We start from the raw sequence: 245,288 nt of genomic DNA, 5'->3' as shown, positions 1-245,288 counted from the left end.
TGGCTTCTGAAGGAGATCTTTTTCATCATTTACCGAGACGTACAGAACCTTGTGAAACTTCACATATGTAATAAACAGTGTAATACTTGACAATAATTGAATGATGTTTGAAAATTTTAAATATTTTAAATATGCCTTCTTATTGACGACTTGCACATTTAGCACGACTTATGTGTCTCGTTGCGTTCTAACAATAATTAATTAATGTATTAAACTACTTGTAGCTGCTTCGCAATGATCTGTACTGAACTGCTCTAATATTAGCTTAACATTTAGCGGGACTTCGAATCAGTTATACTTTAAATGTAAGTTAGAAACGATGACATAAACTGTAACTATCGGTGATTCAGTGCCAAGAGTTTTGAAGTTGAAAACTGAATTGTGAATTTTTTTTAGAAGATGCTAAAGGAATTTGGAGTTTCTTCTTCCAGTTATGTAAGTTTCATTTCTGTATACTGTTTAAATTTTTTAAAATAAATATTTGAACTAACACAAGATTTTCAGGATACTTGTAAAAGTAAAGTTGTTCTTGTGCCGTAAATAGCCGATCATTCTTTGATTGAGGCATTAGATGGAGTCGAATGGCCACTTTACCCTCACTTTGACGTTTTCACGGCGGTGAGTCTCAAGATGGCTGTCTTCTGGGTTGTTGCGCTACGTAGTCTGGTAGAAGTCCTTGCTGCCTCCATCATCAGCAGCAAGGACTTCTACCAGACTACGTGGCGCAACAACCCAGAAGACGGCCATCTTCCATTCAACTTGTTAGGCTGCAGTGAGGTTTGTAAAGACTGGTCATTTTTTGTATCAAATTTCACTTTCTCTTTGAAGAAGTGTTACAAAAAAAAGATTGTTCTTTCCTTCATCCCTCAAAATAAACAGTGAATGTTAAATAAGACGATTGCCCAGGTGGCTGAATCATGTCTGTAGTAAAAGAAAAGTGTGTGATAAATATGAAAAAATGTTTGATATATGGTACAAGCCACGTGTGTTTACTTATTTTTCCAGTACTGTATTTAGTTATTTGTATTTCCTGTCTTTTATGGAAAACACAGATTTTTTACTATCTTCACAATAGCGTGTCCTGAGCCAGATTAATCCAGTGTACATTCTTCTACCCTGTTCCTCTAAAATCCATTTTTATGTTATCCTCCCATTTACATGTGGCCTCTTGCCTTCAGGGTTTACAGTAAATTTTTTGTGCATTTTTGAGCCCCCATCATGTGCGTGCTACATTTCCTGCCAATCTCGTCCTTACTGATTTGGTCATCCTAATATCTGGTGAAGAGCGCAGATCATGGAACCTCTCCTTTTCCAGTTTTTTTTCCAGCCTCTTAGATGCAAGTATTCTCTACTCGTTCTCGGTCTGCGTACTTCCCCTGATGTCGGAGATAAATTTTCGCCACAGCATCCGAAATTGCTGCTGTATTGATTTAAAGCAGTACGTCAGCTGTAACAATGAGTTATGGCTGAAGTAATCAAGTATTGTCATTGGTTCAGTCGTTTTGTTCGTAAGGGGGTTTGTTTTAAATGGAACACCCTGTATTTTGAAAGCATTCATTTTATCGGCACTAAATCGAGCGTTGGCATACAGAATTATGACAGTAATTTTACGAGCGATGAAACAACAGAATAATACCGGTGTTGGTAAAGCAGGGGTGATAAAAGTGTGTTATGGTACCTTAAGTCTACCTGTAATGTGTATGTAATGGAGCCTGTAACAGGCAAGAGCTCAGATCGAATATTGCTAACTCTTTGAAATGGTTATCTAAATAATGTTTAAAAATTAAGTTCCTACTTTAAAAATAAAATGATGCGTTTCCCTTACAGATATCAATTGGTAATGCTATTTAAGGAAATATCAATTTCTCTTCTGAGAATTGTACAAAATCTATAAATACACTCTGTTAACATAAGTCAAGAGTTAATATTAACGCAACGTATTAGTTACCACTGTGCTTTAAAGGATAAAATGTTTGGCATTCGAATCTTTGCATGAAGGTCATATGTCGTAATTTAAATTTTACGTGACTTTCCTCAGTCCTTCCAGGACAATTAACAGGTTGTCTTAAAAGGCTTCATTTCACGTGCTTACCAATAAATAATTAGTAATCATCATACTAGTCCACGTTGTAATCTGTGCGTTTGGAGAAGTCATTTAATAACCAATGAATCAATAATTCGTGAAAGTTCATCCACTAAAGAGACTGACAGACTCCAATTTGGAAAGACCAAGGCTCCTGGCATTTGTGTCTATGAAATTTCATTTGAAGTTCAAGAATTTTTGTTTTATTTACGTACGCTATCAGTAGTTCAGATTATATTTAGTCAAATGATAGGATGGAGAGGAAGTGAACGAATGGGGTCATATTTTAAGGTACTATCCCGAAATTTGCCTTGAGGGACAGAAAGGATGGTCTCCAGGCCGAATTTTGAAGCCGAGAACTACTGAATACGAAGCTGGAATGCTAACCACTCGGCCGCGATAAAAAATATCTGTTGTGTCTAGTTGCAGAAGAAATTTGTACCTGTTAAGAATTTCTTGAATTTGTGGTTGATTTCAGATTGTTATTCAGACTTGCATTTATTAGGTCGCCTATCCCACTTAAGACGCTGATAATGTATCTCAAAATAAATAACTCACACTCAGAAACGCCCTGTTCAAGACATGTATTTTTTATTAAATTAGATAACGCGGTAGGACTAATCATGTTAGCTGTCGCTCAATACGGGAGGGGTGGGTCTGTACAGCTGATAGGTGGATTTACGTATGTGGCCTTTTTATGAAACATCGATATTTACCCGAGTTCAACATTTCGATCGACCAGCTTCAGACTTGTTTAAAATTCGTTACTAATAAGCGTTTATCCTTCACATGGGTGCCAAATCAACAGCGTATTTAGCTTCAGATAATATTCTATGGACTATGCACCAAAAAAATAACATCTTTGGCTTCCAAGAGTTTTCCCCCCCTTGACACGTGCAATTGATAGAACAGACTTTGTGTAATGTATTTTGCGCGTTTCATTTCTAACGGGAGACTAGCAAAAAATTACACTGTTACTGACATGTATTTAGCTGATGATTTTAAATTTTGCGCCATTAGGTTGGTTGTGTTGGTACTCAACTCCAGTGCAAGATGGCGTGTTGGAAGGGCGCGTCTTTAAGCTTTGTATGAAAAAGTATGTTTTTGGCTTTTCTCTTACGATTTTATAGGAGCTATTTATCAAAACTGGCTATCTAAAGTTGGTGATCAGTTCATGGAAACATATATTCAGTGAAGACTTTTAACGTAAGTCATATTTAATACTAATTACTTCGATCAATGTTTCTTGCTTTTAAAATATGATTTAGATAAGAATAGCAGCCAACTTTGGGTTAAATTACATTGTAGGTTTGAGTGTTAACCTTATTATACAGAATAGCCGATATGTTTAACGCTGGATTTAGTGTTTTCGTAATTAATTATAAAGCTACCTTAACATTATATTTTTAACTTGGTCATTTGTGTGTTCTGTTTAACAATTCTGTACCCAATAAGTTGTTTATCACGATAAAACTGCATGTTCTGTAATCGTTATTGGTAAACATAATAGTAGTTCACAAGAGGAATGGAAGTGTCATTTTTCCCAGGGCCTTAGCCAAACATTAAGGCAATCAAATCAAGGATTATGAGATGGGCGAAGAATGTAGCACGTGTGTTAGAGATGGGACATATACTATACAAAATTCCAGACGGAAACACGAAGGGAAGAGACAATTTTGGAGACCTAGGAGTTTATGGGAGGATAGTATTAAAACTGATCTTAAATAATAACATTAAAATTGATCTCAAACAAATAGGACTGATTTAATCTGGCCTAACACAGGGTCCTGTGATAGAATGTTACCGAGTTCGTGAATAAAGGATCCAAAACTACCCTTCGACAGATCCCGTTCAACACACACAATAGTTTTAGACAAAGTTTAGCACAGACTGATCGCCAACTTCAGAACCGCTATCACCTGCAGTGCTCTGTCGAATCACGGTGTGTACTGCCCTGGGGTCAGCCAACCGACCATCTGTTCCTTACAGACGTTCTCGTTCGTTGACTGAGCTCGCGAGATGACGACAATCCGTTAGGTTACAAGTAGATACTCCGTAACCCGAGCGGACATTTTTGACACGAAAACGGACGGGGGATGGATCACTATCGATCTCGGTATTAGATAGAGTGAAAGAGGCCTTACAAGCAATTGGATTGGGGATTGGTTAGAACTCAGAGCCCGGTCTCGACGTGTTAGCGAAAGAACAGTCCCTTTGCTGTGCCGGTATTCGAACCCCATTCCTCTAGCCCGTGGCCGTGCGTCACGATTTCAGGTGTTAAAATCTCAGCGTCGATGAAACTGAGAAATTGTTTGTGAAATAACAGTTCAACAAATTCTGCACGCTGCTGGTATTTATAGCGGTTTATAATAATTCTTCAAGATTTTATTTTATTTCTGAGAAAAAAAAATATTAAAAATCCAGTTACTTGAAATGGGATGTTTAATTATGCGCCACTGTGCAGTTACACTGAACCTTAACGGGTTATTATGACGCTATATTCAAAATGTATTCTCTGATTCATATTGATTTCGAGCTGACAGAGACTAGTTAAGTTCTTTAAAAAGTTTAGTGGAGTCCTAATTGTAATTTCCAAATTTTGCATAGGGTTAAAGGGAGATGTGATTAGGAAACTTCTAAATTGTGTGTGTGTGTGTGTGTGGATTAACATTCGTGATAGAGGAAATTTAGGATTACTAATAGGAAATCTTGATTATAACTCTTTCTACCAAACGAACACCCCCACATAAGCATCCACCAGTGCCAAATTCAGCTAATCTTCGAATTGGATAAGTAACTACACGGAAAACTGGGAAGACGCTGTGAAGATGAACTGGGGAGAAAAATGATAAGAACAGGATCTCAGGCCCTTTTGAATAAGCATTTATCTTCCGACAAAATATCAACTGCGATCGGGCACAAATTCAGTTTGTCTCGTGACGAAAGAAGGAAATTTACTGCTAGGGTGTGGTCGGTAAACGTTATTGAAAGCAATTTTGCACGAAATATCTAGTATACCTTACTGGATGTTGTTCATCGGTTGGCAACCTTCTTTTTCGTGGAAAAAATACCCCAAGGACCAAGGTCGACCCTATTAGAAGTCGATTAACAGTAAACTAGTACCATAGAAACAGAGTTAGAGATGTAATATTTGGGGCTCATCGTGAATTTTGGCAAAAATTATACTCATTAATTTTCTGACAAAGAACGCCAATGACGTCACTACCATCAACAACAATAACAGCAAAAATATCTTAGACTGAAAACGAAAATGTTATCAGCAATTGTATTTTTTTAATCTTGTAAATTATATATAAAATCCAGGCGCAGTAACTGTAGTTAATTGGAATTCCAACAACAAGTAACTTAAGATGGTAAAGTTTTGTCATATTGTGATATAATAAGTATATATTAAATTTCTTGTCCGTCTAATCACAATAAATTCTTATTAAATATTACAATAATTAACATTTAAAATATTTAAAATATTAAATGATGTTCTTTATCGAAATATTCGATTTACATTAGACCATCATTTTTCATGTTTCACGACATGTTTCAGTTCCTAAAACAAGTAACTTTTTAAAAGTTCTGTGTCTTAACTGAAGAAAAGAAAATCAACTTGCCTACGTTTATTTAAGGAAAAATCAGAACACGAAGTGATCTGGATCTTCGTTTCGAGCGCATAACACAAACAGAATAGAAGTTACAATTTTTTGTGCGCGCGTTGTGTCGCGAGCTGCAAGAAAGTGTTCTGGACAGCCTTGATGCGCCAGTACGTGGCACGGAACAGGACGACTTTCCGCAAACCCAGCCGAACAAATGTTCGTCGGATCCATCAGTTGTGCTGCCGAGTCGCGGTAGGAAGGACAGTGACTGGAGTAGAGGGTTGTCTGTCCGAGCTGAAGCAGGACCAGGTAAGAAACAGTGAGAAGTGTCTTGTGAAGTGTGTTAGTCAAGTGTTTTGCTTCTTAACACAACGAAAAGTGTTCATATCCCATTGGACTGAGGTAGGTGGTACGTTTCATGAACAAGTTAAACGTTCGGTTTAGAGGTTAACAAAATTGTCTGCTTCGTCACTACAAAGTAGTACTTTTATGAGGAAGTTACTATCGCTTGGTTTTTACGTTGCTAACATCTGTTTGTGTGTTCGTATTTAAGTTGATGAGTAATTGAAGCATACAGGGATTTTGATTCGTCATTGTGGTTGCAAGAAACGAGCAAGTTATATATCTATTTCATTTGCAGAAACAGCTAGCTGCTTTTGCGATTTTAACGCGGGAAATCTTATTTTATTACGTAGGTACTTGAATCAGTTGAATAAATCCCCTTCGCAGTGATTGGTGTATTATCAAAAGTAGTTCATCACACTGGGATTGGGTGTGTGAACATGGTTCTGTTCGATGTACAATAATTGAAATGCAAATACAGTTAAGGGTGACTTGAGATTTTAATGCCGGCAAATATAAGATTACTTGTATTCTGGGATATAGTATCGTGTAATTTGGTAGAAGTTCACCGACATTTCGTAACAGCTTACTGACTCCATCATCATGGCGATGGAGATGCATCCAGCACAAATGAAATGTCGGTAAACTTCTACCAGACTACCAGAAAACAGTCATCTTCATGGGGTAGAATGATTTATACATCAGATTTGATTCATCATCTCCCCAGGTGGAAATTTATTTTGCAATTGTACTCGTTCTGTTGTCCCAGTCACCTGATAGCTGAGAGGCGTGTTTACAAGAGACGATGGTTTCAACCACCAGAAATATCAGGGGTGTAGAAATGATACGCGTTTCTTATAGGAAAACAAATTAAGTGAATTGGCCTCCTGCTATGTCCATCCGCTCACCGAGTGTAATAAATTTCTTGATATCCCAAGATTCGACTCCAGTTTGAGTGGCAGTAGATACATTTACTAAACATTGCGTTTTATGAGTTAGTCCATTTTTATAGTTTCTAGAACGTATTTTATTTACGTACAGATAATGATCATACCGTGTTACTGTGCCTGAATGTAGTTCAATTCTTCTCCGCGTGACGAGATCTAAAAATGTTTTGCTTGTTAAATTCAGTTATAATGGAAGGTTATGATGTTTGTTAAACGTAACAAAGATCACTTAAATATTTTAGTTATTAAAATGTTCATATCTGTTACATTAATAGCCTCAAAACTTGTTTTTATAAAGAATAATACTCGATTTTATCATCAGTCGACTTTAATTGTATTAAGGAAAAGCAGACGCTACAAGTAATGTATTTTACGTAGAAAATGAAGACGGAAGTTTGTCTACGCAGACAGGGCCTACATTTAAAGAGAATTTGGGCTTTGAGCCTGTGTAACTTATGACAAAAGGAACAAAAATTTAACATATTGCACTTTCGCGTGTTATTACGAACATAAGCTGTAGATAATTCACAGAAATTTAGCAGACCTGTTCTATCTAATTCCTCATTTGCTGACATAGTTAATTTAGTGATGTGGTATGTCCAAGTTTTACAAATAACAATAGCGCATGTAGGCCGTGTTATGCGGTGTATAATGGGTCAGAATTATTGCTTTAAGCCTCGTTGCAGAAATCCAGAAGCCATTAACAGGTAGCCAAATGTGTCATGAGCTAAAATGGGCGACGTTAATGTCTGTTGGACATGTGAAACTGTTACATATTATCGATATCGTATTTGTCTACTGGAACTTGAAATGTGTTTTGTTTCGAACGCAACCTTGAAACGCATGCCAGCGATATGGATGCCACTTTTACAACTGCCCTGTGTGACAGTAGTTTTGCGGGTTATACCATGTTTGCATGTTCGCAGTTTACGTAAGGTTTGTAAAGACAAATTGCTTGTCTAAATTAATCTCTAAGTATTGATACAAATTGTATCTAACGTCGCACTCTTGCTTCGTATTCAGGAGGTTCTGGCATTCAAATATTGGCCGAGACCGATTATCTTTAATGAAATACCAGTATGGTATCTTAAAATAGGCTACGACCTCTTCTTTCCAATTTTTTTTATTTATTTTATTTAGTGTTCTGTCTGACGACATGTCCATATGAACAGGATCCTTCCATCCTTTTCTCGGACTGGGACCTGTTCATATACGTTCTTGGCAGATGATCCAGAAGTGGTTTGCCATTGCCTTCTTCTGTGTGTGAATGGAGTAATTGTTGGGATGCCACGGAGGAAAACTCCGTGTTGCCTAGACCACGGCCTTGCCCAACACAAGTTATAAATTCGGGCACCGCCGGGAATCGAACCCAAATTACCATATATTAATTAATAATCTTATCATGCTATGTAGTCTGAGCTGCTGACAGATTCGTTAAATATACCAAATACAACTCAACACAAAATCTGTTAAACTTAATTAATCTTATATGAATCCCTTCACTATAATGAAACCTCTCAGAATTATTCCGAAGGAAAGAAATAGCATTTTTAGCTTTTCGAAACTTAAACAATTAAATGCTGGATTTAGTTTCCTTATGAACAAATAATTAGTGACTGCTGGGTTAGGGGTTCGAATTCCTCCTACGTCATGGATGTTAATAAGCATATTTTATCTTTGTGACTCATTATCTCTCGCTCCAGCCCACAATGGAGTTTCTGATAAAATCATACAGGGATAAGTAATCCCGAGAGTTGAGATAACCTGATAAAATAATCGAGACTACAAAGTGTAAAAGTCATGTATTGAATTACAGTTTTAAATTGATGGCTCATATGCCAGTGGGTGTAAATGATGAAACTTATTACAAAGAAACAAAAAGTTTTAATAATTTAACTGCATTAAATTTATATCGAAGGTAAAGACACGAGAAACTTAAAAAGTAAAAAAAAGTCCTTGTATTGAAACTCGGTGAATCAGACGTAGTAACAACTGTCACTCAATGCCCCACGTAAATTATACGTCTCTTACGTACATTTAAACTTGACAGACCTGAACCTCTCCAGATCCCAAGCAGCACACAATTAAACTAAACCAAGGCAAGACAGTCCAGGGTCCAAGCGATCTTCAGCATTGGGGCGGTTTCTTAGTTGTGTGGGTAGGATCTTGATCGAGACTGGCCGATCGGCGGTCCGAAGGATCCTTTAAAAGTCTCCAAATCACAGGAATACCTCGGAGATATTGCGGGTTCGGTTCCAGACCACCGCAATAAAACGAGTCACACGAATGTTTTGGTTTCCCAGTGCATATAAAAGTTATTTTTACACTATACTGTGGTCTATTAAGTGTGCAATAGCATTATGTCTAAAAAACAATGCGAGAATTACCAAAATGTGACACAGAGACACGAAATGAGGACATGGTTTTGGAAAAATGTCGCCGATAGACTTGCTCGACGCAGGGTTGCCACAAACCTTCAATTTTGAAGAAAAACGCAATAAAACGAGGTATGCCTGTATATATTCTATATAGACAACGGTCTGGATCCGTCTTATCCAGGTCTCTAATCAAACTTGTTTTGTGACATCGTGTTTGTTACCAATATTTTCGGAGGACAATCTACAAGACTACACGATGTCACAACACAGAAGGCCGCAATATGAATTTTTCTTACCGAGAACTAACATAAATATCGAAAAGTTACTTACGTCAACAAATAACGCATTTAAGATATTTGGGGGGGGGGGGGTATAGTCTACCTGTTTGATTTTGAATTATTTCAGTAACTCGGTTACTTATTTCCGACGTCAAATTTTGTTTGGTGTTCAGGATTTTTTTGCGGGGGGAGGGGTGTGTACAGCTGACCAGTCACCACTTAGTGCCGAGGTTGACAGTGCGTGGAACTGACCTCCACTTCCCCATACGTCTGCAAGGCACGGTGTTTAGTTAAGCATCAGGGATAATGTACCTTTACCTGTACAGATTTATGAGTGATTATAAATTAGTACGTAATTGTGAGACATTTTATCGAATGCTGTCCATTGATGTAAGTCAGTTTCAAAGTAATGTTTAACGCTTTCTGATTTCGTCATTTTATGCACCAACGCCTGCGGTACGTTTCATTCTTGATACAGAACGGGTCAGATGCAGCTTTTTTTTTAGAACTTAATTCCATCTGAACGATAAATGTGTGTCCAAAATGTACACCAAATTCTTTAAGCGAAATTAAGAGGTTTAATCGGTTAAATTTTACCTGGTTTAAAAATTTCACAGCATCTTATTTCCCATTTTCGTTTTAGTGTTAGAAACGTTCATAGAAAACTGTTTTGTTATTAATTTTATTTTATTTATTTTTAACCCGAAACTCGTCAAAATAATATGCAAAATTTTTCTCCGTACCGCGAAGAAAACACAAAACTTTACCATTAAAAAAATTAGCTGGTTTACACTGTTTAAAGAAATAATCCTTGTTTACACTGAGAATAATTCGAAACCGATAAATACAAAATTCGGCGTGAATTATTGTTAAAACAGATATTACATACAGTTGCAATTCGGCTTAAAGGGTTAAGTCATCTGCATTATAAATTATATATTTCATAAAGTTGAACCAACTTCATTTTACCTTTTCGACACATTATAGAGGCCTGTTTATTACAAAATAAAACGACAAATTATTTTGGATATGCTATGGGCCAGTATCCATTGTCTTAGCAAACTTGACATCAATAGTTTTCTTCGTTGGCTCTAGGATTGGAATTTAGAAACCTCTTTAACAGATAGAAGACAGTGATTGTGTTGCGCAAATTATCGAGCATCTGTGTAATGTGCGTTCAGTTCTCGGCGTTGGGCTGCAATTTCTCTTAACGTACCTGAGTAGGTTACGGTTGACTAACTCAAAGAACTGTACCTGGTGTTATAAAGAACTGTGTTTTTGTTACACCTTTTTCTGGTCTGTAAATAGTTAGTTACAGGTTCAGCTGTACGAGGTGCGATCGGAAAGTTTCAGGACTATGTCAATAGAGGGCGAACCGGATGTAGTACGAGCTTCTGCCGCTAGGGGGTGCGGCCTACATTCATAGTGAATCAGTGTGCCAGCCGGCATCATAGAATTAGCATTTGTTTCTTAGTTACGGGCGTTTTCGTAGTGCATTACACCGACCCTCCTGCGATTTCGGAATGGCGTGTGCATCAAATTTTGCCAAAGACTCGCCAAAACGGCTACGGAAACCTATGAAATGCTAAAGCAAGCATTTGGGGAGTCCGCAATGGGTCGTGAACAAACTTTTGTGTGGCATTCACGTTTTAAAAATGGCCGAAACTCTGTCGATGATGACGAGCGTTCTGGACGACCATCTTCGAGCACAACGCCCGAAAATGTTACGAAGATTCGGCAGGCCACTCACGAAGATCGACGTCGTACCATCAACGACTTGTGCGACATTGTTGGGATAGGCTATGGGACCTGTCAGCTGATTCTAAAGGAAGAACTCCACATGCGACGCCAAGGCTCCTGTCTGAGGACCAGAAGCAGAATCGACTTCTCGTTTGTCAACAGCTCAAAGATCTTGCAAGAACCGACCCCAACTTCCTTTCTAAGCTCCGTGTGACTTCTTCCTCTTCCCAAAGATGAAAATTCAGCTAAAGGGAAGAAGATTTGAGACGATAGAAAGGATTCAGGCAGAATCGCAGATGGTGCTTGACAGGCTGACAAAGAAAGATTTCCAGGGATGCTTCCAGGCTTGGCAGCGGCGCTGGGATCGTTGTGTTCACTCCCAGGGGAACTACTTCGAGGGTGATGGATGAATTTAATACCTGAGATAAGTGTACGGGTTTTTATACGCGCAGTCTTGAAACTTTCCGATCGCACCTCGTAAGTTCCAAGATATGATCGCGGATGTAAATGCATTCTCGTCATGTAGCCGTTCCTGTTGTCGTCTAAAATGTACCGTAAAGTACAGAACTACATAATTTCCTAACCCTTCTTCGTATTCATTAGGTCCAGGGCTAAAATCTAGGCCCGGAGACATGTTGCCGTGATCGAGTCTCTTCGTGTTCTTCTTCAGTTCCTCTAAGAGTACTTGGATAGTGTTTTAAGTTAGGCAATGACAGCTTCCTTTTATATCCCTTGAAATATAATATCCATTGACGTCTTAAATTCTGTATAATCTGACCGTCGATAAACGAACCTTAACTAACTAAACAGCTCCTAAGTATATTACGTGTTGTTTTGTATGTGTGTGACATTTGGTCTTTTACTTTAGGAGATCATAAACTGAGGGTTTGTGAGATCGATGCAGAGTAGAATTTTGAGCCCAAAAGAGATGAAATGATAAGTGAACGGAGAAAAGTGGAAAAGTGGAGTTTTATAATTTAAATTCTACACCAGATATTATGACATCCAAAGATCAAATGATGAGATAAGCGAGACTTGTAGTACGCATGGTATATATATATAACAAATTTATTCACAGCGGTTGTCAAACTCGAAAGAAATAGACCACTCCGAAGACATTTGTAGATGGATGAGAGGATAATATTAAAATTAATCTTAAGGAAAACTGGATGGAGTAGGATAGGGAATGGTGGTGGAATCTTCTGAGCATGTAATGAACCTGAGCAACTATTAGATTCTCATACATCATGGATAGAATGGATTTCTGTACTTCTAAAGCATGATTTTGTGCTATTAAATTGCATTTCAATAAGTATTTATGATAAGTTTGCTTGTAATTGTCATGAAATTTTTTAAAAAATGTACTTTTAACTTTTCTTCGATTCTCTCTGGCTCTCTGTGTTTGACGTCCAGATAAATTAATTTTTACTTACCTCTGTTGAACAAAATGGAAATTAGTGAGCAATGTAGGCTTCACTAAGTAGCCTATTATGTGCATTGAGCGAGACTTTGACGCAAAAGAAATTGTACGTAGCGAGCCGGTATTGATTGGAATCTCTTGATACTCAACTGTCGTTAATCAATCACGGTTAAATGTCAAGGTGAATATTAAAGGGTTCATTGACCCCTCCCACTTCATATAAAAGTTAATGTGAGAACAGAATATGCTCATAGTCCCAGGGTTTAATACTTTTATTTTATTTAGTGTTCTGTCTGACGACAGGTCCATATGAACTGGATCCTTCCATCCTTTTCTCGGACTGGGACCTGTTCATATACGTTCTTGGCAGATGATCCAGAAGTGGTTTGCCATTGCCTTCTTCTGTGTGTGAATGGAGTAATTGTTGGGATGCCACGGAGAAACCGGGGAAGCCCCCGGAGGAAAACTCCGTGTTGTCTAGACCACGGCCTTGCCCACCACAAGTTATAAATTCGGGCACCGCCGGGAATCGAACCCGAGACCCCAGGATTACAAGGCCAGCGTTCTAACCGCTAGACCACTGTATCCATCATTTATTTATTTAGTGTTCTGTCTGACGACAGGTCCATATGAACAGGATCCTTCCATCCTTTTCTCTTCTCGGACTGGGACCTGTTCATATACATTCTTGGCAGATGATCCAGAAGTGGTTTGCCATTGCCTTCTTCTGTGTGTAAATGGAGTAATTGTTGGGATGCCACGGAGGAAAACTCCGTGTTGTTTAGACCACGGCCTTTCCCAACACAAGTTATAAATTCGGGCATCACCGGGAATCGAACCCGAGACCCCAGGATTAGTTTAACACTTAGGGACTGAAATGGTTCCTCAAGAAAAACAATTCCTTCTTAAAGATTGCAATGGTGACATGTTGAATCAGGATCTGCGCCATTCGAATCCCATACTGAGACATAATAACCTTTCACCTTTAGAAATAGTTTTTTCAGTCTACCTGTTTACGTCTGTCATCTACAGTTGTCAGAGGGTTTTGATAATTTAATTAATGTATTAAAGTGCCTGACAAAGACACTATAAAGCCAATTACAAGCAGTTTCCAAAAACACAACAACAAAAATTCGAAAAGTAAAAAAACCAACAACAAAAACAATAAAACAATAGTTGTTCCCTGTTGTCTTTTGTGGAATCAAGTAATCGAGATTTAGATTGGATAGATATGTAGCATGATTGTGAAACATGTTGTTGGTCTTGTGGAGGGGTGCTTGGTAAAAGCAGGTAAACTTCATTTGGAAGCCCAGACGATAAAGCTGATATTATGAAGACTGTTTATGAAAGGAATGTATTGAACGCATCTAACAGTTCTCCTGTTTACGCTGACAGCTGTGTAGTTGGACAAGAACCCAGAGTTGGATTACATTATTTTATTAATATTTATTCCTGGCACTGAAAACTAGTGAAACCGTAGTTAAAATTTTTCGTTTCCTACGAGAATAAAAAAATTATGTACTCGTTACACGCGTGTCGATAGAATTATATTACTTATTTGTTGTTATTTAACGACGCTGTAAGTAGCTCAGGCTATCTAGTGTCGAATGATACGTTGATTAATGAACTGAAACTGGTCGTCACCTAATTTAAGGAATTCTTCTGGAATATTCTTGCAGAAACTGAGGAAAACAACGGAAAAAACTTCAGTTAACTAAGCCGGCCTCCGGGCCGGGACTTGAACTCAGGATTTTCCAACTACGAAGCAGGTGTAATAACCATTCTGTCGCGACGATCCATGAAATGTTTTATTACGACCAACAAGATACTCTGAAGTATGAGAATATTAGCTACGCTTTGCTGCTTTTAGTTAAGACATGTTAACAGATTGAAAGAGTACAAGTCGGTACGTCGTTATTTTGTAACTTCTCAGTAGAAGTTTGTTAATTGTAGGTTTAATGTGGAGCGAATTTTGCTTGGAGTGTGGTTAAGGAATTGAAAATGGATCTGCTAGGCGTGACTGTGAGTTTTGACAATTATCATGGCTTTATTTCGGAGTAGGTAGGACAAATGGATCAGCTGAGGGTGACGGTAGAAGGCGTATTGTAGTGTCCAGGCCGGACTCAACAAGCGAAATATTTTACGGTACATCAAATTAAAACATCATAATTGTATTTCGAAAAGAATCGAGTGGGGAAAATTATACTCCAATCGAGTACACATTTTGTTTCTGAATTAATTCATTTGTCATTTTCCATACACGATTTTCCTAGGTGTTATTTTATTAATGATAAAAATCTTAGGATATAAATCTGTTGTTGGTTGATGAGTAAAAATTTGAAGATCTTCGTTATATGATTTATTTCATGCTAATTTTAAATTATTTTTTTTTAGATTCACGTACTATTATGAGCAGTTTGTTACGTTACCGTCTTGTTTTGTACCACCTCATAATTAAATAAAATTTATTAGTATCTATGGCTAAGTGAACGAAAGATAACATTTATAGTTCATATTGTAATTGTTCTTCAGATGCTATCGTGAAAACGATAACAACATCTAAAACTTCTTGACGATGGTGAAGAGTCAATTGAATAAAAATTTACTTGGATATTATCCATCGTCTAGTAAATATAAAACGTAAAACGACGTTTCGGAGATGGGACTCTATCTCCGTCTTCAGGTTCCTACACAGTTGGGCCCACTAGATAGATCTAATCCCTATCTCCGGAGATAGGGATTAGCTCTATCTAGTGGGCCCAACTGTGTAGGAACCTGAAGACGGAGATAGAGTCCCATCTCCGAAACGTCGTTTTACGTTTTATATTTACTAGACGATGAATAATATCCAAGTAAATTTTTATTCAATTGATAACAACATACTTAGACTCTGTATCAGTTTAACCACACATTCGACACACATTGAAAGGAACATGAATGTGTATTACATGTTCCACAAACCACACTTAGGTGCAATGTTTTTGGGTTTATAGCTGAGCTACATTCTGGTCTAGTCACTTCTACTTCTACTTAAAGCATAGTGGTAATGTATATATTTTTAACAGTTAATAAGCATTTTGCCCTCAGAGTGTATTAGTGTTTCTTATGATTCTCAGAATAAACAGCGATTATTTCTTAAAAAGCGTTTGGTCATTGCAATGGAGACTGGTTGTGTTTTGTTTGCTGTAGTGATTGTGCGTTTTTAAATGTTGTTTAGATTAGCCTCGTACTTAAAATGTTCAATCTTTTTTTATATTTATACTAAAATACGTGATTCCCCATCGTCAAAGAAATGTGTAGCCAACAAATGACGTCATCAAACAATGTTACGTTATTTGTTTACTCGGCATTGTTGTGTTGGTATACCACGACAGTCGCATTATCGCTGCTCCAGATGCAGAACGTCGCATTATTGAAAAAGGAGATTTGACTGACAGTTGGAATAAAACATCTGAAAAGTGAAAGAAGACGTCATCAACTATTTGAAGTACCAACTCCAACAAGGTAAACTGATACTAATAATACTACTCATTCGATATACTACGATTACGAAAACTGACTTTATGATCGATTTTAAGACGAAGATTTGCAAGGGTGGAGTTGGACGTAGAAAGTTGACTGACCAAGAACAGTTGGCCTCTGAACAGCGACGTAAAGAACTAAAACATCAGAACTATTTAACAAATGAAGAAAAAGTTACAGTGGAACGACGGTTCCGGAGAATCTGACGTAAATACGTAAGACACTAAACTAACCCCCCCCCCCCGAGGGGGGGTTAGTTTAGTTTCTTACTCAAGTTTTTAAAACGCAACCAACCCCCCAAAATGGGGTTGGTTGCGTTTTAAAAACTTGACCAACCCCCCCCCCCCCTCGAAGGGTCAAGTGTTTTAACTCCCTTCCTTTCATTGTATGCCGAGTAAACAGATGACGTTCCCTAGGTAACCATTGTCGATTTGTTAATACTGATCTTACACCTCTTCGTTAAACTTTTTTGCCGAATGACTCTTCCGTATAGACGTATTTACGTCAAAAACAACACGCTGAAAAACGAAGTATTAAATATCAATTGAAACTGATAGAAGAAAGGAGCTCCGAAATGAGCGCTTTGCTCTAGTATAGAATTAATATTTGCGATAGCGTTTTAGGTACTCCATATATAAGTATGATTTTTTAATGATGTCGCTTTATTTTATTTTGTAAATATTATTCTGATTAACTTTATACTACAAGTGACATTTAAAATTCTATATTCAGTCCTATGTAATGGTGACAGTTAGAAAGTGGTGCTAACAAACTTTCTTTTTCTAAACAAACGAGTGGTACATGTAAATAGTTCCAAGGTCCATCTTCATTTGTACACGTGTTTGAAGCCAATATTTTTAAATTAACACTTGTTAATGTGATGTTATACTCGCCGATCAGGTTAGCAGTGTGTTCAGTGGTGCAGTCAACACGATAATGGGTCGGTTCATAACATAAAAGAAATTGTCTTAATAAAATTCGCATATTTTACGAGGTTGGGATGGTATTCTTTAGTATAGTGCACGTACTAAATTTAATCAAAATCAGTCCAAAGAATTTTAGAGTTGACACATCTTCAGGATATTTAATATCATGCAGATTAGAACCATTTTCCTTCAAAGACAAGAGGCCACATTATTAATCAATTAAGGAATCGACTGTGTTTCGTCCAGTTCTCTTCAGTATTAGGGGTATTGAAAATGCAATTTGATAAATTGAATTATTCAGCGAATACTTTATGACTGGTGAAATTTCAGGTTCGTACTCAAGACTGTCTTCTGGGATGTTGCACCGTGACCGACGTTTCAGAGGTGTCTAATGATAGAGGCAGTAAGCGCCTGTGAAACGTCGTTTAGTATCTACCAGACTACACTGTGCAACATCCCAGAAGATAGTAATCTTTTGACAGATTTATCGCTGACTGATTAGAGTTTCATTGCATCCTGTTTATAGATAATTAAAAAAGGGCAATCGATGAGGATCATGGTGCCAGAACATGCGAGATAGCGTGAAATAGATCTTGGCCAAACACAGCGATATTAATATGGCTGATAATATTGATCGTAATTAGAAATGTTGGCTCATGAGTGCAAAGTTGCATTTAATCAGAATCTGAAATCGAGTTTTTATGTCATCCAAGTAGACTTAAACTGTAACCACCATTTATGACTATGCTCCCAGCTGATTAGACGCTCCTTAACTTTTTCAGTTGTTGCAGCAATAATAAGGCCAGTGGGTCCCTAGCCAAGAAACAATGCATATTGATCTCCAGAGTGGCGTTTTTTCATGTAAATTCTCTACCAAAAGTTTGAATGCAATTGTTGTTTCTCCGACAACCCATTCATATAAAAATTTCTTGTCTTCTGTGTTGTTGCGCCGTGTAGTCTGGTGCTTGATGCCTCTGAAACGTCGGTAAACTTCACACTACAGGGCGCAACAACCCAGAAGACTCGTACTTACCTCCGTGAGAACCTGAACGCTCACTTCATATGAAATGCCCGCCGAAAAGTTAAGAAGTTTAAAGGACGCAAGGCTGGGCCTTCCTCATTGATGTCTCACGTGTAATACGAACAGCGAAGTATTATTAATGAATTTTGTACATTTCACGATTCGTTATTGTATCGATTTTGTCGGGAGTTTTGTGGCAACAAATATTATTGTAGCATCTAACGTCGCAGCTGAGCGGAGTACTCCAGCATACACGGCAGGTACCGAGGTAAGATCTCTGCCCGCTGACCGGCAATCCTTACCAAGTTTTGTGTTCTTCCTCAGTACCTCCGGGAAAATGCCGGGGTAGTATCTCAATTCTTCTACATCATTTACAGTTCATTATTCATTAATCATTGTATCATTTGACGCTTTATAGTCAGAGTTTTTGACAGCGTTGTTAAATAAACAACAAGGAAAGTAAAATAAAACTTACTGTAGTTGTGTTCTTCGGGGGTTTTATTGTGTAGGCTACGTTTTCTTATTGCAATCATGTCGAATTTGTTTACTCCTAAGTAGTATTGAGGACAATGAGACCATGTCTTACGGGACTTCACGACTACTGTAAATTTGCCTGTCATGGTTCTGAAAGCAGGCTATTATATTCCGTATCCAAAATCGCTGATACAGTGTAGTTCGCTTGAAATTACAAGCCAAGCAAGCATCTTTGTAACATGAAGCGTGTGTGGAGTCTTTTAGAAAATGAATATGCCTTAGAAACCGCCTTCAGTAGTTGAGGTAGCTGGAAGAATCGTAAGTTGCTGTCCTCCCGGAAATCAGGTGCCCAAAAACATGATTACTAAATGGGGCATTTAGTTCAACACTGACAATATGACCACGCCATTGGGTCCTATCCAAAGCCAGTTCAGGTCAGTTCACATATTTACAAAAAGAATCTCCTCTTTCGGTTCACTAAAGAAAAGAATGAACTGCTCTCCAGTTCACAGAGGATCGTTCGACAATTCTTGAGCCAATGCAATCTGTTTTGACACGTTCTTTGTATTGAGTGCGTAAAATTAACGCGTTATGAAGAGGTCGTATCTTGGTTTATTTTGTCCGTCCACATGTTTCATCTCAGAGGCTACTAGATTCTTTTTGCGTATTTGACCGGCGTTAATCGAATACAAAAAGTTGTCAGTGGAACCACGGTTCCGGAGAATTTGACGTAAATATGTCTATACGGAGAGGAAGTTTATATATTGGCTTTATTCTAAATATTTCCTTTATACATGCTTTACAATTGAGATAATTTTGATTAAGGCTTTGCTTATTCAACTTGAATTAGTTACGCTTAAGATGGATCTGTGGTAGATGAATGTAATGTAAAGTAATGTAATGTAAGGTAAGGTAACGTTTCATAGGTAACAACAATTCCGAGTAAACACGACGTTCCCTAGGTACACTTGTTACACTTTTTCGTTTCCCTTTTTCGTTACACCTTTTCGCCGAATGACCCTTCCTTATATACGTATTTACGTCAATAATTTTAATGTACGTGAAGCTCAAATCGTATTTTACGAATGTTATCCAAAGTGCTTATCGTTAAAAGTGTAGAAGTAATAAGAAATATCATAAAATGTGGCATGGGATATTTAAAATCTTGATTGTAAAGAAAGAAAGAAAAAAAGAAACCACTTGGAAGATATAAACATAGGCTAGATGGGGATAATATTAAAATGGGTCTAAAGTAAAACGGGTTTTAGGTGTGGTGACGAGGGTGGGCTGGGTTAATACAAGGGTCGGTGATGGGCTGTTGTGAAAACTGTAATGAACCTTCGAGTTTCGTAAGGGTAGTGGTTTTTATGACTAACTGAGGGGATCCATTCGTTCAGTAAACATTCTTCGTCGCTTCGTAGGTTTGTCAACGGCAGAATTTTTGGCTGTTGTATGGTTTCTAGACTGATTACATTTCTGTCAAAAGGCTTATATCTTCTGTACTTGAAAATCAAAGGTCAATGACGTATGGAGAATCTAAAAACTCCATTGTCTACATTCTAGTTTATTTTTATTTAGTGTTCTGTCTGACGACAGATCCATATGAACAGGATCCTTCCATCCTTTTCTCGGACTGGGACCTGTTCATATACGTTCTTGGCAGATGATCCAGAAGTGGTTTGCCATTGCCTTCTTCTGTGTGTGAATGGAGTAATTGTTGGGATGCCACGGAGGAAAGCTCCGTGTTGCCTAGACCACGGCCTTGCCCAACACAAGTTATAAATTCGGGCACCGCCGGGAATCGAACCCAAGACCCCAGGATTACAAGGCCAGCGTTCTAACCGCTAGACCACCGTGGCCATCATTTATTTATTTAGTGTTCTGTCTGACGACAGGTCCATATGAACAGGATCCTTCCATCCTTTTCTCGGACTGGGACCTGTTCATACACGTTCTTGGCAGATGATCCAGAAGTAGTTTGCCATTGCCTTCTTCTGTGTGTGAATGGAGTAATTGTTGGGATGCCACGGAGAAACCGGGGAAGCCCCCGGAGGAAAACTCCGTGTTGCCTAGACCACGGCCTTGCCCAACACAAGTTATAAATTCGGGCACCGCCGGGAATCGAACCCGAGACCCCAGGATTACTATCACATTCTAGTAGGCATATGCAATTGCAATGTTTTTCCTTGTTACAAGTTAAACTTTTTATTTATTAAGTACTGACAGCCTTTGTAGAGGTACTAATTTTTTTTTAAAACCAATGGAGATGGAGAGGTAAGATTGGTAATTCTCATTGTATGAGATCAGAAACTGTACTTACCGTTCAGTGCCGAAATCATAATATGCAAAAACATGTCATCAAGAATTGAAAATTAATCACGCTATGTGATGAACGTAGGAGAAGTTGAATTACAGACTTACTACATAATATGAAAGGAATGAGGGATTTGTCCGAAAAATATATTTTATTCAAATAAAAGCGTTCGAATTAGGTCGTATTGTCTGCCAGAATGACGAACGACATATATAACGGTATTTAGCTGTTGGGAAGAATTTGCTTGTGCGGGATAAATTGATGTAACTCCAAAAAGTCAGGAAACGAAAGAAACTTTGAGAAATCTCTCACAGATCATATTTGATGATTTTTCTTTACATTTGTGTAAGTATTACTATACAGTATACATACGAACATAAGACATAAATTATATTTTTTCTACATTACAGGTGACATGAAATACGATCTGTTAAGTATCAATCATGCGTCAGTTTTTCTTTTACCATGGCTTATGCTAATTATTTTGAACCTGAAGATGGCTGTCTCCATCATAATCACCCTGATGATGGAGGCAGCAAAGATCTCAGAACCGTTAAATACTTTCACCAGATTACAGCCATCTTCGGACAAACAGCCGTGAAAACCTCCAGTCCTATTTTGAACCTACTAAACGTGGAAAAAATTATGTGATTAAAATTATTCTGTCGACATTATCCATGCCAGGTCGACGCCATTATCCATCAGAATGAGCAAGGGCGTCAGCTGGAAATCCTCAACCCCCTCTCCCCCGATGTAATAAGCATTTTAGTCGAAGTTCGATTCGGTTCAGGTATTTTGAAAATCGAAAACATTGACCTCAGTTGCAGGAAATGCGCCTGTGAGTGATGTGGATGTGTGGACAAAGAAGTTTTGTTGCCGTTATCAAGGTTAATGGTAAAAGCTCGTTGTGTAGGAACAGCTGGTAGAATCGTTCGACCGTCGTTGGCAATGAGCAACGAGTTTTCATGATGACAGACTTCCTGGTCTCAACTTCCCCTCCGCTGTCTCCCACCCATCGCTCCATCTAAACATTCCCATCGTCTCTTTCTAGTTACCTCTGTTTTAACTCCAAGCCTTGCATTTGGCATAGTTTCTAGAACTTTCATTATCGGCAGAGAGGCTGAACGTACTTGATCATCCAGAGCGACATCTCTCACCTGAAGATCTACGACAGAGGGAAAACAGTAAACATGTTTAAACAACACTTTCTTAGTGAAAACTCTAAACAGAACAATAACGTGTGACGTTCAGAAATAATTTCAGGTTTGTTCGTGGCCTGATATGGATGCTTTGTCAAAAAATGTTACGGTTATGTTATGTTAAGGCAGGTTAAAAGAGTGAACTCACCTTTGAGGAAGATGCATGAACTTCGCGTGAGTGGTTAACTGCAAACATTCTGGGCTGTGTGCACATTTAGTCGACTAGCCGGAGCACTCCGGACGCATCCTTGAATTTATTTAGTGTTCTGTCTGACGACAGGTCCATATGAACAGGATCCTTTGATCCTTTTCTCGGACTGGGACCTGTTCATATACGTTCTTGGCAGATGATCCAGAAGTGGTTTGCCATTGCCTTCTTCTGTGTGTGAATGGGATGCCACGGAGAAACCGGGGAAGCCCCCTAAGGAAAACTCCGTGTTGCCTAGACCACGGCCTTGTCCAACACAAGTTATAAATTCGGGCACCGCCGGGAATCGAACCCGAGACCCCAGGATTACAAGACCAGCGTGGCGGGCGTCTAATCCTGGAATTACACTTTCGTAATACGTCCAGATATTGCACACACTGATTGTTTCTTATTCACTACAGTATCCATTTCCCAAGTGTGGAAATTCTGCATTTAGTATTTCTATGAAACGTAGTCAGGAATTGAATTTCCACCGCCACCAGAACTTCTATCGTGGACGATAATGATGTTGAAATAAAGGTTTCCAGTTTGAAAGGTTAATAATCTGGCAGGCATCCACGGGTCTCTTTCACGTCATGCATTGTTAAAATTCAAAGCCGAGATAAAATTCGTATTAAATGACCTCATTAGGGCAACAGCGTCAAAGGTCTAAACGCTGGATTCGATTATTGTCTAAATGAAAGATGAGTGTGGTTATCACTCCTTCATATTTGTGAGGTCCTGGGCTGTGTCAGATCCGACACGAACTCAAAACCTCCCGAATATGGAGGAGTGTCAGCCACTGCACTGCTATGTTCTGACAGCTGGAAAGAATTTTTTTGGGGGGTGGGGGAGGGCAATGGAAGAAAATTATGTCATTACAAAAATATTTGTTGTCTGTTGAGTCATCTTATCGCCAAATCTTTCTCTCGTAGAGGTCTGTTTAAACGGGTTTGATACAAGTTACATCTTTCTTGATAATCTGATACATTAACGTGCCGGGAGTCAGTAAAGTGGCTTAGTAGGGGCTGGATTCGATTCCAGATATAATGCTGAGGTCTGGCATGCATGGAGCTTAACACCCACTCCACCAATACTCCTTTATGGCTGGAGCACAGGTTTGTACCTTATCGACACTCCCACAGTGGCCGTCTTCAGCTCAGCCCAATTCCCAGTTCACGATCTGACCATACTTAGCCAGGAACAGGTTTCTGGACTAACTTGTTGCCAACACGGCGTGTCCATAAACTTGACCGTAACCTTGATACTACTAATGCAAGGTCTGTACTGGTTACTTCGTCACTGACCATTACGTCATATCGAGGGGGAGGAATGGATGTGGACACGTAATATGGAAGTTATTATTTAATTATTTTTCAGCTCTGTCACGTGGTAGAACTTGGGCGGATACAGTGCTGAGTGTTCCGTAAGGTCATGGGGAGTCACAGTGGATCTTCCAGTCGGAACACACGCCCTTTTTGTACGTTCGCGAATTTTAATGTTCAGTTGGACTCGATGTTCATTTTGTTGTAATTCTAATCGCCATATACAGATGTAACATGGCACAGCTAGATTTTTTCTGTAATTTAGTTTAATAGTCACCTTATTGAAAAATAATATTATAAACATCGAAATAAAAGATTTATGTCAAAGGTTCCCAAAGTGTGATCCATGAGCTTTGTCCATGTGGTTCACGGAACAGCTGAGTTGTGAACGAATTAATATAAATGAACACACACACAAGTGGTACAGAAGTGCCAGGGATACGAAATTTTTTTGTTAATTAAGATGATCGAAGAGCATCAGTGATTATAGAAAATTATTCACGTGTAAGCTGTCTCGAGGTGTCACGACAAGATACTAATTTCGTAGTCACACACAGACGTTACCTCAGCATTGGCTTAAACCGTGGTTCTTAAAATTGACGAACGAGGCAAGTTGGATTATTTAACTTTTAATTTATTCAACTTTTCGTCTAACAACCAAGAACGTAATATTTAAGCACTAAGCTAATCTAAATAATATTTAAAATCCAGTTCTTACTTATACATAGATCATTATAGCATTGATATCTATTAGTTTCGGCCACCTGAAGATGACCTATTACGGTCGAAACATGTAGTGGAGTTTGATAAACATTGGTCATAAAAGTTGTGCAGACGGACTGTCAACTTAACGATAATGGCGTCTCGTTTGGATTACATTTACGTGCATCCACAGGAAGCCGCTAGAAGGTGGCCTAATTGGATTTGTTTCCTATGTCAGGATGTGTGTGAGGGAGTCTCCGCCACAGAAGTAGAAAGAGTAGTGAGAGGTTCTACATTTAACGGGAGGAACAGATTTTGGGCCACGAAGTTTCCCAGACAATACCCGCGTGTCCTGGAATAATATTTGAGAATTCGGTTCATATCTCGAAGAAAACACGTCTCCACAACAAAAAATCAGTTGGTTAAAGCTGTTTAAGGAAACAGTCCCTGCTTATGGTTGGAATTATACAAAACTCATCAGTTGTCCTTTAAAATTCAGTATTTGATTGTCAAAGCAGGTGATAGAATGAAAATCCGAGGGTCAGGTTGTAGAGTAGCCATAGAATGGGTTGATTAGCATAGGCCAGTGAAAGTGATAGATGAACAATTTTCTTTTCCTCTGACGTGCTGAGGGAGACGTAACATTTGTGAGAATCAGCAGCGAGCCGTGACAGAACAGCGAGTTGGAACACGAAACCATAAAGCGTTATGTCACGATCAGCAGAATTGTAAGCATAAAAATGTCGATTCCGTGCGTTGTTGATCACCTAAACCAAGAAAAGAGAAATGTCCAGAGGGCGCAGTTAAGTGTTTTCAGTATTTGACTTTTATTAAGTTCTTTACTTTGTGTGTTATCCCTATAATTCCCAGTGGAAACTATATGTACCACCTGCTTTTAATAATCAGTAACGCTGAATTTTTCTGTGATTCCCAGAATAAAAAGCGATCTTTTCGTTAAACAGAATCAATGAGTTGATGTTTGTAATGGAAACGCGTTGTGTTTACTTTGAGGTAAGGACTGGTTTATTAAATTTTATTCAGATTCGGCTTCAAAATTGTTGACTCACTATTTGCGATTTTAATTTGATTATAATCATTATAATAATTATGAGAGTGAAGAACCTCTTACGTCAAAGACGTGTTAAAAGTTCTCCAGTAATTTGCTAGGAGCATATCTCGATACAGAGAAGGAATTTAATCTTTTCATCGTCCGTTCCGCTGGCAGCTGCAATGACTCTCGATTCGGAACTTGCGACCGTGCACGTTTATAACGGTGATGATTCGAGTTTAAGTGGGACGCTGAACTCGTGTATCAGAAGGCTTTTAACAAAGAAAATATATCTTTTGTTTCCTCCTTAAAAAAGACCTTGGGGACAATGTTTGGTTCCCCGAGAGAGGAAGAATGGAAAAAAGAAAAAATACATAACGCGGAGCTTCATACCGCGTAACTTATCATCAGATAGCCTAGTATTAGGCTCTTGCTGCCTCCATCATCAGGGCGATGTTAGAGGTAGCAAGGACCTATGAAACATCGGTAAACTTCTAGCAGTCTACACGGCGCAACACCCCAGAAGGCAGCCATCTTCAGACTGCCGTGAAAACCTGAAATCCTACACAGTCGAACACGTCTTCGCTTTGTCTCGCCGTAAATGATTGGTGTGTGTGAGGAGGCGGGGGCAGTGAGGTGTTTGCTTAAAGCAGATTAGGCACTTTGTGAGTCGAAACAGTTGACGAGTACGTCCTCAAGAACGCGTTTTGTTTGGCGTGTTCCGAATGGTTGAATAATTTCTCTCGCTCTCACGTCAACTTTAGTTATTTCTCAGTAAAGAGACTTCGAGAACAGGTCGCAACTTCTCCCACGGTATCAGTAACATCTTAACGTGTTTCACCATTGTTCATCTGTCCAAATTTCGCCCTAGCTTTCACTTCACTTACTAATCCACTTTTCATGATGTTCTCTGTTAAAAGAAATTCAGAACAACGTACTAATTACCAACGCTTTGAAACTTTGTAACGAAGACGTGTTGTGTTTTCTGTAAGAAAATAACTACGTTTTTAAACGTTGTTTAGATTCTCTTCAATGAGTTAAAACGTAGATTTGTTACTAACTAACTAACTAGATGGCTTACCGAACCGGAAGGTTCATCACCGAATTAACCAAAGCCCTCCACCGGACCCTGTCCTGGGCCTACAAAATCCAGTCTCCTTCAACTCCTATCTCCCATAGATCCCGCCTGAGATTATCCTCCCATCTACGTCTAGGTCTCCCCAGCGGTCTCTTACCCTCAGGCTTCCCAAATAGTGGACCCAACCAACCAGATGGCTTATGAAACCCGAAGGTTCATCACCGAATTAACCAAAGCCCTCCACCGGACCCTGTCCTGGGCCAACAAAATCCGGTCTCCTTCAACTCCTATCTCCCATAGATCCCGCCTGAGATTATCCTCCCATCTACGTCTAGGTCTCCCCAGCGGTCTCTTCCCCTGAGGCTTCTCAAATAGTGGACCCAACCAACTAGATGGCTTACGGAACCCGGAGGTTCATCACCGAATTAACCAAAGTCCTATCCTGGTCCAACATAATCCAGTCTCCTTCGACTCCTATCTCCCATAGATCCCGCCTGAGTTTATTCTCCCATCTACGTCTAGGTCTCGCCAGCGGTCTCTTCCCCTCAGGCTTCCCAAATAGTGGACCCAACCAACCAGATGGCTTATGAAACCCGAAGGTTCATCACCGAATTAACCAAAGCTCTCCAAAGGACCCTGTCCTGGGCCAACAAAATCCAGTTTCCTTAAACTCCTATCTCCCATAGATCCCGCCTGACATTATCCTCCCATCTACGTCTAGGTCTCCCCAGAGATCTCTTCCCCTCAGGCTTCCCAAATAGTGGACCCAACCAACCAGATGGCTTATGAAACCCGAAGGTTCATCACCGAATTAACCAAAGCCCTCCACCGGACCCTGTCCTGGGCCAACAAACTCCAGTCTCCTTCAACTCCTATCTCCCATAGATCCCGCCTGACATTATCCTCCCATCTACGTCTAGGTCTCCCCAGAGATCTCTTCCCCTCAGGCTTCCCAACCAGTACCCGGTGCACACCTCTTGTCCCATCCATGCGCGCTACATGCCCAGCCAGTAGATTTGTTACAAATGTCAGAATTTATGTAAAGCAAACATGGTGACTGCGCGAAACTTTGCTATTCAATCTGGCAGATTTAATTCAATCGATATATCTACCTGACGAAATTACACACAGAGACTGATTAATAAGTTGCATATTTGTTAATTTATAGTTCTTGCTAGCCTCATCATGCAAACTGAAGCATTTTAATTAAAGTATGTGTTTTAAAATCTTCCCATAACTTCTTGTTTTAGTACCGACCGTTCTAAACCCATCCCAAAGTAAGCGTTAGAGAAGACCTTCCAACAGCTTCGTATTTCCGACGGACTTGATGGAATAAATAGCTCGAAAACGCAAAATGAGTCGGTTTTTTAGAAACAAGTCGACGTGAGATTTCCTGTAATAGTTGGTTGATCGCAGCCCTTGCACTTTTTCAGTTGTACGTAGTTCCAAACTCAATGTGTACAGGGAACAAAGGAGCTGCCAAGGTGGAATATTGTTTGCGTTATCAGCTGAGCGTGTTTCCTGGCTGACCAGTGACTCCGTCCACCAGCGGAGTTCCGTTAGCCCATACGTGACAGCTCCATTTCCTGTGATTGATTCGGACCGCGCCTGAAATTCCACTTTTCTATGCAACACCCTCGACGATAATAATGTTGTCGAGTGTTTGTTCAAAAGCAGGAGAGGAGAATTAAGTCCCTCGTAACTCTCACTGGGCCGGATGGACAGGAAACAGCAATGCGTTTGCGGAGGAGAATCATATGAGCCGGGATAGCTCAGTCAGTATAGTGACTAGATACGGGCTGGACGGCCGGAATTCGATCCCCGACGGGGGCAGAGGATTTTTCCTCTAGCCTCTGTGTCCAGACCGGCTCTGGGGCCCACCCAGCCTCCTCTACAATGGGTACCGGGGTCCTTTCCCGGGGGTAAAGCCGGCCGGGGCGTGATGCTGACCACTCACCCCCATCTAGTGCCGAGGTCAAGGAAGAGAGGAGCTATACCTCCTCTCCCCCCAAGTGCCTACATGGCGTATAGTGGGACAAACTTTACTTTACTTTACAGTGAGAATCATACGAAATCCATAAACACAAAATTCAGAATTATTATTAAAACAGTAATCACGGGGCTTTAAAGGGTTAATTAACCACTACATCGTGGAGATTTATGGGGGAGTGGATGTGGAACTCACGTATTAATCTCTACTAGATGATGACCAATAAGGAGGGAGTATCCAGTATCCGCTGGACAGAAGGTCTGGACTTCGTGGTTTTGAAATCGATCGCTGTTCTTCAGCCCATATCGAAGTCAATATAGGCCAATTGACAGAGGCATCCGTTAAGTTGAAGATGGCTGTCTTCTGGGTTGTTGCGCCGTGTAGTCTGGTAGAACTTTACTGACGTTTCAGAGGTGCTTGCTGCCTCAATCATCAGGGCTACTCGCCTCGCTGATGACCACTTAAACGTTGTTAAAATTCTACCAGAATACAGCCATCTTCAGACTCATCGCTGTGAAAACCTCAAATCCTACATCCATGAAGGTTTTCAGCCAACGTTTGCGTATATTTAATGTTTCCTTCAACGCGCTATTTGTCTCAAACTTCGTCAACTACTTTAGGTAAAAAATGTATGATTTATGAAGTCTCGATTTATTTATTTTTTCCCATGTACTCTTACTTAAACCTTCTTAGGTCCAAATGACCTCTTAGGCGTTTTGTTCTGTGTATCTTAGATCCCTTTTTCGTTCCACTTTTTTGCCGAATGACCCTTCCTTATAGACGTATTTACGTCACAAAAATTGCAAATGTACAAGACAACGGATAGTTTTATATGAATAATCTTTAGTTCTGTAATAAGGAAAGTAAACCATAAGATAATTCCAAGTGAATGATGTCATGTATTTCTTGTTAATTAGACAAGCCTACTTGACACGTTTTTATGGAGTGGTGACAAACCACCTCAGGAATGAAACTTAGTCTTAAAACGCTGATAACGTTGAAATAAGATAATTTTGAGCCTAACTACAGGGATAACACATACCGTACGAGTTTCGTACATGCATTAAAATTTGATCCTCTCGATAAGCAATTAATACTTCTGTCTCAGAAACATCACACGTGCTTTATATATTCTGTTTAAAGCTCGGTTTATGTTTATTGAATGTGTGGACAGTTATTTCTGAGCACCTTGTTTCTGTCTAGGTTGCACATTTTGTGTTCTGAACTTTTCATCTTTGTTTCTTGGGAAGCTAGCAGTCGTTCAGCTAGCCAAGAACTTATCCTCCTTTTGTATAACCTGAATGTTTGTTACTCGAATAGAGGGTGTAGCTTTTAAGAACGGAAAGAAGGATTTGGCCTCGGTGTACAATATAAAACTATAAAATTTATAATATTCAGACCCAACTGTTACGAATTCGTCTTGGGAACTCGAAGACGTATTATTTTTGTTTCATATTCGTTGTAACTTGTTAGTGGAATGGTCTGTAATGGTTGTAATTCAACGGGAAATGATTTATATATCGTCTTCTATCCCAGTTCTTTCTTTACATCTCTTTCGTATCAATCCTCTGCAGTCTCCCACGTTCATTTCACCTGTCCATGCTACGTACTGCGTCACAGAATAAAGAAACTAGAAAATGTCGTTCTCGCTGTTGAGCCTTCTACTATTCCACAGATTGCCAGAGTTCAACATTTTGTTTAGCCATCTCCTGGTAGATTATGCAATTACACAGTACCCACTGTGGGCGCATGCAAACATCAAACTGACTTTTATATAGGGCCATATATAATACCGAGTCTTTTATCTGTGGGCGGTGTCTACCTTGTGCTGGAGTTGTGAAGGTAGTTTATATCTACCACCGTGCTTATCAAACGCGTTTACTCTCCTTGAAGATAGAGGAAGAAGTACTGTCACTGTCTCGTGTTATCGGAGAAGTGCTGTATGGAGTAAATCATAAGATAAATGGACAGAACGATTGACGGATATATCTGTATTTGAACAGGATATTAAAGTAATCGGAATATACGTACACTTTTAGTGACTGATGAAATTTCAAACATGGCAATTTGTTTTGACAAGCGGTACAAGGGATTATGCAATGTCCAAACATACCATGGTTTTGGAACATGATTAGTCCATGATACAAATTGATTTGTTTACCAACTGAGCAATTTTTAGCTTTCATTCAACGTCTTATAACCTCTCCAATAAGATTTAAAGATGCATTTTCTGGGGTGTTGGGCCTTGTAGTCTTGTAGAAATTGACCTCAGAGATACTTCCTGCCTCCATCATCAGAGCGCAACATCCCAGAAGGTTATCTTCATATTCGCCGCTGTGATAAACTTGACATTTTACAATCATACGATCTGTTTTCAAAATGATGACACTTGGCCAAATAACAAATCCTTGGAACTAATATAGGCCTCTAGACGAACTACGAAAGAGATTTTTTTTGTTTTGTATTGAACTTTTGTACGGAATGTCAAGAGAGCAACGTGTTTTTCCTTACACTTCATGATGAAAAACAGATTTTACGGTATTGTCAAACGTTGGTATTCATTCAGTCACGTCTGTACCCAGCTTCCCGTGTGCATAACCTGATGTGTCACGCTTCGACAAAATACACTGATGCCAGATGTATGTAGTTGTGTGTGTGTGTGTGTGTGTGTGTGTGTGTGTGTGTGTGTGTGACAGCTTGAGGCAGGTGATTCGCCTCAGAACACCGGAGGAACTCCGGCAGTAATATGACAGACTTGTTTTTACAAATTTCAATATCACACCAAGCAAGGTGTGTACAGGCTGAACTACAAACTTTTGTTTACAAGTAAGAATAACCTTCTAACTTATCTTTAGTATTAACGACTCTGTCCCTTGGATAATTGACGTTTCAGACAGTTGACATTTTGATAATAGGTGTTACGATTATTGATATTTGTGACTCTGGAATTTTGATAATTGACCTTTCAGACAGATGACTCACGAACCGCTAAGTTATAATTTAGGACAGCTTCAGAAAAAGGACAACTTTTGCACACATTGTGGTGGAGTATTCATGTTAACCACGCTACTAGATCTGTTAGCCAGAATATAAAACATGCATACAAACAAAACTGTTTACACTTTGAAGGACACTAATGCCATTAGTGTCCATCAAAGTGTAAACAGTTTTATTTGTATGCATGTTTTATATTCCAATACACTATACCGTATGCAAGGTTTTAAGATCCTGTTAGCCAGGCTAACACATGGAAAAGAACAATAGAAATTATTCTGTGTCACTTCTGTGGTTCAGCGGTACTCCACACATTGGAACACAACAGAACCAATGAGATAAAATGCATTGTTAGCCAACTAGTTGAGGCTTACACTCTCCATGAGTGCTTGACTGGTAATTGTAATAACAGTACGAGGCTTTTTGGTTGGTAACCAGCATAGAATGGTTTAAACCTGTGGAACAATGACATCATTGTATGGGTTATATTGTCCTTGCTTGTGTGAATTGTAACTTTTCACTTTCCTATCAGGATTGTTTACATATTTGCTAGATAAATCTTCTTGTTACTATTCAGGCTAATAACTAATTTCTTTTACAGAAGCCATTAATGTAAAATCTTTGACATCAGTCATTTATAATTCTTTATAATTGTAGGATACTGGTCTAGATGATGGAAAAACAGAAAGTGTGGGTCCCAGACCCCGTGGAGGGGTTTATTCTGGGGACGATTCAAGACATCGGACACAACGGAGAAGCTACAATTCTTACTGCAGATTCCAAGCGCTCCAAAGTCACCTGCAACCTGGAACAGATTTGCTATGCTGACCAGTATGATCAAATGGATGTTGAAGATAACTGTAAGAATTGTTGTACTAAAAAAATGTATTGTTTTTATATCAATTTACAGAATGTCCTGTCTGTGAGCAACGTTTAGACCTTACTGTTAAGTCTCACGATCATTAATATAATAATGACCGGCTATTCCACCAGCTGGCTTGTGTGATTCGGCCATAGCTGAAGGGAAATTATTAAATAACTGAATTGTTCCAGGTTCCTTAATGTATCTCAATCCAGCAACTCTACTAAACAACGTTCGTGCCCGATACAAGAAAGACAAGATTTATGTGAGTAATCACTTGCATTTTGTAGATAATTAATTGTAATCTGTCAGTGTGTATGTGGAAGAGAAATTGATATTTATTTACAAATGAATTTTGTTTTTTTTACAGACATATGTAGCCAACATTTTAATTGCTGTGAACCCATACTTTGAAATTAAAGACTTATATTCTTCAAACACAATCAAGACGTATCAGGGAAAATCTCTGGGTGTTCTTCCACCTCATGTTTTTGCTATTGGTACGTGTGTCATAAGAGTATTATAGTGTAGAAACATAATTTTAAATGATAATTTATAGTTTTTTTTCTTTCTTAATATAAGTTATTACTAAGTGGTATTTTATGGCAGTTGTTAATTGTACAAATCCTACACCCCTTCATATAAACTCACGGTTGCTTCATACAGAAACTTTGTTTCTTAATGTTTACGAAACATTAAGTAAGGTAATATACCGCGGTACCTCATGGTGCTATATCTTTTAAGTTTAAACTAGATTGCTTTATGCATTAAACTTTTTATGGTAACTTAGCAATGAATCAACAATAGATATATAGCATGCAAAACAGAAGATATAAAGTGGTTGGAGACAGAAGAATTTGCATATGTATCTCGTTTTCAAATGATTATATTCTTTTCCAAATATAAGTTAAAGAACCTGTTTCCGTAATTGTATAGATTAGGGGAATTAAACCCTGGTACTGCATGATTGTCTGCTGGATTTTTATCTCAGGCATTTAATTTGCTTAGCTGCATGCTACTGTGACATGCAGCCAGTGCAGGTTAAGTTATCTGTGTGTCTAAGCACAATATCCAATTAAATTCATTTATTAAAGTGCTTGACAACAGCCAAGCACTAAACCAGAATACAGGATAAAATATAATAAATAATTAAATTCATTTCAATAATAATAATAGTAAAACATTACAAATACAAAGACAAACATACAAATGAAACTAAATGTATAAATGTACCATATTAATAATAATAATAATTCAATTCATTTATTAAATTGCTTGACAACAGCCAAGCACTAGCAACAATACGAACATTACAAAACAAAAGCAAACAAACAATGAACTGAATATGTAAATGTACAATATTAATTTATTGCAAAATAATTAATAAGTAAATGAGCTAAATGTTATGGATAAGTAAAATGATAATTAAATTAAAATCAGTTCAATTTTGGACAAACAACATGCAAAATAAAATGTCATTCACGAAAATAGTAGAGTCAGTATACAGATGTACGTATTCGTCCACAGTAGCAAATGATGGCGAATGGTGAACTTTGTTTTCTGTCAGTCCCTTTAGTCCCAGGATAATGCTGTTATTAATCGCCAAACAAATTTTGTTCAAACCGAAATGAAAGAATTTGTTGAAATTAATGTTTTAAACATGTTTGTATCTACAGTATATTTGTATGTGTTTTTATGTATGTGCAACCAGTTGAAGAAACTTAATTTATAATGACATAAAATATATTATATACAGAATTCTTTGTTACAACAGTCTTATCTATTTCTATTCATAAATAGGTTTTATAACACAAAAGTTATTTTTGTGCACTGTTGTTCTTATAAAGTATAATTACCACAATGCTCTGTAATGTCTGTAAACTTCTACCAGACTACATGGCGCAACAACCCAGAAGACAGCCATCTTCAAACTCACCGCTGTGAAAACCTCAAATCCTAGAGATGTAATACTGTAACATTAATAAACTTTGTGGTTTATGTATTTTGACAGGACACCCCACCAGGTCCAATTAATGTTCAGTTTCAAAAGAGAGGATCTTCACTAAGGTGTATTTACATTAATTTATCACAAAAGAGTACCAAGACCGTACTAATTTTTCTAATTTTAAGATTGTCAAATTTATTTTGATGTTTAACTGCAGCATGTTTTAGCATACGTTGGATAGAATGCAACAAAATTCCGTATAGTGTTAAATATTTAAATTTATTGATAAATAAAACGCATATTCACAGCTGACAAGTCGTTTCGTGACATGAAAGTTCTGAAGCAGTCTCAGTCAATTATAGTGTCTGGAGAGTCTGGAGCAGGGAAGACAGAATCAACCAAGTACTTGTTACGCTACGTGTGTGAGCTTTGGGGAACAACTGCTGGGCCTATTGAACAGAAAATCTTGGATGGTGAGTAAGACATATTTTGAAAGCAGGTTGGCAAGCAAAGAAGGGTCAATATGTTGATAAATAAGTACGAAAATAACCCAAAATTATATCCTCTTAACCTCATCTTCAAGTAATGAATACTGAGTTCATCAAACAGGATTTCAGTTTTACTTTAAATATAAGGATAATTTCATTGGTAGTTTACTTGTTAGAAATTTGTTCTATAGTACATCCTTCATTTTCCTGGAAGGACTGAAAAGACCCATAATGAAACTCAGTCAGGACATCTGGTCTCCAGACCAGGATTTGAACCCATGATCTGAATATAAACACTGTGCAGTTCACTTAACCTTGAGAGGTTTATAGGCACTTCAACTGTATGCAGGTTCATAATAAGTGAAGGTAACAAAGTTTAACTTTTCCTGAGTTAATACTTGTAATCCTTGAAAAGTAATGTAATTAAATTGTGTTACAGTTATGTAGACTGCATTTTACAAGGAAGTTTCTCATGGCAATACAGTAAGCCATTTCAGAATAACTAATTTTACTTATGCACATGGTACTTTTGTTTGTTTTATGCCACAAGGTGCTAATATGCATGGTAATATAACTTTTCTTTGTCCTTATTTACCTGCTGTTTTGTCTTTGACTGGGTTTTGTGAAGCCCGTTTCAGGTTTATAATACGAAATATTAAATTGAAGTACATTAAGTATAATTATAACTTTTTCCATTTTAGCAAATCCTGTCATGGAAGCATTTGGCAATGCCAAGACAACACGTAACAACAATAGTAGTCGTTTTGGCAAATTCATGGAGGTACACTTCGATAACCGTTGCCAGGTGGTTGGTGGATTCATCTCCCATTATCTGTTAGAAAAGTCGCGTATCTGTCGACAGAGTGAACATGAACGTAACTACCATGTTTTCTACCTCCTCTGTGCTGGTGCACCTGAAAAACTTCGGGAACAGCTCAGCATCACCAAGCCAGACGACTTCCATGTAAGATTAATGTTTTTATCGCTTGATTAATCTCTCCCTTTCATCATCAATTTATCAGTTAAGTAAAAATTATTGCAATTAATATTATACAAATATGATACTTCAGATGTCAGGATTATTATAAAAAATATTATATATGTCAGTTGGGGAAATATTTCCAATTAGAGATTTCCACTCTTTCTCTTTGTAAATGCAGACTTTGACATATTATCTGCCAAAATTAAGCATGAAGTGAAATGTTAAAGTGAATTTTAAAGTAGGATATCTTCATGAAATTACATGAAATGTTGAAAGTGTATGTCTTTATTTTGGCACTAGATTGAGGTCAATGATCAGTGTAAATTCACATTGCAATAGATGTCACAGGTTTTCTATTGTTTTTTCAAATACTGGAAATTTATATATATTGAATACTACAGGATTATCTTTCGGTGTCATTCTACATGACTTTAAGTACACACTTTTTTTAGAAATATAATAAAGCATGTGGAGGCTGTACAAGAACTACTTTAAAAATGGCAATTGCAGTGTTTTCTAAAACATTGCTTAGCACCAAACATTCAATGGGGTTCTTTTCCAAAAACTGAAAGTATGCATTGAACTCTGCATAAGCACATGAACAAGAACTATGGTGGTCTAGCGGTTAGAACGCTGGCCTTGTAATCCTGGGGTCTCGGGTTCGATTCCCGGCGGTGCCCGAATTTATAACTTGTGTTGGGCAAGGCCGTGGTCTAGGCAACACGGAGTTTTCCTCCGTGGCATCCCAACAATTACTCCATTCACACAGAGAAGAAGGCAATGGCAAACCACTTCTGGATCATCTGCCAAGAACGTATATGAACAGGTCCCAGTCCGAGAAAAGGATGGAAGGATCCTGTTCATATGGACCTGTCGTCAGACAGAACACTAATAATAATAATAAAAAATTATTTATAATGTCTCCACATCTTGTTCACATCCTGGAATTGTTATAATGTTGACTTTTTATCCTTGCATAGTATTTGAACAGTGGATGTACCCAGTATTTTACTACCGGCGTATCAGAGAAGAAATTGAACAATAACCAAAAGAGTCGGAGTCATCTATCAAAGGGAGGTCTTCGAGATACCATGTTAGATGATGTAGAAGATTTTACTAATATGGATATGGTAAGTCTAGACTACACATGCATCATTACTAATTCTAATTCTGCAGTGTGATGCTTCCATAAAACATACAACAGCTATACCTTCAGTTACTTAAATCCATATCACCATAACCCTGTTTTCTAAAGATTTACTGAAATTTCCATTTTCATTTTCCAAGAAGAATTCCCCACCAAAATTCTATGTACATTCATGTCTGTTCTATCCAGCGTTTACTGCCAATGTAATTACTTGGAGAACAATACAGATCATTTATTTTCTTATATTAACCTACAGTTATCTGTTCACTCGTATTCTGATAAACATCATGGCAGGCTGCAAACAAATTGTACATTTAAATTGTGTTCAGAGGACTATTTCTCTGAACCGATTCTTTGTGATTAACCTCGATTCCTGCAAGCACCGCCTAAAAATACCATGAATGCTTTCTCCAACACCTCCTCTAATATTCCATACAAAATCTTATTTGGCATTGCATAACACATATAGTGTCAACATTTAACTGTAGCTGTTCTCTTTTGTTGTCATTTATTTGTTGTAGGCTTTGAGCCGGTTGGGTCTGGGTGAAGGTGAGCGACTTAACATCTACACCATGGTAGCCTCAGTGCTGCACTTGGGAAATGTTGCATTTGAAGACAACCCTGAGGACACAAAAGGTGGATGTCAAGTATGTGCTGGCTCTGAAAAATCCCTATCAATAGCATCCAAACTGATGGGAGTGGATCCAGGAGAGTTACGGCAAGCGCTTGTGTCCAGGGTCATGCAGTCGAGCCGTGGAGGTCTTAAAGGCACAGTCATCATGTGAGTTGAGCAGTGTTTTGTCCATTTATGTCACATGACTGATTCTGGCTTTCCCAGTAATAAGTATCGTAATAAGGTGCGTCATTCGTAAGTCCTTGCAATTTAAGTTTCCCCATGAGGTGTTGGATAGGCTCACATTTTACTATTGACAAAAGTGGTGTCATTTTTTTATCACACTATCATTTTGTTGTGACTTTATCAGCCATAATGTATACTTGTTCAGATTTATGTAGTGGGGCATGAACATAATTTGTCACTGTTTGATCTTTAATATTAGTGACATTTAAATAATAAAGTTTTTTTAAATAGCTATAAACTTTGTATGTACATCTTATTCAGATGTGATATTTGGATAAATATAGCAATTTATTACCAGAAGTAAGAAATTCACAATGTACTGACATAATTAATAAAGGTAATTGTCTTTCGGACTGATTACTACCAGTCACTTGGTAAAAATGGCGGTAAACTTGTAGTGAAGTTTTAGAACATTTTTTTAGACTCCAGATGTGTATGTTTGCGAGCATTTGAGGAGTTAACATAAACTTTAAATTTGTTTCTTGTTACTTATTTTAAGATTGTGATGAATCATTTCTTACTTATTGATAGGGTTCCGCTGAAGGTATATGAAGCCAACAATGCCAGAGATGCTCTTGCCAAAGCTGTTTACAGTAATCTATTTGATTACATTGTTCAGCGCATCAACAAATCAATACCTTTCAAAGCATCGAGTTACTACATTGGAGTGCTTGATATTGCTGGATTTGGTATGAAAACTGTCTATCGAGTTGATGTTTTTTACTTCATAAAATAACTGCGCATGCATAAAAGCTGTCAGAATTGTTATTGATATTTCTCATTTCTGAACTGCTGAAAATACTTTTACTGATCTTTAGGTGTCACCTGTAACCTAGACAGTTACTTTCCTTCTATATTAAATGTCTGATCAAAATAAGGGACACATTTATGCTTTTACTCTGGAACGTTTTGTTATAATTTCCATTCATTTCCTCAGTTCCAGCAAGTAATCAGATAATTTTATTTTTAGAATTATTTCGTTATATCAGTTCATGTTGCAAGTTTCATTATTATGTCAGTATGTTCAGTTGAGATGCACAATTTGTTGTTTACAGCTTTGCTTTTCGTATGCGTTGTTTGATTCAAAACTGGAGCAACACAAAATATCTTATTTATTTTTCAGAGTATTTTACACTTAACAGTTTTGAGCAGTTCTGTATCAACTACTGCAATGAAAAATTGCAGCAGTTTTTCAATGAGAGGATCCTGAAGGATGAACAGAATCTTTATCAGAAAGAAGCCTTGCAAGTCCCAAAGATAGACTTCAGAGACAATCAGGACTGTATTGGTAAATATAAATTAACTGATAAATGTAAATTACTTATATATCCTTACATATAGCTTAACAATGTATTTTAGTTAATATAGAAAGTGAGAGCAGACAAATGTGAGAACTACCGCACAGTTAGCTTGATATCTCATACATCAAAATTATTAACTAGAATAATATACAGAAGAATAGAAAGGAAAGTTGTAGAGGCGCCAGATGAGGATCAGTTTGGTTTTAGAAAAAGTTTGGGTACTCGAGAGGCAATTCTGACCTTACGTTTAATAATAGAAGGACGGATTAAAAAAAATAAAGATGGCATTTGTAGACTTGGAGAAGGCTTTTGACAACGTAAAGTGGAATAAGATGTTTGAAATCTCGAGGAAGATAGAGCTGAAGTATAAAGATAGACGAGTTATTTACAGTATTTATAAGCATCAGGTGGCCATAATAAAAGTGGAGAATCAAGAAAGATGCATTTATTAAAAAGGGAATATGACAAGGATGCAGCCTATCGCCCCTGCTGTTTAACTTGTGTGTTGAAGATGCAACGAAGGAAGTGAAAGAAAAGTTCAGGATAGCAATGTTAAGGTTTGCTGATAATATTGCCCTTTTGGCTGAAAGGAAGGAAGATGTAGAAAAATTATTGAATGGTATGAATAGATTACTCAGTGGGCAATTCGGCTTAAGGATAAACAAAAGTTATGAGAAGCAGCAGAAATGAGAATAATGATCCGTTAAATATCAAAATTGGGAAAGACACAGTAGAAAAATTGAAGGAATTCTGTTATTTAGGAAGCAAAATCACAAAAGATGGACGAAGCAAGGAAGACATTAAAAGCAGATTAGCACAAGCGAAAAGAGCCTTCTTCAAAAAGAGAAGTCTACTAGTGTCAAACATTGACCCGGAATTAAGAAAGATTTTTCTGAAGTTATATGTTTGGAGCACAGCGCTATACGGAAGCGAAATATGGTCAGTGGGAAAGCCAGAAAGAAGAAGGATAGAAGCATTTGAAATGTTGACAATTAAGTGGACTGGCAAAGTGCGAAATGATCTGGTCTTAGACAGGATAGGCGAAGGAAAAATCTTACGAGAAGAAGAGATAGGATGGTGGGACACATTCTGAGGCACCCAGGATTGGTTAATTTGGTAATGGAAGGAAGGCAAAGATTGGAATATGTGACGCGGATTTTTGAGGATGTGGGCTGCAAAAAATATGTCGAAATGAAGAGATTGGCGCAAGATAGGCGAAAATGGAGGACTACATCAAACCAGTCAAAAGACTGATGACAAACAAACAAAAAACAGTATAATGTACTTTCTGCTGGTTAGTGGAACATTAGTTGTGACATTATTAGACAGTTCTGGCATTTTACATAGCAGTGGTTTCTGCACTGTGTGTGTAAGTGAAGCAACAGTTATTGTACTCCATAGAATCAGCACAGAACAAATAAGAAACAATTCAAATGTTTTCATTTGTAATTATTTTATACATACATACATACATAAATACATGCGTATTTTATTATATTCCTTGGATCCATAAGACAGTCAGATGACAATAGGATGTGGGAAAAGTCATAATAATAATAATAATAATAATACAATACATGTTATACAAATACAATTCATACTATTATATAAATTTCACATAATACAATCAAAGGGTTCACCTAAAGAAATGATAAGTTACAAATAAATCTACCAATTACACACAGAAGAAAATGTATCACTTATTTGTAAACAACATAAATTCATTAACAGAGTAAAAGGAGTGTGTAATTAAGTATCTTTTTAATGCTACCTTAAATTGCTCCTTCTTATTTACAAGACTTGTGCATTTGTATTTTTTTTATCATGAAAATTAAAAGAAGGTTTCTGGTTTGCTTAGCTATCATATATTAATTTCTAAATTAAGGAAATTATAACCTCTGCAAGGAGATAAAAGCTAAGACTAAAGCTCATAGCATTGTATGTAATGATTGCTCAAGTTACAGAATGAGAATTTGTATGTATAAAGAAAAAAAGATTTATTCCAGTTTGCATACATTCCATATGTTATGCATAACATTTATTTGTCAACTTCTTTTACATGTCATTAACAACAAAATTACTGCATTTCCGTTGTATGTGTTCTTGAGTCAGTTTTTTAATTTGACTTTGTCATTCAGCTTATTTTTGCTTACATTAACCATAACTTTTCTGTTGCAATTTATTTTATAGACTTGATAGAGTCAAAGGGCACTGGAATTTTTAGCATCCTGGATGAGGAATCAAAGCTCCCAAAACCCAGTGCTGAACATTTCACGATGGAAATTCACCAGAAATGGAAAGGACACTTCCGATTAGCTCTTCCAAGAACATCACGGCTCAAAGCACATCGTGGCACTCGGGATAATGAAGGATTCATGATCAGACATTTTGCTGGAGCAGTCTGTTACAGAACTGTAAGTTATTGTGAATACCAGCATCATTTAAATCAGACTGAACATTGTAACATCAGAAAACACTTTTGATTTCTTATAAACATTCCTTCTGAATTTTTGTGTGTGTGATTTCAAATGAGGTGATATACACATTTGTGTGAATATTTTTGGATGTTTGGTATCATATAATTTAGCTAATATGCACAAATTCTTTTCTTGTTTCTTTTATGTTTATATGATTCTAACACTTTTATATTTTTGTGCTAAAAATTATAAGTAGAAAATGATGCAGTAAATAACACCAATTTGGAAACAGAAAACAAAATTCTGTAATACCAGTAATGGACCCATGGAATGTTGGTAGGCCTACAGAGTTATAATGTCAAATATGGCATTCAGCAATATTTGTAACTTCTGTTGTTAATCTAGGGTCAGTTTATTGAAAAGAACAATGACGCTCTCCATGCTTCATTAGAAGGTTTGATTCAAGAGAGCAGGAACTCATTCCTTCAAAGTTTGTTTGCATCATCATCCAACATGAGCCAGCAGAAGGGCAAACTAACTTTCAGCAGCGTTGGATCAAAGTTCAAAACACAACTAGGAGAGCTGATGGATAAGGTTAAGAGTACCGTAAGTTCTGAATGATACTGAAAATATTCTTGTTGTTTGGCAGTACATACCTTTTAACATAAAATTTCAGCAAATCCAATCTGTTGTGTTTAAGCTTAGTAAGAACAGTCACGATTTCAACTTTAATGTTCCAAATCTAAAACTTCTTGACGATGGTGAAGAGTCAATTGAATAAGAATTTCCTTGGATATTATCCATCGTCTAGTAAATATAAGTCCGAAAAAAACATCCGGCCTTCTTCTGACAGAACGCCTCTGGGTACGGCGGTTATCCCATATGTCAGAGGTGTCTCAGAAAAATTTAGAAGAATTGGGAACCGTTATAATATCAGGACAATCTTTAAAACCGGTCACACTCTCCGTGGTTTATTGATGTCCATGAGACCCAGAACAGTCGAGAGACAGACTAGGCAGTGTGTGTATGGAATACCATGTGATTGCGGTAGATGGTATATCGGCGAAACCAATAGACCTCTGGAGGTACGATTGAAAGAACACAAATATAATTTCAGACAGGGCCTGCTGGAGAAATCCAGATTGGCCCAACATGCGTACGAAGAAGACCATCAAGTCTGTTGGGATGGAGCCAGGGTGTTATTAACAGAACCCAATACCGTCTACAGAAAATACAAGGAGGCGGCACACATGGCACTACTCGCCAACCCTATCAGCCAGCCTAGTTTGGATTTATCTCCTATTTGGATACCTGTAATCTCTGAAGAAATCCAAGTCGTGCATCGAGTTTCGAATTAATGTTCATGTGTATTTATTCCCACTTTTTGTGAGTTTTTTTTTGGCTTTATCGTGTTTAATGAATTTTGATTTCTACTGTCTATTCTTTTACGTCCCACGGATGGATGGTGTGGTGATGTCTTTTTATTCCGGGACTTTCACTTTTTTACTTTGTCCGGAGATAGGGATTAACTCTATCTAGTGGGCCCAACTGAGTAGAAACCTGAAGATGGAGATAGAGCCCCATCTCCGAAACGTCGTTTTACATTTTATATTTACTAGATGATGGATAATATCCAAGGAAATTTTTATTCAATTTAATGTTCCAAGTTGAGACCGTGGCATATAATGTCAGTTGCTAAAGGATTTAATACTTAATAAATCACCAGATTTATCATGGAAATTATGATAAAATATTATAAGGTTTCAAGTATGTGAGGAGTGGTTTTATAAGGAGTAATTCATGAAATACTTATTATAATGTTTTAATTTATTGAAAGGTTAAAAGATAAAAAAATTATGTAATAGCTGAAGTATTAGGAAGGGTAGGATGTGATGTTATTACTTTCAGAGAGAAAAAACATCATATTTCTCAGGACAATAAATTATGTGGTCTTCTGCAATGCCTGAATGAGGCCAACTACATCTAATAATGAGAAGAATGATGATTTTAATTATCATACACAAAATAAATTGTGGATAAATGCAATTTTTCTTTTTGCAGAGCACAAATTTTATACGTTGTATTAAACCAAATCAGAAAATGGTGGATCACCAGTTTGATGGAGGTTCAATCCTGTCACAGCTGGAATGTTCAGGCATGACAAGTGTTATGGAGCTGATGCAGAATGGTTTCCCTTCCAGAGTTCATTTCACAGATTTGTACAGCATGTATCACAAATACTTGCCACCAAAACTGGCAAAACTGGAACCTAGGGTCTTCTGCAAGGTACATCAGGTGTATACTTACATAGGTTGTTCAAACTTGACATGTGATTTTTGATCAGAGCATGTCATTCATCCTATCTCTTTGATATTGGGCAATCTCCTGAAGGTACTCTTCTTCCCCATGTACACACTGCCCCATCCTGTGAAATGACTGCACAGAAATTACACCAGTGCACTTCATTGTTTGTGAGAAACAATGTAGATTTTGGGTAAATTTTGAACCACTCATAGAAGCGCCGAGATCGTCAAAACATGAAATTAACGAGAGAACAAGAGTACAAATAATGTGTCAAGGAACTGGCAGGAAAATAGTGCTAAACCAATTTTGTCATTACATGTGACCAGTTAAAATAAAATTGTGTTCCTATGTTTCAGAATCCTGTTTTGTGTTACTTAATCTGTAATGTATGGCTGTACATCTCATTCGTGGGAAAATGTTATGCTGTTTGGCAGTTACAAAATTTATTTTATCAAGTGGTTATGGTTATGATGACAATTGGAGTACTGTGTGTATGTACATCTACCTCTGAAACATTGGAACATATATTTTTATTCATCTAGGACACTGCTTCCCAAACTTTTTCCTTCATTACCCAAAACTGCTTATCAGAAAGTCCTTTTTACCCAATGTAGGTAAGAAAAAAGATAAAAGTTAGTATTTGAATATTCATTATATTATTTTAAATAAACTAAAAATAATATAATGAAGATTACCTTTTTCAATTGTGTACGGTATGATTTATAAACACAGCCAGCACGATACATACCTCACACCGCCATAGCTAGCAAAACACTGCACCTAACGTTTAGACTAGACAACTAGACTCACTAACTTTAGTTTAGGGGCGGGGCGGTACGTGTAGACGTGTTTTTTCAATTCTCCATGTGGATGTGAGCGTGGCAAAAATTATTAAATCTAATAACAAGCATATGGCATATTTATTAAATAGCAAATAAATACTTGTTAGACTATTTTAGAGTATTGGTGCACAATGACTGATCACTTCCTTCAGAGTACTTCTTTTACACTTTTACGGTAAATTTTAATGTGTATTCTGAGGTGTGTCGTTACCCAAAGAAAAACCACTTTTACCCCTTTTTGGGTAATTTACCCAGGTTTGGGAAACACTGATCTTTTGACATCTGCTTCAAAACTGACATTTTTTATGTGTACTAAATTATTCTTTGTTGTAATGTTTCTTGTGTCTGCCAGGTATTACTGCAAGCATTGGGGATGACAGAGAATGATTACCGTTTTGGTGTGACCAGAGTGTTTTTCCGACCAGGCAAGTTTGCAGAGTTTGATTCCATCATGAAATCTGATCCAGAGAACTTGGCTAGTATGGTTACTAAGGTCCAGAAATGGCTTCTCATATCATGGTGGAAGAAAACACAATGGTGTGCCCTAGCTGTCATTAGATGTAGGTAAAATTTGGAAGATTATTTATAAAATTGGCCTGAGTAATTTGCTAGAAAACTGCATGTGGGTAATGGTTTCTGTCTTTCTTAATTTATAATATTTCTTACATTATAAACACACTGTCAATATTATTGAATAAAAGCTACTTTCATTAATTCTTAATAACATGAAAACAGGTGTTGGTCTTCTATGTAGTAATACAATGTGGGCTTATAGGTAGATAGCAAAATTTTAGGCCTGAAGATGCAGGCAGTATGTTTCTACAAAACTTTGATATCTAAATACAAATCAACATGATGTTACTATCCAGAAGACCAGTGTCGACATCTTCAGTGCTATGATAATACAATTTTATCTTAAAGACTGATATTTGAGCACGTATGCAATGGAAACCTTTTCCACATAGCATTACAAAGAAACTGAGATTAACTTGTGTAGTGAAATACTCTACTGTAGATTCTGGTTTAGTCTTGAAAACATCAAATAACATTTTTGGTAATCTATAATATTTTGTTTCTAAATAGTATGAGCATCTGTCACTGGACTGATTCAAATAATTTTTTTCCAACACACCCAACTAATTTATTGTGAGTAATACACCATCATCAGAACTAAGCCATTTATTTTATTTGTTGACAAAACATTTATTATGTTTTTGTGCCAGCTTCTTCTCATAAAATTTTATATTGATCTAAACATAATATAATTATACATTTATTATAAGACTGACAGATTTAACATACTTAATTGACTATAATACTACTTATATGTGTCACATAAGTGCAAGTGAGAAATTGGAATGGTTATCCTACTAGATCATCGGTTAGTAGAGGCATAGAAAGTATTTATACATATGAAATATGAGGTTTTCACAGGTGAGTTGTGGTCTTTTGTGCTTTTGCTATAAGTAGAGCGTGACTGTTGGATGTACATACTATGCAGTAAAATAAAACATGATTTAGAATAAATGTGACAGATTACTTGCTAAGAAGCTAAAACATATATGTATAGCATTAAAAGAATATTGCAGCAAAGCATTTTATTAGCAGATAGTGTTAGTAAGATTCTGAATATTACCAAATAACTGTATTGTTGCTGTTTTGCTCGTTCATGAGCAAATTGTGGGTATTTAATAAGAGGGGTACTTTACTTTTCAGTGAAATACAGGATACTATACCGAAGGACATGCCTGATAACAATTCAGAAGAATGTTCGCATGTTTCTTGCCAAGAGAATTCATCAGCCAAGATACAGAGGCATTACAAAAATAAACAGTTTGCAGGTATAATTCGAATTTTTTGCCAGTAGACATGTTATTAACTAACTCCATGCAAGAATCTTCCTTGAAAAGTGAATATTTAAACAGTTTGCCAAGAAATTTCTTGTTTTCATAGAACCCAAAGGTTCATTACTCTGCTCACACTGCAACAATTATACACTCTTACTTGAAAACATGTATTTATTTCATAATTCAGCAGGTGTTTCCTCTTTGTTTTTTCTTTGTGTTTATTTTATACCTTAATGCGTATATTCATTTCTGAATGTAACTGTTGACCATGGCAATGTTTTTACAAAGGCATATACAATCAAACTAACAACTGGCTCTTTGCTGTTTAACACACATCATACTTGAAAAAAGACTTCGGTAGGTGGTGCAGTATTGCATAATGTAAGAGAAAGAGAATGTTAGTCTTCATTTAATTCTGAAAGACAGTAGAATAGAAAAGAATCAGACATTGGAAGGCCCATCTTGTGGGGTACAAAATTTATCAGTATTGTTTATTCTTAGGAATAAGAACCTCTTCCTCCAGTCATCCTTAGGTCTCATTCATTACTGTACATAACTTATGTAATTAATATACTTACTTTACTTTGATACTTTGATGACCCATTCTTCAGTGCCTGAGCACTGCGGGTCCCAACTTTTAGTTGGCTTGATCTATGGACATTCGGTAGGACTCCTTGGACGAGTGATCGGCCTGTCACAAGGCCTCTACCTGTACACAGCACAGCACAGCACAACACAGAAAAATGCAGACAAACAATCATGCCTTGAGTGGGATTCGAACCCACGGTCCCAGTGACCAAGCGGCACAGGGCCCAAGCCTCAGACTGTGCTGCCACTGAAACGGCTATAATTAATATAGCAATGCTAAATGAATTGTAGCTTATTACTTAGGTGGGGAGATACAATTAAAAATTAAAGTTAATGATACTATGTAGCAAATTCCTTGATGTTTTTAGTTCAAATTTATTTAAGTATTTGGTTGAAAGTTATCTTCATTTTAATTTATTTAAAATTTACAGGCAAAACTAGCTCAGATGGAGACATCGATTGGCCAGCTGAAGAAGGACAAACAGTCTAGTTTGTCAGAGCTGAAAAATTTACAGGCAGATATGACCTCTGCTGTACAGAAAATTAAGGTAATATAATATAGTTATTTTCGTACTAGTCTGATGCTCATTGAAAGAAGTAACATGCGGTCGGTTTGCTGGTTGCTTGACATATAAGCATAGCACGGCTCTGATCCTGTTGCTTGCTAACCAGAGGCCTTATGGCATTGCGGATGTTGTTGCTTTATTGTGACTGTCAGCACATCAATTGTGCGGGTTAGTGTACAGCGCCCTCAAAGTATTTTGCATCATTTATTTTAACTACTTTTGCTCAAGTTAAGCACACAGAAAATGTTCTGGTGTCAGAGATAGGTACTAAAGTTAAAGAAAGGGACAATTAATTTATGCATTTTGTATTTGATACTATCTGAAGTGGCATCATAATCATCATCATCATCGGGTCTTGGGTCCACTGGTTTATGGCTTGATGCCGGCATTTGTAGGGTCCCTCCAAAGATCTCCATCTATTTGACTGATAACAGAGAACTAGGAATGGGATTCTTGAAGATGCTATACATATGAGAAACGCGGACAAACATCCATGGCTTGAGTGGGATTTGAACCCACGGTCCCAGCGACCAAGCGGCAGAAGGCCCACGCCTCAGACCGCGCGGCCACTGCGGACCCCCATACAAACATACCGAGATTTATTGCATAGGCTAGTATTAGCAGTGTTCATTGATATATATGTAAATGAGACGTTTGTTACAAGAACCCAGTGTCAGTGAACATAGATCTAAATATAAGAGAACGCGGCTGTTTTAAATATCCGTTAATTTATTAATTCTGCAATGCTTACGGAATCTGTGACATAAGTGACTTCATTATTCAGTGGTATATCCACATATGCAAAAATTATTGTGCTTCTATGATTATCCATTGCTGTTATGAAAAGAATGATATTGTATTTATCTGTGTGTAAGGTGATCTTGAAGATAAGGCTACTCCATTTCGCAGTGGAAGGTTTTCACTACATATAATCTAGTAACAAATAATCTTGTCAGTTGTCTACATAAGATTCTGAGTTCAGCTCTCAAACACAAAGAAAACTTATCTATTTCCAGTCTCTTCATATTGGCAAATTTTAGGTCTACAACATATACAGTTAAAAAAAAGAAAGAAAGAAAGAAAGATATGTGTCAAGAATGTGTGCTTTTACATGCCACATGATCAAACAATTTAAAAATAAAAACTTTTTAAAATGAATAATATTGCATATAAATTTTTAATTTTAACATTATTATCATGTACCAGATCTTAAACAAATTCTTATCTGTCATGAAAAATGATAACTATGCATCCACATACTAAGTGACATTGGCACCTGTTACATACCTTGAGATTTATGTATCCATAGAGTATCAATATTAAAGGTGAGTGATCCAGTGAATTTTTAAACACTGTAGTTCAAATTAACATTATTTATGGGTGATGGTGATTTTAAGTAGCGACCACCTAGCCCTAGAAGCAGAGGAAAGGAGGAATAGGTAAGAGATGGTCCTCGAGTGGAAGCCGTGGAAAATTGAGGGTTCTTTACTTATTATTCATTACACAAATGTTTTGCTTGTTATTTTGTTAATTATATGTTTATGAATGTGTTATAATATTGTTGCCACTGAGAAAGAATGGTGTTCGATGTAGTATATATATGACATGACTTTTCATTTTAAAAAGTAGTAAAAATAAAAGCCATAATAGTTTCAATCTGGATTTTTGGGGGTTTTGGACCTTGTTCATCATCTGATGGTATAAAACACACAATGGGTATGTGCCCTTTTCATTACACCTGAAGACAAGGACAGATCCAGTCCTTAAATTGTGTGTTTTGTGCAAAAATCCAACAATCCAAATTGTGTCACTCCATTGTCAGATCCCTTCAGAATTGATAATAGTTTGTTTATAATTCTTTGAAATTCTTTAAATTCCAGAAATTCAAATACATGAAAGTAAGGTGGGAATTCATTTGCTATTTAATCAGTGTACAAGAAAATAAAACTGATGGGAGATGAGAATGACTTCTGTTTCATTGTTTGTCAGTCTGCCGATTACAGCAGTCACCAGTTCCCTCACCAGGTGGCGATTCAGATCAGTCGAGTGCTTGACTACCTGTCATTGTCTTAGCTATCTGTTGCAACTAGGCAGTGAAATGTAAACAACTACTTCAGTCAATGGTTTCTTTGCCATAGAATACGTGTAGTCAATATCTAGGTAGTGAAAGTAATCTCTCATTTAAATCACTGCTGTATCAGATATTGAGTGACTGGTGGTGATAATTTTTTACATACAGTTATCAGTATTGTACTCATCTCTAGAAGCAGCTGCAGACATTCCACCAAATTTAATTATTGGCCTATCAGAATATTATCATTAACACTTTGTCACTTTTATACAAGATTGACAGATATCACGTTATTTGTTGTAAAAAAACTATATTTTGATATATATGATTATAGTACATCATTATCAGTCATGTAGGATATTGCTTAGATTCCGGAGATCTTTCAAACACTTTCAACATTCAGAAACATGTTCTTCTGACAAGAAGTAAGTTTTACATGACATGCAGGAAAGGTTTAACCTAGCAAGAGATGATGTCTTGCACTTGCACAAGATTTTTTACTTAGCTTCTTGGTTGGTTGGTTTTTAGTTTTACTTGGAAGTTTTGATCATTAATTGTTGAGTGTTCCTGTCATACAATAGATGAATTGCCTACTGATTTTTGTATTTCTGTAGTTCCAATAAATGTTATTTATGAGTGACAGTGGATTGAAGTATTGCTTGTGATTGCTCATATTGATGGATTATCAGCTATATCTGTGGCCCCCCAAGTTGGGGTTTCATCATCATCGTTTTGATTGATAGCAGAGAACTGGGAATAGGATTTTTGAGTGGGGTATTTGAAGAACATGGTTTTTACAGTTACCATTTTTAATATGTTATTGTTTCAAATGTGTACTGGTGTGTGTTGGGGCGTTTATGCAGAGCACAGATTGAAGATTATTAGAATGTAGAATCACTTGTATGTTCTGCTGTGTTGTTTTGAGTTCTTGATTTGTTTTTATTATGTATTTTAATTGGCAGAGAGATGAGAAGATCAAACCTACAGAGGTGGATAAACTGTACACACGCCTCCTGAACACCACAAACAGCCAGATGAATCAGCTTCAGAAGAAGGTGCAGGAACAAAAGAATGCTGAAGAGCAGGAACGATTAAGGAAGATGCAGGAGGAGATGGAAAAGGAGAAGAAACGGAAAGAAGAAGAAGAGAGAAAGAAAAGAGAGGAAGAAGAAAACAGGAGAAAGTAAGTGTAGCTACTAAAATGCCTCAGATTTTAGATAAAGCATGTGATTAAAACAAAAGAGAAGTGCTTTCAGTTTTGGCAAATACTTTATTGTACTCTTTACTACTACAATTCACAAAACTAATTGCTTTACACACCAAAAATTTAGTTATATAATTTGTTTCCACAGGTTATTTAAGTGACAGTGTATTTATTCAACATGAATACATTTATTTACTTTTGTATAAGTTAAAGAAAACAGGCTGTCATACAGTTATTGCAGATTGGGGACTGATAAATAGAGACTGATGTATTGGTCTCAAATACAAAGATATCTAACTATGCGGAATAAAAGAGAATGTGAGAAGTGAGATTAAACCAAATATTAAAACAAAATTTTCCAAGTTAGTATACAGCTATAAATTAATATAAGAAATGATACAAGCATATTATATATTTGACAGAGGACAAAAATGGTTGGTTTCCTGGAGCAATCAGGACAATTTTTATGTTGTTTTAGGTTCTGACACCATGTGTACTCATAGGTAGATACCAACGTACAGTCTCCATCTTAGGTCGATCTTGAGGACTGAAGGTGGAGACAGTATATTATGGTCATCAAAACCTCGAATCATGTAATTTAGAAAATTTCTTTAATACTTTAATTAACAAGTAATAAGTTTAAAGATCCTGAAATAGTATTGCCAACTGTTAGTAAATCCCATAACCAAACTTGAAGGGAGTTGAAATAATTGTTGAAAAACTGAAATGTTACAAAGCTGCAGTGTTATTCCAGGTGATTTAAGGGAGACGTTAGAACACAGCAGTCAGGGTTTCATAAATTTAGTCTCTGTCTGAAATGGTGAAGAATGAAAGAAACCTAAAGAATAATTCACTTGCAAGCTTCCTGCCCCAACAAGCCCAGATATAAATACAAAGATTACATAATGTGCATTTTGTCATCAAAATTAATTGTCATGAATTAATGATATAATTATATATATATATATATATATATATATATATATATTATTTTTTTTTAGAAAAATTGAAATGGAAGCTCGTCGTAAGGCAGAAGAGGAACAGAGGAAGAAGCAAGAGGAAGAAGACAAGAAAGCAGCTGCAGCTCTTCAGGTTAGTTACTCAAAACTGTCACTACATTCTTATCATATTTGAAATGATTTAGAAAAATGCATGATTGAACCATAGTTGCCACATGCATAGTACATTAGCAGCATACTGTATCTTCCAGACCTTGAAACATTATTTTTCTTAGCACTGTTGAATGATTTGAAGACCAGCACAAATGTGAAATTCATACTCCACATATGACTCCGTTCAATCCACAAGCACAAGCAGGAACACACTGTAATTATTTTGTTGCGCCATGTGGACCTATGAAGTAACAATTACTTGAGTACTTGAAAATTCCAGAACCATGTCATGGTTAAGTATTATACAGTGTTTAAATAAAGCTTTGAGACTGGTGACTATACAGTTATTACAGTGTAACAGCTCGTAGATGGAAAAATATAAAATGAGGGCTTTTCTTTCAGGTATCTTCTCCATAATAAGTCATTCTTAATCAGTCACCACTGTTTTCATTATCTTTTTGCACTGACTGTACTTGCAGTTTTGCTTCCAAGGCTGTGCATAGCTGGAAGTCCATAAAGTTAAATGACTCCCATACTCTTTGTCTGTCAACTGCATAGCAGAAGAAGGCCAGTATTCCAGTGAATAATTTACACTTCAAAATTTTAGCTAACCATCATGTGACATTCTGAACGTCCTCTTCAGTCCAGTAATTTGCTTTATTGTGATTCTGTTGCTTGTCCAGTGAAAGGGAGTTGCAAATTTTCCACAATTCTGGTTTGTGTTATTTTATTTAAAACATTTACCCTTAATTAATGGGAACAAAATGAAATTTCATTAAACTTGAATACAAAACTTTAAATTATGTGTCTATACTCAGGAATTTGTCAAAGGTTCAAATATGAGAACAGTGTGAATTGATTTCTTTGACATTGTTCGCCATTTTGAATAACAAAGACAATTCAATCAGCTGTTCTTTGTTATGGAATAGCAGTGGCACAGAAACAAATGCAGCACAGAGAATGAAACTTTAGAATCGACACTCTGGTTTTGGCAGAATGTTTGGCTGGTTTACAGGTTTGAAACTGGATAGTGTGTGTTGTACTTAAAAGCATGTCAACACCTGTTGTCTTAAAATAAATATTATAGTTATGAAACAAGTGGGATGTTTCCTTCTCCACTAGAAATAACCATTCTGTATCACTTAATGCAGTTTTATATGAAAATAGTTATCACTATATGCTTAATAAATGGAAATTTCTTTTTGGCAGGCCCAACTAGAAAAGGAAGCCTTGGAAGATGCTCGTTACCGAGAGCAGTTGGAACAAGAGAAGAGAGATCACGAGCTGGCTTTGAGGCTTGCACAGGAAACCAATGACCAACTAGAAGAGATGTCTCCACAAGAAAATAGGAGGTATGTGCACACTTCTTAACATAATGGCAATGAAATAAATTAAGAAAGATATATTGTCTCTGCCATCTCTATAAGAGATGAATTGCAAAATGTTGTTTAAGGGAAATTAACCAAAATTAATACGTACGTACGTACTTAGATACTTAGATGACCCGTTCTTCAGTGCTTGAGCACTGTGGGTCCCAACTTTTCGCTGACTTTGATCTGTTAGACAGTTCGTAGGACTCCTTGGACGAGTGATCGGCCCATCACAAGGCCTCTACCTGTACACAGGACAGCATACCACATAAAGACGCGGAAAAACATCCATGCCTTGGGTGGGATTTGAACTCACAGTCACAGTGTCCAAGTGGCACAAGGTCCATGCTTCAGACCGTGCGGCCACTTTGACATATCAAAAGGATTTTGATGTTATTTTTGTTGTTTTGAAATAGCATTCTGACAGTTCAATAATGTAGCAAAAATATTCAGAAAGTCTTCTGAACAGTATGTCACTACTGACTTGTCATTGATAAGGAAACTTATCTGAAGACAGACCATGGTAAAGGATCAAAATAATTGCTTTAATTGAATGAAACAGTGGTCCTTGCAGGCTACATCGGTGTTGTCTTTGGAGATTTGGTTCATGTAGTCAAAAGAAGTTACTTTATTTTATGTGCTATTAATATTGTTTGATATTTCCAGCTTATTAGAGCTATTTTGCAGAAATATTACTAAATCTTCTCTTACAGTCTTTTTTCTGGTTCATGTAATAACATTTAGAAAGGATACATTTCCTGAATTATGTGAAACAACAGATGGCATGAAAGGGTGAATTCTGTGGATACAGGGCTTCGTAATTTGATCAGATTAGGGCCAAGTGATCTGCATCATGTATAAAATGTTTGCTTGTGTAATGGTATAGAATGTGATTTGGAAATGGTAATCTGTGTCCCCCATGTTCTGGACTGTACTTTGTGCACAGTGTTACATTTGGAGTTAAGTGCTGTGAAAGTGATGTGAAATTGTATCCCCAGCTCTTACGCAACTCTGGTATGTCTGCCTGTTTGCTGCTAATGTGACCTGTTTTAGGAAGGATGTCTAAAATATGTGGTTTGTTGTATAAATGTCTTTGCATGCATTCCTGACAGTAATATTTTGTATATTTTTATTGGGTAAAAATATTATGCACTATTTTCACTAGCAAGATTACAATTGCTACAGTCGGTACATACACTTCTGAATATTACAATTTTTGTATAAATGACTTGAGGATATCTGTAAACACTAAATTGATTGAGTGTGGAGAGAGGTTATTTGTAGTGTACATTTTCCCCACTGTTACATGGGTCATTGTCTTCTCTGCTTGTTTCCCGTCAGTAGGTCAAGCTGCACAGAGATAAGGAGCCAGCCGCCCAATAAGCTGAACAGGTATTTCTGCACAGCAAGCACTATTTGAAATATGCTAGCACCTTGGGATTGCATAATTGCGTGACTAATGTGGTTATGGACATGTTTTGTATTATTAAATATCATAATATATGAAACAGGGGAGGATGTAATCACTCATTTGGCACCTCTTTATTTCTAGTGAAAAATCACTCGGAGTCAGACAGACATGGAAAATAAAATAAGCAAACAAACAAACTATTAACACTATAAATGACACTAGTGCCAAACGCGTTTCAACCTCAAGAGGTCATCATCAGTGGCAAAACGGGGAATTTATTCATATAATCAAAAATGGTTTTAAAAACAAATCATGAAGTTGAGTTCTCTACAAAACCATAATAAGCAACACTACACTAGATGATGGTTTCACAGGAATTGTACTTTGCACTTAGCTATTAGTCCACTGGTCTGGTGGCCATTGCTGGTCTGCGGTGAGCCGTGGTTGCGTCGTCTGTGCTTGTGAACTCCAATGAAGCATGGGTGTTACTGCCAGTTTTTGAATGTGCGGGGTATATATAAGCTCAAATTCATGGTGGACAACTATTGTATATAAAATTTACTTTTTCCTTTTTAATGCCAGGTCAAATAATACATTTGAATCATGGGTGTTCTGTTCGTTAATGATGGTTTGATTTTGACTAGTTTTATATATATTTAACTTTTCTAAAATATCAAGCATTTTACCTTTTGAGGCTATTCTTAATACATCCATGATATCTTCCATGGGTATTTAAAGTTTTAAGACATGGAAAAGCTAATGGGCACATTTTTGGAACTTTTGGTTATGAACACATTGAAATGGTAACTATAATAATAATAATAATAATAATAATAATGAGAATAGGATGCGGAGGCTGGAGTGTATAACATTACGAAGTAAATGAGCAGTACGTGGTTCTTAGTTGTTGTTTGTCACTGTGGCTTATGATGGCAATGATTTGCGTAGGCTGAAGAGTGATTACACTTTCTCTTCCATTCATTATGCATGCATTTACTTTCAATTTAAGATGTCCATATTGCCAAGTGAAGGTTTTACTTATATTGTGTGCACCTTTGGACATTAATATCTTTAGTTGTTTTAATTTTCATTTTTCTTTGGTAGTGATAATGTGGCTTATTTAGATAGGTGTAAAATATATTCCATAAAATCCATACTACATGCTGCATGTTTGTAAATTAGTTTTCTATCCTGTCTGCTAAATAAGGAATCATCAGTAAAACACACCTGCTTATTGTGCATGTTCCATTTTTTAAATTTATTGTGAATTTTTGTGTGTAGATATGAGAATGTTTAAATAAATTGTAAAAGTAATAATGATTATACGAAGCTTAATTGTAGCAGCAGTGAAGTTGGGCAGTTGGTAGCAAAATTTGAAGACAGTATTCCATTTGCAGAAGTATGTGATGTTCCATAAAGGTGGTGGGGGAATGTTCTCATAAGAGACAGAAAAAACAGGAAAATGAATAATTCTACATAATAAGTATCCTCGTAATTTATACTCATTTACTTTATCTATTATTGATTAGACTGTCCTAAATGTTTTGATTCATAATACTGAAACAGTTAATAATTAGGATGTCAGAGGAGACTTCTAAAATGGGGGAAGTGTGTAAATTGTAGAGGTAATTATGTTGAAAGGTCATTGTATAAAATTACAGAATGAAGTTCAAGAAGAGTTGCCATTTTTGTTTCAGTGCAATACACATTCCTGATATTTGGGGGATTGGAGGCATTAATTCTCAGCATGCCTTTATACTAATGACAATAAAGTAACTGTAAATATTATTCTGTGTGGCTTATTCCTGATAACAGTAGTTGAAGTTATGCATTAAACAATGCCCTGTTTTATATTTTGTTATTTTTTAGATATCACATCATAAGTTGAAAAATTGTAATCCTTAGAGTAAAAAATTGCAATCCTTGGAGTTGAGATGAAGATAAATTTAGTAGCAGCTTTAACATTTATATGAAAATGTCATGTACTTGGACAAACACAATACTTAAATCCAATGTGAATGATAGAACTATGACAGTTAATTATTCTACTGTTTCTGAACATGACTATAATGCAAAACAAATTAATAAAGCAGTTATACTCGGTCATTCTGTCATAGTTATTAATTGGACTCGTAGATGTAAAATTAAATAATCACTTAAATTGTATGATTTATGTCCTAATTAACAAGATTGTTCTTGAAATACCCTTCTCCCACTTTTAATACTGGCTCTTAAATTTATAGCTGGGTTTTAAGTCACAAAGAAAGTAAGAATAAGCAGTTATTGATTATTTAAAGTACTGCTGCAATATTTTGTCTGGAAAGACTGAGAAAAACCAAAAAACAACCTCTCAGTTTAGTTTGTTTCCTTCTCCTCCAAGATTTGAACCAAGAACCCTGAAATACACATTAAGAGAGCTAACTGCTAGGTAATATTGCTCAGTTTAGATACTGGGTGGCAGCACTGATGGTATCTCAATGGGTTAAGGTGTTTTCTGTGTAAATACTTATTGAAATGTTGCATAATCTTTGGGTGCATGGTATTGCTTGTTTGTCTTTTGTAGTAATAATTTGTTAGCAGCTATGTGTATTATAAAGTTAGTTACAGATTTTATATATGGTGTTTCAGGTCAGAGCTGGTAAGATCTGTGCAGGCAGCACAGGGAAAACAAAAATATGACTTGTCGAAATGGAAATATTCAGAACTACGTGATACAATTAACACATCATGTGATATTGAGTTGCTGGAGGCAAGTATATCGAACCTAAAATAATCAGGAAGCATCAGTCTGTTCCTCATGTTGGAAACGTTTTTTACTTGCTTTAGTCTTTTTTTAAAAATGGGCACGTGGTGGTGAGTTTTTGTGTATGTCAATCCATCTATAAGTTTCAAAACCAAATATACTGATTGGATTATGATTAAATTTATTATTTGGGTTCTGTGCTGAAAGTTTGCATAAAAGGTAAATTTGGATCATATCAGTAAACCGAACTTTACATGAAACTCATATCAGTCTTATCCATATACTTAAAAACATCTCCCCATACAAAACATTTGTTTGTAATGTAAAATGTAGATATCATTTACTTTTATCAACCATACATTATAGCTTAAGTGCATTACAGCAGGCTGTTACAGTAGCATATCATTAAACCACTAACCCTAGAGTAAATTCTGGCTGACAACTGTGTAGCGTTAGGGGTCCAAATTCGCTGTTTCCATGCAATAAATTTAGGATATAACATTATTTGAAACATGTTTTAATAGTTGAAGCAGAATGGAACAGAGAGAGTTATTCTGATACAAACACATATAATGCAAAGAGAGGATTATAAATGAAAACATTACAAGAAATCAGACTTAATCTGATCTTCTGTTATTTAATCTTAGGCATGTAGAATTGAATTCCACCGTCGACTGAAAGTGTATCATGCTTGGAAGGCTAAGAATAAAAGGAGAACAACCATGGATGAAAATGAACGAGCTCCTCGTTCAGTTATGGATGCAGGTATGTATGGAATATTAAATTTTTCTTTCTTACTGCTTACTTCCTTTTATGTAATCATAATTTGTTGAGCAGTTCAGTTTTAATCTCATGCTTAGCATCTCACCATTAAGGCAAGGAGTTGACGCTCCACATGTTCTCTCTTTGGAATTAGAATCTTGATTAGCTTTAGTCTTTAGTCCTGGAATAGCACTTCCAGTATCAAATGGGTGGAACATGCCTGGATTTCAGAGGTTCGGTGGATGATGTAATGATGTTTGGAAAACTCAAGCACCAGTAATTAATCCCTAGCCATCAAGAGCCAGTTTGTTATAATACAGATGGTGATGCCTTTATTCTGATGAAAGACTTGCAAATCAGACATCTCATGAATGGTGACACAATTTTCATTCGGTTCAAAACTTGCAAGGACCACTGGAATGGAACGAAGAGTGTAGAAAATTTTAACTATCCGTTTTGACTTAAAGACGTGTTCAGATTAAATGCCTGCTAATAAACATATAAAAATTTTATGGCTTCTTTAATTTTGAATAAAAATTTACTTGGATATTATCCATCGTCTAGTAATAAAACGTAAAAAACGTAAAACGACGTTTCTTTAATTTTGTTGAAAATGATTCTTATGGAATGTTATGGATGCTATGTAGTCTGGTAGATTTCAGAGTTTAATTTTGTTATTTGAATTAGGTATATTTATGTTTCATAAAATTTATTAATCTGCCTTCACTTGATCATTCCATTTTTTAAACAAATTCAAAATTCTGATCTTTAATTTCAGCTGCTAGAGTTCCACGTGCAGTCGTTAAGGCTCCAATAAACACAAGTTCACAGCGGTATTTTCGTATTCCTTTCATCCGGGCAACAGTGTCTAATAACTCAGCGGGAGGAAGTGACTCTACTGCAGGGAACAAGCGAGGCTGGTGGTATGCCCATTTTGATGGACAGTATGTAGCCCGACAGATGGAACTACACCCTGACAAACCTGCCATCCTTCTTGTAGCTGGTAAGAATTTACTTTTAAGTTACCTGGTTCTTAGTTACCCTAGTTGTGGGTGCTGACAATTCAGAACATTGATCCTGCCCTGCAGAATTGTAATTAATTTATATTCATTCTCAGAATTTTGTATTTGAAAATTTATTGGAACTATGTAAACATTTAAATACTGTTTCTTAAATTTTGCTTATACTATCTATACCACATTAGTGTAGTGCTAGGAGATCAGTTTGTTTTATAGATATTTATATAGTACGTGACTGTAATCTTGAGACTTGCAAGGAATGCAGGAAGTCCGAAGCGTTAAAGGCTGACACTGTCTTTCCTTCTTCCTCCTTCACCCCACAAATCTCAAGATTACAGTCTTACACTGTACCTTAAAAGCTACAACTGCTGCATTGTATTGTGTTACAGTACGTTATAACAGTTAGTTCTCGTCTTTCTTGTCATTTATCTTAAAAAATGACAGAATTAGGTACTGAAACTGCATTGACTGTTGTAATTCATAAATCAAAAGTATCTGAAACTTTGTACACAAAATAAAGAGCTTAGGAAAGGGTCTAGTGACTGACTTACATAAATTTCCTTAATATTATCAAATTTATTGTTCAATTTGAATTAGAAATAGCTATTGAAGGAAGACACTGTTCTCTAGGGTCATTCAGTTGATTGGTATGTGTATTATTTTTGTAACAACTTGCAGCATTGATTTTTAACATTCTATACATAAATTATATTCAAACAAAGAATTAATGAAGTTTTACAGACTAGGAGCAAATTACCTGAAGACCGAATTCACTGTAGTACTGAAACAGCTATATTAACAAAATCCAACTTCATTATAATGATCAGAATATCTGCAGCTGTCAGATATGGAACAGTTATACAGATCTCAAACCATACTGCTGTGAGCAGGAAGGCAGTAATGTGATTAGAAAACGAGATCCCAGTTCAGTTTCCGTCCATGGTAATTATGAAGAACTTCAGTCCAGTGCATATTTGTGTGGTTGTTGTCCCTAGTTTCTTTCAGAATTTAATGTTTCTTTAACCTCAAGCATACAGTGTGACACAAAATACATCTGCACAAAACAGTATGCTGCTGAAGACTGAAACAAGACCAGAGCTGCTTCTCGAATATGTTGTCAGGAAGTGTATTCCCCTAAAGTCTACCTAATGCCTGTGAGAATTAAGTAAATGCCTGTGATGTATGTGGCCAGGGAAGTCATGAGTTTTGTTACTAACAGACCAAAAAACTTGCTTGTTCCCAAGTGATGTAAGCATTACGCGTAATCATTTATAACACTAGTACTATCATAAAATAGTAACAGTAACAACAGAACAAATAAATGAGTAGCAATACTATGAACAGCAGAGCAGTGGAAAGCAAGACATATTTGTGAGAAATGTCACAAATATTCTCCACTAAAAATTGACAGTGGAACCACAGTTCCGGAGAATTTGACGTAAATACGTCTATACGGAAAGGAAGTTTATATATTGGCATTATTCTAAATATTTCCTTTATACATGCTTTACAATTGAGATAAGTTTTATTAAGACATTGATTATTTAACTTGAATTAGTTACGCTTAAGATGGGTCTGTGGTAGCTGAATGTAATGTAAAGTAATGTATTGTAATGTAATGTAATGTAAGGTAAGATAATGTTTTATAGGTAACAATAATGCCGAGTAAACAGATGAGGTTTCCTAGGTAACATAACAATGAAGTTACACTATTTCGTTTCCCTTTTTCGTAACACATTTTTGCCGAATGACCCTTCCTTATAGACGTATTTACGTCAAAAAATAGGAAAGGGTTTTATGCATGTGCACGCCACTTTTCTACCAGGCAGCCTGCTTAACTCTCTGTACAATAATTTTCATACATCAAATTTTGTTTCGTTTTGTATTGTCTTTAGTCTGATCTAGTATAATATATCCTATATATATTTGCATGTGTGTTCATGTTGCAGGTGTTGATGACATGCAGATGTGTGAACTGAGTCTTGACGAGACTGGACTCACAAGGAAACGTGGTGCTGAGATTCTTGAACATGAGTTTAACAGAGAATGGGAACGACATGGGGGGAAGGAGTATGTAGCACCAGCTAACCGTAAGAAGTAAACGTTACAGAAATGTAAGAATAGCCGATTTATATGTATCCAAAATGTTAAATTTTGTATTCAAATAATGATGGAGATTTGTCTCCTGAAATTAAATGACAGGTGATGGAGCTGGTACAAAGGATGGAAGGAAGTTTAACATAGTTCTTTGTCTTTCATTCTCAGAGGTAATATAAAATGACAGAAATAAACTGGAAAAAAAAGTATGTTAGATTCTGTTAAAAATATGCTGTTTATATGTAGTGTGTTGAATGCAATTTAAGATAGAAATGTCAAAAGTTAATTTCAAATAATGAGGTTGGATACACTGCCAAAATCTTTGGATGGAAAGGGCACAACTGAACTATATTGATAAACTAGGTGATGGCTAGTTTGGTTGGTAAGTTGGCAGTATGATGGCCCATTTAAATTAATTTATTCAAACAAATCTATAAATTCTAAGTGTAAATCTAATTGTGCTATATCTGAAATATTTTAATACACTTCAAAGCAAGCCTAGTCATCCATGTTCTTGTGTGTATATAAAATATGCTTGGAAATTTTAAAAAAATAATCTAACATGAATATAATCACATGAAAGGACAACATATACCCCGCAGCGTACTGTTTGTCAGTATTAAGTCAGGAGATGTCATCTACATTTATTGGCCTGGGTAGAGAACCTGTTCAAATATGCAGCTTGTCTGAGAATTACTGCACAAGAAATACTTGTCATCTGACAAGGAAGAGATTTTTTATCTTTCGAACAAGCTTAAGCATGGCTTAGGGCTTAATTTTTGGGTACGGTTGGGATAAATTTCCACTGATATTGTCTCATTTATTCCCCTAACCACTATTACAACTGTTTATATTTATACCAGTGATGAAACAGCTGGACGTTAATTTTGTTATGTTTTAAAATCACAGGGATCATTCCATGCCATTTTGCCAGTTGTGCAAAACTGGACATACGTTGTGAAATTTATTTCTCTGTATTTTCATTCAGAATAACTTGCTTATGATTAGAACTTGAACATAAATGGAAATGAGATGTATACATATTACTTTTTTGTGTCTGTATAAAGTTTGAGATTGTATGTGGGTCTAAGTGGCGCAATATAAAATATTATTGTGTTAATCAGTGAAGCAGTTGCCAATCTTTGTATGGCATATTTAATTTAACTTAGAGGTATATTTAGGATTCCACATGTGAAAAAGTACCCACAAATATCCCAGCGTTGTAACTACAGTACTGTTTTCTTCAATAACCGTAGTTTTAAAAAGAGGAGAATTATAATTTCAGACTTGGGCAACTTTAATCAGCCGAATAGCCTTATATTATGCATTTGTCATTGTGTCCTTAGTCAACTCATTAATCGTGTTTGCTACAGTGGACTTTCTAATTGAAATGACTAACAAATTTCAAACACTTCAGGGAATAAAAAGTTATTTATAGCAACTGTTATGGGAATTAGAACATTGTGCCTTATACTATTTGTGTTTCTTAAAAACAGAACATACCAGCTTTCATAATGCCTCGGGAAAGAACTAATATGTAACCTATGGCAGCTAGAATGATGGAAATTCTGAATACGAGGTGTCCACAGTCAGTATTCTTGTATCACCACATTAATGCTAAAAATTGCGCAGGTTCTGTGTATTTTGTAGAAACATGTGAATGAAAGAAGTGAAAGATTTTTTTTGTCATAATTTATATTAAAGATATTTTTGACATTATTCTGTTTGTGATTTGTGTAGATTAATAAATATTTTGAAATTGTTTAGGAATAAGAAAAAAATATTAATTGTAGAGATATTCACCCTTTCACAATACATTAAATGAAGAAATACGCAAGAATTTAATGTTTCACAAAATACTTAATTTCCATACAAATTATTAAGAAAATGTACAGATTCTGAGCCTCTGTAAAATTCTCCATAGTTACCTGAAAGGTATGTTATTTTGTAAGTGCATAAGCTTTAAAAGTAGTCACAGTGTGCTTTGCTAATAGAAATTGCAATATGTTACTTATAAATTTTAAATAAAATGGTATTAGCAGAAAAATAAGCATGTCAGAAAAGATTCCCACATATCCTTTAATTATGTATCTGAAAAATACTTAAAAGAGTGGGTGTGTGTTTTTACACATACATGCCTGAAAGTATCTTGTGTGAAAAGTGTGATAACTCATATGTGGGTCCCATGAGCTACATCTGCATTAAGAATTATCTCTTAAGTTAAGTAGGAATTACTGTTGAAACTACATTTATGTATGGATAAATGGCATATGTATGTGTGTTATAATTCTTTGTCTATGATAATGCAGAGAACTTCTCCATCGTAAGTGAAAACTACAGCTTAAAATGTAAAGCTTTTAATTTTTGTCATTGGATTTTAAATTGAAGGGATGGGTTTGGAAAAAGGAGGAGATACATTTAATGGATGTTGTGATACTGTTCATTTCTTCTTCATATATGAAATCAAAATCAGATACGATATTCATTCCTTTACATATCACGTTCTACATATTATTTTGTTTTGTGTTCTTTACAAATTGTATTTCCCCTTGTCTTGCTATTATATTAACATCATTGATATAACATATCATTTAGAAAATGTACCTCTATCATATGGGATTAGGGGGCATAGTGTGGGGCTACAAGACGATTCATGGTTGAGTCATAAAAAATGTTTTGAGGGCTCACTTGGTTGCCAAATGTGAGTTGGGTAGCTGAGTCAGTATAGTGATTGGCTACAGGCTGGGCAATTGGGGTTCATTTCTAACAGAGGCAGAGGATTTTCTTTTAACCTCTGCATCCAGACTGACTCTGGGGCCCACACATCCTGTCCAATTGATACCGGAGTCCTCTTCTGAGGGTAAAGCATGGCTGGGGTGTCCTGCTGACCACTCACCCCATCCTAGTGTCAAGGTTGAGAATGAGTAGGAGCTGTAAACCTCCTCTACCAGTGCTGACGTTGGCATATAATGGGATGACTTTACTATGTTCCCAAGCATTTTTCATGCCTGTGTTATGGTAATATTAAGATAGTAATGATTTATGGACCACAGTGAACTGATACGAGAATAGTCCTTTAATGAGAGTTTAGGTTCTCACACAACAACTCAGAAGAAACCCATCTTCATCAGTAGTTTTTTGTGAAATTCACAAATTTAACTTTCTTTCATTATCATTGTTTCCTAAACAGAAAGTATTAATCACGAAACCAAGTTTTATTTGAAGTTTCTGTTTTCTTAAATAATTGTTCACTTACATTCTTTTACATTGTCAGTTATGTACAGAGCCTTCATGGGAACTGAATGTAATATGTAATAATGACACCATAGCTTCCTGGCTACTTGATGAATTATTATACTCTGACACCTGTGTACAAACAAAGCTGAATATTTGTCATAACAGAGAACATAATATAGTGTATTAAGAGTTTAAACTTATTCTGTAAGTATTCTGCATAGACACCTACACACATGCATTAGGATTAGAAGAAAAATTGCTTTAACAGAAAAAGATTACATTTAAACAGAGTTTCCGGATGAAAGGTATCCAAAATAAAAAAATTATATCTCGGAAACTAATTGTCAAACACGTATCCGGTTTATGTCATCGCAAAGGAAAACTCTGGGAGTTTTTTTTCTCATGCCCGGCTTACGCGCATGCGCCAGCTGGTGACCTTCGGCGAGGTCAGTAACGATGTCGACACAACAGGAACAGGTTTAATGCGTTTTGTGGCTAGCAGAGTTGCAATCTCTTACGGCTGTTCAGCGTCGTTTTAGAACGCAGTATGGACGTCAACCTCCTACACGGAAAAGCATTCGGTTCTGGGACAACAAACTGAGGACTACAGGTAATCTGTTGCGTGTAAAATCGCCTGGAAAGACACGGACCTCTGAAGAAAATGTCAATCGCATTAGAGAGGCATTCCAGCGAAGTCCGCGCAAATCAATTCGTGCTGCTAGCTTGCAGTTACAAATTCCACGTTCAACAGTGCACGATGTGCTACACAAAAGGCACCGCCTAAGAGCGTACAAGATTCAAATGATTCATGCACTAAAACCGACTGACCAAGTAGCACGCACAAACTTCGCTGTGGACATGCTAGAAAGAATTGACGCGTCACCCTATTTCCTCCGCCAAGTGTGCTTCTCGGACGAGGCGACGTTCCATGTCATTGGAGTTGTAAACAGGTACAACTGCAGGATTTGGGGCAGTCAAAATCCACGTGTCACATTTGAGTTGGAGAGAGGCAGCCTCAAAGTGAACGTGTGGGCCGGCTTAATGCATGACAAATTGATTGGGCCGTTTTTCTTTTCGGAAAAGACTGTGACCGGACGTTCGTACTTGGACATGCTGGAGGTGTATGCACTGCCCCAATTACCACCTCAAACTATCCTCCAACAAGATGGGGCGCCGCCACATATCTGCCACCATGTTAGGAATCACCTGGACAGAGAGATGGCTGGGAGATGAATCGGCAGAGGTGGACCAATCGCTTGGCCTCCTAGGTCGCCAGATCTAACCCCATTGGATTTTTTCTTGTGGGATTATGTGAAGAACATTGTCTACCAGGTTAAGATCAACGACCTTCAACACCTGAAAGCCCGCATAAGGGACGCTGTGGCTACGTAACACTAAACATGCTTCAAGCAACGTGAAACGAGGTCGACTATCGTCTGGATATTTGTCGTGCCACCAGGGGAGCCACATTGAAATTTACTGAGAAAGTTATATACTCAGAAAAAAACTTCCAGAGTTTTCATTTCCGATGACATAAATCGGATACGTGTTTGACAATTAGTTTCCGAGATATATATTTTTATTTTGGTTACCTTTCATCCGGACACTCTGTATTTATCACAGCCTTGTGTGTTCAGTGTTAAACATTGTTAGAATTGGATCTTGCGTGCCTTCTTCCTGGATATGTGTTGTTTTGTATTTCCTTGGCTATTTCCCATCATAGTAATGGAGGGATACTGAATTAAGTAAACAGATACAATATTATTTGCAACTACAACCATGAAAGAATGAAAGTTAATAAAAATAACAACCTTCTTCATGTTATCTTATGAAAGTAAACACGTCATGGTAACATTTTCTGTTTTTGGAAATTACATGTTATTTTTAAGAATCATGTGTGGAAACAAATACTTTACATGAAAATCAAAACCCAAATGTATAAATTAACTTTTTATAAGACCAGAGCCAATCAGAGTGCAGTCAATATATTTCATTCATATAGTTATGCTTTTCCAGAGAGCTCTGCTGGGGGAGGTATCCAACCACCCAGATCTTTCTCAAGTGCTTCTGCGACTGCGAGACATAGCCGATCTTGATGTGGGCCTGCCACCACCTGTAATACACAGATGTGTTTAATACTTTGAATTCATATGAGGTATGAAGTGACGGCAGGCTGGAGAACACTGCGTTATGAACAGCTCCATAATTTATACTCTTCACCAAATATTATCAGTATGGTCAAATGAAGGAATATAAGGTGGGTGGGGCATGTAGCACACATTGGGAGATACAAAAAATTATTAGAAAGCTTTAAGGAAAGACACTACTTAATGGGAGTAATATCAAAATCGGTCTTATGATGGGACAGTGACGACTGGATCGATCTGACTCAGGACTGTACTACATGGAGTTAGTTGGTCAGTCAGTTAGTGAAGGAACAGTTGAATGATTCTGCACAGAACTTGGAAACACATCGAAAGAAACCTACATAGTGTTAAAATCTGCATGTGGGGAATTTTACAAGCTATGCAATGAGTGTCATCCACATAAGCATACCAGCCAATCGCAGACCTCATAAAAGCAAACCGTTACATGTTTTCAGCATCATATTTATTTACGCACTCTTACATACTTGTCTTCTTATTCACAAATGAAACTTGGGTGAATTTAATTCCAGTACTTTCCACCATTGTCACTGTTATCATCACTAAAATGCATGAACAAATGTTTTAAATGCTATTTTATTTCTTCTCTGCTGATTCATTTATCAGAAAATGATTTTTGAGAGAATGGCATGGTTTTGAATAGAGGACCTTCACTTTGTCTCTGTACGTATTACAGACTAGTCTATAAATGCAATGTGTCGCTAGTAATATATGTTGAAATGTCTCTTAACTTGTTAATTTTAAAAACAAATTAACTATTCACAAAAGAAAATGCGTTAACATTACTTTACTAACTTAACAGATCGTGTATTCTTAATGTATTTTTTAGATAATATAAACCCACAGTAACATAACTCAATGTGAGTTAGCTATGTACTAGTGTATTAGAATCATGTGCTGATGATCATGGGGTTGAATCTTGGTCAAAAGAGTTTTTTTTTACTGTTTCGAGCAGACACTACGTTATTTTTTATTTTACAAAGAATTACAGTACCAAAGATCTATTACCATATATCATATTATCCTATATTAAGTGGTGGTATGTTACTCCCATCTCACAGGTTCAAGAAATTGAAATATACAAATTTATCGTAGCCCCCAATGACATGTCCATACCAAATTTTATCATAACCTGTCTAGCAGGTCTCAAGTTGAATCATGCGAGTGGACAGACGGAAATACAGACATGGTCAGTCCTATATGTGTTCATTTCATGCACATTATACAAATAACACAAAATTAGGAACTTATTTTATAGCATAAACCTAATTTTCAGTAGTTATACATACCTGGATCCCTATGGGCATACCGTCGTCGTTGAGCCCAAGAGGAACATGTGTTGATGGTAATCCCAACACATTAAATATCATTGTATACATGACTCCAGCAGTTTTTGTATACATTTGATTGTGGTAATAGGCAGCAGTAGGATGTGTTGGATATAAGAATATTCCATTGTCCCCAAGAACATCCTGGAATTAAGATTATATTGAGAATGAAAATGCTGAAATGTAATTGAAGTCCAAGTATAATAATTATATGAGAAATATTAATTTCTTACTGTAAATTTTCTCTTCAGTGCTTCTTTCTGGTCATAGTAGTATTTATACTTCCATCTCGGAATGAATACATTCGTGGCTTGCAGCGCATAAAATCCTAAGAGAGATAATGAATACTTGGATACACCAAATAGTGCCTTCAATATTTCCAGGAACAAGTTTTGTGACCCCTGAAACATGCAAAATAATTATTTTGATCTGTTGTAATTAAAAAATTAATGTAACTCCATGGAGCTTAGTCCTTGAGAGGTAACAGTCACTCAGCTAGTCAAACAAATTCTGTGCCTTTTATGGAGCCCAAACATTTATTACTGTGTTAACATGATTTTGTGTCTTCTCAGATTAGTTTTTTATAAATTATATCCACAGAAGCCCCATGGATCAACTCCCTCTACATTTCCCCCTCCAGCCATCTAGCCATTTTGTTTACAGGAATTATGTTCATGATAACATTTGCTAGGAACAAGTACTTTAGGAATGGCTGACTTAGGCTGGTATAACAGTAGACAGATAAGAAGAAATCTTGAGTACTGTCATCCCAATCACCTATAGGACTTTTTTCTCCAACTTTAGCTTTCAATTCCATATTAAGGTTTCTAAAACTCTCATTTTGTTTTATTATTAGCTGATAATGTCACTCTAATTTTGATATATACGAAGTGTACTTAATTTTACGTAATTGATGTCTGACCTTGGGGTTCTGAGGATCTTCTAATGGATTTGGTATTCCTTGTAAACCAAAAAAGACAGAAGTGCTTATCTCAGTAGAATCTTCCATTTCTTTGAAACCGCCCTGTAAAAATAGGATACTTAAAATTAATCTACATTAAAACAATTATAAAGACCCATTGTTTGAATTTGTTCAGCGTTAACATATACCTATTCATACTGCAATGTACAGTATGAACAATGAAAAATAAAACACAGTAAATTTAGTTTAAGTTTCTTTTACTAAGAAAAGTAATGTCTAACTGTTCCAAATGAGCCGGGATAGCTCAGTCGGTATAGTGACTAGCTACGGGCTGGACGACCGGGGTTCGATCCCCGACTGGGGCAGAGGATTTTTCCTCTAGCCTCTGCGTCCAGACCGGCTCTGGGGCCCACCCAGCCTCCTCTACAATGGGTACCGGGGTCCATTCCCGGGGGTAAAGCCGGCCGGGGCGTGATGCTGATCACTCACCCCCATCTAGTGCCGAAGGTCAAGGAAGAGAGGAGCTATACCTCCTCTCACCCCAAGCGCCTACATGGCGTATAGTGGGACAAACTTTACTTTACTTTACTTTACTAACTGTTCCAATGATGTGAAGTCCTTCTTGAGAAGGTAATAGTCAGTCAGCCAGCCAGTTAACTTCCCTACTTTCATGGAATCTGAAGGTTAATTTTTGTGTTTACAAGAGCCTGCCACATGAACCCAGTTCATATCATCACATCCTATTTCTTTAAAATCGGTTTTAACACTATCCTTTCATTTATGCCTTCGTCTCCCAAGTGAACCTATTCAGATTTTTCAACAAAAATTTTCTTCTAATTTCTCATGTCTCCCATGTAGGTTACATGTCCCACACATCTAATTTTTTCTTGATTTGATCACTGCAATAATATTTGGAAAATAGTATAATTTATGATTCTGCATGTTGAACATTTCTCTCTAGGCTTCCACTACATCCTCTCACTCAGGCCCTAATATTCCCCTTAGCACCCTGTTCAAATATCCTCTATGTCCTTTAGTTACAATGAGATATAAAACTTCATGCCCAAACAACAAAAGCATCTGTCACAATTTTGAACATCTGATGCATATTATTTATTTATTTGTTTGTGGTTTATTTAACAACGCTGTCAGTAGCTCAGAATATGTATGAGGATGAATCATGATTCAGAAGGGATATGGAAAGAAGCAGTCATACCTAATTTTATATTATAATAAAGACATGTGCCTTGATTGAGGACGACCATGAAGAACCTCAGTCAGGATAGCCAATCTTTAGGCTCAGATTTGAACCTTGGACCTAAATATGAGGTAGGAGTGGTAACTACTCAATCACTATGTTCAGTATTTGATGTGTATTGGAACACTTTCTAGAGGAGGGGTTTGGATTGTGTATTTATTTATTTATTTTGCCATTTTGACTGAACGTTTCACCTTCATTGGTTACACATTTTATGATCTCTCAGTGAATTCTTTCCTGGTAAAGTTCTAGAACTTCTATTATAAATTTTCTAAAGTCTTTACTTAAGTTCTTCTCTCTAATGAACCTTGCAATTATCATATCAGTAAATGATTGCAGGAAGATACGTAAAAAGTAACCTGTTTTATTCTGTAGAAATATTTATGAAATGTTACAGCTGGAAAAGTACTGAATAGCTTTACTGCATGCTGAGTGTATCACAACATGCCAGTATATTTGAATTTTCAATTTTGTGATTATACAGGTAACTTTGAATCTTACCTCTGTTATTGGCATACCGTACTTCCTATTAAGGTGTTTTGCAGCCATGTGTACAGCATCTTTAATACACTGTTCTACAGGCAGCATGACCAGAGAGAAACCGGCTTCTTCCATATAAAACACCTTCAGGTTATGAAGATCAACCTAAAAGTGAACCTAAGTATTAGTGACTTTAACGAAGTGTCTGCCCTGAATTACTGTAAACCAACTCCACGGTAACAGGTTAGACCAGGGTCATCATCATTTCCTAAAGGCCACGCCTTGTCGCTGCAGCCACATCCTTCGGTCCTCTGTGATCCTCTTTATGCCAGCATATGAAGCGCATCCCATCTCACTGATCGTGTTCTTAAGGTAGAACATTCTTGGTCGTCTCCTCGATTTTTTCCCTAACACCTTACCTTCAAAAATGTTTTGGAGGAATGTGTCGTGTCCCAATATGTGCCCAAGGAGCTTTGTTTTTCCCTTTCCTATTGCCTTCAGTAATTTCTTTTCATCCTTTATTTCATTTTTTTTTAGTATTTGGTCATTACTCTTCTTTTCCATCCAACTTGTTCTTGTTAGCCTTCTCCAAATCCACATTTCTGCGGCTTCAAGTCTTGTTTCCCTAAAGTCCAGGTCTCACATCCATATGTCAGCACACTCCAAACAAAGGTTTTAACAAATTTCTTCCTAGTATCTATACTGATGTGTCTGTTTAATAATAGGTTCCTCTTATTTTGAAACGCTTGCTTTGCCATCGCTATCCTTCTTTTGACCTCGGTAAGGCATCTATTTTCAGTGTCAATCACACTACCCAGATAGCAGAATTCCCTGACTTGTTCTAATCTTGTTTTGCCTATTCTTATATTTGCCTTCATTCCATCTTTTTGTTTGTCTACTACCATGATTTTTGTCTTCTTTGTGTTTATGTTTAGCTTGAACTTCTCTAAGGTTTTGTTAAATATTCCAAGCATCCTGTTCATTTCACATTCTGAATCTGCTATTATTGCAATGTCATCTGCAAAGCGGGGTGTAGCCTGAAAAATATTTTCTCATAATTTATTATAAGATAGAGGGTGATAAGAAGGTATGTTTTTATTCAAATTTAATACAGATGGTTTAACGTGTGACACTTGTAACTAGTAAAATGCTTCATAAAAATATGTGCATTCTGTGCTTTAAAGATTAAGATTATTCAGCATGTGTTTTAATATAATGTATTTGCCTCTTTTTCAGTTACTTACATCACTGAAATACAACTAGGCTTTTCCCATTAAGTTGGTGGTTTGTTATTAATATTATATATATAATTTGTGGGGGGAGTCTTTCTTCATAAGTATCTCCCATCCTGGGTTGAAACTTTAATTGTTGTTTATATCGTGTCAAAATTAATTCTTTTATAAGCACTTTCCAGCTTTGTTTTAGTGCTATTAAGGTTTTTACTGATGAAATATGAAATTAATTCTTTACTATTGGTTTCATTTTATGATCAAAAAGGGCGTGTCTTGCTGATGGTGTTAAGAAACACATTCCACTTGATATTGTTTTACATAATGTCTGAGTGAAACAATGTTTTGTAGTTCTTTACTTTGCCCAAGATTTGGTGAAAACATTATGAAATTGAGTTAATATAATTTGTTAGGATTTCTGAAAACAAGTGTGTGCTGTGTTAATGGATGAACTGTCAAAATACAACAGAACACACAAACTTCAGGTAATTAAGTCTTTGTTCCTTTGTCAAGAATTCTGTAAATGCCTAGCTGTTTTAACATACCTGGTCATATAGTTTTAGTTCGGTAGCCCTGTCTCCTGCCATAATAGACAGCATGGGCTTAAGATCTTCAGCATATCGAGAAACTGGTCCCACTACAAGATACTTATCGAAATCTATATCTGTTGCGTGTGGGAAGTGACCATCAATAGACACATAACCTGTATTCAGGAAAGAATAATAAAGTTATATTTGCTTTTCACAAGTCCTGCAATATTTTTTAGTACCAAGCCAATCCTTAGGCATGGTGCTATTGGTCAGTTAGAGAAATAAAATTAATCCTTACATCTCTTCAAAGTTACTGGGACAGCTTTTCCAGTAGAGTAATGACACAGGCTTTATGCTGCTGGGCTTTGATTTGCTGCCAGAGCAAGGATTCTTCTCCTCCTCATCATTGTATTTGGACTGATTGTGTGACATACCCAGCATCTTATTTGGTGAGTATAAAGGGGTCTGTTTCTTGAAGGGGAAGAGTGGTTGGAGCATAAAGCTGACAACTCACCTTCAATTAGTACCAAGGTTAATATTGCATGGAGTTTATTCTGTTCCCCTATATGCATTAAAAGTGTTGTGGTTTGGTCCAAATGCAAGTTATTCTTTACTCTCTAGTCCATCTCTTGAACTTAATGAGACATAACATACATTATTCTAGTTTCATCCCAACTGATTATTCCATACTTCTAATTATAAATATTATGAGAACTGCAATTAAACATTCTTTAGAGTTTCTGTAACAAAGAATCAAAAGTTACAGAAAATAAGATGTGTAAAGACACACATTTTTCTGAGGAACACTAGGATACATTTTTAAGCATCTACTCAAGTTAAAGAAATTCTGAGAAATCCAAAAATAAATACTTCAAATGTCTATCATTTTTAATATTTATTCCCATATATCAGCAACGTCATTACAAGACATTCATGTATGTAATAAAACAAGATATGTATGCATGAAATGTCTTGTATTTAGATATTTTAGTATAAATTGATTTTTATTTTGTGAGGAGCAAAGTAGTGCTTATACAGGGAGGCCTGCTTACCTGGAGTTGGTTTATGACCGAAGATTCCATTGTACATTGCTGGGATACGAATAGAGCCAGCCACATCAGAACCAACACCAATCACTGAAGCACCAGCACCTATCAATGCAGCCTTTAAGAAAATAAATTGGAAAATAATTATTTGACTTATTCTTCAGGACATTTTTTCTGTATGAACTAGTAATGGATTACACATTAAACACAATTTTATGTGTTATTATTTTAAACATTTGAAAGGATTTATATATTAAAGTTGAGAACCGAATGTGAGGAAAATATGTAAGTACAGCATCCTTTAACATCATGTACCCTGAAATTAAATTTTATTCAATTTTTTGAAAAAAACTGTCAATATGTTATTATGCATGGGAGTAAAGCAGTCAGGACATGAATCTAACTACCCACCTCCTACTAGTGGGTAGGGGACTATGTCTGTATGGTGGTGGTGCATAGTTAAGCACCAGGACAACTCTACATTTTACGTTTCAATTTCATGGCCTATATAAAGTTGTGCATGTGTTTTTTCTATATCCAAATACTTTGTCAAATATAACCTCAAAGATACATATTGTGATATTTAAAATTTTCAACATACAGTAAAAATATACAAAATTTGTAGGTGTTGATAATTTTTCCTCATTTTAAATTTCACATGAATAGCCTTTCCCCCCCCCCCTCCCCCCATATAAACAGGCTAGATAATCAGTACAAAGTACCATATGTGTGTGTGGCCACCATGTTTTTTTGTTTTGTTTTTTTGCCCACCATTACCTCCTATATTTCAGATTCAGACATGTTGTGTTCAAGTTTAGTGACCATGGCTCTCCACCAGTTTTATACCTTACCTCTCCACCAGAAGAACCTCCTGCAGTTTTTAAGAAGTTGTAGGGATTGAGTGTTCTTCCAGTGACCATATTAGTTGTTTCCCAGCTGAGGCAGAATTCTGGAGTGTTTGAGACCAGCAGAGGAATAGCACCAGCTTTCCTAATTAATTTCACTGCCTCAGAATCTTTATCTGCTTTAATTCCACATCTTGTTAAGGAACCTACACACTGGCTCATGCCTTATAAACAAAATAAAAGGTAAAATTAGTTTATAACAGTATCTAAATACAATAAATACATTTTTCTGGTATGGAGTTATGTTAATCATGTACCATGGCAGGCTATGTTACAATTTTGAATGCCATGTTCCTTACACATATAATGTTATAACCTAAGAATATTATAATTAATATACATATATTCCAACAGCATTTCTTTATGATACATTAAAGAGTTCACAGTAAGTAGAGTATTTACAACATTTATCCAAAAGATTTACATACATTAGAGACAACATAGTTACTATTACAGAACCAACTTTAATGCAAAGTGAAATATAGTTTTCAGGTTATAATGTTAATATTTTACTTTAGAGAACAATTGAAGTATTGGAAAGGTATGTTTGGTTTATAAACTATTAATGATAAAATTGGTGATATTTTAGTTTCTCAGATGAGCAAGTATGACAATGACTGTCTTCTGGTATTCAGAGGTGCTTGCTGCCTCCATCATCATTGTAATTACTAGCACAACATCGCAAACAGTCATTTTACTTATTAATACTCTATTAATTGCAGAGAATCCTCGTTTAACTCTTTGAAATATGAAATTCTTCTAAATAACCAGTCCCATAAAGCAAAAGTCTCCCAGAGAAGGTCAGTTAGTCAAGAAATTCCTCGCCTTTATGGAACCATAAGATTTATTAGCGTTTTCATGAGAGTCCACCACCAGTCTCAGTTATGTGCCAGATGAATCCAATTCACACTCTTCAACTTTACTTCCCCAAGATTTGTTTGAATATTATCATCCCATCTATACCTATGTCTACTGAGTAATCTCTTCCCTTCAGGTTTCCCATCCAAATTTTTTTATGTTTTCTTATCTCTCCTGTGTGCACTACATGCCCCTCCCATCTCAGCCTCCCTGATTTCATCTTCCTAGTGTAATTTGAGGAAGAATGCAAATTATAAAGTTTCACAAATCTGTAAACATCTATTCATTAAAAGGCTTTATTTTTTTACTCTTATGAGATAAAGTACAAGTTGACTGTGGAATGAGAATGAATCACTTTCCCAGTATATATAGCAGTGGTTAAATATGTATTCACTAGCTTCTGTTTGTGTAGTCTGTTTTTTTATTGACACAGAAAAGGGTTAGGAATATATTTTCTCTTTGTCTCTTGAAAGATAAAGCAAAGCCAATAATGGCAGTTTCTGTGATGTTTACTTAAGGTATAGGAAAATACAGAAGAGAACTTATTATACAAGTGTTTGAAGTGAAAGAGAAAGCATCTAGATGGTTTGTGCATACTTTACTTTAGACCAGTAAATATTTTTAAAAAAAGGAATGTAGACATCAAAGTAGTTGCATGGTAAAAGATATGTTAGAAAGATGTGGGTAAGAGTGGTCCAGTTTCAGTGAAGAATAAGCAAAATGGTGTCCTGCCCCATCCTTAACATGAGTATGTAAAGTGTAAATACAGAGTATTCCATTTAAAATAAGTTATTCAATATTGCATTTTGATTCCTTGAAGCTTTGTAGGTTATTTGAATAAACTCTTTCTTTAAGAAATTTACACAGAAAGAGGGCTAATGATAGAATCTATTATAATGAGGTGGACCTGATTCTTATTTATTTTTTATACCATAGTATGTCATTATTGTTAGGTTATGTTTTAAAAGGTACATCCAGTATAACCTATTTTATGTTTCAAATAGTTCATTACATTGATTTTGATCAATCATGATATTTCTTGATATATGAATGAAGAAACTGAATGACAAGAGTTTTATATATCCTGTTTGCATAAGCATTTTTATAAGTAAGAGAATTAAAATGTTACTGTCTTGTGCTTTACAGGTATCAGTACTTTAGAATGTCTTATTACAATGATATATTCATTCAGTTGTGTTTTATTCAATACTGGATGAAGACTGATAGGAATTTCAATGTTAGTAACTGTCCTTATATGGCATTTAAGATTTTATTTATGTTACAACCGAAAATATGGCAATATTAACACTTGAATTTATACAACCTTTGACACCACAACTCTCTTTCACAGTACATGGGACTCCCAGTAACGGTGTTTGTTTTTTAATTTCTTGCTCTGTTTTACAGTGCGAAGCTATCAGTCTGTCAACTTCTTGAGCATCTTGCAGAGCATCTGAATAGCGATCCTCTACAACAGCATTGAGGTAAGGATTCACTTCCTTTATTCTTGTGATATACGCTCGTACAACATCCTCACTGCTCAGCTAAAACATGTTTGTTATTGAATTAATATCTCTTTGTTTTGTTTACTTATTGAGAAACAAATTTTTTTTTGTGTCAAAAATTCAAAATTTAAGCTTTAGAAGGAACAAGATCACAATGAAATGGTTTTAAAAACAGTTCTGGGCTTCACTTGTCATACAGATTGAGGAATTACTTGCTGGACTAAGCATTTTGATTTTGTCAAGGTCTTCATAATTTCTAAAGCTAACAGGAAATAATATTTATACTTAGCTTCTCACTACGAAGGTTTTGTTCATGGATTACCACTGCTTACGTTTTATTAACATGTGTATAAGTTTAGCACATTACTTCAGTCTAGGTGGAAAATATAATTATTCTGAAGGTCTAGAAACATACACCATAATACTATAATTAATGATAACTTGTAGAATTATGACTCTTTAGCATAACTACAGAGTGTCCGGATGAAAGGTATCCAAAATAAAAAATAAATATCTCGGAAACTAATTGTCAAACACGTATCCGGTTGGGAGATGGATCGGCAGAGGTGGACCAATTGCTTGGCCTCCCAGGTCGCCAGATTTAACCCCATTGGATTTTTTTGTGGGGTTATGTGAAGAACATTGTCTACCAGGTTAAGATCAACGACCTTTAACACCTGAAAGCCCGCATAAGGGACGCTGTGGCTATGGTAACACCAAACATGCTTCAAGCAACGTGAAACGAGGTCGACTATTGTCTGGATATTTGTCGTGCCACCAGGGGAGCCCACATTGAAATTTATTGAGAAAGTTGTATACTCAGAAAAAAACTTTCAGAGTTTTCCTTTCTGATGACTTAAACCAGATACGTGTTTGACAATTAGTTTCCGAGATATATTTTTTTATTTTGGATACCTTTCATCCGGACACTCTGTATTTGGCTAGTTCTCAACATTTTCATTAACTTTTACATGTACTTTAAATATAACTGAAAATTGCTCATTACTTATGCCCGGCCCACATATCTGTCAACACTTTTGTCTGCATGTAACACGGACTAGACTACCTGACTGATTTAAATCAAACTTTGTACAGTGAACCTAAACAAAATATTATCAGGCCATTTTGATTTTTATTTACTTGGATATTTTAAAAGTACCATTTAACTTGAGGGCATAAGGGACTTTGCTGTTTATGTTCTGACATTTAGACAGATTCTGATGAAAGTTTATACGCAACACTTTCCTAGTATAAACGTGAAGATCTCTAAGTTTCATTCATCTTAAATGCATGATTTAACCTTTATGTATATCTTTTGAGTCCATTGATAAATTTGAATGGGCCTTGATATACTGACTTAACATGGTGGCCAAGTGGTTAGCACCCCTGCTTCATATCTGGGAGGTCCAGGATTCAAATCTTGGCCCTGAGACTGGCTATCTTGATAGGTTTTAATGGCTTTCCTCAGTCCTTGCAGGCAGATGCTGGGATACTACCTTCAGTTAGGCCGCAACTGGTTCCCTGCTTATCTTTTATCCAATTCATTAACGATTCTATCATTTGAGGTATTGACATTGCCACAAATAAATAAATAAATCACCTGATAGGTTAGGTTAGAGAATAACACAGGAAAATCAACAGGAAACATTGTTGGTACTGATATTACTAAGATGATATAGTTGCGTCATATTGTGAAATTTAATTAATTATTCGGTTTTTGTCCGTCTAATCACAATTCATATTTAAAATTTACAATTAAGATAATTAAAATATCATTTTATGTTCCTCATCGAACAATCGATTTAGAATTGGAACATCTTTTTACAACATGTTTCGGTTTCTATATAAACCATCTTCAGGTGTAAAAGTTAAAATTATAAACTTAAAACTTAATTTACAATTTCTGATATGCAACTTTTTGGTGATGTTCACTTCCAGATTCATTGTAATTAAGTTTTAAGTTTATAATTTTAACTTTTACACCTGAAGATGGTTTATATAGAAACCGAAACATGTTGTAGAAAGATGTTCCAATTCTAAATCGATTGTTCGATGAGGAACATAAAATGATATTTTAATTATCTTAATTGTAAATTTTAAATATGAATTGTGATTAGACGGACAAAAACCGAATAACTGATATTACTGTTCATCTAATCCCAGGTTCAACCAAAAAGGATATCCTGAACATTTTGTCCATACATTAGTAGCATATGCACATAGTTTACATACATATATGCATGTGAGCATAGCCTAGAAACATATATATACATGCATTGACATGATGTGTAAGGAACAGGATTCAAGACACAGGCACAAGGCTACTTCGACATTGTTACCAACATCACCTTCATTCGAAATGCCCCGTTTTACAAGCAAGACTATGATTAAACCCATTAAGCTAACAACCACATACATAGACTTTGATTTCTCTGCGTGAATACAGTTGCAACATAGGCCCAGTGGCTGCATGAAATTTGAATATGACAGTAGTTTCTACGCATGGAACACAGAATTTTATAGCATTTCCTTTTCTACAAAAATAGTTTCATTCACTTAACTAACACCATGGAATAGGATCCCTTTTTGCAAACCTTGTAGTCGCTCACTGACTCAAGAAATTTCTTACAATTAATGTAACCTGAAGTTCACTAACATTTTCATAAGAATCTGCCATCCTAAGCCAGATGAATCCAGTCCATATCATGCAATCCTTTAAGAATCACTGTGACATTACTCTCGTATCTGTATATATCTCTTCCAAGCAAAATTTTGTATGCACTTCTCATCTCTCCCGTGTTTTGTTTACTCACTTGTCCTTTTCTGATTTTTTTGGCTAACGTAGAGGCACTCTGCAGTAAAATAGGATCCTTAATAGATGGCAGTGTTTTTACACTTTGCAATGACCATATGAAGTAGAAAGGCATCGTTAGCCATCGCATAACCATCTGGACAAATCCAATGAACCGGACACCGATTTCCATCTTGTTGACTACTGGTTATAGCTAAAACAGTAAAAGGAATTATTTTCAATTCATACATGCAAATCATGAGCACAGGTGGAGTAGAGTCTTGATTATTCGACCTAAACAATGCTGTAGGTCGGTCGGTTAATCGAAAATGTCAGATAATATGAAAGACTGATCAAAGAGATGTGGGTTATTTCAACTCCCTTTTAGATTTCTTAAATTACTAAGAAAATACAATATGGCAGACCTCCCAAATATGAAGGAGTGCTAACTAATAGGGCAATTGACTTATTCTTGTACTGGGTTTGATATTTAAATGCTTAGTGGTAATGCTGTACGTACCACCTGCTTTAGCATTAGGTACCATTGTTTTTCGTCTACAGTATATCTATGGTTGTGTGATTATCAGAATTACAGCTATTATTTTCTTAAAAACATAATTAACCTATTGGGATTTATGATGGAGACGCGTTATTTTATTTTAGATGGGAACTGGATTTTTAAATATTTAGATGACCTACAGAAATAAAACATCTGATCGAATGTAACAAGACCCTGTGCAATTTCTTCCATTCGAATTCACTTCTTATAACTCTGCTTCCTACACTTCCCCCATGCGTAACCTTTTCGATCAGCCTTTACCAGAAGGACGAGCAGGCACTGCCTGGGAACCTTTAGGAACCCCCCCCCCCTTTAAAAAGTTGTCAGTGGAACCACGGTTCCGGAGAATTTGACGTAAATACGTCTATACGGAAAGGAAGTTTATATATTGGCTTTATTCTAAATATTTCCTTTATACATGCTTTACAATTGCGTAAAGTTTGATTAAGACTTAGCTTATTTAACTTGAATTAGTTACGCTTAAAATGAGCCTGTGGTAGATGAATGTAATGTAAGGTAAGGTAAGATAAGGTAAGGTAAGGTAAGGTAAGGTAAGGTAAGGTAAGGTAAGGTAAGGTAAGGTAATGTAATGAAATGTAATGTAATGTAAGTTAATGTAATGTAATGTTTTATAGGTAACAACAATGCCGAGTAAACAGATCACGTTTCCTAGGTAACAAAAATGCTTGAATGTTTAACTTGAATTAGTTACGCTTAAGATGGCTCTGTGGTAGCTGAATGTAATGTAAAGTAATGTAATGTAATGTAATGTAAGGTAAGATAAGGTAAGGTAATGTAATGTAAGGTAAGATAATGTAATGTTTCCTAGGTAACAAAAATGCTTGATTGCTTAACTTGAATTAGTTACGCTTAAGATGGCTCTGTGGTAGCTGAATGTAATGTAAAGTAATGTAATGTAAGGTAAGGTAAGGTAATGTAATGTAAGGTAAGATAATGTAATGTTTCCTAGGTAACAAAAATGCTTGATTGCTTAACTTGAATTAGTTACGCTTAAGATGGCTCTGTGGTAGCTGAATGTAATGTAAAGTAATGTAATGTAAGGTAAGATAAGGTAAGGTAAGGTAAGGTAATGTAATGTAAGGTAAGATAATGTAATGTTTCGTAGGTAACAAAAATGCTTGATTGCTTAACTTGAATTAGTTACGCTTAAGATGGCTCTGTGGTAGCTGAATGTAATGTAAAGTAATGTAATGTAAGGTAAGGTAAGATAAGGTAAGGTAAGGTAAGGTAATGTAATGTAAGGTAAGATAATGTAATGTTTCGTAGGTAACAAAAATGCTTGATTGCTTAACTTGAATTAGTTACGCTTAAGATGGCTCTGTGGTAGCTGAATGTAATGTAAAGTAATGTAATGTAAGGTAAGGTAATGTAAGGTAATGTAATGTAAGGTAAGGTAAGGTAATTTAATGTAATGTAATGTACATTACTTTACATTACCAGCACAAAATTATCTACTCCACGACGCACTTCTTGTACAAGCGAATCACAGCTCAGCTCTTGCCGCAATAACGAAAGTAATGTAATACAATGTGAAGTAATGTTTCCTAGGTAACCATCTTACACTTTTTCGTTAAACTTTTTTGCCGAATGACCCTTCCTCATAGACGTATTTACGTCAAAAAGCAGTGTCTCTGTCTTTTCAGAGGATTAGAGGGACCCATAGCAGCCTGACACCGAGTTTCTGAAAGATTTCACTAGGTTTATATTTTTATAGATCCTGTGTGATGAAAGAAGAGTTTATCATATTGTTCCAGCATTTGTATTAAATATTTCTAACCGATTTGGTAAATAATGTAAGATTATTCCGTTGTTAACGATGAAATATGACGAGCTTTCGTATGCGATGGATATCCTCTCGCGATCTGAGGAAGTGATGGTTCCTGGCAATTAATTTCATTCGAGCGAAAATACTTTTGTTTCTTGTCACATATATACTAATATCGTGCTAATGTTGCTCTACAGGGTGGTTCAGTGTGCACGTATATTAACGCGAACTGAGGTACGATAATGCACGTCTTTGCAGACGTGACCGTTTAATTCGTAATGCTCAAGACTTAAGAAGTTTCTAATTGGAATACTGCCAAGAATATGAGATTCTGGATTATGTGTTAAACGCTCACTAACGTGTACGATTCTAATTAATTTCCGCGGTGTTATTTCATAATAGGCTGTTCTATCACAATGAAATTGTATTTTGATCAAGTTCTTTTATGGGTGTAAGTTAGCAACTGAATCCGCCTTGACTGGTTTATTGGTTATTTAAGGACGACGTGTTAATAATGATATGGAAACTTGATTCATAACATTTATAATATTTGAGAGGTTCATTAAAGGCTTGTTTTACGTAATCTTAAATGGTAACTATGCTTAGACATACGACCAGCAGTCCACCCAGAATAACGATGATATTTTTAATATTTATCAGGATAAAAGTTTATAAAAAAGACTATTTAGATTACTTAAGTAGTTGTAGGCTTGTCAAAAAATGAACGACACGTGTTGAATTAATAACTTACTTAATCTAATCTTCTGTTTGTTTAGTTAGATATTCACCGAATGGGAATATGGGAGGGAAGAATAATATACGTAAATAAATAAGTAAATTTAACGAGATGGACACTGTGGTCTACTTACATCTGTTACATGCATGTTGTAAGTTGTGCCAGAAATTTGATAAAAGTGATTTTGATACAAAGAATACAAATTTGTTTTTACCAACAGCCACGTGCGAAATTATACGGGATACACAGATATACAACAGTACAATTTAGGTGAAGTCAGCGATTATGAATGTTCAGATATACAATACCAGAATAACACTTTTATTCGGGATGGTATAAACAAACATTGGAGTTACAGTGTACACTTTATTGTAAATAGTATTGTTTAGGAAATTCATCAAAATAACGTCGTATTCAACACTTAATATTCCGTTCAATGTTATGGCTGCATTAATAATTTAACAACATATTTTATCATTATTATAAATGTGATCTTATATACACAAATTCGGTCACTTACGGAGTAAGAAATCCAAATTCAGTTTACTGGCCGCGTAGGTGGAATCAGTACATCAGAAATTACGAAGGTTCATGATTAAATGTTACGTGCCAGCTTTGAATTTGAGGAGGGGTGAGGTTTATGTACCGACAAAGGTTAGTGTTCATTTAGCCGATACGGACGCTGAAGTTGCTGCCTTATAAGGCGAATAGGAATAAATGAAAATTCCGTTTCTCGCTACGTAACCATTTTTCTATGAATCTTAAAACTTTGTCATATACCTTTTCATTTTTAATTCTTAATCCAGTTTGAACCATTTGACTAAATGTGTTAATTTACCTGATGCCACTGATGATGACCTCTTGAGGTCGAAACGCGTATGGCAATAGTGTCCATCATAGTGTTAATATTTGTTGGTTTGTTTACTCTATATTTTTCTTGAAGATACATAGAGCTTAAGACTTAAAACGGAACCCAATAATAACGTACTTTAGGTCAAAAATTAAAAAAAATAGCAGGTCCATCCCCGTGCAAATATCTCCCGTGACACTATACAGGGTGTGCCATTTAAGTTGTAACAGAACAACAATCAGTGTGCCTACTACAGTACGCAAATTAAATTATAAACAGCTCCGCCCCCGTGTAATTGACCCTCCCAATCTTCCACCATGGCACTCGAGTCGAGGTCACCCTGGTTACAGGCAACTCTCGGTTTACGAACGAGTTCCGTTCCAAGACGTTGTTCGTTATACGTTTTTGTTCGTTATGTGTGTCTTGCATTCCTGAGCTTTTGCGATACGTGTCGTGTACGTTAGCAGCTATTTTAAAGCATTAAAACAACGTATTAAACATCGAATGGTCTATTCAATACGATTTATTATAATGTATGTTTGCGTTATGGTTTATCGTATATGATACGTAACGTAAAATACTTTTTTACTGGCTAGATTAGTTTTATTAACCAAGAACAGTTCAGTACAATTATAATATAATAATTTTCTGATAGTTATTGTAATAAATACATTTTTTAAAAGTTTATTTATTTAAATCTTACAATTATGTTCACTATACGTTTGACACCTCGTTTTATAAGGAACTCTATCTATTGGCGACTTTAAGAAATTTTGAATGAATTGTGACGTTCGTTATAGCGAATGTTCGTAAACCGAGAGTTGCGTGTACTAGGCCGCTGCTCACGCCAGTTGCGCAGAAATTGTGCGCGTTTATTCTCGAACATCAACTTCACATTGAAATCGTTATTACCACTTATCGTGAAGAAACATTTAGCACTGAATATCCTGACAAGGAAGTTTCGAATAAGGAAACATTACACCGACTGGTAACAAAATTTCGAAACGCAGAAAGTGTTTGTCTGTGACAAGTGCTCATCGAGAGAGAAAACTGCTCAAATTACAGTCGTACCGATTTCAAACAGTGCATACGGCTGCAAGAATTCAGTATTACCATTGGCTTCGTTGTGTCTCGCGTAGGCGTTATGAGTCTATACTTGAATCTAGCATTCATCGGCATTAAGTGCTCTCTCCTCGCAATCGTACTCTGTTAAACAAATAGGCTGTGTTCCAAGACAGCAAATATAATGACAGAAGAGTAAACAGACAGAATTAGCAGTGAGAGTTACAACACAGAACAATCCGTGTCCGTGACTGTTTATTTTTATTCTTTATGGACAATGACTTGGCCACTAGGCCCTCCTCTTTCGATACCGAGAGCTGACATGGGAATTTCGTCTCAGGTGTTGCAACTGCTGTATTTCGCCGTCTTCATACCATGGAAATCCTAATTTGCTCCCAGATTAGTAGCTTTGGGATTTGTGGTTTTATTTCAATACCTGCCCTAATTTTTACTATATTATTTAATTCATATTCACATATCTAGTCTTCTTATTTGCAGCGTGATACATGGCACGTGAAGACACTGAATCTCTTGTATCACAGATATAAATTCTGCTGGCTCCATAATGGTTCTGTCTATTAGCACAAATCATTCTTCATAACCAACACATAAAGGCATGTTAACTTTCTACGTAACGTATGAAATAGAGGACATTGCGGCAAGGAACGGCCTTCTGGTGTTTGGATTGGGCGTCGGGCCAACAACATGCCGCCGTTAAAACATATTTTGTTATTAAATGTAAATCTACGAAATTTAGGCATGTATTTATAAATATTACGCAGTGTGCCTACTGAACAACTCGTCAAACAGAAAATGAATAGCATGAAAAATGAGTTTTGAACAAAAACATTCCAGAGGAAATAATGTTTCTTTCTGAAGTCATAAACTTCTTCTCCTCCGTAAATTCTCTCTTACGATCCCTTTTAAGCTTCACCTCTAACACACGAAAGGTCAAATCTTAAGGGTAGTTGAATTTATCGAGTTATTTCAGCAATATCTCCGTCAAAGTACCTATACCAGGTGCGATCGGAAAGTTTCAAGACTGCGCCTATAACAACCCGTACACTTATCTCAGGTATTAAATTCATCCATCACCCTCGAAGTAGTTCCTCTGGGAGTGAACACAACGATCCCAGCGCCGCTGCCAAGCCTGGAAGCATCCCTGGAAATCTTTCTTTGTCAGCCTGTCAAGCACCATCAGCGATTCTGCCTGAATCTCTTCTATCGTCTCAAATCTCCTTCCCTTTAGCTGAATTTTCATCTTTGGGAAGAGGAAGAAGTCACACGGAGCTTAGAAAGGAAGTTGGGGTCGGTTCTTGCAAGATCTTTGAGCTCCTGACAAACGAGAAGTCGATTCTGCTTCTGGTCCTCAGACAGGATGCGTCGCATGTGGAGTTCTTCCTTTAGAATCAGCTGACAGGTCCCATAGCCTATCCCAACAATGTCGCACAAGTCGTTGATGGTACGACGTCGATCTTCGTAACATTTTCGGGCGTTGTGCTCGAAGATGGTCGTCCAGAACGCTCGTCATCATCGACAGAGGTTCGGCCATTTTTAAAACGTGAATGCCACACAAAAGTTTGTGCACGACCCATTGCGGACTCCCCAAATGCTTGCTTTAGCATTTCATAGGTTTCCGTAGCCGTTTTGGCGAGTATTTGGCAAAATTTGATGCACACGCCATTCCGAAATCGCAGGAGGGTCGGTGTAATGCACTACCAAAACGCCCGTAACTAAGAAACAAATGCTAATTCGATTATACCGGTTGGCACACTGATTCACTATGAATGTAGGCCGCACTACATCCGGTTCGCCCTCTATTGACACAGTCTTGAAACTTTCCGATCGCACCTAGTAAGTAACATAGTCCGTAGGACATTCTAAGAATTATTAAAAGGTAATTCCTCATCCGACATCGATGATTTCGTACGTTCTAAACACGAATAAAAATTGTTTAAGATTTATAAGTAAATATTAAATTTATTTATATTATTTAAATACGGTATAATGAAAACAAGTGGACTGACTTGCTTTTACCAAGTAATAACACAATTCTTCAAGGAAATTGCATGTTATTCTATGTCTCTTACTGAATGACATAATATTCCCTATAAGATTGGAAAATGCTTGTGGTATAGGTCATAATGTCCCAAGACCCTGACACCTTTATGTATGCAGACTACATTTGCGATTCAAAGTTTTTGTGGTGTGGGGGGTTTGTTATCACTTTTATTTCACCTCGGCATCTCAATTAACAAACTCATGTTTTACAAGAGTGAAAAATGTTCCGGGATTTGCTTTGAGAAATCCACATTGCTTTTTCCAAAATCTGAATGTTATTTCTTTTAAATAGAGTGAACATTCTAAATTTAACAAGGAATTACTTTGGACATTATTATCTGTTATAACACTTTATTTTTACTAAAGGGCTGACTATTTTAATATTTTGACTTTTTTGTGGGACTGTTTGTTCTGATGTTTGTGCGCTTATGTAAAGTGATACTAGAAGTTTAGTTTGATAGTATTAATCGTAAATATGGCGTTCTGCATGGAGGGTTATTTGTTGCCAGTAGTTATTCAGTAGCCCCTTAATTTGGGTTAAATTGTGCTGAATTCTGATTTATGGTAAGTGATTTGGTGTTTGGTGCCTATGGTCTTCTGGGTTGTGACGCCGTCTCGACTCGTAGGTAGATAAACCATCTATCGTTAATAAATTTCAACTGTTCGTACTTCACATGTTTCATCTATACGTGTTACGAATAAGATATGTTATTTAAAAATAATATTAAAATATATTAAAATTGTCCGTCAATCACAATAAAGTACTCGATTTACATATGGAATGTTCCATATGTAAATCGAGTACTCGATACGGAACAAAGGATAATATTTTAACCATTTAATTATCTTATATTACTTTATTGTGATTGACGGACAATTTTAATATATTTTAATACTATTTTTAAATAAAATCACAATATGACGCACCTACAATATCTTATAAGATATGTTATATAAACAACACTGTAAGTGTTAGTGTTGCAGAGAGTAGACAGATAATTTTAATCCTCTAAAGTTTTATCTTCTTTTTGATTCGGTTAAGTTCTGTGCACTGCTCGTTTTGTTTAAAGGACTGGATGAAATAGATTATCGCAGAGAGAGAACACTGGATGAGTCATGGAAGATTTATTTTATCTTCAAATAATAAAATTCAAGAATGTCCCACATTTCTTTAAGACAAATGTCTTTAGCCGTATAAAAGGCATAATGAACGTTTCACAACGTAAGGCCGCTTCGTCTATAAAATACATGAGCGAAAGTCCAGATAATGAGTGATGTAATTTCTCTCGTAAACACTGACGTGAATTTCAATCATCAGTTAATAATGAAAAATAAATAAAAATGTGCTGAGGTTATAGGCGTATTCTACAAATTGTAATAAAGCTAATTACAGCGTATGTTAAAAGTTTGCTTACGTGCGTTCTTCTCAATGAACAGGATCCCAGTTTATAAATCGAGTCTACCGACAATCACGAAAAAAACTTCACACGTCTAAGCACCGTCACGCTGTCTAGCGACTGAATATCGACTGGTCCTATGCCAATTTATACCTGATATGGCAGCAGGAGAGGCCGGCGTTGCAAATCAGCATGGGTGGGAGAGATACTAGCCTCGTTACGTGTTCCTTCTCTTGTTTAATATCGTTACATAAACGACGGTAGCCGTCACGAATTCGCTTGCTTCAAGGCCATCGAAGGACTTCGTCCCCACTTTCCGTACGGGTGAACCTAAGCCAGCTTTGCCACGGCGCGAGTTCTGAGCTGTCGTCATTCGCCTGGGTTCCACTGCTCTTGTTAAATCTCTTGTTGTTGTGACCTTGAAACACGAAATTTAGTGGCGGCTACGACAAAAGGTATTATCGTTGAATGAAGTTTTTGGATACCGGTAAATGGTTTGCAGAGAATGAATAAATAAGAATATTCTGTTAATTTAATGTATATTTATAATAATGCCATTGAAATACTAAGCAATCTGTAGTATTTTTAGTTTTTATGATATTGATTATGATTGATTGGTTATGATATTAAAAATTATTGAAATTTATACAATAAATTCTATAGGTTTTTGGTACGTATGTGTTTTCTCAATTTGTGCGAACACAACTTTTGAAGATGTCGAGGAATACTATGAATCTTATACAAAGGCCTAAAGTGCTGGCCACACAGACATAGTTAATGCAGGTAATGTTTGATTTGTGAGATTTGATGTTGTATGAAGATGACTGGGTTCTTGCGCCAGCGATCACACTGATGATGGAGGCAGCAAACACCTCTGAATCGTCGGTAAAATTCCACCAGATTATAGGACACATTTTATGTGAATATATTTTAAAGTTACAGATGTCTATTGCTCACGGTAAAGTCTTATTTCTCTGAGGGAAATTCTCCCCTCAAGTTATTTTCAACTTATATAAACACCAACGAGAAATAGACGCATTTGGAGGATCTACTATTGTTACGTTGCAGTGTTTTATTGAGAATCATACATAAATATGTCCACAGACTCACCATTTGTAAAATAGTTCTTTGAAAAATGTCTGTACGCCTATAAAGTTACCATATTCAGTTTAGAAAATTTAGTTCCAAAAAAAAGAAAGAAAGAGAGAGTTCGTGAAAATTTAAGGTTGGATTTTAATGTTTTTATTTATATAATATGCTCATGTCATGATGTGAATACAATGAAGACAAAGGTTAGCCTACAATATAAAATAAATATAAGGCATAATTATGGAATTATGGAAATATGGAATTAAATATGCAAACTGTCATGGAATTCGTAAACATTTAAGGCGATTCCATATTTTCTGTTACCAACAAAATGGATGCATATCTGTCAAGGAGACCCTACAAGTAACGGCCTAAGACGTTGAAGGCTGGTGTTGATGATGATGATGATGATTAATGATTCAGTAATCATACACGGAGCTCTCAACGATATATTACTTGTACTGAACGACCAGTGTTTCTTAATATTAATGCCCATGTTAAATACTACAGAGTTTTAACTTACGTTAATTGAATAGTTTTAAAATATACTTTGTGGAATATTAATTTGTTGTTAAGAATCTTTAACATTTAACTTTTGTGTGATTTTAAACTGTAACTGAAATGTTTGTGTATGGTAAGCAATGACGGTATGGAAACTTCCCCGTGCCAAGGACATCTTCAACTTTATTAACCGATAGATACCAAGTCCAGAATATAAACATAATTTTAAATATTTGGTTAAAAACTTGTTCTCCTACACACACCAATATGAAATATGACATCATTAAATATTTACATTTTTTTTTACACTTCGTTGGCAATAAGAAGAAATGAAAGTTGCCGTCCGCCTAGGAGTAAACGTGTTTGTTTGTTTCTTTTTATTTAAAATGCTCTCAGCTGTTCGGAATATCTTCTGTGTTTAAAGAAACAAGGACCTTAGTTCTTAACATCATTGTTTCTCTTTATGCTCTGTTATTTCATTCGTTAATTAGAATGTGTATGAGCACAGTTTAAAACTGAGGGACTTCATTATGTTTATATTTTACGAAATATTTAACACATGCAATGGTTACAAATCATGTCGCCATTTTTCATAACTTATTAATTTTGAAGTAAATCATTCATGGAACAAAACGTATATTATCTTAATCAGGCAATCGACTTCAAACTGAAACTTTATAAAACTTGTGTTGTTAATACCATATTTCGATAATGAGAATTACGAATTGCAGTTTAGCTCATGGGTTAGTGGGGTGTCCTTGTGTCATGTGATCGAATCCTGGTTCAGTCGGAATTCTTTTATTGTTTGAAATTTTAAATATATTGGGATTATTATTATTAATATTAGTATTTGATGCTTTGAAGCATTATAGGCTACTAAGGACGATTTAATTCTCTTGGGCGATCAGCAGCATCATTTCGCCCCGAATTCGCCCAAGAGGATTTTGCCAATGTTAATATTTACTTATTTTTAGATGCAGATTTTGTCTCTTATTGTAAGAGACGAGTCTCTGGGCTGAGTATAAGATATGTTATGCTGCTCGTTCTGAAGCAGGGGGTTCTGTCCACCCTCCAAATGCGGCTTGTAATTCGTTTGCTACTGCAATTGACAGCCGATCCTCGAATGGTGCAGCCACAATCTGCACAAGATAAAACAGGATAACGAGATGATTCAGTACAAAACTATAATTTGTCTGATATTTGATATGGGTGAAAAACGAGGTCTTTAACACAAACGAAAGGACATAGACTGAGGATGTTTGTGAACAAAGTATTGAGAGAAATATTTGGACCATCTAATGGGAGGAAGTGACAGGAGACTGGTGAATTCTGTACGACGGAATTCATAATTTGTACTGTTCTCTAAATATCAAATTAAGGAGGATGAGATCGGCCAAGCGTTTGCGCGCATATGACAGATGTGAAATATGTATAAGGTGTTGGAAATCCCGAAGGGAAGAGACCAATGTCACGACATCTAAGAATATAGACGTGTTATTGTAGCAAGCGGCTTCCAAAGCATACTTTAGATCAGTGGTATTCAACCTTTTTTGTTCGCGTACCCCCAGATATAATTTCTCTTCAACTTTGTACCCCCAAAGTTGTTGGTGTATAATTCAAGTTATACATAGTATATAATCTACATCTAAAATAAATTAAATAAATTACATTACCGATTATTCAGTGTTTATCATAAAATAATATATATATATTTTAAATTTCACGTACCCCCTAAGATGTCTTCGCGTACCCCCAGATATAATTTCTCTTCAACTTTGTACCCCCAACGTTGTTGGTGTATAATTCAAGTTATACATAGTATATAATCTACATATAAAATAAATTAAATAATACTTTTATTTTCCGTCGTTTACACAAGCTTATTGTTAAAATCATATAAAATCATATAAAATTTCATATGAAATTTTATATGATTTTATATGATTTTAACAATAAGCTTGTGTAAACGACGGAAGATAAAAGTATTGTATTGAAACACAAGCATGATGCAATTAAGATATAAATTAAATAAATTACATTACTGATTATTCAGTGTTTATCATAAAATAATATATATATATTTTAAATTTCACGTGCCCCCTAAGATGTCTTCGCGTACCCCAGGTTGAATACCACTGCTTTAGATTATTCTGTTATCATTTAAATCTACCCTGGGACTAACATCAAAATCCTGTTTACAGCATTCTCGAGTCTTTATTCCTTCAGCGATGAATGCAGTTAATCACCCTACTAACGCCATGGAGCGGAGTCTTTGAGAATTTAATATTACGCTGACGTAGTTAAGAAACTCCCGCCTTTTATGGGCAGAATGTTCTGTTTTAAAAGTAGAGTACTGCTATTATTAGGTAAGTCCTTTTGCTATGGACGAGGGAAGCGTTGAAATAACGTTAGACCACTGCTGATATTTTCTTTGTCGTACGACGCGGAAATGGATGGGAAAATAGTAAGGAAGAAAGATGGAAGAACACAAAGGTTCGAAAGGGATAAAGGGCAGCGAGGAAGAGAAAAGTGGATGAAGATGTAAAGAAATCATTTAGTGATAAATTTTGCAATAAGTGATATGTCTCCGCAACAATTTTTCATTATAAGTTGGTATTATTTGTGTTTGAAGGCCACGGTGACCTAGCGGTTAGAACGCTGGCCTTGTAATCCTGGGGTCTCGGGTTCGATTCCGGGCGGTGCCCGAATTTATAACTTGTGTTGGGCAAGGCCGTGGTCTAGGCAACACGGAGTTTTCCTCCGTGGCATCCCAACAATTACTCCATTCACACACAGAAGAAGGCAATGGCAAACCACTTCTGGATCATCTGCCAAGAACGTATATGAACAGGTCCCAGTCCGAGAAAAGGATGGAAGGATCCTGTTCATATGGACCTGTCGTCAGACAGAACACTAAATAAATAAATGATGGCCACGGTGGTCTAGCGGTTAGAACGCTGGCCTTGTAATCCTGGGGTCTCGGGTTCGATTCCCGGCGGTGCCCGAATTTATAACTTGTGTTGGGCATCCCAACAATTACTCCATTCACACACAGAAGAAGGCAATGGCAAACCACTTCTGGATCATCTGCCAAGAACGTATATGAACAGGTCCCAGTCCGAGAAAAGGATGGAAGGATCCTGTTCATATGGACCTGTCGTCAGACAGAACACTAAATAAATAAATTATTTGTGTGATTGGCAAAATGGCACTGAGGTAGGGTTATCTTCCGAGAACGTCGTATGTCTCTGAAAATATTATATATATATATATATCATATTCCAATATATTTTAATGTTGTATAAAAAACAAACATCACACTCAATTCTAAAGGGTTTTGACGACGGTAATTTACACTTAAAATTGTCAGGACTTTTTCCATCGTCTGTTCTTTAAAACCCACGACGTTCAGTGACAGAGACTAGCTGTATCTAAGGTACCCAACAGAGTAGGTACCTCTCACCTGAAGTCGGAGACAGAACCAACCTCCGAAACGTCGTGGGTTTTAAAGAACAGACGATGGAAAAAGTCCTGGGAATGAATAATTTTAAATGTAAACATCACACATCCAAATATTTAATTTCTTTGTATCTTTTTATTAATCTTAACCCATATTAAGAATTCATTTATTATAAATAAACAAAAAAGATATGCAGAACATTTGTCAGTTATCAATATTGGTCTTCTAGGTTGTAGTTCCGTGTGGATATGTAGGTTTCGGAGGAAAATAGTGCGTCAGTCTTAAATGCTTCAGGGGACCATCAGAGACATCTTCACCGTCTGAGAACCTCGAATTTAACATTTTGCAAATATTCTGGGGCCGTTTACTTCCGAAAATAAAGCGAGGTAATAGAAAAAGGATTTTAAAGTCATTTACCTGAATTCCAATCGGCAGACCTCGTTCATTCATGCCCATGGGACAATTTGTAACTGGCACTTCTAATGCGTTCATTATCATCGTGTATGATATGTTGAATATCTTATAGTAAGACTCTAGGTGGAAGTTAGCGCAGTCGATAAATGTAGGGTACAGAAATACTCCGTCATTTCCAAGCATTTCCTGCAAAAAACACAATCAAGATAATTAGTTCAAAACGCAGGATAAAAATTAAGTGCACTAAAGCAGTCTGAAGCAAGGTGAAATATTTCTAAAACCAGATTTAATTGTTAAGGTTATTTCGAAAGTCCTTAGATCACTATTAACAAACATCTGCTGACGTAAGGATAATAACACTGCAGGAGTGGTTACGCTTTTCTGTAAATAACTACAACTGCTTCATTATTTTTGCAGAGATTACAGAACTTGAAATCATTCTATCAGCGTCGTGAGGCCGTTTGTCACCGCGGAAGACCAAGCTTCCATGAGATTTGTGGTAGACGAAATGACACTATTGCAGGTTTTTCTCCGAGTCCTTCGGCACTCCCGTGTTTTTAATCGTTGCTTAATATTCATTCATTAATACGAGGTGCGAGCGGAAAGTTTCTAGACTGCGCCTATAAAAATCCGTACACTTATCTCAGGTATTAAATTCATCCATCACCCTCGAAGTAGTTCCCCTGGGAGTGAACACAACGATCCCAGCGCCGCTGCCAAGCCTGGAAGCATCCCTGGAAATCTTTCTTTGTCAGCCTGTCAAGCACCATCTGCGATTCTGCCTGAATCTCTTCTATCGTCTCAAATCTCCTTCCCTTTAGCTGAATTTTCATCTTTGGGAAGAGGAAGAAGTCACACGGCGAATAAGGAGGGTGCGGGATGACGGCCATGGTGTTTGAGGCCAAAAACTGGCGAACTTTGAGGGCGGTGTGCGCTGGCGCGTTGTCATGATGCGTCTCATGTGGAGTTCTTCCTTTAGAATCAGCTGACAGGTCCCATAGCCTATCCCAACAATGTCGCACAAGTCGTTGATGGCACGACGTCGATCTTCGTAACATTTTCGGGCGTTGTGCTCGAAGATGGTCGTCCAGAACGCTCGTCATCATCGACAGAGGTTCGGCCATTTTTAAAAGGTGAATGCCACACAAAAGTTTGTGCACGACCCATTGCGGACTCCCCAAATGCTTGCTTTAGCATTTCATAGGTTTCCGTAGCCGTTTTGGCGAGTCTTTGGCAAGAGATTCAGGCAGAATCGCAGATGGTGCTTGACAGGCTGACAAAGAAAGATTTCCAGGGATGCTTTCAGGCTTGGCAGCGGCGCTGGGATCGTTGTGTTCACTCCCAGGGGAACTACTTCGAGGGTGATGGATGAATTTAATACCTGAGATAAGTGTACGGGTTTTTATACACGCAGTCTTGAAACTTTCCGATCGCACCTCGTATATCGACGGGGGATGGACAGTGGACCCGTCACTGGCCATTTCCACAGAGATAGAGTGTCAGAGTATCGTAACCACAGAAAGCCATTAATTAACTCGAAGGAGTAGAATCATTCTTGGAAGCTGATATTCGCTGATGACGAAATTACCTGTCTTTTATGGAACCCTTGTTGACAGTAGTTTGTCTCTTGTCCGTCTCCTGTACCAGAAGAATTCAATTCTTACGCTCATATGTACAGAATGTTTCGAAAAGATATATACAAACGTTTAATGAATAATTTTTTTTTTAATATAATTACACAGGCGAATCTAGTTTATGTGTTAAAAATGACCACGCTTAGCTTTGTTGCGCATTTGACAGCTGTGAACAACTGACTGACAAGCAGCCACAAAACTTGGTGCTGTGTACTCTGTATCTTCTTAAATGGCTGTTTTAATATTATCCTCACAAAGTCTAAGTCCCCCCCAAAATGTATTTTTCCTTCAAGTTTTCCGACTAAAATTCTGCACTCTTCAGCTATAGGATGCCCTGCACATTTCATGGCGTACAGCCACTCAGATATAGCTGATAGCCCTTTCTCCCGCACTTACCCTACAAGCTAGACCGACTGGTCGTTCAATATATCCTCAACTACCCTCCATATCTCAACGCCTCCTTCTAAATTCGCAACCGAGGACGTGCCGTGTTATTGTCAGAAGGAGTCTCCTTGACAATGGTTCTTCTACAACACGGATTCAGCCATACGGATATGTATAAGACCTGGGGGTTTGATTCATATTCATTCAATTTAGTTTAGTGAATGGAAACAATTAGAAAACTTCATTTTCATTTTAATGTGAAATTCTGGATTCTTAATACGCGTTGGTTTAAATCGTCACCAGTTTTACATGAAAACAAAGTTTGCCAATATTTATGACTGATTATTCGTTGTGTAATTATAATACTCATAACTTACGTAGATGTCCTTTTTGAGGCTCGCATTCCTCTCTTTGAATTTTTCAAGTTTTCTTCTCGGAATTGACAGCGATAACTTCTTTATGACGGCATAACATATAGTGGGAAAAGTCCTCTCAGAGAAACAGGTACAGAGCTTGATAAGTTCCATGAAGATGGTCCTCCACGGCTGTGTAATTGAAAAGGAAGCATACATCAACATAACTGATTTAGCGTCTTCGTCGTAGTAAAAACCACAAAAGAAGACTCACCTACAAGCAATAATAACAATTAGTTTAAATAAATTGCTCATTGAACTTGTAATCGTTTGCAGAATAGACAAATTATATCGAATGTTTATACCTTAGGATGGCTCTCAATTCTGTGAACGGATCTTATGTCTTCTAGTTGTGTAATTATTGGCACAGAGAGATCATGGGCATACTTCAAATCCTTGATATCAACCTACAAAAACAGTAGAGATTGCATAAGTTAGTACCCGGTTTGCTGTTGAAAGAAATTTAATAATATATTCTCTAACCTTCAATCGATGTTGGTGGGAAACTGAACATAATTAATAAACAGGTAATTTGAGTCTTTTATTGTTCACGTGTCATGTGGTAAATGGTTTAATTAGTAAAATCGGTTCTGCGCTTTTAAACAGGAAATTATATAAATTTTAAAGCGTGATACAAAATATGAGTATTAAAACTTTGATTTTTTAAATTTAACTATCTTTGATAAAGGTCGAGCAGTGCCGCTTAGTCGCTGGGACCGTGGGTTCGAATCCCATTCAAGCCATGGATGTTTGTCCTGTGTACAGGTAGAGGCCTTGCGACGGGCCGATCACTCATCCAAGGAGTCCTACCGAATGTCTATAGATCAAGCCAACGAAAAGTTGGGACCCGCAGTGCTCAGGCACTTGAATAACTCCTTCCCAGTATCCCAGTATCCCAGTATCCCAGTTTATAAAAGTTAGAAATATGGACAATAATATAGATTGTCATATGTTTGTGGTTTACAAATTCATATCCGCGTGTATTTGTTGAGAAAACTCTGTACTTCCAATATCAACAACAGTAATCAATAGTGACTCAAGTTTCAGTAGACAACTGCCATTCTACACACTTTTTCCACGAAAATCTAGACCGAGTGAATATCACTCATACTTCGTGTTTGGAAGTTCTCAGGTTCAGATCTCGGCTTCGAGGCCTTCTTAAGCTTTTGGTACTTATCGTAAGTCCCTGCAGGCAAATGTCGGGGTAGTACCTTAATGTAGGCCACGATCGATTTCTCCCACATAGTTTCAAATTAATTATACGCTAATTATCGTATCATTCGACTCTGTAAAGTCTGAGCTACTGACAGAATTGTTAAATAAACTGTCTATACAATATTTTATTTTCCGTCTATACACAAACTTAAAATAATGTTGTTTAAAATTACTTAAAATTATAACATTCTCAGTAGATACTGCATCTTGTTACATTTTTTGTATCGACACAGAGGATACCGCATATTGTATCAATAAAACACAAACATGACGCAATTAAGATATAAACTGTCTATATAAATAGCTCATACATTTATTCCGAATCAAAACTGGAACATACTTTTCGCATCTCTTATTGTCTTCATTGGTAAGATTTATTTTTGTCACTATTAGGAGTTTATTGTAACATTTATTACAGAGGGCCTAAGATTGAGTTAGTTCTATGTATCTGTGAGGTTCAGAAGCGTCAACATGACGATATTATGTAACTCTGGATTTGTTATTAAATTGAAGGAATGCTCACAGCGTGTACTAAAACCTAAGGAAGAATTAGTGCGGTAGGAATTATATATAAAATAAATATTCAGGAACAGTGTCTCTAAGCTGCATAAAGACAGGTGTAAGGAGTAGTAAGCAGAATGCGTCACATCTGTAATTTTATGAAAGTAAATATTTGCTAAAGAAATTTACAGAATGAACTGCAAAGATATAAAATCAAAATTCGGAGATGCCCTCATGGTCGGGCTGTTAAATAAGTAATTTATATTTTATTTTACTCGTCGCTTAAGTTTGGTACTCTTAGTGTACAATTTGGCTGCACGCGACAGAGACAAGCGACCGAGGCAGGCGACAGAGTTACGAGACCGAGACTGGTCGCTTCCTGTCTGCTCCCTGTACAATCGTATGAAGTACAATTACGAGCGCGAGACAGAGACAGGCGACAGAGACAAAGCACAGGAGACCGCTCTCGGACCAGTAGTGTCTCGCGACGGGCTCAGGCAGCACGTGTGTTGTTGAGTAAAATAATGGCAGAAATTAAATTTACCGGTGACCAAGATGAGCAATTGCTAGAATTAGTAGCAGAAAACCGACCACTGACCACCGACAGAAAGATCCTTCTTCACGTCTGGTTTTGAATATTGAACTCATAGGTTTTCTTTGTTTCTTTCGCAACAAAAAACACAGCAACACATCATCTTCTTCTTCTTCTTCTTCTTCTTCGAGTAACCTTTTTAGAAGCATTTGTGTACTCATTTTTCACAGAATATGTGCACGTATGTCTCAACAAAACAAAGAAAACAAACACTTTGCCGCATGTCTCGGTCGTCACCTCAGAAGTGTGTGGCGACAAGCTGCGATGTGTCCGTCTCCCGTCTCTGTCGCCTGCCTCTGTCGCGTGCAGCCAAATTGTACCTAAAGTGTATTCGGTGAGGTAGACTGGACTTACTTTCTTTACTACAGTGCCATGGGCTGATTTCATATATTGAACAGCTTTCTGTATGGATTCCTTAATGTCCCGACTTACATCATCAGTTAAAGCACAACCTCCGTCATCTTCCATGTAATAAATCTTTATTGAATCCATATTGATCTGTTTAACACAAGAATTCACACAATCAGATAAATGAATAAATTATTCTTAAACTTACACAATTATAACATCCATGTTCGGTACTGTTAATCACATTCGTTTCTTAAAATAATAGCGTTGACTGTTTATTATATCTAAATTTTCGTAAATTTCTCTTCTCACGTGTAATCTGCTGAAATTTATACAAGTAGTATACCTATTGGATAATGACGATTAATTTTAAAAAAATTTGTAACATAAATTCTTCATAATAATATTGCCTCATTACATTGTCCAAATGGTGTCATAAAATTTGTTTATTATTTATTTAGTTGTGACCTGTTATTTTAGATGTAAGATATCTACATTTTTTATTCGAGGTTAACAGAATAAGAAATTAAATCCAGTGCTGCCAATTTGTTAACATGGGACTCGCAACAGCAAGATATATTTTATATTTATTTTTCATTATGGAATTTGGAAATACGGCGGGCAAGGTGTATCAGTATTTTAATATTGATGTCTTTCCTGTAAAACGTAATATTTTCTGTGCCTATAACAAAGAAAACGGATAATTAGCCAAAAAATAAGAAAATGCCCCCGAGAGCTATTCCAAGCAGCTGCAGTACAAGACCGATTATTGTATGCAAAGCCCAGTTAATTTAGTAATGGGTGATAACTGAAACTAATCTACAAGGTTTTCAGGACATTCATTATGGGCCAAAGTAATTGGTATTCGTGTCAGGGTCGAAACAACAAGGTGGTATACAAAACAGGATTGATTGCCTGAGAAGGAAACTAGAATTACATTACGTTGTGTGTTATGTAATCTGTATTTATGCAGTCACAAGGAATGCCCCTGCATTCAAGAAAATTCTTGAACGGACATGAATTTTATACGATGATTCGATGCGAAATCAGTAATGTAAAACAAGTTACTTCATACTGCAATTGTATATTCGTACTTTGTATTCGAGTACCCCGTTTTTCTGTAATAATAGGCCAGATACTTAATTTTGTACATTACGAGGTGCGATCGGAAAGTTTAAAGACTGCGCCTATAAAAACCCGTACACTTATCTCAGGTATTAAATTCATCCATCACCCTCGAAGTAGTTCCCCTGGGAGTGAACACAACGATCCCAGCGCCGCTGCCAAGCCTGGAAGCATCCCTGGAAATCTTTCTTTGTCAGCCTGTCAAGCACCATCAGCGATTCTGCCTGAATCTCTTCTATCGTCTGAAATCTCCTTCCCTTTAGCTGAATTTTCATCTTTGGGAAGAGGAAGAAGTCACACGGAGCTTAGAAAGGAAGTTGGGGTCGGTTCTTGCAAGATCTTTGAGCTCCTGACAAACGAGAAGTCGATTCTGCTTCTGGTCCTCAGACAGGATGCGTCGCATGTGGAGTTCTTCCTTTAGAATCAGCTGTCAGGTCCCATAGCCTATCCCAACAATGTCGCACAAGTCGTTGATGGTACGACGTCGATCTTCGTGAATGGCCTGCCGAATCTTCGTAACATTTTCGGGCGTTGTGCTCGAAGATGGTCGTCCAGAACGCTCGTCATCATCGACAGAGGTTCGGCCATTTTTAAAACGTGAATGCCACACAAAAGTTTGTGCACGACCCATTGCGGACTCCCCAAATGCTTGCTTTAGCATTTCATAGGTTTCCGTAACCGTTTTGGCGAGTCTTTGGCAAAATTTGATGCACACGCCATTCCGAAATCGCAGGAGGGTCGGTGTAATGCACTACCAAAACGCCCGTAACTAAGAAACAAATGCTAATTCGATGATGCCGGCTGGCACAGTGATTCACTATGAATGTAGGCCGCACCCCCTAGCGGCAGAAGCTCGTACTACATCCGGTTCGTCCTCTATTGACACAGTCTTGAAACTTTCCGATCGCACCTCGTACGTTTCTTAAGGACTATTTGAGATAATTTTAATAGTTCCTGAACAGTTTCTCGTATAGATACAGATATAATGTAGCAGTCACATTGGAATTTATTTTGGCAACTTAACATTTTTTTCGTTGAAGTCAAGAATGTGTAACACCAACAAAATCTACTCCTATATTTAACTATAATGTGTCTCAGTGTAACATTTGAAATCTACGTATACTATAACATCTAGAAATACACCTACGAAGTAAAACCTAAGTCTCCAAGCATATCAGAGAATTCGTTTGCATAAAGAATAATATTGCATTTCACAAAACTAAAGTACAAGTGAAATAATTACATATAAAAACAAATATTTAACACTTTATATAATGGCAGCGTTTCGGAGGAACATACTGTCTCCATCTTCAGGGCTGAAAACCACAAGACCAGTATCAATCAACACCTTCATCGCCATGAGAACATCAGATCTCTATCTGTTGTTTTTACCTTTTCATCCAGTCGCAACTTATCTGCATTTTCTTTTGCCAATACATTTAACATCGGGGCGAGGTCCTCCGCATAACGAGACATTGGACCAATGGTGAAAAACCTACTCCAGTCCTTGTCCGTTGAAGTAGGATTGTGTCCTGAGTGTGACACGACTCCTAGAAGTATAAGGACACACGATTCAAATATTTGCATAATGCAGGGCTTTGTTCATTTAGATTTTATTATTTAGTCTGGTGTATCACACATTATGAACTATTAATGCCATATATGCGATTATTTAATTCTAGAATTTACTCTTTATAATGTCTGCAGCATACAACGATATTAATCATTTCGAATGGAGCTATCCACTTGTAGTCAGAAGTTTGCAGTTGTTTCAGAAGTTCTTCAGAGCGATCGCCCTCATGATGAAGGCAGCAAGTACCTCTGAAACGTCGGTAAACTTCTGTCAGAATACAACACTGAAGACAGCCATCTTCAACGTAGGGGAAGTTAGTGCTTAAAATGTCTTTACCACGTACAGTGGCTATAAGACACTTTGTTCTATTGAATTTCTAATTAATGTTAGTGGTATTCATGGATTTCTAAGCCTGTGCCTTCTACTCTGTATCTTCTGCAGAATTGAAGTAGCGTCTATTATGAAATGAATAGTTACGGCTGGTGAGTAGCGTGGGTTAAGGACGTGTGTGGTATTTTTAAAGGCTGAGGAAACCCACGAAAAGTCTCAAAGCGTATTTGCTCCGACTAATATTGCAAATGTAAATTTACCAAATGGTAGTCCCGGGCGAAGAACATGATTAACTAATTCAATCATAGGAATCTTTTTTTTTAACTTATATTTTCGATGTTGTTGTGATTCGGTTTCTGGATATATTTATGCAATAGTAATGCATAATGGAGAGGTATTTTTTCTGTCTGTCTGTCTACCTTATTTATTTTCGCTTACACGTGTGTTTCACAAAAATTAATAACAGACCTTGTATGGTCTACACCAGTGGTCGCCAACGCGGCGCCTACGTTGTTACGGAAAGAGGTTATACTGAATAATGAAGGCCGTTCAACCACGAGCATTATAAAATCACAGCACAGATCTCGACTTGACAACTATTTGCGAGCAGCAACATCATCCTACACTCCCAAATTTGGAAAACTGTCCAATGAAATGCAGTTCCAAACATCGCACTAACTTCCCACTTGGGTAATAATAATTGTACTTATAAAACTACGTATCTTTGATTGCATCATTAAACGTCGTGTTCTTTCGTATATTATTTGGTGTCCATATCTTATTTGTCCAGAGAAAAGAAAAATTTGGCTTTGTTAATTGGTTGGTGCCCGCCACGATCTCATAAACTCTCAAATGTGCTCGAAGGCACAAAGAGGGTGGGGACCACTAGTCTACACAAATGCAATATCTGTGCACAATGTCTGTGTTATTGTTTTCGAAGTCTTTTAAAAGGGATCTTACTGGCGATTATTTTCATCAGAGTTTCTGACCTGGTGTTGGTTTGTGTGCGAAGATTCCCGTAAACGCTGCTGGTATTCGTAGAGAACCAAGAATATCGGAGCCCAGACCGATGACAGAAGCAGCCGAGGCTAATAAAGCCGCCTATAGAAGCACACAATTGCATTATTTTTCTCATTTTCGCTGGATACTTGGCTGTAAATATGGAAGTGTCATAACACATGAATTCATATACGTTTATGAAGATGAACATAGGGCATAATGTTAATTAACTAGCAATGATACTGAGTGACTAAACAAGTGAATGAATGAATAAATTAATGACTTATTGAGTGAAAGAATGGTATATTAAAAGTATATCAACTGTTACTGGATTTCTTAGCTTTGTTCATCGTCTGGTATTTTGAAGGGGACACGACGTTTCGGAAACTGAATCTATTTTCCGTCCTCAGGTTGTCTGAAACAGATGCAGTTTCCGAAAAATGCTCTTTTCAGAATACCGGACGGCGGACAAAGTCCACAAATCCAGTAATAGCAACTGGAAGAGTGTTTTGTATTGTATATTGCTTTATTTAACAACTTTCATCAACTGTATATTTTATGCAGGTAATTATAATATTCGTTAACACTAAATTTAACAGCTACCAAATTTAACATAAGTGCTTTATCATTCCTGTTTTGGACGAGGAAGAGATAATTTCGGTAGTTTGCGAACAGTTTTAAGGTTTAAGTTAAAATAAAACGTTCCTTGGATATTTTCCATCGTCTAGTAAAATAATAAAATAGAAACGACGTTTCGGAGATGGGGCTCTATCTCCGTCTTCAGGTATCTACTCTGTTGGGCCCAATAGATGGAGCTAATCCCTATCTCCGGACCAAAATAACTCACCATCGTCACGAACTTTTTGATTAGTTATGAGGTTCTTCTATAAATTTAAGTAAAATGCAGTCTGCTAATCGTTTACCTTTTTTTTCTCAATGTCCTGTATCATCTAAAGAGTTCTTACCTCTCCACCTGACGATCCACTGGGTGTTCGTCGGAGGTCGTACGGATTGTTGGTAGTTCCGATTATTTTGTTGTAAGTTTCTATCATCATGCAGAGCTCAGGAGTACTTGTAACCAGAAGGGGTATGGCTCCGGAAGCCCTCATAAGCATCACCGTTTCAGCGTCTTCCTGAGCTTTACGCCCTTGAAATCGTAGTTCCCCAGCGCTGTGATTCAAACCTGAACATGTATTTTAGTTTCATCAAGATTTTGCTTGAACGTCTAACCTATGAACTGGTAGAAGAAGTTCGAAAACTTGGCCACTCCTGTCTCCGGACTTCTCTGTGTTGAACAGTGATACAATTTATTTTCAGCTTTATCTTGAAAATCTCATTGAAAAAAATGATAATATTAATATATGAAGTAAATTAAACGCATTATGACTGAAGCCAGATTCATGCTGAAAGCAGACTCCGACAGACTTCTCCATATGCGCCAACACACCCTCGTTATAACTCTTATGTTTACCGCATCGCGTAAACGACACTCGTCGATTTACGCGTGGCGGATATCGACTATTATGTTGTAAGTAGGTTCAATCCGTACCGCAAAGAAAACAACACTTCTCTGTTACAAAGTTAGTAAGATTTAGGCTGTTTTCGGAAATAATCACTGTTTACAGTGAGAAACATACAAAGTAAAGTAAAGTTTGTCCCACTATACGCCATGTACGCACTTGGGGGGAGAGGAGGTATAGCTCCTCTCTTCCTTGACCTCGGCACTAGATGGGGGTGAGTGGTCAGCGTCACGCCCCGGCCGGCTTTACCCAAGGGAAAGGACCCCGGTACCCATTGGATAGGAGGCTGGGTGGGCCCCAGAGCCGGTCTGGACCCAGAGGCTAGAGGAAAAATTCTCTGCCTCCGTCGGGGATCGAACCCCGGTCGCCCAGCCCGTAGCCAGTCACTATATTGACTGAGCTATCCCGGCTCATGAGAAACATACAAAGAATGCAGTGTTGCTGATTGCTAAAGCAGCTGGTACATATAGTTACCACTCGGCTTTAAAGGGTTAAATAACTGAAAGAAATAAACGGCTACCCTACCTTTAACCGCTATGCTCCCCTTAACGCTAAGTGGAACGCCAAGGAACGGCGTTTCCTTCGCGATTTGCTTCTCAGTTTTGTTCGTCATCTGCAAAACACGATCCACATACTTGGCATCGAGAAGGGCCGCCTCGAATCGATTGTCCATCATGCAGTTCACTAAAGGGTTGATATCCCGAATACGTGAAATGTAGGCCTGAACCACTTCTTCGCTTGTGACCTGTAAATTATGATACGATGGTGTAATGCAATTCGTTTTAGTAACCTAACCTTCTTCTGCCTGTCTGCTAGATGAGATTTCGTTAAAATTAGTTTGAATTAAGAAATATAACTTCGAAATATGAAGATCAGAAGAAAATGGAGGTGTTGTGAGTGATCGGCATTAGTCATTTCAACTTCATTTCAAGATGTAAAGTTGCATTTTTCTCGACGGCGACTAGACGAAAAAATACTTGAGAGTATTTGGTTTCATGTACCAATACCAAGACCGGCTCAACTTAAATATGATAAAATAGTTAATTACCCATAAATAATGACAAAAAATCTAAAGTAATAAACAACGTCTTATAACATTTGATTTCCCATTACATCAGAGGTTTATTTTTAAAATAATCACACCGTAGAAAACCACTGATTGTGCTTTCGTAATATGTAAGGAACTTAGGCCTACAACCAACATTTGTGCCTTTTTTGTATAAACCCTGCTTTTTTTAAGAGTGGAGATACTATATTGAGGAATACAAACCGTGGAACACGTACCTGTCTGGTTCTAATCATGCGGGCCAGATTAGTTGCACTGTGTAGCAAGAGTTTGTTGTGGATAGGTGGCAGTTTCTGGCTTCTCCGGATGTACCGCAGAATGATGAAAGGCTTCATTAAACATTTCAGTACCCACGACGAAAACCACAGAATCCAGATTTTCGGTCCACAGGACATTCTTGAAACAAATCACACGCTGCTCATAAGTTAATTAAGTATACTTCTTATATGACAACAAATCACACATCAACCAGAAAAGAACCTGATATGACAAAGTTATTTGCGTTTTCTACATGCCTATGATCGTCTGAATCGATTATATAATCAATGAAATTACACATCAAAACTTTTACTTATAATTAACATTCCTGATGTGGCCTGTTTTAAATTATGTTTAATTTCAACGGGTATTTTAATTCTAAAGGATTTTACACTTAAAACGTCGTGGTTTTAAAGATCAGACGATGGAAAAAGTCCTGACAATGAATAATTTTAAGTTTTAAACGGGTATTTATTATAAGTTTGTAAATATGTATGATATTTGACTAGGTTGAAAACTATAGAGAAACGAGGAACTCAAGACCGTAGCTAACCTCAGTACGTCCTTGTCTCTCTCCGACTAAAAGCCATGATAAATGACGCTAACGATAGCTGTTAATGCCTAATGTTTCTTTTGTACTTAACGATAAAACTTGACACAGAAGGTCAATAGATGTGGTGAACTAACAAATAATCTCTAAATATATATACAAATTTGTAGCTTAAATGCGTCATATTTGTGTTGATTAAATATAATTTTTTTTTATTTTTACAGTCCATACACAAACGTTGAAGTTAAAATGATGTTGTTAAAATTATATAATATTAAAACATTATGTAGTATAAAATATTATATTCTGACGCTTTTTATCGTAAATACGATTTTACATTATTTAGCACTTTTTTATTTATTAAACGACATGTTTCGATGGATAATACCTCATCTTCAGGTTTATATCAATTTTACAATATTTTAAAATTGTTAGATATTTTTAGATATTTTTATGCAATGTATTATATTGATCTGTGGTTTGTTTGTAGATTTTCTATTTCCATGGTGTTTGTAGCCAGACGTTTATTTTCTGTGGAATTAATGTTTAATTAATGTTTAATTATTAATTAATAATTGTTAAATTATAATTATTAAATAATTAAACAATTATTAATTAATAATTAAACATTAATTAAACATTAATTCCACAGAAAATAAACGTCTGACTACAAACAAACAACTCACCATGGAAATAGAAAATCTACAAACAAACCACAGATCAATATAATACATTGCATAAAAATATCTAACAATTTTAAAATATTGTAAAATTGATATAAACCTGAAGATGAGGTATTATCCATCGAAACATGTCGTTTAATAAATAAAAAAGTGCTAAATAATGTAAAATCGTATTTACGATAAAAAGCGTCAGAATATAATATTTTATACTACATAATGTTTTAATATTATATAATTTTAACAACATCATTTTAACTTCAACGTTTGTGTATGGACTGTAAAAATAAAATAAAAAATATATATATATATATTTAATCAACACAAACATGACGCATTTAAGCTACAAATTTGTATATATATTTAGAGATTATTTGTTAGTTCACCACATCTATTATAAATATAATATTTTATACTACATAATGTTTTAATATTATATAATTTTAACAATATCATTTTAACTTCAACGTTTGTGTATGGACTGTAAAAATAAATATATATATATACAAAGTTCTTGTCCTCATCTTAGGCGCATATGACCTTGAAAGCTGACGCGACTTTAAATCCACAAACAAACCTCTTTTAATCACGGGCTTCAACAGTTTCACAGGTCATAGGCTTTTGACGAAAATGACGTTTTGTTTAATGTACAAAATGATTTTTTTTTCAAGGTAACATTAAATATATTTATACAACTAATCTATAGGACCCTATGAGATTTTATTGAAAGTTGCCGGGTTAAATTCTCTGTACTTCCATCTTTATGAGTTATGAGATTCAGAATATATTATATATCTCGTTCGATTTATTTTCCACGTTTTTCTCACAAACTTCTACTAAACAGAGTTAATAGACACAATGGTCATAATGTCTCCCAAAAATATTTGTGTGATAGTGTGGGTTTTTAATGTAGCCATGAATGCTTCTAGACGAGACGACCAAATTCGAGAAATTTTTTCAGTATCGTTACACGAATAATTATCAAGTAATATGACGAATTAGTAGTATTGGCGAAGGAAGAGGAGGAATTACAGAACATGATGGACAAGTTAGTGGAAACAGGTAGAGAGTATGGAATGGAAATCAACATTGAAAAATCAAAGGTAATGAGGATAGCACCGAGAGCAGAACCATTGAACGTTGTAGTTGAAAACCAACAGATGGAGAATGTGGAGCATTTCAAGTACTTGGGAAGCTTAGTCACGACGGACGCCCTATGCACCAAGGAAGTAAAAGCAAGGATAGCCATGGCCAAGGCAGCTTTCGTCAAGAAGAGGATACTTCTCACTAGCAAGTTGGGCTTGGAGATGAAGAAGAAACTAGTGAAGTGTTACGTATGGAGCAGAGACTTGGACACTCAGGAAGAAGGAACAGAAATACCTGGAGAGTTTTGAAATGTGGTGTTGGAGAAGAATAGAGAAGATCAGGTGGACGGATCGAGTGACCAACGAAGAAGTATTGAGGAGAGTCAACGAGCAAAGAAGCATTCTGCAGGCGATTACACGAAGGAAAGCTAACTGGCTGGGACATATTATGAGAAGGAATGGATTAATGAGTGATATCATCGAAGGCCAGGTTGCAGGAAAGCGAGGACTGGGAAGAAGACTGATACCGCTAACCGATGATCTGAAACAAGGAAAGAAGATGACGTTCCAGGAATTAAAGCGAGAAGCCGAGAATAGGGACAAGTGGAGAGCTCTTTTTGGGCAGAGCAATGGACCTGTCGTAAGACAGAACACTGAATAATAATAATAATAAATGTACATAAAATTTGTTAACACATCTCAGTTACTGAGGACAGTGAGAAGTGTATTGACTTTTGTATTTTTGTAGAGAGGGTAGAGTGTTTTTAGTTATTTATTTGTGATTTATCTAACGAAATTGTCAGTAGCTCAAATTATATGGCGTCGAATGATACGTTTATCATTTCATAATGAATTGGAAAGGACGTGTGAGGAAGCCAAATGTACTGTCGGTGATTCAAGGTAGGAGGTCTTTAGTTTAAATCTCGGCCCGGAGACCGGCTGCCTGACTAGATTTTAATGTGTCTCCAGGCAATTTTGATACAGTATTTTAAATTAAGCTATGGCATCTTCCTTCCACATCATTTTCAATATTAATAATTAAATAATTCGAGTCTATATAATCTGAACTTCTGGCAGCATCGTTAAACAAATTACAAATAAATAAAATTTATAATTTTTATTTTCTTTATTACAAAGTGTGAACCGCCAGACCAAGCAATGGAATAATTACAGTTTTGTTGTCATCGAAATCGGTCTTTTGGATTATAACGCCGTGTGGATTTGCAGGTAGAAACCAACGTTTTGAAAGTTACCTTGCGGAGTTGCCACTCCGTCTGTCCGATAGCGTCAAGGTCGCGGGAACAGGCATTCTATTGACTGTTCAGAAAACATCGGTGGAATATACAGATTGTTAATTATCTCCCTCTCCTCACTCGATGTGAAATTCTTTCGCAAACCTTCTAATGTTCATGTTAGCCATTGTCGACGTGTGTCACCTTACGTAATACAATGAGCAAGTTGGTCTAAGGATCAGCGCGGAGGAAATGTTTCCTACCAGACTCGTACAGAAAATCCTTCCGTTCCTACCCTTCTCCCTACTCGTCCCTAATTTGGCTTCCAAGGTCATCTGCCTGTACAGTGTTGCCTTCAGCTTCATCCCCGAAGATGGAGGCGGTATTTGTATTCGAAACCCTGCTATCTAAGCCACTAGTCCTCACGGCATCGCTACACAGAAGACTGCCATAGATTATTTTACCGCTGTGAGAACCTCAGATATCAACTAGATTCTGTCATTGTCTGACAATAAATTCAACCATTACGATTTGTCGTACAAAATGTGTGCAATTACAAAATCTTTCCAGAGGTCTATTGGTTTATCAATTACAGGTTCAGTGTTACATTTTAAAGTTAAATTAGCAGTGATTTTGTGCAGAGACAGGCTATTCACGGTTCTGTTCAAAAGTAATTAAAAACGCGTATGTTACATGCTGTCAGCCACGGCGGTCTAACGATGGCCTTGTAATCCTGGGGGTCTCGGGTTCGATTCCCGGCCGTGCCCGAATTTATAACTTGTGTTGGGCAAGGCCGTGGTCTAGGCAACACGGAGTTTTCCTCCGTGGCATCCCAACAATTACTCCATTCACACACAGAAGAAGGCAATGGCAAACCACTTCTGGATCATCTGCCAAGAACGTATATGAACAGGTCCCAGTCCGAGAAAAGGATGGAAGGATCCTGTTCATATGGACCTGTCGTCACACAGAACACTAAATAATAAAATGTTACATGTTACCCTTTATCATGTGGTGATAACACTTGCTTCACGGTACTGTAAGTAAATTTCTTACTGTAATTCAAACACTCGAAGCACCAACTGTATTCCACTGGTTGAAACAGCTGTGAATACAGCAAGCAAGTGGACTATATTCGTTTAACGACGTCACCCGTGACGTGATAGCAAAATTGCGTACCGGTCAGCCATCCAATTATTGGTTGAGCGAAACAATTACTTATTCAATTACTGACAGCGTTGAAGTAAACAATAAATAATATTCATTTATGTGAAAGAAACAGGTTTCTCCGGAAGTCTGTCGCAACCTATTTATTCAAGTTCCTATATAGTTTATAGCTTATTTGAAAGTCATTTAATGACGCTAAGCACAACGTTTTTCACGATCGAATGAAATGTAAAGATAATTAAGAATGGTTGCATGGAGAAACGAGAAATATGTCCGGGTTTCCCAACGTTTATATCTGGGGAGACCTAGAGAAAGAGATGTAGCATGTCGGGATTCGAACTAGGTATATCCCGGTTACAAGTAAGATGCCTTACCGCTATTTGTTTCTTTTCTTGACGTAAATACGTCTATAAGGAAAGGTCATTCGGCAAGAATGTGTTACGAAAAAATGTAACTTCATTGTTATGTTACCTAGGAAACGTCATCTGTTTACTCGGCATTGTTGTTACCTATAAAACATTTAATTACATTACATTCAGCTACCACAGACCCATTTTAAGCGTAACTAATTCAAGTTAAACATCAAGCATTTTTGTTACCTAGGAAACGTGATCTGTTTACTCGGCATTGTTGTTACCTATAAAACATTTCATTACATTACCTTACATTACATTCAGCTACCACAGACCCATCTTAAGCGTAACTAATTCAAGTTAAATAAGCAATGTCTTAATCAAACTTATCTCAATTGTAAAGCATGTATAAGGGGAAATATTTAGAATAAAGCCAATACATAAACTTCCTTTCCGTATAGACGTATTTACGTCTAATTCTCCTTACCTTACATTACATTTCATTACATTACATTCAGCTACCACAGACCCATCTTAAGCGTAACTAATTCAAGTTAAATAAGCAATGTCTTAATCAAACTTTACTCAATTGTAAAGCATGTATAAAGAAATATTTAGAATAAAGCCAATATATAAACTTCCTTTCCGTATAGACGTATTTACGTCAAATTCTCCTGAACCGTGGTTCCACTGCCAACTTTTATTTCACTTAATGAAACTTAATTCGTTAGTCTACAGTTACGTTGGGCCGAACAGAGCAGATATGAATTAATTAGGACGTGATATAATTATGATTATTGAGTGCGAATTCTGTCCCGTAATTAGCTCTGATAGCATGGATTTTTATAACCGGTATTATCTACAGTGTTTCTGGTTTTTATGAGCCACGTTTTTGTATGATAATATTATTGGTGTTTAGGAAAATTGTAGCTGTTTATTCTGATAAATGTTACGAAAACCAGATATAAGCTATGCGAGATTTATTGGATATTACAGCAGACGGTGCATATATTACCACTGCATTTCAAAGTATGAAGGTATCATCTATTTACGAGAGAGTAACATTATCAAAATGCAGTTTTTATAATTGAAATGTAAGTTTTTTTATTGCTCGAGATTTGGACATATTATTATCAGTGCATGCGTAATACATGCCCAGTCTATTTCGTCCTTCTCGATTTGATTATTCTGGCACAATAATATTATTTCGGAGATTACAAATTATGAACCTCCTTATTCTGCAGTTTCCTGTAATTTTATTTCTCGTAGGTCCAAATATTCTCCTCAATCTCGTGTTTGATATTAAATAAGATGGTTCGTGTAATTACCGCTGTTTTCAAAGCCTGACTTTGTTCTAGCGACGAGGATGTAACATTGTCAAAGTGCAGAGTATAAGCATACCTCGTTTTATTGCGCATCGCAGATATTGCGTTTTCTACAAATTCAAGGTTTGTGGCAACCCTGCGTCGAGCAAGTCTATCGGCGCCATTTTTCCAACAGCACGTCCTCACTTCGTGTCTCTGTGTCACATTTTGGTAATTCTCGCATTGTTTTTTGGACATAAAGCTATTGCACGCTTAATAGACTACAGTATAGTGTAAAAATAACTTTTATACGCACTGGGAAACCAAAAAATTCGTGTGACTCGCTTTATTGCGGCGGTCTGGAACCGAACCCGCAATATCTCCGAGGTATGCCTGTATATATACATTTAGTGTAAGTTAATTTCATTGTTCTAAATTTGGACATTTGTATAATATGTATAATAAATGAGTCGACATTAAACGCATTATTAACTCAATGGAAGAGACGGCTGTGAAGACCTAAGTATACGTGGAATAATACTATTAAAATGGATCTTACAAAGTAGAATAGGCTATAAAAGTATGAACTGAATTTTTCTGGGTCAGGGATAGGTGACTGTTCTTTTGAGCACCTTCGAGTTTTGTAAATGGCGGAGAATTTCGTGTGTAGCTGAGCTACTGTTAGCTTCTCAGTAAGGACTGTTTTCATGGAATTATTTAGTCACATTTTATAAAAATTGACGCTATGTCCGCGTTTTGACAGAGTAACTCCTTCTTATATTTCCCCAGAAATTAGCCATTGTCAAGTTCTAACTGGGTTACTCGTTATTTCTTTTCTACAGTTCTCTTATCTACAACAGAGTCATTAAGAAAGCGAGGAAGAAATATTTCGAGGTCAAATAGAATTTATGTAATGGAGGGGAAATGTTCTTTCATGTTAATGAGAAAGTTGAACAGCCCTTGTACTTTATCGCAATGTCCGTAACATTACATCACACGCGACTTTAACGCTGACGAAAAATGGAATATGACCACAGTTATTTCAGTTTAGGTCTTATTTTATTCATTCAACAACTGTTTTGAGGATATACATTGTAAGAGAGGTGATTTATGACGTATTATAACGCGCGATGGATGATTTTATTACGCGCCGACAAAATTGGGGGATTTATTTAATTTTGTTCAAATATGTGTTCAAATTTAATTTCTGAGATTTTTGTTATATGTTAACGTATCAGTTTATGTTATTTACTCAATGAAACAGAATTTATTCACAAATAAAAATAGGCCTAGTTATTCGTCTCTGCTGGATTCTGTATTATTTTGACAGTTCTTACAAGGAACTTTATCAGTTCCTTCGCTAGTGTAATCATGTGCTACCAGCTATGGCCTCGGTTTGAGAACGTGTACCGACTCTGGTATTAATTACGTCTTTTTTAGAAAGATTTCCTTGTTTTGTTTGTATATTTCCATGATAATGTACGAATAAAATTTTACGAAATTTGTAAATATTTTAAAATAAGATAAGATCGGAGAACCTTGATTGACCGTATCGTGCAGAAATGATATTCAGGACAGGAAAAGACTTAAAAAGACTCATATCCCTTTCGTAATATCGAATGTTACAGATTCTTGAACGATGTGTATAACAGTTTCTGTGCCAGACATGTTTGTTTAAAAATAAAAGTTAACTTTCCCTTTCTGAATGGTCTCGAATTTCATCTCCCGTCGCCCTTCAACCAGTGAATCTGGTTACGCCACAAATCTTGTCTTACTGGGACCTGTGTAATGTAGAAAGCCTACAGCGGGAAAGTTATGACCACGGATAGGATCAGTGGTGATAGAAATGCACACAACTTCCATTCCTCATGCCCATAATCAGAATGTTTTTTTTAAAATTTTTAACTGAATGGTTGTTCTGGATTAAAACCTCTGTAAAGCTACTTAAGGGGTACCTTTTTCCACTGCTTGTAGTGTAAAGAGCTTTGTGGAATGGTTTATGCAAAGACCTCCACCTACCATTTAATTATACACGCATATACTGACACAATACATACAAACAATATACAAAGAATGTTTTCAGGTGTTCTGAAAAAGAAACTGTCTGCAGTTGTTGCATGTCCCGCCCATTTCATCCTCCTTGATAACATTTGACAATATTGCCCAGAATTCTGTCGCTTTGTCTCCCTCAGTTAGCCAAATAACTAAGTCTATAGAGCAGAGACCTTCTTGTGAAGCTGATAGTTGCTGGTCACATGTTCAAAAAAATGTTGGAAATCTTCCAAATGGCGCAAAAAACTAAAAATAATCGAAAAAATTTCACCTAATTTTTTTTTGTTTTGTGCGCTTTTTAGACAATTTCCAGCAATTTTTGATTTTTTGAAAAATTTCAAAAATTTACCCCACACAAACATCTCTTTGATAGAACTCGTACCTGCCACACAACGTATCTGCACGACTCGGTCACGGCCTAACCAGCACTGCCATACTCAGTCCCTTTCTTCACCTGGTCTCTGCTGGACTCGAACTCAGCATCACCTTCTGCCGGACAAAGGCCATGCCTCACACGGTCTCTGTCCGAAACATTCTTTACAACGACGGCTCGAAAATTTTGGCTTTGTGCGTCTTTCAATTAATTTACGTGGTTTTTTGATTTTTCGAAAAGTTTGAAAATTTTTTCTAAGCTTTACATACACCATCCAAATCAGAACTCTGCTCTCCTGGACCCTGTCTCTTCCAGACTGTATTAGCCTCACACAGTTTCAATCGCATACCCACTGTGCTCCTCCCGGATCTGCGGACACGGCCTGTGCCTCACACGTCTGTTTGACTTGTTCTGCGCCTTACCGTCTGTCGAACTAGGTTTTTGCAGGGACGGCCTGTCAGAAGTCGGGGCACAGCATGGACGATTAATACAGAGACAGAGTTCGGCAGTGACCGCTTGGGGAGAATTTTGGAAGAAAAAAAGAAAAAAAGAATCGAAAAATCAAACAGTGTAGGAAAATGTCCAAAACGCTTACAAAACTAAATTTGATAATTTGATATAATTGCGTCATATTGTGAATTAAAATTTAATTATTCGTGTTTTTTTCCGTCTAATCACAATTGTATATAAATAAAATTGTACATAAGATAAGATAATAAAATATCATTTACATATTTGGTACAACTTTTTACTACATGTTTCTACGCTCTTCCTCGGTATGTTCATTTTTACATTTTACCTTCCATTTTTATTTATATTTTTGTCTTCTATACTCGTTCTTTCAAGTTCAGTAATAATTAAAAATATTTTAAATTATTTACGTTACAGGCCAATGTTAAACCACTATCACTTCAAAATATACCCTCACTCCAATGCATTTGGAAGTAAACATCATCAGAAGTTACACAACAGTAATTAAGTTTTAGTTTATAAGATTATAATTTTTGACTTTTAACTTTACACCTGAAGATGGTTCAATGTAACCGAAACATGTAGTAAAAAGTTGTACCAAATATGTAAATGATATTTTATTTATATACAATTGTGATTAGACGGAAAAAACACGAATAATTAAAACTAAATTTTTTGAAATATTTCAAATTCTAATTTTTTAATTTTTGGTTTTTTGCGATTTTCAGACAATTTGCAGCATTTTCTATTTTTAGAATATTTTAAAAAATTAGATTTTTTTTTCCAGAATTTGACCTAACCCATCCCTATCAGATCTGGTCTCTGCCACTCTATCTACTTCAACCAGTCTCAGCCGGACTCAGTCCATGCTTCAACCTGTCTCTGCTTTACTCGATCTCTGCCTTACCCGCTCTTTGCTGGTCACTTTCTGTGACGCACACGGTCTATGCTCGACACTCTCTGTCTCACACTTTCTCCGCTTCATTCGGTCTGTGCCTCACCTGGCATCTGATCAACCAGGTCTTTGCAGAGATGGCCTTGCAGTAATTGTGTGATACAGGGAATGGATCAGGCAGAGACATTGTACGTCAGAGACGCGTCTGTCAGACAGTGTGCAGCAGGGACCGGGTTATGCAGAGACCGGTTCTGGCATTGATCCTGCGGGGAGAATTTTGAAGAAAAATTTAATTTTTTTTAAAATTTTCGAAATATCAAAAATGTAGAAAAATGTCCAAGGCAGAGCTCTGCTAACAGGAGTAATTTTTTGATGGTATAACAAAAGCAATGCTCTATACTAATGGAAAAGTAAGAGACCACTAGCTATTCAATCAAATAATTCTTTCATCTACACATTGTATTGAGCATTACAATTATATTTCCTAAAACCCCAATTCCCTTCACTTATAACAAAAATAGCCAATGAGAAGAATGGATTTGAAGTAATAAATAAATTTCTAAATTTCAAAGATTTTCAGTGATGAGTAAACAATAATGAGAAGGAATTGTACAAACAATAACATCAATATACAACCAATAACCAATAACTCTTAAACATTCTTCATATTATGCAGCACTAATATTGTTCCAAGTGGATGTTGCTTTGTGATAGTCATTAACTTCATTCTTGGTGTGATTTCTTTTCTGTCATATTCGATTCAATATGTAAACACTTGTTATAATGCTTCTTATACAATCTTTTCTCCAATAAGCATTATAATGCTGTGTAATCATAACAGATATCTGTGGTAACTATTCTTCTATTCATATATCATTGAGCAAACTTGTAACCACACTCCTCACATTCATACGGCTTCTCTCCCTTGTGAGATCTCCTGCAGAATTTCAAATCCCACGTTATAAAAACTTGTAACCACACTCCTCACATTCATATGGCTTCCCTCAAGTGTGGATTGTCATATGTGTATTTAAAATAGATTTTTTAGTAAACTTGTGACCACACTCCTCACATTTAAATGGCTTCTCTCCCATGTGACTTCTCATGTTTATTTAAATTAGATCTATGAGCAATCTTGTGACTACACTCCTCACATCCAAACGGCTTCTCTCCCGTGTGACCTCTCATATGTGTATTTAAATCAGATCTTTGAACTAAAATGTGACCACACTCCTCACATTCATAAGGTTTGACATTCATGTGTGCGTACAGATTACGTCTTCCACCTAATTTACAACCACAATTTTCACATTCATGTGATTTCTCTCTCTCATGTTTCATAATGTGTGCTATAAGACTGCTTTGAAATGCTAAATTCTGACCACAAGCAGGACACTGATATAAATTGTTTCTAATATATTTGGAGTAACCAGAATTTGTACAGGAGACCTTGTCACACATATCACCTTCAATGCTTAAATTCACTGGTTTAACATAGCTCAGGCTGGTCGGTCGATCACTGTCATGACCACTACACTGGTACTGTTTTTGACCACATTGTAGCTTACTATGAATACTGTTGCTTTGACTGCGTTTAACACCAACCTCTCTTCCACTTTGCGTTAACCTCATACCCTTTAGTCCACGACAATAACTCTTATGATTCTCCAAATACAATGGGCTTGAATATGTAGTACCACATCCAACACATCGGAACACATCTACAAAGGACAGTATCAGTAGCTTATCAAAGGAACATCTCCTGTGGCTGCCAAATTATAGTTATATGACACCTATCAATGAGTACCACCTTCTGTTAGCCTTCCAGAGTTAGATGGTGGTCACAATGAGTATCATGGTTTGCACATGGCTCAGTCAAGATTTTAAATTAATTATTTTTTCTCAGGTGTAATTTAAATTCTTCCCTTTAGATTTATAATTATTTATGCTAAAAAAACAATGTAGAAATCAACAGATAGTGAGGGACACATATAATTTACTTACTGAATTAGTTTAAATCAAATGTAATTAGAAGCTAACTCATTTCCTAATTAAAAAAATAGTCTATGCATTTTCACAGGCTTCAGCATGTTAAACCTACATTAAATCTTTCAGACATACAGTGGATGACTGAAGTCAAGGAAATATAAGGAATAACAGAAATAAATACAACATACTTTTTAGAAGAAAAATTCAGTTGTAAAATTACTCACTATGGCACTGTTTTTGTTGAGTTTTGTGAAAATTCTTAACATCAATACTCAGTTCTCGACCATACTCATCACCATACCACACAAGCAGCTCAACATGCGCAGGTATGTGCTGGAATGTTCGATAGTAAATTTCATCTTTATATTGAAATGCCTTTAAATTTAGCTCTTCTTTATGGCGAGCACAATTGACATAGCGCATCCAATTGGCAATACCACAATCCTTGGCATCCACACAATATAATGGCCGACTGTTGTGATGAATCTGCAAATCACACAACAAATAATAATAATAATATGTTGGGAAGTTATTAAAAAGTGTGTATAACAACTGAGGGAAATTTAAAAAAAATTAAGATAGCATAATTTTAATTTCCAAAATAAATGTTTACATCTATATAATACTCATTTTGGAATCACAAAATTCATAATTACTACAAGTCTTTAGTGTAGCATCCCAGTGTGTCATGATGATTCTTGATTTTCCTTGTTCATCACTTATATATACTCAATTCAAAGTCCATTCACCAGAACAATATGTTTCGGCCTTCCGAAGATTCAATTTAATATTAACCTTGTATCTATGTCCTAAACTTCTTAGTGCCCTCTTTCAATGAGATGTGGCACAGACAATAATTTTATCCTATTAAAATATAATTTAATGTCTTTTAGAAATTACCTGGTTCCTATTAGCTTTATTGTTTGTTCTTTTATTACGTTATGGGATAGGCAAGTTTTATTTCAGCATATTTAAAATTCATTAATTCTAATGTAATGCCATCCCTCAATAAATGCCAAATTGTAATTTGGTTTTCAATTTTGAGAAATAAGAACTCTATTATTAATACTACTACTACTACTACTACTTCTAGTATTAACAAAGGCTGAAATTGCTGTGGCGATGATTGTAGTGGGAGCAACAGCAGCAGCAGCAGCGAAGATAATTCTATTTCTTCTTCGATTCTTGAAACAACTTATTACTTCAGTACAGATGCCAGACAAAACCTCAGTGTTTTATGTTGTTTTTCTGTTTGTAATTCTTGACTTATAAACAATATTTCATAAATAATTTATTGAAATTTTTACGACATATTTCCACACCAGATTCCTAGTGGCTCACTGCAAATTGTATTAGTTATCAACATCAAATCAGAAGGTAAATTTTTACTTCAGGCAGTAACCTTTTTGTTTTACACCACTCAAAATAGAAATAAAAAAAATAATTCTGTACTTTTTTTAATATATGTTAATATATATATATATATATATATATATATATATATATATATATATAATTTCAGGGCCCTAAATTGTGTAGTGGTGTTATTACTGATTGTAGAAAATTAAAAATTAAAAGGATTGGGTGTCCTCTAATGCCATTATGTCCATACTAAATTTTGTGAAAATCATTCAACTGATTCAAAGGATGAGAAAAGAACACGTGGTGAGCTCACAAGCTTAATTCTTGCCCTTAAGAAACAAAAGTAAGCGACTAAGATCACAATTGGATAAAGTGAATTCATAAAAATATGTAAACATTATAACTCTTCAATGAATTTCTCTTAATCCTGTTTATAAATTATCTTACTTTGATGGAGTAAGATGCCAGAATGCATACATGGTTTAGAGAGACAGCATAACTCCTACATAAATACTCACACTGAAGACGAGAGATGTGATCGAGGAATATGTTATTATGATACTAATTCTTTGTACACTACTGAAAGCCAGAAGTAAAATAACTTTCAAGTTTAAAAAGTCAGTGTACATCAACAAGCAAATCCGTTCCCTTTCATGAGCCACTTTCTGCTGAGGGCAGCAATTGGTATTAAATTATGTCTTCACCATGCTAATTAAGAAGGCTACATGGACACAGGGAAATTACAGAAGAATACCAAAATAAGATAAAAGCAAAAATACAAAAGGATGAAACTGTCAACAGATGAATAGAAGATATTTAAGGGCGCATTACTACATAGAAAAATATGTGGGAGAATGTAAAAAAGAAACAAAGAAATGCCCTGGTGGAATGACAGAATTGCAGAAGCAGTTATGAAGAAAAAGAGGCCACAGAGGAAATGATTTACAGATACAGAAGACAAAACTAAGCAAAGATGGAAAATAATGAGAAAATTAGTAGGGAAAATGATCATATTTGCTAAAAAGGTGTCTTAAAAATGTTCTAATGCTCTAGAAGAAAATCTATGAAGTCTCACAATCAGCCACTTCAAGTGGCCATAAAATACTGACATTTTGGAAGCCATGTAAAACAGACAAAAAATTAATCTATACATTAATACAAAAGTAGAAAAATAAGACAGAAGAATATCACTTATTATTTCATTTCAAGTGTACTAATATGTCCATTAGTTAGAATACTGACTTCAACATGGACATTGTTTGTATTTGTAACAGTAATGCCCAGAGCATGAATTTTGGCAACATCAAGAGTGGGCTTTAATATTCCAAGAAATGTGCAAACTGTACTGGATTATGGCAGAACCCTCAAACTGAACACTGCAAACACAGACAGACATTGATGAATTTCAGTACTGGAATTTCCTACATGTGAATAAACAAATAATTAATGACACCATAAAAGACAACATTCATTCTCCTGTAGCTAGGCATGGAATACATGTATCATGAACAGCCAGGTTCCATAACTGCATTCTAAAAGCTAATGTTCTAGAATTTAAAATAAATTCTTCATAAATCCCTGGAAAATTTGGCACTGTGAGAAACGAACTTTTTGACAGTGTTTGAGAAAATACTTGGACCCAAGAGAGGTAAAGCAACAGGTGGATGGAGAAAATTACTTGACAAGGAACTTCATAATGTGTAGTCATCATCTAATGTAATTAAAACAGTAAGGGTGAGCTGGGGAGAATGTGCATCATACATGGGAGAGATCAAAAATGCTAGTTGGAAAACATCATAGGAGAAATGAACACCCAGGAATACACGTTGGTATGTATTCTTTTATGTGATGTTACATAATGTAAGCTGGCAATACAACATAGTTAAATACCCACCCTAAGGAACAAAGTGCTTGTAATTAAATATTAAAACTATTATCCCCCACCTGCCAGCAGTAGCCATTCCTGTTTGATCTTTCTGCTTTTGCACCTTCATATGGACCAAATCTCAACCCCTTTGGTAGAGGTACCCTTGTCCACACACCAGAGCCTGCAACACTGATGCCAGACTGAGCTATGCACAACTGAAAGGGCACTGTTCTGTCAGCTCAAGTTGGATCTCCAGGGTGTGCTGGAACCTAAAACAAGAAAGACATCAGGTCACTCTGACAATAAAGAATTCATGACAACTGAAATATTTCAACATAAAAATATAGAAGTATATCAAAGTACAATTATATAAAAGTACGAATAAAAGTAAAGTAAAGAAAAATAAAGCAAAAGTGTATAAAAATACACACTCAACATACCTTGGGTATTTATAATTGCTATCTATCTTACTACTAAAGGAGTAAAATAGTAATAAATGGAAGTATTAAACAAAAAAATACAAAAATAATTCAAGATATATAAAAATATGCCTATTTAAAAATTACTAGATGCAAATTCTAATGTATAGAGCAGAAACTTAGACATGAACCATGACAGATGGTGGATTTAATGGCAGCAGAGATGAGACTATAAGAATTGTTAAGGAAGAATCAAATGAGATAAAATAAGAACTAATTAGATACAATTTTAAGTCATATATCTTTTGGGACAAAACAACAAAGTAACAAATAACAGAATAAGACGGTATGGACACATTTTGAAAATGCACAAAGAGAGCATTCCAAGGAAGGATTTATCATGAAAATAAAAGGAAAACACCCACAAGAGAAAACACTGTCAAGATGGGAGCAACTGGTTAGGAAAGATGTTGCAGAGAATGAAATAAAAGAACATGGAGAGATACTATCGAGGAGTTGTGTCATGACAGAGCTAGATGGAAAGGCTTGGTTATCAGATGACCTGAGTGAAGAGAATACCTCTTAGGGAGAGAGAGAGAAAGATCTGTTTCATTTAAAGCATTACTATGTGTACCAGTACTAAAAGCCTTGGCTGGTTTTCTCTATGTTTATGAAGTCCTCTGGCTGGGACATCTGAATCTTTTGTGAAGGAAGATGGATGTCTTCGGGTTTGTAGCACCATGTAGTCTACTAGAAGTTTGCCAAATTCATACAGTACTTTGCAAATGATTTCTTCTGTTTACAGATTTAGACATAAAACATTCATTTGAACAGAATGTTACAAACTTTGATGAAGGAAACAAAGGATCATTTCAACCATTACGTTTTACATCTGAGGGATAATTATTGAAGGTACACCATGCAATGTCAGAGACAGAGAAAAGAGAAAGAAACGTGATGATAAAAATTGTATATTGTCATAACAGTTTGAACTGAATAATTCAATTTAAATTTAATGATCTCCTAATAATGTACTGAACTATTATCTTCCCCCTTTAGATGGAAGATTCCCTCCACTGAACTACCATCCAATTCTGCATTCAAATGCATAAAGCTGTCATTAAATAACAATTGAAATGGTCTCATATCATGATTCATGCCCATCGACTTAACCTAGACAACTGCTACATTTTGTACTTTTATTTCTAGTTCTGCACAACTGACTGTTACTACAAATTGGTCAAAGGTAAACTTTCTTCATACAGGACACTAAATCAACAAGATTAGAACAGCTGATCATGTAGAAAGTATTTTTTATACAAACACGTGATTTCTATACTACTGTGCCTTTTGACCATGAAGACTCATTTTATACAATTTGTGCTTGCAACAGTTATTAAAAGAAGGTATTCAAAGGACACTCAAGAGGATAAAACCAAACAAATTTAAGGCATTTACAATTTCATCTTACAAAAGTATCTCTCTGGACCTTCAGTCTAATGACACCTATTTTGAGAACTTTAAGCAAAACAGTCAACAAGGGTAGCCATCTTTTGGTTTCCATGTTGCTGAAAAACATATACAGGTGTCCCAAAAAGATGTATACACATTATAATATGGAATATTAACCTTGTTACCGATCTGTGTGTTGTGTTTGTGAGCAGAACCTAGTGTGATTCACACTTATCAGATGGTACTGCAATATCTTCTTCCATGATTTAGATACACAAAATGACAAACGGTCGATTGAGTAAATGCCATGATTGCCATATTTAACATCACTTGACTTTTTCTTGGTGTACAGCGGAAATGTACTAACACTCCAAGATCTCCAGCAAGAAATTTAACTGTCTTGCAGAGCCATTCCAACAGCAACAATTGTCTGTCAGCTGCTCTCTTTCTTCTTATTCTTCTTCAGTTGGCGCTACAGTCCTCGGTGGACCCTCTGTCAACTGCTCATTGCTGTCAGTTGTGCCACAGTGCTAACGATGGTAATTTTGAACACCTACAGCCAAGCGGTCTGAGGCATCATGCTTCGGACCGGTGATACAGAATGCGCGCTGGTTCGAATCTCAGGGGAGAAGAAATTTTCTCATGGGCTTTCGATCAGTGTATGGGACCGGTGCCAACCCAGCATCGTGAGGAAATTGGGGAGCTACAATGAGTAGCGTAATCCGGTCATGAAAACTAGCAATGGCTGAGGGTTCGTCATGCTGACCACACGTCACCCTATATCTGGTTGGATGATCGTTCACCTCTGATTAGGCATGTGAACGTGAGGCCAGCAGTCAAGCTAGTCGGCTTTGGCTCTCTGGAGCTGTTATGCCACAGGTTTAATTTGATTTTAACACTATATTAACCAAGTGCCAATGCTGATGTATGTAACGGTTTAGTTTATTAAAATACATTTATTTCATTAACTGAATGCGTGTATACATCTTTTCTTGGACACGTGTATGGACTTGTAGGTAGAAACTAACATCTTGGAGGAAAACACTGCCTTCATATTCAGGGCATATGTCTACATGGCATTTAGGGTATGTGGTTTGTGAACTAAATATCACACACTGATATTAAACTTTTACTGTCATGTGATGCATATCCATGTAGGTTTTAAATTTCATTAGTTGTCCAGGAATAGCAAAATTTATTGCAGGCTCCATTAGGCGAATACAACTGATGTGTATATGAAAATGTGTTTATTTGTGTTTGTGTGCATACACACACTATAAAAATTACCTGTTTTTGAGTGAAAAAGAAGTTCCAATTACATGCAGAAGGAAAGGACAGAGCTGATTACCTTAAGATCTTCAACAACAGTGAGAGCCCCATGAACAAGACAATCACCCGCCCACTCCTGGTTACAGTCATCACAAACTGCAAAACAAAAGTCATCACCACTATAATTAAAATTAAAACAACTGAATTCAAGAAAATGTGATGAGAATCAGTTAAGATTATATGCAATATGGCCATAAACCACAACACGTATAAAATTCTATTATTTTAAGAGATGATTTGTCAGTGGGGCAAACAGCTAAAAACTAAATAATAAAAAATCTCCAGCAGGCTCTTGGATTCATTTCTTTGAACACATGGTACTAATAGTAAACACATTCACTGGTTACTGACTGGACAGTTCTTTTTTATTTTAATCCCCTCATTTATTTTTTACTTTGTTTTTAGTATTATTCTCTCTTCTCTGCCCCTAAAACTTTTAGTATTCCAAATATACAGAATTTAGAATTCTACACAATAGTGGAAAGGTGTGCTCCAAACAGCAATACACATATTTTTAAATATGTTCTTTGTACATCACCTGACTATGAGATGAACCTGAAATTCTTTTATCCCCCCATCCCCAAAAAATGTATACACACTTTAATAGATGTTATCTATGGACTTTTTTCGAAGTTGAATCGAATTACGGTAGCAATGTGTAGTATGATGTTCTCTCAAAAGATGTCATTAATCACATGAATGCTAGAATGAAGAATCTAATGTTTTATACAGTTCATTTAAAACTGTCAGGAGAGCAAAATCTAGCTGGTTACAGTGGGATACACACGGAGTTTGAATTCGGCAGACAAGTAATGCTTACAAAATTTTGGTGGAGAATCTTCTTGGAAAATGGCCACTTGGAAGACAGATTTAGGCAAACAGGCTGAGAGGATGGGAGGTGGAATGAACTAGTTCAGTATCATAGCCAAAGGCAGGCTTTGGTAAGAGCATGCCAGGTTCTACTATCAAATATACAGCAAATTAATTCCATATTCAATGTAAATGTTCTTCATGAACTATGAACATTTTTCAAAGACCTATTATGATACAAACACTCAGAGTGTTATAACGTGGCATGAAAAAAGGACAAGTGACAGCCATTTTGCCAACACTGTAGAAAGTATAATATTGGAGTGGCTAACCATCACATAACTTCCATAGTAATTTTCATAAAAGTCAGCAAATTAATTAAGAATTATTAGCAAGAGACATACAAAAACAAATAAACAAAGTAATCATCTCTTCCTTACAGAAAAACTTCATAAAATTAATACTATAATGCACTTACATATGTAATCATCATCATGTAGTGCATTTCCATCCATGTAATTCTTTCGAGCTACTGATCGCTTAGGATAACGCCTCGCAGGAACATCAGACTCTTTTTCTGAGCCTTTCTCTGAAATATCACCAAAGTACAAAATACATATGTAAGAGTTAATGAATTAAATCATATGTTGAAAAGATATTCTTATGTTCTTATATTATCTGCAATCTATTGTTACGCTTAAGTGGATGACAGTTACAGTAACATGTAGTATATGTATCAAATGTTCGTGTCTGTGCACGCGCGCGCGTGTGTATAAATATATCAGCAGACAGTATTCATAATGCAAAGAATGTAAAGACTATCATCTTAATATTCACTGCCATGAGAACCTCAAATCTTAATTTCAATCCAGTTTATTTTAAGAAAAAGTCCAAGTATACAACAGTCACTGTCAGTAGTATCAGAAAGCAATTATTTTTTACAAAAATGTCTCATTAAGGACTACACATTTTGCATGAAATTTCTTCAATTTGTACGACACTATTTCTAAAATTATATCCAAGCCTTCGTGTAAGGCAATTATTCATATTCTTCAACAATCCATTGATACCAAATCTGATAAAAATCTATTCCCCTGGAATAGGATGATATGTCTAAGAAGACATAGCTAATCTGACTGGCACTCATCGTTGCAAAGTACACGTGAGTAATTCTAACTACAGAGATATGAAAAAATATGTTTCTTTTAAGTAGGTATTCTAAAATGATTCACCTGCTTCCACCCGACTTTCAAGTTCACTTTCAAGCTTCCTGATGGCATCGTTAAGGGCAGACAGTCCCACAATTTGGCTGAAATAGGTCACAAAGAACAGTTTTTGAAAAGTAACCAATTTCATTCATAAGCCAGTCTCCTTAGCACAAAATCCACATCTTCATACATAAAATTATTAAAATTACATGGGTGGATGGAAGAATGAATGCATAAATGCCAAAATGAATACAGATACAATAGAAGCCTTGGTAAGTGTATGTATATGTGCCTATAAACAGTTGTGTGTGTGTGTGTGAGCATGTTTTCTTCCTTATAAATGAGTATACAATTAACTATACTTAGATACCTCAATATAATTTCCATCTTGTGATTTCATAAGGGATGTCATCATGGCACCAAAAACTTAAAGTGGGTTATAGTAAAATTTTTTAATAACTTGTTAAAATCACTTTCAGCTGTGTGTGGACATGGTAATGATCCTTTCAGTTCAGTTCATAAAATGCAAGGAATTTCTTGATTAGCTGAACATATTATTAGCTTTTTATAGACTTTGCTCCATGGAGTTGGATGGCTAGTTAGTTACTTAACTTATTATCTTGTTGTAATGAGTGATGTTGCTCAATTCTCAGAAAAAAATAAAGACCAAGAATTTGTACAATTTAGCTGGTGTGATGGCTTTCACATGTGACAGACATCCATTTTGCAACAACCGCTTATACATCTCAGTACCTGCATAAACCCTTCCTTAAGAAGAGCCCTCATTGAAAATTCCCCATAAGCCATGAGCCATTCGCATCTTCAAGTGCAACACTAGAAAAACAAACTCTTGGATGACCTTTTCAAGTACAATAATTGTGAACTTACTTAAGCACCGTAACTCTAATGATGTAAATTTAACAATTTATTTTCATCAGATAACTCAATTTTTCTTCTGTAAATCAAAGACCTAGAAGTTTCAAGTTTTAGGCCTCATAATGGCCTTATTACTTATAAAAATATTGAAGCACTCAATGGATTATATCACAAATTCAACTATTTCTTTATACCTTATGGAAACATTTTACTTTTCTCTCTGAGTTTATTTTACTATAGTCACTATACTTAACTATTATTTACTGCCGTAAATAATATTGCAGTTTTATATTTAATAACATGTATGAAAAATATATGAGCCTCTAACTGACCACAAAACTTTATAAAAAAGAGTGATAACTGATCCTGAAACTTACAATGGACACATTCCCATCCTTCCTCTTTATTTGAGGTTTGAACTTAATACGTTTATTAATTTTCTTGCAGTTCTGTTCCTCGGATTTTCTCTTTGTCACGCACAGAAAATCAGGCTTTTTTGTAGGCAAACCTGTACAAAAAAATGAAACATATTTTTTACATATAATTATAACTAACTTATATAGAATATCTTCTTACTTTCATAAACATTTTTCCAAAAAAAATACTTAGCAGTGATTCAGGTTACAGAATCTTACTGTCAGAACTTCTATTAAGAATAGTCTTACTGATATTCGTTTTTTAATTTAGTATAATTTTGCTTATGCTTGTGTTTCACTAGTAACTATTAAGACTAACTAACTAACTAGATGGCTTACCGAACCCGAAGGTTCATCACCGAATTAACCAAAGCCCTCCACCGGACCCTGTCCTGGGCCAACAAAATCCAGTTTCCTTCAACTCCTATCTCGGATAGATCCCGCCTGAGATTATCCTCCCATCTACGTCTAGGTCTCCCCAGCGGTCTCTTCCCTTCAGGTTTCCCAACCAGTACCCGGTGCACACCTCTTGTCCCATCCATGCGCGCTACATGTCCCGCCCATCTCACTCTTCTCGACTTAATCACCCTCACAATACTGGGGGAGCAGTACAGATTTTTAAGCTCGTCATTGTGCAGTTTTCTCCACGCCCCATCGTCTTCCCTCTTAGGCCCAAATATCCTCCTCAACACCCGATTCTCAAACACCTGCAATCTGTGTTCCTCCCTCTGAGTGAGAGACCATGTTTCGCACCCATACAAAACAACAGGCAAGATTATTGTTTTGTATACTTTAATTTTCAGGTTCTTAGAAATCAGACGGGAAGACAAAATATTTTGGACTGAGAAGTAGCAAGCATTTCCGGAATTTAGTCTCCTCCTAACTTCCTCACAAGTATCATTTTGATTTGTTATTGTTGTTCCCAAATATTTGAACTTTGTAACCCTTTCAAAGGATTTATTAGCTACCCTAAGATAATTTTGCCCGCCTGTCTTCTGATGACGAGATACTAACATGTACTTAGTTTTTTCTGAATTTACTTCCAGCCCCACTTGTCTACCAGCCTCTAGTAAAACTTCTGCGTTCCTCTTTATTGTATTTATATCGTCCCCCAATAAATTAACATCATCAGCATATGCCAATAGCTGATGTGTCCCGTTCAATTGCAAACCCTCCTGCCTACCTTGGACCTTCCTGATGGCGTATTCTAGCGCAAAGTTAAAGAGCAAGGGAGACAAAGCATCTCCTTGTTTTAGACCGTTCTTGATGAGGAATGTCTCAGATACATATTTACCTACTCGAATTTTGCTGCAGGTTTCATTTAAGCACATTTTTATTAGACCCACTAGCTTCTTTGGTATACCAAATTCAATAAGAATATTATATAGCACTTCTCTCTTCACAGAGTCATAGGCTTTTTTGAAATCTATAAATAACTGATGTACAGTCCCACCGAACTCCCATTTTTTCTCTAGTATCTGACGAATGCAAAAGATCTGATCAATCGTTGATCTGTTTCGTCTGAACCCACACTGATGATCCCCAATAGTTTCATTCGCATATGGGGTTAATCTTGCCAAAAGAATGTTGGATAGAATTTTGTATGAGGTTGATAGCAGCGATATTCCTCGGTAATTACCACACTCAGTCTTGTCCCCCTTCTTATAAATAGGAATAATTATGGATTCCTTCCATTGATGTGGCATCTCTTCCTTATCCCAAATTAACTGAATAAGCTTATGGATCCTCATATGCAACCCTTTGCCACCTGCTTTAATTAATTCGGCCGGAATCTGATCAATTCCTGGAGATTTATAACTTTTCAACTTCCCAATGGCTAGTTCCACTTCATCTAAGCTAGGTTCTGGCACCAACAGTTCAGCTGTATGCATTTTAATCTGTCTAATATCACCAGTATTATGAACATTTAAGAGCTCGCTAAAGAAATTTTTCCACCTATTCACAATTTTTATTGGATCTGCAAGCAAATTGCCACTATCATCCTTTACCAAATTAGTCTGGGGTTGATATCCTTTCTTAAAGTTATTAATGCCTCTGTACAGGTCTCTGATGTTTTTTTCCTTATTATTTGTCTCAAGTTCAGCAATTTTGCCCTTCAGGTATTCCCTTTTCTTAGTCCTAAAGGTTCTACTAGCCTCACGTCTCACGTTACATAGATTATCCGCATTTGTTTTGTTTGGGTTCTGCAACCATTGAAATTTTGTTTGCTTCCTTCGATCTATTAATTTTGAACATTCTTCATCAAACCACGGTTTATTTTGCTTTCTCCTGTAGTATCCTAGTTTCTCTTTTGCTGAAATTTTGATGCAGTTTCTGACATTTTCCCACTCCCTGTTGATGTCCACACTTTCATTATCCTAAGACAAATGGCCAATTTCCATTAAAACCATTCTACCTGTACTTCTGAACTTCTGAAGTTGGATTAGTACCAGCATCTTTGAATGTACTCTCCTGAAATTTTATATGATAATATGTTTTTTAAAAAATATAAAACCTATGAAGCTTGTTTTTGTACAAAATATAAAACAAACAAAAATGGCCACTGTTCAAAATCAGTATTTACTATTTTGTTCCGTGCCAGTAACTAATTAATTATTGTAGCCAAAAATGTGCAAGTTGGGATGGAGTCATAAATGCAACAAGTTTTGTATAAAATTTGTACTGCAATGTTATGCAGAAAATAATAAAATTGTACACATATCAGTCTATAAATTCAGCTGGCTTCTCTAGACAAACATAAGGAACATATATAAGTATTACAAGTTTAAATCATAGCTACATCATTATTACTCGCTCAGTCATGTTTCAGTCATTTTTCCTCATTTCTGATTGTTATTTATTTAAGAGACTGTATAATAACTGTGTCTTTCTAGCTTTCCCCATATAACTATTCTATCCAATGATTAACAAGGAAACATGACATATGAGAAAGAAAACTTACATTTAGAAGAGCACTGTCCAAGAAATGGAAGTGTGTGATAAAGCCTTCTTTGGACTCAGAAATTAATTGGTAGAGAAAAGATATGTACCAAATTATAAGATGTAGAATACATTCTGCTATCACATTAAAAATGTCAGTATTCTGGGGATGTACACAGTGCAAAACAGGAGAATAGTCACCACATTACCAAATTTTGTACCCCCATATGTAACACATTTGAAACCTGTATAAATGGTAATGCACTCAAAGTCTCCTGTTACTGACATCAGAAGACTGTGGTCTTACATAAATTGCTGGCATCACCCTCCCACTGCCTAAATATTAATCATCAGATACAGCATAGTTTAATAAAACTGAACTAACAGTGTGTGATACAACGGAATAAATTTATGCTTCAAAATAACTACATGGACCAATTCAGAAAATTAAAAGACAATGTTATTTCCTTAGCAACTGTCATCAAAAGTGATTTCACATGTCAGTGTGGAGGCAGTAAATGAGACAATAATGACATTAAAGTCAGTTTAAATGATGCCATAGTGAAAAAGGTTTAATTTAACAGCGTAAATGTCCAAAAGTAGGCCTGTATTTCTTCAATCACTCCTAAGTAAAATAAATATTTAAATTTTTTTTAATATAAACAGTTGATAATTGATTATAGGGTTTCCACAAAACACGAACCAATAAGCACTTAATATTGGAATCTGAGTAACTCTGAAGTAAATATACTAAATTTTTCCTAGTTTAAAAACTTACCACATGATTGCAAAACCTTGTAGTTTTCTAGGAGATTGTAATTACGTTTTTTATCATATTCTGAAATGTCATTCCACTCATTTAATGGGAAGAAGCTTGACAGTTCACTATAGTTATTCTCATCCATTATGAACGAAGTTCTTATTTCACTTAATATAAGAAATACATCACCATCATTTCCTTAATGAAATAAAATAATTCCGTTTATTCAAATATGCCTGTATGCCAACACTTCACACGTGTCATAAATTATATTAACATTTAAAATAAACCTGTTCACACACGTTTAACAAAGGGAAAAATGAAAACATATTATAGAAAAGGGAGGGAAGAAAGAAAAGTTGTAACACAATTACAATTACAATTAAACTGAAACTATTATTTTCTAACGCTCTAAAATCGGTTCCAAACTCTATTGGAAAAACTAAATTTTCATTCTGCACTAATAAATAGAACTTATAATACGTAAACGAAGAATTAAACAAAATAAATAAATTGGATGGAAAAAATCTACATTCAAATAACACAGTAACCACAACTTATGTAATCAAACAAATTAAAATTAATTCGCAGATACCCTTCACTGAACACTATGCAATCATAAATTCTAATTTCATAGTTAGATTAAAGAACTATGGACAGTGGTACAGATGCTAACGCACAAAATTCAGAATGAAACTATTACTGTTTTTGGCCGAATTGGCGGTTGTAGCTTGCACCAATCACAAGTACTCTGCTCTGGCAGTACTAAATGTATGTACCAATGTCGAAAATTAGTTCGAACGTATACGCACATATGAAACCTTCAAAATTGGGAACAATATAGTGAAAATTATAAACGAAGTAGCGGAAGTGTGGGAAACCCACCACCTAAGGTAATGTCGCCACCCAAATTATCTTTCAAATGATTTGAATTAAACGCGCTCTGTTCACACCATCTCTGGTGACGGCACATAAACAGTCTCCAGCTGTTATGGCGTCATAGCATGTTGTCCTTCCTTTGTGGTGAAGAAAAATCTCATTGTAGGCACGTCTCTTCAAAGTTTTGAAGTTAACATATTGCACAGAAAGTGTAACTCTGTGTTTTGATTTCATAAAATAAATGATAACATTTGAAAGTAGAAATATGTGTCTATTCTTCTGAATCAGCAGCCTTAACCTTCTGGTTTCAGGGAGTAAATATGTTAGGTTAACTACGTCTGGGGTAATAGCAGTTTATGGTGCAGCATTGCCTCAGTACCAGGCAGTGTATAAGCATAAAGTCTTGTTTCAGGCCTGGTTTAAGATCTATTGCACGGCTTCTCTAGATGATTTTATCTGGGATACATTTTCGGAGTTCTACATGAGGTTAGAGCTGTCACACTTTTATTTTTCTCTGTACGTATCTTTGTTATTTTCCAGCATTCTAAAGTTCATATTTCACAATCTGTGCTGAAAGCATCTGATGAGTTACAGGCAAATTCACATCTTCCTTAGAGGGATTTAATAATATTATTTCAGTTGAACTAAAACCACATGCAGATACCAATTCTTTTCTTACTGTTACTGTTGCAACAAACAACTATTATTTTCTACATCCTATGTTATACTGGCAACATCACACATACTAAAGTCTACATCAAATTTGAACACCCCCAGTTATTTCAGTATCATAAAGGAACTGTACACAAGGGGGTACAAGGAGTAATATAAGGTTTTCTGAATGGTGATGATGGGAAATTGGTGTTCTGAGCAGTAACACTATTTGGACTTGTAGTGAGATACCAATGTCTCAAAGAAATGTACTCACTTTATCTTCTGTATATTTCTCCAAAACACTCATGTCTAGCTACAACAAGTCCACACAGTGTTGCTACCCAGAAGACAAACATTGACAAGAAGATGCTATGTCAACAGTTCCTAACTAATAATCCTGGAACAATATGGGGTAATAAGATATGCCATCACTTGATCTCAGTTTGAAGTTCGGTAACATTCATTTCACCACAATCTACATCACCTTGTTCCTAAGCACTGCCATACCATGTGAGGGCATGAAGGTCACATCTTAAACTTGGCACTTGGTAGATAGAGGTGAGTGATACTAAAATGGTAAATGGTACCACAAGATATTTCATCAGCACCTATATTTAAATATATGGGGTCCGCAGTGGCCGTGCCACAGTCTTGTGCCGCTTGGTCGCTGGGACCGTGGGTTCCAATCCCACTTAAGCCATGGATGTTTGTCCGCGTTTTTCTGCGTTGTGCTGTCCTGTGTACAGGTAGAGGCCTTGCGACGGGCCGATCCCTCGTCCAAGGAGTCCTACCGAATGTCGATAGATCAAGCCAATGATAAGTTGGGATCCGCAGTGCTCAGGAACTTGAAGAACGGGTCGTTCCCAGTATCCCAGTATTTAAATATACGTGTAATGGTTTGTGCAGAAATCTGTTGATTTGTAGACAGTTTGTATTCTTAAGGTACTGGAGCCAAAGTTACAAGGCATTATTCCCACACCATGTGGCTTAACGCATCGTTGAATCTCCCTAAGCGGCCCACACGGTAGCGAAACTGTTCTTATGTCGAGGTCGGAGTCAGTACATTTTTACCGACTCTGACTCCACCTAAAATTGCTTCTGGCTGCGACTCCAAAGCCCTGGAAATGACACGGTGAGCTCAAAAGGAAATGAACATGTCCCAGTCTACAGCATTTGTATTTGACAATATAAATATATGTGTCCTTATAATTTTAGGAAAATTTGGGTTCACTGAATGTTGTTACATATAAATACAGCACTTTTGCATGTCACTTCCACACGACATACAAAACTTACCGGACACTGCTATGCCGAGAACTATACACAGTTATTGGCACCTGGAATCATTGACAGATTCACATTGAAGTGATCTTCACTCCTATTAGCAGCCACTGTAAGCCCAGTGACCAGAAAACTTCTACGTACAGTTTCCTAAAAGAAACAAAATAAATCATCTCTCACTGTTTTCTTACACGACCTTTGGAAAATCTGTCTCTCAACTGATTGTATAGCTTTTCAATTTTGGCAGTTATCTAAACTGACCTACACAAACAAAAATGGGTGGCACAGAAAGTAATGTGTGTACGAATAGTGTCTACTTCACACTTGAATAAACTGAATACTTCATACACAAACCACTCACACTGACTAAATCGCAAGAGCATGTGACAGTGGATGTGCAGAAGGGTCCAATATTCGGCCACCATCATTCATATCAGCCACTTTAAAAACAGGGGTTTTATAAATTTCTTGGACCTTTAAGTCAGCAAAAGTGGACAAGGAAATTAGTCTCAAGCTTTCAGTTTTTCATCAGATCAAAATTAAGAACTCGTTTGTCATAAACCATATGAATCACATTACTTTTAATCCACATCACAGTGTGACATTACTGTCATGCTGCAAACCAGTGGGATACTTAACTTTAATATTTAATGATATTCACATCATGTAACAAATTCTGTATGCACGGCATAAAAATTTGCTGCATTCACCACAATTTCCTTCTTCATTGACTATTTTGTGGGGAAGGTGTCTGCTTAGGTCACGACAGCATCACAGAGAATTTCCCATCACAAAGTAACCATTTAGTTAACCAAGATAAATGTCATCTGTAAACATATAGAGATAAGCTCAGAAAAGTAAAGTGGTCATTAAAATTACCCAATCTATATGAAAATTGAAAAGGCCTGACAATTTTTTTGTAAAATGCTTCAATATCAATTTTTTTCAAAACCAGTTTATCCTTTCTTGAGCTGTTTCATATGTAATAGGCACTCAACAGGGTTACAAACACACCTAAAAATCTCTCGTATAACAACAATTCAAACTTGATCACCGTTAATGTTTTCCATGAACTGTGCCATATTGCTTCATGGCTACAAACATAAGCCTCATGTTGACATAGAACTATGTATAAAATACACTCTATATAGATTCTAAATTCTTACCAAGCTGCCAGAATATCAAATTAACAACCACAACAAAAATAGAAGATTTTATGAATTTCTCATGATTAGTTAATTCTTTTATGTTTTAGAATTTATTTTATTTAATATAAATTAAATAGCTGACAACAAAGTATGAAGAAACTTAAGAAAATCAAGTATTTTGATGACCGCATCCGTCACTTCACAAGATACGAACAATGTGTAAAATGAAACAAGTGTGTAAGAACTAAACATACGAGATCGTGGTGGCTGTGGGTAGAACCTTTGAAAGTCATGACACCAGAATCAAGATGTGGGCAATAGATACACAGTAGAAGTTGTGTCTGTTCAAGGAACGTTTTGAGATGTATACGATTTTGAACTGAACAATGCAGCAGCCTGCAAACTGCAGTATGCTGTGGTCACCCGGTCCACAATTTCTTTGTGACTTGGTAGCTGCAGTTTGTTTCCAGTGGCATCCCACACTTCACTCGAATGAGAGTCGAACACCGCTTCTGTATAGATGCCTGACGAGAGCAAATACAGAAGTTAAATAGTAAAATTTATAAATTAATACATGTGCATCTTAGCATAAAGGAATAAATTAACACATACAATTCATTTTATTGTCTCTGGAGGAATCCAAAGTCCTTTGCATAAATTAATTCTAGAAGCTGATGCCCTTTACTATCCCATCAAAGGCAGTAACATGACTTACAAGGCAAGACATTGACACAAAAACTTGGCGTACTGTACCACAGAGACTTATTTATTTGTATGGAACAAGAGCAGAAAACTTTATGTATCTTTGCAGTACAAAGGATTTTAAAATAAATTCTTTGCATGCCTCACTGATCTTCTTGTTCATTTATTGCACATTTTGTTAACAGTGTGGGTACGACATAGATTATAGCCATAACTACTGGTCTCAATGAAGATAAACAGTACAAACAAATTTTTTTCCTTCTATGTTGTTGACAGACAACCCACATAAAGTTGAAATGTCTTCACCATTTTAGAAAGTGTTTCAAATAATGTTAAATGAGATCAATATTTTTATTATGCATCAATTTTATGAACATGGTAGCAAAATATGTGGAAACATTGGTATTATTTTATCTTAATAAGAGATTTAAAAAAATGTAAGACATTTTTAACTCAACTAAATATATGATATGAAAAACAAAATAAAAATATGTGTGTTGTTCTGATTGTCAGCAAAGACATGATTCATGTCCTCACAGCTGGATTTGAAATTCAGGCAGACAGGATTATTTCACAAGCCATTAATTGGCATCTTTCACATGAAACATTATACAGTAAAACCCCTCTAATTGGACACCCCTTTTGCTGTAAGTTGGACAGGTTCATGCACTTAGCTTCAATGCTTTTATGGGAAACGTTTACAGTTAATATTTTGTTGTTTTGAGTTTCTGACTGATGAATACCTCCTCTCTGGAGGATTATCTTATGGACATTGAAGCCATCATTGGAATGCAGTGAAAGTGTATATTTATTCTTTTGCTGAACCCCTCACTGGAGTTTTAACTTTGTCAGTACTGTGCTTGCAACTGAGTTAAACAGTGTTAACAGAAATTGGAACGGTATGTGTTCGCTCATAGTCAACCAGGAATGGCTGAAACTTTATTCGGACTGCGGCGAAAATTAGAAAGAGGATAAAAGCAAAAAAGCAGTGTTTTGTGACGAACTTTTTTACAAGAATTAAGTGACAACATATGTTGAGCTAATGCCTTAAGTACAATTAAAAAAGTACATTCTGAACATTTAAAATTTCATTGAGGCTGGGGTGTAATGTGCAACCATGAGAGTGGGTTTCAAAAGATTATTATTATTGTCATCAATTCTTAATTCAAGCAAGCCTACAGTAGTTAGATTATATAAGTAACTAGATTACATTGTCGGTAAACGTAAAGTATTGGTGCCCTTCTCGTTGAGATTATCCATGCAAGTTTAATTTAGTGAAAACAAAGTTTAATTTAAACTTTTGATTTTTCTTATCAATAATTTCCTTTTTGGGAAGGGCTCCATAATACTCTACAATTACCACACTGTCATTACACCACAATTTGAAAGGATGATTGTCCCCTTTCCCTCTATCATGGACACCTCTGTAAGTTGGACACATTTTCGTGGAACAGCAAGTGTCCAAGTTAGAGAAGTTTTTACTGTATATCATGTTTGTTTTATTCACTCAACTGCCATTAGACCTTTGGTAATTTTCCACTTTTGAAACGTGGTATGATTAAGCAGACATACTGATTATCACACAACGCGCGCGTTCCTGCACAGTCGCCATTTCACAAACAACTGACTGAGAAACGTAAAGATGGCCGCTTATGCCATCTGTTGGCGGCAAAAAGAACTTGCAGAGTTTCACTGTAATCTACCGCAAACCGCATGTGGCTAGCTCAATTTGTTTGCGCACCACAATTTTTCAAAACCCCGAAGGGACTTTGTGTACACACTGTATATTTACCATTGGGCTATAAAGAGTTAGCCTAAACACTGATATAGAATAATTGGCTGTCTTCTGTGTTCTATCACTGTGTAGTATACCAAATAACTAAACTAACTAACTCCCTGGTAGCAAAACCCGTGGGTTCAACACCAAAGCCTGCCATCGGCCACGATCCTGAGCCAGTAGAATAAATTGTATCATGTTTTTAGAACATGTCAATAAATACATTAGTTTTCATACGAAACATCTTGGTCTATTTCCCTTTGTTTTAATCCTGTCTTTGTGTGTTCTATTTAATGTATAAAGGAGCAGTACAGAACAGGGTTTGTTATTTTTGAGGTTTTGAAACTCAGCGTTATTTCGATGCTATTTACCATTCAAGTCAACTAATTGAAGAGGAAACTATTACAGTGATAAAGCCTTGTTTTCTGTACGTTAAAAATCCAATTAACTTTCTACAGAGACTGGTCTGTGGAGTAGCAGCGATTTCTGAAAGAAACTGAATGTCAGATAAAACCATTACACTGAAATTTTAATTTGATTTCAGCTTGATTTATTTGGTTTCTATGGGTTTCCACAAACATCTGGACTTACTGTAAACTTAAAATAACTTGTATTGATATATTTTATTTTTAAGCTACTCAATGAAGGAGAATCGACACGATCTATTGGATAATTAAGTACGTTAACCTAGTTTTTTCTAGTAGTGCTCTGGAAACATGGCGTGTGGTCTACAGCTAGCCAGAGATCGTCATTGTCTTCGTACCTTTGAAGCTTTTAACTTCAGGGGTATACAAAGCATGAAGGCGTCATTCTGATATGAACTAACATGTTTATTAAGTTACGGATGGTATGACTGTGGTTAAATGAGACGCATCACTAGTGATTTTATTATTATTATTATTATTATTATATTGTACATTTATATGTTTAGTTCATTGTTTGTTTGTTTTTCTATTGTTATATTTATTGTTAGTGCTTGGCTGTTCCAAGCACTCTAATAAAAAGAATTGAATTGAATTATCCCATCTATTCACCACTTTATAGAGCATACTTCTATGTACCCGAGACAGACCTTGTCCCTAAGGTACATAGGACAGCAGCTATTTCCGGGATACATATTGTTTTTAGCAAGTGTCACATGTATTATATATGAGCAGGGATAGCTCAGTCAGTATAGTGACTGGCTACGGGCTGGACGACCGGGGTTCGATCCCCGACGGGGGCAGAGGATTTTTTTTTCCTCTAGCCTCTGCGTCCAGACCGGCTCTGGGGCAAGACATATAGACAATTGTAAAGTATGAAGCCAAAGTTTTCCAACGCAGGAAGTTATATCGAACGTTTTACAAGAAAACAAGTCTTTTGGAACAAAAATTACAGATATGTACTGTGAACACTGATATAAAAATAACCTTATTCTGGTTGAATTTATCTTTTTATTATTTTATCTTAAACGGAGATGGCTGTCCTCTGGGTTGTGACGTCGTGTTCTATAAAAATTCTATAAATGAATGGAAATTTTTTGGCTACATTAGCGATTGTCACCTTCTTAAGAAGCACTCATGTCAATTTTGTCAGTTGACATTTTGAAAAGTTGGTATGTGTTCTTGAAATATGTGTTTTACAAGCGTTAAGACCAGAACTTTAACAGCTATCGCTTAACAGTACACACGGAATAGGAAAATGTTAGTCCTATAACTTTCTTCTTATATAAATGTGTGATTATTTAACTTTCATGCCAGAGTTTGTTCACCACTGAAGTCATTTGTGCTTTTTATATCTGTCTCCGTCTAAACACTGGAGTAAGGAAAGACAGAAAAGAGGGAATGAGTGGATTGGTGAAAGAGATCAAGTTGATATTGTCATGGCAACAGGCAACAGGAGTGTGTTTGGGTGTTGGGACACCACTTTATTGGTCATGCGCTTTCATTGGAGGGTTGCTTGGAGTGGGGGTGAGAGAGAATCCTTCTGTTATGAATGCAACCCAGCATACTGGCGTGTCAAGTGGTTTGTATGATATACTGGGCTTCATCTGGATTAAATGGAAATTCGTGAAAATGTCGATGCCACAAAATCTTCACTGAAAACTCGTAAATGACAGCGAAGAAACTTCACAGTTGAGGTTACCTTAAATCTGTGAAGTCTTTGAAAGTCGTTGGTAACTTACACGTACGGTTTCATATAATTTTTACATTTAGTAACTTCACATTTTGCTCTCATAATGGGTTTAATGTGATTTTCAAAATAAGTGATTATCTGTTACATTGATCTTTATGTCTCTTATTTATTTTAAGATTTAGCAAACATGAAATTTAAGTCCAAGTAATGCGAAATAAAAAAAGACACCCGGTTTAAAAATATTATGACTTCTTACGTATACAACGAGACAGAGTAGAATCAATTTCAAGCGAATCTGCGGAAACGAACAATCTTGGACAACGCCTGTCATTTGTAGGCATTTCGTATTCTATCAAAGGTGGTCGGTGTCCTCTTACACTCACACTTATAACACGTAAAGTGGTTAGTATACCTGATTTATATTCTGAAGATCTCCGGTTCAAACCTCGGCTTGGGGCCTGACTATTATTATTATGAATTTTCGGGATATTCCCCCAGTCCCTACATTCAAATTCCGCCATGACCAGTTCCTTCCACATCCTTTCCAATCCCCTATTAATTTATCATCTCATCCAACGCAACATTCTATGTACTGTTGACAGAGTCGTTCAGCAAACAAATAAATACATTGGTTTGGCCCAAGCTGTTTCTCTCTCATGTTAGGGTTTCAATTAGTGTTCAGCGGTTTGCAATCTTTGTGCTATTTTAGAGTGAGTTTCGTGGTGTCAAAAGTCGACACCTGAACCCATCAGTTAAATAATTGTGTTTTTGTATTTTATTGTCAAAAATCTACATTGAGAGGCCAATTTGTGATCTGCAGAAAGTATCTACGACAAGAGGTTTCCAGGAAAGTTGCCCGCCTCCTGAAAGGCGATTTTATCAGAGAAACGTTTTAACTAGATTGAATTTTTATCAGGTTTTAGACAAGGATGCAGAAACGCTGTGTGTTACTTTTTTAATAGAACCAAACAGGAAAACATGACACTCTGGTTCTTTTCAAAGGCTACTGTAATTTTTTTTATGAACTATCTTTAATAGAATTCGGAGTCACACTTGAGCAGAAACGGACTTCTACATTTTTTTAGAATTCAAAGTGGTAACAAAATTTTTCTCTTTCCTTTATTTCCCATAATACTTTGTACGTCTGTTGATATTGACGAACACTTTAAATATGTCCCTTCCGAATTTCCTCACGTGTCAGTCCTTCAAGGTAAAGAAAATGAGTTATGAGTTGCTAAAATTCGGCTTCTTCTGATGATTGCCAGGAGAGATATTCAGCACAACGTGGACTGTAGTGAATTACTCAGAAACTGTTTGCTTTGTCAGAAATAGTCGTTAGGATTTGAAAGCTAAAATAACATGAAGTAAATATGTTCTATTAGAAAATTTAAGGTTTTGTTTGCGGGAAGGCTTGATTTATAGATTTTCTTAAAACCAAAAAGTATTTGATACAAATTTTTAAGGACATGCCGTATATTAAAATATGTTTCCGCTAAATTGTATGACACGTACATATTTATTCACTTATGTGGCAATCAGTTGTATTAACGATAAGATTTCTGCATTGTCATACTAATAAAATCACGTTCTTTACAAGTAAAGGAATTTGTCTCAAGTTGTGGAGAGGCACTAGCATTTGTTTTACATGTTAGATTTCTATCAAGGTTTTTTTTATTTGTAGTGTTCTGTCTGACGACAGGTCCATATATTATGAACAGGATCCTTCCAACCTCTTCAGGTTGTCAGGGACCTGCTCATACATATATAAATTCTTGGCAGATGATCCAGAAGTGGTTTGCCATTGCCTTCTTCTGTGTGTGAATGGAGTAATTGTTGAGATGCCACGGAGAAACCGGGGAAGCCCCCGGAGGAAAACTCCGTGTTGCCTAGACCACGGCCTTGCCCAACACAAGTTATAAATTTGAGCAACACCGGGAATTGAACCCATGACCCCAGGCTTACAAGGCTAGTGTTCTGACCACTAGACCACCGTGGCGGTGTCTATCAAGGGTATTCAGTTAAAAATCTAGTACAGGCTTAATTTCATTCCGATGTACATACGAGTAATCTGTGGAGATATTAGTTGGGATGACAGGCCGGAAATTTGTCTGGGGCGATCTCCACAAACCAGTCAGCATTTCATAACAGTGGTGCGAAGATCCGCTGTTGGTAATGTGGCGCCACTGTTAGCCGTATAACTGAAGTGCATAATGGCAGGGGAAGTCCTGAGTTTGTTCCATCACTTTGTCAGTTGTCAACGTGAGAGGGTCACGTGACGGTTTTTTTTACTATTCAGACGCAATCTCATGCACAGAGATCAATAACAATGAAAGGAGAAAAAAATTAAAGAAAATTTTGTGTGTGTGTGACGAATACTACGCCCTCAAAAGGGCTGGGGGACGAAAATTTAATGCAGGAGTATGCGATGAGAGGGGTGACTAGGGGAGTTTCTTTAAAGGAGAGGAATAAATACGGCGTTGATTTTGTGAGTGCAAAAGTGAGATAATTCAAATGCAGTTCTTTACTACGAAGACAGATACAAATTATCACAGAGCGCTGCCTTCAGTTTTACTACGTAAGGTACAGACTGGTTTACCCCATACAGTAGAGTCCTCATTGAAAAGTTACTAGTCGTTCAGGCTGGTAAAGGAATATCTTAAGATAGTGTAATTGCGTCATATTGTGAATATTCTAACAATTATTTATTTTAATCCGTCTTATCACAATATTTAAAATTTCTTATAATTAAGATAATAAAATATCATTGATGTTCCATATCGATTGATCGATTTACATTTTGGAACATCCTTTACACAACATGTTTCAGTTTTTATAAAACCATCTTCAGGTGTAAAAGATTTACGAACTTAAAACTCAAATATGATTCCATTTGGTGATGTTTCATGCCATTTGTTTTTCAATTTTGGGCGAGGTGTTGTCTTTTCTTAAATTTTATCAGATGTACATATCGGTCTGTAAGTAGAAGATTGAAAGAAACACTAAAGAATTTGAAAGAATTTATAAAAGAATTTAGAGAATAAAATGCAAAATATATAAATTATAGTTAGAAAGTAGCAGTAAGATATAAATAAAAATAATATAAAATAAAAGTAATTATAAGAAATTTTAAATATTGTGATAAGACGGATTAAAATAAATAATTGTAAGGAATATCTTGTATTTATGAAATCCTGAGGTTCTTTTATCGTGTCTTCTACCAACGTTTCGGAGCATTCCTTGTAACAGAGACGGTATTCTTCTCAAAAACGTTAGTATCTACCTGCAAGTTCACATCGTATTACACCGCAAGAAAGGAATATCGACAATTTCGCCGCTGCGAGAGCCTCAAATCTCAAACTGAAAAAAAATCTCTTTATAACAAGATAAATTCATATTCATTCACTTCGTCGGCGTGTCCTCTTGGAAGCCGCTTACTTACCTATCAACTTGTTTCAAGGCTTACTCGTATCTGTGGCCAACTTTTAAACATTCTAACCTTATTCTGGAATGCGATGCACATTATAAGCTTAACATCAGAGAATTCTGCCAAAAGTTTAATATCTTAATAACTTTTTCTTGAGTCTCCAGTTTTACACGTTTTCGTCACACGCGGATATTCGCAGGAACTCAACTACTGCGTATAAAGAGTTACCTGTAAACCTAAAGGAAGAAGATATGTTGGAAGACCAAACATAAGATGGTCAGACCAACTTTGAGTCTCGGAACATGTCCTGGAGGACCAATTATTGTCGGTACAGAGAAGAAGAAATGTGGATGTGTTAGTCGTTCTGTGAAAATACTTATATTATTATTATTTAGTGTTCTGTCTGACGACAGGTCCATATGAACAGGATCCTTCCATCATTTTCTCGGACTGGGACCTGTTCATATACGTTCTTGGCAGATGATCCAGAAGTGGTTTGCCATTGCCTTCTTCTGTGTGTGAATGGAGTAATTGTTGGGATGCCCAACACAAGTTATAAATTCGGGCACCGCCGGGAATCGAACCCGAGACCCCCAGGATTACAAGGCCAGCGTTCTAACCGCTAGACCACCTCATCTTATTATTATTTAGTGTTCTGTCTGACGACAGGTCCATATGAACAGGATCCTTCCATCCTTTTCTCGGACTGGGATCTGTTCATTTACGTTCTTGGCAGATGATCCAGAAGTGGTTTGCCATTGCCTTCTTCTGTGTGTGAATGGAGTAATTGTTGGGATGCCACGGAGGAAAACTCCGTGTTGCCTAGACCACGGCCTTGCCCAACACAAGTTACAAATTCGGGCACCGCCGAGAATCGAACCCGAGACCCCAGGATTACAAGGCCAGCGTTCTAACCGCTAGACCACGTGATCGGAGTGGAGACGTTCTATGGTTAATGAACAATTTAGAAGACTAACTGGAATGCACTCATAAGACTGACATGTTTTGCACAATATTTAGATTTTGAGGTATTTTGACAGGTGTTGTATGCGGTGCAGTGATGACGCATTCGTTAATTACTTTTCTGAGCCAGACAGCTAGGCTATAGACTCATTAGGTCGCTCACTTCATGCCTTTCAGCTACTTAACTTTTCTTACAGTCTTGTAGACTTCTCCTTCGGTTCGTCTCTCAGCCGTCAGACTGACATGTTGACAAATTAACTCATACAAATAGCGTCTCTCCGCGGAAAGAGGTCCTGAGGGAGAGAGAATGTATTCTATGGTATAGAAGGAGGAAGACTATAGCGCGTGAGTTTCCTTCTGGCGAATTTTGAATACGTTGTAGATATTAATTGTTCGTGTTTTCTAGTGCTGAGCTATAACTTCTCGCTTCTGAATATTCCGTTAGACTGTTCTCTAAACCAGTGATATTCAACCTTTTTTTGTTCGCGTACCCCCAGATGTAATTTCTCTTCAACTTTGTACCCCCAAAGTTGTTGGTGTATAATTCAAGTTATACATAGTATATAATCTACATCTAAAATGAATTAAATAAATTACATTACTGATTATTCGGTGTTTATCATAAAATAATTTCTTTTTTAAATTTCACGTACCCCCTAAGATGTCTTCGCTTATCCCCAGATATAATTTCTCTTCAACTCTGTACCCCCAAAGTTGTTGGTGTATAATTCAAGTTATACATAGTATATACTCTACATCTAAAATAAATTAAATAAATTACATTACTGATTATTCATTGTTTATCATAAAATAATATATATTTGTTTTTAAATTTCACGTACCCCCTAAGATGTCTTCGCGTACCCTCGGGGGTATGCTTACCCCACGTTGAATACCACTGCTCTAAACACTACAGCTTAATCATGGTTTAATCATGGTCTCTGATGTGTGGCATTATTCCTGCCGTTTCCTGACGCTTAAAATTTACAGTGCGCCTATATATAAATATATGAAATAAAATAACTCATTTCTGCTTAAAATCATAATATCGAAAGCGATGATAGTCTCGTTCTCGCTGTAACCTTTCCTTCCAGTTACAAAGGAGATTCGTTAAGATAAGGTGTGTATGTAATTAGGTAGTGCAAAAGTATGACCCCATATCTGGAGGTCGTCTCGTTTAACCACAACCTTAGGGCGCGCCATGTTGTGACAAGGGCCCATCCCAACACCTGAATCTGTCATAAAGCGCTTACTTCGAACCTCCTGACCATAACTGGATGACAGTACAGCATAAAGACCAAGATGAAATGGTGTAAGTCACACTTATGATTCCAGTACGCTTCTCGACACTTCAGATGTGAACGGACGTTGTGAACTGACTGTAAAAGATGGAGTTTGTTTTAGAGAAGTAATCTTCTCTGCAATGTCGCGCTGCTTTGCGGGAAACATCGATCTGTTGTAACGGTAGCAGTGGCTAGCTTATATCTAACCTAACCCCGGGGTTCTGGCTCGTATCGGGTCAGCTCCCAACAGACTTCAAGCTGGGTCACCGTCAGGTATTACTACTGTCCGTCTATCTCTCTCCCCCTGTCTCTCTCCTTCCCCTCCGGCCTCTTGCCACCAGATCACGCAGGACACCAGCACACAGACCACAAGGAACCACGTCCTTCAATGCATGATCAGTCCTAGGATTCCAGGTTAAGCATAAACGCCTTTTCACTCTCATTTGGGCTTGCAAACATTGTGATAAAAAGCAGATATCTGCCATAACACATGATTTTCTCAACGTTTGTGATAATGGTTATTTCGTTGTGATAAACATTGTACACTGTCTGAGGAAAATTTGATATGCACGACGTTTCGGGAGTTTTGTGTATAACAAATATGCCCTCAGACAACGGGCTATGTCGAACATTGCGCTCCTACAAAACTACTACATTGCTTAAAATAATTGAGTCTATAAAATATGTAACTTAATGTATGTGAATAATTACGTAAATTTCTATAGCGTTCTATGAAACATTTCCAAGTTATATCAAAGTTTCGGGTCATTGGTAGTTTTGTAATTTTAAAGACAAGAATGTCTTTGAAGCTTTCTCCAACACTTTGTTATTCTTGTTTCTTGTACTTCCAGACAATCTCCCTCATCACATTGTTCTCTCAAGTTCTTCCACTAACGACTTCGGACTTCTTATAATTAATTTCATTATTTCACTTTGTTCTTCCGCCATAACTAAACCCAGACCGGTCGCATTCTGGATGGGGTTGATTAACTTCACTCCTGACGTCGACAATCAGGGTCTTGGTTCGAAGATTAATTAAAATTTTATCGTTGTCAAAACTGGATTTATTCAATAAATATATACTTGTTTTTTTTCCAAGAAAATATTTTCTTTATTTTTAAATTAACTGATAACGGCTAGGTGACATGTCTCTTAATAATAGTAATAGTAATTCAATTCATTTATTTAAGTGCTTAACAACAACCAAATAAGGCCAATAACATCCAAGCACTGACAACAGTACAGGATAAAATATAATAATAATAAAAGTAAAACATTACAAACACAAACAAATGAAATAAATATATAAATGTATCATATTAATATTAATTAATTCAATCAATTTATTGTATAATAATTCACAAGTAAATGAGCTAAATAATATTCTTAAGTAATACAATAATTAAATTAAAATCAGTTCAATTATAAACAATACATAGATAACATACAAAATAAAATATTAATACTAAATAAAAACAGTAAACAATAAAGCCAGAAAAAACTTACAAAATGATAATATTATGTAATAATAAATGATTTAATTGTAATTCAATTCAATTCAGTTACTTTTATTAGAGTGCTGAATCAATAGCCAAACGGCCAATTACAGACGCAGAACAAGAATAAAGTAAATACAATAATTATATAATAATAATAACAACAAAATGTATTTCGGAAATAGCTGCTGCACTATGTACCTTAGGGACAAGGTCTGTCTCGGGTACATAGAAGTAAATGCTGTATAAAGTGGTGAATAGATGGAATAATAATAATAATAATAATAACAATAAAAACAATTTGTTTCATCTCTTACTCAAACCAACTACACGCGAACTCCCGACTTCATTGTAACAGGTGCGATGTAGTGTCAGATTCGGAATTTGGACAAACGGGACCACGGCTTAGATATCGAGGTAAGGACGGACTCTTCTGCAGAGTTTTCTTGTTTGAATGGAGTTAGACGTGCAGTCAATAGATACTACAGGAGTCGTCGGCTAACCTAGTTTGATGTAAAGTTGTGGTTAACGAAGACACACATCTGCAACATCGCTCAGAGCTGAAAGGACAGTTAGCACATACATTGAAGTCCCCGCTATAAACCACACACACATTATCTAACTAACTAACTAACAAGATGGCTTAGGGAAACCGAAGGTTCATCACCGAATTAACCAAAGCCCTCCACCGGACCCTGTCCTGGGCCAACAAAATCCAGTCTCCTTCAACTCCTATCTCCCATAGATCCCGCCTGATATTATCCTCCCATCTACGTCTAGGTCTCGACAGCGGTCTCTTCCCCTCAGGCTTCCCAAATAGTGGACCCAACCAACTAGATGGCTTACTGAACCTGAAGGTTCATCACCGAATTAACCAAAGCCTTCTACCGGACCCTGTCCTGGGCCAACAAAATCCAGTCTCCTTCAACTCCTATCTCCCATAGATCCCGCCTGAGATTATCCTCCCATCTACGTCTAGGTCTCCCCAGCGGTCTCTTCCCCTCAGGCTTCCCAACCAATACCCAGTGCACACCTCTTGCCCAAATCACACTCACACATAACGTAAACCTGTAGCTCAAATAGTTTTGAAAATATATTTTAAAAATGCAAGGGAGAATAATTTGCAATAATATTTTGAATTGTTTATCTTTGCCAACTTAAAATTAGAGTTTGCACTTATATTGTTTAACAATATCTTCAGCAAACTGTCTATTTTTTTAAAAATTAAAAACGAAACATCGATATTTGAGACCTGCAGATGATTCCCCTTGAAGAACAAAGCTGTGCGACCGTCTAGCTAAGTGTTCTAGATCCGGTCTTTTTGGTTGACAACAAATATCCCTACCAAAGTATTACAGTTAAAAAGGCTGTGTGCTACACGAGCTGTTTTCCACGCACTGACAAAGCCACTGTTTCGCTTCTTACAATCGATCATCTTCGTCCTTTCTATGTCAGCAAGAGTAGATTTTTCCTCAAAGAACAACCTAACCTTTCTTTGGTACTTAACCCCACGAAACCCAAGAAGAGAGAAGAGAAAGTGGGGGGCACTTGGTTTGAGGCTACGAAGGTTCCCAGGCAGTGCCCGCTCGTCCTTTATGTTATGAATAGGTTTAGTAAGAGCAAGGGATTTAGGAGACAGAATGGGGTAAGAATAGGAGAGGGGGGAAGTTGATCAGGGTCTTTGCGTTAATTTTGAATTTAGATATTGGCCTTGGAAGGACCGCGTTTTGAAAAAAAAATTTACGTTGATATAAGGGGGGGAGGGACTACTATAGAGCGGAATTTTGATGTTAACACTGGGAGGACTGCATGAGAGGCATGCAGAGCAACGTGGAATTTGGGAACCAACTCAGCATTTGCTCTAGTACCGAGGAAAACCACGGAAAACCTTGGTCGAGTTGGCCGGTCGCAGGACCTTCCGAATGCGTGCTGACCTCTAGCCAGCAGTCAGGCATCAGAAGCCGAAGCTTGTCTAAATAATATCTAAGAATTCAAATGAAGAATTATTGAGTGTTGAAGGAGGTGGTCCGTATAGTTACCACTGGGCTTCAGAGAAATCAGCCGAGCAATATGAGAGCCGTGAGCCCACAGTTATATATACTATCGATATGAATGCATGTTTCTGTTCTTACAGATTGAAACAACTTGGAATCTGTGGTGCAACCTGTCAACCCGTTGTAATGGCAACCGTGGCTTCACAGCGGTCAACAGAGCTGGTAAGTAAATTGAACAAACCTAACATTAGTGGCATTTGGTTGCTTTTGAAGTCATGTTTTGTGATATGTGATACAGTATTGCTGTTGTGTTCATGAAATCTTTTAAGTGTCTCCAGTTGATAATTAGTCTCGCGTTACTCTACTAATGAATATTGCGCTAATTACAAAATATATCTGGGATACTAGGATACTGGGGCAACCCGTTCTTCAAGTGCCTGAGCACTGCGGGTCCCAACGTTTTGTTGGCTTTGATCTATAGACATTCGGTAGGACTCCTTGGACGAGGGATCGACCCGTCGCAAGGCCTCTAACTGTATACAGGACAGCACAACACAGAAAAACGCGGACAAACATCCATGGCTTGAGTGGGATTCGAACCCACGGTCCAAGCGACCGCGCGGCCACTGTGACCCACAAAATATATCAAGGTACAAATTAGCTAATAAGTGAATAACTCTATAGGTAGTGATGTCAATATTTCTCTTAAGAAAACTCCATTCTTTATAAAAGATATACAAATATTGAAGCTTGAACATTAATGTTTTGTGTTCAATATATATTAATTAGAATATTATATACAATTGGTGTAATTCATATAAGACAACTGAACCTGAGGTTTTCTCTTCGCTACTAAGCTCGGAACAAATCAGCGGTTTACCAAAACCTCCTTCTAATCGGGGCTAAACAGTTCCGGACATATAATTAATCTTAATCACTCGTCTCAAAATATAATGTCGTAGTTGAATCTGCGTGGAATTGTACAATGACATTCATGTATCGTACCATGGCGGGGTGATGATAATATTTGTCTTAATGTTACTCATCATATCATTATCATCATTGCTGTCGTTTTAATCAAAGAAATTCCATGAATATTTTTACTTAGTTAAGGGTCAGAATTGAAATAAAAAAATAAATAAAAACATAACCTATGTATTTATCGCGCGCCATGACTATTTTCACGAGATGATAATGATACTAAATAAAATAAAAATTTGGCAACAAGAAAATAACCCATTATTTTGTTGTATCGCCACAATTAGTACAGTGTTGGGGATTTTTCTTGGTCATACTGTCCTCCTCACCCTTTCAAGAATGCAAATACCGCAAATACCCTCGAGGGAAAGGGTATTTCCTGCTCAGACAAGTTATAATATCAATAAATCGGCGTGAAATTAAAGAGTCATCTGTTCACTTGTTGGTAGAATTGCTGGGTCGTACGAGGTGCGATCGGAAAGTTTCTAGACTGCGCCGATAAAAACCCGTACACTTATCTCAGGTATTAAATTCATCCATCACCCTCGAAGTAGTTCCCCTGGGAGTGAACACAACGATACCAGCGCCGCTGCCAAGCCTGGAAGCATCCCTGGAAATCTTTCTTTGTCAGCCTGTCAAGCACCATCTGCGATTCTGCCTGAATCTCTTCTATCGTCTCAAATCTCCTTCCCTTTAGCTGAATTTTCATCTTTGGGAAGAGGAAGAAGTCACACGGAGCTAAGGAGGGTGCGGGATGACGGCCATGTGTTTGAGGCCAAAAACTGCCGAACTTTGAGGGCGGTGTGCGCTGGCGCGTTGTCATGATGCGTCGCATGTGGAGTTCTTCCTTTAGAATCAGCTGACAGGTCCCATAGCCTATCCCAACAATGTCGCACAAGTCGTTGATGGTACGACGTCGATCTTCGTGAATGGCCTGCCGAATCTTCGTAACATTTTCGGGCGTTGTGCTCGAAGATGGTCGTCCAGAACGCTCGTCATCATCGACAGAGGTTCGGCCATTTTTAAAACGTGAATGCCACACAAAAGTTTGTGCACGACCCATTGCGGACTCCCCAAATGCTTGCTTTAGCATTTCATAGGTTTCCGTAGCCGTTTTGGCGAGTCTTTGGCAAAATTTGATGCACACGCCATTCCGAAATCGCAGGAGGGTCGGTGTAATGCACTACCAAAACGCCCGTAACTAAGAAACAAATGCTAATTCGATGATGCCGGCTGGCACACTGATTCACTATGAATGTAGGCCGCACCCCCTAGCAGCAGATGCTTGTACTACATCCGGTTCGCCCTCTATTGACACAGTCTCGAAACTTTCCGATCGCACCTCGTATTCTTAATTTGTATTCCTCGTGATAAATAACTTCTAATTGATTTTCTATTATACAAGATTCCCACACAGATTTAAATGGGTGTATTTCAGGTTTTATAATTTTGAGATATTAATGCTTCTAATGTTGTTGAACCTCATTCATATCTGGGTCTAACCTAACCTAATCTAAACTGGTTGTGTTCATGACTTCTTCTTGTACTCAATGCAGAAATCTAGATAACACTCAAAAATAGCCAACAACTTCTTTTTAAGTTTAATGATTTGGCTTAACATACCAGTTTGTGGGCTTGTGCTATAGAAATGGTGTCTTGTCGTTCTGAAATCTTTAGTTAACATAAGAACTGGTATAATTAGCATGATCTTAAACCAAACCGTGATAATTGTACGGACACACGAAACAAAGAATATGCTATCATCACGCGGTAATTGGATGGATTGAAACAGTTGCCGCCTATTGTCCGCAAGCTAATTGGTACGGAAGTAAATGGTGTACCCATTGTTTTAATTAGCAGTACAAGTCCGTTGGATATAACACAGAAACCTTTGTTATTTTTCTAGGAATTATCCATGCATAGAAACTGACAGATACACGATTTTAAAATGTATTCATATTTTCGGAAATATGCAACACTACGCTGCGAGTCAGGAAGAACATGGCGTAATAATTTTTTGGCCTGATTATAGTTTATATAGGCCCTGTTATACGAGGTGCGATCGGAAAGTTTCAAGACTGTATCAATAGAGGGCGAACCGGATGTATTACGAGCTTCTGCCTTTAGGGGGTGCGGCCTACATTCATAGTGAATCAGTGTGCCAGCCGGCATCATCGAATTAGCATTTGTTTCTTAGTTACGAGCGTTTTGGTAGTGCATTACACCGACCCTCCTGCGATTTCGGAATGGCGTGTGCATCAAATTTTGCCAAAGACTAGCCAAAACGGCTACGGAAACCTATGAAATGCTAAAGCAAGCATTTGGGGAGTCCGCAATGGGTCGTGCACAAACTTTTGTGTGGCATTCACGTTTTAAAAATGGCCGAACCTCTGTCGATGATGACGAGCGTTCTGGACGACCATCTTCGAGCACAACGCCCGAAAATGTTACGAAGATTCGGCAGGCCATTCACGAAGATCGACGTCGTACCATCAACGACTTGTGCGACATTGTTGGGATAGGCTATGGGACCTGTCAGCTGATTCTAAAGGAAGAACTCCACATGCGACGCATCATGACAACGCGCCAGCGCACACCGCCCTCAAAGTTCGGCAGTTTTTGGCCTCAAACACCATGGCCGTCATCCCGCACCCTCCTTATTCGCCGTGTGACTTCTTCCTCTTCCCAAAGATGAAAATTCAGCTAAAGGGAAGGAGATTTGAGACGATAGAAGAGATTCAGGCAGAATCGCAGATGGTGCTTGACAGGCTGACAAAGAAAGATTTCCAGGGATGCTTCCAGGCTTGGCAGCGGCGCTGGGATCGTTGTGTTCACTCCCAGGGGAACTACTTCGAGGGTGATGGATGAATTTAATACCTGAGATAAGTGTACGGGTTTTTATAGGCGCAGTCTTGAAACTTTCCGATCGCACCTAGTATTTTATGTTATAAACTGTTATTAAACTGGAGATGCATAAGAATTAGATGAAATAAGTACTCGAAAATATTGATAGGGAAAACTGTTCAGAAGCGATCATTTGGGAAACTGACAACACGGAGAATAATATTGAAGTTAACGTATGAAAAACAGATTATGAAAGCATAAACAGAATTGTACCTTCTAGAATCATTCAATAGCGGTCTTCGATACTAATATTGTTGAAATTTGTGATTGTTTGCGGTGGTTAACGCATATACGTCTTATTAGGAAGGTCCCGTGTTCAATACTCGGTTGACTAGTCTGACTAAAGCAATTCGTGATTTTTACGCTGTCTTTAAGCGAATTCTGAGATAATGCTTAAAACAGACAGCGCCCGCCTACTTAAATAGATTTTAAAATTCGGTATTTACAGTCATTCTCCTCCACTGTTTTCTTCAGAATTTATGACATAAACTAGTCATGATTACGATAGTAAGTTGTGTTGGAAATACACAAATAAAAATTAATTTATTTTGTATTAGATTAGCAACAGTTTCTATTCCTAGTGAGTTCATAGTTTGCCAGAGGTTTTGTACATTAGGCAAGCATCTTTTTAGATGAGCTTTCCTCATCTAAAAATATGTAAATCTGCTTGTATCCAGTATTAATATTTCTATTTCAGTGTTTCTTTGCCTTCACAAAGACATTTGTTACTACTATGGTGCATTTAGAATGTGATATTTTAATTTGCAGAAGAAAACCTGTTGTCGTTAATAAGAATATCTAAATTAACGCAGAGCGGAAAATCAGTTAACTAGAAACAGAACAAAGCAAAATATCCCTCACATAGCAACTCGGCGCTTCATTATCGGGGGGCTGAGAAGGGAAATTTTGTGTCCACCAAACCGAATCAAAATATTTAAGATGCTTTTGAAGCGTCCGTTTTTATTTTTTGTTTTAGTCCCAGATATTACAAACATTCTTGACGCTGTTTGACAATGAGACAAAGTGAAACAATGCATGAAATTAAGTTTTCTCAAGTCCAAGATAACTTATTTATATTTCTGAAATGTAATTTCTATAGGTATTTTAATAGAAACTGTCTCTCTGTGTACCAAAGTTATCCAAACAAAAGTCAGTGTTTACGGTCTTGCACAGTTTAACGTCTCTTCATGAATCACCTTCAAGTGTTGCATAAGAAATCTGGAGATGGAAATGTATAAAGCAGTAAAGTAAAGTTTGTCCCACTATACACCATGTAGGCACTTGGGGGGAGAGGAGGTATAGCTCCTCTCTTCCTTGACCTCAGCACTAGATGGGGGTGAGTGGTCAGCATCACGCCCCGGCCGGCTTTACCCCCGGGAAAGGACCCCGGTACCCATTGTAGAGGAGGCTGGGTGGGCCCCAGAGCCGGTCTGGACGCAGAGGCTAGAGGAAAAATCCTCTGCCCCCATCGGGTATCACATTATTAAATTGAAATATATTAAATAATGACGTATATTGCCAGTGTCTGAGTGTTTTGGACGATATTATTTAGTATCCGAATAAAAGTGGTTATTTGCAGACTTACACAAATTTCATATAAATTTAGAAGCCACCTCCAAAATCTAGGAGATGATATATAAAGAAATGGAAGTAACATTCACGTAAATTTATTCTCCAACTCTGAACCTGCCACCTACGCGATGGGGTCGGAACTACAAGGCGCGAATTTGAAAAATGTGCTTAATAATAATGCAAAGGCACATAAAATGAAAAGAAAATCTAGGGGCTATCATAAAAATTTTAAACGTCCTCGCAGTCTGGCATCAAAAATTTGTACTGGCCTGGTTATTTTTTGGACAGTGATGATGATCTGGTCCACAGTATAGTATAAATTGGATGACGGGGAAATTTTGACTTAGAAGCCACCGATAAACCAAAATCATTTTGGATTTCTTTTCCAATAGTGTAAAGCTGTATTAACGTGCTGTACTTTAGCAGTCATTTAATAAACAACGTTCATTATCTGCGCTACCTATCTCACGTTTCAAAAACCTATCCTTAAATTTCAGCACTCGAGGGAAAAATTATCATCATTTTTACGGTGTCTGGGCAGCTTAACTGTTCATTCAATTCATTATACAGAAGAGTTGTCAGTGAATTCCCATATAGAGGAAGTTGGTAATAATTGTATACTCATCTACTGTGAAGAATCTCTGACAAAAAACTTGTAAAACTTTTTCGTACTTGGTCTTGTAGTTTTGGTGAGTAATCGCGTATCTCAGGTTTTAAAACTTTTACTTCGAAAATATGTAGCACACAACAAATTAAATATTTTACCCCTGGAATAAACCTTGAAGTCTCTTAGTATATCACTTCATACCTATAAAAATAGATTTCTTTTCGCTGAACATTGAATAAAATACTGCAGTGTTAAAGTGTTCTTGTATGTACGTGTTTCTTGGCGGTAGACCTGGTTATAGACACAACTCTGTTTCTGCTCTGTTTCTAGACATCATAAGTGCTTGAGACTGTAATATTTTGTAATCCATGGTTACTAAACGTTTAAAACTTTCCATGAATATATGTTCGTGGGTTTTAAAATGTTTCTGCCAACTTTAGAAAAAAAGACAAGAAGCGAATAATATTCTTTTAATAGAAATTTGTACAAGTAACTAAGACTTTGTAAGATTTGAGGTTTTCACAGCGGTGAGTATAAAGATTTATGTCTTCTGGGTTGTTGCGCTGTGTAGTCTGGTCATATTCATATCATATCATATTCATCGCCCTGATGACGGAGGCAGTATGACCTCTGAAACGTTGGTTAACATCGACCAGACTACACAGCGCAACAACCCAGAAGACAGAAATCTTCATCGCCCTGATGATGGAGGCAGTATGACCTCCGAAACGTTGGTAAACATCAACCAGACTACACAGCGAAACAACCCAGAACACAGAAATCTTCATACTCATCGCCCTGATGATGGAGGCAGTAGGATCTCTGAAACGTTGGTAAACATCGACAATACCACACAGCGCAACAACCCAGAAGTCAGAAATCTTTATCGCCCTGATGATGGAGGCAGTAGGATCTCTGAAACGTTGGTAAACATTGACCATACCACACAGCGCAACAACCCAGAAGTCAGAAATCTTCATCGCCCTGATGATGGAGGTAGTAGGACCTCTGAAACGTTGGTAAACATTGACCATATACCACACAGCGCAACAACCCAGAAGACAGAAATCTTCATCGCCCTGATGATGGAGGCAGTATGACCTCTGAAACGTTGGTTAACATCGACCAGACTACACAGCGCAACAACCCAGAAGACAGAAATCTTCATCGCCCTGATGATGGAGGCAGTATGACCTCTGAAACGTTGGTTAACATCGACCAGACTACACAGCGCAACAACCCAGAAGACAGAAATCTTCATCGCCCTGATGATGGAAGCAGTATGATCTCTGAAACGTTGGTAAACATTGACCATACCACACAGCGCAACAACCCAGAAGACAGAAATCTTCATCGCCCTGATGATGGAGGCAGTATGACCTCTGAAACGTCGGTAAACATCGACCAGACTACACAGCGCAACAACCCAGAAGACAGAAATATTCATACTCATCGCCCTGATGATGGAGGCAGTATGACCTCTGAAACGTCGGTAAACATCGACCAGACTACACAGCGCAACAACCCAGAAGACAGAAATCTTCATACTCATCGCCCTGATGATGGAGGCAGTATGACCTCTGAAACGTTGGTTAACATCGACCAGACTACACAGCGCAACAACCCAGAAGACAGAAATCTTAACTAAAACTTGTTTGAACGAAACTGCTAGTATACTCCGAAAGTAGGCAATGCTAGATAATGTTACGTTTCGCAGGGATTTATACTTGCTCATACCTGAGACTAATTGGAGTGTCTGTGAAACAGAGTAGCTTACGTGATTAGATGTTTAAGTTAAATTAAATTCCTGATTTTTTCCTTGATAGTTTATTTTGATGAAAGTTAGTTTGATGAGTCATTGCTGAGGTTTTAGCGCGTACAATTGCACGTTTCAAGAAATAGAACTTCTACCTCCATTAAATGTACCGCAGTTGAGGAATATATCTAGCCGTAGACTTCGCATTATCCATGTATCTGGCGCGTTCTCCCACTGTACCTCTCCTCTTTACGTCTTGGCACTTAATAAATTTCCCTCAAGACCTCTTACATTCCCAAAGGCAAATTCCTGAGAACATATAGACATGTACAAATGAATTGGTTGTTTTTTAAAGGAACTAAATCCACATTTTGTTGTTTTGGGAAATATTATAAAAGGCACTGAATTGTATGGAATTTCATGTAGACAAATCAAATTAATTTATAAATGTAAAGTATGGAAATAAATCTTTGTTTTTGACTCAAATAATGCTAATAAATAATTTAAATTTTATTTATTGAATTAATGGACTTGTTCCTTTTCAACAGTGACTCAGGTGAATTGGTGTAAACAAGTTATTTTTAAGCTAATGTTGAAAAATGAAAACATTTCAAGAAACAAGTATTGGAACGAAGATTTAGCTGTCTTCTGAGTTGTAGCGTCATGTAGTCTGGTAGAAGTTTACCAATGTTTCAGAGGCATTTACTGCTTCCATCATCAGGGTTATGTGACTCATCTCCTGATTCAGTTCCTACCTTAAAGAAAACACAGAACTTCTTTATTACAAAGAACAGTGCGTTAATGTTGTTTAAGGAAATAATAGCTGTTTATTCTAAGAATTATACGAAACCCATGAATACATTCTATGTACAAAATGATGAGTTATTGATTGTTAAATCAGGTGGTTCATGTGATTACTGCTGAGTTTTAATTTGTTATTCCAGAAATCAAAGTTATCACCAGATTCATGTGGTGATGTTTGTGTTACGATTTCCTAGACGGAGTATTTTCTTCATTTGTTTCACAAAGTTATATAATACTTATTTGTGCGATGTATTTTTTTAAAAAAAATCATGATAGCCGTAGCCATGAGGTATGAGGCATCATGCTTCGGACTGGCGATACAGAATGAGCGCTGGTTCGAATCTCGAGGGAGAAGAAATTTTCTCATGAGCTTTCGACCGGTGTATGGGACCGGTGCCAACCCAGCATCCTGAGGGAATTGGGGAGCTACAATGATTAGCGTAATCCGGTCAGGAAACTAGCAATGGCTGGGGGTTCGTCACTCTATATCTGGTTAGATGATCGTTCACCTCTGATTAGGCATGTGAACGTGAGGCCAGCAGTCAAGCTAGTCGGCTTTGGCTCTCAGAGGGCTGTTACGCCACGGATTATTATTATTAGTTTTGACAATGTTTTAATTCTATAAGTTAAATATTGGGGGGTGCAGATTTTAACAGTACCGCAGTGCAAGGCATTAAGAAGCCACAAAATTCCTTTATAGATGATCTTAAACAAAATGTCTCTTTATGATTGCAAAGGAAATAAAATATAAACTTGGATCATTTCGCTGAACAAGTTTTCTTCGTAACAAAGTGTCTGCTTGTCTTGACTTCAATTTCCAGAGGAAAATATCTGGAAAATATTTAATTTACTTCACGGCTGGCTTTAATTTTACGTTTTCATATTCCTTAATCCGTACGTAATTCAATAGCACGTGGTACCAAGAGTAAAAAATAGCACAATTATACAATTTTCGATAAATATCGAATGTAAAATGAATTCTTGATGATGGATCAGGGCCCTGATGATGGAGGCAGTATGACCTCTGAAACGTCTGTAAGCTTCTACCACAATACATGGCGCAACAACCCAGAAGACAGAAATCTTCATCGCCCTGATGATGGAGGCAGTATGACCTCTGAAACGTTGGTAAACATCGACCAGACTAAACGGCGCAACAACCCAGAAGACAGAAATCTTCATCGCCCTGATGATGGAGGCAGTATGACCTCTGAAACGTTGGTAAACATCGACCAGACTACACGGCGCAACAACCCAGAAGACAGAAATCTTCATCGCCCTGATGATGGAGGCAGTATGACCTCTGAAACGTTGGTAAACATCGACCAGACTACACGGCGCAACAACCCAGAAGACAGAAATCTTCATCGCCCTGATGATGGAGGCAGTATGACCTCTGAAACGTTGGTAAACATCGACCAGACTACACGGCGCAACAACCCAGAAGACAGAAATCTTCATCGCAATGATGATGGAGGCAGTATGACCTCTGAAACGTTGGTTAACATCGACCAGACTACACAGCGCAACAACCCAGAAGACAGAAATCTTCATCGCCCTGATGACGGAGGCAGTATGACCTCTGAAACGTTGGTTAACATCGACCAGACTACACAGCGCAATAACCCAGAAGACAGAAATCTTCATCGCCCTGATGATGGAGGCAGTATGACCTCTGAAACGTTGGTAAACATCGACCAGACTACACGGCGCAACAACCCAGAAGACAGAAATCTTCATCGCTCTGATGATGGAGGCAGTATGACCTCTGAAACGTTGGTAAACATCGACCAGACTACACAGCGCAACAACCCAGAAGACAGAAATCTTCATACTCACCGCCCTGATGATGGAGGCAGTATGACCTCTGAAACGTTGGTAAACATCGACCAGACTACACGGCGCAACAACCCAGAAGACAGAAATCTTCATCGCTCTGATGATGGAGGCAGTATGACCTCTGAAACGTTGGTAAACATCGACCAGACTACACAGCGCAACAACCCAGAAGACAGAAATCTTCATACTCACCGCCCTGATGATGGAGGCAGTATGACCTCTGAAACGTTGGTAAACATCGACCAGACTACACGGCGCAACAACCCAGAAGACAGAAATCTTCATCGCTCTGATGATGGAGGCAGTATGACCTCTGAAACGTTGGTAAACATCGACCAGACTACACAGCGCAACAACCCAGAAGACAGACATCTTCATACTCACCGCTGTGAAAACCTCAAATCCTAAATATGTAACTATATTTTATGTGAAAATCTTCATTATTTTCAGCAGGGCCGTGATGAACCGGAATATTCTCAGTTTTTCGACACACATACACAAAGAAATATTACACACGTTTTTTCAGCGTTGATCCGGAAATCATTGATACAGGAATAGGCGCACGATTTCATCACGAAAATATCGACCTATGTGCTGTTTCTGCAGGGGATATATGAAACAGAAATAGAGAAGAAATGAAAGGTGCATGTTTCTACTTCGGGTCACGTACTTCATTTTCTCTGTCTTTCCTTGCCTGAGTCTGCTTGCGGGCAAAGTGCCAACATTTAAAATTGAACCGGTCTGTTGGTAAATGTCTGTGATGTCTGTGTGCAGTCGGTACCTTGCAGATCCAGGTTCTGCATGCTTTCTTTCCCCCCCTTCACCCCTCCCCACCGGGTCTTGCATTTAGTGTAACAGAACCATATCACTAGCAACAGAGCAGTGTCTTTTTTTTATTCGTGGAAACAGAAAGGTTTTAACAACTTTCAAGGGGGAATAACCTGTGGTTTTGCTCAGTGCATTAACAAAACCACCTCTTTGTACCATTACGTATACCATAAATGAGGTATTAAAAGACTTTCCCGTTAATTATTCAGCAAAAATCACTTGTGTGTTTTGTTACTACTACAGGAGTCGAACTTGTGACTATGAATTTATTTGTTGAATGTAGACCAGTGTATTTTTCACCTACAAACAACATAACTTTACACAAATACCTAGTACCGCTCTCCCACAAGCACCACATTATCAGGGCCGTCAAACGTTTTGTATAAGCAGACTGAAGAAAATTTGTAGCTGTTAAGGACCGCACACGGAAATTCTTTATTGAATGACACGAACAAATTTTCTCAAAATTATCCTCATCGTCTTTATGTGCGTGACGTAAGAAAGTGAGTAGTGACTGAGTATAAAATTAAGAGTAGCTCGTGCAGACAGTATCACAGTGGTTCTGAATCACTAACAGTTAATAATTTTTATCTTCTGAAAATCAGGGAGTTGCGTTATCCGGTGGCTCGTTCCGGGCTCTGACATACAAACGTCTCTTTAAAAGCCGTCCTGGGTTTCTTGATCCATGTGATTTGTAATTTTAAATAGTCTGGGAAATATGTTTGTGTTCTGTAAACTTATCGAATCCTATTGCTTTTATATTTCAAAATTTGTCTTTCTTTCTTTTATAGTCCGACCAATTTTTATTTCAAGAACTTTCAATTTTCATTTCAGCGGCTAAAATTAGGATTTTGTTCCCATAAAAATGTTCTTCCAGATTTACAATTTTCAATCATTGTCCTATTTAACATTATTATTATTTTTATTTAGTGTTCTGTCTGACGACAGGTCCATATGAACAGGATCCTTCCATCCTTTTCTCGGACTGGGACCTGTTCATATACGTTCTTGGCAGATGATCCAGAAGTGGTTTGCCATTGCCTTCTTCTGTGTGTGAATGGAGTAATTGTTGGGATGCCACGGAGGAAAACTCCGTGTTGCCTAGACCACGGCCTTGCCCAACACAAGTTATAAATTCGGGCACCGCCGGGAATCGAACCAGAGACCTCAGGATTACAAAGGCCAGCGTTCTAACCGCTAGACCACCTCATCTTATTATTATTTAGTGCTCTGTCTGACGACAGGTCCATATGAACAGGATCCTTCCATCCTTTTCTCGGACTGGGACCTGTTCATATACGTTCTTGGCAGATGATCCAGAAGTGGTTTGCCATTGCCTTCTTCTGTGTGTGAATGGAGTAATTGTTGGGATGCCACGGAGGAGAATTCCGTGTTGCCTAGACCACGGCCTTGCCCAACACAAGTTATAAATTCGGGCACCGCCGGGAATCGAACCAGAGACCCCAGGATTACAAGGCCAGCGTTCTAACCGCTAGGCCACCGTGGCATAAGCCTATAAAATGTCGTGCTGTCCATACACGTGTTAAAATGAATTAAAATGGTTACGCGATGTATACGGTTTCAAAAAACGTATGTGCAAGAAATTAGAGCCGTACCTATGTTTTCAATGTTTCCAAAAGTCTTTAATTGAATCTTCATTTTACGTGCTACTTTTAAAATGAGCAAATATAACTTTTTCGTTACGTATTTGAAAAAAGGGGAGGATACACGTTACAACAGCTCTCATATTTTCACCGTTAAATAATTTCAAAGTAATAACTTCTAAGTTACTTACTCTCCTCCCACGACAGAAATGTTATTTTCGTTCATTTATTCGCGTAAGTAACTTATTTTGAACACGTTATTCGACTTGTAAAGCTATAGTATTTAAGATTAAAAGGGGCGGAATGCACTTCAATTTGAAGTGTTACAGGTTCTCTCAATGTCCATGAATCGCCCTTAATTCCACCCCTGGTGTTTCAGTTTCAACCACCCACATCGTATTACCTCACTTGCAAAGTGTCTGATTGGTTACAATTGTAGGCCGCAGGCTAGGTTTCTGATTGAAGTGTAGTGTACAGTAGTTAACAGTTCAGACACTACAGCAACAGTCTGATTGTCGGGGGCGGGGGACTTGTAATGTGATTTGTGTGTTGTTAATTCAGATATCACCACCATGCGGGAGCAGTGTGAAGAGGGAACTTAGGTAAAGTTCCTATTAGTACCTAACATTAGTAATTTCTGCAAATTTTAGGCAAGGGTTTTAGCCTCACAAGAGAGCGGTTGAGAGATGCAATATGATGGAATTCTGTCTCATTTCAGAAAACCAGGAAGCCAGAGAACGAAACAGACATTTTGAGAATTAAGGACGAAATATAATATGACTTTCAGACTGATTTACTACTAGGTTACATACTAAATTATTTTATAAATCGGCATTGGGATTTACGTGAATTGTTTAATTTAGTAAGAATATAGCAAGCAGGAATAGTATGTAATCGAGGAAAAAGTAGTCCATTTGTAGAACAAGAAGTTGAATATGATATTATTAAAAGTTTAAATAAAACTAATAACACTTTTGTTTGACTAATATTATAACCTCTCTAAGTTGGACACTTGGAGTTCCACGAAAATGTGTCCAACTTACAGAGTTGTCCAAGATAGAGGGAAAGAGAAAAATTAGATTGTGTTCTAATGACAATATAATCTATTTACTTAAATACACTAACTACTGTAGGCTTACTTGAATTAAGAATTAATGACAATAGTATTAATAAGAATCTTTTGAAGCCCACTCCCATGCATTGCACATTACATCCCAGCCTCAATAACATTTTCTAAAGTTAATCCCACCAATTTTCGATTCCCCATCGCAAAAAGAAAAAAATCTTTTCTGTTAACGCAGTCTGAACTCAAATGCACGCACAGTATTGACGGAGTTAAAACTGTGTCTTCTGCAATACTGTAGTCCAGTTAAGGGTTCAGCAAAAGAATAGTTAAACACTTGCAATGCATTCCAATGATGGGTTCAATGTCCATAAGATAATCCTCCAGAGAGGAGGCATTCATCAGTCAGAAACTCAAAATAACAAAATATGTAACTAAAAAAGTTTCCCTGAAAAACATCGAAGTTAAGTGCACGAACCTGTCCAACTTACAACAAAAGGGGTGTCCAAGATATAGGGTATTGTGGACATGTAAAATTATAGGATATTCGCCGGTTCCAATTAAAAGTGTCCAATATAAAGGGGTGTCCAGGATATAGGAGTGTCCAAGATATAGGGTATTGTGGACATGTAAAATTATAGGATATTCGCCGGTTCCAATTAAAAGTGTCCAAAATAGGGGGGTGTCCAGGATATAGGGGTGTCCAAGATATAGGGTATTGTGGACGTAAAATTATAGGATATTCGCCGGTTCCAATTAAAAGTGTCCAATATAAAGGGGTGTCCAGGATATAGGAGTGTCCAAGATATAGGGTATTGTGGACATGTAAAATTATAGGATATTCACCGATTCCAATTAAAAGTGTCCAATATAAAGGGGTGTCCAGGATATAGGGGTGTCCAAGATATAGGGTATTCGGGACATGTAAAATTATAGGATATTCGCCGGTTCCAATTAAAAGTGTCCAATATAAAGGGGTGTCCAGGATATAGGGGTGTCCAAGATATAGGGTATTGTGGACATGTAAAATTATAGGATATTCGCCGGTTCCAATTAAAAGTGTCCAATATAAAGGGGTGTCCAGGATATAGGAGTGTCCAAGATATAGGGTATTGTGGACATGTAAAATTATAGGATATTCGCCGGTTCCAATTAAAAGTGTCCAATATAAAGGGGTGTCCAGGATATAGGAGTGTCCAAGATATAGGGTATTGTGGACATGTAAAATTATAGGATATTCGCCGGTTCCAATTAAAAGTGTCCAATATAAAGGGGTCCAGGATATAGGGGTGTCCAAGATATAGGGTATTGTGGACATGTAAAATTATAGGATATTCGCCGGTTCCAATTAAAAGTGTCCAATATAAAGGGGTGTCCAGGATATAGGGGTGTCCAAGATATAGGGTATTGTGGACATGTAAAATTATAGGATATTCACCGATTCCAATTAAAGGTGTCCAAAATAGAGGGGTGTCCAGGATATAGGGGTGTCCATCTTGAGGGGTTTTACTGTATTAAGCCAATAAATAACCTGAAGATAGGAATACAGCGAACTTTCAAAACGTCGCCTGTAATTACTTGTAACCATGTGAAACATAATATTAGTACAGGTTGGTTTTACTAGTGATTCGTCGCTTTTATTATTAGTGTATGTGCACCGAGTAAACGGATAGCTTTCTAAGCAAAGTGCATGTTCGTACAAGCGTCTATTAAGTGTTTTTAAAATGTAGTGTGTACAATTTACTTTAGTGTCATATTTCTTACAAAATTTTGGGTTGCTATTACAAAATAACTTGCTCCGAATTTGTTTCATTGTACAACTGACCGGTGTCTTTTTTTGTACATTATTTCTTCTCGTTTAACTTTGGGAATGAATAGTCACATTGGGCTTTGCTAGGGTTGGGGTGCCATGTGTCATCGTATGTGTGCACCCCAATCATCCCCCTCTTTAACACTCTCCCCTCATACTACAGCGTCAGTAGACCCTCTCTTCTGAATACCGTCTTTGGGGAGCGGATGCCCGTGGGTTATGGTTCAGCCGTCAGTGGAATAAAAAATAAATACATACGTACCATGTAGAATCTCGCTACAAATCGAAATTAAACTCAATGGTTGACTCATTACGTGGCTATTACTCATGAGGATAAACTGATACACACTCGGCGAGTTTGAATGATTCATGTTTTACTATAACCGATGTTCGAACTGAGTGTTCTGGTTCCCGCTGCGACGTGATAGAATCGTATTTTTGACGTAAATACGTCTATACGGTAGGGTCATTAGGTACGAGGTGCGATCGGAAAGTTTCAAGACTGTATCAATAGCGGGCCAACCGGATATAGTACGAGCTTCTGCCGCTAGGGGGTGCGGTCTACATTCATAGTGAATCAGTGTGCCAGCCGGCATCATCGAATTAGCATTTGTTTCTTACTTACGGGCGTTTTGGTAGTGCATTACACCGACCCTCCTGCGATTTCGGAATGGCGTGTGCATCAAATTTTGCCAAAGACTCGCCAAAACGGCTACGGAAACCTATGAAATGCTAAAGCAAGCATTTGGGGAGTCCGCAATGGGTCGTGCACAAAGTTTTATGTGGAATTCACGTTTTAAAAATGGCCAAACCTCTGTCGATGATGACGAGCGTTCTGGACGACCATCTTCGAGCACAACGCCCGAAAATGTTACGAAGATTCGGCTGGAAATTCACGAAGATCGACGTCGTACCATCAACGACTTGTGCGACATTGGTGGGATAGGCTATGGGACCTGTCAGCTGATTCTAAAGGAAGAACTCCACATGCGACACATCGCAGCCAAGTTTGTGCCAAGGCTCCTGTCTGAGGACCAGAAGCAGAATCGACTTCTCGTTTGTCAGGAGCTCAAAGATCTTGCAAGAACCGACCCCGACTTCCTTTCTGAGCTCCGTGTGACTTCTTCCTCTTCCCAAAGATGAAAATTCAGCTAAAGGGAAGGAGATTTGAGACGATAGAAGAGATTCAGGCAGAATCGCAGATGGTGCTTGACAGGCTGACAAAGAAAGATTTCCAGGGATGCTTCCAGGCTTGGCAGCGGCGCTGGGATCGTTGTGTTCACTCCCAGGGTAACTACTTCGAGGGTGATGGATGAATTTAATACCTGAGATAAGTGTACGGGTTTTTATACGCGCAGTCTAGAAACTTTCCGATCGCACCTCATAAACCGGCGTTAAGAAGATGTGTAAGATCCAGCGCCGAGTCACATTTAAATGTTCATTCATCAGGAATGGTAAGAGTAAGGGTAATGTAACTTATATGTAAAATGATCAGTAAATAAAGATCTTTAAGAATCTGTAATGTATTTTACTGTAATTATAATTGTTTATACTTTTATTATAATTTTAATGAACCAATGTGTACAATTTTCAATGCATCTGGCGCGTTAAGCGCCCGCCTCTCGATACCCGTAAGAGATGGATCTGGACATATTGCGTACGAAATACGTATTAACCCTTGAGCTTTCCATATCTGTTTTCGGATTTTACATATCACAAATGGTTTAGGTTCTACAAACATTTATTTATACGAACAAAGGCGCATCGCACTTCACGCGTTGCGTCATACTATGTAGAGATAACAAGATGGATGACATTGAAGCTAAAATATTCCGTAATGCAGAATATATGAGACAGTACAGAAAACGTTAAAAATAGAAGTATTAAATAATGAACCTTAAGTTAATATATAAACTGCCTTTCATTGTATTTATTGCCTAAATATAATTTAAATACAAAGACGTATGTACGTCAGATTCTCCGGAACCGTGGTTCAACTGTCAATTTTTTACCTGAAGAAGATAACTTTATTTGTACACTTTGCTTGCGGGCTGTGGCGACAGACAGACCACTTGTAATGCCTCTGTCTAGTAAAGGCAAGTTAGACAACCCTGCAAACTTATGATTTTTCACTGCGCATCAGTACTGCGCAATAGTAATAACACTACATTTGTCATGAAGACGTGGAAGTTGAAGGGGTTATAAGTGATAAAGGGGTTGAGTAGGTGGATTGAAGGGTTGAAAGGCGGGGAGACATTAACAAAAACCCATCGTGGAAACCAAGAACGTGAGACGAAATGAAAACGCTTTGTACGAGGGAGTGTAGCATGTGTTACAGCGGAGGGCTTTAGTTGGGTCATCCCACGGAACAGAAGACTGTTGTGTGTATCTTCTGCTCTTCTATGCTTATTTTGTTTTATCGATGTTTGGCGTCATATAGCGATGTGGGCAGTTAGGCGCAGCTGCACGTGGGAGGGTGGGAGGGAGGAAATGAGGACACAAAGCTGAACAGTGGCCTTCATTTCTTTTCTGGTACTATACTACTGCCTTACTTGTTGCTTAGTTATATGGAGACATGGCCGATTGCTGAAATTGTTCTGCGATTCCGGCGACGATAATTTATATTAGCACGTATGATACACGACTTGCGTATGTCCTGTCAGAGTTTACGGGAATTACATTTCTTTGTGTTGAACATAAACAGATTTAATCGCGTAATTTTCTTTACGAATCGCATAAAGGCTCAATATTTATTAAAAATTTCGTTGTTGAAAGAAATTTAAACGAAGACGACTGTATCCAAATTCCTGCCAAACGCAGACTCCGCCACACCCTACCATAGGCGCCACAATAGACTCGTTTGTATTTCTTACCACCTGAGTCGCCAACGTAGGATTTAATTTCAATATTTTTTCCCCGCATCCATTCAGTGAAGTGTAACGGACATTGGCTGTTATATTAAGGGTAGGAAGTCATCCATTTAAACTCATTTATAATTTCTATTATTGACCCAAATTGTTTCAACAATCAGGTACTCACCAGGTGTTTGCATTTGGTACTCGTTTCAGGTCGTTTAATGTAAAACTAAGTTTACAAGTAGACGTCTATAAATAACACTCAGAAAGATATTCCTATCAACATCAGTCATCATCATAAAGTGGACTTAAGAAGGGGTAGTATGAATTAGTGACTAGTCCGAGTTATAGAACATAATTATATGTAAATATTTCCAAGTATTGATTTATGAAGCAGACAAATTTATTCACAGTCCAAATGCATACATTAAAGTAGATGGCATTGTCATTTATGCCAAAAACAAGACTTACGAAAAATTATTTTCTATATAAATAAAATGGACTATATACGTAAAAGAAGAAAGGAATTATGAATTATAAAAGTTCGAATTAAGAATTTTACTTTATTGATAACATTGGCGTTCATATGAAAATTTTTTTGATCTATCGTTTAATTTTGTTCTATATATCATATCAACTTAACTATAGCGATATGAAATCAATATAAAAATTTCGCTTACATACTTTCGTCACATAATCGATATAGACAAACAAACTTGCTCAAAATGGAAAACTTATCTGAATAATATACCATATTCCAAGGGGAACAACAACTTGGGCATTAAATATAAATTACACAACGTTTTAATTGAAAGGTTAGGTTAGGTTAGCTTAGCTTAGCTTAGCTTAGTTTAGGTTAGGTTAGGTTAGGTTAGGTTAGTTTAGGTTAGATTAGTTTAGGTTAGGTTAGTTTAGTTTAGGTTAGGTTAGTTTAGGTTAGGTTAGCTTAGCTTAGCTTAGGTTAGGTTAGGTTAGGTTAGCTTAGCTTAGCTTAGGTTATGTTAGGTTAGTTTAGGTTAGGTTAGCTTAGCTTAGCTTAGGTTATGTTAGGTTAGGTTAGGTTAGGTTAGCTTAGCTTAGTTTAGGTTAGGTTAGCTTAGCTTAGCTTAGGTTATGTTAGGTTAGGTTAGGTTAGGTTAGCTTAGCTTAGCTTAGCTTAGTTTAGGTTAGGTTAGGTTAGGTTAGGTTAGGTTAGGTTAGTTTAGGTTAGATTAGTTTAGGTTAGGTTAGTTTAGTTTAGGTTAGGTTACTTTAGGTTAGATTAGTTTAGGTTAGGTTAGTTTAGTTTAGGTTAGTTTAGGTTAGGTTAGCTTAGCTTAGCTTAGCTTAGGTTAGGTTAGGTTAGCTTAGCTTAGCTTAGGTTATGTTAGGTTAGTTTAGGTTAGGTTAGCTTAGCTTAGCTTAGGTTATGTTAGGTTAGGTTAGGTTAGGTTAGCTTAGTTTAGGTTAGGTTAGGTTAGCTTAGCTTAGCTTAGGTTATGTTAGGTTAGGTTAGGTTAGCTTAGCTTAGCTTAGCTTAGTTTAGGTTAGGTTAGTTTAGTTTAGGTTAGTTTAGTTTAGGTTAGATTAGTTTAGGTTAGGTTAGTTTAGTTTAGGTTAGTTTAGGTTAGGTTAGGTTAGCTTAGCTTAGCTTAGTTTAGGTTAGGTTAGGTTAGTTTAGTTTAGGTTATGTTAGGTTAGGTTAGGTTAGGTTAGCTTAGCTTAGTTTAGGTTAGGTTAGGTTAGGTTAGTTTAGTTTAGGTTAGGTTAGTTTAGGTTAGGTTAGTTTAGTTTAGGTTAGATTAGTTTAGGTTAGGTTAGTTTAGTTTAGGTTAGTTTAGGTTAGGTTAGCTTAGCTTAGCTTAGGTTAGTTTAGGTTAGGTTAGCTTAGCTTAGCTTAGGTTATGTTAGGTTAGTTTAGGTTAGGTTAGCTTAGCTTAGCTTAGGTTATGTTAGGTTAGGTTAGGTTAGGTTAGCTTAGCTTAGTTTAGGTTAGGTTAGGTTAGTTTAGTTTAGGTTAGTTTAGTTTAGGTTAGATTAGTTTAGGTTAGGTTAGTTTAGTTTAGGTTAGTTTAGGTTAGGTTAGGTTAGCTTAGCTTAGCTTAGTTTAGGTTAGGTTAGGTTAGTTTAGTTTAGGTTATGTTAGGTTAGGTTAGGTTAGCTTAGCTTAGCTTAGTTTAGGTTAGGTTAGGTTAGGTTAGTTTAGTTTAGGTTAGGTTAGTTTAGGTTAGGTTAGTTTAGTTTAGGTTAGATTAGTTTAGGTTAGGTTAGTTTAGTTTAGGTTAGTTTAGGTTAGGTTAGCTTAGCTTAGCTTAGGTTAGTTTAGGTTAGGTTAGCTTAGCTTAGCTTAGGTTATGTTAGGTTAGTTTAGGTTAGGTTAGCTTAGCTTAGCTTAGGTTATGTTAGGTTAGGTTAGGTTAGGTTAGCTTAGCTTAGCTTAGCTTAGGTAATGTTAGGTTAGTTTAGGTTAGGTTAGCTTAGCTTAGCTTAGGTTATGTTAGGTTAGGTTAGGTTAGGTTAGCTTAGCTTAGTTTAGGTTAGGTTAGGTTAGGTTAGTTTAGTTTAGGTTAGGTTAGTTTAGGTTAGGTTAGTTTAGTTTAGGTTAGATTAGTTTAGGTTATGTTAGTTTAGTTTAGGTTAGTTTAGGTTAGGTTAGCTTAGCTTAGCTTAGGTTAGTTTAGGTTAGGTTAGCTTAGCTTAGCTTAGGTTATGTTAGGTTAGTTTAGGTTAGGTTAGCTTAGCTTAGCTTAGGTTATGTTAGGTTAGGTTAGGTTAGCTTAGCTTAGCTTAGTTTAGGTTAGGTTAGGTTAGTTTAGTTTAGGTTAGTTTAGTTTAGGTTAGATTAGTTTAGGTTAGGTTAGTTTAGTTTAGGTTAGTTTAGGTTAGGTTAGGTTAGCTTAGCTTAGCTTAGTTTAGGTTAGGTTAGGTTAGTTTAGTTTAGGTTATGTTAGGTTAGGTTAGGTTAGGTTAGCTTAGCTTAGTTTAGGTTAGGTTAGGTTAGGTTAGGTTAGTTTAGTTTAGGTTAGTTTAGGTTAGGTTAGCTTAGCTTAGCTTAGGTTAGTTTAGGTTAGGTTAGCTTAGCTTAGCTTAGGTTATGTTAGGTTAGTTTAGGTTAGGTTAGCTTAGCTTAGCTTAGGTTATGTTAGGTTAGGTTAGGTTAGGTTAGCTTAGCTTAGCTTAGCTTAGGTTATGTTAGGTTAGTTTAGGTTAGGTTAGCTTAGCTTAGCTTAGGTTAGTTTAGGTTAGGTTAGCTTAGCTTAGCTTAGGTTATGTTAGGTTAGTTTAGGTTAGGTTAGCTTAGCTTAGCTTAGGTTATGTTAGGTTAGGTTAGGTTAGGTTAGCTTAGCTTAGTTTAGGTTAGGTTAGGTTAGTTTAGTTTAGGTTAGTTTAGTTTAGGTTAGATTAGTTTAGGTTAGGTTAGTTTAGTTTAGGTTAGTTTAGGTTAGGTTAGGTTAGCTTAGCTTAGCTTAGTTTAGGTTAGGTTAGGTTAGTTTAGTTTAGGTTATGTTAGGTTAGGTTAGGTTAGGTTAGCTTAGCTTAGTTTAGGTTAGGTTAGGTTAGGTTAGGTTAGTTTAGTTTAGGTTAGTTTAGGTTAGGTTAGCTTAGCTTAGCTTAGGTTAGTTTAGGTTAGGTTAGCTTAGCTTAGCTTAGGTTATGTTAGGTTAGTTTAGGTTAGGTTAGCTTAGCTTAGCTTAGGTTATGTTAGGTTAGGTTAGGTTAGGTTAGCTTAGCTTAGCTTAGCTTAGGTTATGTTAGGTTAGTTTAGGTTAGGTTAGCTTAGCTTAGCTTAGGTTATGTTAGGTTAGGTTAGGTTAGGTTAGCTTAGCTTAGTTTAGGTTAGGTTAGGTTAGGTTAGTTTAGTTTAGGTTAGGTTAGTTTAGGTTAGGTTAGTTTAGTTTAGGTTAGATTAGTTTAGGTTAGGTTAGTTTAGTTTAGGTTAGTTTAGGTTAGGTTAGCTTAGCTTAGCTTAGCTTAGCTTAGGTTATGTTAGGTTAGTTTAGGTTAGGTTAGCTTAGCTTAGCTTAGGTTATGTTAGGTTAGGTTAGGTTAGGTTAGCTTAGCTTAGCTTAGCTTAGTTTAGGTTAGGTTAGGTTAGGTTAGTTTAGTTTAGGTTAGGTTAGCTTAGCTTAGCTTAGGTTAGGTTAGGTTAGGTTAGGTTATGTTCGTAAACTACACCGAGTAATATCAAAGAAATCGTAAAACAGTTTGCATAAGTTTAAGTTTTTATTTTAATGTTTAATACATCTCTTCCAAAAGGACACATTTTGGGTAAGACAAAAGAGATGGGGAAATTTTCGTCCTTCGCCACGAACAAAACAGAAACTATGCCGGAAGAATAAGAAGGTATATTAACATTCAGGATATAGAAGCTGTAATGTCACAACACATAACTTAAAGAATTATTAAAAGTCAGACACATGACTTAATTTAATTAACATAACAAAACGTGAGTAACTACACATTCTGTTGATAAAGTTGCAGTATTTTTAACTCATTGAATTTATTAATGATTAATTGGTGGATTCTTTAGCTGTGTTATGACTACAAATAAAATAATTAATAACTTGGAATCAGATGATACCGTAGTAGTGCCGATCCAGAGTAAGTCACGAGAACCGCCCGGATTTTTATTCAGGGTACATTATCTTTACACTCCTACTTTATGCTTCAAGTTACGCAGATCAAACAATTGATTTTCTTCTCTTAAAAAGAGGAGGGAGGAACAATCAGCCGATTCAACCGTACAGATGTTTCCCTCCGGTTGGCAACATCGCCCAAGCCCTTTCATTGTCTGTCATTGTTGAATGGTGGGGTAGTTGAGATTTGCTTCAAAATGACGTCATACCTCCCCCTTTGTTATCGATTTGGTTTGCAAAGTGACACGTGTTAATTGTTCCTTGTAGTATAGTATGTTTAAATAATGGAATTCAAATACAAGTGACTATTTGTTAGTTTTTGGTCTGTGTGCAAGTTACTTTGTACTGTAAATTGTTAGCTTTTGATGAAGAGAACGACTGAGAATTAAACATCTCTGGAAGCTTCCTATTGTGTCGCCATCACAATGCATATTTGTCTCTGAAAGCTACAGTTGTTCTAATTTGCTATAAATGTAGATCGTGGCGACTCTAGAACCTAATATCAAAGACTAACTTTAAAATATTTATTTGTGTCAAACCAAAGCAATGACATTTTAAAGAAACATTTAAGAAACTTGTGTTCTACGTTATGTTAATAATCAAGAACATTCTGTCAGTATACTATATAAATGTCTGCATTTTCGTGACTGGTTGACTCATTATGTCAATATCATGTTGGATATTGTTTTAGGTACTGATATTTAAACAAATAATACGTTTTGGAGTTATTTCTAACCCCATCTTCAGGTGAGTTGTTATCGTAATACTAATAGAGTTCTGGGTGGGCCACGTATCTGCATCCTTCATTAGGTCTAGGGCCTAGAGCCTAGGGTCTTTCCTTTAAGGCTTTCTACTAAAATTATGTCTAAATTTTTCTTATTAACTAGAAAATACCAGTAATTAGTCTTTCCATGGAACAATTTTTCATCCTTTCTTCGGTCTAAGTGCTATAATATTTATGAAGTTTGTTATCTTCAGTATCAGGCAGGTAAACTACAGTCACATGTGATATTACTAATGATGAGTGTAATATACTCAGTTTTTATTAAATTGGATTTTATATACCCCTGTCCCCCCAGCGTATGAATATTCACTGTCTGTATTCTGCGGGGAACTGTATTGTGTAGATGGTTCGTTAAAAGCAGGGTGGGAACAATCCGAAGCCCGGGTGGGTAAAATCCTTCTTCCCCTAAGTGAATCCCTGCTGAACCCGTAGTCGATTCCTCCTAATTCCAAAAGCTTAGAAATAACCCGCCACTTTATTTCCGAATGTATGAAATAAGTATAACTTACTAGAATTGTGTTTACGTGTCAGAAAGAGACATTTAAGGGCATGTCAAACGTACTGTACTCAAAATATCTGCAACCCTGAGCAACGTCACAGTAAGAGGGCAAAGGGAGAAGGGGCATTACGCATGTCACTTCCACTCCATCCCCGTACCACAGCTGATTGTTGCTCTGCTAGTCAAATTGTCGTATTTCATAGAATCCGAAAGTTCATTATCTTGTATGATTTGAGGTTTTCACAGCGGTGAGTATGAAGGTTTCTGTCTTCTGGGTTGTTGCGCTGTGTAGTCTGGTCGATGTTTACCAACGTTTCAGAGGTCATACTGCCTCCGTCATCAGGGCGATGAAGATTTCTGTCTTCTGGGTTGTTGCGCTGTGTAGTCTGGTCGATGTTTACCAACGTTTCAGAGGTCATACTGCCTCCGTCATCAGGGCGGTGAGTATGAAGATTTCCGTCTTCTGGGTTGTTGCGCTGTGTAGTCTGGTAGATTTCCACCAACGTTTCAGAGGTCATACTGCCTCCATCATCAGGGCGGTGGGTATGAAGATTTCCGTCTTCTGGGTTGTTGCGCTGTGTAGTCTGGTCGATGTTAACCAACGTTTCAGAGGTCATACTGCCTCCGTCATCAGGGCGATGAAGATTTCTGTCGTCTAGGTTGTTGCGTTGTGTAGTCTGGTCGATGTTACCCAACGTTTCAGAGGTCATACTGCCTCCATCATCAGGGCGATGATTATGAAGATTTCTGTCTTCTGGGTTGTTGCGCTGTGTAGACTGGTCGATGTTTACCAACGTTTCAGAGGTCATACTGTCTCTGTCATCAGGGCGATGAAGATTTCTGTCTTCTGGGTTGTTGCGCTGTGTAGTCTGGTAGATGTTTACCAACGTTTCAGAGGCCATACTGCCTCCATCATCAGAGCGATGAGTATGAAGATTTCTGTCTTCTGGGTTGTTGCGCTGTGTATCGATTCATCGTCCTGATGACGGAGGCAGTATGACCTCTGAAACGTTGGTAAACATCGACCAGACTACACAGCGCAACAACCCAGAAGACAGAAATCTTCATCGCCCTGATGATGGAGGCAGTATGACCTCTGAAACGTTGGTTAACATCGACCATACCACACGGCGCAACAACCCAGAATACAGAAATCTTCATCGCCCTGATGACGGAGGCAGTATGACCTCTGAAACGTTGGTTAACATCGACCATACCACACGGCGCAACAACCCAGAATACAGAAATCTTCATCGCCCTGATGACGGAGGCAGTATGACCTCTGAAACGTTGGTAAACATCGACCAGACTACACAGCGCAACAACCCAGAAGACAGAAATCTTCGTTCATTACCTTGTTCGCAACAACCTCCCATTGGTCTATATTCTCAGCTACATTATTCAAGTCCACACCCTCCGATCCTATATCCTTAAAATTCTTTTCTTCCCACATATATCTGTGTCTTCCTAGTGGTCTCTTTCCTTCTGATTTTCCAACCAAAATTCTGTTCACGTTTCTTATTTTCCCATCTCTTCGTACTTGATTTGATCTTCCAAATAATATTTGGTGAGGAGTACAAATTATAAATCTCCTTGCTTTGCACTTTTCTCCAGTATCCTGTTACTTTATCCCCCTTAGGTAAAAATACTCTCCTCAGCACCCTGTTCTCATGCACCCTTGATTTCTGTTATTCCCCTAATTTAAGGGTCTGCGTATGAGATCCATTAAAATCAACAGGTAGAATTAGAGTAATGCTTTAATGTTACTACTAGTGTAACGGGGGTTTTAAATCAGAGAGGCTGAAATGGGATTAGAAGCACGCATGGAAAACAAAAGATCATACATAATTGATCGGAAATTCTCGAAATTCAATATACTAGACGAGAATATAAGAGAAACTGTTTAAGAAGAGGGAAACTGAAATTAAGTTGAAATAAAGGGTCCAATTGCAGGCCTCTGTGATATCGATATTAAGTATTCGATTTCCATAAAATTTGAAGAATTTCTTGACTAATTGAGTAACAATCAGCTTTTCGAAAAAAGAGCGTTTGTCTTGAGACTGCTTACTATATACGAGGCGCGTCCCAAAAGTACGTTTCCCTGGGGCCGTTTACAGAAACAAAACACAATTTCATGGAAATATTTATTGCAACAGATACAGCAAGTGTCCAGCTATTTTTCAACATATTCGCCACCGGAATTGAGACCTTTATCATACCGTGGGACCAACTTTTGAATACCAGTGTCGTAGAAGTCTGCCGCCTGGGATTGGAACCACTGTGTGACAACCATCTCCGCCTCTCTGTCATTCTCAAAACGCTGACGCTGACCGGACAGGAATTTCTTGAGGTGTAGGAAAAGATGGAAATCACTGGGAGCGAGGTCCGGGCTGTAGGGTGAATGATTAAACACCTCCCAGCTGAACTCCTGCAGGAGACTTGCTGTCCGTCGAGCCGTGTGCGGCCTAGCGTTATCACTGACCGCACTTCACAGTCGGCGGGAGCTGGAATAAGAACCTTCATCTTCAACAGCTGCAACGATGCTACTGTGATAACGCGGGAAGTGCCGTTAGTGCATGCGACATGCTACGTCATTGCTCTATCACGTACGCACAGTCGCTTCGCGCAATATAAGGTTTGTTAGCTGTGGGACGAGTGGGAAACTTACTTTTGGGACGCTCCTCGTAGTTCAAAGAGCTTATGATACAAAAAATTTACAATGTTATTCTAGAAAGTTCTTTTATGTTTAATCCAGTCCTTACCTATTTAAGTATTCTGTTTGCAAAATGAAAACTTGGAGCCAGTGTAATCGAGTCTTGCATTGGTTATAATACATCCTTATTCTATGCTCGGAGGACGTGTAGCTTTGTGTATCTTGGCATTTTAATGAAGGCAATTAATAATGATCAAGACTTTATAATATGCATAGAAAACAAAGACTAAACATTCTGGTTTACCCTAGTTAGGGAACCATGTTGAAACACTGCTACTTTTCGCCATATTTCTTCTGAGATGTTTGTCCATATTTGATTAATTAATGGCGTCCTACAGAAAAGCATACAAAACCTAACCTAAACAAAACTTTTCCTGGGTGTCAGAGACAATAGCTTCTGATATCCAAACTCTTAACAACGTTTATATTGTTAACTTTATTTATTTACTTGTGGATTATTTAACGATGCTTTCAGAAGTTCAGACTGTTTAGTGTCGAATGATAGGATAATTAGTAAATAATGAATTATACAGGATTTGGAAAGAAGCTGTCGTGACCTAATTTAAGATTCTGTACTGGAAGGCATGAGAAAAACTACTGAATGCCTCAGTCAGGACAGCCTGTCCCCAGGCCGTGATTTTAACCGGAAGCAAACCAGTAGTGCCAACCACTCGACCAATATTTTTGGTTTAATTTTTGTTATTGTCTGAACTTAACGTTAATTACGAGGCGCGTCCACAAAGTAAGTTTCCTACTTGTCCCACAGCTAGCAAACCTTATATTGCGCGAAGCGACTGTGCGTACGTGATAGAGCAATGACGTAGCATGGCGCTTGCACTAACGGCACTTCCCGCGTTCTCACAGTAGCATCGTTGCAGCTGTTGAAGATGGAGGTTCTTATTCCAGCTCCCGCCGACTGTGAAGTGCGGTCAGTGATAACGCTAGGCCGCACACGGCTCGACGGACAGCGAGTCTCCTGCAGGAGTTCAGCTGGGAGGTGTTTAATTATTCACCCTACAGCCCGGACCTCGCTCCCAGTGATTTCCATCTTTTCCTACACCTCAAGAAATTCCTGTCCGGTCAGCGTCAGCGTTTTGAGAATGACAGAGAGGCGGAGATGGTTGTCACACAATGGTTCCAATCCCAGGCGGCAGACTTCTACGACGCAGGTATTCAAAAGTTGGTCCCACGGAATGACAAATGTCTCAATTCCGGTGGCGAATATGTTGAAAAATAGCTGGACACTTGCTGTATCTGTTGCAATAAATATTTCCATGAAATTGTGTTTTGTTTCTGTAAACGGCCCCAGGGAAACTTACTTTGTAGACGAGCCTCGTACATATATCAACATATAGGCCTGCGTGCATATAAAATCACATTAATATGTAAACTATAAGGATATAAAAATAGACAACTGCCTTGCTGTGAATCGCTGTTATGAAATTAATATGTATCCCCTATAACGAACGTGAGAAATACTAACTATTACTATAGCCGATCAGTTTAAAGAAATTACTGACTTTTGATGTGTTATTTTGAGCTTCCCGATCTGTTTATTATGACTGTAGTTAATCAGCAAGTAGAAGAAATACTCATCAATCCAGTTTATGATAACGTGAGAGTGACACACACACATCTGTTGTGTGAATCAGTAGGGATTATGTCCGTTGCTCATCAGATACCCTAAATGAATAACCGATTATCGATGTGTCAGGCTTGCCTAGACATCTCCCCTTGCATAACCCCCAACCATTATACATACAGTGTGATACGTCAGTAGAGCTTCCAAAACATTTCTTGTTTCTTTCTTAACTTAAAGTCATGTATGTCTTTGGAATTATGAAGGCTTGTCACATTAACTCTTTTACCTTGTCGTTATTGAATCACTTTTTATCTTCTGAAATTTTAAATAGTCTAGGATCAATCTTAATATTGCAGTAGAATATTATACCTTTTATTTTCTAGAAGTTGTCTTGTTAAATGAGAGTTATTAATTGTAACTATTCCATAATGTTTAGGAATTCGATACACAAATACAGAATTGCCTCGTATGTCTAACTCTGGAAAATCTGCTAAGCTAAGAGACAGTGTTATAAGATTGTCTCAAATGGTTAAGTAATTATGCTAAGTCACGAACCCAGCCCTTTGAAGTTAGAAGAAAAAGTTCGACCTTAAAATATTTAAACAATCAGTCCGTACCTCAAAGAAAACCTCAAAACTTTCCATTAAAAATATCAACTGATTAATGCTATTTGAGGAAACTTTCGCGTTGTTTTCTCTGAGAATCGTATGAAACTGATGAAGACACTTTGTGGGCGAAACACAGAAGCTGGTGGTAAATATGCTTACAACTAGACTTTAAGGAGTTAAACCGAACATTTTTAAAGACAGTACGGTGAGTCCATGACTAAACAGTCTGTTAGTGATAAGAGTTTAAAGTTTTGACTGAAATAAAACATTTGTATTTAGTCGTGAATTTACATTTTTAAATCGACCATTAATATCAAAAATCGTGAAGTGTGGTAAAAATCCCAATTTTACAGGAAATTACTAATAAACAAATGCAAGTAGGAAGTTCTATTCCTTTCTTTTGCTAAATGAAACTGAGTTCTTGCCACGTGATTCGTTTCCAGAACATCGTATCTCGCACGTTACAGAAATTGAGTATTAGAAGTGAATATTTTGGAAAATTTAATGTTTTTTTTTATTTTTCGTTATTCATTGAATAATCCTATAATTTGAAGCAAGTGACAGAATCGTTAAATTAACCACAAATATATTGTTACAGCGATATTTGAGTTTTTCACGGCGGTCAAGATATTGTCTTCTGGGCTGTAATGACGTGTGGACTTGTAGATAGATATTAATATTTCGGAGATACATACTGCCTTTAGCCCTGTAGATGGATGCAATATGTTCCTCCGAAACGATGGCATCTGCCTTAAAGTCTACAAAGTGTTAATACCCGGAAGACCAACATTGACAAACAGTCAAAATTATTTCTACTGTTGACAGCTTGAACGTTACAAACCACAGAAGAATTTTGTTAAAAGATTTTATGCACTTCAGTGGATGAATACATGCAATACTTCTGTTGTTCTAAGGAATGCAGTAGGAGTTTTAATTTTTTGAGGAATAAACTCTGGCGGATACTGGGATTCCATTTTAAACGGTTTTTTAAAATAATTTTTGAATATTCTAAATGGATAACCTAGGGAAACAACTTCAGTATAAATAAATTGTTCAAATCCTGGATATAAAATAAAATTTGTTTTACTATTTATGACTTGATATCAGCAGGAATTTACGTTTAAATGACTAACCTCAACAATAAAATTTACAATTTTGAAATAGTACTGAATGGAACTTAATTTAATACCGAAAATTCCTATTTGCGATATAGGCCTATAACATTCCGTGCCATCCTGATATTAAATCACCTCATTTATTTTATAAGTCAGTAAAACCGGGCAACAAGTTGCAGGTGTTTGCATGCTAAGAGCAATAGCTTTGATCTGCAGATATGAATTATTCCATGGATAATCACATTCGTGAGACGAAACATGCAACTAGGAATGAAGCTATTAGAAATACCACAAAATAAGCACGCTGTTTGACCTAATTCGTTTAACTACACGCCTTAGAAAATAAAATCATATTATAGAGTTACCATTTTTAGTATAAAATTTCTAATACTTACCCTAATTTGTAGTGTGCATTCAGCCTCTGGAAAATACTGCAGTAATCGTAGTAACTGATCGACTAAGTTATGTGAATATGACAAGTGTTCTTCCAGGTTGTGGCGTCGTGTGGACTCGTAAGAAGATACAAACGTTCAAATAAACCTAATGTTGGTATCTACCTACGGGTCCACACTGCGTTACGACCCAAAAAGACATCACCAAGAACAGATTGTGATCGATCATAGGAATAATTGTGTATGTTGTAACTCTATTGTTTTTAACGGTACACTTTCTGTTCAAGCAACTCCTTTTATCGTGCCCTGAAATTTAATTTTATATGGTAGCCCCCGGAATGGAATTTAATACATTACTCGTTCTGATAAATGCCTTAAATTGTCAGTGCATCTGCTGTAAAAATAATTTAAAATTAATATTTAAAGGAGCGTTCTAATTATTGTAAATAATAATAGCTCTTTATTGAAACTCAGATAACGAGGGAAATCCCAAGGATCTCACTAAAATTACTACATTTTCAAAAAATTTGTATTACACTTACAGCCCAAAATTCGGAAGAAGAAAAACTGTGAATTTCTTTACGTAAAATCCCACAGTCACTGAAAATCCATATTTGGAAATGGATGATACGTAAATGGTACACGGGATTCCAAAATTGTGATACGCCATGAAACATTAAATGTAGCACCTTCCGAAAATTCATAATGATACCCAAACTATTTTGCGGGACTGGTTGAAAAGAAAATCTCTCCCCGGATGTAGTGCCGTTACCAACCGCGAGATGGTGTTAGATTCCACTGAGCTGAGCTGTTCGGCTGCGGTAAGCGCATTACCGGCATCTCTTAATGTCCTGAAGCAGTTAACGATTATAGGTCAACCTATTCTATTTATTGAATGTTTCGGATGAATGTAGGTTGTAATGAAAATAACATCTCTTCCCTTCATTAAAGAGACATTCAGACCAAAGTAGCAGCTACATTTTAGCTAACGAGAAGCAGTACGTATACTCTATATTATTAAAACTGTGTTCCTTCCAGCTTGCTGTCTGGAGAAAGCAACTCCTTGTTGTGATTAGTGGTGATGGCGATTGGATTTAGAGACATAATGGTCACATTTCCTCTTTAAAACACAGTGGCAACTACATTTGTCACCTGCCTTAACGTTCGGTTTTTGAATGCAGAGAATATTAACCCAATTTCGTGTTTTCGTATAATTTTCAGAATAAGTAGAAATTGTTTTCCTAAACAGCGTTTACTATTTGATCTTAGTAATGGAGACACGTTGTTTTTGATTGTAGTTGTTCGATTTCTTTACTGGATCAGGAATAACATTTTCGATTACGCATAGAGACACAGAACAATTTGGCGGGCCTCTGGTTGAGAACCCCTGCCTTAGGAGGATATACGCTGTAATTTTTCCATTCAGCAAGGAATCTTAATTGTTTTTAAACATAACACCATTACTATCGACGGATATCCGTTAAAACGTAAACAGTATCAACGAATAAGGTGTTGTATACGTGTGTTTTCCGTTGATATATTTTGTATTTTATGGCGTCAGTTGGGATTGAACCCGGGAATTCTTGAATTAGAAAACGCTGAAAATATTGTTGGTTCTAATATTAGAGCATCGTAGTTTATTCTAAACTCGTGCACGGAATATCACAGAATTGGCTTAAAGTATACAACACATAATTACTTCTCTCGTTTTGAGGTTAAAACCTTTAAAACACACGTGCCACCTGGTTGGAAAATAAAATAAAAAAATGTCACGTTGTATTTATGTGTTTTTTTAAGATTCTCTTTGTAAATAACGAGTATTTCCTCAAACAGCATTAACAAGCTGATGGTTGTAATTATGAAGAGTTGTGTTTTCTTTGCGGTACGGACTGAATTCTTAAATATTTTGAGGAGCTCCGGCTTCAAAGGTTGAAAGTACCATAATTGTAAACAGCAGTTATTCTTCCAGACGAATCACACAACGTAACTGCATTGCTCGTGGGAAAACTGCAGTTGCAAAGCTGTGAATTTTGCTGAATTTTCCCCAAGAAGAATCAACCCCTTTGCTGTTCGGTCTACGCATTTAGGTGGGTTGCTGGTAGCGTAGGCTGTTGGATTGAATACAGGGAGTCACAGTGTTTTGTGTATAAATATAGGAGGTTTCAGACCCACACAATTGGCTGTGGGTGATTACGTGAGTTGCTTGTTGTTGCGTTTAGATGGCTTCCTTAAAATAGGGTTTAAAAATAAGTACAATATCTGGTTTTCTTTAAACTTCATCTCTTGTTAATGTCTATGAAATATATACAATTACCTTTGTAAAATGTAATATCTTTGGTCGCTGATCACCATCTTTGGAAGGGTAATGCCTTTCACCTCTTTAACCAGTCTTAATAAAGACGGAGACGGAACCACAAGTCCGCGTATCTTTGTACCTGTACTCCACAGACGGTGATGATATTACGTGGATGGAACAGGACCGAATGTCAAACCGGTGAGACTGAATAAGATATTGGTCATTGTCTGAGGAATATTTGATAACGTCTCGTTTCGGGAGTTTATGGACAATGTCGAACATATTTTTTTACATAAAAAATTAAATACTGGCATAAAACTATAGAAAATATAATAAATGTTCTCTGTATCATCAACGACAGGATTGAAATTCTGATCTACTCTTGTAACTTGCTTAAAATGGCAGAATTTAAACCATTCGGTAAGGCTAGTAATATTAAGATTTTATGGAAACTTACGCTCATTAATGGACTCGAATATAAATCTACCGACACGCGACGTTATTATTCATGAATAAAGTATAATTATACATTTATTTATGTCACGTTATCAGCCATGGAGATTATGTAGCATTGAAGCCACATTTTAAGTCGATATAACATCCTATCGTGATCAACACTTCAGGGTAGGATTTGTAACAAATATCTGAGAGACGATTTTAAGCGCGTTTGCAGCCCTGGAGAAAGCCTATTAGACTATTGTTTACTTAAAAAGGCGTAAGAAATTTGTTCTTTGTGATGTTTTGTTTGAGATAGGCTTCAGAAGTCAGCATTCATAAACTGAATATTCGGAAAAAATGTCTATCATTGGTCTTCGCGAAATATTTGCGAGCTTGAACTACGTAACAATTAAAGGGGAAAGGAATATGAAAAGGGGGGAAAGACGCCTTACACGCTATCCTTTCCCCTCCTTCCCCGTACCTCGGCTGACTGGCCTACAACACGTGCGAAGCTCGGAGATTATTTGCGACGATTATGCTGTAAATTTTTCATGCTGGATAGTCGGAGTTTTATCCTCTGTAGGGCCCATTATTGTGGGCAGTACAGTTTTGGAGTCTGCGTTGCTTTCTACCCCGGGTAAGTCACTTCTCGAAAATAAAGTGAGTTAAACTTTGTCTGTAAATAGTACACGAAACACTTTATAAATAGAAATCTGCTTATTGATGCTTGGTTGTGAAATGCAACGAAGCCAGCAGAAGGCTGATAGCACGGGTACAATTAGCCACTGTTCCCCAGTGTGTTAAAACACATTATGGACACAGATCGATAGTACCGGCTCTAGTGTCAACTAGAGGGTCCCGTCTGTCTCTGTCCCTCACACTCTTACGACATTGGTTCTGGTCGTCATGGTAATGGTATAGTCTCGCCAGCAAGCCATCTCGTGTCTATTGTTTAAAGCTAATTTATATTGAGAACGTTTACTGGAATTAAGAACTTGAATCCAGTAAAATGGAACCCAGCTAATTATTCACACTGGAGTCCAGTGGTTGAAACCAATACAGCTCCCTTCGACTATTCTAAGGAAGTTAAAGATGGTAATATCTTTCCTGTTAGAATAGTCTAATTTGTTTTAAAATGTCCAGACGTCATAATTAAAAGAAACTATATAGCATTTCCGGAGACGTAAAATTCTCTTTTAACAATTTAGCTTACATTATAAATTGTAAAAAAGCACAGATGAATTAGTAAGCGTTTAGACGGTAACAGCGGTTGAGTCACGTCCCCAACCTAACCCCCTTTCCCCCAATACACACAACTTGTCTGCTCTCCAACTTCACTTTCCACTTGAAGGTCAGTGGCGTTTAGCGGAAATGCTAGAATTTAATGCTTTCAAGTTGTTGCTTCCAATAAACTTTGTGTGACCATTGTCAATAACACACTTGATCGGTCTGTGGTTGATATAACGACGAAATCAGCGTCTCATACTATAGGCCTATAGCATTGAATGTTAAAATGATTAATTAATATTGTAAAGAACATGAAGGAAGTGGTGGTGGTCTATTTTGAGGAATTATCCCGGCACTTGGCTATATGACTGAGAAAACTATGAAAAATCCCATTTGGTATTGTCGGTCTCCGGGCAGATATTTGAATCCACAACTTCACCAATAAGAAAGTAAGAGTGTTAACGAATCGAACGCGACGTTCGGAATATTCAATCGGCCATTTGTGATAAGAATCTTCCTTCTCCAGAAAGGATGACCTAGTTTTTGGCTGATGTGAATAAACACATACAGTGTTTCGTATCGAAGACGGCTATCATTTGGGATGGTACGACATGCGATGTGGTAGTCTACTTCTACTACAGAATTCCGGAAGACAGAAATTTTCATACTCGCACCAATAGGCGTTATGTAGACATATCGCTCGGTGACTTTGCAGAAAAGTTGCTCTCGACACGTATCGCTTGCAATTTTATCGTCTGGTGTACACTGACATTGTAATACGTGCTTTTAAATAGTAACATCTATAGAATATCTCCTGTTTGCTTGTTGCTAGTTGTTTCAGTGTGCATCTTTCCTAAAGCCTAAACCGAAAAAAGATTTCTCCGAAGACCTACGCATAAATGGCAGAACAAAATTAAACCTTTCAAAAGTGACCTTTAGAAAATCGAATTGGAAGATGTGGGTTAGATTCAAATGACGCAGGTGGCACGAGAAGAGAATAAACCTTCAGTTTTAATAAAAGAAAGGGAATTTTTGACTGTCAGCTTCTCAAGAACGACATTGCTCCATGTACATAGTTAATTATGTAGAATGTCTTGCAATTAAGTATGGTTCTCTACAGTGAGCTGACGTCCAAGAGTCTTGAGCTATTTCATGGCTCAAAGATGATATATTAAGCATAAAATATATATCCATCCGTGTGTCTCTTCCATATAAATAAATTTTGGAACAACTGAACAACTTCAACGAATCTTGGTATGATAAATTATAAGGTAGTATATTTGCGTCATATTGTGAATTAGGTTAATATTTTAATATTTTCCGTCAAATCACAATTTTAAGGTACGCCATATAAAAAACAATACCTTCGTTCTAATATATAAGAGTAATCTGATAAGAACATTTCAAGAAACTGCATAACATTGTAAATGATTGTAATTCGAGTTTTAAATTTACCAATCTAATTTATACCTGAGGACTGTTAAATATAACCGAAACATGTCGTAAGAGACGTTCCAATTTGTAAATCGATCATTCGATGCGGAACGTGAAATAATATTTTAAATATTTTATATTTTATTATCTTATTAAAATTGTGATTTGACGGAAAATATTAAAATATTAAATATGATAAATTATGTAAATACTGGACGCTCCATGCATATCTATTTTAATTTCCTAACACCATAATAACTGTACCAAGATAATTCGACTTCTCACCCGTACAGTATATTTGCATAAGACCGTTTTTAATATTAACCTCCCATTGTCTTTTTGGTCTTCCAAGTTACCATATTCCGAATTGTTTTCTCATCAAAATTGTACAGTTCTTTATAACAATTGCAGGTCAATATCTCTTAGTTATCAATACGTTAGAAATCACATATGTTATTTGCATAAAGCAACTAGTTCTGATATCTGTATCAGAACTGATAAACCACTGTAGTCATACAGGCATGCAGCTGTCTCGGCACAATGTAGCCATCGGAAACAGCATAGCGCGCCTCTCACACCTACATCATAGTGGTCCCGGTTACCAAGGCAACGGCAGAGAGCTACATATTAATCTGACCCATAAGCAGTTTCATGTCAAATGCTGAAACTGAGCGGGTGAAAGCATTGTACAGCCAAATGCTTAACACCCTGAAACCGAAACTGAAGAGAGTAGAAGGGTAAGATGTTTTTAGATGGTTCCCAGGCGATGCCCGTTCGTCCTATTGATAAGGATAGAATAGGAGTGAAGACGTTAGGGTGGTAAGTGTTAAAGTCTTGAGACAGAGACCGCGAAATTTTGATTTTGTTATTGATAAATGTTGAAAATATAATTCCAACTTACGGAGTAACCGACTGGATTTCTGAAGTCATAAATGATCGTACTTCGTTTTCTAAGTTAACTTGTGACTTGGTTTCTGCGTGGCCGTTTTGAAAAATAGAATAACGGTGAATATCCAGAAGTATTTTACACGCCCAAAAGATAAGATAAACTTCTTTTATCGCTTGTGATACTTTCTGTTTCAGCTGATATCAGAGATTAATAGGAATATGATACGGTTTTTATGTTGTTATGTTAGAACGCTGGCCTTGTAATCCTGGGTTCTCGGGTTCGATTCCCGGCGGTGCCCGAATTTATAACTTGTGTTGGGTAAGGCCGTGGTCTAGGCAACACGGAGGTTTCCTCCGTGGCATCCCAACAATTACTCCATTCACACACAGAAGAAGGCAATGGCAAACCACTTCTGGATCATCTGCCAAGAACGTATATGAACAGGTCCCAGTCCGAGAAAAGGATGGAAGGATCCTGTTCATATGGACCTGTCGTCAGACAGAACACTAAATAATAATAAGATGAGGTGGTCTAGCGGTTAGAACGCTGGCCTTGTAATCCTGGGGTCTCGGGTTCGACACAGGGCAAGGCCGTGGTTTAGGCAACACGGAGTTTTCCTCCGGGGGCTTCCCAACAATTACTCCATTCACACACAGAAGAAGGCAATGGCAAACCACTTCTGGATCATCTGCCAAGAACGTATATGAACAGGTCCCAGTCCGAGAAAAGGGTGGAAGGATCCTGTTCATATGGACCTGTCGTCAGACAGAACACTAAATAAATATAAATAAACTGCTATACATTTGTGTGTGCACTGCGTGAAGAGAGAGATGGAGATGGCTTATCAATTTTTACGTAGGCAGGCCTACGCCTGTTACAATTTTAACAGCTTTGATTAAATATGCTGTTGATTATGCACAATCGATTTTTAATTAGGCTAAAGGGATACCTTTCCTGTCACCGATGGAGAGATTGACGGAATCAGTGACAGTAGACGCTCTGTATGTTTTGTAGGGAATCACGTTATCGATGGTTATCGATTGTTATCGATTGGAAAATATGTGTTCACGGGCCTCATTTGTTACTGCCCTGAGGAGGCCAGTGGCTTTTTCTTGCTTCAGTAAAGGATTTATTTCTCCTTTTATTTCGTATTTATAAACCATTTTAGGAGTTATTTTCGTTTGTGCTTAATGGTTCCGATTTAGAACTAGCTTTAATATTTAACCGCCATATAGAATCTCACTGATTTTATAATCTAATCATCTCTGATGTAAGTGCCTCTATATGGCCGACTACACTTCCAAAACACTCTATGTAATAAAATTACTTTGCAGTAGACATCTATTTACTATTCAATTAATTTCTGGGACCTGGAGATTGGGATAAACAATCATTTATGTTTCTAGGTCCTAAATCATATTTATCCGGAGTTTATTCCCACAAACAACTAAAGTAGAATACGAGTTATTGATTTAATCTGAAAATTATCTCGAAACATTGTCCCATTAATCTCTTAGAAACTTCATATAGTTTTTTAACGTGTCTGTACACTGGCCTGTCGTATTAATAACTGAACTGTCAGATATTGAACCGAAAAGAAAGTAACTAACTAACACAATTCTGATTTATGGGATTTAAAATAAAAATAAAGCAAACTTTTAAAATGTGTAAAAACATTACAATGTTGCAGGTTTTCAATCAGGCAATTATTTTAGAAATTTGAGTAAATCGATTCTTATATGTATGCTGAAAGTCCTGTTCTTAGTGCCAGTGAATCGAAAACTGGCAACAGCTTTCCATGCCTGGAATGCCTTATTTTCGATTTAGCATTTAAACCTGTTTTATTTCTTCTTACTTTCACTCAACAATCTACTTTATTGAGCACAGAGCTCGGAATTAATCGCACATTTCTGTTTGCGGAATTCACAGCACAGTAATTGGTTGTCATGCACTGAACCCTTCCATCCTTTTCTCGGACTGGGACCTGTTCATATACGTTCTTGGCAGATGATCCAGAAGTGGTTTGCCATTGCCTTCTTCTGTGTGTGAATGGAGTAATTGTTGGGATGCCACGGAGGAAAACTCCGTGTTGCCTAGACCACGGCCTTGCCCAACACAAGTTATAAATTCGAACCCGAGACCCCAGGATTACAAGGCCAGCGTTCTAACCGCTAGACCACCGTGGCCATCATTTATATATTTAGTGTTCTGTCTGACGACAGGTCCATATGAACAGGATCCTTCCATCCTTTTCTCGGACTGGGACCTGTTCATATACGTTCTTGGCAGATGATCCAGAAGTGGTTTGCCATTGCCTTCTTCTGTGTGTGAATGGAGTAATTGTTGGGATGCCACGGAGGAAAACTCCGTGTTGCCTAGACCACGGCCTTGCCCAACGGAAGTTATAAATTCGGGCACCGCCGGGAATCGAACCCGAGACCCCAGGATTACAAGGCCAGCGTTCTAACCGCTAGACCATTCTGTAGGCACTAAAAATTCCTTTCAGTCCCCCCGAAAGCCTGAGGAATTTTTTTTATTTTTTTTTTATAATTGTGAAAGGTAATCTTTTAATTTGAGGTAAAATCATAAACTACGTACAAATTTCTGAAAACGTACCCAGTACAATATTTGGCCCGAAGATTATGTAGTGAATAGTCTAAATAATTTAATAAAATACATAATGAAGATCATAATATGTACACGTTTCATAGTATTGTTAGAATAGGGTTAAGAGGGACTAGACATACGAATAGGTAGCTCGAATGGAATAGATATGCTTCGAAAGTGTTCATTTGGAAAACCGAGTTTAAAATGGAAGAAACTTGGTAAAACACGAGATGGTTCCTGTTTTTGGTGAGATATGTATTCTGTATTGGTCTCGGGATCGTGTCCAGTTGCAGGCCTTGGCATTATCTATGTAGACCTGCGAGTTGCAAGATTTAAAATTAGTCAGATCCTAAAAGAAAATATGTCCGAATGATGTAATACATGGCCTTTGTGTGAAGGTTAGCACAGCATTCCTGCCCTAATAACTCACGTCAGACGTATTGCTGATTACCTTTCCCATAGCATAAAGAAATTTAAGTTTAAGTTTGTCCCACTATACGCCATACAGGCGTTTGGGAGGAGAGGAGGTATAGCTCCTCTCTTCCTTGACCTCGGCACTAGATGGGGGGGTGAGTGGTCAGCATCACGCCCCGGCCGGCTTTACCCCCGGGAATGGACCCCGGTACCCATTGGATAGGAGGCTGGGTGGGGAGAGGCTAGAGGAAAAATCCTCTGTCCCCGTCGGGGATCGAACTCCGGCCTTCCAGCCCGTAGCTAGTCACTATACCGTCTGAGCTATCCCGGCTCATATAAAGAAATTTAAGTCTGTCATAAATAATATTTAACGTAGTTGAGGCTGTTGGCGGTTCCGTATTATCTGCGTCTCTCTCTCACTTTCAGTAGCTGCGTCGTGATGTGCTTAGTACAATGGATGCCTATGCTCTGCCAGTAGAACTCCCGTTACAAACCTCCGCATTCTGAAGCTGTTGGTCTGGATCACTGCATTTTACATTTGTTTATGTACAGTTTACTCTGAAGAACGTGTTCCAATTTTTTACCCTCCTACTCTGTTCAATTTTGAAAATTCATGGAATCGGTTAATGGACCTGATAAATATGGTTTTGAAGCCGAGGGTTTCAGAACGAATCTTTGTATAAAAGTGGTCTAGTGCGCAGGCCCTGCGTTTCGGTCCAATAGGGTGCTATGTTTGCAAAGCGCTTGCGCCAAGTGTTTTGGCAAGGTTCATAGAACAGAATGGCATGCATGTGTGAGCGAGATACAGAGAATCGACCGTAGTCATGAACGATAAGGAAAGATACAGGCCATGGGTTGGCGTGAAGGGAATTGGGGTTGGGGGGGGGGGGGGGGGGACCTGGGACAGATTGTTTTTCTCTAACCGTGCTGGCGGATTGAATATTTTAGGAGAGTCCTGATTTATACCCTCTTGAACCGACTGATCTACGTAGCCACCAACTAGCGGCAGGAAGTAGAACCACCACAGTTTGCTGGGAGAACATTTGCGCATCAGAATCCGTGCTTTGTCTTTCCTATTTAAGCAGGCTCATGTTATAAAAGTGCTACTTAAATATATTTATGACCCAAACGGTTATTTCGTTTTGAGTTAAATTTATTTCCATTTCAAAAATGTATTATTGATTTTTTCTTCATGAAAAACTGATTAATGTAAAAGCTAAATAGAAAAGAGGCTGTGTTCTGTTCGGTCGGAACACGGTTCGAACCTCGACAAGGAGATCAGAAATCTTGCTAGGGAACTTTCGTAATATTCCGTCGTACCTCAATGCGAATGCTGGTACATGTAAGGCAACTTTTAGAAGTATTTCTTTTGTGACTGACAACGTTGTTCTGGGTTTAAGAATCTGGGAGAAAGGATGTATATGAAAGTTAAAAAGATTTGGAAGGAAGCGTGTGACGCAAATTCTCTGCTTAATTTCAAAGGACTTTTCCTACTAGTACTTAGTAAGTATATTTTTGAACGGAGGTTCTCACGGGGGGGGGGGGGGGGGGGGTTGAAGGTGTCAATGTTGGTTTTCTGTGTAGTAACGTAGTGTGGATTTGTAGATAGACGCCAACGTTTCAGAAGAACATACTGCTTTCATATTTAAGCCCCGAAGATGGTATCCACCAACAAGTCCAAGCGACGTTACTACGCAGAAAATTAATTAATTTTTCAATTTGACCTATGTGAAGAACGCTTACACTGGACAGGTAAATTCAATCATTAATCCTGAATCATACTGTTCTGTTTGATATTATTTTAGTGTGATAACGTCAATATATTTAAGAACTTACAGGGATACTGGGAACGACCCGTTCTTCAAGTGCCTGAGCACTGCGGGTCCCAACTTTTCATTGGTTTCATCTATAGACATTCGGTAGGACTCCTTGGACGAGGGATCGGCCCGTCGCAAGGCCTCTACCTGTACACAGGACAACGCGGACAAACATCCATGGCTTGAGTGGGATTCGAACCCACGGTCCCAGTGACCGCGCGGCCACTGTGACCTCATTTAAGAACTTAAAAATGTAATCTTTATTCGAAACATTAGCTGAAATTTGGAGTTATATAGAAGGCGTTTGAGTTGAGTTGTTGAAGACAAGCAACGGAAAACTCATATCTTTTTAAATTGTTTATCAAAGATGCCATCTTTTGTTTTTTCTTTTGTTAGCAGTGACTTTGATTTATATATGACCTTTTAAGAGTGAATAAAATAAAATATTTAATTAATAGAAACATAATTAAACTCCTAAGTTATTCAGGGCAAATTATCTCGTTCAGAGCGAAAGTGTCAAGGAGCGATGGAAGTTATTTACAATCACAACTTCGTCTCGTGTTTCAAACATTCTCTTTGTCTGCGTCTGTAATTGCTGTTTACTAATTATTAATTCCAGGAATGTTGGTTTATCCAAATCCGACGTGCATAGTCTGACATCATTTACTTCTGCTCATCTGCGAATCTGTTTAGTAAATTGTGGCACGACAGGGGCGTGGTGTTACGGAGCTCTTGGTTTACATGGATAATATGTAGCGATGCCATTGGTGTGACCCTTCGCTCTGATGTTGCTACAGCGGCTGGATCGATGGTTTAGGATATTCTGTGTATACGTGAGCAAAACATCACCTCGCCGAGACGGAAATTCTGGAGGTGCTTTGGTGCTCCTGACCGCAGCGACCTTTCTTCGTTTGATTAACCCCATAGATGACCAACTAACTTCATGGAGCTGAGTCCTTTTTGAGAAATTTATATTCTGTGAGCTAGATGGTAAAAGTCCAGGCTTTTATGCAATCTGCGACCATAAAATCCCACCAACTGTCCACATCTTGGGGTCAGATCAATCTAGTCCATATTGTTCTATCCTGTTTCTTAAGTAATATTTTAATATTATCATCACATCTATGTTTAGGTCTATCGACCAGTGTCTTACGTCGAGGCTTTAAAAAAATATGTTTCTTATCTGCCACAATTAGTGCTAAATGTTCCTTGGTCTGATAGTCATAATATTTTGGAAAAGTAAAAATTTGTAAGGTCTTCATTAAGGGTCATTTTGCCTTTTTATTAGCTATTAGAACGGGTAGTATCTAAATGTTTTTGAGTCCATTTGTTGAAACACATATGAAAATGAGAAATTCAATTATTACGCTCTACATATTTGCAGGATTTCTGCTTTGTGCCTTTCAATATCATTGTTTATATTTTTACAAACTTCAGTTATTTGCCCCTTCTATTACATGTTTTAAAATTTAGATTGGGTGATGTGTTTTTCTCCTTTAACTAAAATCTACATTTATATTAAATTTTAAATTTGATGTAAGTGGATACTAATAGGTTCGTTTGGTTCCATTTTGGAAAGTTGTGGGTTGTTTGGGACTTATGCAGGGGTATATCTGGAAACCCATTTTCTACTATTATATATCGGAATCAGACTGAATTGTATGAACTCCCCCCCCCCCAAAAAAAAAAAAACAGCTTATCATAGAGGTGATTAGTTTATGACATAAAATATAGAACTTCGTTTGAAACATTTTTAGACTTGATGAATATTTGGTTGTAGAAAATGGAAAACATTTTGTGGTGGGCCTTCCTTTTGTGATTGTCTTTGAAACAATACGTATTATCTGAAATATATGAACATGAGTGACATGAATTTGGAAAATACGTGAGAACCTACTCCAATCAAAGTTCGATTTTTACTCTTACCCCCCCCCCCCCCCCCCCCCCCGAATTATAACATTGTCATGTACAGTACGTAATTGAAACATATCACAGTTTTAGGAGGACAGATGACCTCATAGGTTAATTTCTTGAAACAGCTTTTCTTCAGATAGGAATGAATAGAAAACGTGTTTCCCATCTGACCAAAGAAGCCTGGAAGGCTACAGGCAGGGAAGGAATGGCAGAGGCTGCATGTACAATAGTGTATTGCTGTATAGTTTACGTTATCAGTCAATAAGACAGAATTTTCTAACTCCGCCACCGGCAGTCTTTAGTCAGACGGGGTATAAGTACTGACAATTCAACAATTTCCCTTCTGTGTTGAAACAACACAATGGATTCTCACATGCTCTTTGTGGCTCGTGAGACAGGGCTGGGGTTAGAAGCGTCGTAATACTGCTCTCATATATAAATAGAGGTGAGTTTATATTGTTCGTGACTCATGATGTGGAGACAGCAGGTCTTGGGCTGGACTCCGATCTGAATATATGCTAGGGCTCTGAGGAGAAACAAAGTGACAAATACGACTAGAAAATTATTATTAAAGACTTGACTTTTGTGCCAAACAGGTCTACACGTTACTAAATATAAGATTGATACTAAATATTAGTTCGGTGTTGAAGTAACAGTATAAGCAGAATGGTCGTTCTAAATATATTTAAAAGCTTGTAATGGAATGCGAGATTAAGCGTTGAAAATTCCAGCAGTATATTCCTTCGAAATGTTGGTAACCATCTATAAATCCACACAGTGTAACAACCAAGATGTCCTGTATGAACATCTTCACGGGTGTTAGAATATCAGGTCTTAAATTATAATTTTTTACCAACTTATTCTTATTTTATTATTCTTGAAGAAATTTATATATATTATAAAATCAATCATGTTTTTTTTATTTAAACCTTTCTGTTCACTGTAGACAACAGAGCGTCCAAGACAGTAATCTGAGTTTTGCTGTATAATCAATTATCTTTCAAAAATATTACGTTTTTTTATCAATAAGTTTAAGCAAATTCAGAAATAATAACGTTTATAGGTCAGTAGGAAAATAATTTGTACAGTGAACTACTTTAAATCGTCAAAGCCCAGTGGTAAATCTATATACCATCTGCTTTACCTTCCAACAACTCTTTAAATTTTCTCACAGGGTATACGAGGTGCGATCAGAAAGTTTCTAGACTGCGCCTATAAAAACCCGTACACTTATCTCAGGTATTAAATTCATCCATCACCCTCGAAGTAGTTCCCCTGGGAGTGAACACAACGATCCCAGCGCCGCTGCCAAGCCTGGAAGAATCCCTGGAAATCTTTCTTTGTCAGCCTGTCAAGCACCATCTGCGATTCTGCCTGAATCTCTTCTATCGTCTCAAATCTCCTTCCCTTTAGCTGAATTTTCATCTTTGGGAAGAGGAAGAAGTCACACGGAGCTTAGAAAGGAAGTTGGGGTCGGTTCTTGCAAGATCTTTGAGCTCCTGACAAACGAGAAGTCGATTCTGCTTCTGGTCCTCAGACAGGAGCCTTGGCGTCGCATGTGGAGTTCTTCCTTTAGAATCAGCTGACAGGTCCCATAGCCTATCCCAACAATGTCGCACAAGTCGTTGATGGTACGACGTCGATCTTCGTGAATGGCCTGCCGAATCTTCGTAACATTTTCGGGCGTTGTGCTCGAAGACGGTCGTCCAGAACGCTCATCATCATCGACAGAGGTTCGGCCATTTTTAAAACGTGAATGCCACACAAAAGTTTGTGCACGACCCATTGCGGACTCCCCAAATGCTTGCTTTAGCATTTCATAGGTTTCCGTAGCCGTTTTGGCGAGTCTTTGGCAAAATTTGATGCACACGCCATTCCGAAATCGCAGGAGGGTCGGTGTAATGCACTACCCAAACGCCCATAACTAAGAAACAAATGCTAATTCGATGATGCCGGCTGGCACACTGATTCACTATGAATGTAGGCCCAACCCCTTAGCGGCAGAAGCTCTTACTACATCCGGTTCGCCCTCTATTGACACAGTCTGGAAACTTTCTGATCGCACCTTGTATTTATGGTTTTCTTAATGGTTCTCAGAATAAACAGCGATTAATTCCCTACACAGAATTAATCAGTTGATCTTTGTAATGCAGACGGTTTCTTTCCTTTTGTAGGAAATGAATGTTTAAATATTCTTTAGATAAGCTTCAACTTCGAAGGGTTAATACCGTGACTTCATGCACAATTCCCTCCACGTGAGATATCATCTCAACATGGAAGTTAATAATAAATAAACACGGCAGAACTCAGTCTTTATCCATATAATACACGCGTAATTTGGACCATCTGTTCCATCTCATAAGCCACGCTTGTGGATTATAGAAATCACATGCTCGAACATAACTTTAGTGTTGATAGTTATGCTCCATATTACTACACATAATCGGGATTTCTCACCTCTTCCATCTTCCCTTATTTCTCAAGTTAATAAACAAACGATTAGCTAAGAATTAGAGAATGTTTATTGCTAAACCGGGGATCATATAAGGGAACTTTTATTGATCATTTATATTACAATAATTGTGCAAATAATAAAGATAATTTGAATATATGACTATATAAATTGTACATATTTACCCTGAAGATGATCACTGAAATGTTTTCCGATACGTTGGATAACTTTCAAAGTTCAACACAACTCATCTCAGAAAAGTTTAATTACCCTTCGTTTAAATTCATACAAGACGAAATTCTGATGATTCGGAGGGACTATTGAATTCAGTGAAACTGATTATGTTTTGAGTCTGTATGAAACATGGCCTATTTGAAAATGGCATGACACAAACACGCTAAAAGATTTTTTGGAAAGTTATAATCAATCATAATTTGCTCACCAGTGATCTACAATTCTACATGAACTATACATATCAAATCTAAAACTTCTTGACGATGGTGAAGAGTCAATTGAATAAAAATTTTCTTGGATATTATCCATCGTCTAGTAAATATAAAACGATGGATAATATCCAAGAAAATTTTTATTCAATGAACTATACAGTTAGAAAAATATATATTTCTTCATCTTCTGTGTTAAAAACTGTTAATATTAACGTTATAAGGCTAGAATAATCTCTGATAATGTGCTATATCATAATATACTTTGGAAGAAATCCAGGCACTTTTTATATGTTTTGTTAGTTACATTCTAGCCATTAAATGTTTTTTGTTGAAAATAACTAAGGTAAATCAAATCTAAAAGTTCTTGACGATGGTGATGAGTCATTTGTGCATCGATTAGCTCTATCTAGTGGGCCCAATTGAGTAGGAACCTGAAGACGGAGATAGAGCCCCATCTCCGAAACGTCGTTTCTATTTTATTATTTTACTAGACGATGGAAAATATCCAAGGAACTTTTTATTTAAACTTAAACCTCATAACTGTTCGCAAACTACCGAAATTATCTCTTCGTTCTTTACGTTTTATGTATTTTATTTACTAGACGATGGATAATATCCAAGAAAAATATTTATTCAAATGACTAAGGTAAAATGGTATTTATTTGTGGCTTTGTACTGTAAGTCTAGCCACAAATATCAGTGTTCCTTTCTGATTGGTCTTTGCTATGAAGCGTTTAGCACAAACAAACAAAATTAACTTACTGCTTCTCGATTGTTTGACGCCGCTACTTGCAATGTATAGAAAATCTGTTTCCAGAGTTTAATTTCGCTTGCCACCCGAACAAAACCCACTCCCTCCCGCTACTGTGTGCCATTCCCCTGCTCTCCATACCTGATAAAGGTAATTTTCATCGCCATAAAAGAGCTCTATGTAATTAATTAGCACCAACTTTTCCTCGCTTGCTCTCTTTCCTCGTGATGACAAAGAGGGCAGAAGGGACAGATAAATCTGCGCATGAGCCCAATTGCCCAGCTCTGCTACTGAATAACATTAGGATTAATTTCTACAAGCTTTATTTAATTATTTTAAACAACCACATTGTTTCCTTGCTAGCTGGTGAAAATAATTTCCGAAATGTTTGTCTCAGTCTAATCCTTTTCACTTTTTCGGGAAAATGTGTAGGGAATATCTCGCTTTCGAGATATAAGTAGTTCAGAATAATATTAAAAAAATTTTTGTATCTTAATTGCGTCATGTTTGTGTTATATCAATACATATATTTATTTTTCCAGTCTATACACAAAACTTGTTTTAAAATAATGTTGCAGTTTATCGTCTGTGGATATCAGACGTCCGACACATCACAATACAACCTGATAATGAACATCAAAATGCATACTCTAAATCAAGATGAAGACTGAAAATTAAAAATCTATAAACGCAATGCACAAGTGTACAATAGTTTTTAAAAATATATGAATTGATAAGCCTGATGATGATGTGGTAAACATCGAAACATGTCGTCGAAATCAAAAGCGCTGTGATAGATGTATTATAGGACACAGAAAAGCGCCTAAAATATAACATAATGCAATTTATATTGTAAATGTTATAAAAAAATTTAAACAACATTATTTTAAAACAAGTTTTGTGTATAGACTGGAAAAATAAATATATGTATTAAAAATTATATTAGAGAAATACGTACTGAATATTTGAATTTAATTTAACTGCCTTAGGATGGTATCAAATGGTGGTTTCTTAACAAATCAGTGATGAACCTTGTAAACGCAAGAAATTTCTTGGTCAGTTGAGTAACTATTAGGTTTAAGTTATTTATTTGGTAGCTTCCTTAAATTGAGGCTCAGTCACTGACTTCCTTGTGCTAGCGATCACATTTTACAGAGTTAGTCCTTTGGCTGGTACATGATTTCACGTTGTTAATTATCTAGTAACTCAATTGTTTGAAACCGAAGTTCTTCTAAACATTATTTAAAATTACAGTCTCTCAAAAAACAATTGTTTCTATTAGATATATCAGTTGGTTAATACTGTTAGGGAAATAATTGTAGCTTATTTTGGTAATCACGCGAAACATAAACACACTCAGTGGGAAAAAATTTAGGGTCAATGATTACTGAAACATGTGAGATTTGAAGGATTTGCTCAAGAGATACGAGAGGATGTTATTTACGGCATTAAAAGGGAGACGAGAAGTGAAGAACATGGAACTGTAAAGGAGTGTTCCATCATGAGTGTGTTACAGAAACTCAAAGAAGGTAATCGGATCTGTCGTCAAGATTCGAAAACTTACCTGTCAGTGTGTTCTCCACACGAAATTTTTTTGTAACACTTTATATAAAAATATTTTAGATTTATTTAGATTGAATTAAAAGCGGCCTGAAGTCTTGTAAGTTTATCATCTGTCAAACGGAAAAATGTACGTGCAGAAATGATCTGCTTATCTTGTCATATTAAGTAACTGTTTCTATATAACTGTTTTCTTATGTTGGAACTGTGAATCTTCACTACATTAATTTTGTTGTTTATAAAATATTTATCGTAAATTTAAAATGAGGTTAACCGCCCTTTTATCATATTATTATGACATAATTTAATTGAAATTAATTGAATTGAATTGAATAATTACATACAAAAATATCTGCATTATAGGCCCTACCAGTAGGCATGTGATATTATATCAAACATTTTACATTATCTGGGGTATAATTAATATGGTACAGGACATTTTGGAACTTAGCTGCAGGGGTTGCTTTTTCACTAGGATTCGAAAGGTCAAAAGTATGATCCCAAATAAAAACCAGCGAAAATGTTTCTCGGTATGGTGTTATCCGGTCACATGAAAATGGAACTAGAGCCAACCTAAGGAAATAGGCAGTGGAAAACGTAATATAATGAATAAACCATTGTCACAAACATTTACAGGCTGACAAATATCTGCTGTGTAAGTCGTCAGAACTTTGAAATTTATATCTGTAATTATGTCTAAATTTAATTTAACTGTCCTGATATAAATTTCCATATACATGATTACGTATTCTACTTGTCAAGTAATCGAAATGTTATTTACCTGAAAATTTAAATTATCGTTCTTGATAAAATGACACAAATCTTTTAATTAATATGATTATTTAGTGTCTTGTAGTAACATCAGCGTATGCACAGAAATTACCAACAATACAAAATAAATAGGCCAGTATATTATTTACTGTTCATATACACAGAGAAATCGATAAACTGAATTAGTTTCGTGTTTGGTTGGTTCTGATCCAAACTTATCAGTGTGAACACTGAAACATTTCTAAGCCGAAGCTAATTTTTATATTTCTACAAAAATTTTGTGCCTGCTTCGGAGATCACGCTGTCTAAGTCGAATTTTAGAATAAATTGGAGTTCGGTGTGCTTCAGACTTTGGATTATAGATCTGTCTTGCAACACATCCCTAAGGTACACAGGTTTCTTCTGCCGGCTGTCGTCAGAATTTAATTAAGCAGGAAGCAAGTTGACTGCATGTATAAGAAGACTAGACATTGTGGAAATGTGGAAAATTAGGAAAGTGTTCTCCGTACCACATTTACGAACGAACATAGGCTGATGCCTCAACTTGGGAAGGAATTAAATCGTTGTAGCAAATTTAAATTTCCATATGATGATTATATGCATTACCGTTAAACTTGTTTATTAAACTGTCAATCATTTACAACACAGAACTAACCCCTGTTATCAGGTTTTGAAAGCAACACTGGAATAGTTTCCTTCACATTTAAGTGATAAGAACAAATTTAATATTTAACTGATTTTTAATCATGAATAGAAAAACGTTTCTGAATCCACGAATCGCGAACTGGTTCATGTCGTAATTCGATTTATATTGTTGTTTTATATTTCTCGTAATCTATCTTTTTTCCTGGATTTTCTATCGTCTTTTATTTTTAGAAACTTTTGCAGCATCGCAGACAGCCAATTCAAAAACGCCTTGTCCTACCGACAATTTGTCTGTAAGTAAAATTTTTAGAAGGGCTGTAGGTCTCAGGACAGTTTTCCTGCTTCGATTTTAAAATTGTCCCTTCCAAAATTACTTACTTTCCTTTTATATGAAGACAATGAAATACGGTAGACTTCCGATTATCCGGGGGCGGATTAACCGAGGTCTATCTGGTTTAAACGAAAATTAAAAACTATTTTAGAAAATATGTTATAAAAGTTAGAACGTTTTGAAAAGAAATGAATAAATACAATGACATTACTTAACTTATTAACATAAATAAATTGATGCTAAAACTTGTAAGTTTACGACAATAGAACATTATTATTATCATCCGTTGGAATCTTTTTTTTTAAATGGTTGGTATATACGATATCCAGTTATATATAAAACCCTTTCTGTTATTAGTAAATATTTAAACACGTAAGTAATATATTTGTTACGTTTTTTTTTCATTTTTGCGGATTATCCAGGGTTTCGATTATCCGGGGAAATGTATTTCCTAACCAAACCTGGATAATCGGGAGCCTACAGCAGTTACAAAACGTTATTTAAAGAGAATTCCAATGTTTACAGGTTTTCGTAGTCATTGATCTGATTTTATCTCGCATTTTAAGAAAATCAGTTGAACGACTAATCTGTGTGACTGTTAATCGGAAAGGAACATCTGATTGAGCGATTGAAGGGGAAAACGGCTATGAGATGATTGAAATGTAAGATTTGGAGCGGAGGAGATAAACAAGTGAATGATGTCATGGAACGATTGGAAGCATCCTTTACCCTGATATCACTGTCAGCTACCGCCCTATCCTACCCCACCTCACCCTGTCAGGATACTCGACAACAGACAGGCGCCGGGGAAATTTAAGCTGAGAATCCTGCAGCAAAGGAGCGAGATAGGTGGTTGGCGCAACAGGGGACGATATGCCTCGCTATTGAGATGGCGCCATAGCCAAAGGCGTCGGTTTATGTTACGAAGCAAAAGTAGTCTGCAGTTTGCTGAACGAAAACATTTCTCTACAAGATGTGCTCACTAGTTTGATTGAAAGGAGACCCTTCTTACGTAACGCCAGAAATATATACTGTTTTCACAGTTTTTGCCCGTTAGTATGGATTCGCTTTGTTATTAGCTGCTCAATGCAGTGAAAAGATTTAGAATTAATTATGTCTTTAGAAGTAACTGAATCTTCGCTGTAAATAATAATTTAGGACTCTATGAATGATTAAAGGCTGGAGAAACTTGTTTTGGAATATTTCCAAGTGTATATCTACAACGTATAGGCCTTTAAGTAATTCATGTTAAAGTAATTTTGATCAAATTTGATTTGCATGTCTCCATTACTAGTGAATTATAACACATACAGAATTTTGTAAAACAGACCAAGACTTTGTATGAAGGACCAAATACATTTTCCGTAAAAAACTACAAATTTCGAAAAACATGTAATAAATTTAAAATAATTTATTATTAACGGGAAAAGCATCTTTTTATAGGCCCGTAGGCCTACTTTTTTAGCTTACTTTGTGTTTTTAAGAAGAAGCTCATATCATTTCCGTATTTCTGCCCCATTCTAATAACCTGCGAACCAATTAACAGATTTTAATTATTCTTGTAATAGTGGTATGAACGTCTTGCCACTAGTTACTATTCGTTCCATCTTTGCTTATGACAATGAATGGTTTGGGTCCATAAATGACGGAAACTTTCTTCCTCAGTTTCGCGATTTTCAGCTTCTCATGAGAAATCATATTATTGGAGTTCGTTGATAGGATGAAGTCAGCTAACCTTGGTTTACCATCTGTCAACCAAGGTGAAATATTTGCATTGTTTCTTCATCAGAAATAACGTCTGTCATTGTAATGTGACACATAATACCTCGGTATCGTAAATGTTGCTACGTACGTGTTGTATGTACGAAGCTGTAGATCACATGAGGTAAGTTCCTACATAAAAATAGTCTTCTATTCGTGTTTTTTCGTCCTAATTATAAATCTCAATTTTTTTTAATTCTTTGTATCCAAATTTCGTCTAAAATAACCTTTAAGAATTAATTCCACAGGTCAAAGAAAATAAAACTCCATAACAAAGGTCGGTTGGTTAATGTAATCTAAGGAAATGATAACTGTTTGCTTTCAGAATCATACAAAACCATTAAACGCAGTGAGAAAATTACATGATTTCTGAAGATTTCTGTCTTCTGGGTTGTTGCGCTGTGTAGTCTGGTCGATGTTAACAAACGTTTCAGAGGTCATACTGCCTCCGTCATCAGGGCAATAAAGATTTCTGTCTTCTGGGTTGTTGCGCTGTGTAGTCTGGTCGATGTTAACCAACGTTTCAGAGGTCATACTGCCTCCATCATCAGGGCGATGAAGATTTCCGTCTTCTGGGTTGTTGCGCTGTGTAGTCTGGTCGATGTTAACAAACGTTTCAGAGGTCATACTGCCTCCATCATCAGGGCGATGAGTATGAAGATTTCTGTCTTCTGGGTTGTTGCGCCGTGTAGTCTGGTCGATGTTAACCAACGTTTCAGAGGTCATACTGCCTCCGTCATCAGGGCGATGAAGATTTATGTCTTCTGGGTTGTTGCGCTGTGTAGTCTGGTAGATGTTTACCAACGTTTCAGAGGTCATACTGCCTCCGTCATCAGGGCGATGAAGATTTCCGTCTTCTGGGTTGTTGCGCTGTGTAGTCTGGTCGATGCTAACCAACGTTTCAGAGGTCATACTGCCTCCGTCATCACTGTGATGAGTATGAATATTTCTGTCTTCTGGGTTGTTGCGTTGTGTAGACTGGTCGATGTTAACCAACGTTTCAGAGGTCATACTGCCTCCATCATCAGGGCAATAAGTACACATCGCCCTAATTATGGAGGTAATTTCTATCAGACTACATGACGCAACATTCCAGAAGACGCCCTGATGACGGAGGCAGTATGACCTCTGAAACGTTGGTTAACATCGACCAGACTACACAGCGCAACAACCCAGAAGACAGAAATCTTCATACTAATCGCCCTGATGACGGAGGCAGTATGACCTCTGAAACGTTGGTTAACATCGACCAGACTACACAGCGCAACAATCCAGAAGACAGAAATCTTCATCGCCCTGATGACGGAGGCAGTATAACCTCTGAAACGTTGGTTAACATCGACCAGACTACACAGCGCAACAACCCAGAAGACGGAAATATTCATACTCACCGCTGTGAAAACCTCAAATCTTACATACATGATTTATATTTATGAAAGGAAGTGGTACATATAGTTACCATGGGGCTTTAGAGGGTTAAATAAAATAGTTTTTATAGGTCTACCAGTAAACTCATAAATATGACGATGTGCTTTGTTAAATTATTTATTATAGTACAGGATATACCACATTGTCTCTTTTCTTATTGAAGTCAGCTATTTTCCTTTTCGTAAATAAACTGAAATAGACACGTTAATTTCTTCGTAGCATTGCCATAATTAAAATATCTGGGTATTATTCGTAATTATTGAAAAAGCCTCTCCTGAAATTGTATTCCAAACCAACGAACGGCTTCTCTACAATTTTTTTGGTTTGAGATACAAGCTGGAATCATTCTGATATCTAACAGTCAACGGGCCTGAAATATTTAATGAGCTTTCTTTCATTTAATACAGTTCAGAAGCGAATGATTTCACAACGCAGCACTGGAAATACAGAAAATGATTGGTGTATTATGAAGCTGTTAGAAATTACTTCACTGCTGATTTACTGCATAAACATAGTATCGTAAATTTAGATCAGTGTGCGTTATGGTATTTCATCCACTGTCTCAATTGAAGTCCTTGTCCATTTGTCACAGGGTCCCAGCATATTAGCTGTTGGCGCGTCCAGACTCCAATGCCCTTTCTAAATCCACTCTGTGGCACACGCGTCATTGTTTTAACCATATAACCCATGTTCTGAACAGTTCTGAATAGTTCTGAACAGTTCTGAACAGTTCTGAACAGTTTTGAACCATAGAAATTGCAACTGAACTAGTCATCCACTGTCCTGGCATCCAGCCACGTTGCAGAAGCTACACACTTATTTGTAACATTAATCATATTTTAATATTTAATTTGATTTATTATTTTCTGTTTTGTTTCCTTCGTTTATCAATGCCGCTCTTCCTGTCTTTATCTTCTCCACGATGTGAAAGACATACGTCATTTACGTCAGACATGCTGACTGCCTATCTAAATAATTCCTGTGTTTAATCTGCAAATATAGGGTGGGTGCGAAGTAAGTAGACATTGAGAAATGGTTATAATTTCTATATTTCTATATTATAACCAGTTCTTAATGCCTACTTACTTCCCACCCACCCTGTACGTATATTTCTTTCACTATTCGAGCTAAATATTTGGGTTACTTTGTAAATGAAAAAAAATAGTGTTTGATATTAAATTTTGTGTTTCGTCTACGTTATTAGCCTTCAGGTAGAAGACAAACTAATACGTATTATGTAAACCAGCAAACCAAAGAAATTACTGACACAAGAAATTAGACCGCGAGCTACAAAGTGCAGTCGTCGGGATGAATCTGTGAATTCCACGTCCGTTAGAAGTAAAAGGCTTGATGATCAGAGGAGTGGGAGGTGTTGAAGATAATAATCATATACTGGCCATACTGTAAGCATTATCCGTAAGCTAGTGAAGAAGGCGAAACACAGAGTTTGGTCTTGGTTAAAAAAACGTTTGTACTTGAGAAAGTATATTCTTCAATTTCCACCCCCTTGCCCTTCTCTTCTAACGGAGGTGGAACGTACGGATTCGTCCCCACGACTGCAAAGTGAAGACATGCATTGCAGAGAAATCTTCACTTACTGTTAGGGTAGGCAATGGAGACAGTGAAATTGTCCTAAACGTTGACATGTATTTCCACACTTAACACGACTGATCGCCCGAGAAGTCGCTGTGAAAGCTTCAAATCATCTAAGGTTGAAAGTGGCTAGTTATTACAGTACCATTAATGAACGTATTCAATGCAGCTTAAAGAGTTAAATATTGTTTATCTGAACAGTCAAGCACAGATGTTTTCAGTATTTTAATGTGTACATACATACATTCGATCAACAATCAGTCCTTAGAAACATTTCACTTAGGATTATATTAATATAACTGTTGAAGATTTCTGTCTTCTGGGTTGTTGCGCTGTGTAGTCTGGTCGATGTTAACAAACGTTTCAGAGGTCATACTGCCTCCGTCATCAGGGTGATGAGTATGAAGATTTCTGTCTTCTGGGTTGTTGCGCTGTGTAGTCTGGTACATGTTTACCAACGTTTCAGAGGTCATACTGCCTCCATCATCAGAGCGATGAAGATTTCTGTCTTCTGGGTTGTTGCGCTGTGTAGTCCGGTAGATGTTAACCAACGTTTCAGAGGTCATACTGCCTCCATCATCAGAGCAATGAAGATTTCTGTCTTCTGGGTTGTTACGCTGTGTAGTCTGGTCGATGTTAACAAACGTTTCAGAGGTCATACTGCCTCCATCATCAGAATATGAAGATTTCTGTGTTCTGGGTTGTTGCGCTGTGTAGTCTGGTCGATGCTAACCAACGTTTCAGAGATCATACTGCTTCCATCATCAGGGCGATGAAGATTTCTGTCTTCTGGGTTGTTGCTCTGTGTAGTCTAGTAGATGTTTACCAATTTTTCAGAGGTCATACTGCCTCCATCATCAGAGTATGAAGATTTCTGTGTTCTGGGTTGTTGCGCTGTGTAGTCTGGTCGATGCTAACCAACGTTTCAGAGATCATACTGCTTCCATCATCAGAGCGATGAAGATTTCTGTCTTCTGGGTTTTTGCGCTGTGTAGACTGGTCGATGTTAACCAACGTTTCAGAGGTCATACTGCCTCTGTCATCAGGGCGGTGAGTATGAAGATTTCTGTCTTCTGGGTTGTTGCGCTGTGTAGTCTGGTCGATGTTAACCAACGTTTCTGAGGTCATACTGCCTCCATCATCAGGGCGATGAGTATGAAGATTTCTGTCTTCTGGGTTGTTGCGCTGTGTAGTCTGGTAGATGTTTACCAACGTTTCAGAGGTCATACTGCTTCCGTCATCAGGGCTATAAAGATTTCTGTCTTCTGGGTTGTTGCACTGTGTAGTCTGGTAGATGTTTACCAACGTTTCAGAGGTCATACTGCCTCCGTCATCAGGGCGATGAGTATGAAGATTTCTGTCTTTTGGGTTGTTGCGCTGTGTAGTCTGGTAGATGTTTACAAACGTTTAAGAGGTCATACTGCCTCCGTCATCGATTCGCCCTGATGACGGAGGCAGTATGACCTCTGAAACGTTGGTTAACATCGACCAGACTACACAGCGCAACAACCCAGAAGACAGAAATCTTCATACTCACTGCTGTGAAAACCCCAAATCTTAACAATAAAACTGTTCTTTGGAAAATTGATTATGTTGATGTGGAATGGGTTTTCCAGGCTCAAAACACGTTTTGATGTTTTGAGGTTCTCAAAGCGATGAAGACGTTTATGTTCGTCTTCTGGGTTGTGAGGGGAATTTAGAGAAATGTACTATTTCCATCTTTGGGTCGAAACGTTGGTATCTACCCAATATCCAACACAGAAGACCAACATCAACACAGTATGATGTACCACAAGGTCAAAAAGATTTACATGCTCAATATACCTATTGTCTTTTTCAAAGTATTTAGTGTGTCATACAAAAATGATTACTGCGATATGATCTGATTCGGCAATGGGGCGAAGAGTTTGTTTCGTCAGGACTCTTTCTGTGTACATATTGATCTACTTTAAACCCTAAATGGGAAACGAGAGTACAATTTGAGCTCTCACCCCCTCTGAATTTCCGACCCCAGTCACTCGACGAGGAGAACCCATGACATGAGATCACTCACGCAACCCACTGCATGTGGCTGTAGGACAATATGACCGTACACAGTACTTACACAATGCATGAACCATGACGTCATACTCACCCCATCTGTCAACATTAGCCTAACCATACTGGCATGATAATGCGTGACTAACAGGGAATTTGGATCACTGATGTGTTTGTTGCAACGCTGAGCAGATATTATTGTGGCATAATAATTAACTGCTGATTATTGCTATATGAAACACGTAGTTCACATAGATTATACTGCTAGGATGATCCTAACACAGATTAACATTTGATAAGAATTCTTGATAGACATCGATTTGAGACAGATTTACGTAGTAGTCTACATTTTAACATAGGAATTACGATTTAGAGCATGAACATATTTCTAAAAACCGAACCGGCTGTACCTATTTCTTTGCCTTTCTTTGTTTATCTACCATGGATTAGACTCTTGGGCTGTTCCGGAATTAATTACTAGATTAACGAATTTCTTTAAATGTTATGTGGGATTGTATATCTCAGTCTTTGGGGAATTTTCCGCATCGAATGTTGTTAAAATATTTAACGTGTTGGATAAACATTGCAGTTAACTTCGATAAATAATTTATTATACAATTATTGTATTAGGATAGCTAGATTCAACTACTTTGCGTAATAGGCTTACGTGATTGTCTTTTTCAAAACAATGCTTCGCGACTAAATTAATATTAAATTTTTGTTGGTATAATGGTGTGAGACTATGTTCTTGTGGAATGTGCATGAAAATAAAGTACTGGTGGAATAGAAGGACTGGAGAAAACTTTATCGCTAGGGTTCGGATACTCATGACCTAAAAAACCTACAAATATTCATGAAATATGCCCCCCAAAATAACGAAATATGACCTAATTTGTATGAAAAAGTATTCGCTAAAATTTATAAAAGCGTTTTGTATTTCAATTATGTTATTTATTTACATATGCATGTACAACTAATATATTACTTGATCTCCTAGCAATTTTAATCACAAACCTCAGTCGCTTTAAGTTGTAAATGCCTCGTTTTGGATCAGCATCAGATGTTGAGTATACGTACTCAAATAAGATAAATTTTAAGAAAGAGCCTTTCATGCATTTCAAATTCATTAATTACAAATAAATAAAATTCAAAATATTAAGTACCTATCTTCATTCTCCTTTCTTGGCAGCATTACAATATAAAGATTTGGATTTTCAAGGTCTCAAATGAAAATCTTCTAAGATGGTCTTGTAACTTGAGAAGCTCCTTTCAACATCACAAACGTTTCATGGTGTTATCGAAATTAACAGCGATACAGGAGTGGTTTACTGTATCAAGAAGGAATAAGTCACCGGGCGGTCAGCAAAGAGTGTGCCAATAACGACATTCGCTACATATCTTCCGTAGACATCCGTTGTTTCATCAGTCGAAACCCAAATCTTATTGTCGCCCACAGTACGTGTAATTCTTTTCAGAACATCTTCATAATAGTTTTTCTTCGCAACGCTGATTCGTCTGGAATTAACTGACTCATGTATTTCTCCAATAAAAATTTGAACTGCTCATTGTTTACTTTGTTCAGTTGGCAGACGCCATCATTTCACATAGGGATTCACTGAAAGTGTCTGAGAAATGTAGTTACAAGTAAAATTTTATACCCAAAATATGACTAAAATATGAAATTTATTCTCAAAATATAACCGAAACATGCATTTAACTACAAATATGTCCAAACACATAATAATTATCTAAATACGCATTTATATGTAAAATTAATACAGTCTAATTATGATTAGAATAACTCAAATAGTGTTTAATTTCAGTTTAGGATGAAAATAGAAGCCCCAATAAAACTATAACATGTCATGAACATCCGAACCCTACCTATGACAGTACCTCTTTGTCCAACACAAATCCTATAGGTGCGAACCCAGAACTCTGCAGTGGGAAGCCGACGACTTACCGCCCAAGCTGGGGCACGGTCGTATTAACCTTCAGATATGCTGAAGTGTTCCTCTCCGGAGTATAGTGCCGATAGTGTAAGATATTTCAATATTTTAATAGAATATCTCACCACTTTATATTTCACTCGAGTGTACGCGTGTCAAGTATAAATTATACAGCATTGTGTTCGCTGAAGCGTACACATGAGGACATTGTTTCCCCAAAGTTGAGAATCTTTAGGGACAAAGTTCTATACCTTTACCCCAGGCTTCAGAAGAGCGAAATAAAGAAAGAGAAATCTTGTTGATACAGTGTCTTCCAAGTACAACTTTACCGCCAACTTAGAAGGGGGAAGACATTTTTCTATTCTAATAGCTGTGTCGTCACGAGTGAGAACTTCGGTTCTATCGTATACAAGAAAGACACTGTAAGTTTATTGATGATTCCAGTAATAGGTCTAACAAATGATGACTAGAGATAGCCGATTAGTCATATTTTACAGACTACGTTTTCATCTCTACAAAGAAACTTCTACACTGTAAAACATCTCGCATTAATCTTTATCTCTTGGGAATACTTGTAAACTAACGCTGTTAAATTAAACCCGGAAACATTTACGAATAGTAAATTTACAATTAGTGTTATTAAAACTATGTACATAAACATATTTTTGCATTAACATCGCCGCCGAATGGTTAGGATCCTTGTTTCTTGTTCAGGAGATTCTGCGCTTAAATCTCTGGTTGGAGACGGGTTATGCTGGCTAATTGTTTTTTGTGATTTTTCTCAGTCCCTCCCGTTCAGGATAGTATCTTACGAGGTGCGATCGGAAAGTTTCAAGACTGTGTCAATAGAGGGCGAACCGGATGTAGTAAGAGCTTCTGCCGCTAGGGGGTGCGGCCTACATTCATAGTGAATCAGTGTGCCAGCCGGCATCATCGAATTAGCATTTGTTTCTTAGTTACGGGCGTTTTGGTAGTGCATTACACCGACCCTCCTGCGATTTCGGAATGGCGTGTGCATCAAATTTTGCCAAAGACTCGCCAAAACGGCTACGGAAACCTATGAAATGCTAAAGCAAGCATTTGGGGAGTCCGCAATGGGTCGTGCACAAACTTTTGTATGACATTCATGTTTTAAAAATGGCCGAACCTCTGTCGATGATGACGAGCGTTCTGGACGACCATCTTCGAGCACAACGCCCGAAAATGTTACGAAGATTCGGCAGGCCATTCACGAAGATCGACGTCGTACCATCAACGACTTGTGCGACATTGTTGGGATAGGCTATGGGACCTGTCAGCTGATTCTAAAGGAAGAACTCCACATGCGACGCCAAGGCTCCTGTCTGAGGACCAGAAGCAGAATCGACTTCTCGTTTGTCAGGAGCTCAAAGATCTTGCAAGAACCGACCCCAACTTCCTTTCTAAGCTCCGTGTGACTTCTTCCTCTTCCCAAAGATGAAAATTCAGCTAAAGGGAAGGAGATTTGAGACGATAGAAGAGATTCAGGCAGAATCGCAGATGGTGCTTGACAGGCTGACAAAGAAAGATTTCCAGGGATGCTTCCAGGCTTGGCAGCGGCGCTGGGATCGTTGTGTTCACTCCCAGGGTAACTACTTCGAGAGTGATGGATGAATTTAATACCTGAGATAAGTGTACGGGTTTTTATACGCGCAGTCTTGAAACCTTTCGATCGCACTTCGTACAGTCGACCACAGCTGTTCCGTTCCTTATTTCTTCTATCAATTATTAACGAAATCATTTGGCATCGTGTATTCTGACAGCGTCCATGAATAAACTACATATAAATTAAACTAACTCCGTAGCTCAGAATTTTTCTTGAGAAGTTCGTAATCGCTCGGCTGGGCAGTAGATTTCCACGTTTTAAGGAGCCCAAAGGTTTATTGTCGTGAAATAAATAATCCCGTTTACGCGCTCATGCTGTGATTTATCTAGTATCCGTTTTAATAATGCCCGTTTTCAAGTGGCTTGTACCCTTCAGATTTATCGACAAAGCTTGGGTTCAAATATATTTTTCATAAATGTTAACAATTCCCCTCCCCCCCCCCGATTATACACTTTTGGTACCCCCTCCCAGAAATTGTTAACCCCCACGGGTCATACTGGTTTGGTAGTGCCACGATAAAACGATATACAGATATATAGGCGAATTTATGAGATGTTATTTGTTCAAGCTACAGATTGCTTGCGTTTCCACTCATGTAGACCTCCACAGAAGAAAATGAGCTGTGTACATATTTTCTGAAGGATGCAAAATGTTCTCACTGGTAGAACATCTTTGATGAGATCTGAAAGAAACAGAACGGACAACTTTTGCTTCTTGAATATTTCTGTGTGAAGGTCAGAAATAATAATAGCGAAAATTATTTGGGTTATTCCAAGGTTTCATTAATGTTTTTAATTATCACGATAACTAGTCGTTATTTCCATGCCTGTTAGAGAAATATCGATATATCAAGTTCTAGTATTGCAACATTACTTCATATAAAAGTTGCCTCCAATTAAAATGCTTACATAAGAGGTGCATTATGCAATGCACTGAGATGAACAATAAGACCTTCGTGGTGCAATGATTATTGTCTGGAAAAGGTAGTTATGTCACACATCTTCATTTCTGGTCTTGGGAGAGACAATGTGTATTTTGCCATGCTTACACACTAAGACATGTACACTAAAACATAACCAGATCGAGACAGAGAGACATTCGTATAAAATCTCTAAAACATCTAAATTCGATGAAATCTAAAGTTTTCTGATGGTAGTGCGTTTTATCTGAATTGCAATTTAGATGATGGAAAAAGTACAAAAGACCATTTTTTTTGTCTTAAATCCATTGTGGCGCTAACATTTAGAAATTTTGTTACAACGTACGTTGATTCTTGTAGGTTTCTTACATTTTTGAGGAATGTATCATCTTCATGTTCAGGGTAGAAGTGATCAAAATTGAGGTGATGGTTCACCCAAAATATTTGGTAAATCACGTGACGAACTAGACGATCTCACAACCGCGAGGACCATAATTCACATTTTCTCCGCCGTGAGAACCACAAATCTCATTTAATTACTTTTTTGGAATTAAAACTCTTTGGCAACTGTGTACACTGTTTCAGTATAAATTTGTTGTTTTTCAATTAATTGGCGTTAGATAATAGTTTCTGACTGTTAAGTTGATGATTATAAACAGACAGTAATTACAAAATTGATCGAATAAACGAATCAGTCAATTAACCACCAGATTTAAAGTGCCGATTAATCGATTTATCCCTCGGTAATATGAGTATTCAAACTATTTAAATAATTGAACGTCTTAGACGAGTGATTAACACTTCTCCATATTGTGAAAGTACCATACTAAAATTTTAGTCCCGAGATCAGGTTCTTTGTAGTTTTTCTCAGTTTTTTTTCCAGACAAATCCAGAAATAGTAAATTCAATTAGGTCGATCCAAACCATTATTCAATGAACTCTGAATTAATTAAATAAAAACAGTTCACTGAACATTTTGAACACGTGTGTTATCTGACGTGTTTCAGCTTTACGAACTGAAATCACCTCTTGTCCTTCCCCTCGCCCCGTACCTCGGGCGACAGGAACTTACTTCCTACACCCTCTTTCAACTTCTCTCAATTAAACCCTAGCCAAGTTAAGATGGTGCGTGTTCTTGTAAGCATATATTAATGATGGTCTTCCATACTGATATGCGATGTTGTAATCGTTTTGTAATTTAATACTCGACCAGCAACACTGGGAAATTAACACACATGTTCTCCAGATGTTTTTCGTCTAAGAGATATATTCTCTGCTAGTTTTCGTAAAGAATACTTTATTGACGGTAATGTGTATTTCAAATCTAAAACTTCTTGACGATGGTAAAGAGTCAATTGAATAAAAATTTTCTTGGATATTATCCATCGTCTAGTAAATATAAAACGTAAAACGACGTTTCGGAGATGGGACTCTATCTCCGTCTTCAGGTTCCTACACAGTTGGGCCCACTAGATAGAGCTAACCCCTATCTCCGGTAATGTGTATTGGTTTCTCAAAAAAGTTTCTTTTATCTGATACAAATAAAATTTAAATTTTATGTGTATGTATGTATGTTAACATATAGCTCTAGAATGGCTATACCGTTTTGCTCCAAACTTGGTATGGTTATGCCTTGAGACCAAAAAGAGAATATAGGAAGGTGAACACACCGAAACGTCTCTGCCTACAATACAACGCGGTAAAACTCAGAAGACTAATATCAACAAATTTTTGTTATACTTTATATATATATTCAGTTCCGATTCTTAAGAATAGTTCCGTTTCTACAGACAGTTCGTAAAGCGAGATGCTGTTTTCTATAAGCACATTTTTTTGTCTGGGGGTTAAGTTCCGAAAAACGAAAAAAATAACAAATTTATTGTCGTAAACGTAACATACAAGCTAAGGAAACATTAAATTATATATGTATATATAATACATTTCAAATTAAATACGTCTTGTAAATAACAATGGGAAAATTCTTGCCTTGATATTCTTTAAGTGATTTGAAAGCATTAAGGTGGAAATATTTTATAAGACGCACACCAAAGAGAGCGTATGGATCACGGACTTATATACTTTCCCTGTTTTTATTGACTAATTTTCGTTGCGTGTTTGTTTTCGTTTTAATTAGCACGTGTTCGGTTTTGTGCGGAAGATTTCGGATGACGAACTAAAAGGTTTGTAATTAGCGAAATTTTCTAGTGCAAATCTTCGTAAAGCGAGGACTGGCTCTATACAACCCTATTTAAATAAGCGCTATTTTTAAACATAATTTTTATTTCTAGTGGCAAATAACATGTCTACCGTAAAAAATATAGGCCAAGTTTCAAATTTATTTTCAAAACTTTTGAGATTTTCTTGGTAAATTTTAAAATATGACAAAACTTGTATAGCTAATTTTGTGACTTTAAAGTCATTAACCTGGAGTGTGAATGAACTTTGAGGGCGTATTTCCAAAGGAGATAGTTCGTCTTTATTATACAGAGTCCCTCGGTCCGTTTGTTTACAAATTGTCCCAAATTCGTATTGGTGTGTATATTGATTTTTGTTGAGGTTACCATCTTTAGGTTTCATATCAGTGTGTGCAGTGTTTGTGTCTGCTGTGAATGTAAGCTTGTAAGCTGTCATGAAATTGCATAGACTCAGGGGATGCTGTATTTAGTGTCGAGGTCTTATCAATTTTCTCATTTGTCTCACAAAAAATGTATCCGTTTCGCTAATACCGACGACGCAATGCTAAAGCATGTTGTCTATCAATTAACTGCAATTACCTGCGCATATATGAATAATGAATTTAAATTAATATTAACGTACAGTTCTTGCAGAAATATATAAAACTCTACAAATGTGTGAATAGCAAAATTCCCTCCAAACACTAGAATTCCTTGTAATCTATTAACAAAAAGAGTGTTATAGCAAAATATTTCGGTCGTACAAGATTATCTTCAGGTCTGTAGACGTTGTTTGTGCGACTCTGCGTTACTCCAAATAAGATAAGCGGTGCAACATAACTCATTCACCTGTTGCACCCCTTTCGGAAGCAGCCAAAGGACCATGCAGTACCAATATAGAGTGGTGTCTAAAATGGAAACTGCGAAGAGATAAATAAAGATTTCTTCATCGCCCTGATGATGGAGGCAGTATGACCTCTGAAACGATGGTTAACTTCGACCAGACTACACAGCGCAACAACCCAGAAGACAGAAATCTTCATCGCCCTGATGACGGAGGCAGTATTACCTCTGAAACGTTGGTTAACATCGACCAGACTACACAGCGCAACAACCCAGAAGACAGAAATCTTCATCGCCCTAATGATGGAGGCAGTATGACCTCTGAAACGTTGGTTAACATCTACCAGACTACACAGCGCAACAACCCAGAAGACAAAAATCTTCATCGCCCTGATGACGGAGGCAGTATGACCTCTGAAACGTTGGTTAACATCGACCAGACTACAGAGCGCAACAACCCAGAAGACAGAAATCTTCATATTCATCGCCCTGATGACGGAGGTAGTATGACCTCTGAAACGATGGTTAACTTCGACCAGACTACACAGCGCAACAACCCAGAAGACAGAAATCTTCATCGCCCTGATGACGGTGGCAGTATGACCTCTGAAACGTTGGTTAACATCGACCAGACTACACAGCGCAATAACCCAGAAGACAGAAATCTTCATACTCACCGCTGTGAGAACCTCAAGTCTTACAAGAGATAAATATATTGTTACTTCCATTTTACGGTAATTAACTTTTGGGTTCTTGGCCAGCTGGGTTACTATTAACTTCTCAAGAAATATGCTTGAATAAAAAAGTTCCTTGGATATTTTCTCCGGAGATAGGGATTAGCTCTATCTATTGGGCCCAACAGAGTAGGTACCTGAAGACGGAGATAGAGCCACATCTCCGAAACGTCGTTTCTATTTTATTATTTTACTAGACGATGGAAAATATCCAAGGAACTTTTTATTCAAATAACTCACCATCGTCACGAACTTTTAGATTTTATAAGAAAGATGCTGTTCTGTGTAGTTAGTGCAAACCGCTGATATTAAACAAAACGCATCTGATGCTCTATTTTAATTGGAATATCCTTCTAGTTCACCTCATCCAGAGAAGGTTGGCGATCTAGACCCTAATGCCAAATATATCGAAACCTGACAAGTCCTTCCGGTGATTAAATGAGCAGACAAATGAACAGACATTGCCTGTCCGTTATACGTTTATTTTATGTTCGTTGTGTACAGATCGCATAAAAACTTCATCTTGAAGTTATTAAAACGTTTTGTTGAAAATAAGAAAAGAATTATCAGCAAATACGAGGATCACGACTAATCCACAAGTGACATCATCCAATGTGTATATCATCATCATCCATTTATAACCTCAGTTGGTCAGGAACACCACCCACGTTAATATGTGGGTTTCTGAAATGTAACAGACGGTAAAAACAATAAACACGTCGCTAAAATATCTTGAAGAGAGTCAGATATAATATAGCCGTGGCCATGACATGAATGAGTTATTCGCATGACCATATATAGTTCCCTATGCATACGGGACTTTCAGAAATATGTCTGTTAAAATGAGACAAAAATATTTGGTGTGTGGGAAATGGGCGTACAGACAAGTACAAAGGCAAACAGACACTGCTGTAACTTGTCTGAACAGGGAATAGTTAATTCCTTGAAGAGCTAAACTTTTCATCTTTACATAGGTTTTTGAGAGGTCAGGATAAATCAGTGAGCAGCTAGCTATTCAGGTGTTTTCAAGTGTACGTTATTAAATTATTGTTAAATATTTTATTTTATAAATCATATCAAATTGATCTCCGTGACATTTTATTCTCAGATGTGTTACCCTTTTTCTATCATTGTGCCATGTAGTAACATTTCCTTTTTTCTTGGACTGTATACTATGCAAATCTTATTAGTTTACGTCATGTGTCAACTAGTCAGAAGTTACGTACATTCATTTGTCAGACAAGTTATACCAGCTTTCCATACTTGTAAGTATTTGTGGCTAATGGCCTCATGTCTGTTAATGTAGTTTTGATTGACTGATTATTTAATGACATAGTACCATACAATGGATTTACTTAATTGATTAATTAAGAACATAATGCCAATCCGATACGTTTGAAAGTTTGGAGTTTATTTCCATTAATAACAAACAGGTTGACCTGTTAACTATTTGTCTGCCAAAACACGAAACCCGACAGTCAGTCAACATAATCGTGCCCACATCCTTACGGCTTTTATAAGATTAATTTCAGTAATTACCTTTGTTGTAATATTTCGACTGGTAAGCTTTCAAGAACTTTCGCCATAAAAATGATTCCGTTCGCGGTACTTGAAGAAGTGAAACGTAACCTCTTTGATTACACTATGTGTTTCTAATAATTCTAAGAAAGAGGTTATTGTTAATTGCAATTAACGAAGCTGTGACTTCAAGGAACGTTTATGTGAAAAAATAAAAAAAAATAAAACTTAGGTTGCGAAAATTTGATATTTTGAATTCAGAAATTTTTGTTGCCCTTAATAAATGATTTGTCACGGAAGAAATAAAATATTTAATCTTAACGATTTAAAGTGTGATAGTGTGTGTTGTTGCTATTGGCCTCTTGAATTTAGTATTGATTGAATAAAAATTACATCAGTAAGCATCTTTTAAGTAAAAGTTTGAATCATGGGCTTTTAAAAAAAAGCCTATCTTTCATAGTCTTACGATTCTGAACCCGTATACATTATAATTTATAGCAAATTTCAATCACTGCAATATATAAATAGAAAGGCAAGTGACTGAATTTTTAAACCTCTGGGAGGAAGATTACGAAGAAGACAAAATGGACGCTAGAAGGAAGGGTTTGTTATCGGAAGATCCATATAATCGCACAAATAGTAATATGAAGGATAAGAAATATAAATTTATGAAAAATAAAACACGAATCACAAAACATATAATTATCCAAACCAAAAGGAAAAAAATCACACAAAGTTAATTTTAAATTCGGTACTTAAATACCATAAATATTATTCATAAGTATTATGTTTTTATTTAAACTGAGAGAAATCCGTCACAAATTATTCATGTCTATGCCATCCATAAGCTTTAGTACCGTCTGTGAATTCTCTCCCTTTGCTCAGAGGCCATGCAACTCTTCTCTGTGTCGTTATAATTTTAGTAAGGCTGAAGCCAGGCCGAATATTGCAGAGATTGAAATTTAAAATATAATTCGAGCAAGACTAAAATAACATTTAAGAAAGAAATTAATTTGAAGAAGAATAATAGCTGGTCTGTGTACGATAAAATAATGGAAACAGTAAATGGAACAAATTGTCTAGGAGTAACTTTAATTTAATTTAATTCAATTTAATTCATTTATTAAAGTGCTTAGCAACAGCCAAAAAGGCCAATAACAGCCAATCACTAACAATACAAACATTACAATACAAAAACAAACAAACAATAAACTAAATATATAAATGTCAATGTTAATTTATTACAAAATAATTATCAGTAGAAAAGCAATATAATAAAATAAACATAAGACAAAATGTAATTAGAGTTATTTATTTTTTATTTGTAGTGTTCTGTCTGACGACAGGTCCATATGAACAGGATCCTTCCATCCTTTTCTCGGACTGGGACCTGTTCATATACATTCTTGGCAGAGATGATCCAGAAGTGGTTTGCCATTGCCTTCTTCTGTGTGTGAGTGGAGTAATTGTTGGGATGCCACGGAGGAAAACTGCGTGTTGCCTAGACCACGGCCTTGCCCAACACAAGTTATAAATTTTAGCACCACCGGGAATTGAACCCGGGACCCCAGGCTTACAAGGCTAGTGTTCTGACCACTAGACCACCGTGGCGGTCTAATTAGAGTAGCATTAATAAAATATTTTTATTTTTATTTTAATTGTCTATAACCTGTACCTGAAAATAAATGAGATATATAATGAGATGTATAATTAATTTATGTTAAGGGTAAAAATTATATTTATTTATTATGTGCCAGCACGGTGCTACCCAGTTTTATAAGTTTCAATAGACCTGAGAAATGCGCAACTACCCGGTGGCGACTCACGGATGACGGTTTCGAGATCATTAGTGTTAAAATGGCGTCACGAAACAAGTTCCATTACGTTGAAGACGTCGGTTATCTGCAACTGTCACCTCGAAAGAGAAATCCCGGTTGAATTTCATCTGAAATAGGAGGCACAGAAGAAACGAGCTGAATGGAAAATAAGAAAAGACGTGAAAGGAGGAACAGTTCTCAAAATAACGGTGGAAAATTTTCTGCTTGGCGCCAGATTAATGGGCTTTACAGAACGGTGGTGGGAGGTGACACAGGGTGGCAAAGAAATTGGTGCTCAGTGCATCTGTCTGTTGGAACACGAGAACCAAAGAAGGGAAGAGCTTTCTTGTTTATTTCTCTTTGACGTCGTAATGGTTCTGAATTTATCTAGAGCAAAAATCTACCTGCGACATACATAAGCCTTAAGGACGTATGAGACAGAAGTGAGAGAACAATAGCTTCTTTTTTCTTTTTTTTTATATCTTAACTGCGTCATGTTTGTGTTTAATCAATATAATAATTTATTCACCGTCCATACACAAACTTAAAATGTTGTTAAAATTTACTTAAAATTACATAAAATTACAACATTTTTTTTAGAATTAGATCTTGATACATTTTACATTTGACGACATGTTTCGGTGTATTACATTATTAATCAATATTATTAATCAGTATTATTAATCAAATCATGATTTTTGGAATTGACATATGTCAATTCCAAAAATCATGATTTGAAAATTAATTTTACAGATATAAACATCCAAGCATTAAAAGGAAGAAAATCAAAACAATCAAACGTATCAATATACGCGGAGCAGGATGTACAACAGTTTTTAAAACAGTTTTTAAATTGATTGACCTGATGATGGTGTAATACACCGAAACATGTCGTCAAATGTGAAATGTATCAAGATCTAATTCTAAAAAATGTTGTAATTTTATGTAATTTTAAGTAAATTTTAACAACATTTTAAGTTTGTGTATGGACGGTGAATAAATTATTATAACAATAGTTTTGTCAAAATATGGCGAAAATAAGAAGTTAGGATGTGTCTCGAGGGTTCATGGTAATCTTAATTTATGTTAATTAACATATAGAAGGGTTCAACTTAGTTTTAACACTCTTTATGAAATTGTTTTAGTTTTTAATGTTTATCTATTTTACTAATTGGCAACATATTTCGACAATATTTTTCCATCCACAGGTTGTCTTGTCAAAATAAATTATCAAATTAATACTCGAAATTGGATAAACTAATATAGATTAAATTTCATACTGGGAAATGCCATTCTTACCATACATCTGATAATTTTAACTAGCACTTTTCTTAAGAGCACGGATTCTTGGAGAATATCTGCAGACGACATTTACCTTGGTTACCGTGGTTACCGTGGAGGGGAATTCTCTGTGACGACGTCATTATCCGGCGAAGCACCGTGCCCACGTAAAGGTCGCTGACGTAAGACAACTCTGATGTCACTGTATCCATTCGCATATGTAGGTCAAGAGTAATATTCTAGCGAAAGCACCAGAACTGTTACGCTATGCTCACAGTTTCTAAATTGTTCAGATTCTTCCATCGATGAAAAATAGCAGTTTGGCTACGCCAAAAGTGGTTCTTGCTGTGTAAGATCAATATGTCGTGAACCTACGTGAAATTCAAAATGGCGAGTGACTTAAATTGTATTTCCTAATTCGGAGCTAAACATGACACTGGTCAACACGTAAAATGTTATGGAAACGAACGACTAATTTTAGGCTGCTGAACACGAAAATCATATTAAAATTGTCGATTGGTTCCTGTTTTCGAATTACGACTGGGGTCTCATATAAGCGAGTTACTCTCTCTCTCTCTCTCTCTCTCTCTCTTTTTATATATAGTGTTCTGTCTGAGGACAGGTCCATATGAACAGGATCCTTCCATCCTTTTCTCGGACTGGGACATGTTCATATACGTTCTTGGCAGATGATCCAGAAGTGGTTTGCCATTGCCTTCTTCTGTGTGTGAATGGAGTAATTGTTGGGATGCCACGGAGGAAAACTCCGTGTTGCCTAGACCACGGCCTTGCCCAACACAAGTTATAAATTCGGGCACCGCCGGGAATCGAACCCGAGACCCCAGGATTACAAGGCCAGCGTTCTAACCGCTAGACCACCGTGGCGTGATACTCTACGTTATTATCAGTTATGTTACCACTACGCTCTTAAAACGTGATCAGCAACAGTCAACCCGCTCTGCATTACGTGAAGAGTTGTTGCCGCCTCAAACGCACCTTCAACTCTTGCAGTATTCCTCGAATCTGGCTAGGTACTGAGTAATTTGTTCCCAGTTAACGGTTCTCTGCGAGATTCCTACTTCTTGCGCAGTATTTGTGTGATTAGTCCGGATAACTTGTGTTACCTTTGCTTCAAGAAAGTGTACGTTAACTGAAGACATAAAAAAGTCTTACGAATTGCATTTTTGGTGTAATGTAGGCGACCAGGACAAGAACTGGGCCCCTCACATAAGCTACACTACCTGTTCATCAAATTCAACGCGTGGGTGAGTCATAAGGGACGTTCTGTGCCTTTAGCAGTGCCCATGTTAAGGAGGGAGCCACCAAAACACATCACATACTGTTACTTCTGTCTGGTGCCCCCTATTCGAAAAGGGGTGACAATGAATATAAAGTGGACAATGACGTACCCAAATGTACCATCTGCAATTCGCCCCGTCCCTCACTGTGAACTACTATCTATTCCTGAACCATCAGAAAGTTTTTCTGTAGACTCTGATGAAGATGAAGACACTGATGATGTTTAGATATACACGAACAAGGGATCCACCATTTTGTACAAGCCTCTATCCTTCTGAACCACATAAAATCACAGAAAGTGAGCTTAATGACTTCATCAGGGATCTCGAATTGCCGAAGAATAAGGCAAGGCTTTTGGCCACGAGGCTAGAACTGTGGAATATTCTAGATCATTCTGTGAACTCGAAATGAAAACTGTGATAAATTCTATCAAACAGAAGGTGAACTCACTGACGTCTTGTGAAAAAGTGGGGTGCAACATGTCATTTAAGATGCATTTCTTGCACTCACACCTGGATTTATTCCCGTTAAACTGTGGTGACCTCAGCGACGAACATGGTGAGCACTTCCATCAAGACATCTCAGCGATGGAGCAAAGATACAAAATCAAATGGAGTGCCGCCATGTTAGTCGATTATTGTTGGTTCGTGAAAAGGGATGCTCCAGTAGCTAAATATAAGCGAAAGGCGAAAAGGCGCCATGTTTGACAAAGGTATGTTCTAACTGCCATATAACTTAAAAAAAATATATTGTATAAATATAACAAACTATTTTTTTTCGAAAACTAGAGCCAATCTGCCAATTTAAGCATTATTTTCGTGTTTAACACCCAAAAATCTATAAATTAAACTTACTTTCATGTCCATAACAAGAAATTACCCAAAATTTGTTTCTAAGTGTAATTTTTGTGATTACAAATATTGTGTACAATTGAATAAAAATTTACTTGGATATTATCCATCGTCTAGTAATAAAACGTAAAAAACGTAAAACGACGTTTCGGAGATGGGGCTCTATCTCCGTCTTCAGGTTCCTACTCAGTTGGGCCCACTAGATAGAGCTAATCCCTATCTCCGGACAAATTAAAAAAGTGAAAGTCCCAGAATAAAAAGGCATAACCACACCACAACTGAGTAGGAACCTGAATACGGAGATAGAGCCCCATCTCCGAAACGTCGTTTTACGTTTTTTACGTTTTATTACTAGACGATGGATAATATCCAAGTAAATTTTTATTCAATTGACTCTTCACCATCGTCAAGAAGTTTTAGATTTAAATATTGTGTAATTTTATAGTTTTGTGGTCGTAAGAAATCGTTCTGGAAGTAATGTATTAAAAAGTCATGTATGAATGTAATTTGAAGCGAACATTTACATCAGTATGATTGCTTTTATTATGGGGGAATATTTTCAACCTCAGTATTGAGACACAAAAGTCTTTAAACACCTATTTAAATAGATTATACAACCCATTTGTATTCTCTAATACATGTGTTTTCGAATTTAATTAGTTGAAGAATTTCAAACATAATCCTCATTAAGCCTGCTTAAACAGGGTCGCTCATTAATATTGTAAAAGAATTTTGACTAGTGCACAAATCAATAAATTCTATGCGGGTTAGAGCCTTGATCCGTCATGAGGGATTTGCATTGGTCAAAGTTCTACTGGTGCTCGGTTTGCACAGATTTATGGCCTCTATGTACATCCATTCCACAACTAACTAATAACTAATTGAATAATTAAGATGTTTGTCTTCTGAGTTGTAGCGCCGTGTAGTCTGGTACAATTAACCAACGTTTCAGATGTCCTTGCTGCCTCCATCATCAGGGCGATTTATAATATTCAGAAAGCCCCAGGTAACTGCTGTTTTCGCTGACCACCAGACCGCCACGATGACTCTTTAGTAGCAAAGTTTAGGGTCGCACCTTGGGTGCTCTGAAGACTCCGGTAGTACGCGCCCCTGCTAGGGAATTGTCCGGCAATTTATAAAGATCAGATTATTGTCACATCTACGTGATTATGTTATTAACTAACTGGAACCCAGAAGAACGTGCAGATCTTTATGTAAAGTGTCCGTTATTGTCTTCAGATTTTGGCCAGAATTGAAATGGTTCGAAAATATCTCGTGAAACTCCCCAACAAATTTTTTTTTGAAAATCCTTTTAGCTGTTCTACAGTTATTACATGCGTACAGTCGGCTAGACATGACGATTTTAATAGGTATGTGAATGCGCCTAAAACAGGATATCGATAAAACGACGTGATGAAGAATTTAATATTATGCGTTTTCATCATTCCCCCCAGGAAATTATCGGGTTACTATCTTAGGCCACGAACGTTACATTCCACATTTTTTCAGATTTATTATAAATTTATCTTCGTATAATTTGACGATAAATAATCTGCACTATTGATGAAGTCGTTAAATAAACCATAAACAAACCACTCTGTTATGTTTATTAGCATTTAATCACCCAAACCCAACCTAATTAATTGGTACAAATAATGAAACTTCTTATTTTATAATTTTATTAATAAATTGTGTTACATTCGAAGATTTTTTACTCAAATTTGGAATCAGTAGGAACTCTGACTGAAAATAAATAGAAGTTCCTTAGTTTAAGGCAGTGGTATTTCGACTCATATAATCAAACACTGGTCCCTTGATGTGATATAATGAACACTCATACTAATGGGATTGTTGTAATGGATGTATGATTAGTATAATGGTTAATGGTGACTAATCTACTTGCCCGCATTAGGGCAGGGAACATCTAGGATTATGAGCACTGATGGTCAACTGTTACCTTCAACTACTGAAGACAGTTTAGATCTGAGGATTATTGAATAGTTTAACTTTCTCTCAGCCTTCTTATCAACTTCTTTGGTATTTCTTGTATCATCATGAATATCAGAACTATTTCCACATGATATCTGAATAGTATCTTCTCTCATCGCCCCGATGATGGAGGCAGTAAGGTCCTCAGAAACGGTCAATATCTACCAGACTATACAGAGAACCTCAGACCTTACCCTTAGCTGTGTTATTCACTTAATATGCGAGACCGAATTTAAACCCATACAAAACAAAAGGTAAAATTATAACGCTGTATATTTTAATCCAGTTTCTATATATCAAATGGAGATATGAGAAACGAGATGCTGTGTTTTGAACAGAAATGTAATACTGGACTCAAGTCCAGTGTTGTGTTTTATTTTCGATACCTCAAATAAAACAACACTTCACCATTACAAAGACCGGTTGACTTTTGCTATATAAGGACATAATCGCTGTTTACAGTGATTATACGAATTATACAAAACACAAAAATACAATACGAAGTATTGCTGATTTTTGAAGCACGTGGGAGATATAGTTACCACTGGGTTTTAAAGAGTTCTTATCTCACTCAATACAATAACGCAGGTACAGGCATACCTCGGAGATATTGCGGGTTAGATTCCAGACCACCGCAATAAAGCGAGTCACACTAATTGTTTGGTTTCCCAGTGCGTATAAAAGTTATGTTTACACTATACTGTAGTCTATTAAGCGTGCAATAGCATTATGTCTACAAAAACAATGCGAGAATTACCAAAATGTGACACAGAGACACGAAGTGAGCTCATGCTGTTGGAAAAATGGCGCCGATAGACTTGCTCGACGCAGGGTTGCCACAAAACTTCAATTTGTAAAAAAAACCCGCAATATCTGCGAAGCGCAATAAAACGAGGTATGCTTGTACTGCTACATTTAGGCTTATTAGATGAAAAAATCGTAATTGTTGGTGATTGAAGACAGCTAGTGTGAGGCTTCAGTTTAACTGTAACAGAACAAGAAATAAACTGCTCCATCATGAATATTTCAAGTATATTTATGATATTATCGTGAATATGGGTTTAGAAATATAACACTAGAAAATTAAACCTTTCATTTATAAATGCTAGTGCATGAACTGATGAAATGTTTGGGAGTAAATATTGAAGGGTAAGGTTATTTTGTTAATTTGCTGTGCTGATAAAGACGAAACAAAACATAGGACATATTGGTAAAGTAAGAATTCCGTGTAGGCTTAAGATTTCAAGTCTTGTTCAGACTAGAACATTCAGATAAGAAAAATATATTCATATATTTTTTATTCCAGATTACATGTTTCCTTCAGGATATATGTGGTTCAAAGACGTTTCAGAGTGAATGCACATGGTCCCTCTTTTATGTTCCCAGTATACTTAAGACATTGTCAAATATATTGTTACCAATGAGGTTTCATGTAATCACGGTGGCGACTATGAATATAGCTTCCTTCTGGGAACTTGCGCTGTGTAGACTCGTAGCAGTTCACCGACGTTTCAGAGGTGCTTACTGCCTCCATCACCATTAGAATCTTCTATTATATTCAGTAACTTGTAATTTGAACAGCGAAGCTTATTTTAAAATGATGTGTGGAAGTTAATTTAAAACACACTGCACAAATTAACAACCGGTTTAAGTACGTGTATAAAACGGAACACTTAGTAGCCTTAATGTTTTTATAGGGGGAGTACTAATGTTATCAGTCCTGAATTTGTGTGAATTGAATTGGCACATAAAATAAAATAATAATTGTCTAGGAAGTTACTAATAATAAAATGACCATATGTTGCTGGGATTCTGTACTTTGGCAAAAACAATTAATATATTTTTCTATTATGGAGAAAGTACCAGTATCAAAATTTTAGTTGAATTACTGTAATTACATATTTTAAGTACTGACATCAACACTCGCGAATGATTATTACGATTCAATGAACTTTAAACCCACCAACTAATTTGCAAACAAAGCAATAATATTGAACCAAAATTTTACAGAGCGTAAAAAAATATATTTCCGCAGAAACTGCTTCTTCACTGTAAATCTGTTCCGTGCCCCTTTGTCGGAGGCGAAAAATAACACAAAGCTCAGACAGTCAAAAGACATACCATTTGTCATGTGGTGTCTTAGATCTGATAACTGAACATTTTCGTTGAGTTGTCTTCATTTTTCGTCAAGAGCTATAACTTTTCCATGATTTCAAGTATTTCTCAGTGTCATCGTTTTTGTAAGTTGAAAAAGAAGAAATGTAAGAGAAATAAATCTCTTTAAGTTACACAATAAAATATTGAGATACAAACGCAAACAATGCTCGCACCAAATGCCACTCTTCCACGAATGGTCATCGCGAAGGAAAGTAATAGGCAATTTGTATTAGAGCACGTCTCAGGTTATGCTGAATATCCACGTAACCATTATATTATTCAAAATATATAATATAATTCAGGTCTATACACAAACTTTATTTACAGATGTTAAAATTTAAAATTTGCGCTATTCATCGTTACTACGATGTTACAATACTGCGCCTTCATTTACTACATGTTTCGATGCAAAGCATCATCTTCAGGTTTTTCCTTTAAAACTACTCTATATTACAATGCAAGTCTTTCAATTTATTCATCCGTTTTGTACATTATTATAGTATGTGCTCTGTTGATCTTCTTATTTTATGTATCTTATGTTTGTTTTTCATTATTCATGAATCGTGATGTACGGTGTATCTACGTCTGATCAGGTTGACTGTCTGTTCGTGTTAAACTATTATTGTTATTGTTATTGTTAAACTATTCTTGTCTTATTTTGTTGTGCAGCATTATATGAAATCTGTCAGTGAGAGAGGAAGCTAACTAACTCCCAAAACGTCGTGTCATCAGCTCAGACCAGGATGGTCCAAATTTTTCTTTCTTTGGATTAAGAATAGTTTATTTCGTTGGACAAAATGACAAAGATAGTATAGCTGCGTCATATTGTGATATTAATTAAAATAATTATTATATTTGTTTACCGTCAAATCACAATAAAATATACTGAGAAAGATGATAAAATTATAAAATTGTAAAAACTATAAATAATTGTAATTTGGGTTTAAAAGTTTATAATTTACACCTGATGACGGTTTGATAAACCGAAACATGTTGTGAATGTTCCGATGTAAATCGAATGCTCGATATGGAACATAAGATGATATTTTAATCAATTTAATTATCTTATCTTACTATTTTATTGTGATTTGACGGTAAACAAATATAATAATTATTTTAAAATGACGAAGATACACTCTTGGCAAAATTAAAAAAATTGCCAGTTTTCATTATCTTTAACATAACTTTCTCAAATATAAATTAAATTAAAATGTGAGCTTCTTATATTATTTTATATTTTCTTCTGCAACATCTCGTATCTGACATAGTTTTTACCTCGAAAACATACAATTGACAAATAATTTCGCAGATCTGGTTATAAATATTTCAAGACAAGTCTGTGTGAGGACACATGGCAAGTAATTTATTTGAAGTGGAGGTTATTATCGAAAAAAAAACTTCCAGGCAGCCTCGTGTGGGGACGTAACATTGACACACTTCGTGTTTTCAGTGATGCCATCCCTTCAGAAAATTTCAAACTTGTTTGGTTGTTAGAGAGGGAAATTTCCGGTTAAGGAAAATCTTTTCCGAGTTCACACTGAGATTTCTAACGAAATTCCGCTGTTTGTTAAACTATCGAATGAATGCCCTGAGCAGTGTTATATGCACATGCGTACTACACACAGTTTCTCACTCCAGTGTTAGGAGAGAGGGAGTCAAGCCTTCTTGCTGCCCACGCAAAGCCTGGTAAGGTCTCTAGAGACGTCCCATGGTGCAGCAAGAACTAGTTTCAAGAAGTCTTCTGCCACTGCAGCTAGAAGAAACCAAGCCGGTATCCCTGCCGGCACTTCGTATTGATGGAGCCCAACCTCACAACTGAAGGCACATTTATTCCACCCCCACCTCCTCCTCAGCTGAAGAAGAACGGAACGGGATTGCTCAGAGAAGATTTTCCTTTGTGGGAACAGTCTCGGAGAATGCGAGATAGAGAATATAATGAGCTGAGAAGTGGCACGTTAAAGAAGATACGTGAATGTGATTGAGAAATACAATTAACACGAAAGAAACCGGTGTATGGGTATGGATTGAATTACATAACAGCAAATTTGTGTTTGATTCTGACTGTATTCTTACGCTATATGAATACACAATAGTCTTTCCGGTAAGAGTATAGTAAGAGTGAAGACGTTAGGACGATAATTAGTGACAGTTTGCTAGCAGAAACGACGGAAAATTTGAATTGCTTATTAGAAAATTCTGAAGCTATAAATTGGAAAGTTAAGTAAATAATTTAGCTGCATCAGCTTGAGGGGTAAATTTTAATAAATTTAAATAGGGAGGGCTGCACGAGAAGCATGTAGTGGCAACTTGGAACTTGGGAAACATCTCAGCATTTGCTTGAAGACAGAGAAAAACTAAGTAAACGTGTGCCGAGATGACCGGTCTCAGGACCTTCCGGATACACACTGACTACTAGCCAGCTGTCCGGCAGACAAAAGGAAATATATAGACGATCCCTAAATTTCCCTAACTTGTAACGTCGACTTTATTGATAATCTTAATTTAAAACCAAAGCTCATCGAAATAACATGCAAGAATTAAGTCCGTACCGCAAAGAAAACCATACTTTATCATTACAAGGATCAAAGGTTAATTGTTGTTCAGCCTGAGAAGGTTATGAAACTCAGCATTACTGGCCGTTAAAGCAGGTGGTATATATACTTACCATTGAATTTTAAAGGGTTTAAATTACACTTTTTAATATAACCTAGTATTGACAGATGTTGGCCTAAATGCTCAGAGTGAAACAAAGTTCTCACTACATTGAAGTTTGTTCCGTGATACTAAATGGAAACTATATCCTTCTAAGATAAACTAAATGCCCTTGTAACATTATCAACGTTAAACTAAGGATTTTCACGTTGTTTTCCTTTCTTCACAAAGCACTTGGTTTATAATTTAATATGACTTTGTGAATTACTTCGTAAATTGAGTTCATATTTACCATTATCTTTTTCATTAGCCTCGTCTTCCGTATTATCCCGACATTTTCGATTATTCAACCGTCCTTTGGTCCCGTTTAGGTCGGATAATCGGGAATCTACCTGTACATTGAACTTCAAGTGCTTAACTTGGGCTTCTTAGGACAGATGAATATAAATATTTTAAATCATATCAAAGATATTTCTAGAACATATCAGCAAATAATTACTATTTTGGTTATTTTTAAATCAAAATATACACGTTTTTCTTGCTATATGTTTCTTCTGGAAATCGTGTACGGAATTGCCTGGCTATTGGTTGTGTTCGTGATGAAATTTCAAAGTGCGAACAAAGATGCGATGTTAAAAAGAGGTAGGAAGTACTGAAAATATCGTTCAAAGTGAAGTTAGAAATATAAAGGAAATACATTTGGATTGAATATATAAAATTATGGGGAATGTTTCCTACGTATGCACTTCCATTACCATGTTCGCTACAGGTGAAACAAATTTGCTTCTTGGGTAGTGATTGGTGTTAAGATATAGCACGGGTGTGGCCAGCGAACTGTTTAGACGAAAACGGTCTGATTGCAACAATACAAGTACATTAATTAAGGCAAGGCCGTGGTCTAGGCAACACGGAGTTTTCCTCCGGGGGCTTCCCCGGTTTCTCCGTGACATCCCAACAATTACTCCATTCACACACAGAAGAAGGCAATGGCAAACCACTTCTGGATCATCTGCCAAGAACGTATATGAACAGGTCCCAGTCCGAGAAAAGGATGGAAGGATCCTGTTCATATGGACCTGTCGTCAGACAGAACACTAATAAATAAATGATGGCCACGGTGGTCTAGCGGTTAGAACGCTGGCCTTGTAATCCTGGGGTCTCGGGTTCGATTCCCGGCGGTGCCCGAATTTATAACTTGTGTTGCTCAAGGCCGTGGTAGGCAACACGGAGTTTTCCTCCGGGGGCTTCCCCGGTTTCTCCGTGGCATCCCAACAATTACTCCATTCACACACAGAAGAAGGCAATGGCAAACCACTTCTGGATCATCTGCCAAGAACGTATATGAATAGGTCCCAGTCCGAGAAAAGGATGGAAGGATCCTGTTCATATGGACCTGTCGTCAGACAGAACACTAAATAATAATAAGATGAGGTGGTCTAGCGGTTAGAACGCTGGCCTTGTAATCCTGTGGTCTCGGGTTCGATTCCCGGCGGTGCCCGAATTTATAACTTGTGTTGGGCAAGGCCGTGGTCTAGGCAACACGCAGTTTTCCTCCGTGGCATCCCAACAATTACTCCATTCACACACAGAAGAAGGCAATGGCAAACCACTTCTGGATCATCTGCCAAGAACGTATATGAACAGGTCCCAGTCCGAGAAAAGGATGGAAGGATCCTGTTCATATGGACCTGTCGTCAGACAGAACACTAAATAAATAAATATAAAAGATAAGACGAATAAAAGGATGTAATCCAGTGGAGGATACTTTTTCCAAAAGCGTCATTTGAGATTTTTCATACCTCATTGACATTTATTTTCATTTATTGTGCGCTTTACAGACGTCACTGTCAGTAACTGCTTCGTCTTGAACTTACTTAAATTCAGACACCACACAGATACAAATATTTAAATAATGATGCAGACCTTACTCTTTTGTTGGTGTTGAGTCTCACCCTTTTAAAAAGTGAACACGTGACGTAAAATTATCAGTAAATTAAGACTTTTGTCTACATTGGAAGGATACGAATCAAAATTAGCTTTTTCCAATAATGTTTTAAAGGACCAAATACTTGTAATTTTGGAGATGATCACATGAGCTACACGAACTCCCCCTCCCCCATTATGTGTTCCTTATAACAATTTCTTTCAAAGAACGCCCAATATTAACAGGAAAGTTTGTTACTTTCTTCTACAGTCCAAGTTCCTTGTCCCATATAAAAGGCGTGGACATATAATTGACTAGCTGAGCAAATATTAGCTTTTTTTAAAAAAAACTGAACTTAGTAGATTTTGTTTTAGTACACCGACGTTGTATGGCGTACTAAAATAACCAATTTGCATTCTAAAAATATATGGTTACATTTTGGCAGCTCTTATAATCTCGATAAACTTTGTTTTTCGTGGTTTTCTTGTCTATCTGAAGGCTCATGCATTTCTTTATCAATAGATATCATAATTATTTATACTGTACTTATCTTTGTTGACATTCTTCAGGAAAATTTAGGCATGAGTGTGGATAATTAGCGGATAGCTGAGAAAAGAAACAAATACAGGTGTCCACGAGAAAGTACGATAAACATCCACTATTCTGAGGTGTAGGTTATCATATTCACAACTAACGCTGTCAAACTAAACTGCCAGCATTACTTTACGCAAGCATACCAGAATAAGAAAATAATAAAAACAAGAATAATTTGTCAATCAGTCTTTTTTTTAAAACAGTATAATCAGAGTTAAGCCTGTCTAAACGCGACTTTGGAACATCCACTGAAGAATTTTCGGTTGACTTCGGAGTCAGAAGTCATCTAACCGTCTGAGCTAAGTTTTGGGCCTTTCAACTTACAGGAATGGGGGGGGGGGGGTTGATTCACCTAAATTTTTGCAAATCCAGTTCTTCTGGTGCCCGCATTTTTTATTTTGTTTTCTCGGGTTAAATATTTTGATCTTCTCAAACTTTGAATAGTTTAAACGCTCCATAATTGGAATTCCCATCCCTAGACTTATCGATATATTTTCTGCATTGTACTATTATGTATTATTGTATTAGTCAGTTTGATAAAATCTTTAACTGGTTTTATAAAATGCATTGTTAATGTAATAGGGATTTGGCAGTACCTTAATAAACAACGTCAAACAAAGAACTAGACCGAGTCTCATTTGTGGAAAATTTCGAAATATAATTTCAAATATAATAGATTGTTTAGCGAGTTAAAATACAGAGTAAATGTGGTCTCATTTTCTTAAAGGTCGAAAAACCTTTGTTTTAGAACTTGTCTATGCAAGAGTAGTCCATTGCAAGAATTTTCGTCATTAGACATAAACATTCGGAGGAATAATGATGTCCCGGAAGAGAGTCGAACCCGCACGCCGATTTGTAAATATAACATATGTTTTAACACACACCCCCGACACACAACGCAAACACATTTCTTACTGAGATGAAATCTTGGCTATCTTACTGCCTGTTATACATTCTATATTTTTACAAAATAAATTTATTTAACGTCGTCAGTAAGTGACGTTCTTCTGTTGTATGTATGGATCAGATTTCTCTGAATGAGTTATTGAATATAGTGTCTCTGCCTGACGGCGTACAGAGGCGACTGCTTTCCTGTTGCTGGTTGCCATGACAACCCGAACGTAGGTTATAAATCAACGACTGGTAAAAGAACAGGCGAGCTAGAACACTCCATGATTTCAGACCCCGAGGTAACAACACAGAACACCATTATTTATTTGACTGCTATATGACGCAGATGTTGGAACTGCTAGTCTTCATTTTGAAACATCTCAATACTTCTCAGCACTGCTAAAAGATAACGCACATTAAATAAATGATATTGTTGTTTATTTTATTTCGATGCGATGGTTAACATTTAAATATTCTATAAATTATTTATTTTAATCCGTCTGATCACAATATTTAAAATTTCTTATAATTAAGATAATAAAATATCATTCATGTTCCATATCGATTGATCGATTTACATTTTCGGAACATTTACACAACATGTTTCGGTTTTTATAAAACCATCATCAGGTGTAAAATATATCTAAGAACTTAAAACTCAAGTATGATTTCTGTAGTTTTTTGGTGATGTTTCATTACGTTTGTTTTTCCATTTTTGGGCGAAGGTGTTGTTTTTCTTAAATGTTATTAGATGTATATATCGGCCAAAGATGTAGGAGTGAGTGTCCCGATATGTCCAAAAGTACTAGTGTCTTCGAATAGGTGTGGGTCTATAAATGTTTGTGACAGTGTTTGATTCTTACATATACGTCAATATTATATCGGCCATTATCCTTATATACCTGTCTCTCGAGATACGAATTTTCGATACAATGAATCATTTTGATTTACGTGTTTTTTTTTCTATTTAAGAACATTATATTTTTAGACAATAAAAACACCTTCGTCTGGGGGCCGAGTGTCCGCTTCGTAAGGAACTGATGTACTAAGTAAACTTTTCAATTTCTTTACACTGTTAAATAAATTATAACTATCATAAAAATTAATACTGTTCGAAAATTTTTGTTTGTGTAATATTATAACATGCTTGGGAAACATTAGGTGACTTTTCTGGGAGTCGGGAACCACTCAAAATGTCTTACATTGAAATTAATGGGAATTTTATTTTCGATTTACGAATTTTCATCTTATGGACAGTTTTTATCGAAATAATTACGTTTTTAAATCGATTAATTGTGTATGCGATTTCGAACGCGTTTCGGGATTTGGCTCTATACTCATTTTCGTGATATTGGTTTTCTTACTAACCAATTAGTGACGATGTTTGGCATCGAACCAGAGACAGTTTAAAGATTAGATTAGTATGCTAACCTCTTTTAATATTTTGTTTCTGGTCACGTACGTTTAGGTTTAAGTAAAAACTGGACACCTCCACAAATTCGTATGATTTTATGATACTCGCAAAAAGGACGAAGAAAGTTATTCATTCTTATTTATGATATCCACTTAGGTGTTTGGATATGAATTGTCTGATTTTTAGCTGAGCAGTTTGATATGAATTTTTAATTAGGTATATTTGGAAAATTTGCCTGCAGGATTTCTAGACGTTAATAGCTACTGTTCCCAAATACAGCTGTTGGACGTCTGTTAACTTATTCTATCTTCCATACTGAAACCAGATTACAATGCATTTAGGAGTATCTAGTGTTTATTTGCATACATGCCTCCAGCATGTGACTGCCAATTAGTGCAGAGAACAGTTACAAGGGATTAAACAGAATCTTTAGAATCCTTTCTTGGGTTCTTGGAGATCATGTTTCCTATGTAATGTCAGAAGCTTCGCTGTGGGATATTTATAAATAATATGCATATGTTACGTCACGATCCACTACCACAATTATTCATCTCACAAACAGAAATCTTACCGACAAATTTAATGTATGATATCAGCGTGTAGTTTCGAATCTACCATAATATAAACTTAATTAACTTTTGGAATTAGTCAGACCTGATATTTAACCCTGTAACTAACTAATCTAATCCAAATATATTGCTGGTAATAAAATTATAGAAGTTCCATTACAGAATTCTGAATAATCAATGCCATATTAGAAACCTAAAAATAAGATTTACATACACTAAGATTAAAATGTATTAAGGTAATAATAAAATGACAAAACCTGTTTCTTCATACGAACCATACGGCAAATTGTAGAATGCGTGAGGCTACTCAGATGTGTTTTATGTTTAGAGTAGCAGGAGTTGCATTTCTGATATCGAAATAGGGATGAGAATATTACAGCAGAAAAAAATTAACTATTTGAAGTCGAAGATCGTCTAAATGACACTTAAGAATCTAATGCGTACCGCAAAGAAAACATAACACTTTACCATTAGAAAAATGAGCTGGTTTATGCAGTTCAAGGAAATATCCCATGTTCATGATGAAAATCATACGTAACCCAGAAATACAAAATGCACATTTGCTAATTGTTAAAGTAGATGGTATAAAATTTCCCACTGGGCTTTAAAAGTTTAATAATACTGCAAACAGGATTTAATATTGTGGGAAATTATTTAAAATTTCGAATTATGATCTGTAAGGATCAAAACAGTTGGAAGATAAATTTGAAATGTGATCATCAAATGTTTTAATTGAGACGGAAAAAATTATTGGGCTTAATCCTCGAAATTGAGATGAAAACCCCAGAGATTTGAGGCCCTCATGTTGGTGAAGATGTCCATGTTGGTCTTCTTGGTTGCAATGTGGTCTGAAATTGTACGTATATACCAGCGTTTCGGACAAACGTACTGTATCCATATAGCCCTGAAGACGGAGGTAGTACATTCCTTCGAAACGATGGTATCTACTTACAAATCTACACGGCGTTTGAACACAGAAGACCAACATCGGCGGTATAAAACTAAGAAGCTGCAAGGTTAAGTACAGTAAAGTTTATCATTACAAAAATGATAAAAATCGAAGTGTTTGTAAAGAATGCCTAGACGTTGCACTGCATTAAGGAGTCTCTACATTTATAGTTTTTGCTTGTATTTCTTCACTGCTTAGGAACAAAGGAAATGCATTCTGTATCGATTTCCCACTTGCTAAAGGTTAAAGTATTTTAGAACATCTTTCAAGTGAGAACCTTGAGAGCCGGGGGGGGGGGGGTGTTCGAGGTTCGGATTTTATTTCTTTCTCTATGTCCAATAACTTACTTGACACACGGTAAATTCACACACACGCCCTCTTTCTAAAAGGTCAGACGCGGAGTATAGTTTTAGAGTCGATGTATCGACTAGGTCTATAGTCGAAACGTCATTTTGTTGACAGCGCGCATGTCACAAGTAGTCACCTGTTTCTTTCCAGAAGTTACTCCTGCTCCATTGATCTTTCCGGTATATTTCTGCACGTTCAGGTTCGTTACAGTTCGGAGAAAAAACCCATACATATAGTTACTATTTATTTATATTATTTTATTTAGTGTTCTGTCTGACGACAGGTCCATATGAACAGGATCCTTCGATCCTTTTCTCGGACTGGGACCTGTTCATATACGTTCTTGGCAGATGATCCAGAAGTGGTTTGCCATTGCCTTCTTCTGTGTGTGAATGGGATGCCACGGAGAAACCGGGGAAGCCCCCGGAGGAAAACTCCGTGTTGCCTAGACCACGGCCTTGCCCAACACAAGTTATAAATTCGGGCACCGCCGGGAATCGAACCCGAGACCCCAGGATTACAAGACCAGCGTTCTAACCGCTAGACCACCGTGGCATTTATATATTTAATATTCTGAAATAATTAAATTTAATTTTGTGTTACATTTTCTATCGAATGCCTTTTGTCTTTCTACCTCTAAAACAACAGATGAAAATTCAAGAATCTTTATTTTACTTTTTATCCTGTGAACACGATCTCTCACTCAAAAAAAAAATAACAAGGCTAATATATCTGATAACACAGAATATGGTATAATTGCGTCTGTAAAGATTGATGCTTGCTTCGTTGGGGCCTGGTTCAGGGGCTTTTACCCAAGAGCCCCCCCCCCCCTCGATTGCCTTGGTCACGAAGTCTGGACACCTCAAAACTTTTACCCTCGTGATTACGTTAGTTGAAGTATGACCTAAGTTCACTGTTGAAACACGTTGTTGCCCAAAAGTGGTCTCGGATTACATGAACACTCCTGTAACATCAGTGTCTTTCAAATAGAACACTTTTCCAATCTTATAAATATCATGTACATTTGATGTGATACGCTTTAGTCTACATTTTGATATTTTTAACATCTGATTCTACAAAAAAAGCTGAAAATGTTTTGACGGAAGATCAGAAGCATCGTCATAATGTTCAGTTCAAGAAGCAAAGACTACTTTCAGTAGTGTGTTGATTTTAAGGTGATTTATACTTTATACATTTTACGTTAAAACACGTTCTAGCTGTGGCTCGTTTATGATGGAGGTTTTATCGGTTGCCTTGAGCCAGGCTAAATGCATTTCATGTGGGTTTGTTTGCTGCTGAGCGAGGTTTCGCGGCCTTACAAGATGCGAATGGATATTATGGAACTAGAAGGACTATTATTAGCTCTTAGCAGGAGATCAGATCTGCCCTTCACCCATATTTATCTTGTCGCGAAAAATCATCTGTCATAACCCTGTCTTTGGTCTCAAATTGAGGACTACACATTCGTTTTGTAATTTTATCCACCGTTCAGTTAGTTCATTTATCACAGATTCTAAAAATCTTTATTTCGCTATATTTCCAGATAACTTCAATTGCTGTATCTTCTTGTACTCATATTGCACGATGTTACACTTCATAAAAAAATGAATGAATTCCTTTAAAACTATAAAAATAAGCGTATGGTAATTTTGGCATAATTTTTGCAAAAAAAAATAATAAATTTCTTTGTATGTCTTTAATAAAAGATTCTTCTGAACTGCCTAAAGACATTTCATTATTTTGCATGCCACGAGTTTGTATTTATTTCAATGTTAAAGAGCAGCCAACTTACTTTTGACAGCCGCTAGTGATAAATAATTATGTTTAACTGGTCTATACTAGCCGTCACGCAATGTTATTCTTCAAGTCCACTGGTGGTCTTCACCCTGAGTACCGCGCGGCTCTAAGTCAATAGTTTAGTGTACTTAGCTTTGCTACTCTGCGAATTCTGAGCTGTTTCTCTCACCTTGGTTCTACTGCCCTTACAAAACTGTACGATTTTGCTGTGAACTTGAAATATACAGTTTGGTGATTGCCACTACAATCACAAGGAGAAGCCATGATGAATATTTTCATGTAACAGCTGTGGTTACGCTTATATTTAACGGGCTTAGCAGTAAGAAAGAAATGCATTTTTTTATATCCCAACCTTGAGGATTAAGACTATACGGTCCTCCGAAGGGTTGGTAACCACCTAAAATAATATACGACGTTATAGAAGACCATAATCGATATATTCTCCAATTTGAGAACATAAATGTCATATTGTCCTTAGTAGGTCTGCTTTATTTTATAATACTAGAGCAGAGCACTCCTTTCGGAGCTTCTCGGGGGGTTGGTGAAGTTTTTAAAACGCAACCAGCCCCCTCTTCGAGTGGGTTAGTTAAGTTTTAAAATCTTGTGTAAGAAACTAAACCAACCCCCCCGATGGGGGGTTAAAACACTTCCACCCCCCTTTGGGGGGTTGATAAAGTTTTTAAAACGCAACCAACCCCCTTTCGGGCGGGTTGGTTGCGTTTTAAAATCTTGAGTAAGAAACTAAACCAACCCCCGGGTTAGTTTAGCGTCTTACTCAAGTCATTTGTTTACTCGGCATTGTTGTGTTGGTACAACAATGCCGAGTAAACAAATATAATGTGACATTGTTTGATGACGTCATTTTTTGACGACAACGACAAATCACAAATTTTTGTAGTAGAGATAGAAGACTTATAATTTACGTTTTTGGCCATCAGAGTGACATAATTGTTCATTTATGTTAACTGAAACTGCTCATTCCCCAATACTACACAACCTAAAATTGGTTCGTATTTTTCGTTTTGATTTAGATTTATAAAACCATAAACGATTTTCACAAAGAAATCCTAGCTCAGATTCTGGAGCACTTGGTCTTAGTTGTAATATTCCTCTGAGAAGATAATGAGATGACTAAAGAGCGGAAAAGCTAGGACTTGTTGGACGTGGGGAGAGAGATGAGTAGCTTCTGGGGGCTCTCCACGCATGCGCAGTCACTTAATCACCTTCCAGTAATTACGCTGCGTCGCGCTCTGCTCATTTGCATTTGCGTTGTCCCCCCCCCCCCCCTTCCCGCTGCTCACGATTGCGTACACAGCTGTACATCCCTCCGACGAAGATTCACCACCAGGTCGGTTGTTCGCAGATACAGTCACACCCTTCCACACGCGTATTTTAATCTTCGAAATGTTTAAGTCACTGGCTGGTTACGCACTGAGAGTCTCAGCAAGTTCCTGGGTAAAGGTGAACGGAACAGAAAACAGTATTGATGATGGAACTTTAACCCGATACGCCCTATAGGCCGACACCTTCATTACATTATAGTAACCGTCAGAAAATTGCATGCTTCAAGAAACATAAATATCGCACAACGCTACAACACGAACAGCGGAACTCAGGCGAAAGAAGACAGCTCATAACTCGCAGCGTAGTAAAGCTGTGCTCGTGACTTAAGGCCTCGAGGTAATGGGATGAAGTTCTTCAGTGACCTTGACGGATGAAATTTGGTGACTTAGTACTGCCTTGATATATAAATAAAAATAGATGAAACAAAAAGATATTATATTTATGCATTTAGCATTTCAGTCTTGTCTTATATCCTGTGTGGATTTCATCCTTTGACGTGATTCTCCAAAGTAGAACATACGAAGCTAAAATAAAATTGTTCGAAGGACAACAGAGAATAGTAAAATGTGGACACTACGGTTTGCGAAAGAGATCTTCAACTTACGAAATTTTGAATAGACACGTCTGGGGAAGAGAGGACGGTCTGGGTTGGATTCATCTGGCTGAAGATGGGATCGGTGGAGGGTTCTTGTGAACAAGTCAATGGACATTTTGTTTTCATAAGAGGCGCGGAAAGTAGCCACGGTGGTCTAGCGTTTAGAACGCTGGGCTTGTAATCCTGGGGTCTCGGGTTCGATTCCCGGCGGTGCCCGAATTTATAACTTGTGTTGGGCAAGGCCGTGGTCTAGGCAACACGGAGTTTTCCTCCGGGGGCTTCCCCGGTTTCTCCGTGGCATCCCAACAATTACTCCACTCACACACAGAAGAAGGCAATGGCAAACCACTTCTGGATCATCTGCCAAGAACGTATATGAACAGGTCCCAGTCCGAGAGAAGGATGGAAGGATCCTGTTCATATGGACCTGTCGTCAGACAGAACACTAAATAAATAAATGATGGCCACGGTGGCCTAGCGGTTAGAACGCTGGCCTTGTAATCCTGGGGTATCGGGTTCGATTCCCGGCGGTGCCCGAATTTATAACTTGTGTTGGGCAAGGCCGTGGTCTAGGCAACACGGAGTTTTCCTCCGGGGCCTTCCCCGGTTTCTCCGGGGCATCCCAACAATTACTCCATTCACACACAGAAGAAGGCAATGGCAAACCACTTCTGGATCATCTGCCAAGAACGTATATGAACAGGTCCCAGTCCGAGAAAAGGATGGAAGGATCCTGTTCATATGGACCTGTCGTCAGACAGAACACTAAATAAAAATAAATAAATAAGAGGCTTGGAACCTCTTGACTACATGAGCGTACTGTTAGCTTCTCAAAATGGAATCTGCTGAATGAAGTTAGGATACAGAAATAAACTAAAATATCAGCGTAATAGGAAATCCTAATTTTAAAAATAGGCTTACTGTGTTGCACTCACATTCGTAAAAAACGAAATTATATTGACAGAGCCTAGACGCGGTAAAATAAACTTTTATATTCGAATTTACCTACGCTTAATTCAATCTGTGATTGAAAAGGTTTGCAGTATTATCTGACACCTTAAACCTTCAGTTATGTTGCACGTAATTGAAAATATTCCTCTTCTGAAATTGCACTAGAAAGCCACACATTCCCGGGGAGTGGTTAGTTTTCTTTTGCGACTATATAAAATGAATTTAAAACGAAACTTCAATAATACTCTCTTTCTGATTCATAAAAAAAATTGTTCATAATTACGTATTCGAGTCTTGCAGAAACTGTTTATATTCTGAGAATAATCTAATGGGAGTAGTTAATAATTATGACAAAAAATCAGAGGTAATGATTGCTGTAGAACACTATAAACATTCAAGTTCTATGTTCATTGGAATTTTGCATCTTGTACCTGTCTTGGTGTTCATTTACTGCAGACATTCCTGAAATTTATTGTTACTGAGACAATTAACATCACAGAAACCTCACTGTAAAGTCAAATTGTAATATACGTAAAGCTATATAAACACAATATATGAAATATGATCGTGTATTAAAGGCTGGCTTCTAACTTGAAGGTCCGGTTTCAAATCACGGCTACATCGAGACCTGATCTGTAGCTCATTCAGGCTCCTGTCCAATGGGTCCCCGAGGAACGTTATGGCCGTAGTCTGAATCTAACTTCGCTCGTACTCCTCCCACATCAGTAATGTTTAAGTGAAGGATTACAATAATAATATGATGTTTGTGTAACTTAAACCGGCATAACTGATATTAAAAATCACGAAACTTGGTCATTCAGCTCAATAGTTATCGGGCTACATAGAAAGAAATCTCTTTCCTACGAGATTCTTTGTCTTTCCTGAACGCAACCTACGAAACTAAAATTTACCTGCCGCATACTTAAGGGACTTCACGCATGGTATCCGTGTACTGGACAGGAGTCTGTGCTTTTGCAGTATAAAACCAGTTTGGACACGGTGTATAAGAAACTTATAGTAACGAGGATTATATTCACACTATATAATCTTTGATGATGTTAAGATACGCCCTCCAGCGGGCGTATGTTACGTCTTGCGTTCGGGAATATTTCCGATGTATACAGCCGAATTTTAACGAATAAAGGACATCGGAAGTAGCCATACCACAGTTCCGTTGATGGCGAGCAAATTGGCGTGGATGTGAAGTTTTAATCTTTCGATTGTCGGGAACTGATAATGAAAGTGGTAAGTTGTGCGTGCCAAAGAGTGACGTTACATTACGTATTGTGTGCGTGAGAATTATTCGGTGTAGGAGAAACATTATACTATAAACTAAAGACGTGTTTTGAAGTTGATTCTGCGAACTTCAGTATGAAGCATGTACCTACGTGATTCATGCAAACAGACGAATGGCGGCGGACAGCTACTGCAGATGTGGTAAGCCACAAAGCTATTGTGCAATAGATACATTGGCATTTTGTGTATATAATGAGTGAGTGTCTGGTTTACCAGACAAACAGAATTATTACCCATCCACTGCCTTAATATTTCACTAGACGGTAGCCTGTGTAATTATATAAACGTGTGATACGAGGCATAGCATAACTATGAATTTACCAGCCGTGTTTCTAAGCATAGCTTAGCAGAGTGTATGTGTTTAGCCCAAAATATAACGAAGTTCAGCTTCTTATCTCTTCTGAAACAACGTAAGGTTCGTGGTTAAAGTTTATGAATCCCAGTGGCCATAAAAATGTTGTTTCTTGTCCTTCCAAACACTTGTCTGTCACAGATACAAAGTCTCTTATTTATATTACCTTATAACAAGTTCAGGCAACACAATTAACCCCTTAATTTTTTTGATTACAGTAGCATACCATTATTTTTCAATTCATGTTTTTATTTGTTTTGTTGTTCACATATTTCTGTTGTTTAAAAGTGCCTTAGTTATAATGACATATTCCATACATCAATCTAAGTTTGTGACTGCCAGTTTACACAACTGTACCAAGTTAATTGTATGCTTTATTAGAAGATCTCACGTAACAACCAGTCATCAGTCTATTACTTGAATTTAATCAAGTCGTTTTTATTAAAACCAATTATAATAATTACAAATTGTGTGGAATTAATTGCTGATAGCTTATATTCAACTCAAAAGCTTAAAATTTTAGAAAATATCTTATATTAATTGACTAACAAGAATTATCAGAATTCTTGGTTTTTGAAATATTGAGTGCAATAAATACGTAGATACATTGAATATGAAAATGCGCCCAAAACTTGTACTTCAATAAACACAAAATGTGTGTAAAAATAACATGTGGACAAACAGAAAATATTTTCAACCAGATGATTAAGAATAAAAATGTACTATTTGCCTAACATCTAACAGATTTCCTGAGTAACTAAAACTAAGTTACTAATTGACTGGATTTTGTCGTAATTACTGATAAATTGATTTATTTACCAACTGCCTTGCTTAACTACCTTATTTGATTAATTGAGTGAGATTAATTAGCTGACTGCTTGGTACACGTTATTCTTATGTCTTATTAGGTTATTCGGATTTTAATAAATTATTTAATGAATAATGTTATCACCAGTCACCACAAAGTCTGCTTTTAGGCCCAGTTCAGTTTAGTTACATCCAAAGAACGTTTTTAATGTTGTCTTCCCTGCCCTCATTGTGTTATCCCAACTCTTTTCCTTATCAATTTGTCATATTACATTCCTAAATGTTCCAATTCGTGCTACATATTTCAGCCCATCACAATCATCATAACTGTAACAATATTAGGAATACTGTAATACCCATTCCGCCATTTTTAACTTTTGTAGGTAAAAATAATTTTCTTAGAATCTTGCTTAAAGTTATAAAATAATTTCGCTATTTTTATTGTTTAGTAAAAATAGTAGTTTGGCTCACTTGACTGTAACACATACGGAAAAGAATGTTGTTATAGGCTATTTGATTTTAGTGTTCAATGTCATTGTTGATCGCACTTTTATTTTATATTAGAGCAGAGCTCTCCTTTCGGGGCTCCTCGGGGGGGGGTTGGTCAAGTTTTTAAAAGGCAACCAACTCCCCGAAGGGGGGGGGGGTTAAAACACTTGGTTGCATTTTAAAATCTTGAGTAAGAAACTAAACCAACCCTCCCCCCGAATGGGGGGGTTAAAACACTTGACGAACCCCCTTTGGGGGGTTGGTTGCGTTTTAAAATCTTGAGTAAGAAACTAAACCAACCCCCCCGAATGGGGGATTAAAACACTTGACCAACCCCCTTTGGGGGGTTGGTTGCATTTTAAAATCTTGAGTAAGAAACTAAACCAACCCCCCCCCCAAATGGGGGGGTTAAAACACTTGACCAACCCCCCGAAGGGGGGTTAGTTTAGTGCCTTACTCAAGTCATTTGTCAAATAATTTGTTTAACGACGTCATTTTTTGACGACAACTACAAATCACAAATTTTTATAGTATAGAAGAAGATTATTCTCATGTATTTCGATTATGATGCAATGTTATATTGCTGTTTTTAGGTATTCGTTCTGTTTCTTGATATGTTCAAAGTGTTTAATTAGTTTCATGTGCATTTATTTCGAGACTGATTCTTTATTCGCTTTTAAAGCAATTTCGTATTTTTTCCTTCTGTTTTCGCCACAAATGGCAGTGCAGTATAGCTACATGCAAATGAATGTTGGACTATATTAGAATCTATTTCCATACAATTGTGTGTATACCCGCGATTTAATGGTCGATTACGTCGAATTAAACAACTATTACAAATTTGCCTTTCATATTCTGAAATGAAAGTGGGCGCAAATATATCAAAAATTTGTCGCTTATTTTACTTTTGTGTTTAGAAGATGTGGACGTGACGATAAAGCTTTGCATCAAGGTTACTTTTTTATTTGATTTGGTGATGGAAACAGGTAATAGATTTACACTAAGAGGGGAGTGGAGAACACTTCTATCGTCATAGTGTAACGTGGAGACACAGGGTTATATACAAACTCGGAAATCTGCTATCGTAAATTAGGGTTTAATGAAATTTCACAGTCCCTTCATGGCCATATTGGAATAGTGCTTTAAAATATGCTTCATTCGTAATGTTACTGTTAAGGTACAATTTGGCTGCACGCGACAGAGACAAGCGACCGAGGCAGGCGACAGAGTTACGAGACCGAGACTGGTCGCTTCCTGTCTGCTCTCTGTACAATCGTATGAAGTACAATTACGAGCGCGAGACAAAGACAGGAGACCGCTCTCGGACCAGTAGTGTCTCGCGACGGGCTCAGGCAGCACGTGTGTTGTTGAGTAAAATAATGGCAGAAATTAAATTTACTGGTGACCAAGATGAGCAATTGGTAGAATTAGTAGCAGAAAACCGACCACTGACCACCGACAGAAAGATCCTTCTTCACGTCTGGTTTTGAATATTGAACTCATAGGTTTTCTTTGTTTCTTTCGGAACAAATAACACAGCAACACATCATCTTCTTCTTATTCTTCGAGTAACCTTTTTAGAAGCATTTTTGTACTCATTTTTTACAGAATATGTGCACGTATGTCTCAACAAAACAAACACTTTGCCGCATGTCTCGGTCGTCACCTCAAAAGTGTGTGGCGACAAGCTGCGATGTGTCCGTCTCCCGTCTCTGTCGCCTGCCTCGGTCGCTTGTCTCTGTCGCGTGCAGACAAATTGTACCTTTATTCGACGCTAAATGACGCGTATGTCATACAGACTAACGAATCCAAGCAGTTTTTTCCTTGTCTCTCAGTGAAGGGGAACATTGAACGACAACCATATTTTATCAGAATTATGCTCGTGGGTTAGTCGTGAAAAGTATTGGTCGAAGCTGTGAGAGAAGCAGTCTACTTATAATATTACTCGGTCTGAAAATGCATTCTAAGCTTAAAGATTACACAGTACACGACGCAAAACTTTGACTTGTCGTCATTCGCTCCCTTGAAAGTGTCTGGACTAGAACTGAAGTTACCCAGAAAACTCTGTGTATAATTTTTATTCCGTTTATTCAGAAACCGATCAAATGCCTGTGACTCATATGTTATTCAATGTTCTTAATAGAATCATTTAGTGGTAACCTATTGTTTCGAAATTTTAGTGGTCTTTTCTTCTGTGGAGTGAAATAAGCGACGATCGTAGTAAAATCTTACGTTTATATTTAGGATTTTAAGTTCTCACGGTGGCGAGTGCGAAGATGGCGGTCTTCTGGGTTGTAACGCCGTGTAGAGTGGTAGACGCGAAGGTCCATATGAACAGGATCCTTCCATCCTTTTCTCGGACTGGGACCTGTTCATATACGTTCTTGGCAGATGATCCAGAAGTGGTTTGCCATTGCCTTCTTCTGTGTGTGAATGCCACGGAGGAACCGGGGAAGCCCCCGGAGGAAAACTCCG

The 245,288-nt window shown here is 36.9% G+C and overlaps 4 protein-coding genes and 1 long non-coding RNA gene across 13 annotated transcripts; 2 read left to right on the top strand and 3 right to left on the bottom strand.

The window, feature by feature from the left end:
- The first annotated feature begins 5,851 nt into the window (after window positions 1-5,851).
- On the top strand, window positions 5,852-72,879 carry jar (Myosin heavy chain 95F jaguar). 5 transcript variants are annotated; one of them, XR_015536773.1, is made up of 25 exons: window positions 5,852-6,000; window positions 32,234-32,436; window positions 32,630-32,703; window positions 32,809-32,938; window positions 34,692-34,856; window positions 35,573-35,835; window positions 36,834-36,983; window positions 37,522-37,781; window positions 38,391-38,548; window positions 38,983-39,147; window positions 41,351-41,574; window positions 41,983-42,183; window positions 43,639-43,863; window positions 45,076-45,283; window positions 46,440-46,564; window positions 47,590-47,706; window positions 50,758-50,978; window positions 52,001-52,091; window positions 53,321-53,463; window positions 54,823-54,873; window positions 57,521-57,641; window positions 58,283-58,400; window positions 59,176-59,400; window positions 61,366-65,360; window positions 66,767-72,879. XR_015536773.1 is itself a non-coding variant. In XM_022071967.2 (24 exons), exons 2-24 carry the CDS (start codon window positions 32,247-32,249, stop codon window positions 61,515-61,517), a joined length of 3,642 nt encoding a protein of 1,213 aa, XP_021927659.1. In that variant the 5' UTR covers window positions 5,864-6,000; window positions 32,234-32,246; the 3' UTR covers window positions 61,518-66,602. The 5 variants fall into 5 exon arrangements, 4 of the variants coding, with proteins under 4 accessions (XP_021927659.1, XP_021927656.1, XP_021927654.1 ...); XM_022071967.2 differs by lacking the exon at window positions 66,767-72,879 and having other exon boundaries at window positions 5,864-6,000; window positions 45,076-45,148; window positions 61,366-66,602; XM_022071964.2 differs by lacking the exon at window positions 66,767-72,879 and having other exon boundaries at window positions 5,864-6,000; window positions 54,826-54,873; window positions 61,366-66,602.
- LOC110833654 (fatty-acid amide hydrolase 2-A) lies at window positions 64,710-88,366 on the bottom strand. The gene is made up of 11 exons (XM_022071971.2): window positions 88,237-88,366; window positions 79,790-79,981; window positions 76,796-77,015; window positions 74,560-74,777; window positions 73,715-73,826; window positions 72,678-72,835; window positions 70,925-71,068; window positions 69,166-69,267; window positions 68,477-68,644; window positions 68,205-68,387; window positions 64,710-66,863 (listed from the first exon to the last, which is right to left on the bottom strand). The coding sequence occupies exons 2-11, from the start codon at window positions 79,958-79,960 to the stop codon at window positions 66,753-66,755; spliced, it is 1,587 nt and encodes a 528-aa protein (XP_021927663.2). The 5' UTR covers window positions 79,961-79,981; window positions 88,237-88,366; the 3' UTR covers window positions 64,710-66,752.
- LOC110833656 (uncharacterized) lies at window positions 76,877-228,572 on the top strand. Of its 3 annotated transcripts, none has more exons than XR_002544269.2 (3): window positions 76,877-76,955; window positions 149,087-149,168; window positions 227,480-228,572. It is a non-coding gene; the product is annotated as an uncharacterized LOC110833656 (long non-coding RNA). The 3 variants fall into 3 exon arrangements; XR_015536774.1 differs by lacking the exon at window positions 227,480-228,572 and adding an exon at window positions 217,776-218,121; XR_002544270.2 differs by lacking the exons at window positions 149,087-149,168; window positions 227,480-228,572 and adding an exon at window positions 117,918-118,424 and having other exon boundaries at window positions 76,884-76,955.
- Window positions 89,972-110,319, bottom strand: LOC110833652 (fatty-acid amide hydrolase 2). 3 transcript variants are annotated; one of them, XM_022071968.2, is made up of 11 exons: window positions 110,189-110,319; window positions 105,601-105,778; window positions 104,842-105,061; window positions 103,762-103,979; window positions 102,787-102,898; window positions 101,287-101,444; window positions 98,776-98,919; window positions 96,419-96,520; window positions 96,078-96,245; window positions 93,686-93,868; window positions 89,972-90,947 (listed from the first exon to the last, which is right to left on the bottom strand). In XM_022071968.2, the coding sequence occupies exons 2-11, from the start codon at window positions 105,775-105,777 to the stop codon at window positions 90,840-90,842; spliced, it is 1,590 nt and encodes a 529-aa protein (XP_021927660.2). In that variant the 5' UTR covers window position 105,778; window positions 110,189-110,319; the 3' UTR covers window positions 89,972-90,839. The 3 variants fall into 3 exon arrangements, with proteins under 3 accessions (XP_021927660.2, XP_021927662.2, XP_021927661.2); XM_022071970.2 differs by having other exon boundaries at window positions 110,244-110,319; XM_022071969.2 differs by lacking the exon at window positions 110,189-110,319 and adding an exon at window positions 106,194-106,315.
- LOC110833655 (uncharacterized) lies at window positions 116,227-135,152 on the bottom strand. Its single transcript, XM_022071974.2, is given in 9 exon segments — window positions 116,227-116,906; window positions 116,908-117,523; window positions 118,016-118,277; window positions 121,098-121,289; window positions 124,240-124,316; window positions 125,509-125,619; window positions 126,263-126,339; window positions 127,492-127,622; window positions 134,060-135,152. Coding segments are annotated over 8 exon segments (1,452 nt in total). The 5' UTR covers window positions 127,509-127,622; window positions 134,060-135,152; the 3' UTR covers window positions 116,227-116,806.
- Window positions 228,573-245,288: the final 16,716 nt, after the last annotated feature.

Source organism: Zootermopsis nevadensis, unplaced genomic scaffold (assembly GCF_977971745.1).
Source record: "Zootermopsis nevadensis isolate Lab colony 2312 unplaced genomic scaffold, Znev_1.0 Znev_ptg000024l, whole genome shotgun sequence".
Classification (NCBI taxonomy): Eukaryota; Metazoa; Arthropoda; class Insecta; order Blattodea; family Termopsidae; genus Zootermopsis; species Zootermopsis nevadensis.
This window is presented reverse-complemented; position numbering and strand designations above follow the sequence as displayed.

Excerpts from the sequence above, each read along its gene's own strand:
- LOC110833652 (XM_022071968.2), bottom strand. The coding sequence starts at position 105,777 with ATGTCCTGTGGACCGAAAATCTGGATTCTGTGGTTTTCGTCGTGGGTA. Across the intron at positions 103,980-104,841 it reads GGGGAGCATAGCGGTTAAAG|GTTTGAATCACAGCGCTGGG; the intron begins GTAGGGTAGCCG and ends ATACATGTTCAG. Across the intron at positions 96,521-98,775 it reads ATGGCACTGTAGTAAAGAAA|GTTGATATCAAGGATTTGAA; the intron begins GTAAGTCCAGTC and ends CTGTTTTTGTAG.
- jar (XM_022071962.2), top strand. The coding sequence starts at position 32,247 with ATGATGGAAAAACAGAAAGTGTGGGTCCCAGACCCCGTGGAGGGGTTT. Across the intron at positions 32,437-32,629 it reads AATGGATGTTGAAGATAACT|GTTCCTTAATGTATCTCAAT; the intron begins GTAAGAATTGTT and ends GAATTGTTCCAG. Across the intron at positions 35,836-36,833 it reads CCAAGCCAGACGACTTCCAT|TATTTGAACAGTGGATGTAC; the intron begins GTAAGATTAATG and ends ATCCTTGCATAG.
- LOC110833654 (XM_022071971.2), bottom strand. The coding sequence starts at position 79,960 with ATGGAAATCGGTGTCCGGTTCATTGGATTTGTCCAGATGGTTATGCGA. Across the intron at positions 74,778-76,795 it reads AGAGAGTTGTGGTGTCAAAG|GCATGAGCCAGTGTGTAGGT; the intron begins GTTGTATAAATT and ends TTTGTTTATAAG. Across the intron at positions 66,864-68,204 it reads GTATGCCCATAGGGATCCAG|GTGGTGGCAGGCCCACATCA; the intron begins GTATGTATAACT and ends TGTGTATTACAG.